General features: G+C 48.6%; 2 protein-coding genes and 3 long non-coding RNA genes across 5 annotated transcripts; 2 read left to right on the top strand and 3 right to left on the bottom strand.

The window, feature by feature from the left end:
• Window positions 1-73328: 73328 nt before the first annotated feature.
• On the top strand, window positions 73329-145983 carry LOC122367369 (TM2 domain-containing protein CG11103-like). The gene is made up of 6 exons (XM_043344450.1): window positions 73329-73359; window positions 92515-92654; window positions 98554-98635; window positions 134823-134938; window positions 142277-142395; window positions 144921-145983. The coding sequence occupies exons 2-6, from the start codon at window positions 92524-92526 to the stop codon at window positions 145013-145015; spliced, it is 543 nt and encodes a 180-aa protein (XP_043200385.1). The 5' UTR covers window positions 73329-73359; window positions 92515-92523; the 3' UTR covers window positions 145016-145983.
• LOC122377505 lies at window positions 118059-120393 on the bottom strand. Its single transcript, XR_006255906.1, has 4 exons — window positions 120126-120393; window positions 119199-119266; window positions 118630-118890; window positions 118059-118205 (listed from the first exon to the last, which is right to left on the bottom strand). It is a non-coding gene; the product is annotated as an uncharacterized LOC122377505 (long non-coding RNA).
• Window positions 145984-147152: 1169 nt separating the features above from the next.
• Window positions 147153-148671, bottom strand: LOC122373980. The gene is made up of 3 exons (XR_006255630.1): window positions 148414-148671; window positions 148038-148172; window positions 147153-147360 (listed from the first exon to the last, which is right to left on the bottom strand). It is a non-coding gene; the product is annotated as an uncharacterized LOC122373980 (long non-coding RNA).
• A 7162-nt stretch (window positions 148672-155833) lies between these two features.
• Window positions 155834-158867, top strand: LOC122363170. Its single transcript, XR_006253710.1, has 2 exons — window positions 155834-155986; window positions 157829-158867. It is a non-coding gene; the product is annotated as an uncharacterized LOC122363170 (long non-coding RNA).
• Window positions 158868-170512: 11645 nt separating this feature from the next.
• On the bottom strand, window positions 170513-245299 carry LOC122388456 (mucin-5AC-like). Its single transcript, XM_043383633.1, has 7 exons — window positions 244934-245299; window positions 197348-197500; window positions 194175-194300; window positions 193298-193936; window positions 192300-192454; window positions 190902-190991; window positions 170513-171376 (listed from the first exon to the last, which is right to left on the bottom strand). The coding sequence occupies exons 1-7, from the start codon at window positions 245139-245141 to the stop codon at window positions 171116-171118; spliced, it is 1632 nt and encodes a 543-aa protein (XP_043239568.1). The 5' UTR covers window positions 245142-245299; the 3' UTR covers window positions 170513-171115.
• Between the last annotated feature and the right edge of the window lie 43059 nt (window positions 245300-288358).

The following is a 288358-nucleotide window of genomic DNA, read 5'->3' as shown; positions in this document are numbered from 1 at the left end:
CTTTCTCTATTTTGCAGTCGGTGCCGACGGTACCGACTGCTGTACCTAAGCCGTGGGCCCGCCCGTAGGGTTAGAGGGCCTTGGCCCATAGCAAACGGGTAGACAGAAACTAGGTGACCAAAACACAAAACCAGCTGTTTTCGTACACGTTCATTAGCATGTCATAGGTTTATATAAATGCCAAGCTATGCACAATGCACATTCGTGGCTAGACAGCATAGAAGTTAGAACCCAAAACACTGCCAACAAAATACTGTCAACTACTGAGTTCAAGCGCGGATCCAGCTTGGAGTTTCGGAGGGGGAGGGGCAACTGTTCATCGACGGCGGACATAGGGACTGTGTGGAACTCATTGCAGTTTTGGTTATCGGCTCGGGAACGGTCGACAGCACTGCGCTGCTGCTAGGTGCCTCCTCTGTCGCAGGCCCATGTCGTCCCCTATCTCCCTGTGTGTCCAAGTGCACAGATGACGTCACACGAAGGGGCGGAGTCTGGGGCGGAGCCTGGCGCAACGGCCGCCATATTTGAATTTGTTTTATTAGAATGTATTCTATATTTTGGGTTCCAGTCAATTGTTGTCGATAGTTTTATGAACGGTTAGCTGTAATATAAGTGATTTGTCAAGAAAAAACACATATTCTGCTTGCAATTTCGATTTAAGTACGACCCGCGCCGAGATTCGAACGCACGATCTTTGGATTACGGCGCAAGCATCCTAACCACTACACTACCGCGGCGGCGTGGCGGCCGGCGGAAGGGAGGCTGCGGAGACATGGGGGCTTTTTTACGCATTTTTGGAAAACTAATGGGTTTAGTGAAAAATACTTCTTAGATAATTCAAAGAAAAATGTCTCGTCTATCCGATGATGCACTTAGTTTTGTGCTAGCTCCAGCAGAGTTTGTTCTACAGCGCTTCAAAAATCGCCCATTTACATGGGACTTAAACGGGACTTCAAGACTTGCCCCCAGATGACGTCACGAGCTGACGTCACGATCAGGTAGAATCGCCGGACGACCCTACCTGGTATATAGGGCCTTGCTCTGTCGTTTGACGGGGCTCTGGAGCACCTGCTAAGCTTCGGCTAACCGCTGCGGCTCCGGTGCCATCGTCTCAGAGACCAATAGGCTGTACCGGCCGGAACTGATCGGCGATTCTGATTCTAATTTCTGTTAGGCTGATTCTGTTAGTGCGGGAGAGGCAGACGGAGCCTGGCCGGTGGGTTCTGCCTCAACGCGGGGCTGATGGGGTAAGGTGCAGCCCATATACAAAAAAAAATGTAAGAGCGTTGGAAATATCGCTTCACAAAGCCAGAGCATTTAGCATGGAAACGCTATGGCCTGATAGGAACTGAATGTCGTGGCGAATTTCGATGCTACCAAATTTCGGCGGGGGCTTGCATCCACCTGCCGCTGGTCATCCGCGCCACGGACGCTCTGGACGTGTCGCTGCCGGTGCTGGCCGAGCCGGCCGCGCTCTGGGCCGACTGCGCCGAGCCGCTGCGGCCATGGTGCCCGACCTGAACCAGTAGGTAGCTGACGCCGGGGCGGCGCTCGGCGAGGCCGGTGCTAGTCGGAGATGGGGCCGCTGCCGGCTGCGGTGTCGCGCGGTGCAGCTGCTCGGCACGCTGGCCACGGCCCACGCCGCCGCCACCGGCTTGATGCCAGACAGCTTGCAGGCGCAGCTGGCCGCCTAGAGTCAGCGGCCTGTGCTTGAGCTGGCCATGCCATTCGGCATTCGCTGACATGAAGACCAGCCAGTGACCGTATACATTCCTGCCGCGTGTCGTCCAGCTGGCGCTCAGCTCCGGCAACGCGGAGCTAAGACCTCCGGGCTCCGCGTGCCAGCTTGCCGAAAGCCGTGACCGCGTTCACACTAGGTGAACCGCTTGCTACGCGGCGCTATCACGAATAAGGCATTTACGCGATAATAACCAGTTCGAGTAGTAAAGGTTTCACGTTAGAGTGACATCGAGAAGTCTAAATGTACTTACGCGAAAAGGTGAACGAAGGGGTCAAAATGGGTGAATTCCAGATAAAAAGGTCCAATTAGGTCACGCTGGGTCATTTCAGGTCACAAAGGTCACTTAAGGTCACCTCAGGTCACCCTGGGTCAGGTCAGGTTACAGAGGTCACCCAGGGTCACGATGGGTCAGGCCAAGTCACAGAGGTCACCTAAAGTCGCAATGGGTTGGATCACATTGGTCAGGGCTATCATGGGCCGATGACGTCATTCCTGCTCATCGCCTGCCTACAACATCGGCCTATGGCACAGCATTACGGTGTCACCCCCCTGCATGCACAGCTGCAGACTACTCTGCGGAAAAATACAGCGGATGGCGTACCCAAGTGCAACATCCTTGTCTGTCATGAAAACGCGTACATCTCTGCAGAATCGCTCATTTTCAGACTTGAAAACCTGTCGCATGGTTTTGATCATATGTTCAGTTTCTGAGGTAACCAGAAACATGCCTACAACGTGGCTGTGGCCCATTCCATCGATGCACATCATATACTGGGAACCGAGTGTCGACCAGTTTGTATGTGGAATCGACCAAAGGGAACTTCTCGAATTTTTTGTTTATGAAGCTATCGCTGAAGTAAACGTCACCACCATCTTCCACAGCTGTGGTTGAATACCCCTTCTCTTTCAGAAGTTCTACAGCATATAGAGCATATCCTATATCCGTCCTGTCGCTGGATGCCTTTCTAGTGAGATTGACGAGGTCGTGCCGTGTGATGTAGGTACTTGCCCGTTGTCTCCTCCATCATGGCTCGGACATGTGCATCAGCTCCCACAGTCTTTATTTTATCTTTTTTTTTTTGTCCTCGCCTGACAGTCTGCGCGCCTCCGGTTGCATTTTGTAGTCCTTTTCGTTGGTTTCATGGTTGTGGTCCACCCGAAAACAGGTGATGCGTCTTTTGGTTGGGAAAGGATAGAGGTGAATGAGAATGATGATACTAGGGAAGAGAGGGAGGAGAGAAGAGGGGAAAACGAGAGAGAATAAAGAAGGTGGAAATGACGAAATCGAGTTTGGAGAAAACAGGGAAAGATAGCACATGAATTTGTTCCAGATTAACCCGCGCCGTGCTGGTAGTCTGTGCTTTCCATGGAATGTTTTGGACATGACGTGAAAATGTCCCTTCTCATCTAACTCGGAACTAGGCTAATGGGCTACGTGGGGTGAATGAAAAGCGTTTTAGCCTTCACAGCTAGGTACAGCTGACGCAGGTTAATAAATATTTGGTCAAATGTTTTGCCACTATTTATTGGAGTTTTGTTTTGAAGTTAGAGCACCTTTTGTTTCGATTTTACAGCCCGTTAAAGTGAAGAAGATTGTCCGTTCGGTGAAAATGGAGGAAATCGAGAACCGAGCTGTTATAAAGTAAGGAAGAGCGGGCAGATTGGAGTTTTCTCGAAACCCATCGAGCGCAGGTAACCATGTTGTTGTAATGTTAGATTGTTTGTTTTTCCTTGGAAGGTTCGGTACTTTCAATAGAGCAACGTACAAAAATGATACTGAGGTTTTCTGTGATAAAATCGGAAATACGCATACAAGGTTAAAAATTCATATATGATTATATTCCAAATCGAATGGCAAAACGAACGATGCGTGACAAAGACATTCGCACTGAACATTTCAGTCATGCAACCTCTCAAAGAAGGTGCTCGATATGAGCACCACTCCGGCGCTGGAGCAACCGCACGGTCTCCAGGTGGTCGACTGCCCCGTCCACCATTTCGGTGGGCGTGCGGCCGACTTCCATGATGATGGCACGCTTCAGCTGCTCCGATGTCCTCGGCTTCTCTGCGTAGAACCTAGCCTTCAGGTATCCCCAGAGGAAGAAGTCCAACGGACTCAGATCAGGCGAGTGGGGCGCCCGCTCGACCTCCTCCTTTAGGCTGATCACCCTGTCTGGGAAACGCTCCTGGAGCCAGGCTCGCGATGCAGCGGCGGTGTGGGGAGTGGCTCCGTCCTGGTGGATCCATTCTTCATTGACATCAACGCCATTCTTCCTTTGGAGCTCCTCCCAGAAGGGCCGGAGGGCGGTGCCGACGTACCGCTCCGCGTTGATCGTCTGGGCCACCCCACGCTCATTCTCGAAGAAGAATGGTCCGATCAGACCGCCTCCTCGTCTCATGGCGATCCACGCTGACACTTTCTCGGAGTGGAGTGGCTTGGTCAGCACCTTGTCAGGCACCTTGGAGCCCCAGTGAACCGCGTTGCGAAAGTTCACGTGCCCGCTGACAAGGCCCTAAATACAAGGTTGCACGGACTAAATTCTACTAAACCTACCAGAATATAGTTTCACGGTTGGATATTTTAATAACTATTCAATCAACTTCTTTATTATTTTCTCGTTATCATTTATGAGCAATTTTATAAATTGACTTTCAATTTGCTTCCCTTTTACTGGCAAAATAACTTTCTAGTAGGTATTGGGTCAACATAGTTGTGTAGCAGTAGGAACCATATCTGGCAAAACCCCAATGCCTACATACAGCAGAAAAGCAGCCACCAGGTGTCGCCACAGTCGTCACTTGGTCGCGACACAGATGCCGCGCGCGTTGCCAATCGCCACACTACCGATTTCCATAAGGATGCATGTGTACGGATATGTATACGAAAGTCGCCCTCAGGGATTACGCTTACATCCTTTGCTTTTGAGGTCGGTGGTTGGAAATTGGGAGGGGCTCAGCTATTTTCGACCACGGATATGGCTTTATCACATGATGAGGAACATGCTGATAAGCGTTTTATGTGTCATAACAGCACAAAAGTATTTTTTAATCATTTTTCAAAAATAGCCGTTCTGCCGTATTTTTCAGTGCAAGGTGCCGTCGGTCATCCCCGAAGTTACGTCACGCCGGGGATTGCCAGATTTTCCTACTAGACTTCGACGCTCCTTGCCCGCTGAGCCAGAAGTGCGCTTCATCACTGAACCCAGGGGGATGTCGTCCCGGTTTTCCCCATGTATTATTCGCCAATCAGCTTAACACTACCAGTGACGTCACTGGTGGATCGCCAATCGGGGCCGTCCGGCCGGCCGGCCGGGCCCGTAGAAGGCCAAACGCAGACGTTTTCAGAAAAGCGTAAGCCGTATAGATACAGTCGCGGATGGAGTTTTGCTGTGTTTCGGCTCTCCAAGAGTGCGTCAGTGGACCAGGACCCGGATAAAGGTCATTATAGTGAACCGGCATCTGATAAAATCCGCTCACGGCTTAGCAGCCGACTTCGACCCTTCGCCCTCGTAAAGCACAAAAGCTTGCCGGTCATCAATCCACCTGCATCTCCTCATCTGCTTAAAGGGACCCTCCCACCTTCAAAAAAGTTTATGAATTGGCATGAAAGTGATGTCGCTCGGTTCAGAAAGAGCGAAAACGAATATCTACAAAATTTCACCGAAAAATATTCACCGGTTTTCAAGATATTAGACTTTTACTTTTGTTTACTTTTTTGGGATCTCCGCTGTTTCTAGCGACTTTATTTTAGAAGTGCGGCGTTTGCGGCAGATGTTGCGCGCAAATATCATATACCACCGCGTGCTGCAAAACGTTTTAGCCAAACATTTAAAAATCGTTAGATATTTGCGCTGACGTCACACATTCAGAGGGGTATTCCGAAGCATTAGCCCCTCTGAATCAAAATGCTGCAATTTTGAAATTCAATATTTCCGATTTAAGGCATTTCTCGATGTTGTGAGTGCCGAAACCGGTAATTGTGAGCCAGGGACCCCATTTTGGCTATCTCAACTCAAATCTAATGTTAAGGTGGGAGGGTCCCTTTAATGCCTATATCGACCAGTTACTGCAGCCGTTTTGTAGCGGCTCACGGCCGATAACACGCCGGGCGTGCGCTAGCCGCCGGTGCTAAGCGCTAACCATTGAGTGCGCATGGCCGACTGCCGCCCCGATGGCGCTGGCCCCCGGCACCGACACCGGCGCGGCGCCGCTGACCCATGGGGGGGGGGGCTGCTAAATAGTTGAGCCGGAATTGGGATAGGAGCCGGTATGGGATTGGGATAGAAACTCAGCGAGACTAAGGGATTGTGTTGTGCCTTCGGTAGGCCCCCCCCCCCCCCAAATCACCGGTGTAGTGCCCTCAGGGCCGCCGGTTATGAAGCCTTTGGAGTGCCTCGAGGCACTGGTGTGGGCCCTCACAGGTAGGTACCGGTGTGAGGCCCTCGGTGGCATTGGTGCGGGGCCCCAGAGGTACCGCTGTGGGCCCTCTGAGGTGCTAGTGTGTGGCCCTCAGAGGCGCTGGTGAGGATCCTCACATTTGCCATTGTGGGCCCTCAACTGCAGTGTGATGTCATCACAGCCGGGTGCGGGTCGCGGGACCCTTAGAGCTGCTGGTTCGAACCCTTTATAAGCCGACAGGGGCTCTCAGAAACCGACAAGGGGTCCTCAAGAGGTCTGCGGTGTCTTCAGGAGCCCTGTGGAGTTCTCAGAGACCAGCAAGATACTCTCAGACGCCGATGGTGGCCCTCAGAGTCGTCGGTGTGTGACCCTCAAAAGTCACCGGTGAGTGGCCGTCCGATGCGAAGGTCCCGTCTTAGGCCGTCAGAGGCTCTGGCGTTGAGCCCTCAGAGCCGCCGATATATGGCCTTAACCCGCGCCCTGGTGGGGGGGGGGCTATTTTTTGCCCCCCCTCCAGACTTTTCGATATATCTCCAGAACCACTGCGCCGATCGTCACCAAACTTTCAGTACCCTCCCGGACATCAATTTTACACATTGTGACCAAAAATTTTTCCAAAGGCTATGATAGGTTGGCCGGAAATGACGTCAGAGTGACGTCATGTTCTGCCGTTTTCGACCCAAAAATGGGCTTCGCGGGAAGAGCTGTCAGGCCTATAGCTTTGCAAATACAGAAAAATGATACAAACATAAAAGCTGTAAAATAGACAGGGCTACAAAACTGCTATCTCGGATTTTTGAAATTTTTGGATTTTGACCCCCAAAAATCAAAAAATAGATTTTTTGAATATAATAGCCAAAAAATCCAAAAAGTTTTTTGAATTTCGAAAAAACCGGAATATATGTGATAGTCCTTACCGCCTTCTATCTACATACCAAATTTGAGATCGATACCTCTTTTTTTGGCCAAGTTATAGCGAAAAAACTGTTCAAAATTGATGACGTCAAATTTTCAAACTCAATTTTCAGCAATTCTAGACCTCGTAGCGCAAAACAAAGACCACCATTAGACTCCCCGTGACGAGCTGCATCGAATCAATACCCATTTTATGCAAAAATATCAACTTTGAAATTTGACCTTTTTTGACCTGACCTTGACCTGACCTCCACCAGAAAGTGACCTAAACCGTACCTGATGGTCTTATAACCAACACCATTGAGTTGGAAATGAAAAACTGGCCATAAAACATGCATCGCATAACCTTAGTAAAGTTGGGTTCATGTGGTGACCCTTGGTGACCTTTGGTGACCTGACCTGTGACATGACCTGGTATGACCAGTGACCTCTAACAGCAACATATCTACTAGGCAACTGACGCCCTATCGCTGATTCCCGACAAAATGCGTTTTCCTCGGTGTTATAGCGCATTCCCTAGAAGACCCGTGAACGGTGAAACATTTCATCTTTGACCTGACCTGTGACGTCATCAGTGACCCCGAGGTCAATAAAATTTGGTTTCCCTCGACAAATTTGACAGGCCTTTCGAACGCCGTTTGAATTTTTCGGATCCGTCCAGTAGTTTCGGAGATACGAGGGGGGGCAAAAAATAGCCCCCCCCCCCCCACCAGGTCGCGTTATAAACAGACCCCACCAGGGCGCGGGTTAAGAAGCACTGGTTTGGGCCTTTGGAACTTCATTCAGGGGTGCCGGTTGAACTCAGAGCTGTGGCAGTGTGAGGCCCTCAGCTGGGCACCGCGGTTTGAGGCTTTCACAGCCACCGGTGAGGGCCCTCGCAGGCGCCGTTGTGGGGGCCTTCAACCATTGGTTTAGGGGGTCATCAGAGGCGTGTGTGGAACCCTTAGAGCTGCTGGTCCCTGATAGGCCGGTAAGGGCCCTCAGAGGCCGGCAAGTAGCCCTCAGAGGTCACCAATGGGCCCTGAGAGGCCGGCAAGGGGCCCTCAAATGCCGACAAAAGGAACAATAAAAAGCCTGTGTGTGGCTCTTATGGAGAGAAGTGTGGCTATTCGGAGCACATAAGGTGTTCTTTCGAGCCCTGTGGGGCCCTTCTGAGTCGAAAATGCCAGCGTGGACCCTCAGCCGCCAATGGGCGTCGCAGGGCCCCTCGGGCCCGAGAGGCCCCCTGATCCGATGGGGGCACGTGCCCCCTGTCCCCCCCCCCCCTCCGGGTACAGATAGAGAATGCAATCGGCGGTGCGGGACACAACAATTGCAATCTTTCCTTCTCCCGTCGCGAGGTCGCCCATCCGACCCATATCCCAAGATTGTCAACCCTGGGGCTCGGGTCGGCAATGTATCTGCAAGGAAATCAGCTTTAGGTGGGTAAAAAAGTTATTAAGAGTCATCAGTTCTCGTTACGTTCAGTAATAACAACGAAAAAGTGCCAAATGTACCCGACGTACGGCTTGGAGCCGGGCGCCGCGCGGTCTCCACCAGTGACGTCACGCTAATGCTTAGCGACCGGTCCATTGGAAATCGCGGGATGATTCTACCTCTCTTATACGGCCTTGACTGAACCAGAGACGGTCGAAGACAGCGGGATGCTCGGTGAACCACTTCGCCATTTTTGCACGCCTATTCTCGTCCTCTGGTGTCAGCTTGTGGCGAACTTGTATCCTGTATGGATGGAAGCGCAGGTCTTTGCGCAGGATCTTGTTCAGTGTGGTCCTTTTCAGTCCAAGACTTTGAGCCCGATGCCTTACCGACCTCTCTGGGCCCTCCACTACGCACTGCTCCACTTGCCGGATGGCCTCCTCTGAGCGGACCGAGCGAGGTCTGCCGCTGCCCTTTTTCCTGAGAAACAGTCTGCCACCTCGGAATTCATTGACCCATCTGTTGATCGTGGCATTGTTTGGTGCAAGGTGGGTCTTTCTGTGATCCCAGCAGAGTTTTCTTACAAGCAGTCTTCGGGTATGGTCAAAGGATTTGCTAGAAATGTACGTCTCCACGCAAAACGCCTTATCAACCAGGGGTAGCCAGTAACAGTTGGTAGCATTAGGCCAAATGGGCGCTCAAAAACTACCACCCCATAGGGTTTGCATGTTAAATCGACCTTTTTCAAGCGAGCCCCACACGTAAGCTAAGAGATAAATTGCCAATGGGGCGTTCCACGACAAATCGACAAGTGCCCTGCACCCTCATATTTTATTTTTTGCTTAAAATTGGTCTAATGGGTTGTGATGGGCGGGGAAGCCAGCTGTGACAAGGATTTTTTTCTTCGAACAACGGTTTCCGAGATATAGCCTCGGGCAATTCCTGGAGGTCGCGCTGCAGCCCTATGTTTGGCGGCCTATAACTCAAAAACTATTGGTTTTCTACGATAAAAGCTTTATATGGTTCAACTCACAATCAGCCAGCAAACATTTTGGCTATCTCGGATTTGCAATTTTTGAAAATTTTGATCACGTGACCTTTTGACCTATTTTTCGAAGAGTGACCTTGATATTTTCCCCACTGAAAGTTGCAATTTTGTCTGATGACGATTAAAGCCTTATCAATTGTCATTCATATGCAAAAATAAAAAAAGTGGATATCGCCATGCGTTGACCTCAGGTCAGGTCATTTTAATGACCTGTCCATTATTACGAGCGGGAGCGACAGCGAGATCTCGAGAATAAAGCAAGATAGCGACAAGCGGTAAATGGTGCAGGGTACACACGGATAACGTCTATAATTTTTACTGAGGTCATTTTCAGGTCAGGTCAAAGATGACGTCACAGGAGCAAAAAGGAAGTCAAAATTGCGGCACTACATATATATGAAGTTTTTTCTCGAATAACTTTTAAGGTATCCCAGCTAGGAACAAACTACTATCACCATCGTGATCCTCTCGTCGATCCGCATCGAAACATATGTATGTTGACCTCGAAAGGTCGAAAGGTCAAAAGTTGACCTTAGGTCACGTGACCTAAGGTCAACTTTTGACCTTTCGACCTTTCGAGGTCAACATACAAATCTTTCGATGCGGATCGACGAGAGGATCACGATGGTGCTATTAGTTTGTTCCTAGCTGGGATACCTTGAAAGTTATTCGAGAAAAACTTCATATATATGTAGTGCCGCAATTTCGACTTCCTTTTTGCTCCTGTGACGTCATCTTTGACCTGACCTGAAAATGACCTGAGTAAAAGTTATAGACCTTATCCGTGTGTACCCTGCACCGTTTACCGCTTGTCGCTATCTTGCTTTATTCTCGAGATCTCGCTGTCGCTCCCGCTCGTCACGTGACCTAAGGTCAACTTTTGACCTTTCGACCTTTCGAGGTCAACATACATATGTTTCGATGCGGATCGACGAGAGGATCACGATGGTGCTATTGGTTTATTCCTAGCTGGGATACCTTAAAAGTTATTCGAGAAAAACTTCATATATATGTAGTGCCGCTATTTTGACTTCCTTTTTGCTCCTGTGACGTCATCTTTGACCTGACCTGAAAATGACCTCAGTAAAAATTATAGACGTTATCCGTGTGTACCCTGCAACCTTTACCGCTTGTCGCTATCTTGCTTTATTCTCGAGATCTCACTGTCGCTCCCGCTCGTAATAATGGACAGGTCATAAAAATGACCTGACCTGAGGTCAACGCAGGGCGATATCCACTTTTTTTATTTTCGCATATGAATGACAATCGATAAGGCTTTAATCGTCATCAGACAAAATTGCAACTTTCAGTGGGGAAAATATCATGGTCACTCTTTGAAAAATAGGTCAAAAGGTCACGTGATCAAAATTTTCAAAAAATGAAAATCCGAGATAGCCAAATTGTTTGTTGTCTGATTGTGAGTTGAACCATATAAAGTTTTTATCGTAGCAAACCAATAGTTTTTTAGTTATAGGCCGCCAAACATAGGGCTGCAGCGCGACCTCCAGGAATTGCCCGAGGCTATATCTCGGAAACCGTTGTTCGGAGAAAAAAATCCTTGCCACAGCTGGCTTCCCCGCCCATCACAACCCCATACACCAGTTTTCAACGAAAAATAAAATATGAGGGTGCAAATTTAATTTTTTATTTGTCGATTTGTCGTGGAACGCCCCCAATATTATTGTGGGAAAAGGTAGCCTAAAGCTTCCTCTACAACCTTTTTATCTAGCGTTTTTTGATGCGGAGGCCATAACAGGTCCAAAAAGCATTGGGCGCTGCCCGAGGTACCAAAAGCCCCTCCATGAAGGCACTAGTTCCTGCGCATGCGCACATTGCCTCAACCCTGTACTAGCGTAAGTTAGCGATACTGCTCACGGACTCGATCAACCAATGAGCGTCCCCGATTACCTTAATAGATGTCGCTAGCATCACGTAAATCCTGCTTGCGAACACATTTAAAGAATGAAACAGCTGCGCCATTTCCGCCTTCCATAGATTCCTTCCATCTTAGTATCAACTATAGGCTTTTCAACTAACTTTATTCTAAGTTTTAAACTATGGTTAATATGTTATTTCTGGTTCATATTATTGAAAAATAACTGCTTTATGAATTTGGCTTTACTCGTCATAATGGAATACTCTATTTATTCCATATTCAAAAAATATATCACCTTCCATGTAACTCATCCAGGTAAAATGGGCGCTTTCCGCGTCGTTGGTGTACCCGTTGTTCTATATACCCTGTTATCAACATTAGAAAGCATCACAAATGGTTTTCTTTTACGTTCATCCTTTTTGCCATGTTCCCGCCTACGAACATGAGAAGTTTAAAAAAAAAACGGCGCACGCGCTATGCAAAACGAGCCAAATTAGTGAGTATCTTTTTTTCCGGACACCCTGTACCTTTGCCCATATTTTATAAAATGAGAAGTTTGTTTTTGCAACGGAACTCTTAAAAGTTTTTCGACTAGAACAAAATATTAGTTCATGACTATTCAGATAGCATGCTGGTATCTTTGAATTACGTTTCGTGTAGTTACATTGGCTAGTTAGTAGTTACATTGGTAAACATTGGCACGTGAATTTCTTCCAGCTTAACCCGCGCGGGGCTGGGGGGGGGTAAATTTTACCCCCCCTCGCGAATTTTTGCGATATCTCAAAAACGGCGGCGCGCAGCGCCGCCAAACTTTCAGTACCTTTTCTTACATCAATTTGACACCTTCCCTGAAAATATGAGCGAAATCCGTCGGAAAATTTTTGAGAAATTGACGTTTTAGTGACGTCATGTTCGCCATTTTCGCCTCAAAAACGGCAAAAGTTCAAACGCCGCTAACATCTTCATTTTTAAAGGAATCAAGACGTAACAAAAAAGGTTATACGTAATTTTACTTTGTCTATCAAATGGCTATCTCGGTTTTTTGAAAATTTTGGATTTTGGCCTAAATTTTTTTCAAAAAACTGATTTTTTTAGGAAAATCATTATAAAATCCAAAATTTTGAGTCTATCGAAAAAACCGGAATATATGTCAGAGAGAGAAGTGGTCTATGTGCACCTACATACCAAATTTTAGAAGAATCGGTTCAAAAATGTGGGAGTTATTCAAAATTTTATGACGTCACGACACACAATTTTTTTGAAAAATGACTTTTTTGGAAGTTCTAGACCTCGTACGGAAACAAAAATAGCACCATTCGATTCGCCGTGAAAAACTGCATCAGATAGACACCTTTGTAGGCCTTAACAACCAACTTCAAAATTTGACCTCACTTGACCTGACCTTGACCTGACCTCGACCTGAAATTCATCCAGAGGTGGTCCATATCACTTATTGAGTGTGCCTATTGAATTCTATGAGTAAAATGACCCATAAAACATGTGTCGCACATGCCCTTTTCTATATTTTGTTTTTTGGTGACCTGACCTGACCTGACCTGACCTGACCTTGACCTTGACCTCTGAATGATATTGTATGCAACTAATATTGTCTTGGTAGCCTAAGAACACGTTTTGGGCGATCAGTCTCAGTCCATGACTCCATTCTTCGGCAACTACGGTGCAAGGCCGATACTGTAGAAACTTGCAATTTGTACCCTTGACCTGACCTTGACCTTGACCTCAAACTTTAAATTAAGTACATGTTTTTAGTAGTTCGTGATGAGAGCTTTCGATTGGCGTTTGAATTTTCCAAATCGGACCATTAGTTCGGGAGATAACAGGGGGGGGGGGTAAAATTTACCCCCCCCCCCAGCCCCGCGCGTTCGGCTGGAGACCCCAGCCCCGCGCGGGTTAACCCTCGCCGTGCTGGTAGTCTGTGCTTCCATGGAATGTTTTGGACGCGACATTGGAAGAGAGTATAGAAGTAAGAAATGTAGAAAAGAGCAAGAAATGTATACCAGACAGCCGTTTTCATGACGGCTATCTGGTATACATTTTGTGCACATTTGGTGCAGATTTGGTCGAATTAGGTTCAATGTGTTCTTAGTAGGTAGCTATCAGCTAGGATTGCACTTATTGCTTATATGAAATAAATGGTGTGAAGTGCTTTAGCGAGGAACATAGCGAGTATAAATACGTAAAGCGTCATTGACCTTTTCCTCGAAAAAGTAAAAACAAAGCCGGTGAAAACAAGTAAAAACAAAGCCGGTTTAACGCGGTGAGCTTTTGGCTACGAGCCTTCATCAAACCAACAATGACACACCAACAAAATGACAAGTGTCATTTTGTCATTTTGAGCTCGTTTTGGATCGAATCCGACATCCAGCTGTCCCTCTTATTTATAAACTGCACGACGTCACTCAAGTCATCCGCCACCACCCTCTCCAGCACCAAGTCGAAAAATGCACCGTCATTTTGCTCCCGCCCCTGGAAAGGGAATATCCCTGGCTTCCAAGATACAGGGCAGACGAGAACATCAGCGACAGAACCTTTTCATGTTCAGGAGGTCAAGGTCAGGTCCTAATTAGGGTGCCCTGGAGAACATTGGGGTGTCCAGGCACCCCTAAAGAGATATTAAGTTCGATACCTGCCTGCACATCACTTTTTAATTCATGTTCCCTCTGTAAAACGTCTTCAGCCTAGTCGGCGCTAATTGGGGCGCCATCTGGGCGGCTGGGTGGAAAGGGGGGGCCATGGCCCCCATGCCCCCCCCGTCTACGCCACTGGCCAAGGAACATTATTCCTGTGATTTTGAGCGAAACCGGAGGGGTCCGCCCAACGTGCCATATGCAACATATGAAATTTTAATGTGCACGCGTGCGTATATCTGGAAAAGTCTTTGATGTCGGTCAAAAGGTGCACTATTTTCGCTTTCACCCCTTATTTTCCTCCCGCTCGACAAAAATCCTTTAGGTCTCTATGAAATCAGGAAAACAACTATTTCCAAGTCGTAGCCCGTTAGTCCAGAAGGATAAGAGCTTCTCTCGGCGTCACTTCTCATTCTCCTACGGACGTAAATGTAGCGCTCCAGCCTGCACGAAGGCAGCATGGCTTGAATCAAACATCAGTGCGCACAGCGCATTTAGAAATCGAGCCCTCCCGTGCCGTCCAGTTGAGGGGCTCCAATTATGTGTTTGCCAGGATGCCGCTTCGGTAATACTCGTCATTGAAGGTACCTACACTGAGAAAAAAAATTATTCCCCTGGAACACCTTTAAGGGTGTGTACCAAACTGCACCTCGCTGGGGTGTCAGACGGGTGTCACTTTTGACCAATACAGGTGTCATTGGGAATCAAACACCGGGTGTCTGATACCCCTTTGGGTGTCTGACACCCTTTTGGGTGCACACCCAAAAGGGTGTCAGACACCCGGTGTTTGATTCCCAACGACACCTGTATTGGTGTCAAAAGTGACACCCGTCTGACACCCCAGCGAGGTGCAGTTTGGTACACACCCTTAAAGGTATTACGAAGGTGTCCATTGGGTGTCATAAAAGGTGTCAAGACACCCTGTGCTGCAGAATTATGGACGCTTCATGATACGCCACAATAACATACCGCAAGCCATCGGTCTGTGATCTAGCACGATTGCGCTCATGTGTCGAGACTGACCTGGCCACAGTCTCAGCATGGTTTCGTCACAACGGCATGAAAATTAATCCATCTAAAACAGAGTTCATTCTCATGGGCACACCCTCAAATACTCGTAAAGCTGCCGAACTGACCGTCACTTTTGGAGCTTCCCAGTTATCCTCCGCAGAGAGCATCAAAATTATCGGAGTTCATGATAGAAACCTCACCTGGCAGCCACAGACATCTAACGTAGTCCAACGCAGTTTTGGCTGTCTCCTGGCAATCAACAAACTGAGACATGTGCTTCCCACTGCGACTTTAAAATCGCTAATCGAGTCACTTGTTTTTCCGCACATCAGATACTGTTTACCAGCCTGGGCTCCGATCACAGCAGCGCAACGTCAGCGCTTGGAAAAAGTTATCAACTTTGCAGTTAGAGTTGTCACCGGCCTTCGCAGGCGTGATCACGTGACTCCACCCCGAAGGCAGCTAAATTGGCTAAGCTTTGGTGAAACCGTCACCCTTCGGGACTGCACATGCGTGCATCGCATCATTAACGTGCCCGACGGACCGCAAGCTATGCGGAGTCTCAAACGCCGGTCTGAAATATCTCAGCAACGTACCAGGGCCACATGCGACGAAACCATGCTGCAGACTAGTGCAGAAAAACACCCTCGTCTAGAGTGCGTGAAAAAAACGTTTCCCTATCGGGCTGTAAAAGAGTGGAACTCTCTTCCCCCTGCCACTCGGCAGTGCAAGTCTCTCAATGACTTTAAGAAAAAGGTTCTGTCTTTCATTGTGTAGCTGATCTTAACCACTGACTCTATGACATCATTTTTATCGTTTTTCGCTTTTGCATGTAGGTTGCGCTCGTACCCATGTGTTCATACCAAATGTGTTTTTGCGTGTACTTACCATTTTAATCACTATTCTTGTATTTTATTGTATGAACTGTCATAAGCCTCGCCATGTAGGTACTGACGCGGCGCTCTAAGAGCCACGATGTGGATATCGCTAAGAACCGCAATAAATAAATAAATAAATAAATAAAAAAGCCAACGTCACGATTTCACAAACATTCGCTAGCCTAAGGACGTGATGACAATATTGCCATTTATTCAACGCTCTACCATGGTCCCATGCTCACCAACTTCAAACGAGTTCAAACGACTCAACTCTTCAAACGACCCAAGACGCTGTCCATGAGGGTCAATGAAGGGCCTCGGTGACACAAACGTGCATTCTTTGCCATGCCACGCGGAATCTCGCATCTAGCGTTGCCTAACATAACGTAAACTAACGTTATCTATAACGTTATCTAACGTTATCTATAACTTAACCCTCGCCCATGTGGGGGGGGGAGGGGTTGGTGCACCCCCCCCCCCCTGAGGTTTTTCTTAGCTACACGCCGAACCGTTTCAGATAGCCTGCTCAAATTTTCAGTACCCTATGGGCATCCTTTGCGCAACTTTTGGTTTTTTTTTTGTCAAGGTCATGTCAGGTCACGGAGTTATGACGTCAGCTGCAACTGCCTCACTGCTCCCTCATCTGCTACTGCCTCACTTGAGGGCCTGGATTTCCTTCAAGACCATCGCCGCCCGCGTCTGGACGCCTGTGGCCCCGTCCGACACCTTCATTACAGAGATCTCCAACGATAGGCGTTATCACAAGTGTATTCGCGGCCATTGGGGCGACGTAAGAAAAGAAGAAACCAACTGGCCCCAAGAACTTTAAATTATCAGTTAGCATGCACCTTTTCCTTGATGTGTAGAAAATTTACCATGATTTGTTACAGAAAATTGCATTTAAAATCTTCCATTTATGCCTTTTTCATCGTTTGCACAACATGTTCTTTTACTAAGCTAGAAACACTAATTAGAAATAGTTCCCGCATCATCAAGAACAATAGGGAAGGCTTGAAGTGAATAAAATAATTTAAACGGTTTTGTAATCCATGTGAAGGTACTTCTAAAATTGCCTGTAGAAATGTTGAAGGCAAAAGTTCAACTTTTTCACAAGACGGATGTCTATAAACCTATTTAACTTGCGACAACTCAGCCGGTATTTCGTCGCCTACAGCCCAGCTTTCGCTAGTGACCGATAGAGGCGCTGCTATCGATGTCCGCCCGTGCCGCCTAACGAAAAAGAAAGCACATTCTTCGACGCCTGTGTGGTGGGGTACTGAGCGAAAACATACATTGCCACACCGTACTGCACAGCCGCTTCTGTCAGCGATGTTGCTGTCGCGCACACTGTGCCCTCAACCGTTATCTCATATCCGGCCTGGTCGTCAGGTGTGTCGCGCCTTTTCAGCAGTATGGCGTTAGTGCCCTCTCCAAGCAGAGCAGGCGAGGAGTCCGGGCACTGAGGAGTTTTTTTTTTTTTTTTGTCGCCAGGTCCGCGAAATAACCAAGACATCATTGTATTATCTGGATGTTACACCTTATGATATTCGGCCCAACACTCGTGACCGAGGCGTTCGAAGACCTTTGAGACAGCTCTTCCATAAATACAATTAGGTACCCTGCGTCGGGCCGGCTATCGGCGCCACCGGCCCAGTGTGTGTGGGGGGGAGGGGGGAGGGTGAACACGGCCAGTGGCGCAGCCAGGGGGGGTGAAAGGGGTGAGATCTCACCCCCGTCTCTTATCCTAGGGGCCCACCGTCGATTCGAACTGTAACGTTATGCAGCCTGACAATTTTTTTTTATCACTAATGTCAAGGTCCGTCATAGGACTGAAAAACAGTCTTCAGGCCTGATAGCCCCCCCCCCCCTTAGGATATATAGTCCCATTTTATGATTTAAGGGGTGATCCAAGGCCCGATTGAACTAATCCAAGGCCTAGGAGGGCCCGTTCCATGGCATGAAAGGGCCATTTCAAGCCTGAGAGGGTCCATTTCAGGTATGTGAGGGCCCATTTCAGGCCTGAAGGGGCCCAGTTGAAGCTTGAGAGGGCCCAATTCAGGCCCCAGAGGACCTGTTTGAGGCTTGAGAGGGGCCATTTCAGGCCTGAGAGGGCCCATTTCAGGCCTGAAGGGGTCCATTTCAGGCCCTAGAGGGCATGCTTGAGGCCTGATAGGGCCCATTTCAGGCCTGAGAGGGGCCCATTTTTGGCCTGAGGGGGCTATTTCACGCGTGAGAGGGCTCATTTCATGCCCTAGAGGGCCTGTTTGAGGCCAGAGAGGGCCCGTTTTAGGCCAGAGAGGGCCCGTTTGAGGCCAGAGAGGGCCCATTTCAGGCATAAGAGGCACCATTTCAGACCTGAGAGGGCCCAGTTACGGTATGACGGGCCAGGGGGCCCTTTTTCGACATGATAGGGACCATTTACGGGCTGAGGGGGCCCATTTCAGGTCTGAGGGCCCATTTCAGGTCTGAGAGGGCTAATGTCAGGCCTGAGAGGGCCCATTTCAGGCCCTTGAGGTCCTATTTGAGGCCTGAGAGGGGCCCATTTCAGGTCTGAGAGGGCTAATGTCAGGCCTGAGAGGGCCATTTCAGGCCCTAAAGGACCTATTCGAGGCCTGAGAGGGTCCACTTCAGGCCTGAGAGGGGCCCATTTCAGGCCTAAGAAGACTCATCCCAGGAATGAAAGGATCATCCTATGTGTGGGAGGGTCCGTACTCCGTGCCTGGTCTGGGTCTGAGAGGGCCTATCCCAATCCTGATTGAGCCGATATCATGTTTGATATAGGTCAACTCACCACATGTATATTGATGGCCCAGTTCATGTCTAATGGGCCCATCTCAAGACTCAGAGATTTTATGCTTCAGGAAGCCTACCCCAAGCGTGAGGGGGCCCATAGAGGTTTTTGAGGCTCATGGAGGTCCCGCAGTACGATATGTCAGCCTCTGAGAAAGCCATGCAGGGCCCCACCACACGGTGGGTGTCTGGGGAGGGGTCAGGTCGGGTCACTGAGCAGGAGAACCACGCGGTGTTAAGATGCCAAGCCGACATCTGAAAATTCCTCTTCTCTTCAGGTCTGTGCCTGCCTCACCGCCCGGCCCCACCCTGACGTCTAGGGGTTTGACGCCTAGGTATTCATCAGGACTTCACACCGGTCCATGATGGCTCCAAACTGACACCCGAGGCTCCTGCACCGGCTTTTGAGGGGCCCACCGACCTCTGATAGCCACCACGCAGGTCTCAAAAGACCATGTCGATTGTCGATTGTTGATATCTAAACCCCCAAGTCTTGGAAGGCCTGTGCTCTATGCAGATTTTTGAGGGCTTTACGTGGGCTTGTAAACATCCCGAACTGGCTCTAGCCTAGCTCGACCGCGCCCCGCAGAGCAGGGCCCCAGGCTTTCCAGTTTTACGCCCCTGAGGGGTGTTTGAATATTCCCTTCTAACCCGACTCCAGGGTCACGTAGCGACAAGTGCGGTGGTAGGCAGCTTTCCAAAGAGCGTCGAAAATCATGGAGAAATTACTTCAGTCATGTTGCAGTTCAGACCAAAGCCCACGTCATCATGTTCATCGAAGGAAAAGTTTCGCCTATTTCGACACTCGAGGACATATAAAGCTATAGCGCGCTGAAAGTGGGTTCGATAGCTCTCTAACGCGTGCAATCAGCCATGGGGGGGGGGGCGTATCGGCCAAACCCGATCATAATTTAAGAAGGCTAGAAAGACGAGAAAAGCAACAGATCGCTGTAGGATGCTTCAGAATCGTAGAGGTCATTTTTCGATTAGGTCATCGCTGAGGTCATTGAAGATGAAATTATGATAAAAGTATGATAAACACAAAGACAAGATTACGACGAAAAGATTCTTGTTTTTATATTTTCACAAATAACCGTTACCGTATAACTCGTGAACCAAAGAGCTAGAGCTTCGCGGAACAACTCATTCGATAGGCCTTTCAAAACGCTTTCGCTTTAAGATTTGACCTCAATGCCTCATGTCAAGTTTGGCAACAGAGCAGAGGGCAAAACCATCTAAATAGTCGCATTTTACCAAAATAGTTTTGCTAATTGCTAAGAATTTTTCCAAGAACTTTGGTGAGAAAAATTATGAGACATTTACTTTGTCATCATTCTCTCGTTAACATGCATCGAATGTTAACCCGCGCCCTGCTGGGGGGGGGGGTGTTTGAACACCCCCCCCCCCCTGTGGTTTTTCGCGAATATCTCAAAAACGGCGGCGCGGAGCGCCGCCGTTTTTGGTACACCTTATCATACATCAATTCTACACATGTTGTGAAAATTGTAGACCAAGGTCATTCAAGGTCAGGTCACCAGGTCACTTGAAGTGACCTCACCTCATAAAAAGTTTCAATGTCTGTCATAGCTACACCGAGTGACCGATCGCTTTGAAACTTTCAGCGATTGCTAAGAGCAATAGCATGTACAAAATGTATATCTCAGAATTTTGATATCGATGACCTAAGGTCAGGTCAATTTTGCGACCTCCCCATTATAAGTCAATGGGAGAAAATTGAAATGCGCCTCTTTTGGATGAAAGACATTATAAACACTCCCAAACACCGAATTACAAGTGGTTTAGACACACTGAACATGAAAATGGTGTCTGTGACCCTTGTTTATGCCCTGAGGTCATCTTAGGTCACGAATGGTATCTAACAGTTTTTCGCAAATAACTTTTGATAGAGGCATGCTAGAGCGATGAAAACGCCTTAGATGTGTTCAGCTCGACGATACGGATCGACTGATATGCAACATGACCCTTTCCGGTCAGGTCATGACCTTGACCTGAGGTCAAATTTTCAAGTTGACCTTTCAAGGTCAAGTTATAGTTCATTCGATGCGTCTTGACAAGAGTAACACGATGCCGGTGAAAGTAAGCTCGTACAAGGCTTGGGTCAAAAGTTATTGCAGAAAAACTGTTTCCGAAAAAATCGGCTATTTTTGCAGTTTTTGCCCCCTGCAGGCAAAACCGTTGACGTTAGGTCAAATCTGAGAGAATTACTCAGAAAGGGCGTTAATAGGGCTATCGAATGCGCTTTTCCGCGGCGCTGTAGCTCTATTGGTTCCCGAGTTATGCGTTGGCTTCTTGGAAATTTTCGACATTCGACCTGGAAATCGGCGAAATTTTGCCTTCAATGACCTCTGGTGACCTGACCTTTGACCTGACCAAAAAATTGACCGAAGTGATTTCGTCATTATTTTTGACGCTCTTTCGAACGCCGCCTTCCGCGTATCGCTACGTGGCCCAGGAGCCGAGTTACAAGGGGGGTGTTCAAACACCCCCCCCCCAGCAGGGCGTGGAAATCCAGGACCCCCAGCCGGGCGCGGGTTAACACCTATAATTTCCATTAAAAAGTTCAACTTCAAAATGTGACCGCAGATCAAGGTCATGCCCTTACTTGAAAAGTTCATGATGGTCATCAACTGATCCGTATGAATGATTAACACCTTCAAGACAATTTCATTACTCTACCTCGTCTCCTATATCAAAAGTAATAGTCGAAAAACTGATGTTGAGCTTTTTTAAAAGCTTTTTGACCTAGCCCGACCATTTGAGTGGCCGCTGGCCATGAATTGCACGCTGTCCATCAAATATGGGCAGAATGGTCGTGTTTCTGTAAATATGCTGTTGTTTTTTACGTGCCTCTTCAGATCAAGAGATATTTGTCCTTTTCCCCGATTTGGCTGGTTATTATCAGGACAATGATCTGTCCTTTCGTTGTTGGTAAGGGGCCCCCATTAGGTTGAGGGGGCCCACTTTGCTGGGGGGCCCATCGCGAACGTCTCTCACCCCCGTCGCCAGAGTTCTGGCTGCGCCACTGTGAACACCCCGTCAAACTCGGCTTCTGGGTCACGAAGCGATATGCGGCAGGCAGCGTTCGGAAGCTTGTCGGAAATCATTACGAAAGTACTTCGGTCATTTTTCAAGGTCAAATCAAAGGTCCGGTCACCAGTCACAGAGATCATCAAAGGGAAAATGTTTCCAGTTTTCCCGTATTTCGATAATTTTCCGCTTCAGACGCTCTAACTCGAGAACCACAAGACTGCTAGAGCGGCGCGAAAATGGAAACGATAGCCCATTTACAGCTCTATCTGGAGTAAGCCGTTAGATTTGACGTAAACGATTTATCCTGCAGGTGTCAAAAATTGCAAAAATACCAATATTGACGAAAACAGTTTTTATCGGGTATAACATCTGACATAATGAAGCTATAGGACAATAATTCGAACACTATAGCATTTCTCTCGCCAAAGCGTGTCGAATGATATATAGGATGAACTCCAAATGTTAAATTGAAAATTTGACATCCGGTCAAGGTCACGACCGGACCCGAATAGGTCATGTTGTAATTTGTAGCCTGTTACCTTTTTTGCCTTCATCTAGTTCCATGTCTTGTCATACCCCGCCTTCCTTTCCGGTAAAACTTTCCTTTGCATATTTGGTAACTTCCTGAATCCTTCGCATATTTCCTGTGACGTCATGCTGTCATATGTAACCGCACCGATTTCGTTTTGTTTTGCATTATTTTCCGCCTGTTGCTGACCCGCCGCCGAGCTGTGAAGACCTGTCCGTTGTCGTGCTCTACCGCCTTGCTTCATCACCGATTCGCCTGAGTGATTTAAATATAAATGTGTAAAGTTTTCTTTCTTTTCAAGTTTTCTGAACCGGCCTTTTAGTTCAACTTTTATAACAGGTCATGTTGCTTATCAGTCGATTCGTCTTGGGGCGGCGCCACCGTGGGGGCAGTGGGGGCAGACTGCCCCCACTGGCAGGAGGCCGTGGGGGCAAGACTATGTTTTTGCCCCCACAAAATTTGGCTGATGTTGAAAAGGGAACAGAAGACCAGTGCAACATGCATGATAGGTGGCCATGGTACGCCTGTTTTTGACGGTCCCCGTATCAAGTGCATCAGCAGAACGTTCGTTCTCGGACCGTCTGTCGCATATCTCCTATTCCCACTCATTCTCCTTATAGGTCTGAGAGGCAGTTTGTCAAAAGTCGGCTAGAGAAGAGATCACCCTCTTTTGGGAATCCTTACACTGAGACTGAGCTCAGGGAGGCATGACAAAATGTGATAGGTAATCCGGGTTATCTGGAAATGTATGTGGGTCGCCCTAATGGAGCTTATTCTGGTATATCAATCGTGTGTGAGAGAATCGCACATACCTATACGTACTACGGGAAAAGAGAACTAGGTACTGACTACTGTTTTGAGGAATACACCATTTTACATCTCAACGAACAACATAACTTTTTTACAGGTTTGTGTCTCGCAAACTAGTTTTATAGTTTTATTTGCTCGCGACCTTAACCGGGCCAGGCCCGGGGGTAATCCCAACCACCGCCGCCCGGGGGTAGCCCCCCGCCCCCTCCACTTGTCTTTATGTCTTTGTCTTTATGTCACTTGTCAAAATTTAATTCCGTAAATAAGGCAGCTACGGAAACAAAAATGGTACCAAACGAAAGGTACAAGAAGATTCTAAAACACCTCAACTTTTTGACCTCAGGTCAATGTTCAAAGTCTGAAGTCAAGGTCAAAGGCAAAAACCGACACTTCTGTAGTGGTCTCAAAGTACGTGTTCCAGTGGACGGTATGGTGCATAAAACCGACTAAAATGGATGTTAACAAAAGAAGAGAGTCTGAGGATTCCGATGATGTGCATAACATTCAAATTCAATGTCACGGTCAATGGTCATGCTCAAAATTGACCACAAACTTTGCACTTTTTCTTATATCTTGTATACTACATTCCGAGATGTTTTGAAATGTTTTGAAGCTTAGCGGACCTCTGTTTGTGCTTTAGCTTACGATACAAGGCTGCTACAAGGTCAAAGTCACAAGAGAGTAGGTAGGTATCCTTGCTAGAGGCTATTTCACTTATTCAAGTCAGGCGTAATAATTAACACGCGCCCTGGTGGGGTCTGTTTATAACGCGACCTGGTGGGGGGGGGGGGGCTATTTTTTGCCCCCCTCGTATCTCCAAAACTACTGGACGGATCCGCAAAATTCAAACGGCGTTCGAAAGGCCTGTCAAATTTTTCGGGGAAAACCAAATTTCATTGACCTCGGGGTCACCGATGACGTCACAGGTCAAGTCAAAGATGAAATGTTTACCGTTCACGGGTCTTCTAGGGAATGCGCTATAACACCGCGGAAAACGCATTTTGTCGAGAATCAGCGATAGGGCGTCAGATGCCAAGTAGATATGTTGCTATTAGAGGTCACTGACAATACCAGGTCAGGTCACAGGTCAGGTCACCAAGGGTCACAGGTCAGGTCACATGAACCCAACTTTACTAAGGTTGTGCGATGCATGTTTTATGACCAATTTTTCATTTCCAACTCAATGGTATTGGTTATAAGACTATCAGGTACGGCTTAGGTCACTTTCTGGTGAAGGTCAGGTCAAAAAAGGTCAAAAAAGGTCAAATTGTAAAGTTGATAGTTTTGCATAGAATGGGTATTGATTCGATGCAGCTCGTCACGGGAAGTCTAATGGTGGTCTTCGTTTTGCGCTACGAGGTCTAGAATTGCTAAAAATTGAGCTTGAAAATTTGACGTCATCAATTTTGAACAGTGTTTTCGCTATAACTTCGCCAAAAAAAGTGATACCAATCTAACATTTGGTATGTGGATGGAAGGCGGTAAGGACTATCACATGTATTCCGGTTTTTGCGAAATTCAAAAAAAAAACTTTTTGGATTTTTCGGCTATTATATTCAAAAAATCTTTTTTTTATTTTTAGGGGTCAAAATCCCAAAATTTCAAAAATCCGAGATAGCAATTTTCTAGCCCTGTCAATTCTACGGCTTTTATGTCCTTATCATTTTTCTGTATTTGCAAAGCTATAGGCCTGACAGCTCTTCCCGCGAAACCCTTTTTTGGGTCGAAAACGGCAGAACATGACATCACTCTGACGTCATTAGCGGCCAACCTATCATAATTTTTGGTCACAATGTGTAAAATTGATGTCCGGGAGGGTACTGAAAGTTTGGTGACGATCGGCGAAGCGGTTCTGGAGATATATCGGAAAGTCTGGAGGGGGGGGGGGGCAAAAAATAGCCCCCCCCCACCAGGTCGCGAGTCAAGACATGTTTTCCATCCTGAGGATCTAAATGAATGCTTAGAGCAAAATGGATGCCACAATCGTGACCAGCGGCTACGAAATAATCACAAACGACCTTTCATGTGTCAAAGTCACCGAGAAGTCATTCGAGGTCATATGAGGTCAACATAAAACTTGACCTTTTCCAAACAATATATATGTCATTCGACGCGGTCTCGACGAGACGAATGCGAAGGTACAGTAGGTCTATTAAAAAAGTCCCCAGCACCAGTGGGCGCTGCCTTCGCTGAGCCGAACCCCCGTATGCCTGTCCCGTATCGCGCCGGTATCAGGTCAGGTAGGGTCAGCGGGACCGCTCGGTCCGGCCCGCGGGCGGTGGACGGGCGGCCGGTAACGCTTTCCGCCAGCCAGCTGTAGAATCCAACAAACGAGACGGCCACCGCTCAGCGCAGCGAAACCGGTGTTAAAGAATGGCAGTAGATGTTCATGGCCACAATGATTATGAGATAGTCATTGTTAGCCTGTGCCCCACAGGAATGCCTAGACTCTCACGCCCTGTTGGAGGGGAAATGGGGATTCCGATTGAGCATCCTTCTTATAACTCAGCTTTGGGCATTTAAGTGGTATTCGAAGGAGCGTCGAAAGTAGCAAAAAGAAGAAAAATACTTCAGCCAATTTTAGATCGGTTCAGAGCAAAAGGTCATGTCGCCAGAGGTCATCGATGGTAAAATTTTGCTTGGACAGGATGCGTTGTGCACACCGGTGCATTGGGTTTCCAATTTCCATGGAAACATCAACAGACTCGGAAGCTCGTAACGCTAGCGTGGAGCCGAATTCATATCAACCGCCGCTACAATGCATGGCAGCGCAGCGCAGCGTGCTGCAGCGCGGGGCCGTGAAACACCGCCCAGGGCTACCCATGTATCAGGGCAATCCAACCCACGTGATGGGCTCGGCCCCAGCGGAGCATGAGGCTCAGGACTCCCGCCCAGGCCCCCTAGGTCTCCCCCTAATTCCTGTCATCCTTCCCACTCTGAAATCGACCGAAAGAGCCTAACCTAACACAACAAGCAGCTCGTTTACCGCTATGTCTGAATAATATTGTCAGATTTAATTAAGGTCAACGGCTTAGCACGTAAATAACAGCAACTGCCACCAGGCGGTTTTATGAGAAAACCAATTGCTTTTCCACAAACACTAAAAGTTTTAAGCTAAACCTGCATGAAATTAATTTTACCAGCCTCGTGATCCTCCTATCAAAACACTTCGAATGAATCAAAAGTTGATCTTTAAGCCTCACCGGCACAGGCCATTTTGCATCCTTCGATGGCACAAGGGGGGGGGGGGTTGGCACGACCCCCCTCGCGCTTGGCCCCTGATTGAGCTAGAGCTTCGCGGAAAAAACGAGCGTGCTGCCCGTCACGAGAGGAAGCCGATGATGCCCAAGTTTAAGGTCCTAGGTCATCGGGTAACCTTCCAGGTCAGGTCAATGACCCGAAAATCGGGAAAATGGGGACCTGTTAGAAAGTCGTAAAGTGTGGCTGCTATGGGGTGTTCCGGGGTGCTGATCACGAATATCGTGCTAGTTTTGATCAGAGATGATGTCTTAAAGCATTTAGACCAGGTCGGGTCAGGTCAGGTCAGGTCAACCGGTAGGGGTCACGACGGGTATTCGTAATACCTGTCATCCGCCTCTGACAGCTTCGTAACATGTTACAAAGGCACCAAAACTACTTCGTAAATGTTCAAATGGTTGCTAAATTCGAATTCAGCTCCAAAAACTGGCGTAGAAACATGTAAAACTCGAAAAAGTGAACCGAGGTCACCAAAGGTCAATGACCTGACCTGACCTTTAGGTGATCTTGACACCCACCCTAATGCATCGGAGCAACATCAAATCACATGTTTGAACGCTTGAAACCACGAAAAGCTTGCAAACGCGCGGCTAATGCGAGCCGACATACGCCGAATCGCGATTCCGGCCAAACATGGTCTCGGAAAAGAGGTCACAGGTCAAAGGTCATTTGGGTCAGGGTCATGAAATTTTCAGGGTAGGTGTAAGGTTGATCAATGCGAGGGTACTGAAAGTTTCGTCGCGATCGGCCGCTTTTTACGCGAGTTATTCGCGAAATAACTTGGAGGGGGGGGGGGTTGCATCAACCCTCCCTCCCTGTGCCGGCGAGGGAGGTCATTTGAAGAATTTGGCCTATGTTCAAAGACATGACCCGACCAGAAATGGTCATGATGGATAGCAAGATATTAGATCCGTATCGTGAAACTTTACAAACACTTTAGATGATTTCATAACTTAAACATGTCTATCAAAAATATTTCTTACATGGCTCATGTGTAAGCTGGGTGTGTGATCATGCTTACGAGTATGTTGAACGCAACTGATAATGTTCTGTTGGCCACAATTTCTATATTTAATTTATCCTCCCGGATTTCATATTTTTATTAATAGCACCTTGACGATGTCGAGAAAAAAAACGCTTAGAAGATTTAACAGCCTGAGATACATTCAGTATAAGGAAGGGTCAAGGGTGCTAGATTCCTTCCGTCCTCGCTATCCTCAGGAAAAACCAATCCGCATCGCCCCTAGTCTTCATGCTTCCCTCTCTGAACTGGAGGTCACCCACCAGCCAACCTGTAGTTGATGTCGGTTCCATTCCAAGACACATAACCCTCTTCGGGTGACCGTTGGGGAGACGGCTGGACCGCCCGACAGGGCAATCGTCCCACGGGAACAGTCACGCTTCCGGAGTCCCCAGATCACTGTCGCTGGCTCGCACAACCAAATTACTACACCAGAGCATAATTATGTCATAGCTCTGCAAGGGCCTTCTCAGACCGAAAAAGATGGCTCCCAACAAAACAAACAATTTTCTCATTCAGTATTGTATCTCATCAGGCACCACATGTTTTCAGAGTGTTTATTATGCGTTCCGTCCAAAAAAAGCGCAGTTCAACTTTCTCCCATTGACTTTAGCGATCTCAAAATTGACCCGACCTTTCTGTCAGCAATGTCAAACTTGCAAAGTAAACGTTTCAAATACATATACTGTTGCCCATTGAAATCACTGAAGGTTCTAAAGCGATCGGTTAGTCGATGTATTTAGATATGATGAGCACAGGAACTTTCCTTGAGGTAAGGTCACTTGACGTGACCTGGTGTTATGACCTTGAATTGAAAGACTTGGGCGGGAAAAATGGATCATTTGAAATCTTAAAATGTTAGATTTTAACAATAATTGCAAACACTGTCCCGGCCAAATAGTGAGTGAGAAGGGAGCGATTCCCCATCCCCATGTTTAGCTCTTATAATTGAGCTAATTGCTAGAGCCTCGCGGAAAAAACGAGCGCTTGCGTCGTTACGTGACGCAGCGACTGTCACCCCATTTTAAAATATCAGTGACCTCTTAGGGCATGTCAAGGGCCCCAAGGCATTGGATCGGTTTTTGGTGAATAACTTCGCAAAAAAGGTCGCATTATCGTCATTTCGATACAATCGTGTTTTCTGTTCAGTGTTCTCAGACGCGTCGATTTATATGCTTTTTTTCTTAGGTGAAGCAATTTAGGATGTTTAGGTCAATGTCATGTTAGGGCAACACAGGCCACGAAGCTGTTGAAAGGAGGACATGCTGCATAACATTTGATTCGGTAAGTCTTGCAGAGCCCATTGATGGCTGTCCCGACTGGCTAGCTCATTTTGATTGGGAGTTATTGACGAAGCACTCCTATTGACGAGCACTCCGACACGCAAGGTGAACAATGCAAAAGTGAAGCATTAAACCTTGCCAAGAATGTATGAAGTCACGATTTCATGTGCGTGAGGTATAGTTTTAGCTCATTTCCGACGCCAAATTAACAGTTTCCATATTTTCCCATTATGCTTATATCATGACACTAAGTGCATTATGGATTTGCATCATTTTATAACCGACAACCGTGCAGTCTGCAGAGGTTTACTTAAGACGTCATAGTTAAGTGACCTGACATGAAAACGTGGTTGATTTCAAATGATGCGGCTTGAATCAAATGTAAGGCATATGAAATGTCAGCCTTCTATCAGGGCATATTTTAAGGCACTTACTGCGTCCCATTCTGGGACGCAGCCCCCTCGCCTTGGGACGTAGCCCCTGCTGATTTGACCCACTGCGTCCCTGCCCTGTGCCGTCCGGTTCCCTGACCTATGCCCTGCTGTGTGCCCTGACCTGTATCCTTCCCTCTAAAATGTCCTGTGCCATGCCGTGTGACTTGCCCTGCCCTACTTTCTGCCCTCCTCAGTGCCCTAGTCTGTTCCTTGCCCTGTGCCCTTAGTCATAGCACGTGCCCTCTGCTCAACTTTGGGACGCAGTTAAAAATTGTTAAAATATGCCCTGCCTTCTATCATCAGTGTGCTTTGAGCTACCGCAAAAAAAAATACATGGTGGCGGCATCCACCCCTTCTTCTCGGCCGGCGAGGGTTAAACCTCGCTTCGAATTATTGCAGATAATGATGCGACCGAAAACAAAGCATTTATCTGTGTCTAGAACGGCCGCTGACTTGTTGGACAAGATCCCCAATCTTAATTTGCTAGATGGGAATAAAATACTCGGCATATGATACATATATACCCCTCGATTTGCCCTCGCGCAAAGTCAATTCTAATCATCACTGTCGCTTTTTTTATCAGAGATGATGTCGCCACTAAACGGGTTGTTTTGTTTGCTTGCTTGCGTTGAATGGTCATTACGGATTATTGAAGGATTATGATATAATAGGAATGGGGCAAGGGAGGATATGCACTGCAGTGCAGGTGTTTAATATAGATCACAAAGGCATCGTTTCCGGCATCGTGCAGAGTCACTATCTTCCCCTCCTCTGCACTGCGGCATCTCTGCGCCCCACACACGGCGTCCTCACTCCACGGCCGGCCGCCGCCAACTGACCCACTCGCCGGGCGCCGCGACCTGACCCGTGTCACTGCCGCGGCCTGCGCAATAGAGTCGGGGCTGGAATCCGGGGGTTCGGCCGGCCGGCCGCCTCTGGAGCGGGGGACTTTTTTAGTAGACCTACTGTACAGTATGTCTAAAAAGAATGTACCGTCGCCACTACGTGGCGCTGGTGTCGCGAGCCGGTAGTTGGCTGAATCCGCACCAGACCACACATTCCCAAGCGCTAGGTGACAGCTGCGCAGCGGCCGGTAGTAGCGTAAGCCCGAACCTTCGTGACACGACCACGGGGGGGGGGAGGGAGCGGGAGCGGGCGGGGCAGCGCGTGTAGGGAGGGGTGCTCCGGCAAGCTGGCAGTTGTCGCGGCCAAAGGTCAAGGGGTCACACACCAAGCGAACGGACGCTGTTGTGGGTTCGTGGGGATCATAAACTTGTGTGTGGTAGGTGCGTCTTGCGATGCTCGGGTGATACGCCAGGTCTAAGCCAAAGGATTCAGGGGAGAGCTGAAGAAAACACCTGGTCAACTACGGCGAATAATGGTGCTGAAAAATGGAAAGTATGGGTCAATGCAAGCCTTCATGACTATAAACAACTTTTCTGAGGACGCGAAGGCCAGCATTGAATAACGATATCCGGATCGAAATTAGCAATGATTTATAATTACATGCCGAACTAATAGGTAGCGCTGCAAAACCCTCCTAGTAAATTGTCAAGTCTGATTATACCCACTTGAATTAAACTATCCTAATTAAAATTGTTAATTAACTTTTTAACCGAGGTCATCAAAGGTCAATGACCTGACCTGACTTTCCGGTGACCTTGACACCCACCCTAATGCATGGAAGCAACATCACATCCCATGTTTGAACGCTTAAAACCACGAAAAGACTGCAAACGCGCCGCTAATGCGAGCCGACATACGCCGAATCGCGATTCCGGCCAAATATGGTCTCGAAAAGTAGGTCACAGGTCACAGGTCATTAAGGTCAGGGTCATGACAATGTCAAGGTGGGTGTAAAATTGATTAACGCGAGGGTACTGAAAGTTTCGTCGCGATCGGTCGCTTTTTACGCGAGTTATTCGCGAAAAACCGAGGGAGGGTTCGACCCCCCCCCCCCCCCTATACGGGCGAGTGTTAAGTTGATCTCAGATTAGAAGAGTCAGACATTTTGTTTTTCTCAACGACAATGACAATCCAAAAAAAAACAATGTAATAAGATCAATTGATCTTATCAATTGATCAATTGATCTTATCACATTGTTTTTTTTTTTGGATTGTCATTGTCGTTGAGAAAAACATTAAGTTGATCTCACCCGAAGAAAAAGTATACCATTCGACACGCCTGAGCTAGACAAACACGATGCTGCTAAAATCGTGGATCTGCGATCATTTTTAGCGGAGTTATTTACCAAAAACCGAACCTGTGCCTTGGGCCACTTGACCTGACCTCCGAAGTCATCGGCTGACCCTGGTCCTTAAATTGGAGACTAATCGCTGCATTTCGTAACGACGCACACGATCGTTTCTTTCGTGAGGCTCTAGCTCAATTAGGGGCGATTCGGCGAAGGGGGTTGTTTCCTCACTTCCAATCCCCAACGCCCCCTCGGTATTCAGAAAACCTGAAGGTCCGGTGAGGGTTAAAACGTTGCTCCTTGACGAGGAAGATGTAAAAGTCAAAGCTTTATAGACGTCCTGTAAAAGTTGCCATAATAATAAATTCGTTAGAAATAAGCTGCTTTTTAAACGACTTCCTCATATAAAATCGGGTGCTGGGACCAATCTTATAAACGTTTTAGAATGGACAGGGCGTCACTGGCTAAAGTTTGGGTGCAGAAAACGGCTATTACCTAAATGCAAAATGGTTTTCATGCATTTCAGTCAATTGTATATTGTCGGTCCCAGCGGCCGAGCTAAAAAAAAAATCGGTAGTGTTTTGCATCTTTTACGCCCTAAGAAACTACACCATTTATCGAAGTGGGCGGGCTTATTTGAATGGGAGGGCACATTATGCACGAATCGTGTGCTTTCGTTTGTTTTGGACTGTATTTTACCACATCCACTGCTGGTATCACTATTAATATTATCTAATGCCGTGAATACGACAGCATTCCATTTATAAGATTGGGCCAATGGAGTCGCGCCCGCGAGCTCGGTTTTCCGCTGGGCCGCTACAGGCCAGGAAGTCGGTCTTCGCCTGAGGGCAGGACAAAGGTCAGCAAGGGAGCGCGGGGTCAGCCAGGTATCGCCCAGTGCCGAGCGGATGCCGCTCCCTCCCCTCTCTTCCCCTCTTCTCCCCTCCCCACCTCGGTATAGATGGGGAGGGACCGAACTGCCAATGACACGCGAGCGGTCAAGGCCGCTCGCGCGGCAGCGACCCTGGCGGCCGGCTGCCGCAACTGGGATTCAGCCAAGTTACCGATTCGCCTCCTGTGGGAGAGCCAAACCAGGGGACATACTTTTTAGATATACTGTACAGTCGTGTACAGGTTGATGGTCCTCTACTCTTTATCCACCGGGTTCCTATGGCTCAGCATTGGCAGCAGCCGCCTGGTACCGGTAGTCTGTGCCGCATGACCCGAGAGTGAAGCGGCACAGCCTACCCACACTGTATGACACCGGCTCGGGTCGCCTGGTAGAGCGATTTGACCGGACGCTGCGTTACACCGGCTGGGGGAGAGGGGGTAAGGGTCAGGCCTGTCGATTTGGCTCGGCTCGGTGGATGAGGCGGGCTGGAGTGTGGTGTGGGGCGGGGGTGATGTGGGGAGGGAGTGAGCGGACCTGGGGCTGGGTGTGTGTGGTCACTTGTCGCATAGAATCGATCGTAATCCACCCTCCAAAAATTCGTTTTAGAGATATTCACAAAGCCCAGGGGGGTTCAAACACCCATCTCCCAAGTGGGGTGCGGAAGGACAGGTAAGGGTCCATACGGTCTCCTCATGAATTGCAGCAAAGAAAGAAAACAGGTCAGCCACCAAATAATCTTTCTGAAAAGTGGGCTAATCGCAAAGCCTCCCACACAGAAATAAACATCCAGCACGCGAAGCGTCTCGAACCGGGCCTTTCACTACCGGTCAGTTTGACAGTCTAGCACCCCCACGCTGAGCTACACCGGATCGCGGATTAGGCCGGGGCAAAGTCCGGCCGGGCGGGCGGCGGGGCCGGGTGGTCGGTAGCAAAGTCAATGAATGTTTTTTGTGGTTTCGGGTGCCGGTCGCTCTAGCTTGGTAGAATGATGATGGATCATTGGCAAAACTATCAACGAGGAGTCTCGGTTCGAGCCTCATCGGGGCTCCGGCTACTCTTCTGAGTTAGGATGTGGTTTGATTTTAGTGGTTGCGAGCCATTTATACGGCTTTATACCTACATGTCGATTGTCGATTGATTGATTGATTGATTCATTCATTCATTTAATACATGTCGACATTTAGCATACGAATTGACATCCAGGATCATTCTAACATTTTCATAAACGTATTGCCTAAATATCATGCATATATGTGGCACAAGACCTATATGGTTTCCTCGATACCGTGCCAAATCACGTTTTGCACAATGCACGGTTCGTCGGAAGGTCATCTCAGGCTCAAAAGAAACGGTATATACCATTCGAAAGCTGACGGTGAGCTGATTCCAAAAATGTATTTTTTATCAAAATCGATCGATGGCCTTTTTTGAAAATTGCGTTTTTCTAAAAACTTAATAATCTTTTATTCAACGGGCTGTCCCGGACATTCTTGAAAACATAAACATGTATTTTTGAGTTCCAGTGAAAGCTGAACGCCAAAAGAACAATATTTAGCGAAGCAATATTTCCAAACATTAATATGCGTCTCCCACAGCCGACAATAAAGCGCAATCACACATCTCAGTGTCACGATGGACCAAAGTCAGCCACACAGAAGCGTGAAATGACCCTTATCGACTCGCAGACCCGGCGCTCTCGGCCCGCCTGACCGGCCACGGAAAGAACGTTCGGCTCTCGTTCTACTAAACAGATGTAATATTTGCCACTTTAACTGTCCACATCGCTATTAAAGTTACTTAGGATACCTGTGAAGAAAATTCATTGTTCTGCTTGATTTACAACATGCTTTAATTTACATTTTTCTTATGCATGTTTTGTTCCATCCAGCTGCGATCAGTGCCCGCGCAGGGGAAGTGAGCGGGGTTTCGCTGTCAGAGGCTGTACTGGTGACAGCTGTTCGGCCGTGCGACTGGTCAAAGGTTACCCTGCCCCGCCGGGCGCTACCCCCACTCCACCCGAGCTGAGGCCGGTGCAGCCTCTGACATTTCAGCGCGGCCAATTTTCCTTATATGGGCATGATACCAAGCTCAATTGAGCAAAGTAGACATGAACAGATGCAAATTAATGCATGATGTGAAGATGACAAAACAATGAATTTTCTTCACAGGTATCCTGAATAGCTTTAATACCGATGTGGACAGTTAAACTGACAACTTTGACATTTGTTTAGTAGAACGAGAGCCGAACGTTCTTTCCGTGGCCGGTCAGGCGGGCCGAGAGCGCCGGGTCTGCGAGTCGATAAGGGTCATTTCACGCCTCTGTGTGGCTGACTTTGGTCCATCGTGACACTGAGCTGTGTGATTGCGCCTTATTTTCGGCTGTGGGAGACGTATATTAATGTTTGGAAATATTGCTTCGCTAAATATTGTTCTTTTGGCGTTCAGCTTTCACTGGAACTCAAAAATACATGTTTATGTTTTCAAGAATGTCCGGGACAGCCCGTTGAATAAAAGATTATTAAGTTTTTAGAAAAACGCAATTTTCAAAAAAGGCCATCGATCGATTTTGATAAAAAATACATTTTTGGATTCAGCTCACCGTAAGCATTCGAATGGTATATATCGTTTCTTTTGAGCCTGAGATGACCTTCCGACGAACCGTGATTGCACAATGCACAAGTAAAGTAAATTATATTCGCTGGGTCTTCCGTGCATTGTGCTTAGCAAAAACAGGAATGCAATTGTTAAGCGACGCAAAATGTGCAATGCTGCAAGTGACCACACACACCCGCCCAGCCCCCATGGTCCACCAACACGTCCCACACCACTCGCCAGCCCACGCCAACCACCGAGACGAGCCCCTCCCCCCGAATTAAAGAGAAATTAAAGAAATCAATGTCACGTGCGCGTCACGACTGCCAACCATAAGCGCTACCATATTCTAGTTTGAACTAACTTTTTGCTAGTCCCGACCACATATAGTAGGTTTTCTAGTAGGTATACTAGAAATTCCTACCAAAGTTCTTCCTACCCTTCACTCAATATACCCTGGCCTTGTTTCACCGGTGATAGCAGCACGCTGCTATCACACGTGTCAAATTGGGTTTCTGTGTGATGTCATCAAATATTGCTGCTAACATCTTCACGGCCGTGCGAATGTATCAAACGCATTCAACGAGTCAGCAACTCTGTTCCAAATGAAGCTATGAAAAAGCTCACGGATTACACGAAACGTCATTAGGGTGACGTCATCACATTACGTCAGCTCGCGCAATTTGATAGTAGCGTGCTGCTATCACCGGTGAAACAGGGCCCCTGTGTCGCTCAGCGGGAACGGCCTTCAGGCGCTGATAAAGCCAGAGTAGTCTGTCTATACTTATTATAGGACAATGGGTTCTACAGTGCTGCCACCTAGCGAGGTGTCACGAGGCGAATAAATCAAGGCTTATGGAAATCGTGAGTAGGGATGGGAAAGGCAGGAAAAAGGATCACGTAGGACTAGCGTCCCAACCTTATCTCAATCTGTAAGAACTAAGAAGCTTGTTCGAAACCGCGATCTTAAAGGGACCCTCCCACCTTCAAAATGGTTTATGAATTGGCATGAAAGTGATGTCGCTCGGTTCAGAAAGAGCGAAAACGAATATCTACCAAATTTCACCGAAAAATATTCACCGGTTTTCAAGATATTAGACTTTTACTTTTGTTTACTTTTTTGGGATCTCCGCTGTTTCTAGCGACTTTATTTTAAAAGTGCGGCGTTTACGGCAAATGTTGCGCGCAAATAGCATATACCACCGCATGCTACAAAACGTTTTAGTCAAACATTTAAAAATCGTTAGATATTTGCGCTGACGTCACACATTCAGAGGGGTATTCCTAAGCATTAGCCCCTCTGAATCAAAATGCTGCAATTTTGAAATTCAATATTTCCGATTTAAGGCATTTCTCGATGTTGTGAGTGCCGAAACCGGTAATTGTGAGCCAGGGACCCCATTTTGGCTATCTCAACTCAAATCTAATGTTAAGGTGGGAGGGTCCCTTTAAAGGGACCCTCCCACCTTCAAAAAGGCATGAAAGTGATGTCGCTCGGTTCAGAAAGAGCAAAAACGAATACCTACCAAATTTCATCGAAAAATATTCACCGGTTTTCAAGATATTAGACTTTTGCTTTTGTTTACTTTTTGGGATCTCCGCTGTTCCTAGCGACTTTATTTGAAAGTGCGGCATTTGTTGCGCGCAAAGCAGCATATACCACTGCGTGCTACAAAATGTTTTAGTCAAACATTTAACGGACGTTCGAAAGCCTGATGACGCCATCAGATTCCCGTAATGGTTAAGAGATAGGGACCACGCTGGTCCCACCCTGCAAGTAAAGGGAAGAAATTTCTTGCACACCATAAAGCTGCGGGGGTTGCGACCAGGATAAATGGTGGTTTCTGAGCCTGGCCGCAAACTTGGCTATCTCAACTCAAAACTAATGTTAAGGTGGGAGGGTCCCTTTAAAGGGACCCTCCCACCTTAACATTAGATTTGAGTTGAGATAGCCAAAATGGGGTCCCTGGCTCACAATTACCGGTTTCGGCACTCACAACATCGAGAAATGCCTTAAATCGGAAATATTGAATTTCAAAATAACAGCATTTGGATTCAGAGGGGCTATGCTTTTGAACACCTCTCTAAATGTGTGACGTCAGCGCAGATCTAACGATTTTTAAATGTTTGACTAAAACGTTCCGTAGCACGCGATGGTATTTTTTATTTTATTTTCTACACCGCCACCCATTATCAGGTGACCAGGAGTGCCCCCTCCCTCTATCCCAACGACACACAGAACCTTACGTTAACACCACCAGGAAAATAATGAAGACAATTGTCGCGGCACTCCCAGCTAGGAAATGAAACAAACTCAAGGAAGCAAAAAACGAGACACATTATCATGCTGTTAGTATAAAGGTGTAAGAGAAGGCATAGTAGTCATAACTGAAAACAGTTAGTGACTAGTTTCTAATTCCCAGGGGTACACATTCGTTCATACATCCACACAGGAGCAGTTATCGGGGTTACATGAGCACAGTAAATACGTATTTAGCCGCTAATTCGAATTGGAACGCATTACCGACTCATGTAGCCACCTGCTAGTACGAATCGGCGATCCGATCCGCGGTTACATGAGCAAAGCAAATACGTATCACGATCGGATTCACCGCTAATGCGAATCAGGAGCGTACTACCGACTCATGTATCCACCTGCTAATACGAATCGGCCGTCCGAACAAAATCCGCACGGAAAGAGGCTTAGAAGCGAATAGGACCAAGAAACGTATTACAGGAACTATTTCTTTCCAAAAAGAAACATTAAAATGCAAAATAATGGCCGTTTTCACGACGGAATAGCAGGCATCTATTTAATCCCCATTTGATCCTTTAGTTCCTCAGGAATTTTAGTAGTTCTTTTTAGTAGGTTCCCCAGCTTTCGAATGAATGGTGCGTTAGTTTGCTATTTTTCTATTAAATATCACATCGATTTACTTTATCTAAGGATTTATCACTAATATCAACATAAAGCGTAAGCACAATTATAAAATTATGAAATTATGAAATACTAGTACAATAGTTAAAAAAAGATACTGAGTTGCCAGGCTACAACGAATATATTCATTTATGGCGCACGACAGACATTTAGAAAGCAGCGCCCTGTTTTATTGCACGCTGCTAGCCGCTTCCATTGGGTTTTGCAGGCCGACGTCATTGGTCGTTACAGTATGATGTCACGCGACTTGTGGCCTGTCACGGCTCTTTAACACGCGCACTGCAGCGGGTCTGAGCCGAACACGAACTGCAGGGGGGGGGGGGTTGAAAACAACCCCCCCTGAGATCTCGAAAACGGCGCAACGTAGCGACAAGCGGTAAACGGCGTTGGATAGGTTAAGATGAGATCGACAAGAAATACTAAGATCATTTTTGGGTCAGGTCAAAAACGAGGTCACCAGAGGTCACCGAAGACAAAATGTTACGATTTTCACAACAGGAATTTCGCGGTAGTTTTTCTTGAATAACTTGTCTTGCACACAAGACAGAGGATCGATTCGAACGCCATCGTTCTTAGCTCGTCAAGGCGCATCGAATGATATATAATATGACCTCGAAAGGTCAAGTTGAAAATTTGACCTCAGGTCAAGGTCATGACCTGACCGAAATAGGTCATGTTGCATATCATTCGATCCGCATTGACGAGAAAAACACGATAAACGTCGAACGGAGTCTCTATCTCTACTCAATCTCAAGTTATTGAAGAAAAACCGCTGGTGACCTCAGGTGACCTAAGATGACCTGGAGATCACCTTCCAAAGGTCATAAGTGATATGTTTCGGTGAAATCACTAACAGGGACCTGTAATACTATGATCCTGAGCGTATTGAAGTCATAGGATGGCATTCAGAGTAAGTTGAAATTTCTCCCATTGACTTATAATGGGCCGGTCGCAAAAATGACCTGACCTTAGGTCATCGATATAAAAATTCCGAGATATACAAGTTGTAGCTCGTGATGACTTTACTATTTCCTGTGGGTTTCAAGATCATATCTCAACAACTGTGGGCTTGGTGGGATTGCAAACTTCGAAATTTACGTTTCGAGGTAGGGTCACTTGACCTGACCTGGTGACCTGACCATAGGTCACCTGGGGTCAAAATTTTTACTCAAGGTGTGCAAAAGTTGTGAGAACAGGTATGCAAAATTTGGCGGCGCTACGCGCCGCCGTTTTCTCGCAATTTGCGAAAAACCACAGGGGGGGGTTGAAAACAACCCCCCCTGCAGTGCGCGTGTTAATGATCTCCACTAAATGAATGCAACAATGGCCTTTTAAGTTGATCTCTGTGGCCATCTGTCTATGGAGCGACCAATATGAAAGTTGGGTGAATTTACCGGGGTTACATGACTATGAGCAAGCAAATGTGTATCAGGAATGGATTTAGGTGGAGAATTGCGCTGGACCATGAGTGCTCGAACGCTCCCAATTCCACGCCGGTTTGGCTTTGGAGCCGAGACAGACGATGCGGGTCAAGGTCACCGCTGGGGTAACGGTGGATTGGCTGCGCCCGAGCACCCGTAACGCGGCACAATTCTCCATCTATGGATTTTCCTATTCGCTCAGCATTGTGATAGGCGTTCGTAATAGCATTTACTCTGCTCATGTACCTATCCCCGGTTATTTAAAATAAGTTTTTGTGAAGGAATATCACGGCTTTAGGTACTCGGTGGCCCTATTCACGACTTTCAAAGAATGCTCCGATAACTAAACACCGCACAGACCTACTGCATTAGTGAATCTGACAGAAGGTCTGTGGAATTACATCCCCCCTCACCACACCCCTAAAAACTCAACCAGTGTCCAAAACCACTTTTATCAACTCGCCAAAAAAAAAAAAAAACACACACACACATACACACACAAAGCATGGGGCATGTCAGCTCTCAGTTCATTTATCATTGTCTTTACCATGGTTCAATTGCATTGCGCGATTTAAAGCACGTGAGTGCCTATATAGTATATATTCCAGGTATTTGAACGTTGAGCTGAGCATTGTGACAGCCGACCAAGCAAGCCGACCAAGTGACACAGCCAGCGAGCGCACCTGGGAACTGCTCGACAGATGAGCCTCTAGACGACCTGGACGACCTGGAGGACTACAATCGGCGCACCACGAGCTACTCCGCTCACAATGGAAGCCAGGTACAGTCAACTGCTTCACTACCTACGCTATGCGACGTTAATGGCGCACCTGCAACAGCTGATATCGAGTCGCAGAGTGAAAACAAGGGAGGGGAGGTGCCTGCTATGAAGGGGGAGGGGGAAGACTGGTTGAATGCAGTATCTTGTGCCCGAGGTGTCGGGTGTTGGTGTACTCATGACAGAAGCTTTGTTAGTGAGAGCGATGACCATGAAGTGTGGTTCGATGCCAGATATTGTGCCTGTACCGACGCCCAGCACTCTGTGGCCCCACCTAGCGATTCTGACCTTAGGCAGGCTTTGTCGAACACGACTTTTAACGGGCCCACACCAGTCAGCAACACACAAACAGAGAGTAACACGTTACGTTCAGCTGCAGGCCCAGATAAAGTTCTCAACCTCACCGGTCAGAATCTGTCCGAAAACCTCTCGAATATGCTAAGTAATGGGCCTAATTTCGCCTTATCTCGCAACATCTGCAAAAAGGTGCTGTACAACGTAGAAAAGGGCTTAGAAAGAGGAGCCTTCGCACTTCGTTGGAAGCTAGATCTTCTATCTAGACGGCACGCACATCAGGAACTATCACACACAGACCAAGAACAACAGGCACATCACCAACTGCGACAACAGCACCAACAGCAGCCCCAGCAGCAACAACAGCAACAACAACCCACGCACATAAACAACCCTAACAACGACAATGATCAAAACAGCCAGCCTAGTATCAAACAACTAAACTTAGCACCAAGATTTAGTGATACAGACACCAGAATGGCACCAACCTCTGACCAAGACACAGAACGTGCACTCAGAGCACTCAAACAAAAGGTCATGAACTGCTTCAAAAACCATCGCACCTCGAACAAACCTAACCACTCAAAAGAAGATTTAGACGCTTTAGATGCTATTCGCTCCGATCCAGAAATTATTGCAAAACGCTCTGATAAGGGCAAAGGATTTGTTCTTATGCCTAAGGATACATATGTTCAAAAAGCACAGTCTATCACATCCCAGTATGAACAGATGCCTAAGAATCCCACACCCCGACTTGAAGCTGAGACAAAAAGAATCATTTCGGCAAACCTAGCGGGGAAAGTCAGTGACAAAGTCGTCAACGCGATAAAACCCTCCTCTTCTAGGACTGCTGAGCTATACGGTCTACCAAAGAGCCACAAGCCCGATATGCCCCTTAGACCTATAGTTTCAGCCTGTGGTGACCCCTTGGATAAACTGACATGGTTTTTGGAACGGCTCATAACCCAACTTCTGATCTTCGTCCCAGCTCACTTGAAAAACACCTACGAATTTCTCAACCGCTTAAATGAATCCTTCCCCAGACGTGTGCCAACTGGTTCGATTTTATTCACAGTTGACGTAGCGAACCTCTACGGAAACATTCCCATAAGCGAAGCGATAGATTTCACGATGAAGCTTATCTCTAAACACAAGGAAAAGATAGACCTTTTAGACCTTAGCCCACCTATCATAGAAAACCTCCTGAAGCACTGTTTGACCAACAACTACTTAAGATTCGGACAACAATACTTCAAACAAACCCATGGGATTGCCATGGGCAGCCGCGTGGCTCCCCCTTTGGCCATTATATTCATGGACGCGATTGAAAGTATGATCCTCGCTTCAGCAAATCTACAACCAGCCCTATATGTAAGATATATTGATGACATTTTCGGAGTCTGGACACACGGACCTGATACTCTAGACGCCTTCCTCGATTACCTCAACAACTTCCATCCCTCGCTTAAATTTTCTATCGAACGCAGCGACCGATCTGACAAAAAACAAATCCCCTTCCTCGACACCTTGGTAACGCTGGAAAAAAATAACTCATTAGCCACTGAACTCTACATAAAACCCACGGCCGCTCCCATCATCCTTCCATTCACATCAGCCCATCCCTTCCAGACCAAAAGATCGGTGCTCTACTCTCAACTTCTAAGAGCTCAGCGTCTCGGAAGTTCAACATCAGCCCAGGAACGCGGCATGAACAGAATTGAATCGCTGTTCATCGCCAACGGCTACCCCACTAAGCTCATCAGAAAAACTAAATTCTCAGTAAAAACGAACAGCAAAGTCAAAACGAGTGATAAAGAAAAGATGAGCCCGGCACAAAAACTTTCTAAAAGCCCTAGTGACATCACGTACGTCACCCTTCCCTTCATAGATGATAACCTCTCTAGGAAAATCGAATCCGTCGTGAAAAAGTCCAACCTGTCGATGCGAATAGCATGGCAAAGTGGCCCCACCCTCTCACAGAAACTCACCAGCTCAGCTCTAGAAAAGCCACCGTGTCCAGCAGGGAACAAAAAATGTCACTGCTGTCTAGCTGGACTCAAGGGTAGATGCCACGTAAAAAACGTAGTCTATCAGATCATTTGCAACCTCTGCACCCAAAAAGTCACCTACATAGGTGAAAGTAAAAGAAGCGTTAGGCTCCGCTTTAACGAGCATCTACGTGACGCCAAAAACCACACAAGAAACACCCCTTTCGGAGAACACTTCATGACCTGCCATTGTAACGTAGAGCCGAGCCACGATGCCCTCTCCATTACAATTCTTCAAATCTGCAAAGACGTAGCTGAGCTGAAGATCGCCGAGTCCATCGAAATTCGCAATCATCGCCCCACACTCAACACAATGACATCATCTTGGACGCTCATCAAGCCAGTACCATACTCAGAGCTATAGACGGTCTTGTGATCACGCCAGATAGTACATACTTAGATTTTGATTAGATCACATTATTTGACGCCTTCACTCACACATCGTCGGGACTAATTCCCTTACTCTTTCTTGCTTTTACCCATTCATCCCCCAATCTTCACTTACATATTCACTTACATATCCACGATTAACACATACACAAACATAGCCCCCCCCCCCCACACACACACACCTACACTTACGCTCATGCACTCGAACTCACAAACACATAACAGTGACCATACTGTCTGATGTCTGATGAGGCTGATGTCGAATAGTTAGCAATGTTATACAAAGTGCTATTCTTGGTATAGGCTATGGTGACAGTATAGGCTATGGCGAATATCATGCCCCGATGTACAGGACGATGATTCGTTAAAATGACCTATCTAGGCATATAAATGTTGTTATGCAAACCGAGCTTACCTGTATCGTATTGAACTGTACCTATATATATATGTATGTATGTGCCATATGTATGTACTGTGCCACCATTTATTAGCTATTTATTACTATCTAAATCTAGATCGACGCCTATCTTGGAAGCGCATGCAAAATATCTGTGAGTGATTTGATTCAAAATATTGTATTCTGCCTCATGTGTGTCACATACGTCTCTCTTGTTTTATTGTGATCTTGTACCACTGAAGAAGGGCCACGCCCGAATATATATTGGTTTATTTTTTCTATTTCTGATAGAAATGAGCAACAGGTTATTCATCCTTCTAATATAGTATATATGTAGAAAATAATATCTACAGCAAAACATCCAAAATTACAAAGGCTACAATGCTTAAAAAGTAGGTTCATCAAGGAAGCCCATTTTTACTTGCGTTGTGTTCCCAACCATGCGATTCCAACGCGGGCTATTCACAACGTCTGTTAAGGCACGTTAACAACTGACAAGCCGCCACCGCTGCCACTTATTCATAGATGGTTGATATCGCAGCTTGGGCGTCAGCAGCGCGGCCCACAACGCGTCGGCGCCAGCGCACGCAGCTGTTGGCACTCGGCAGCCGGTGTTGCGACTTAACGGCCGGCCGGCCCCATGAAGGAGAAGCTCTTGGTGAAGCTTTGTGATCGCCTCATAGCCGCCTTGGATGTCATCTTTCTTGGCAGATCCATCCGTTCAGATGGTACGGTGCAGTCTGGATAAAGGACGAAGTCCAACGCCGCTAACCCCGCGACCGCCACCCCACAACGTGGCCGCAGACCGAACGGGCGTGAGGGCCGTAAGGGCCACCCCGCCATCCGGTAGGTGGCTGAGCAGCCGGGCGCAGCGGCGCCTGGGCGGCGGCCGCGCTGAGATGAAGTCCCAAACCGCCATGTCGCCATCACCGCCATCACCATTGCTGCAGCTGTTCCCAACCGCCTCAATCGCCGCCGTTTTGCCAGCAGTCGCGCCGCGGAATGGCAGAAGCTCCAGAGTAGCCTCCAGCGCCCCTCTCCGCACGTGTGCAGGTGCATTGCGGCCGCCGGGTCCGACGTCCAGGCAGAACATGATATTTCCATGCTGCTCCGACGGTGGGCTGGTCTTGTTTGGGCGTTCCTCCACTGTGACGTCGGTCACGCCTGCCCCGGCCAGGGCGCAGAGGCCGACGTGTCACCATCCAGTTGCAGTCCTCAGTCGGGTCGCAACGTGTACCTCTTCCGCAGCGTGGAGCGCGCTCCCGCTGGGCAGCGATACAGCCAAAAGTAGCATAGCATGCGGGCGGCCAGCGCTGCGCCGGACAGCGGACCCATGCCGGGGGTATGCCGGTCTCGGCCATTAGCGGGGTCGTCGGGGCCGAGGCTGTACATACAGCTGGTGACCGCGTGAGCCGCCAATCGAAGCTCACGGCTTATAAGCTCGACGCGGGCATCACACGCCGTCCCGATGGGAGCTCCACGACGCCGCCGCGAACTCCAGCGCGGCTCGCAGCGCGAAGACCAGTACGGACGGCCGGGGCAAACGGCGTGCGGGAGTCGCAGGCGACGTTCTGCGGACAGAAAGGGTTGGGCATAAGCTGGTCGGCAGGACACTCTTGAGCCGAGCCTTTGATGTAATTACAGATGATCCAGAAGCATGCACAAAAATTCATGACACACTATTCTCATTTATGTATTTGCTACATATGATATGATATACCAGCTCATGATCAGTGACGCATTCTGGGCAATATGTTCTAAAGTGAAGTAACTGAAGTTACAGCTTAAAAGCTTAAAAAACAGCTTAAAAAACACACACACATTCGATAGCTTATGAGAGTAACATGCCTTGTGTGCTTAATACAGGAAAATATTTTTTTCACTTTTTTAGAAACAGCAAAAGAGTTGTCAAACCATGTCAACTATCTTAACAATTTTTATGGAAACTGCTCTAGCTAGCTTAAAGTTCCACAACGTTTCCGGAGCACCGTACCCAAACTCAGTTCATGTTACAAGAAAAAACAGTAATAATGCCTCCTAATTTTGAATGAAATATAGGTATGAGTAATTTGATTTGGAAAGCAACAAATTTCCGCACATCATTTTAGCAAAATTACTATTTTCTTCAGCCATCAGGTTACACAAAACTATAGTAAACTTTATGATCTAGTTTACACAAAACCAAAGCCCCGATTTTAACAAATGTAGATAAAATTTAAACAATTTTAAAAAATGTATCGTGGAGAAAATGAAAAGTGTAGATTTGTAAAGCCGGGATATTTCAATTTCACGGATTAGGCACTTAAAGAAATATCTTCACCTTGCTTTGAGCCACCAGCCTTCACCCAAGTTTTACACGAATGTAGTGAAGCAGACAATGTGGCAACTCAAAATTGTGATGGTTTGAGATAATTATGACGGTAAAAGAAAAAGCAACACAAGCTTCCTTACCCTCGTTTTTTTTCACATGGGTTCAGATGAGGCTTCAACTGTTGCCGACCTGAGGAGCTATAGGAACTTGAGCTTTCCAAAACTCAATTTCTAAGGGCACTGAGCAGTGTTTGGCTTTCACACGAATGCGATAGTAAGTTATATGAAGTTGACAAAGCAAGCAAAGCAAAGCATGATGCCCCGCGCGTCCGCCCGCGACCACGCCCCGCGTCCGACTCCCGACCGCCGCGTGACCCGAGGCGCCCGGCGGTCACGTGACCTACCGGCCGGGACTGCAAACGGCCCTCACCACCATTCTTGTATGACGTCATATCCTACTGAGGTGCTGATTGGTCGGAATTAGATACCTGAAGGTAATTATCTGCCGTAGTTATTTTTGTTTCATTGTTTTGCGTGTTTTCTTATATGAAATGTAATTAAAAAATTTGTCATATTTTAATCACCATTAAAACATAACTGAATAGGTATAAAAGAGAACTCGATATATACTTTCCTTGTTTTTAAGAATTCCGGAATTAGATACCCGAGGGAGCAAAGAGCGAGCAAGTTGCCACGCTGATTTAATACCTCATAGTCGAAAGGTGGGCTACTAGAACCAAAAATTGCTGGGTTTGTAAATAAATAAGTGATTTGAGGGCAAAAAATGCCCGGATTTAAACTTCTAAAATTATTTTGAACATAAAATATTTCAGTTTGAGGGATGTTAAGGCCTCTAAGGGTAGGTACTTTTTAGGTATCAAATAAGTTCCTCTGCGAAAGTTCCGTCGTGAAAACGGCCAATAGGTATTTTTTTAATTTGCTTCTTTTGAAATAATAATTAAAAAAATATGTCGGTATTTTGTCAAGTTTTCAAAAATAAATATAGTGAAAACCAAAAAGAAAATATCAAAGTACTTTCAGTTGAAACATTTTTCTGACAGCACTACAGACGAATCAAGAGAGGCAAGTGCTCAATGAGTCAAAGCAAGACAACTTTATGTTTATCTTTTTTTTTGTTAAGTTAATTGAGAATGTTTAGAGCAGATTAAATGCAAAAAAGACATAAGATATTAAGTTTTTAATTCAGTTACCTCTATTGCTACGGAAGTGCGCCACATTTGTATGCTATTCCGTTTATAATGCGCATCGGGCCGAGAGCCAAACTAGATCCGTTTGACGTCACTGATACGAATTTGCTCATGTAGTCGGTGCTCTGAATGCGTTCTTGGGGAGCTGATGCGAATTAGCGTAGTGCGTATTTGGAACGGATCGCTCATGTAACCGAGGTGTTCGATTCGGGCCGTATTTCACAAGAACTATTCTTTGCTGACTGGAAGCGTCAAAATGCAAAATACTAAGCACTTTTTTATTGGTTGCCTCGTAGAAAATAGCAAAAAGAATGTTGGTATTTTGGTTTAGTCTTTGCATGTGAAATAAAACGATAATAATAATAATAATAATAATAATAATAATAATAATAATAATAATAATAATAATAATAATAATAATAATAATAATAATAATAAATAATAATAATAAAAATAACAATAATAACAATAATAACAACAATAACAATAATAACAATAATAACAATAATAACAATAATAACAATAATAACAATAATAACAATAATAACAATAATAACAATAATAACAATAATAACAATAATAACAATAATAACAATAATAACAATAATAACAATAATAACAATAATAACAATAATAACAATAATAACAATAATAACAATAATAACAATAATAACAATAATAACAATAATAACAATAATAACAATAATAACAATAATAATAATAAAAATAATAATAATAATAATAACAATAATAATAATAACAATAATAATAATAATAGTAAAAATAATAAATAATAAAAATAATAATAAATAAAAACAATGGTGAAGAAAAATAAACCATGGGGTAAGAGTAAAGATATCATGATAGTGCGCCATGTGATTTATAGTTTTCGTAATGTTACGAACCTCCACAATATACTTAATGTGAGAGTATTGCATTACATAATCAATACTGGCTCAAAAAGTAGTTTTTTGTTAGTCTTTTTATTGTGTGTTTTGAATGAGGCACCAGAGGCACAGCAGGGTAAACGGGGACCATTATCTGATTCCACAGCCTTGGACCAGCCCATGAGATTGTGTGTGTTTTATATAATTTGTACGAAAATATTTCTTTGAGGTGTTTGTTATAACGACTGTTTCTATTTTGGTCTACTCTCTCAAATGAGTCATCAATCGAAAGTGGTAAGATTCCTTGAATCTTTTTATGTAGTAGTAACAACATCTGTTGTCGCCCGATGTCCTGGATACGAAGAAGTTTAAATTTTTTGAAGATTGGTGCAGTGTGCGCTAATCTACATTGGCCGTCTATTAATCTAACGGAACGCTTCTGTATTTTGTCTAATTCACCTAGGTTTGTTAAGTACGTATTACTGTAGATAAAGCAGCAATAATTAACGTGAGACAGAAAGAGTGAGTTGTAGAGCAATAACAAATGTTAACTGTCCAGGAAAAATTTCAATTTAAACATAATACCTACATTTCTCGACAGTACTTTCTGGAGTTTGGAGATATGAGTTCTCCACTTCATATCATCATCTATGAAAATACCAAGATATTTAACAGTATTGGTACGTTGTAATATCACACCATTCAGTTCAATTCGCAATTCAAGTTGTCGTTTCTTGTTCGTGTATATCTGATAATATGTTTTATCAGCATTGAGAGACAGTTGGTTAGAAGTAAACCATTCAGTCAAAATTGATGTGAAAATGATCAATAACATGCCAAAAATTGTATTGGTTCTTTAGTTTACCAAAGAGAAACAAAAGAGACAAGCTTTCGACAACACTGTCATCATCAGGTCTGAGTTTTTTGAAATTCCTTTACACACTTCACAACATACAAAAACATATTCGCACGCTACAATGATTGAAAACATTCCTCCGTTTGTATGTAGGTAGATGTCGACATCCAGATCACAAAATGCTTATTACAATATGCTTACAACGTCACATGTCACAAGTTCTATATAATCAAGCGCTCATACAAACAGATACACACCATGCAAGTAACAAAAAATGAATACTACTTTCTGGTTCGTAACCTACCAAAAGTCACAACAACCTAAACGATTGGCCAGGACTGTGTGAAGGTATTTAAGTTTGGGTTGATATCACGGATTTTCATAGATTCATCAATTTTATTGTCAGCCACGTCACGGTTTCTGCTCAAAATATCTATATGAAAGTTGTTGTTCATTTCCTTGTGACTAAGTGTCGGGTGTCTATCTAAGGCATGCTCACCAAGTCCGGTACCTAGTCTTCTTAGTCTGGCGTCAGAAAGGTGCTCGTTAAATCTCTCACGAACCGGTCGCGACGTTTCTCCGATGTAAATATAAGGTTTGTCCTGACATGTTTTACAAGTGATTTTATATACGACATTTTTTATGTGGCATTTCCCCTGAAGACCGTTCGGACACGTGTGGCACCGGGTTTTGCCGCGGCAAAGCGGAGGCTGAAGGGCAGATCTGACCAGTTTGCTTTTCACCGTGGGTCCACTCTGCCAAGCCACCCTAAGGTTAAGCTTAGATGCCCTGATAATGCCATTGACTCGATGACATACTGTTTCATTGACGTAAGGGAGCCTCATATAAGTCATCTGCCCTGATTGAGCGTTTTTCCTATCATGTTGTGCCTTTCGTTTTTTGTTGTTTTTAAAAGTTCGGTCAATGATGTGCTCAGGATATCCGTTTTCCAGGAAGAGGTGCTTGATTTTGTCCAGGCTGCGTTGCACAGCAGATGGGGAAGAGGATACCTGGACCGCTCGTTTCGTTTGGGAAGTGAGGACACCTAGCTTAGTTTTCATGGGATGAGCCGATTCATAATTTAAAATGATAGGGGCAGTCATGGGTTTGATGAACAGCTCTGTTGTGTAAGTGCCGTTGGGATGAACCGTAACCATAGTGTCAAGGAATGAGATGTTGCCTGTGTGGTAGGGGAAAGTGGGGTAAGACGGGCACCTTAACTTTGGAGCCATTTTTCGGCCGGTTAGAAACATCATAGAAACGGGAAACTGAGTGAAAACCTTTTACAGACATTTTACTTCCATTTGCCAGAAGATGAGACTTAGACCTGACTCAACAAATAAACTGCAGCTATTTTTGCAAAACCTTGCAAAAACCCATCTTACCCCACTCCATGGGGTAAGACGGTCACATGGGTAGGGCAAGACGGCCAGCTTCTTTCACCGACCAGCACAGCTCGCAGCAAATGCCCGAGATTAGCCGCATTGATACAGTCGCTCGTTGGTCTCAAGTGCTTCGGAAATGGCAGTATACGAGATTCGTGCAGAAGGCGTATACTCGTATATAGGCCCTAGTTCAGAAGCCATGTAGAGCCGTTTTTCACATTCATTATTCGAGAATAAACTGTGCCGAAGGAATATTGCTAACATGTCTGTGAGTATCGGAATCGAACATATTCTTATCAGAAATGCTTCTTTTTTCCTACAGCAACAAAAATATTTTTACCATTACAGACCCATCGGATTCATAGTTGCCCGTCTTACCCCAAACTCAATGTCAGAAGTTCAGCACGATTTTTCTCTGTGGACAATTTGATGCAGACAAAGCAAATCCGCGGTGAATGAACACTGGAGGCATATGAGTGTGCCACAAGTGATTGCCAGTTTTTAACTCTATAGTGCTGCACACAAAAGCTTGCACAATACATTATGAATGTTTTCAATGAAATGAGTGTTTTAAAGAAATCAAAATAAAAGATTATTGACCGAACACAAATTCACCAGACTTCAATGGCGGTGTGTAGTGGGAAAGGCTATTCTGGTCCTAATTTTTCTCGCTCGTAGCGCTATTGGTTTGGTCTGCAGAGGGGGTGCCCGTCTTACCTACCTTGACCGTCTTACCCCACTTTCCCCTACGTGTGCTCTAAGGTGAACTTGATTTTTGGATGAAAGCTGTTGATATTCTCATAAAACTCAAGTAAAGTTTCGATGCCATGTACCCATACTCCGAAGTAATCGTCAATATATCTTAGTAAGATGCTCGGCCTAACAAGTACTTTCTTTACAAAGCTAGATTCTAGGTTGTGCATGAAAACTATAGCCAGCGGTGGCGCAAGCCTGTTCCCCATTGCTATGCCCTCTGTTTGTTTGTAAAATCAGTCCCAAAACGAATGAAGTTGTTTGTCAGCACATGTGTAAGAAGTTTCTCTATTTCGTCTAGTGAAAGGCCATACGTGTTGATTTTGGAAATGTTTTCTTTGATTAAGCCGATCGTTGCGCTAATCGCCTCTTGTATGGGGATACTCCCATACAGGTTCACCACGTCAAGGGAAAACACAATGGCTCCCTTAGGCAAGATACCTGGAAAGGAATGCTTGAGTTTACCAAGATAGTGCTGTGTGTTTTCAATATACGTTGGTACGAACTGAAGGAGCTGTGTTAGGATTTGCTGTAGGAACCAAGACAGTTTGTCTAAGGGGTTCCCGCAAGCTGATACAATGGGTCTGAGAGGGTTTCCTGGCTTGTGGGTTTTCGGTAAGCCATAAAACTCAGCCGTTCTCGTCCATTTGGGTACTAATTGGTCGATGGTCCTGTCAGGTAATTTCCCACGCAGCACTTTCGCGGTGAGGTCTCGGGTCCTTTTCTCTAAGTCTGGGGTGGGATTCGTGGCCACTTTTTGGTAGCTACTTAGCAAATCCGACGCTTTGGAGACGTAATCTGATTTGGACATGACAACTAAGCTTTTACACTTGTCAGACTGTTTTACTATGAGATCATCGTTGCTAACAATATCCTTTATGACGGGAGCATATTTCTTTGCATCAGTGTTCTGTGTGTTTTTCTGTGACCGAAATGCTGATAATATTCTGAACTTAAGCTTCCTGAAAAGTTCGATAGATGAGCTTTTCACAGACGGGGGTTGACAGGCGTATGAGTCTGGGAATCGAGGCTTAGAGAGAGGAGGTCCCCCCACTTCCTGACTATCTGTCCCATCCGTCACAGAGGCATTCAGTGGATCAGCGGTCTGGCTATCAGGGCGTCTGGGTTCTGTCCTCTTGTCGTTAATGTGCTCTACCCATTTCAGTCCATAAATTGCTCTTTGTACCCCAATTTCTACCATTTGTAAGGTGGCGGCGTCAACAGTGCGACCTAAGGCGAAATTGGGACCTTTCCCCAACAGTTCCAGCGTAGTATGATCCAGATCACAATCAGAAAGGTTTACAACACGTTGGGTTCCCTTGTCCCGAGGCGTTGACAGCCGCGTCTTCAACAGGTCTGTTTTACAGTTGTCATGTGAGATCGTGTCATAGCTATGATGGACGTGCCACGAGCTACGCAACAGCTCATTTACAGCCAACAGTGGCCATTCGCAAGCTACCAACTTCAAGAACCAAAAGCACAAATGCCATACCTGGAGTAGTAGGCTCATACCGTCCGTGAACCGACTCCGGCGGTGGGTCTCACTGAGCAAGTGAGACTGGCCATCGGACCGGCTGTCCCTGGCCCTCCTAGTAGTCGCTTGGGCGCGTGGTGCGGCTGCTGCTCCTGTATTTGTCCTCTCCGTAGGTCGCGTTGATACGGCGGACGGCTCTTCTGGTGGTTCCATTGTAGGCTGGTTCTGCAGATGATCCTCGTCGCTTGTAGCGCTTGGGAAGTCACTTTGTCTAGTGCCCTCAGCATTGGTCGTAGTTTGTTGTAATCTGAGCCGAGAGCCAGGACGAAGATCTTCTCCTCTTTGCTCTTTAACTAGTCTGTCTAATTTCTGAAAGAGCTTCTTCTGGGCGTCCAGATATACTTCTCCCATGATTCGCCATCCTTGTTTATAAAGCCAGGGCCATCTGCCATCATCGTGAAGAAAGTTAGTAGATCGATTAAGACATCGTCTTAGGTAGGCTTTCGTCTTGAAGGCAGTTCGTATTTCTTCGTTTCTCATCGTTATCTCTAGCTTACGTACCGTTTTCGAGATCTTGATGTTCGGCGTGTTCAGGTTCGAGGTGCGGTTGAGAATGAAGTTTGGCATGATATCTAGCTTACGACAGTCTAGGAGGAAGTCGATGCGAGCTAATGTTTTTGCTAGTTTTTCGTTGTGTCGAACAAATATTACCATCTCTTGAGTGCGATCACTTCTGGGAAAGTTTTTAATCGTTTGGATGGTTGGCATGAGTGAAGACATTATAGTCAAAATTGATGTGAAAATGATCAATAACATGCCAAAAATTGTATTGGTTCTTTAGTTTACCAAAGAGAAACAAAAGAGACAAGCTTTCGACAACACTGTCATCATCAGGTCTGAGTTTTTTGAAATTCCTTTACACACTTCACAACATACAAAAACATATTCGCACGCTACAATGATTGAAAACATTCCTCCGTTTGTATGTAGGTAGATGTCGACATCCAGATCACAAAATGCTTATTACAATATGCTTACAACGTCACATGTCACAAGTTCTATATAATCAAGCGCTCATACAAACAGATACACACCATGCAAGTAACAAAAAATGAATACTACTTTCTGGTTCGTAACCTACCAAAAGTCACAACAACCTAAACGATTGGCCAGGACTGTGTGAAGGTATTTAAGTTTGGGTTGATATCACGGATTTTCATAGATTCATCAATTTTATTGTCAGCCACGTCACGGTTTCTGCTCAAAATATCTATATGAAAGTTGTTGTTCATTTCCTTGTGACTAAGTGTCGGGTGTCTATCTAAGGCATGCTCACCAAGTCCGGTACCTAGTCTTCTTAGTCTGGCGTCAGAAAGGTGCTCGTTAAATCTCTCACGAACCGGTCGCGACGTTTCTCCGATGTAAATATAAGGTTTGTCCTGACATGTTTTACAAGTGATTTTATATACGACATTTTTTATGTGGCATTTCCCCTGAAGACCGTTCGGACACGTGTGGCACCGGGTTTTGCCGCGGCAAAGCGGAGGCTGAAGGGCAGATCTGACCAGTTTGCTTTTCACCGTGGGTCCACTCTGCCAAGCCACCCTAAGGTTAAGCTTAGATGCCCTGATAATGCCATTGACTCGATGACACACTGTTTCATTGACGTAAGGGAGCCTCATATAAGTCATCTGCCCTGATTGAGCGTTTTTCCTATCATGTTGTGCCTTTCGTTTTTTGTTGTTTTTAAAAGTTCGGTCAATGATGTGCTCAGGATATCCGTTTTCCAGGAAGAGGTGCTTGATTTTGTCCAGGCTGCGTTGCACAGCAGATGGGGAAGAGGATACCTGGACCGCTCGTTTCGTTTGGGAAGTGAGGACACCTAGCTTAGTTTTCATGGGATGAGCCGATTCATAATTTAAAATGATAGGGGCAGTCATGGGTTTGATGAACAGCTCTGTTGTGTGTTCTGTCTGGTCGTTCCGGGCCGACCGCTGGTTCTCTCTCTGACCTGCACACACTGAGTTCTCTGAGCCAACTGTATTACACAGCCCTATACACTTACATATATATACAAGGCTATATACGCCTCGCGCCGCGCACGTTCTAGAATTCTGCCGGCCACTCGCGCTCGGTCCGTGACGTCGTGTGACGTCACAACTACGCGGCTGCGCCGTACGCTTCCCGCGCGGCGGCCATACACGTTAACACAACACCTCCCCTCTCAAGAACAAAACAACCTTCTCAGAACAGTCACCAATACACACATCACTCAAACACGAAACCTCCCCTCCCCTCACGAGTATGAGCACGTGCCCCACCGTACTTGCAAACGTTGGGGCCTGTAACGCCTGCGGGTGCTCCGACGGGAGGCCATGGAGGTCACAGGGCTGGTCTCGGCGATAGGGCGACCCTCAGCTGACGTCGGCTGGGACAGATCCTCCTGTCGCTGTCGGGGTGAGCCAGCAGACTGCCGCTGATGAGGCTGCCGTCGAGACCGCTCCTGAAGAGGTGGTGACCGCGGCTCTTGAGGATGGTGCTGTTGCCCTGGCTGTGGCGACGACCGCTGCCGGTTCGGCGGCTGTTGTGGCTGTCGTCGTTCCTGTTGCGACTGCGGCTGCTGTCGCTGCTGTTGTACTGGAGACTCTGGCAACGGCGTGTGTGACGTCGTCCGCTGTTCAGTGACGAGAGGCCGGACAGGACGGAGAAAACGGCGGTTTCTCCAGTACAGCCGTCCGCTCGGGAGCCGAACGAGGAAGCTCCTGAAGCTGCCGACTCCGCAGATGACGCCAGTCCGGTCCCAGAGTCCAGTGTGGGCGTCTCGTATCAGGACTTGCTGACCCATCCGGAGGCTGGGCAGAGACCTAGCGGTAGAGTCGTACCTCTCTGCCGTTTTCAGCTTCTCTTCTGTTGCACGCGCGTCGCACTCATCGGCGAGCAGCTGCCAGCGCCGGTCGAACGCGCGGTGGTGGGCAGGAACCGTAGAACGGAGCGGGTGCCCGAAGAGAACTTGAGAAGCTGATCGGCCGTCGGAACGAGGCGCGTTCCGAAGCTCGAGCAGGCCTTCTGCGAACGAATCGCAGTCCAGGCGTCCGTCTGCTGTGGTCTTCTTGATCAGGCGTTTCACAGCTTTCACCGCTGCCTCAGCGTGACCGTTCGCTTGCGGGTAGTGGGGTGACGAGATCTGGTGCTTTACACCCCACTTCTCCAGGAAGCGTCTGGTGAGACCGGCAGTGAACTGTGGTCCACCATCAGTTCGGAGGACGACTGGAACGCCGGTGTAGCTGAACATCTCGCGTAGAGCTGTGATGAGATTCTTGGCAGTGGCTTGGTGTGACATGTCACTCACACACGGCCATCCGGAGAGACGATCCACGTAGACCAGGTAGGTACGCCCGGCGTACTGGAAGAAATCGGCGGATGCTGCCTCGAACACACGAGCTGGTGTCTGTTCCTGCAGGATAGGCTCTTTCTGCTGTGCCGTCTGGTGTGTGCGACACGCTGCACAGGTCTTGATGACGTTGGTGACGTCCTGGTTGATACCAGGCCAGTACACTGTCTGCCTTGCTCTCGTCTTCGTGCGGACTTCGCCCTGGTGTGACGCATGCAGGCTCTGCAGCACGTTCTTGCGGAGCGATCTTGGGATGACGAGTCGATGACCACAGATGATGAGACCGTCATCAACAGATAGCTGGTCTCTGACACACCAGTACGGGCGGACCTGAGCGTCGGTGTCAGCCTTCTGGTCCGGAAACCCATTCATGATGACGTCCTTCAGGGCTTGAAGCTCAGGATCGCGTTCAGATGCTGCCCGTATCACTGTCAGTGTGACGTCTTCAAACGGTGAGGGTCTTCCTCCGTCTCCGCCCTCAGCTTCAGCCACAATCCGTGTGACCAGACTTCCAATTTGCAGCGTCACGTCTTCATCAGATGAGCTGGGTGGATCCACAGGATGCCTGGAGAGGGCATCTGGGACGTGGTGCTGTGCTCCCTTGCGCCAGGTGGCGGTGAAGTTGTACGGCGTCAGCAGTTCTCGGAGTCGCTGCAGACGGGGGTTCTCGATGTCTTGCAGAGACTTCTTGTTGAGGATGGGGACCAAAGGACGGTGGTCCGTCAGCACCTCGAAGCTCTGCATCCCCTTGAGGTAGGTGGAACACTTCTTCGCCGCCCATGTCAGCGCCAGCAGCTCCACTTCAATCGTAGCGTAGCGAGACTCCGTCTCACTCAGGAAGCGGGAGCCGCACTGAATGAGCTTCCAGTGGCCCTGATCATCCTGCTGACGAAGGCAGAAACCGAGGCCCTTCAGTCTGGCGGCGTCGGTCTCCAGCACAGTTCGTCGTGTGGGATCAAAGAATCCCAACACTGGTGGTGACACCAGGCGCTTCTTCACGTTGTTGAAGGCGGCGGTGTGCTCTTCAGACCAGACCCATGCATTCTTCGGACGAAGAAGCTGTCGAAGAGGCTCAGCAGCTGCAGAGATCTCCGGCGAAAACGCGCCGAGCTGGTGTACGAGACCCAGGAACGACCGAAGGTCCGTGATGCACTCCGGCTGTGGGAACTCTGCGATCGCCCTCGTCTTTTTCTGGTCTGGTTTGTAGCCGTCCGCACTGATCTCATATCCGCAGAACTCGACGTGATCGGCGCCGAAGACGAACTTGTCGCCGTTCAACGTGATGTCGTTGTCGTTGCATCGCTGCAGGATCTTCCAGACGTGCTTGATGTGCTCGTTGTAGTCGTTGTCCCAGGCCAGGACGTCGTCCACCACCTTGCATGTTCGTGGGATGTCACCCAGGACTTGATCTCCGCGCTGGTTGTAGACGTCGCCGCTGGAGATGAGGCCCATCACGGCGCGTCGGTAGCGGTAACGCCCCCAGGGCGTCATGAACGTCGTCAGGTCCTGGTCTTCTCGTCTTATTGAGACTTGGTGATAGCCGGCTTTGCTGTCTATCTTCGTGAAGAAGCGAGCGCCGATTTCGATTGATGCAACGGCGTCGTGGGTCCCTCGAACAGGATGTGTCGGCCTCTTCACAAACTTGTTCAGCTTGGTGAAGTCCACTGTGAGTCTGCATCCAGAGACTGATCCGTCCGCCGACCTCTTGGGGACTGGAACCAGTGGATGACACCATTCAGTCGGATGGTAGACCGGCTCTATGATGCCCTTCTCTTGGAGGTCATCGAGCTGCTTCTTGACTTCCTCACGCCAGCAGAACGGGATGCTCCGAGCCGCAGAGATGGCAAACGGAACGGCATCTTCTGTGAGCTCGATCTTCATTTCACCGCCCGACATCTCTCGAAGAGTAGAAGAGTCGAAGACTTTGGGGAAAGCCTTCTTCATTTCCTCCAGATGTTCGCGCCGCTCAGCAGCAGTCGGCACGCCATGGCCTGTGGCCGCCGGGCTGCGTGGGATCCAGACGGGTGGCTGCCTGGACTCAGCCGCCGACGGCCCTGGTGGGTTGCCGTCTTCCTGGGCGGCTTCATCTCCTTTTGTTTCCTCTCGATCCTTGGAGCGCCCTGACGTGGTTGACCTCGTAGCTGGCTGGCGTTCCACCGCGCAAATCTGCTGCGGGAACGTGCTGGGCAGAATCCCCAGGCAGATGCAGTCGTGCCATGACAGAAGTGGGCCGTTCAGCTGTCTCACAACTGCAACTTCGACCGCACGGGTCACTTCTCCGAGCTGAAGCTTGACGCTACAGGTGCCCATGCAGTCCATCTCCTTGCCGTCTGCTCCAATGAGTCTGCTAGCTGCAGGCTGCAACGGCTGGAGTCCCATCTTCCTGGCAAATCTGGCAGATATTGCTGAAGTCTCGGCTCCAGTGTCTGGCGTCCACGTCGTGTCTTCTACGCTGCCATCTTGTCGATGCAGTTGTAGCAGGACTCTGGGCGAGGAACGAGCTGCTACGCCTCGAACGTGGATGTCTGGCAGGCGCTGGGACCTGCTGGCCGGCATGGAGTTCGACTTGCGGAGACGGATAGATGAAACTCGCCGCCTTGATTGTGACCGCCCTCGGCTGCGGCACATCGATGAGAAGTGGTCCTTACTTCCACACTTGAAACAGGTGCGTCCAGAGGCGGGGCACTGCTGGCCCTCTCGATGGGCGGCGGCACCACAGCGCGAGCACCGATCTCGGCTGCCGGCGCGGTTGGTGGGAGCGGCTGCACCCTGAGGTCGGGTCACTGAGCTCGCTCGCCCACCACGGCCGCCCTGACGCCGTCTCTGATACTCAGACATCTTCTGGAGACAGGAGGGTGTGCCAGCGATGGCTGATCTGCTGTTGGCTGCATTCTCTGCAGCTCGGCAGATGTCGGCGGCTGACTGTAGTGTGAGATCAGCCGTTTCGAGCAGGCGCCGTCGAGCTTCTTCGCTGCGGACGCCCACGACGAGTCGATCTCGCAGACGTTCGTCGACGCAGGCTGCGCAGAAATCGCAGAACGCGGCGATTTCTTTCAGTGAGCAGAAGAAATCGTCGAACGATTCTCCCGGCTGCTGAACTCTGGAGTCAAAGTCTCGCCGGTCCAGAATGACATTTCGCTGTCGGCGTAGAAAATGCTGCATCGCGGTGATGATATCTTGAATTGAAGCGTCTTCGTGAAGAGGTATGCTGAACCGGACGATCCGTGACCAGTCATCATCCAGCAGGGCAAACAGTGCTGCACGCTGCTGAGGTGGTGGCATGCTGTCCAGTCCAACCAGAAGACTGTAACCTTCAAACTTCGAGCGCCAGACCTCAAATTCCCTCAGCGACGCTGATGAGCTGAGCTGCGGGGCGGGCGTCCCCGCGGCCGGCAGGCGCGGCCCGGCGCGTGACCTCTCGGGGTCACCGGCCGGCCCCTCGGCGCCCGCGGGCCCCCGTGCGCCAGCCGGCGCGGCAAGGTCGCGGTCAAGGTCACCGCGCCCCGGCGCGGCACCGGTCGCTGCGCGGACGGGGCAGGGCGGCGGCACGCCGCCACCGGCCACGACACTCGTGCGGGGATGGTCCGTGTCACTGGGCCCAGCATCCGATGAACGGCCGGAAACTGCTGAATGAGCTGCCGTGCCGTCATTTTGATCATCGGTGGGATAATGTCGCCCGCTCTGACTGCTCGTAACGCACAGTTGCTCCAGTAGAGCCACAACGCGATCCTCACGGCGCTGAGATGCCTCCAGCTGCTGGGAGATCGCCGTCACCAGCAGCTGAATGTCCGTGGGCTTCGATTCCGCGGCGTCTGGCTGTCCGGGAGCGTCTCCTTCCATTACGAAGTCTTGCTGATGCAGTGTAAAACTCAGGTAGAGATAATGCAGATAGAGAGCCGAACCGACCGCGCCATGTTCTGTCTGGTCGTTCCGGGCCGACCGCTGGTTCTCTCTCTGACCTGCACACACTGAGTTCTCTGAGCCAACTGTATTACACAGCCCTATACACTTACATATATATACAAGGCTATATACGCCTCGCGCCGCGCACGTTCTAGAATTCTGCCGGCCACTCGCGCTCGGTCCGTGACGTCGTGTGACGTCACAACTACGCGGCTGCGCCGTACGCTTCCCGCGCGGCGGCCATACACGTTAACACAACATTGTGTAAGTGCCGTTGGGATGAACCGTAACCATAGTGTCAAGGAATGAGATGTTGCCTGTGTGGTACGTGTGCTCTAAGGTGAACTTGATTTTTGGATGAAAGCTGTTGATATTCTCATAAAACTCAAGTAAAGTTTCGATGCCATGTACCCATACTCCGAAGTAATCGTCAATATATCTTAGTAAGATGCTCGGCCTAACAAGTACTTTCTTTACAAAGCTAGATTCTAGGTTGTGCATGAAAACTATAGCCAGCGGTGGCGCAAGCCTGTTCCCCATTGCTATGCCCTCTGTTTGTTTGTAAAAATCAGTCCCAAAACGAATGAAGTTGTTTGTCAGCACATGTGTAAGAAGTTTCTCTATTTCGTCTAGTGAAAGGCCATACGTGTTGATTTTGGAAATGTTTTCTTTGATTAAGCCGATCGTTGCGCTAATCGCCTCTTGTATGGGGATACTCCCATACAGGTTCACCACGTCAAGGGAAAACACAATGGCTCCCTTAGGCAAGATACCTGGAAAGGAATGCTTGAGTTTACCAAGATAGTGCTGTGTGTTTTCAATATACGTTGGTACGAACTGAAGGAGCTGTGTTAGGATTTGCTGTAGGAACCATGACAGTTTGTCTAAGGGGTTCCCGCAAGCTGATACAATGGGTCTGAGAGGGTTTCCTGGCTTGTGGGTTTTCGGTAAGCCATAAAACTCAGCCGTTCTCGTCCATTTGGGTACTAATTGGTCGATGGTCCTGTCAGGTAATTTCCCACGCAGCACTTTCGCGGTGAGGTCTCGGGTCCTTTTCTCTAAGTCTGGGGTGGGATTCGTGGCCACTTTTTGGTAGCTACTTAGCAAATCCGACGCTTTGGAGACGTAATCTGATTTGGACATGACAACTAAGCTTTTACACTTGTCAGACTGTTTTACTATGAGATCATCGTTGCTAACAATATCCTTTATGACGGGAGCATATTTCTTTGCATCAGTGTTCTGTGTGTTTTTCTGTGACCGAAATGCTGATAATATTCTGAACTTAAGCTTCCTGAAAAGTTCGATAGATGAGCTTTTCACAGACGGGGGTTGACAGGCGTATGAGTCTGGGAATCGAGGCTTAGAGAGAGGAGGTCCCCCCACTTCCTGACTATCTGTCCCATCCGTCACAGAGGCATTCAGTGGATCAGCGGTCTGGCTATCAGGGCGTCTGGGTTCTGTCCTCTTGTCGTTAATGTGCTCTACCCATTTCAGTCCATAAATTGCTCTTTGTACCCCAATTTCTACCATTTGTAAGGTGGCGGCGTCAACAGTGCGACCTAAGGCGAAATTGGGACCTTTCCCCAACAGTTCCAGCGTAGTATGATCCAGATCACAATCAGAAAGGTTTACAACACGTTGGGTTCCCTTGTCCCGAGGCGTTGACAGCCGCGTCTTCAACAGGTCTGTTTTACAGTTGTCATGTGAGATCGTGTCATAGCTATGATGGACGTGCCACGAGCTACGCAACAGCTCATTTACAGCCAACAGTGGCCATTCGCAAGCTACCAACTTCAAGAACCAAAAGCACAAATGCCATACCTGGAGTAGTAGGCTCATACCGTCCGTGAACCGACTCCGGCGGTGGGTCTCACTGAGCAAGTGAGACTGGCCATCGGACCGGCTGTCCCTGGCCCTCCTAGTAGTCGCTTGGGCGCGTGGTGCGGCTGCTGCTCCTGTATTTGTCCTCTCCGTAGGTCGCGTTGATACGGCGGACGGCTCTTCTGGTGGTTCCATTGTAGGCTGGTTCTGCAGATGATCCTCGTCGCTTGTAGCGCTTGGGAAGTCACTTTGTCTAGTACCCTCAGCATTGGTCGTAGTTTGTTGTAATCTGAGCCGAGAGCCAGGACGAAGATCTTCTCCTCTTTGCTCTTTAACTAGTCTGTCTAATTTCTGAAAGAGCTTCTTCTGGGCGTCCAGATATACTTCTCCCATGATTCGCCATCCTTGTTTATAAAGCCAGGGCCATCTGCCATCATCATGAAGAAAGTTAGTAGATCGATTAAGACATCGTCTTAGGTAGGCTTTCGTCTTGAAGGCAGTTCGTATTTCTTCGTTTCTCATCGTTATCTCTAGCTTACGTACCGTTTTCGAGATCTTGATGTTCGGCGTGTTCAGGTTCGAGGTGCGGTTGAGAATGAAGTTTGGCATGATATCTAGCTTACGACAGTCTAGGAGGAAGTCGATGCGAGCTAATGTTTTTGCTAGTTTTTCGTTGTGTCGAACAAATATTACCATCTCTTGAGTGCGATCACTTCTGGGAAAGTTTTTAATCGTTTGGATGGTTGGCATGAGTGTTCTGTATTCTGTATTCTGTATTTATTAGATCGCCAACAGGCCCATCGCCCTTTTACTGACGAAGTCAGTTACACACAAGCAATACACAAGATGACAGTACCTACATAAGAATAAACGTTCGATAAAACAAGATCGATAAAAGTAAAGCACGTGAGTATGATGTAAAAGATCACATGAAAGTGCCTTGCGTAATTGTGAAGCCGATAGCGCGTGTTTTAAATGAGTATGAACTACCAGTAAAGAAGTCGGTGGTCGGGTCATGGAGCAAGAATGAGTTGCATGCAGCTGGGATCCTGACAAACAAACATCGTTGCACAGTGTTCACTCGCGCGCGCGGTGTGTTCCACAGAACCGTGCTCCTCGTCCTCCGTGCCGGTACGGCAAGACCGAACGCACCGACTAACACATCATTGTCCAGCTTCCCACGATGAATGTGGAATAAAAACATGATATCGTACTGTATGAATCTAGACTTGATGGAGCGCACTTTAAAATGTGAGAGTAAAACCAAGTAGTCCAGGTCGTCAGAGCGTCTGTCAGAGTAACGAGCTAACCACATCAGAAACTTGTGCTGCACTCGCTCGAGCCTTGTCAGGTGAGATGCAGCCGCTCCAGCCCATATGACACAGCCATACTCGATGATTGAACGCACATGAGCGTAGTACGTACACAACATGGTTTTGTGATCAAAGGCGGCTCTGCTGTAGCGTCGAGACAGTTGCATACTACGGATAATCAGTCCTAACATCCGGTTTGCCTTGGCAACAGTCTGGTCAACGTGGGCGGCAAACGTAAGCTTGGAGTCGAGGATTACTCCTAGGTCTCGGACTTCGGATCGGCGCTGTAGGGTAGTGCCATCTAGAGTGTATGTGGCTAGGATGGGAGATTTTCGTAGGGAGAAGGAGATGACATGACATTTGGTAGGATTTAATTTTAGACGCCATGCAGCAGACCAGGTGGAGAGACGGTTGAGGTCGGCCTGGAGCAGTTCTGTGTCAGAGTGGGAGGTGATGCGGTGGTAGAGTTTGATGTCGTCTGCGTACATGATACAGTTGGTTTGGATAAGGGTGGGCAGGTCGGCGGTAAGACAGATGAACAAGAGGGGACCACAGACACTCCCTTCCGGCACGCCGGATCTGACAGGAGCCCAGTCAGAGCACATGCCGTCTAGCACCACTCTCTGACGACGGTTGGTTAGGTAGGACCTGATCCAGGATAGAGCGCGCCCAGTGACGTTGAAGGATGTTTGGAGCTTGTGGAGGAGTAGGATGTGGTTGACACTGGTGAAGGCAGAGGAATAATCAGTATAAATGGAGTCAGTTTGAGCACCAGCCTGGATGGAGTCCCAGCTGTGTTTGAGGAACACGCTGAGGTTGGATGAACAGGATCGGTTGGGAAGGAAGCCGTGCTGACTGGAAGGTAAGGACGGGAGAACGTGGGCCAGCAGGGTGTCACAGACGACTCTCTCCAGGACCTTGGAGCAGAGGGGGAGAAGGGAGATACCGCGATAGTTGTTAGGATTCTTTTTGTCGCCTTTTTTGTGGATGGGGATAACGTTGGCGTCTTTCCAGACCTTGGGGAAGACAGCCTGAGAAACGGAGAGCCTGCAAAGAATTTCAAGGGGGACGGCCAACTCTGTGGCGCACTCGTGGATAATACGAGCGCTGAGCCCGTCTGGACCAAAAAGTGAAGACATTATAGTCAAAATTGATGTGAAAATGATCAATAACATGCCAAAAATTGTATTGGTTCTTTAGTTTACCAAAGAGAAACAAAAGAGACAAGCTTTCGACAACACTGTCATCATCAGGTCTGAGTTTTTTGAAATTCCTTTACACACTTCACAACATACAAAAACATATTCGCACGCTACAATGATTGAAAACATTCCTCCGTTTGTATGTAGGTAGATGTCGACATCCAGATCACAAAATGCTTATTACAATATGCTTACAACGTCACATGTCACAAGTTCTATATAATCAAGCGCTCATACAAACAGATACACACCATGCAAGTAACAAAAAATGAATACTACTTTCTGGTTCGTAACCTACCAAAAGTCACAACAACCTAAACGACTGGCCAGGACTGTGTGAAGGTATTTAAGTTTGGGTTGATATCACGGATTTTCATAGATTCATCAATTTTATTGTCAGCCACGTCACGGTTTCTGCTCAAAATATCTATATGAAAGTTGTTGTTCATTTCCTTGTGACTAAGTGTCGGGTGTCTATCTAAGGCATGCTCACCAAGTCCGGTACCTAGTCTTCTTAGTCTGGCGTCAGAAAGGTGCTCGTTAAATCTCTCACGAACCGGTCGCGACGTTTCTCCGATGTAAATATAAGGTTTGTCCTGACATGTTTTACAAGTGATTTTATATACGACATTTTTTATGTGGCATTTCCCCTGAAGACCGTTCGGACACGTGTGGCACCGGGTTTTGCCGCGGCAAAGCGGAGGCTGAAGGGCAGATCTGACCAGTTTGCTTTTCACCGTGGGTCCACTCTGCCAAGCCACCCTAAGGTTAAGCTTAGATGCCCTGATAATGCCATTGACTCGATGACACACTGTTTCATTGACGTAAGGGAGCCTCATATAAGTCATCTGCCCTGATTGAGCGTTTTTCCTATCATGTTGTGCCTTTCGTTTTTTGTTGTTTTTAAAAGTTCGGTCAATGATGTGCTCAGGATATCCGTTTTCCAGGAAGAGGTGCTTGATTTTGTCCAGGCTGCGTTGCACAGCAGATGGGGAAGAGGATACCTGGACCGCTCGTTTCGTTTGGGAAGTGAGGACACCTAGCTTAGTTTTCATGGGATGAGCCGATTCATAATTTAAAATGATAGGGGCAGTCATGGGTTTGATGAACAGCTCTGTTGTGTAAGTGCCGTTGGGATGAACCGTAACCATAGTGTCAAGGAATGAGATGTTGCCTGTGTGGTACGTGTGCTCTAAGGTGAACTTGATTTTTGGATGAAAGCTGTTGATATTCTCATAAAACTCAAGTAAAGTTTCGATGCCATGTACCCATACTCCGAAGTAATCGTCAATATATCTTAGTAAGATGCTCGGCCTAACAAGTACTTTCTTTACAAAGCTAGATTCTAGGTTGTGCATGAAAACTATAGCCAGCGGTGGCGCAAGCCTGTTCCCCATTGCTATGCCCTCTGTTTGTTTGTAAAAATCAGTCCCAAAACGAATGAAGTTGTTTGTCAGCACATGTGTAAGAAGTTTCTCTATTTCGTCTAGTGAAAGGCCATACGTGTTGATTTTGGAAATGTTTTCTTTGATTAAGCCGATCGTTGATTAAGGCGATTAGCGCAACGATCGGCTTAATCAAAGAAAACATTTCCAAAATCAACACGTATGGCCTTTCACTAGACGAAATAGAGAAACTTCTTACACATGTGCTGACAAACAACTTCATTCGTTTTGGGACTGATTTTTACAAACAAACAGAGGGCATAGCAATGGGGAACAGGCTTGCGCCACCGCTGGCTATAGTTTTCATGCACAACCTAGAATCTAGCTTTGTAAAGAAAGTACTTGTTAGGCCGAGCATCTTACTAAGATATATTGACGATTACTTCGGAGTATGGGTACATGGCATCGAAACTTTACTTGAGTTTTATGAGAATATCAACAGCTTTCATCCAAAAATCAAGTTCACCTTAGAGCACACGTACCACACAGGCAACATCTCATTCCTTGACACTATGGTTACGGTTCATCCCAACGGCACTTACACAACAGAGCTGTTCATCAAACCCATGACTGCCCCTATCATTTTAAATTATGAATCGGCTCATCCCATGAAAACTAAGCTAGGTGTCCTCACTTCCCAAACGAAACGAGCGGTCCAGGTATCCTCTTCCCCATCTGCTGTGCAACGCAGCCTGGACAAAATCAAGCACCTCTTCCTGGAAAACGGATATCCTGAGCACATCATTGACCGAACTTTTAAAAACAACAAAAAACGAAAGGCACAACATGATAGGAAAAACGCTCAATCAGGGCAGATGACTTATATGAGGCTCCCTTACGTCAATGAAACAGTGTGTCATCGAGTCAATGGCATTATCAGGGCATCTAAGCTTAACCTTAGGGTGGCTTGGCAGAGTGGACCCACGGTGAAAAGCAAACTGGTCAGATCTGCCCTTCAGCCTCCGCTTTGCCGCGGCAAAACCCGGTGCCACACGTGTCCGAACGGTCTTCAGGGGAAATGCCACATAAAAAATGTCGTATATAAAATCACTTGTAAAACATGTCAGGACAAACCTTATATTTACATCGGAGAAACGTCGCGACCGGTTCGTGAGAGATTTAACGAGCACCTTTCTGACGCCAGACTAAGAAGACTAGGTACCGGACTTGGTGAGCATGCCTTAGATAGACACCCGACACTTAGTCACAAGGAAATGAACAACAACTTTCATATAGATATTTTGAGCAGAAACCGTGACGTGGCTGACAATAAAATTGATGAATCTATGAAAATCCGTGATATCAACCCAAACTTAAATACCTTCACACAGTCCTGGCCAATCGTTTAGGTTGTTGTGACTTTTGGTAGGTTACGAACCAGAAAGTAGTATTCATTTTTTGTTACTTGCATGGTGTGTATCTGTTTGTATGAGCGCTTGATTATATAGAACTTGTGACATGTGACGTTGTAAGCATATTGTAATAAGCATTTTGTGATCTGGATGTCGACATCTACCTACATACAAACGGAGGAATGTTTTCAATCATTGTAGCGTGCGAATATGTTTTTGTATGTTGTGAAGTGTGTAAAGGAATTTCAAAAAACTCAGACCTGATGATGACAGTGTTGTCGAAAGCTTGTCTCTTTTGTTTCTCTTTGGTAAACTAAAGAACCAATACAATTTTTGGCATGTTATTGATCATTTTCACATCAATTTTGACTATAATGTCTTCACTCATGCCAACCATCCAAACGATTGTAAACCATTCAGCTACCTTTGGCATCAAGGTATTTAATCTTGTTTGTAAAATATGCTCACTTTCCCCTTCTATTAAAATAGCAGTGTCATCGGCATATAAGAGTGTACTTATGTGTTCACCACATATCAAAGGGAGATCATTTATATAAAGTATAAACAGAAGTGGTCCCAAAATTGATCCCTGAGGGACTCCAATATCAATTGGAAGGAAGGATGAACGCATGCCATTTATTTCCACACACTGGGTACGGTCACTGAGATATGAGTGAAACATCATATGGGCATCTTCAGAAATACCGTAGGATAGGGTGGGGTAATTTGAACATGTGGGGCAATTTGAACATAGTGTGAATAACAGAAATTTACGGAAAATCCATAAGTGGCATGACAATAAGACCAATAAGAGCAATTATCGTAACTAAAAGGGCTATCATATGAACGGGGTTTAAAGTTTCAGGGAATGAAGATGTTGACGCACAGTGTAAAAAATCAATTTCGCAAGGAAAAACGCCTAACAACACGTCATTGCAACTTCATTGCAGCGCAAAATCTTGCATTGCTAGCGCCTAATACGCAACGGCTTTTGTTGTATAATGACCTAATCAGTGCCTTCAATCCAAGAAATTTGCTTTTGAACCCTGTTTTTAAAAATGGCAAAATAACTTTTAGCGTGGGGTAATTTGAACATAACGGGTGTCTACTAATTTTTGGCACAAAACTAAATGTCTCATAAATCACATATATTTTGCTCAAACGTCACCAAACTTCACACATGGTTGGAAGCACTCATACTTAACGCTATCTGATCAGTGCAGGCTGCTGTTGACTCCTCGTCGCTCGGCACGGCGCACGCGCTCCGGGACCCTCTCCATCATGGTGCGCGGCACCTCCTCTCGGATCGAACGAATAACCCTCTGAATACTGTTCTTCAGCTGGACTTCTGATGCCGCTCTCCATCCGCCCTTGTAAACTTCCTGCTTGACGATGCCCCAGAAGTCATCGATGGGGCGCAGCTGAGGCACGCAGGGCGTGTTTTCATCACGCGCAACAAACGGCACCCCAGCCTCCTCCAGAAGGGTGACCGTTTTCTTGGCATAGTGGGCCGCTGCCAGGTCTGGCCAAAAGATAAACCCACCATGAGGGTACTGTTCTCTCAAAAATGGGAAAAGTTTCTTCTGGAGACACTCTTGGCGGTAGAAGTCGCCCCCTACGTTGGTGCGGCTCGGGCAGATGACAGGGCTTGACACCCCCTGGGAGAGATCGCCACCCAGACGAGAAGCTTTCTCGGGAACTTTCCCACAGGCCGGAATCTGACGTCATTCGGTACGTCTCCTCCAGGGCCAGCGTAGAAGCCGGAGTTTGCGGGCATATCACATCCTGAGAACGTAAAATAGCTCTCATCATCCATGACCACCTCTAGTTCGGCGTTCCTCGAGAACGACCCACGGGCCAGCCGTCTTATCCGGGTCTTCTGCCGCTTTTCTTGCTCAGGAGTGACCTCGGGCACCTTGATCCCTTTCGTATACTTTATGTTGTTATCATGAAGGATTTTCGCCACATACTGATGAGATACGCCAAAACGCCGGGCCAGCACGCGCAGGGATGTTCCAACGCGTCCCTTGGCGGCATTCAAAAGAAGGCGCTTCTTCTGGGGCCCAAGTTTGGAGGGTTTTGCGCCAGCTTTCCCTTTACCGGCGTGCTTACTGCTACCCCTTGTCTCAATGTTCTTTTATATACGGTAGGCAGTTCTTCTCGACACTCCTGCTACCTCCAGCCGTGATACAAGCTCGCTTTTTGGTAGGAAATGGTGTTCTTTGGCAAAATCGGCCACAAATTCATGAACCTGCGTTTTAGTCAAAGTCTCCATGATAAGTGAATATTGCACGAAATTAAAATAAAAATGTTGTGGCGAGTGCACAATTGTTAGGTCTTCATATGCAAAGAATTTCAGTGACATTGGGTGACGTCAGTGTAAATAAAAATAAATCAAACTTTTGTGCCAAAAATTAGTAGACACCCGTTAGTGTGATAATTTGAATGAAGACAGGGATAGCTCCGAAAAAACAACGCTCCCAGTTTTTTTTGCCAATATTTTCGACCCAAGGCAGTAGCAGATAAGTGATGCCAGTTTAGAAAATTTACGTCTAATATCCGTCTAATGATGCACCAGCAAATGGAGGCCACCTTTTTGCTAATATTTTTTGCTAACGTAGCGGCGCCCATCTACGACTTTTAACCCGCGCCGTGCTGGTGGTCTGAGTTTTCCGTGTCGTGCTAGGGGGGGGGGGGGAGGTCACGTCCCCTCGTCTAACTCGGCTCCTAGGTCGCGTAGAACTAGAGACACGCGGTAAGCGGTTTTCTAGGTTAGGTCAAATAAGGTCAGGTCACCAAAGGTCATCAAAGGTAAAATGTTGCCTATTTCAACAATTTTCGAAACGCCGGCACATAGCTCGGAAACCAATAGAGCTATAGTGCCGCGGTAAAGCGCATTCAATAGCCCTTTCAAAGGTGCTTCTGTGAACTGCCCTCAGAATTGACCTCTGGTCAACGGTCTAGCCTCCAGAGGGCAAAAACTCTAAAAATAGCAGTTTTACGAACGATGTTTTCCTGCAATAGCTTTTGACTCAAGAGAGGCTCGACATTACGTTTGCCAGCATCGCGTTTCTGTCGTCGAGACGCGTCGAATGGACTATAGGATGACCTTGAAAGGTAATTTTGACAATTTGACCTCAGGTCAAGGTCATGACCTCACCGGGAAATGTCATGTTGCATATCAGTCGATCTGTATCGTCAAGCTGAACACAACGGAGGTGTTTTTATCGTTCTAGCATATGTATCTATCAAAAGTTATTTTCAAAAAACTGTTCAGGACCTTTCATGACCTGGGATGACCTGTGGGACACAAGGAATGGTCACAGGTGCAATTTTCTTATTCAGTGTGTTGATTTTACATGTATCCTAATGCTTGCGATTGTCTAGAATGGCGCTCGTCCAAAAGCCTTTCAGTTGTCTCACATAAACTTAGGTATACCTACCCGGTATACCTAATGGAGATTGGAGAGGTCGCAAAACTGACTTGACCTTAGCCCTCGGTATAGCAATGGTGAGCATTTTAACATTCTGGGGTTAGGTCACTTGTCATGACCTGGTGACCTGCCGTTGCATGACCCGGGCCTGACACTTTCACAACATGTGCAAAAAGGTGCATGATAATGTGTGCTGAAAACGGCGGCGCTGCGCACAGCTGTTTTTTTCAGATATTTGCGAAAAACCTGAGGGGGAGCATGACAACGTCCCACACCACGGCGCGGGTTCGACGACTCTCGATTTTGACGACGGTTTGGCGCCCCTTCCAGGGGTGTAGGATCGCAAAATAGGTTGGGGGGGCTGAACCCCGGACGCCGGTGGGGCGGCGACGAAAGGTGCTGAGCGGGGGGGGGGGAGGAAAAAACCAGCAGTGGAAAAGGTGTTGACCGGGGGGGGGGGGGGAGGGAGCGTGGACCGTGGTGGTGAAAAGCGGGTCTATGACTTGAGGGATATGACTTAATCTCCCCCTGGATCCAAGTTCAGGCTTATAAAATAAGGCGTAGGTATTTATATTCCGGCTCAACGTTTTGCAACCACATTTATGCAGTGTATGTTCCCGCTCTTTTCAAATGCAAAGTGATGCCACTAAAACGGTATATGTATGCTCTTCTTATACTTAAGGCTGATGAGAGATTCAATTTCTTGATTGATTCAGTATTTAGATTCCTATCCCCTAGTTTGGCAAACTGTTTCAGGGGTTCCTTGGAGGTACCCCTGCACTTTCCTAAAATCTAGATACTCATTTTTTCACCAATCACCCACTTCATTTCGGAAGGGTCAAGTTTTTGTGTAAAGATTGTAGACTGTTTAATGGCTCCCTTTTGGCTGTTTCAGGGACCTCCTCGACTACTTCTATAGCCACAATAGCGGTATCGACAAAGTAGGCGGATCGTGCTCGGTAAAACAGGACAGTCACAGAACAATTTCTGCTGTAGTATTTCGCAAAACCCCCGCATTCTGCATATCATTGGAAGCAAAATTTTGATTTTAAAGTTGTAGGTCGTGTAGCCACACGAATACTCCCAAAATGCACGAAACAATTGCACGCATATACCTAGGATTTGGCCAAGGGGGGGGGGGGCGGAGGATCCCGGGGGGCCTCCTCTCTACAGGGCGCCTCCTCTCTACAGAGGGCAAGGGAGGATCTAGGCGAACGTTTTGTGGGGGGGGGGGGGGGTCGTTTTACAGGTCGGCCGACATGCCGGGTCTGATGGATGAATTCTGACGAACGGGGGAGGGGGAGCGAGTATGTCGAGATCAAAAGGCATTTCGTCTTCGTCGTTTCTAAGATGAAGCTTTATCGTTATAAGTCACTCGGCTCAGTAGTTTTAGTTAAATCCACCTATACAAGTGCGTCGCCACGGATTTCTTACTGGGAGGGGGGAGGGGCGTATCGACCGACTTAAAAACCCCGAGAAGTTGATATTGTTACCGCACTTTTAGCCTAATGCATTCGTAGCATATACAGTAGCGATCTCTCTATTGACCTGTTAACGAACCGGCGGCGCGAAGCGCTGCGAAAGCCGAAAATTTGCAAAAAAAAAACGTTTGTCAAAAGTAAAACACAGCTCCAAAACACAAATTTTACGACCCTTTTAGTATGCTAGTACAAGCCGGAGTTCCTTAACAGTATAGGTAGTCGACTACAGAATGATGTTCCACTTTTCACAGGCAAATATTTGCCTGGAGTGGTAGGCTGTGCCGCATCACACGGGCTGAGTTCACAAATTATAACTTTGTCCTAATGCTCACAATCGACAGGCGCTGAATTGCGTGATAAACGGCACAACTAGCGCTCCAGTCAACTGATAGCTTCTGAGGAGTGGAACATCATTCTGTAGTCGACTATACACTTAAGGAATTTTGATTCAATTTGACAGGGTTGGTGTTATTACAGTCACGACCTTTTTTATTGTTTGGTGTATGAGTCGGAGGCGCGGAGCGCCGAGAAAATTTGCAAAAGCATTTGTCAAAACACTGCTCCAAATCACAAATTTCACAACTCTTTTAGTATGGTAGTACAAGCCGGAGTCCCTTCACACTCCACAGTACACATATGAATTCCGATTCAATTTGACACGGTTGGTTGGTGTAATTACAGTCACGATCTCGTATTGACCTGTACGTACACAAATTTGCAAAAAAAAATCAAAACACAGAGGGGCCTCCTCTCTAGAGAGGACCACCTCTCTACTGTGGGCCTCCTCTTTTCACAGGGCCTCTCAACTACAGAAGACCTCCTCTCTACAGAGGACTTCCTTTCTACGGAGGGTCTATCTCTTTCAGAGGGCACCTTTTCTTCAGAGGACCTCCTCTCTAGTCTCTACAGGGGACCTCCTCTCTACAGAGGACCTCATCTCTGCAAAGAGCCTCCGGCCTCCCCTCTACTGAGAAAGTCCTCTCTACAGACGGCATCCTCTCTTCAGAGGGCCTTCTGCTTTCAGGCGGTCTCCTTTCTACAGAGGGCCTCCTCTCTACACAGGGCCTTCTTTCTACAGATGGTCTCTTCTCTACAGAGGGCCTCCTTTCTACAGAGGGCCTCCTTTCTACAGAGGGCCTCCTCTCTACAGAGGGGCCTCCTCTTACAGAGGGCCTCCTCTCTACTGAGGAGTCAGAGGGGCACTAGCGGTCAGACACAGACACTAGCAGTTATTCACAGGAGGCCCCAGGAAGTAAGAAGGACCCTAGCTGTCAGGCTGTTCACAGGCCCTGAATATCCTGACGTGATTTTTGGGATTCCCTTGAATTTCTTTCGCCTCCGACGTGATTTTGGCCCCGTGGCCTTCGGCCCACGGGGGCCTCCTCAAAACCCCGAGGGGGGGGGGCACCCCGTCCATCTTGGGTACGTCCCTGAACAATTGTCCTCATCGTTCGTCCTACCGTCCGAGTTCCACCCACATGGCCTTGCTTGCACCCACCCCTACATAAACGAAACGAAGCTGTCAAGTGTCGCGCCTTTGTTTTGTTGTTTTTTTTCTGCTTTCTGCGCCGCTTTAGCGTGCGTTCGGCATCCGGAAAATATCGTTTGGATATTCTCGGCCGGAAAATTATTGGTGGGTGCCTATCTTCAACATGTCTCGTTATCGCGATACCGAACGTAATCCCCGATAATTATCGCTGATCCCGGATAATTTTCCCTGATTATCCGGATGCCGAACGCACGCATAGTAACATCCAAAGGTTTTGTGCTGTATCGTCAGCTGATTATGCCTGCGATGGCGTCAAATTCCGTAAAAATGATTTGGCCTTTTTCTGAAGGCGAGACATAAGAGATATCTTAGAAAAAAATGGAAAAACAGTTAAAGGTTAGTGAATGTGCAAATTTCTTTCACCAAATCCATTTAAGATAATGCCAGTTTATTTTTATTCATTATGACGTTATCATTTTAAAGATTTGACATAATCATAAACATTATCAGCTGACGATATTTCACCGGCCTTGATTTCACCTCTATTTTACTCAAATTTAACTAGTTTTGTTACAAAAACGGTGTGACAACGTTCGGGAGGTGAGATAACCGTTCTTGTAGAATACCGCCCGCAACCGAAGTTGCTTGGTGACGCCTGCTGTACTCGCGTCCTAACATGTTGACCAACTGATTATTTCAGGCTTGCTAAAACCACAGTTGATTTTTATGTGTACCTTCCTGGTTTTGTTTTGCTAGTATGTTCTTTCTAATGACTTGAAAGTCATTTTATAAATTAAATTTACTCCCTCCATTGCAATGCACATTTTCAAAGCCCCAGTTAGTTTTAAGGCCAAAATTGGGTAGTTAGTCGTAAAGCAGAGAGGCGCTTTACCCAGACTCCAGAGATGCTTTCTAATCGGACCAAACCAAACCAAACCTAACCAAACCTGACCTAAACTCACCTACAACCTACAACCAAAAACCTGCAACCACCTACACCCTACAGCCAAACCTACAGCGCATCTCCTTGGTTGCAAAAAGAAGTGTGACGCCTGCTTTACTACTACCCAAAATTGTAACTTTGCCAAGTTGAGCTTTCTTTAATTTGTCCATATTTTATAATGTTGGGGGGGCTGCCTGGCAAGTTGGGGGGGGGGCTGACCAGCAGGTTGGGGGGCTGAAGCCCCCCCCAACTGTATAGGATCCTACGCCCCTGGCCCCTTCGTATGAAGCGCCCCAGATTGCCAGGTCGCCCCTATTTTGACTTGCCGCCCCCCCCCCCCCCTCCCGAAAAATCCTGGATCCGCCCCTGCTGGAAGTAACGATATTGGTCTATAGTTACTAAAAATATGTTTGTCGCCGGCTTTATAAATTGGTTTTATAACTGCTTGTTTTAATAATGTCGGAAAGACACTATTCTCAAGACACAGTTTGTACAATTTGTACAATTTGTACAATTTGTACCATTGTACAATTTGTACCATTATAGCACTGAATGTTGATTTAAATATTTTGGTATTTATTTTATCATGACCACCTCCCACATTTCGCATATCATGAACAATCTTCTTTACTTCTTCCTCATCTGTTCTACACAATTCACGTAGCGGAGTTCCTTCAAAGTTAGGAAGATAATCTATCGGATCTTTATTGGAATGGTTAATGTTATTTTTAAGCTTCCTTCCAACGCTGGTAAAGTAGGAATTGAAGCTTTCGGCAATGTTTTTAGGGCCTTCCACCAGGCCACTATCGGTTTTAAATGCTTCTGGCAATCTGGTGTTATCCGGAGCACTTGATGTTAGTTCCTTAATGATGCCCCAAGTCTTTTTGGAATCCGAAGTTTTTAGGTTATTTTATATGGTGTATGCTGCTTTGCGCGCAATAAGTGCCGTTCTTTCAGTTTCAGCTGCCAAACTATTGTTTCCAAATAAAGTCGCTAGGAACAGCGGGGTTCCCAAAAAGTAAACAAAAGTAAAAGTCTAATATCTTGAAAACCGGTGGTGTGTATTTTTCGGTGAAATTTGGTAGATATTCGTTTTCGCTCTTTCTGAACCGAGCGACATCACTTTCATGCCAATTCATTAACTTTTTTGAAGGTGGGAGGGTCCCTTTAATCTTGTTAGAGAGCTCAAAAGTCATTTTCACGTATGATCTTCCTGCTTTGCAAATCAAAGTTCTCATATCAATAGAAAGCCCTGCATCGATAGTACATTTAGATCGAACATACCAAATATTTTAGCCCCAGTGACGTCGTCGACGTGTCTGAGCACTGTGGGTAATCTCGCGTAAATGTTATATGCGTTCGGGCCCTAATAATGCATGAACCTTGTTTGTTTACAACCGAAAGCTATTGCATATTGCCAATTGCAAATTGGTTGACGCCTGCCCCACCGTCACTGACGTAAGTGGGCATTTCATGATATTTCAAATGTGCTGAATATAATTGTAGGTTGCAAACAATGTAAACCCTTGTGCAAATACGTGAAAAGCAGGATGGAAATAAGGTTTGCGACGTCGTCGCACCAAATTGAAATCAAAGATTTTTACTTGACTTTTGAGTGTGCCAGTGCTCAAGTTGCAGTGCTTAATGTTTCAGGAGGTATCAAACCCGACGTCCAAGGTACCTGCCGAGGGTATTAGTAGAGCAGACATCACACGAAGGTTCTCCAACCAAGGAGAGGCGCTGTACCCGGAGGTGCTTCTAAACAAACCTAACCTGACCTGACCCTGGCCCTGTTTCACCGGTGCTAGCAGCATGCTGCTATCACGTTTCGCGAGCTGACGTCATGTCATGACGCCATGCTGTTGACGTGATGTGTAGTTCCGGCGCACGATTGCCGCGACCTTGGCGGCGGCATTAAGTGACGTATGAGCCTAAAAGTAAGAGTGTACACAGTCATGATAGTAAATTTATTTTTAATATATATTTTCTTAATATGATGTATTTAAAAGAAGTTGGGTTTAAGAAAAATTTGGATGTAAACTTTGAACGTAAACTTTGTTGATGACGTAAAACAATATTGCGGCAATCGTACGCCAGAATTGCCCCTTACGTCAGCAGTATGACATCATCACATTACGTCAGCTCGCGCAATTTGATAGCAGCGTGCTGCTATCACCGGTGAAACAGGGCCCTAACCTAACCTACAAACCTACAACCTGCAAACTTACAAACCTACAACCTACAGACCTACAACCTACAAACCTACGCTACAGCCTGCAAACCTATAACACCTCTCCTTAGAGTTTCCATTTTTGGAAACTCAGTCTCCATAAATAGGTACCGTAAAATGGGGTGTTCAGGGACAGTTTTGAGGTGTTTTGTTATAGGTATAACTCAAGAAGGGTTGGGGATAGAGGCATCAACTTGTTAGCATTTTATGTGGAATTTGGTGCTTTACATGCCTGCTACATTAAAGTTTTAAAAATATATACATGCATATTATTTTTATTATTTTTTATCACTGTCCCTTAGCACCCCAATGTGGGGTGTTAATGGACACCTATATTATTCCAAGAAATGGTCATCAAATGCCCACGATTGGGGTGTGAAAGGGCACACAATTTATTTATTGAAATGTTTTGCATATTCTGTCACAAAACAAGTCAGGTTCATTCACCACTAATGGCCTTTTTAGCCAAGTATGCGTAATGCAGTTTACGCTTCTGGAAAATGTGCTAATTATAAGGTAAACAGAACCAAAAAGTACCCTTCTGTCATCAACAAAACCCATTTTGAAGCTAGTACTTGTCTTTATGTGGCCCTCTTTGTTTTGGCCTTTTTATGATGACATCACATTTACCTATATCAGTCTGCATTGACCCATCATTGTATAAGAGAGTGTTAAAGGGACTATCCCACCTTCTAAAATGTTGTTAAAACCAGTTAAATTGTGCCCGACTTTATAGATTGGATGACCAGAGCCCTGATCGGCGGCCGGCTAGTACTCTTGCCCGCGCTCACATACGTGCACGTTACCCCGGCAACGGGCTATTGACCAATGAGAAGCGAGAAAAGTGTTACGTCACTGCGATTTTTCATATACCTGTGCCCCCCGGACGTGACGTAGTGTGCTCGCGCGCGTGCAGGGTCTCTGCGATCGAAAAAGAGCGCTAGCAGCGCGCCACTCGACGCCGCAATTGTCAAAAGCGGCGTGTTAGTATGCTTTATTATGAATGATGTGTGTAAAAGTGAGTTTTTATGTTGTTAATTCGGAGGAAATGGTTGAAATAAATTAGGTTATTTTTATTTCTGTTGGTTGGAGTTTTTATTCAAAAGATTTCGGTCTATACCATTGATATTTACTGAAAATACCTTCGTTTGAATAAATTGCAGATATTTGGCAACTGAAGTGTTAGGTAAGCCTAAATGATGTGTAAAAAGGTAAGAGACACCCTGATTATCATTTGAGAAACGAAAATATATGAACTTTCCTTATAAGACTCGCTCAATATGCTACTCCGCGGTTTATGCCCCGAGGGTGTCCGAGGGTTCCCGTTAGTTTGTCGTTGGCGCTCGGCTCGCGCGCGAGCCGACGTCACCGCCTGTGACGTCGGCTCGCGAAATACGTCATACCCTGCACACAAAATAGCCGGCTGCCGAACAGCGCTATAGCCCTGATCGGAGCGCTGTTCGGCAGCCGGCTATTTTGTGTGCAGGGTATGACGTATTTCGCGAGCCGACGTCACAGGCGGTGACGTCGGCTCGCGCGCGAGCCGAGCGCCAACGACAAACTAACGGGAACCCTCGGACACCCTCGGGGCATAAACCGCGGAGTAGCATATTGAGCGAGTCTTAGGAGGAAAATTCATATATTTTCGTTTCTCAAATGATAATCAGGGTGTCTCTTACCTTTTTCCATATCATTTTGGCTTACCTAACACTTCAGTTGCCAAATATCGGCAATTTATTCAAGCGAAGGTATTTTCAGCAAATATCAATGGTATAGACCGAAATCTTTTGAATAAAAACTCCAACCAACAGAAATAAAAATAACTTAATTTATTCAAACCATTTCCTCCAAATAAACAACATAAAAACTCACTTTTACACGCATCATTCATAATAAAGCATACTAACACGCCGCTTTTGACAATTGCGGCGTAGAGTGGCGCGCTGCTAGCGCTCTTTTTCGATCGCAGAGACCCTGCACGCACGCGAGCACACTACGTCACGTCCGGGGGGCACAGGTATATGAAAAATCGCAGTGACGTAACACTTTCCTCGCTTCTCATTGGTCAATAGCCCGTTGCCGGGGTAACGTGCACGTATGTGAGCGCGGGCAAGAGTACTAGCCGGCCGCCGATCAGGGCTCGGCAGCCGGCTAGTACTCTTGCCCGCGCTCACATACGTGCACGTTACCCCGGCAACGGGCTATTGACCAATGAGAAGCGAGAAAAGTGTTACGTCCCTGCGATTTTTCATATACCTGTGCCCCCCGGACGTGACGTAGTGTGCTCGCGCGCGTGCAGGGTCTGTGCGATCGAAAAAGAGCGCTAGCAGCGCGCCACTAGACGCCGCAATTGTCAAAAGCGGCGTGTTAGTATGCTTTATTATGAATGATATGTGTAAAAGTGAGTTTTCATGTTGTTTATTTGGAGGAAATGGTTGGAATAAATTAAGTTATTTTTATTTCTGTTGGTTGGAGCTTTTATTCAAAAGATTTCGGTCTATACCATTGATATTTACTGAAAATACTTTCGCTTGAATAAATTGCAGATATTTGGCAACTGGAGTGTTAGGTAAGCCTAAATGATATGTAAAAAGGTAAGAGACACCCTGATTATCATTTGAAAAACGAAAATATATGAATTTTCCTTAAAAGACTCGCTCAATATGCTACTCCGCGGTTTATGCCCCGAGGGTGTGCGAGGGTTCCCGTTAGTTTGTCGTTGGCGCTCGGCTCGCGCGCGAGCCGACGTCACCGCCTGTGACGTCGGCTCGCGAAATACGTCATACCCTGCACACAAAATAGCCGGCTGCCGAACAGCGCTCAGCACTGGCGGTCGCAGCCGCTAGCAAAAGGGGGGCCAAAGTCACACTCGCGGGACATAACATTTATCCGTCACCGGAGGGGGGGGGGGGGGTGATCGGCTAATTTTTTACGCCGCGTGGTTAGCATTACTTATGCTTCATCCATCTCATTCTTGCGTGATATCTTTAAGCTCAATGTAAGGCAAAATCACCAGTTCCATTTCTCGTCCCACGGTGTTTCCACCGGTCAGGCCACTGCACGGTGCACCATGACGACGGATTGGTGTAGTATATGCTGGAAGGTCGGACACGCGGATGCATGACCTTACCACTATAAAACAATTCGGAAAAGTACAGATACCTCTTGCTTTGAACAAGCATGTGAAACCCAGAGAGCATTTTCAGACTATGACATTTACCAATAGGTATAGTTGTGTGGCGGCGGGAGAGAGTTGGTAGACCGACCTCTGGAGACCCCCACAGGTTCCTGGTTTTCAAAATTATTGGCATCTGAGGGCCGTGCGCGACTTCTGCGGGGCTTCGCAACGGCTCTATTGGGGCTCACTCAACCTGCCTAGTCCTACTGCTCCTTATGGCTCCTTATGGCTCAGGGCCAGTCTTTTTAGACTGGCCCTGAGCCATAAGGAGTCGACTTAATCAGTCACTGCCAGCCCCAGAACCCATACCGGCTCATGGGGCCCCGACGTCGAAATAGGAGGGAATCTGCGCGGGACCATCAGGACGTAAAGTAACCTCGATCAGGACCAACGTAAGGCTGTGCAGGAGTCTGCGTGAGCCCTGTGATCTTCAGAAGCCCACCCATGTATGTTTTCACTTAGAGGCCAGTTTAGGGCCCTCAGAGACCAGTACAGGGCCTGCAAACTGCAAAGGCCAGTAGTTTGAGACCATCAGAGACCGAGTTGGGCTCTCAGAGGCTAATGTGGGTCCTTACTCAGTACAGGCCAACATGGGGCCCTCAGAGGTCAGCGTGGGCCCCTTAAAGACCGGCATGAGCCGCCGTTGGACCCCAGAGGCCAGCAGAGAGCCCTCAAAGGCCAAGATGGGCCCTCCTCAGAGGCCAATGCAGGCCCTTAGAGGCCGGCATCGGGTCTTCAGCAGCCAGTGCTAGGCCCTCATTGGCACCTAAATGTTCGTCTTGGGACACCAGAGACAGAAATAAGGCCACCAGAGACCGGTGTGAGACCCTCGACGCCGTTTGGGGTCCCTGAGGCCTGTTAGGGGCCCTCATGTGCCAGATGTGGGACCTCAGAGGTCGATGTGGGCTCTTAGTGGTCAACGTGGGCGCTTGACCGCCACTGAAGTTCCCTCAGAGGTCAGTTTAGGACTCTCAAAGACCGGTGTGGGAGCTATATTAATAGCTGGGCGTGGGATTTTTTAGCCTCATGACGATCGAATCAGGGCCAGGGCCCCATATACTATGGGGGCCCATCGGTTGCTTGAGTGGGAGGGGGCAAATGATATGATGGCCCCCTTTATGTGCCTTGGGGGGGGGCATGGCCCTGATGCCCCCCCCCCGCGACCGCCACTGTGTACACATTACACACAGGCCTCTGAGATTACATACTAGCTCATGCAAACTCTATGCAGGCCCCGGAGGTCCCACGCTAATCCTTAAGAAACCAAGCCGGCATACGGCGTCACCACCCGGCTTCTGAGATGCACAGCACCAACCCATGAGGTCTTACTTTAGTGTCGTAGAGCCACGCTCATTTGGCAGGGCCCACCCGCCACTACCGAAGAGGGTCTCATGCCAGCCATTGCTGGGCCTACGAGAGCCTCAAGTAAACCCACGCTGATATTCCATATAAGATCCGGCCATACTCGTGAGCCGGTGCCAGCGACGCTGACCGCCAAATTGACAGAATGCGAAACTGAACCCACTCATGACTGAAATTCACGTCCTTTGATGGCTCAAGAAAGAAAATGAAACATACAAAAAGCTTTTCTAGGACTTTTGTTCGATTTGAAAGGTTGGGCCAAAAGATAGTATGGCCCCACCTTTCAGCACCAAAGGGGGGGGGCCATGGCCCCCGTGGCCCCCCCCCCCCTGGGACCGCCAGTGGCGCTCAGGAACACGGGTCTGGCATTTATTTTTCATTAAACATCTTAGGCTTCCCATATTCCAAACAGTGGCGCAGCCAGAACTCTGGTGACGGGGGTGAGAGACGTTCGCGATGGGCCCCCCAGCAAAGTGGGCCCCCCTCAACCAAATGGGGGCCCTTACCAACAACGAAAGGTCAGGGCCCTGTTTCACCGGTGATAGCAGCACGCCGCTATCACGTTTCGCGAGCTGACGTCATGTCATGACGCCATACTGTTGACGTGATGGGCAGTTCCAGCGCACGATGGCCGCGACCTTGGCCGCGACATTAAGTGACGTATGAGCCTAAAAGTAAGAATTTATGCAGTCATGATAGTTTATTTACTTTTGATATATATTTTTCTAAGATGATGTATTTAAAAGAAGTTGGGTTTAAGGAAAATTTGGACGTAAACTTCGAACATTTAGTTGATGACGTAAAACAATATTGCGGCAATCGTGCGCCAGAATTGCCCCTTACGTCAGCAGTATGACGTCATCACATTACGTCAGCTCGCGCAATTTGATAGTAGCGTGCTGCTATCACCGGTGAAACAGGGCCCAGATCATTGTCATCATTACCAGTCAAATCGGGGAAAAGGACAAATATCTCTTGATCTGAAGAGGCACGTAAAAAACAACAGCATATTTACAGAAACACGACCATTCTGCCCATATTTGATGGACAGCGTGCAATTGATGGCCAGCGGCAACTCAAAGGGTCGGGCTAGGTCAAAAGGCTTTTAAAAAAGCTCAACGTCAGTTTTTCGACTATTACTTTTGATGGAGACGAGGTAGAGTTACGACATTGTCTTGAAGGTGTTAATCATCCATACGGATCGGTTGATGACCATCATGAACTTCTCAAGTAAGGGCATGACCTTGATATGCGGTCACATTTTGAAGTTGAACCTGTTATGTGAAATTATAGGTAGCTCATTCCATGCATGTTAACAAGAGAATGATGACAAAGTAAATGTCTCATAGTTTTTCTCACCAAAGTCCTTGCGAAAATTCTTAGCAAAACTGCTTGGGTAAAATGCGACTATTTAGATGATTTTGCCGGTTTTACCCTCTGCTCTGTTGCCAAGCCATTGACATGAGGCATTGAGGTCAAATCTTAAAAGCGAAAGCGTTTTGAAAGGCCTATCGAATGAGTTGTTCCGCAAAGCTCTAGCTCTTTGGTTCACGAGTTATACGGTTATTTGTGAAAAATATGAAAACAAGAATTTTTTCGTCGTAATCTTGTCTTTGTGTTGATCATAATTTTATCATAATTTCATCTTCAATGACCTCAGCGATGACCTAATCGAAAAATGACCTCTACTATTCTGAAGCATCCTATAGCTATCCGTTGCTTTTCTCGTCTTTCTAGCCGTCTTAAATTATGATCGGGTTTGGCCGATACCCCCCCCCCCCCCATGGCTGATTGCACGAGTTAGAGAGCTATCGAACCCACTTTCAGCGCGCTATAGCTTTTTATGTCCTCGAGTGTCGAAGTAGGCGAAACTTTTCTTTCGATGAACATGATGACGTGTGCTTTGGTCTGAACTGCAATATGACTGAAGTAATTTCTCCATGATTTTCGACGCTCTTTAGAAAGCCGCCTACCGCCGCACTTGTCGCTACGTGACCCTGGAGTCAGGTTAGAAGGAAATATTCAAACACCCCTCAGGGGCGTAAAACTGGGAGGCCTGGGTCCCTGCTCTGCGGGGCGCGGTCGAGCTAGGCTTGGGCCAGTTTGGGCTATTTACAAGCCCACGTTAAGCCCTCAAGAAGCTGCATAGACTATACGAGCACAGGCCTTCCAAGACTTCGGGGTTTAGATATCGACAATCGACATGGTCTTTTGAGGCCTGCGTGGTGGTATTAGAGGTCGGTGGGCACCTCAAAAGCCGGTGCAGGAGCCTCAAGTGTCAGTTTGGAGACATCATGGACCGGTGTGGGGTCCTGATAAATACCTAGGCGTCAAACCCCTAGACGTCGGGGTCGGGCCGGGCGGTGAGGCAGGCACAGGCCTGAGGAGAAGATTTCCAGATGTCGGCTTGGCAGGGCCCTGCATGGCTTTCTCAGAGGCTGACATATCGTACTGCGGGACCTCCGTCATAGGCGGCGGAACGGGGAGGGCACCGTGCCCCCTTTGATTTTTGCATTTTAACATTAGCCCTATGGGCGTTGCATGGAAAGAATGGGACCAAAAGTCGGCAGTGCCCCCCCCCCCCTTAATTGAAGGTGTTCCGCCGGTTCTGACCTCCATGAGCCTCAAAAACCTCTATGGGCCCCCTCACGCTTGGGGTAGGCTTCCTGAAGCATAAAATCTCTGAGTCTTGAGATGGGCCCATTAGACATGAACTGGGCCATCAATATACATGTGGTGAGTTGATTCTGAGGATGCAGCAGTCTTCCAGTACGCTGATGATACTCAATTGTTGGTGAGTGGCCCTCCAAACGACCTTAGGGGACTCATCTCGCGCTTGGAAGCGTCACTGGCGTCTCTCGACCATTGGTTCAGCGCAAATGCTCTAAAAGTAAACACTGCTAAAACTCAGCTCATGGTTTGCGGCAGTCGGCAAAATTTGAGTAGCATACCTGCTTTTACAGTTTCTTTTCGCGACACCAAACTAGTGCCATGCAAGCAGGTGGGCAGCCGGGGCGTTATCTTCGACGGCACCCTGTCCTGGGACGCGCATGTGTCCGAGCTCAGTCGCCGGTGCACGGGTCTCCTAATTGGCCTCTCCCATGTCCGCCACTATCTCCCCGACGGTGTCACCAAGACACTAGTGGTGGCTCTCGTCATGTCACGGGTCCAGTACTGTCTCTCCGTATTTGTTAATGGTAGCCAAAAGAACTTCGATCGCATTCAGAAAATTCTTGACTTTGCCGCTAGAGTCATTTTCGGTCGCCGTAAATTTGATCATGTCTCCCATCTCCGGGACCAACTCGGCTGGATGGCACCTAAAACAATGGCTGAATACCATACCCTTGTCACGGCGCACAAGGCCATCCAGAGAGGTGAACCCGAGGAGATTGCGACCCTATTTTCCAAAAATTCCAAAACACGAGCAAGGTCTAGTGTCTACTCGCCAAGACCACCTTTTCCACTTACCGCGACCCCGACTAGAGACCGGAAAACGTAGATTCGCCTACCGTGCCGCGGCGCTCCTAAATACTCTCCCCCTCGAGCTAACGCAGTTGCCTCCAGCCAGATTTGCCCGTGCTGTAAAAAAGGGGCTTAAGCCTAGCCAGAGTGGCGTAGCTAGCCTCATGACTCTTGGACTATGAAGGGCAAACGAGTCTGTGTGTATAGTTATGAACGCGGCTTCGTGCGGGTTACACCAAGTATGTGCGTGTTCGGCGTTCGCGTTGTGTACTTCGTATTCGTAAGTGTGTGTTTTCTTGTGAAGGTATCTCTTGTGTTATCTTCAACCAGCTCGGAGTGGACTCGGAGTGTAATCGCCACGCCGATTGTGGATTGCTCTTGATCGTCAATACATACATACATACATACATACCTATATAAAACATGATATCAGCTCAATCAGGATTGCGGTAGGCCCTCTCAGACCCAGACCAGGCACGGAGTACGGACCCTCCCACACATAGGATGATCCTTTCATTCCTGGGATGTCTTCTCAGGCCTGAACTGGGCCCTCTCAGACCTGAAATGGGCCCTTCTTAGGCCGGAAGTAGACTCTCTCAGGCCTCAAATAGGTCCTCTAGGGCCTGAAATGGACCCTCTCAGGCCTGACATTAGCCCTCTCAGATCTGAAATGGGCCCCTCTCAGGCCTCAACTAGGTCCTCTAGGGCCTGAAATTGGCCCTCTCAGGCCTGACATTAGCCCTCTCAGACCTGAAATTGGCCCTCTCAGACCTGAAATGGGCCCCCTCAGCCCGGAAATGGTTCCTAGCATGTCGAAAAGGGCCCCCTCATACCGTAACTGGGCCCTCTCAGGTCTGAAATGGTGCCTCTTATGCCTGAAATGGGCCCCTCTCAGCCCTCAAACGGGCCCTCTCTGGCCTCAAACGGGCCCTCTCAAGCTTGAAATGGGCCCCCTCATGCCTAAAATGGGCCCCTCTCAGGCCTGAAATGGGCCCTCTCAGGCCTGAAATGGTCCCTCTCAGGCCTGACATTAGCCCTCTCAGACCTGAAATGGGCCCCTCTCAGGCCTCAAATAGGTCCTCTAGGGCCTGAAATTGGCCCTCTCAGGCCTGACATTAGCCCTCTCAGACCTGAAAAATGGACCCTCTCAGACCTGAAATGGGCCCCCTCAGCCCGGAAATGTCGAAAAAGGGCCCCCTCATACCGTAACTGGGCCCTCCCAGGTCTGAAATGGTGCCTGAAATGGGCCCCTTTCAGCCCTCAAACGGGCCCTCTCTGGCCTCAAACGGGCCCTCTAGCCCCAAACAGGCCCTCTAGGGCATGAAATGGGCCCTCTCAAGCTTGAAGTGGCCCCTCTCAGGTCTCAAACATGCCCTCTAGGGCCTGAAATGGACCCATTCAGGCCTGAAATGGGCCCTCACAGGCATCAAATGGACCCTCTCAAGCCTGAAATGGGCCCCTCTCAGGCCTCAAACAGGCCCTCTAGGGCCTGAAATGGGCACTCTCAAGCTTCAAATGGGTCCCTTCAGGCCTGAAATGGGCCCCTTCAGGCCTAAAATGGGCCCTCACAGACCTGAAATGGGCCCTCTCAGGCCTGAAATGGCCCTCTCATGCCATGGAACGGGCCCTCCTAGGCCTTGGATTAGTTCAATCGGGTCTTGGATGTACCCTCTTAAATCATAAAATGAGACTATAAATCCTAAGGGGGGGGGGGGCTATACAGGCCTGAAAACTGTTTTTCAGTCCTATGACGGGCCTTGACGTTATGATAAAAAATTGTCAGGCTGCGCCGCTGCATAACGTTACAGTTCGAATCAACGGTGGGCCCCTAGGATAAGAGACGGGGGTGAGATCTCACCCCTTTCACCCCCCCCCCCCCTGGCTGCGCCACTGATTCCAAACACAAACTTTCAAATATGTGACGTCACAGCCCAAAATTACCTCCTTCCCCAGGCCACATTACTGTCATAAAGCTGATTCTTTTTACTCTGTAGGTACCACAACAAAGTTCAGACCAAGTTTTAAGCGATTTTTCAACGAACAAACCCATTTAAATCAGAATGACTAAACGAGGTGACGTCACACTAACGGTCGCTCCATGTTGAAGATAGGGCCTTGCACAAGGCCCATTTTCAAATGAAGGGAACGAATTTCTTCAACGCCAAGAGGCCGCGGGGGTTGCAACCTAGATAGATAGTGGTTTCTGAACCTCGCCGCAAACTTGGCTATCTCAACTCAAACCCCATGTTAAAGGTGGGATAGTCCCTTGAGTTTTGAGGTGCTTTGTTGTACAACTTAAGATGTGTTAGAGATGAAAGCATGAACTTGCCAGCATTTTATGTGGAATTTGATGTTTTCCATGCCTATTGAAAGCAAACTTTATGAAATTACATTTAGATATTATTTTTTTATTTTTTCTTCCCTGTCCATTAGCACCCCACATCCACCTCAAAATATGCATGTGTCCGGAAAAGAGGAAGAGGATGATGAATGAATGGATGGATTTGTATAAGTTTTTCAAGAAACATGTGCAATACATGTGACAAAACACCTATGCATTCATTTTACCTGTACACCTACTAGTTTATGTGGCACACACACAGAGTTTTGGAGATGTCTCAGTTTTGTGAAAATGTAGCATGATTTTCAAAACCATTTTTGAACCAAATCACTTGCATGAAAAACCATGCCATTTCGTCCTATAGTCAAGAACAAAACAGTGTCAACTACCACACTCAAGTTTTTATTTAACCTTCTCAAATTAGGAACTTAACATGACTCAAAGTTTTTCCCACGCAACTGTCCCTTATCACCCCACTGTCCCTTAAGGCTTAACACCCCATTTTATGGTACCATTCAGGAGCATTTTAAAGTGGTGAATATGAATGCATACGACAGCTTTCCGTGCAAAAAGACAAGGTGCTCTTGGTGTATCAGCACTTGTTTAAAGTGAATCAGTGGTCATACATGAAATCCATTCATCATTCACTCTTTTGCAAAAAAAAAAAAAAAAATCATGCGAAGATGTTATAGTTCGTTTTTCTAAGTTTGACCCTCACTATAAACGTCTCTTTTAACACAGCACGAGAATTGGTAGCTGAATTACTGAGAAACCTTGTTGGCGCACAATGATTTCGCAGACGATCAATTGTATCAAAATTATTTCTACCTGGCTGCTTTTTCACAGACTCGCAGTTCGGTATTTCCAACCCCACAAGGATCGAGGACTTGCCAGGAAATATAACTGAACTAATAAATAAATCGTACGGCGTTTAACGTAACAATATATCATCGGTGTTAGAAACTTATTTTGAAATATTTGTTCATAGCTCCAATACAAAGTGTGCTAATCAGTTTTCCCAGTAATTCAGCTAGCAATTCTCGTGCTGTTTCCAAAAAGATGTTTAGGTACACTAAGGGTCGAACTAAAAAAAAAAACGAACTATAGCGTTTCTATTTAGAATGAGCGTTTCCATTTTTTGAACAGATGAGTTGTCAAAATTGGAAATGTTTCCAATCATAGAAACGTCTCCATAAATGAATCAGAGATAGGGGAGATAGGTCATATTGCGCCATGTTCTTAAATGCGCCACACCTTCCTCCTGCCCAAAATTCGATTCGAACGAATACTCGAATGTGTGCATTTACTTCACCACCAATAACTCGCTCTTATTCCGGTCCACGGGGGCAGGTGAGGTGTCTCAGCTTTCTCCCAGACCATTTTTGTGATTTCCTCTATTTTCTTATTTTCGACCTTTGCTAGTGTCATGGTTTATCTTAGAGATAGTGATTCAACTAATAATCATTGTTAATTGCTCGTTTAATGGTAGTTTTGAAAGTTTATCACCACCGTGGCTTCGCTGTCGTCGCCATATTTGAAGCTCATGAAAAATGTGTTCCATTCGTAATTGCGCCCACTCTATTTGCGCCCTATTCTTCAACCCAGAGAAACGGCATCTGGTGGTTGGGAGACATTTCATTGAACACTTTGATCATTAGAGCGCTCATCTTACCATTACCTTAGCCTTCACAGCATAAATGGTTATTGGGCTGACACGTTCAAATAGGCTACTTAGTTATGTGGCAAACCGTTGTTTTTAATAGGGCGCTTTTACATGAGAGGCATGGGCGCTTTTTGATGGGGGAGTCCGTAAATGCGCCCTTTGCAGGTGTGTCGGAAAACTTTTCACTTGTTAATTTTTCTGGGTGTGATGCAAATTGGGAGTTGTTATTTGATGCCAAAATAACTGTGGTACAATTTGAGATATCATCAAGCATGACAGCTGGTCAACTTTAGCCGCAATAGGCCGATATCCTTAAGGTGGCGCAATATGACCTCTCTCCCCTACCACAGTATGCCCAACTGATCTCAATTCTCTAGGTAAAGCGCCTCTCCTTGGCGGCTGTTGGTTGCAAAAAAAGTGATGCCTGCTTTACGGCTATGGTAAAACGGGGTGTTAAGGGACAGTGGGGTGATAAGGGACAGTTGCATGGGAAAAACTGAGTCATATTAAGTTCCTAATTTGAGAAGGCTAAATAAAAACTTAAGTTTGGTAGTTGAGTCTGTTTTGTTCTCGACTATAGGACAAAATGACATGTTTTTTTTCATGGAAGTGATTTGGTTCAAAAATGGTTTTGAAAATCATGCTACATTTTCACAAAATTGAAACATCTCCAAAACTTTGTGTACAACATAAACTAGTAGGTGTACAGGGAAAATGAATGCATAGGTGTATTGTCACATGTATTGCACATGTTTCCTTACAAATCCACCCATTCATTCATCATCCTCTTCCTCTTTTCCATACACATGCATATTTTGAGATGGATGTGTGATGCTAAGGGACAGGAAGAAAAAAATAAAAAAATGATATACAAATATAATTTCATAAAGTTTTCTTTCAGTGGGCATGATAAACACCAAATTCCACATAAAATGCTGGCAAGTTCATGCTTTTATCTCTAACACATCTTAACCCTCGCCCGTATTGGTGTTTTTCCAGCCGCGAACGTATAAGGGGGGGGGGGGGGTCCGTTGGACCCCCCCTTGCCGTTTCGCCCCTGATCGAGCTAGAGCTTCGCGGAAAAAACGAGCGTGTTGCCCGTGACGAGAGGAAGCCGATGGTACCCAATTTTAAGGTCCTAGGTCATCGGTTGACCTTCCAGGTCAGGTCAATGACCCAAAAGTCGGGAAAATCGGGACCTGTTAGAAAGTCGTAAAGCGTGGCTGCTATGGGGTTTTTCGGGGTGCTGATCACGAATATCATGTTAGTTTTGATCACAGATGATGTCTTCATGCATTTAGGCCAGGTCGGGTCAGGTCAGGTCAGGTCAACCAGTAAGGGTATTCGTAGTAGGTGGCAACCACCTCTGACAGCTTCGTAACATGTTACGAAGGTGCCAAAACTACTTCGTAAATGTTAAAACACTATTCGTTAGAATTGTGTTTTTCTATTGAAAAACAAATCTGAGTTCCCTGACAATATGGCGAAAGCTGCCTGAGATCAGTACAACTTGCCGCTCGCAGCCCCCGTTCACGAACTCCAGAATCCCTTTACAGTGACGTCACCACGGCGGTAGAATCTCCCTTAACCCATAGGCATGCATGCAAATTTCATCATCTTTCGAGCGAGCTGGAGAAAAAAAAAACAAGGATTATGTGCCATCAAAAGTTGTACCAACGTAACAATGAATTCGCCTCATTACGCTAAATGGGGCTGAAACTAAAAAATAGGACTATATCGAGCCAAAATCAGCAATTCAAATGACCCATTCATTTGAACGTGAAGGAGTTCCTCTGATGACGTCACTACGGCGCCTTTATTTCCATAGTGAACCAACCTGAGTAGTAAAGGATTCTTGGATGCTCGAGAAAACAACTGTTCCAAAAATTCTGATTTTTTCAGGATTTCTAGTGGGCCAGGTGATCTAGATTCTGGTATGGGTCTCTACTCCGGGAACGATCTGGTGCACGTGCCACGTGACTTTGAAAATTACCATGTTAAGCCAATGGGGAAAATGAAAAAATGCGTTCCGCGGCAGATTGCTCGAAAACGATATAAACGACCCCCGATTTTCTCCGTGCGGATCAACCACCATTCGGTGCACTACCCATGGGTATGTCGCAAAGTGGCCGGAAAAGTCCAGAACCACGTGCCACGTGCCGTTGAAAATGACCCTGCATACCGGAAATTTGGACTTTAGGTCATTTTGGCACACCCGCGAAGCAGACTATGGCGTGGCCACGGGTGCACGTGGCACGTGCCATCCTCTGCATCATACACCATTCGACAGCCCGCTCAATTATCTACACGATGCTGTTGTCCCCGTGTCGTTCTGGCGCCCGATTACCGATGTATGGCACCGGGACCGGACCCGTGTCGGCCAAAAATAGCCGTTTTCGCCCGATTTGGCACGCCGATTTATACATGTAAAGTCTATGACGCGAATTTGCACTTTTTGAGCACGCGCCACGCGCCCCCTATCAATCCGATCGAGCCCAGACCCCTCAAAGGCACGTCGCGCATCCTTGATCTATAAGTTGTGCAAATTTCACCGCGCTAGGTGCAACGGTCTGGCCTGTAGTCCACGCAAAGCAGCACCAAGTCGGGACCTCGGTAACGGACAGACGCACCCTCCTCAAATAATTCCACATAAAATGCCACATAAAATGTGGCATTAAAATGCCACACGTGCTCAAGACCTATCGATGGATGCCATTCGTTTCAACAAGTCCTGTTTCGAGCAGGAGTGGCACGGTGCATGGGTTACTTACTGATCGCCCTCCCTTCAAGAAGATCAATCAGTAAATCGACCGAATAAGGAAAAAAGCTAGAGGGAATGTGTCACCCTGAGGCCTGAACCATCATTGAGAATAGTTGCCAGTAGCAGTCATGGCTGCAGGCCGTGGTGCCGAGATGGAAGTGGCCCGTTCACTTGCATTTTTTAGTAAACATCTGAGCAAAAAAGTAATTTTTACATGGCATGCTAGAAACATGAACCGTTTAAAAAGTAATTGACCGAATAACATAAAAATTATACCATTTACTGACAATATATGCCGCATTGACCATAGGAAGTTGTAATGTTGTATCGCTAGCACTTTCTGAGAAATATTGATTTAAAGTTGGGAACGTTTTTCTGGCCCACCCGGTATATCCATTATTGTCTGAAGACAACATGCGAGATGCGCTGACGGCTATTGAAAGAGGCTAAATTCAGCAAAATTTCTCGTTTTTACGGCATCCCAAGACAAACGCTTGTTTACTATCATCGAAAGATAATTCACGAAGTTATGACCCTACCTACGAAGTTAGGAGCCAAAACGTCTTTTTTACAATGCAATTTGCGAAAAATCCACAGACGATAAAACGAACGAAGAAGGACCATGGCGTGTGCAATGAATTGGTCGTGCTAGACATGCTTCAGCTATACCTACTACACCACACTCCTGTGTGTCACAATGCTAAGCAACGGCGTACACTCGCTTGCTCCTAACTTACGATAATTCTCCCGCTAGATGGCAGGTCTGAGCTCAATGTCTCCAAAAATTGCGAAGACACCAATCCAGTATTATTTCATCCATGCTTCAGCCTTTGCATACCAACGCAAAATATTGGCTCTGGGGGAAGATGTGTATTAGTGATGTCAATTACGGAAAATCGGAATACCGATACCAAACCAAATACCAACCAAAACCACGGGAAAATACCGAAACCAAACCAACTTGGGAAAATGAGTGAAATACCAACTTTTTACCGATTTCTTAGTCTTATACATTAGTGAGGGTTTATGATACCAACAAAATACCAAACACATAACGATTGATATACCAAGTACTAAGTTGGTATCGGTTTGGTATCGGTATACCAAAAAGTTGGTATCCGATTGACATCTCTAATGTGTATTTTTTCACGAAGTTACCTCTCCTTACCCGACATTCAGAAGTTGACAACACGTAACAGTAGGCTGCCCGGACCAGTTGGCTCATGGTCGTTAATCCGGATTTGAATCCTCAAATAAATGGTTGGTTTAGTGTATTATTCCTTGTTTCATGGTAATATGGGTAAATAGTGTTGCTTCGATCTGAAGAGAACAAAATTGTGTCAGTATACAGTTGCTGGATGTGGAAAAATAAAGGCCAACTGAACTTCGCCATGGGCAGCCCCTAATTCTTATATCCTTCCGGATCTGACATTGTCTGATTAGACCAATACGCCAAAAGGGCCTTATCCAATACAACAGAACAAGCAAACAAGCAGGCAAGCAGGTCAGTCTGACTTCTGAGTCACAATCCCAGGCAGTGTGAGATCTTAACACTTGCAACTGGATGGGTGATGCCGAGTCGCACTAGTGACCTGGATGCCCGCAAACGCTGGGTTACCCGACATTGGAGCAGTGACGTGGACACCTGTGAACCAGGGGCCATCTTGATGTGGATCGGGGTCTCAGGTTTCTATTTCGTTCCTTCCTACCAGGTCCTGTCCCTGCTAGATGTTTTCCAATACAGTGATAAGGGGCATGGGTGCTGAATTAATCCTGTCCAATTTAATTTGCTGATTGTTACTGTTTCTTTTCCAGGCATTTGCTATGTATCATTTTTCTACATCATTTACCTGGTTTCTTATGCTGCTTGTGCATCAGTCTTCAAGCATTTGTATGGACGAATCTTGTGGTGCCAAGTTTCAGCCGCATTCGCCACTAGTGAATTGCTCTTTTCTGTAAGTATACCTACCTACCTATCGTATTTGTAGAAGCTATTATACTCGTAGTGTCTGTCTTGTTATCTTTTGTCCTAGGTTTAAGCAGAGAGAAACAATGTGAAGCTCCAGTTACTTCTTGTAGCTAGGAGGGTGGGGTAATTTGGTTAGTGGTGTAAAGTTGCCAATCCACCTGTACACAAGTGGAAGTGGAACTGCTAACACAAGTGAATGAAATAACTCTAGCCTATATTCATTTGTCATTGGTGGAGCTAACCCGTAAACACATTTTCAAAACCCTCCCTGATAATTTCATTCAAAATCAAGAAAACGTGAATTTCACTAGAAAATGGTAAGTTTTACTTCCGTTTAAAAATCGTGAAGCACGTAGTATTTGGGCCGCAGACGAATTCCGACATTATGGCGCCATTCTGGGGGGGGGGGGGGGTGTTCAGCGTTTCCAAGAGCAAGTTCATCTATTTCCGTATAACCGTAAGGACCTTATAGGCAACATTTTTTAGAATGGCGATGCGGGGCAACTTTGCCGGTACATGCTAAGAGTCGCTATGCGGGATGGCGGGTCCACAGCCGCCGGCGATGGCGTTGCGGCACATGCCTTCTATGGGGCTGGTTAAGACACTGCGCTGTGCAAAACGACTTATAAGCCAAGGGTTTGCTCAAATCAAGCTAATAGTCGCATCTGCAGTTCGCGAAAACTATCGACAACTTGTTTGCAGACATGGGAAGGTTACGAGTTGTTAGCGTTTGAGACTTATTTTTTATTTCCTTGATTGCCAAAAAAAGGGCTAAACTAAGTCGACAATTCCTCAACTAAAATGAAAGGTTTCTCTCAAACAATGCCCCTTCACCAATTATAAGGTTTACTGTGAAAATATTTTATGGCAAATTTATGCGAATTATAATTGAGCGGTGTGTGCCAAGAAATAGCATTCTGAGCTGCGCACGAAAATGTTAAAATCACTGCTGATTCCAAGTCGTTCGAATATAAGTCCGACACCAAGCCAACCTAAAAATGCGTATAGGATGCACGTCATTGCTGACGGTGAAGCTGACTCGCCTGTAACATAAAATCCGGGTCTCAAACTAGCACCGGCCGAATTGCCCCACCCCATCGGTCAACTAACCCCATTAGGATGTTAATTTGGCCGCTTTGCAGACCTTTGTAAAACGTCAAAATTAAAGTATTATAGTTCGTTTTGCTTCAAAAGGACTTTTTTGGGTTTTTTGTTTTGCTATTATATCAGAAAAATACTTTGTTGATATTGGAGGTTAAAATCCAGATATTTCAAGAAATCCGAGATAGCAGTTTTATAGCCCTGCCAATTCTACACCTTTTATGTTTGAATATTTTTCTGTATCTTCAAAGCTGTAGGCCTGACAACTCTTCCCGCGAAACCCTTTTTTTTGGTCGAAAATGGCAGAACATGACTCCACTCTGACGTCATTTGTCGCCAACCTATAATGGTACTGGAAAATTTGGTCACAATGTGTAAAATTGATGTCCGAAGCGGTCCTTCAAGTTTGGTGGCGATGTCTGCAGCCGTTTAGGATATATCTACGGAAAAGGACAAGGGGGTCCGTTTCGCCCCCCCCCCCTACCTGGCTCGGGCTAGAAGGACCTTGTTGGTGGCGTTTCGCCGTAGGCGTCATGTCTTTGGAAAGTTCCTGTGGTCAGCGGGAATCGCACTTGGGTTCTCCCCGTGATAAGCGTGGTCTCCCCGTGATAGGCCACGGTTCCAACCACTCCACTATCGAGACAGTAATCGTTACGGAGCTGAGATTTTGGTGTCATTTATCCCCCGGATCGTTTAGTGATTTCCTTAGTAGCGGGAGCCATATTGGGCTGATGTCAACGCTTGGCCTGCTGATAAGATTGTTGGCCAGGGCTATGTGTGCGGCTTCCTTGATCTTTCTGATTTTCCAGTGTGGCTCCTTGTCGATGATGGTGGTATCATCCCAAGCAGGTCTGTGATCTCCTTCAGACCATGCATGCTCTGCCACACCGGATTTCAGTGATTTTCCTCGGATGGTGGCCTTCCTGTGTTCTTCGAGCCTGACCACTAATGGGCGGCCAGCCCAATAATATGTAAATGTTAAATTCCGGGTAAAGACCGCGCACGGTTTGTGAAAGAATCATTCCAATGGAGGTCCATTCTTGCCGTCCTGAAATCGCCACTATTTCCGGCCTCGCCAACGCAACTCGCTGTCCAGACAATCAAATGGATATTTTCATATGTGAAGAATCAAATGGATATTTTCTTTTTCTGATTATCGTTCTACATTTTCCAAAATCTTGAACTGAATCTTGGCAATCTTTCGTGACTACCTCACGACCATGATACATGTATTTCTTAAATTGATCTTTTTTTAGCAAACATGTACTTGTATGGCTAAATGAATGTCACCAACGTGTTCTAAGCCTAAAAGTTCCCATAAAACATGCCCCATGTGCTGCGAATGCCAACTTTGCTTTTCGGGGATGTGCTCTTACCGGATTGACCTGACTGGCCTTTACCCTGACCTATGCTTGATTGACCCCTACATAGATCTAATGCTCGTGTAGCACTTATATGAAGGATTATGTACAGTCTTGATAGAGCTTATGAAGAGGACACTCAGTAGGTACGAGGTTCTAGAGTCCATGCTACTGAAAACCCAATTTCGGGTGTTTGGTCTAACCTTAACCAGACCTGTAACCTAGAAATTCATCTTTCAAGTACTCTTTCCACAGTGATGCAAATGGGGTTCACGAGTGGCCATAAATACCCAAAAGTCAAGTTTACCAAATCGAGTTAATTGGGATATGACCGAGTAGACAAATGTTTGGGGCATCTGAAATCACATGGTTTTCATGTTTTTGTCAAAACCGGCCTTGTGTATAATCGTCAAAAGTTGTGACATTTTCTAGGTCGTAAAATGACGGTCAGACACTCGCAAGTTGCCCGCTGCGCCGCGGCACCCGACCGTGCCGGACGAAAACTTCTGTAGCGCCGGTCAGCCCTGTGCTAGCGCCTTAATTCTTTCACGATGCGACTCAGAAATGATTAGGGAATGTTATGATATGGTGCACTAACGGGCACACATTGTGTGAAGTGCTGTAGGTGAATCGAAAGCAAATATTTTTGGTAAAAAACTGCGGTTGCAACATGATTACAAAGCTCACCGCCAAAGCTCACCGCCAAACCAAAATAGATGCGGCTTTTTATGACATGGTATTAGAAGCAGCAGGTTTCGGGGATCATTTTCATGTATAATTTTTGCAGTTTGTATGACATGAACGCACGCTAGCGGCACTTGAATTTCAAGTACCTGACAGTCATTTTACGACATCGAAAATGTCTCGACTTCTGACAATCCTACACGAGGCCGGTTTTGACAAAAACATTAAAATCATACTTTTTCAGACACCCCAAACATTTGCCTGACTGACCATATTACGATTTATTCGATTAAGTGAACTTGAATTTTGGGCCTTTTTCGTATTTATGGCCACTCGTGAACCCCATTTGCATCACTGTGCTTTCGGAGCGTCTCGTCGCGTTCTTTCGTTTGCTTCCCCTCGCGTTTAGCTGCGCCTATTGGTTCTCGAGTTATCGGCTACAGGGGCGGATCCAAGGGGGGGGTCACATGGGTCATGGCCCATGAAAAGTCTGAAGTGCCCCTCGGCAGACCCGTGGTGACCCTGACAGGCCCAAGGTGCCCCTGCGAGGCCGGTGGTGCCCCTAGCAGACCTCTGGTGCCCCTGGCAGGTCTGTGGTGCCCCTGGCAGGTCTGTGGCGCCCCTGGCAGACCTGTGTTGACTGGTGCCCCTGCTAGGTCGCTGGTGCCCCTCACAGACCTGTGGTGCCCCTGGGCCTTGATAAGCTTGAGATGCCTGGCTATGACAGGCGGCTCGTGGTGCCCCTGATAGACCAGTGGTGCCCTTGCTAGGCCTGCAGTGCCCCTGGCAGGCCTCTGGTGCCCCTGCTACCCCTGCGCCCGGAGAGGACTATGGTGCCCCTGAAAAGCCTGAAGTGCCTCTCGACAGGCCCGTGGTGCCCCTGTGCCTTGACAGGCCCAAGTTACCCCTGCGAGGTCGGTGGTGCTCCTGGCAGGCCTCTGGTGCCCCTGGCAGGCCTCTGGTGCCCCTGGCAGGCCTCTGGTGCCCCTGGCAGGCCTGTGGTGCCCCTGGCAGGCCTGTGTTGACTGGTGCCCCTGCTAGGCCGCTGGTGCCCCTCACAGGCCTGCGGTGCCCCTGGAAGGACTGGTGCCCCTGCCCCTAGGGGTGCTCATGGGCCCAACAGGCCCGTTGTGCCCCTGACAGGCCTGTCGTGTATACTTGCTAGACCTGCGGTGCCCCTGCTTCCTGGCAGGCCTGTGGTGCCCCTGGCGGGCCTGTGGCGCCCCTACAAGGCCGTAGGTGCCCCTGGCAGGTTTGTGGTGTCCCTGGAAGGACTTTGGTGCCCTTGACAAGCCTGAAGTGTCAAGGACAGACCCTTTAGACGCCAGGGTCAAGTTCGTCGGACTGACAACGATTTGCTTACCTGATAACGTTCCTGGTAAGTACTCATTACTCAGCGTCCACAACATATATACACATAGCACATTCATATATACTTGCTTACAAATGGTAAATGTGGTCGTGGCTAAGAGTTAAGATACTGACTAAAAAAAAAATAAAAAGAAAAAAAAACTGAAAATGGGGGCACCACCAAAATGAAGTGGACGAAATCCGTTGAGTTTTTAATTTTGGGTATACAGGGTGTTTCACTAAAAATGTCAAAAAGTAAAAGGTCATAATGCACATAATAACAATGTTTTCTGAGGAAATTTGCATATCATTTCATCCGCAATTGTTGGACATTTGAATATATAAAAACGATATCACCGTCACTCAAACCTATTCCACACATCTGCCCCTTCTTTTGATGCACCGTTTCGGCACGTGTCCGGAGGTGCCTCACAGCCCGTTTTCATCTTCAGCGTCCAGACTGTCGGCAAAGCCTTGAATTGTGCTCTTCAGCTCCCGAAGTGATGCGACTTGAGTCTTCCTCAGCTCTGCGAGAGCTACTGAGTCACTGACCAAACCAGAGGCTTAGCGGTGACAGATCGGGGCTTCGCGCTGGCTGGCGAGCGGCGAGGCAGCAGATTATTCGGCCCAGGAGCTTCTGGTCCAGTCAGTTGCTGGTGGCTACAGCCGTTACAGTGGTTGATTTTAATAACTTGTAAGACCCTGGCTATTTCTGATGTTGGAATTAGCTTCTTGTTATCTTCAAAGGCCCTCAAAAAGACCCTGACCTTCTCAACGGTTTCCGCCGAGAGGTGGGGGCAACCCCGCCTTTTTTGGACTGGAACCGGCATCGAAGGGACCCTTTTAAACCTCTCAACAAGCCCTTTGAAACTTTTATAATCTGGAACGTAGCGAGGTGAGAGAGTAAAAAGTTTCCTGAAAAGTCGGCATACGGTTTCAATGTTTCTGATGGCACCAAATGTACATAAGTGTAATTCACCCCTCCTGTTGCGGTGTAAATAACTGTTCTTGTTCTGCATAAGGAAAAAATGACTAGTAACTTTGGCCTCCTGCCCTCGCTCCGTATGAGTGTAAAATATATCTTAAATGGATAAATAATAAATGTCCAAAAATTTGCAACAAAGCCACGTGCGCAGCCACGTGATTTGCATATTCTATATATCTTTAATAAGCATTTACTTTTTGACACTTTTAGTGAAACACCCTGTAGGTAGGGGCACCACTTCGATTCATGACCCTCCCCTTGGAGTTTTCCTGGATCCGCCCCTGATCGGCTAGGGGCGTTTAACGCTTCCCCCAGCAACTGGCAGGTGGCGAAATACCCCAGCAACTGCCAGGTTAATGAAAAGGTTCAGTTTCCACCTTTATGACAGATCTTTAACTTTGCAGCCCTGAGGAGTTTCTGGAATGTGAAGAACCAAAATCATTGCAAGGCAATGGAACAGATGAGCAGGAGGATGGATGCTCTTCAGTGAGTATTTCTAATGGTGTGTTCTCAAGCTCACCCCGTGTGCTTTGATTTGTGTCTATGTGATCACCAGTCATAATGGTGTTTTCTAATTTATTAACCAGCAACTTTTCATTTTCATTCAGCTGGCATCAATGTTACATTGCCTCATTTTTTTTTTCGAACCGCATAGTAACGTGGGCTCTGGACAGTTGCTGAGCTACTGGCGCATGAGGGGGGGGGGGGGGCTCTACAGAGCTCGTCCCGTTTTTCTAATATATTTTCAAAACCTTTGAACGTATCAACACGAAAGTTTGATTACCCTCGTCTACATCAATTTCACACTTTGTGTTTAAAGTAAGGGTCGGGTTCGTCGGGTTCCGGGGAGAGAATGAGCTGGCTAAGTGAGAGGTTACTCAGCAGCTGCAAGTACGCTGTCACTACCGCTTGGGACGGTCACAGGATGTCGAAGCTGGTGTCGCCAAGAATATACGCCGGTCTGCCTCTCGCCATGATGTGCCGGAGTTAACCCTCGTCGGCCGAGGTGGGGGGGCGGGTGCCGCCCCCCCCCCCCATAGGGTTTTTTTTCGCGATAGCTCCGAACACCCTGGCGATGGAGAGCTGAAACTTGGCATACCTTACCTTTGATTCAAACCGGATCTGTTGACACCAACCGCATTTTCGGGTCAGGTCAGGTCACTGACCTATGACGTCATAAGTGTACCTCTGCACGGTCTCCAGATGTCGCAACTTAGCAACGCCCTCACTGCCAGAGGACCTTTCACAGGGAAATGAAACTTGCAGGATCTAGTACCCATTACGAGTCTCACAACTTGTATATCTCGAATTTTTCCTAGAGGTCATATGAGGTCAGGTCATTTTCGTGACCTCACCATTATAAGTCAATGGGGAAAAATGAAAACTGCTATTCTGGCGCCGGGAACGATCTCCAACTATCCCAAGCACACAGAATCGTGATTTCATGCACATGTTTGATGCGTCACTTTTGCAATGTTGACGTTGCGTGACGTCATTTATGACGAATTAGGGTCATCTCAGTTTTTCGTCAATAACTCCCGATCAAATTGAGCTAGCGAGTCGGGAAGCTACCAATGAACTCAGGAAGACCTACCGAATCGAATGCTATGCGTCATGCGACATGACCCTGCGGCCAATTTCGGGACCTGGGGGCGTTGACCTGACCGTGACCCGAGGTCAATAGCCTAAGTTGACGTCACCCAAACAAAAAGTATATCATTCGATGCGCCTGAGCGATGCGGACACGATGCTGCCAAAATGGCGGTTTTGCGGCCGTTTTTTGCGAAGTTGTTCACCAAAAACGGAACCGGCCTTGGGATACTTGACCTGACCTGAGAGGTCACCGGTTGACCTATGACCTTAAAATCTGGTATCAATCCTAGCGTCTCGTAACGGCGCACACGCTCGCTCGTTTTTTCCACGACGCGCTAACTCCACCAGGGGCGAAACGGCGAGGGGGGTCGTACCCCCCCCCCTCGGCCGGCGCGTACGTAGAAAACCAATAGGTCCGGCGAGTTAAGCGTGGAGATCGTCGACGGCAGCACATCAAGGCTATCTAAACCAGGTAGGGCGCTCCCGACGAAAAACTGGGGACAAAAATGAATTTAGTAACCGCGACCCTCGGGACCAACCAAACTCAGGCTGCCATGGTAACTGAGCAAATTTGGCGTGACTATGAGTACGCATCTAATAACTCATGTTTCAGCGAATTATTTCAGAAAAAAGTAAAAAGACTTGTCGGACCACTACTAGAATGAATTGCAGTTTTCATAAACGATTCGACTTTTTATCAGACTGGCCTTAATAATGTCAAAATCAAGTCCTAAAATGAACGGCCCGTGCTGCTATAGGTTACCACTACCTAACGCTCTGACCCCCAAAATCGTCACTGGCTTATCAGCCAATGAGCGTCGAGTATTTGATTGGTGGAATTACTGCATGTGTTGTTTATAATGCTCACGGTGCTGACAGCGCTAGCGAAGGTGTGTCCACTTTTCGTAATGTTAAAAGCTCGGAGCGCGCCCCGCTGGACGGCAGGTACCGGTGATTCTCCCGGCGGTCGATAGATGACGCTAGTGACGATATGTCTGCGGCCAGTCAAGTCAACTGCAGCCACAGGGATAGGAGCGCCGAGCCGGCGCTGGGAGCTGTCAGCCGCGCGGCGGTGAGGCTGTCCCTGTAGGTGATGGCCACGCCGCCCCCGGTGCGGCCGCTGCCGTCCTTCCTGGCCATGGCTGTATCCGGGCAACAGGAGAGTGGTACTGTCCAGTGTTTCGGGTAGCCAGTAACCACACTCGTGAAGACTAATTTTTGAACTAAGGTTAGCATGCATTTTCTGGGGTATATTGTTACACAGGGAGCAGACCAACTGGTTGTGAAGGGAGTTTGCAACTTTCCTAGACAACCAGAACCCTAGGGTCGTTGCATCCACCCTACACTGGTAAAAAAGATTAGCAGTTTCACCTGCTATTCCCGTGCCAAATTTCAGCCGCCCTTAGCTGCTATTTTCATGCCGCTAACAGCCATGAAACCGTGTAGTATCGGAGGCACCAGTCTCGAGCCCGTCAAGAGTATTCGTGATCTCGGCATTGTTCTGGACTCAAAATTGACCTTTTCGGGCCATATAAACCATATCGCTGCCCGAGCCAACCGGTCTCTCGGGTTTCTCATTCGCTCATTTCAAACTGGATCTAAAAAAGCCAAATTCAATACAAAGCCTCTGTTAGCTGCGTACTGCGCAGACCCGCGTCCTGTCCTTGAGTTCGGAACGGTCATTTGGGCAGGCGCAGCCACTTCCCACACAGTTCGCGTCGATCGGATTCAGCACAAGTTTTTCCTCTGGTTAAACCACCACTCCAACAATCCTTGCCCATCACTTACCTATCCAGATTTATCCAAGCATTTCCGCGTCCCGTTCCTTTCCTCTCGAAGAGCCCAACACGACCTCCTGTTCCTAAAGGGTCTGTTCTCTGAGAAACTGAACTCTGAGATACTCCTATCCCGATTCCCCTTACGCGTGCCTATCCGACCGACGCGCACTGCAGCACTGTTTGCTGAGAGTCGCGCCCGAATCAGCACGGTCCAGAACGGGCTGGATTGTCGTGTCGCAAGAGAGACAAACTCATTCCTCGCTCATTCCAAAGACGACTTTTTCACGACCAGCTTTTTTGCGTACAAAGCTCAAGTCGTTACGTTACGAATACGTTACGAACTTACCACCAGTATAACGCCTTTTGGGGCGACTAACGGAGCGAGCGAGAGGGTGAGCCTTGCACGTGCGAAATTGCGAGGGGGTACCTCCAACTGAGTTGTGCACGGCACCCTACTAACCGGTCTCTAGCGATGTGCCAAATTTGAGCACAATCGGCCCAGCCGTTCTCGAGATCTGGAGGCGGCACCCTGCACGTGCGCACGTGCAAAATGGGTCCCAACTGACTTTTGCACGGCACCCTACTAACCGGTCCCTAACCATGTACCAAATTTGAGCGCCATCGGTCCAGCCGTTCTCGAGATCTGGAATCGACCCCTGCACGTGCGCACGTGCAGCAGCACCTCAACTCTGGCACATGGATCTGCATTGCATAGTGGGTGCCTACCTACATGCCAACTTTCAGCGCAATCGGCCAAGTAGTTACCGAGATATTGCAACAATTGCAAAAGTGACACCTCTTCGTTTTGCACGTGGCACGTGCATAAGGGGTCACTCACATGCATCGGGAATAGTCCAATACTTGGTAGAAGGAATGAAGCTACCCTACAAAAATTACCGCATGTAAATCGGTCAAGTGGTTGCTGAGATATAAGCCTCGCAAAAGCGTGACCACGGCCGGCCGGCCGGCCGCTCATACTCAGAAATTTCCGTTAATCTAAGGAAAGACTACGCTCGCTTCGCTCGCTCCGTAACAACCAGTATAGCGCCTTTTGGGGCGACTAACGGAGCGAGCGAGAGGGTGAGCCTTGCACGTGCGAAATTTCGAGGTGGTACCTCCAGCTGACTTGTGCACGGCACCCTACTAACCGATCTCTAGCGATGTGCCAAATTTGAGCACAATTGGCCCAGCCGTTCTCGAGATCTGGAAGCGGCACTCTGCACGTGCGCACGTGCAAAATGGGTCCCAACTGACTTTTGCACGGCACCCTACTAACCGGTCCCTAACCATGTACCAAATTTGAGCGCCATCGGTCCAGCCGTTCTCGAGATCTGAAAACGACCCCTGCACGTGCGCACGTGCAGCAGCACCCCAACTCTGGCACATGGATATGCAGTGCCTAGTGGGTGCCTACCTATATGCCAACTTTCAGCGCAATCGGCCAAGTAGTTACCGAGATATTGCAACAATTACAAAAGTGACACCTCTTCGTTTTGCACGTGGCACGTGCATAAGGGGTCACCCACATGCATCGGGAATAGTCCAATACTTGGTAGAAGGAATGAAGCTACCCTACAAAAATTACCGCATGTAAATCGGTCAAGTGGTTGCTGAGATATAAGCCTCGCAAAAGCGTGACCACGGCCGGCCGGCCGGCCGGCCGCTCATACTCAGAAATTTCCGTTATTCTACGTAAGACTCCGCTCGCTTCGCTCGCTCCGTAACCACCTCCGGGCTACTAACTAGTCACTGTTGGTAGGCGATTCTTATTAATTTTAATTTTTTGATTTTAAATATTTCTATTTTTAAGGTTTTCTTATGTTTTTCATTTCACTTTATACATTTTTACGTGTTTTTGAAGTACACATTGTATCTCCGAGTGTTCATATTTACTGTTTGTTCAATTTTTCTGGTTAACCTTGTATCATGATTTCTTTCCCGCCTTACACGGGATTTTAAAACTCATGCTCATGGTCGTTCACACATTTTTTTCATATTTTCACTTCATCGCCTATTTCCTTTTATTGTTCATTGTTTTCTATTTTATTTACATGTGTATCGGCGTTTTTTATCCGGACGTGTGTGCCTGTGTGTGCCATATTCATTGTTTTTAATCTTGTGACTCCGTCTTTTAGTGGGTCAAGTGCCTGTTGACGGTCTGTTGAATAAATACAAAAAAAAAAAAAAAACATACTTATCAGGTGCTCTTTGTTAAGGCACCTGTAAACCGCTAATATTTTTGCACCCTTTAGCTACTAAATGTATGCTAGTCATACTTACCTGCTAAATGCATGCTAAACGTAGGTGGTAACTATAAACGTGTTGTATTTATTGCCGCTACGTTCGGTGCCAAATTTCAGCTGTTTAAACTACGTTATTTTCGGCTAAATGACTGCTAAAAACAAAAGAAGACACCGCCTAGCACGATCTTATCACGGACGTATAAATAAACTGGACCCGCAACCACCTCCATTCAGGTGAAGCCGACAAGGCGCCATCTCATGTTGCCAAAAAACCGTGCTCTGGAAGGTCATCGAGCTAATACAATTAAAATTGCGTCTAAACGGATGATTGGATCAAGATGCTGGTGGTACCGTTCGACGGGTAATGCCTTGAGGCAGGTGAATCGCACGTGCCACGTGCCGACAAACTTACGAAAGGCAAAAACCTTTAAGCGACGCTTCAAATCGAACGAAGTGTGGCACGGGTGCCAAACTCACAGGTCACATGTCTCAGTGTTCGACCACTAACATATGGTATGCTCGGCATCAGGGAGTGCGGAATGCACGCGCTAGGGGCGAAAAACATGTTTTAAGGAGGCATCCTCCGATTCCGGAAAGCCTTGACCTAGGCACACCAAATTTGGCACACTGACACTACTGGACACGCGCTTTAAGGTGCTGTGCTAATAGGCGTGCTGGGGTACACGGTGCACGTGCAGACCTTTTGATGTTGCACTCTGTGTCACATATGCGGGTAGGGCGGGGGTAGCGCTGGCAAGCTCAAAGTGCCGAATTTGCGCAGGCCACCCAGAATGCATTCCAGCATAGTTATTGAGCATATCCATCTCCTGATGGACCCCAAAGGTGCGCTCTGCATGTGCAAAAAATTATTCCCGCCGGGCGGTGGGGATGCTTGGACACCCCATGTGGATTTATGTAAATATCTCGAAAACGGCGTGGTGGAGCGCCGCCGTTTTTGACACACCTTTTCATACATCTTTTTTTTCACAAATGCTGCACAACTTTCAGACTTAGGTCGCTCAAGGTTAGGTCACCAGGCTACGTCCAAGTGGCCTTACCTTAGGAAAAATTATGATGCCCGTCATAGCTACACAGACTAAACAATCGGTTTAAAACGTGCAGCGATTGATAAGATCAACAGTATATACGTAGAGTACCTACCTCTATGAAATTTCGATATCACTGACCTAGGGTTCTGTTAATTTTGCGTCCTCAGACCACCAGCACGGCAAATCATTTATTTTGTCAAATTCGGGCTCCTAAACTTTTTGCTATCCAGCAACGCAAATTTACGCCTCAATCGCCGGCCAGCGCAGCATAAGCATCTTTGTTATCTACGTTGTTTGCGCCTGCAGTGATACTGTACCGCAATAACAATTATCTTCATCTTTCACCTATAGATGGCAGTAGCAAAGCGCCTCATCTATGCTGTGCCGCAGTGCTCTTAGAATATACGAGCTGAGCATTGAGCAAGCGCGGTGTAATACGTTTACCTATCTGGTGGCCTGGACCGGTGACCGAGGCCAAGAAATGGTTCGAACTAGACTGAGTAGCGGTAAATCAGTATCTGATATCTCACGAGTCCGTGTTGGGTCAGAATCTTGATTCGGCGTAAATCAGCCCACATTATCCGCGCGTTTCCAGTCTTTGTGGTTCTACGTTGGAACATGTGGAATATTGTTGATGGTCCCATCCCATGCAATATGGTAGGTGTCAAGCAAGGTCACATGAAGGGTAGGTCAAGGTCACTGACCTTTGGTGATCTTGGTTCATAGGGCAGTGCTTGGAGTTGATTTCGAATTTAGTATTTATTTGAACATTAAAGAACTATGTAGTTTTAGTGTCTTCGAAACATGTTACGACGCCATCAGTGGTAGTTGACACCTACTACATATAAGCCGTAGGACGGATACTGGTTGACCTGACCTGACCCGACCTGGCCTAAATCCATGAAAACTTTAACTGTGATCAAAACAAATATAACATTCCTGATCCAGAACCCGAAAAACTCACAACCTCAATTTACGAAGTTGAACTAAACATATCAAAAGTGTTTTCAGCGCTCTGAGATGTCTCTACCAAAGGTTATTGTCAAAAAGTTATGGGGTCCATCATGATCTGAAATAACCCTAGGACATAAAGATAGGTCACAGGTGCAATTTCCCGATTAAGTTCGTCACGTTTCCCTTCCACCCGTGTCCCGTTATTTGAGTGCAAAGTATGTTTACATGAGTTTCGTTCAACAGAAGCGCAGTTCAATTGTCTCCCATTGACTTACCTGTAATCGAAAAATCGCGAAATCAACATAACCTTAGGTCAGTGATATTGAAATTCCGAGGTAGAGGTACTCTACGTATATACTGTTGCTCTTATCAATCGCTGCCCGTTTTAAACCGATTGAACAGTCTGTGTAGCTATGACGGGCACTATAACTTTTCCTAAGGTAAGGTCACTTGGACGTAACCTGATGACCTAACCTTGAGCGACCTAAGTCTGAAAGTTACGCAGCATGTGTGAAAAAGATGTATGAAAAGGTGTGCCAAAAACGGCGGCGCTACACAACGCCGTATTCGAGATATTTACATAAATCCACATGGGGTGTCCAAGCATCCCCACCGCCCGGCGCGGACAATTTTTTGCACGTGCAGAGCGCACCTTTGGGGTCCACCAGGAGATGGATATGCTCAATAACTATGCTGGAATGCATTCTGGGTGGCCTGTGTAAATTTAGCACTTTGAGCTTGCCAGCGCTACCCACCCGCCCGCCCGCATATGTGACACAGAGTGCAACATCAAAAGGTTTGCACGTGCCGTGTACCCCAGCACGCCTATTTGTACAGCACCTTAACCCGCGCCCTGCTGGGGGGGGGTGTTTGAACACCCCCCCCTTGTGGTTTTTCGCGAATATCTCGAAAACGGCGGCGCTCCGCGCCGCCGTTTTTGGTACACCTTATCATACATCAATTCCACACATGTTGTGAAAATTTCAGACCAAGGTCATTCAAGGTCAGGTCACCAGGTCACTCGAAGTGACCTCACCTCATAAAAAGTTTCAATGTCTGTCATAGCTACACCGAGTGACCGATCGCTTTGAAACTTTCAGCGATTGCTAAGAGCAATAGTATGTACAAAATTTATATCTCAGAAGTTTGATATCGATGACCTAAGGTCAGGTCAATTTTGCGACCTCCCCATTATAAGTCAATGGGAGAAAATTGAAGTGCGCCTCTTTTGGACGAAAGACATTATAAACACTCCCAAACACTGAATTACAAGTGGTTTAGACACACTGAACATGAAAATGGTGTCCGTGACCCCTGTTTATGCCCTGAGGTCATCTTAGGTCACGAATGGTATCTAACAGTTTTTCGCAAATAACTTTTGATAGAGGCATGCTAGAGCGATGAAAACGCCTTAAATGTGTTCAGCTCGACGATACGGATCGACTGATATGCAACATGACCCTTTCCGGTCAGGTCATGACCTTGACCTGAGGTCAAATTTTCAAGTTGACCTTTCAAGGTCAAGTTATAGTTCATTCGATGCGTCTTGACGAGAGGAACACGATGCCGGTAAAAGTAAGCTCGTACAAGGCTTGGGTCAAAAGTTATTGCAGAAGAACTGTTTCCGAAAAAATCGGCTATTTTTGCAGTTTTTGCCCCCTGCAGGCAAAACTGTTGACGCTAGGTCAAATCTGAGAAAATTACTCAGAAAGGGCGCTAATAGGGCTATCGAATGCGCTTTTCCGCGGCGCTGTAGCTCTATTGGTTCCCGAGTTATGCGTTGGCTTCTTGGAAATTGTCTACATTCGCCCTGGAAATCGGCGAAATTTTGCCTTCAATGACCCCTGGTGACCTGACCTTTGACCTGACCAAAAAATTGACTGAAGTGATTTCCTCATTATTTTTGACGCTCTTTCGAACGCCGCCTTCTGCGTATCGCTACGTGGCCCAGGAGCCGAGTTAGAAGGGGGGGTGTTCAAACACCCCCCCCCCCCAGCAGGGCGTGGAAATCCAGGACCCCCAGCCGGGCGCGGGTTAAAGCGCGTGTCCATAAGTGTCAGTGTGCCAAATTTGGTGTGCCTAGGTCAAGGTTTCCGGAATCGGAGGATGCCTCCTCAAAACATGTTTTTCGCCCCTAGCGCGTGCATTCCGCATCCCCAAATGCCGAGCATACCATATGTTAGTGGTCGAACACTGGGACATGTGACCTGTGAGTTTGGCACCTGTGCCGCCCTTCGTTTGATTTGGAGCGTCGCTTAAAGATTTTTGCCCTTTGGAAGTTTGTCGGCACGTAGCACGCGCCACGTGGCACTGGATGATCTGGGACATGCACCATCACCTGTCTCAAGGCATTACGCGTCGAACGGTACATACCACCAGCATCTTGATCCGATCATCCGTTTAGACACAATTCCAATTGTATTGGCTCGATGGCCTTTCACAGCACGGTTTTTTGGCAACGTAAAATGGCGCCTTGTCGGCTTCACTATGTTCCATAGGAGGTCTATTGGTATTGTCAGTGCAGTTTATTTATACGTCCGTGCATCTTTGCACTTGATACTGCTAAATTTTGCACCTTCATAATTCTGGACTGGCACGTGGTTACCGAGTGTGCGGGTGGCGTGTGCTCGTTGGTAAGGACGCGCCATGACTTATGGCTGTGCAGTGTGCACGGCAGCCGCCGACCGGCGCCGGTACGTTAACCCTCGCCGGCATAGGACATTTTGCGTCCCTGTGTTGTTGTTGTTGTTGTTTCCCCGCGGGCCGGCCTACGGCCGGCCGTAGCCCGCAGGCTCTCGGTGGCGGAGGAAGCCGCGGGCCAGCGCCGCCACGGCCCCGCCGTCCCGCAGCCGAGTCGCATCGGGGTGTATGGTCCCGAACAGGCGTAGTCGCTTGCCCGCCAGGCAGGGGCAGTGCAGCAGCACGTGCTCCGGCGTGTCGGCCTCCTCTCGGCAGACCAGACACAGTGCCGCCGGGCACTTCAGGTCCTCGCACTGCTGGCAGGTCGGTGTTGGGCGACGGCCGATCCTGTGCAGGTAGCTCGTCGAGAGCCCCCAGTGGCCCGCTCGAAGCTGGTGCACATTCACCGCGTCTTCCCTCGTCTCGTTGAGGACAGGTGTCGGGAACCTGTCTCTCATAATCCGCCTGAAGAAGCTGTCGGGCCAGCGATCTCGCCAGGCCTTGGAGGCGGCGCGGCCGACTGCCTTAGTGAGGCTGCGGACGTCCACAGGCGCGGCTGCCTGTGGTAAGCTGGAGGCCTCCTTGGCCAGCTCGTCCGCCCGTTCGTTGCCTGGGAGGCCACAGTGGGCCGGGACCCACTGCAGCCACGTCGGTCTGTCCGGGGCCGCCAGGAGCAGGCGCCATATCTCGGCTCCCAGCGTCGTCCGCTGTTCTCCGGCGCCCGTCGCGAGCGTGGCGAGCGCAGCCTGGGAGTCGGTGCAGAGCACCAGCGGGGTCGCAGACGTTGCGTCCTCCAGCTGCTGCACCTCCTCCAGAGCGGCACGCATCGCCACCAGCTCGGCGCGGGTGCTACTGCAGACGGCGCCGGCCGGCGTCCGGGTCGTCCTCTCTTCTCCAGAGGGCAGGGTGATCAGTAGGGCGGGTCGATGGAAAAAGTTTCCAAGTGAAGAGCGATTTTCCTACGGGCTGATCCTTAAAACGGTTAAAACATATTTTTTGCGAATTTTTGAAAAGGAACTGGGCGCGCCGTCAACGGTTTTTCGAGACCACTTTTGCTAATTTTTCTCGTTGTTTGCAAAATGCAGTGGGAAAAATTCGAGAAAGGTACTATATTTACCACTTTCCTAGTTCTTCATGCTTACCCCCACCTCTTCACAAAGTTTGGAAACCCCAGTGGCAGAATCGTGCTCAGAATAGCGATTAGCATCGGCGCTCTAAGCGCAACGAAACCAGCGCCATCTATTGAGCGAGTTTGGCATAACATTGATTTTGACGGCTTTCCGACCGTCAAGAGCTGACGCAGCCGCTGCCACGTCGGGTATATGGTGTTCTTTGGTGTTCCTAGGTGTCTGGTGTTCCTTATTTGACACTAGGTGAGTTGTACCCATTCGATCCGAAATACTTCAGGAATCATAAATTGCTCCGGAAGCTATACCTATAGTGATTTCGCCAAGAAAACAGCGAGATGCTTAACTTTGATACCTATATGTTTATCAGTTAAATTAAGTTTTGCAGACAGATAACATCAGTCCAAACCGTATGTTCATTTTTGAATGCAATGGAGTGAATGCAATCACACTTCGATAATTGATTCAAACGCCGGCATGAGAGCGTTGCATTGCGTCCTGATGGCACACGTGATGTAACCGAGACGTGCTCTCTTAATAACAGCAACGTATGCTGCCTAAGTTAGGAACCGGACGGCTCGCTCCACTGCCTGAGTAGTGAGTATGGGTATGCACCGCATCGAAATTAATTGCAGCGGGTCGAAGGTCACCCTCTTCCAGCGAGATTGCTATTGGTGTAACGCGTTCTTTGGACCGATCTATGAGCTGCATGTAGTGCATGACTTGTTTATTGCAAAATGCTGATAGAATCGCATATCTTTATGTCTCCTGCCTCATTCGCTTCCTATACTTTTTTCCCATAAGTGTCTCGAGTCTTTTTATCACCATTCCTTAGTTCAGCAAGCATCGCAGTGTATGCACTGTTTGCTGGCTGTCTGTATCGGCCAGTACAGCCCAAAAAAGTTTCCTATAGTGAGCCCGGTACTTATTCCTGTCGATCACTGGGCGAATAACACAGACCGGTGAGCTGAGAGGTCTCGCAATAGCTGGATGCTTTGGAGTAATCCGTCTCTGCAATGTTTACTCCGTAATTTCGGACCACATTGGGACATAGTGAACAACATTGAACTCGGTGATAGTTCGAAGCTGGTCAATATATGTTGTATGATGGGCGATCGCGACGGAATACGTAACTTGCAAGCTGCCAACGTAAGCCATTTTACCAAATTCAAGGGCTCAAGCTTCCTTACTGACAGCTACCTCAGGATTTGTCAAGAGCGTGACGCCTGCTTCCGGGCTGTTCAGAAGTGTTCTCTGATCTGGACTGCATGGCGTCGCCCGAAACGGCACGAACGGTTCCTGCTCGATGCACGGGCACTCTTGGTAAATGGTCCACTGATCGGCGCAGCTTTAGTCCAGTGGCTTTTTCACAAGTCTTGTAAACTTGTTTACTAGTTTGGCCCTTGTCTGATTTTGGTGTAAAATAGAATAAGCATTGACTACCGGGCTCATTTACTGAAGCAATATGCTCGTCCAACAGGCTCGTCATAGCCGATGATCCAGCACGGCTATCCTATTTATCATGATAAACGACGCATCCTTATGCACGTAAAATGCAGAAGGGCATTTCCTTTGTAATCACTTGCCTATCCGAGAACAGTATGTGAAGTGTCACCGAGGACCACCACGCGGCATTAGTTCCGTTTCGACATGGAGGCTCCTTTCCACTAACTGCAACAATGTCACATGATTGGGATCACAAATTGCGTCGGAGACCACTTAGCAGCTACTACCGCGGTTATTATGAGGTCAGTTTCCCTCAAAGCTCGATGCTCCACTGCTTGTTGCGGTGGCCCAGCCCCAATAGGTCATCAAAATAGGATCTGATGGTCCGATGAGAACGCGCGACTCAGGCAGTGATATGATACGCGGATCGCCGATCAGCAGCAGGGAGACACCGGTTGGTCACGTGACTCGGAAACAAAAATCAGCTGATAGAGTGGCGGAATCGCCGTTATCAGACACGAATAATTCCGGACGATAGAGCGGCAGTATAGGAGTCTTCTTCACAACAGGCAAACATTGCCATGTTTATCATTGAATGATCAAGAAACGTTCATAAATTACATATTTATTCGACGATTACCGCCGCAACCAACGCGCACATATCGTTACCAGCACATAAAGCTGTGCTTTGCGATATTATTTGTAAAGAAACTGCCAATACCTAGGTACTAATTATGTGTAACAAAGCTCGAAAACGATAGCATTCTATCTTGCTTCAACCTTCTACTTACGCTTTCATAATTACGACAGCGACACCATACGGCCTATCGACGCTATGCAACTCCGTGTCCGTGGAGCGTCCGGCCACACTCTGCAGAGTGTGCCGAGATCGGTGGCGGACCATCCGCGGCCGTCCACCTGCGCTGCCTCGTGCCCGACCGCTGGATGGGCGACGCCGACGCCTAGCTCGTCTGGATACCATCCACTCAACGGTTTCACAGATGCAAAAAGACGACTGGACGGTGGCCGCCAGCTGCGCACACAACTAAGCTACTTGGCTACGCCCTCTCGGGGAGGGGAGGGAGGAGCAACAATCGTCAACAGTCTGAACTCTGATGAGCCAATGGAGTCTGTGAGCCGCGCCAACCAGCGCTGTTCCGCGCGTAGACGGGAGCTCTATTTTCGCTGGTCCGTCAGTCACCAGCATCGTTCCGTGCTCTCGCTCATAGCTATTCGGCCGTGTTTTCGTGTGTAGGTCAGCAAAAACAGTGAGAGAGATTCTCGGATCGCGCCAGTCGGTCGCAAGGGTATCTATTGTCTATGTACTTTCCAGTATTGCAAACGTTATTGTTAGGAGCCGAGGGTAATCAGCAGTAGACGCATTGGTTCTGTTATAATAAAATTGAAAATAAAGCGAGGTATATTCACTTAAATTCACATATCACCTTTAATTTTTTTTTTTGGCACGGACTACTTGCCCCTGCTACAGCACACAGCCGATCTCTATGTTTCTGTTCCAGAGCTGCAGTGGACACGGCAAAAATACACTTCTGTTCTGAAAGCTTAATCCAAAAGTACACAGATTTCACGACGAACTACCACTTTCATACCATTTTCTTGCTCACAGGTGCTCAGCAATAAGCGCGCGACTGATTGCAGCTAGTGCACTCACGATTACTAATTCGCGCTCGCCAAACCTGTCATTTACATCCACCACCAATACCATCAACATCTGTCCAATTAAGTACCTATTACCATATCGAGCCAAAATGAGACCACGACATATTATCGTCCTATTACATAGCACAAATTCCGGGGTGGGGTGGGGTGGGGGGGAATCCGTAAAGATACCAAACTCCAATCACAGCCAACATCGTTTTGGGACGGGGAGTCGAAGCCGGGGCTCGTATCGACGTATCCTTCACATATCTGGGCGTCTCACTCCTTTCGACACTTAATCAGCCCTGGCACACCATCCACCGGGCCAGGTCGGCTCCGACCATCTTGAGTTCCATACTGAGATCTGATAACTGACCATCATTTGTTCCTATCAGTCAGCGCGCACTATGCCTTAGCACAGCAAGTGCACTATGCGGCCTTCTTTGGATACCGCCTCGGAGCAGGGCGCTGGGCCACCATCGGCGTCCCCTGCACGTGGGGGTGGTGCCTCTGGACGACTGGACTACCAGGCGAACAGAGCGAAGTACGCCGACACCCACCTACAGCCCGGATGGACATCGCCTGGAGGAAGAAGGCAACCTACGACCGGACACCGGACCGGGGGGGCCGCGGGTTTTCGGTCGCGGGGCGCGGGCTGGCCCACCTCGCCTCGCTGATTCTCCGGGCCGGCGACATAGAAGAAAACCCCGGGCCCCGCTACCCCTGCGGAGTGTGCGGCAAAGGAGTCGGCCACACGTCGGTGAGCTGCCGCGCGTGTGAACGATGGCATCACCACCGCTGCGCCGGCCTGACACGAGCCGACATCAGCCGCCTCGCCAGGGAGCGGGGCCCCTGGACCTGTCCTGGATGCGCGGCGATGCCCCCCGCGCCCCCGAGGCCGCGGACCCCGGCCACACCTGCCCAGCCACCACCACCGTCACTGCCACCGACGATGAGCGCCCAACAACCGCCACGGCCACCGGCGAGGAGGGACGACCCACAGCCGCCACCGCCACTGGCGATGAGTGACTCATCACTGCCGTCGACACCGGCAAGGAGCGAAGAACGCCAGCCGTCTCCACCACCGACGAGGAGCGACGAGTCTCGTACAGCCACACACCCGCGGACGCAGGCGCCCGAAAACCGCGGCGAGCAGAGCGAACTGAAGATACTGCAGCTGAACTGCAATGGCCTCGCCGCCCGCCTCACTGAGCTCAACAAACGCCTGGCAGGAAGCAAGCCTCAAGTTGTCCTACTGCAGGAAACCAAGTTAATGCAACAGGACGACGACCCTCGCTTCCCGGGATACAACGTGGCGGCCAGAAGAGACACCCCGAACTTCCAAGCACCACCGCCGCCAGCGCCACCACCGCCGCCGCCGCCACCGCCACCGCCACCGCCACCGCCGCCACCGGCCGGCTGGACTTGTAAGCGCCGGGATCGACTCGCGCCTCACACGTGGTGCGCCGGCTGCAGAGCTAAGCGTGGATGCACCCAGAGGGCCCAGCCCCCCGCGCCAGGCCCAGTAGCGGCGCCACCCAGCAGGAGCGCGCCACGTCGGACCGGAGGGGGGCAAAGGGGCAAGGGCGGGGTAATCACCCTCGTCCGTGAGGACCTGCCCTACACCCGCGACCCGGCAGCCTACACACCACGGGAAGATGACCAGCACAGCTACGTGGCGGCGACCAAAATTCACCCTCATGGCGTGCCTGCGATTACGGTCTGGAACGTCTATGCCCCGCCGGCGAGGTGGGCTCCTGGACAGGGCACCCAGGCGCAGTCCTTCCAGCCAGACGGACTGCCCCTGGTGCCCTACACAATCGTGGGCGGAGACCTGAACGCGCACGCAGTAACATGGGACCCCCACCAGCCGGAGGACCCGCTCGGGAGAACCGTCGAGGAGTGGAGCTGCGACACATCGCTCACGATCCTGAACGACGGCTCTGCGACAAGGATGAACCCTGCCACAGGAGGATCCTCCGCTCCAGATGTGACGCTGGTGTCTGGTGAACTGGCGAGCGACGCAACATGGACGACGAACGTAGGAATCGGGTCCGACCACCTCCCGATCACCATCACCATCCCTACCGCACCACCGAAACGTGTCCGAAGAGGCAGAGGCCGACCAGCCTACAGGAAGGCAAACTGGGAGGAGTTCCGACGCGCCTACGACCAGCTGGCACTAAGGTGGGCTACCCCGACAGAACCCCTCACCGTCACGCAGCTGGACCGACGCTTCTCCTCGACCATCCTCAGGGCAGCGAAGCAGGCGATCCCGTACGGGAACGGCGGGAAGACTAGAGCTCCCTTCTGGAACTCAGCCTGCGACGCAGCAGTCCAGGCCAGGGACGCGGCCAGGAGGAGAGCCACCGCCCAGGACCGCACTGCAGAGGACATCCGCGCCTACGGAGAAGCGAGGAGAGAAGCCGAACGGGTGATTAGGGACGAGAAGACTGCTTTCCTGAGGGACAAGATCGCCGAACTGGGACCAAACCAGGATATGTGGGGCCTAATACGCGCCCTGGACGGCCGGAAGCCACCAGCCAAGCCCGCCGAGCCCCTGCAACGCCCGACCCTGCCTGGCCATCCCGCTCCTGCCCGGCCAGCGATTACAGACAAGGAGAAGGCCAACGCGCTCTGCCAGGCCTATGCCGCGGTGTCGCGCATCCCGTCGGACAAGACGGCTGACCGACCTATCAAGATGGAGGCGCGCGCCGCGGTGAGGGGATGCAGCTGCGGCGGATCACGAGCCGGCATGTGCAGCCCCTTCTCCATGGCTGAACTGGAAACAGCGCTGACCAAGATTAAAGCTGGCAAGAGCCCAGGGTCAGACAAGGTGGCCAACGACCTGCTGAAGCAGCTGAGCCCACTCGGCAAGCGCCACTTCCTGGACCTCCTGAATAGGACGTGGTCCGCTGCCGACGTGCCTGCCTCCTGGAGAGTAGCGGAGATAGTGGCGATTCCGAAGAAGGGAAAGCCGCCGTCGGAGCTGTCCTCCTACCGCCCCATCAGCCTACTGAGCAGCACCAGTAAGCTGGCGGAGCGGCTGGTGCAGGGGAGGCTGCAGCACTGGCTCGAATCCAGCGGGAAACTAAACCGAAACCAGGCGGGCTTCAGACGCGGCCACTCCACGATGGACCAGATCGGACGGATCACCCAGCAGATCTTCGACGCCTTCGAGCAGAAGCCACCACATAGGGCCGTGCTTGTTCTCCTGGACTTCGCTCGCGCCTATGACCGGGTCTGGAGGGCAGCCCTCTTCTGCAAGATGGCGCGACTGGGCATCCCCGGCTGTGTGATCCGCTGGATCAAGGCCCTGCTCTCCGACCGCCGTGCTAGAGTCCGATGGGGAGCCGCCCAGTCGGACTCGCGTGTCTTCAAGGAGGGCCTCCCGCAAGGAAGTGTCTTGGCACCCCTCCTATGGCTCATTTACGTCAATGACATCGACGAGGGCCTACCGGAGGATGTGGCGCGATCCCTGTTCGCGGACGACGTGGCGCTGCTGGCCGACGCCCGCACGCCGGAAGAGTGCGACGCCCACCTCCAGCCGTGTCTGGACAGCATCGGCACTTGGCTGACGCGGTGGAAGGTGACGCCCAGCGTCTCCAAGTGCACGAGCACCCTCTTCTCGCTCGACCCCAAACAACAGCGAGGAAGAGTCCGGCCAAATCTGAAGCTCCACGGACAGGAGATCACCGCCACCGAACACCCGACCTTCCTCGGCATCAAGTTCGATCCGCAGCTGACCTTTGCTGAACACGTCGCCGACCTGAAGGCGAAGATGGCCCGACGAAGGCGATGTCTGCAGGCGATGGCAGGAAAGACATGGGGCAGCCACCGTCGCACTCTCCGGACCGCCTACATCGGTTACGTGCGAGCGCTGTTCGACTACGGCGCCGCCGTAGTCGGCACACATGCAGCGCCGTCCGTCAGGGAGCGACTGGAGGCCGAACAGAACAAGTGTGCTCGCCTCATCACCGGCTGCATCCGCCTGACTCGCACGGACGCCCTGCTCGCCGAAGCCGACCTCCCGCCACTGTCACTGCGCGCGAAGCAGCTGGCCGGACAGGAGTGCCAGCGCCTCGCCAGACTCCCCGCACTCGACCCTGCCAGGACCCTCCTGGAGAAGGAGGTGCGGCCCCGGCTGGAGTACCGAGCCCACCTGGCATGGCGGAGAGACTGCACGCAGGCAGAGGCGGCGCGGAGGCCGCCACCGAAGCCGCCCGACGAGGACGTGGTGCTCACCAAGAAGCCGTGTCTCAGGCGGGTGGGCCGGTGGATCGCCGACGAAGCCGGGCTAAAGCAGCTGCCGACTGAACCACTGGCGCTGTACCAGTGCCGGCCGCCCTGGACAGTGGAGAGGACTCCCGCCCACTTTGTGGTGGACCTGCCCGCGCCTACGCGCCGCACAGACCCCCCCCCCCCCCGACAAGCGCAGAGAGGCGGCGCTCCGGGCCATAGAACTCCTGCCGCACGCGGACGTCACCATCTGGTCGGACGGGTCGGCGAGAGAGGGGACGACATGTGGCGGCGCGGGCGCGCTGATCCAGCTCCACTGCCTCGGCCGTGAGGAACGTATCAGGGCCCCGGCCGGCGCAGTGTGCAGCAGCCTGCGTGCCGAGCTTACCGCCATCAGGGAAGCACTGGTTGTGATAACCTCCCTACCTGAAGAAGACCGAGAGCCCGTCCGCGCAGTCCACCTTTTAACCGATTCCAAGTCCGGCCTGCAGCAGCTTCAGAGGGGACCGGCCGGCCAGGTGACCGCCCTGGCCGCCGACATCTGGGAGTGCCTACACACCCTCAGCGAGCGTGGCACCACCGTCACCTTCCAGTGGGTGCCGGGGCATGCTGGCCTGGACGGCAACGAGCACGCTGACCAGCTGGCCGGTGAAGCGGCCGCTGCGGAGCAGCCGGACGTACAAATCGACTTCGCCAGCGCCAGAAGCGCGATCGGGCGCCGGGTGGGGACGATGGTCGACGCGAGAACAAGAGCGTCCCACCCCCACCCGGCGCCCACACCGGGCCATAACGACCTGCCCCGCTGGGAGGCGTGTACTCTCTCCCAGCTGCGAACGGGTGCATCGCCGCTCACGCGGGACGTCGCCCACCGCCTAGGCCTGGCGGTGGACGCGGCCTGCCCCGCGTGCGGCGAGCCGGACAGCGCGGCCCACCTGCTGACCGACTGTCCGGCCTATGAGGCTGCGCGGCGCCGCCGCTGGGGACTCAACCCGAGCCTGGGGGACGTCCTCGGCGGACCGGCGTCGTTGGTGATTGAATTCATCCGGGCCGTCGGGCGGACCGACCCTCCGGTCGACCCGCCTGCGCCGTCGTCCCCCTAGGGGGGCGGCGGGTGAGGTGCAAAAGAAGAAGAAGAAGAAGAAGCAGGGCGCTGGTCCTGGGTGCATGGCGCCTTTTGTTCGTGTACGGCTAGCAGCATTTTCGGGGTCCGATGGTTTCCGCAGTGGCGGCGCTGGTCACCGTGGAGCCGTCGGACGACACCGTCAGATGGAGCGCCCGCAACTGGTGACCTGTGACACAGCGAGTCGCGACACGTCAGATCTCACGACGACCGTCACGTTTCAGTCGCGACGGCCGTTATATTAACAGTCACGGCGGCCGTTATATAAACAGTCATGGCGGCCGTCACATACCATGCACAGTGACCGTTACACACGAGTCAAGGCGACCATCAATTAGCAGTCACGGCGACGTCACAGGTTGCGACGGTCCTCACATTTCCGCCACGGCGACGATAACTCATAGCTCATAGCGTTTCCTGTCGCACACTTCGCCATAATTGCAATACATTAACCTGTTTATGCGTTTCTCACTCAAAAGTCGAGGCCCGAGTCTGAGACCCATCATACGTCACGACCCCTGCAACGGCACCTGCATTAGCAGACATCCCCTTCCGGCAACACACAAAGTTCTCTCCACTCTCCAGCCACTCACCTAGGGACTTGGGGGGGGGCGAACTAATCTTGGGGGTGACATAGCCATAGTTAAGGCCAGGATGTGCGTCGAGCTGCCGTCGGCGGGCGTGCTACGAATGGCCGGCGGACCTCCGTCAGCTGGCGGGCCACCATCAACTGGTGGGCCGTGGTCGGCCGACGGGCCGGCGTCGGTCGGCGAGCCACCGTCAGCCGGCCGGCGGGCCACTGTTGGCCATTGAGCCGACGTCCGTCGGTGGGCCTCCGTCTGCTGGCGGGCAGTCTGAATAACAACAAATAGTTGAATTAGTTACTCTAGTGTTCATTGTTCAAGTTCATTAAGTACAAGTCTCAGCACACCCAATTCTAATCATATACACCATATATCCATTTCACTCTACATTGCTTTACAGCCATTTTTAGAATAATATTAGTCTTATGTTAGTAAGTGAAATGCTTTTGTGTTCAGTCAGGCCTGTTGATACCATTGCAGAAATGCAGACCATTGCAGAGCTGGAAGGATGATAGGGAATTAGCTGCTGTGCTACAGTGGCAGTGTTTCTGGCTACAGGTCAGGACGTCCACACTTACCTACAGTAGGGCCTGAGATGGATCTTGGACCCCTGTCAGTGCGGTCTCCCTCTTGATGGTGTAATGGGCTGAGGAAAATCAAAGTGATGTTAGTGCTGCAACTTATCACAGTTATGAGCAAGGTTTGGATTATAATAGGCTTGGTTTGGTTAGGTTACAAATTAAAATTAACGGCATTAGTAGAGCAGATGTCAAATGAACTATGAAGGGTTTCCAACCAAGGAGAGGCACAGCTGTAGGTTTGTAGGTTGTATGATTTTAGGTTGTAGCTGACTTGTAGGTTAGGTTACGTCAGGTAAGGTTTGGTTTGGTGTTAAAAAGAAGACTCTCTGGGTAAAGCGCCTCGCCTTGGTTGGAAAACATTTCTATAATGTCTGCTCTACTCTGACTCATAGGCGGCGGAATGGGAAGGGCACCAGGGCACCGTGCCCCCCTTTGATTTTGGCATTTTAACATTAGCCCTATGGGTGTTGCATGGAAAGAATGGGACCAAAAGTCAGCGGTGCCCCCCCTTAATCGAAGGTGTTCCGCCGCTACTGCTCTGACTCATACCCAAATACCTTGGTCACAAGTGACATCAACTTATCCGAGCATGATAGATAATGAAACAGAAACAGTATATGCATATGGACCCCAACCCAACAATACATCAACTTTGTGCGTACCTACAAAAAAAGCTGCTGGCAACGCCTGTCCCAGGCAATGGATAACAAGTAGTCGTTGGACGAAGAGTAGTCGTCCATGCCCATGCCTGGTAAAACTTCAGTTTTTTACATTTAAAAAACACAATTTTGATAGTCTTTACTGCTTCCCAATGCCCACCCAGACCCGCTGTTACCCACATGTTGACAACCACTGTTAGCGTGGATATGGATATCAATGTTTTTGTCTAGCTTTGCCAGCAAATTACAAAAAAATATTACTTACATTTCCACACAAACACCTCATTCCTTGACCCTTGTCTCTTCCAGTGATGCTTTGAGTGCTTGATGTAAGGAACACAGTACACACAACTTTGACCATAAGGCATTTTCTTAAACCATCCATCAACTTTTTCATAATGTTACTTTTCACTGAAAAATATATATTTGGGCTTGTGGGTACTTGCAAGACAACTCCCATATCACTAAGAATAGGCTGAAATTTATCAAATCAAATTAAATTTAAACCAAGCGTATATATTACAATACCATGGATGTTGTTGTTGTTGTTGAAGAGTTAGGGCGCGCAGCAGCTTGGCTCAAGAGTCCAACAATACCATGGATGAAAGAACCTCCATCCATGACAATACAATGCATGACAATGCACAACAAAGACGAAAAATGTTTGTCAAGCTGTTGTTGCTCCGAATCTGAGCTGCTCTGGACCAATCAAACATCGAATCACGCCTGCAAACGCAGAAGTATTAAAGCGGATGCATCATCAGCAGGAACGTCGAACATGAAATTACGCCATTGCGATTCGACGTACGTCACATTAAAAAACATTTTTATGGCTTTGAGGTCAAAATGAGGTGTCTTACCGTATGCTTTGGTCTTTGGTATTCTCACCATCGATAGAATGATCAATTCTGTACATTTTTCAGCTTTAAATAGATCGCGACTCCCCCTTGTTTTTGAGGAATCATCCAGGGAAGGTGAAAGCGTCACCTTCTGCAAATGCAATGGTGACTTACCTTAGACGCAAAATTTCTGGTCTGTCGATTATTTATGCTCATAATCATGCACAGATAAATAAGAAAAATAGTTTTCCCGTCGGATAGGGTATAACTTTGGTAGCAACTAGCGGAAGATCTATACAAAATGTCCATTTTGTTCAAAATTGAGTGACAGACAAATGCAAAGTTTTATATTTGGGAGCAAAATTCAATGTCTTACCGTATGATTCTCTTTTGAAGAATTCTCATGCTTATATGAAAATGAATTCTGCGTTTTTTGACATTTTAAATAGACCGCGACTCTCTTTCGTTTTTGAGATATCGTGTGTGAAGTGTGCTGCGGGAGCCGTGTAGAACTGCAGCTCTAATTTACACTTCTTGTAATATATTAGAATTCAGGGCATATACTGTGATGAATTGTAGCTCATGTTATAGAAAAATCTTTTCTGAGCCTGAATATACCACATTTATTGACCAATACATGATAATTTACCCTATATTTGTCTTGAAACATTGCCTCTTCTCGACTCAAAAAGGGTCACGATCCATGGATATGCTCGAAATTCTAGAAAGCACTATTTGTAGATATTTTTGTGGATTTGTCATTAATTTTAATATTTGAAAACAGAAAAGAAGAGATATGTGCAACAAACGGCTATAACTTGAAATATTTGCTTTGGAAAAATGGTGCGAATGGCTTGATTTTATTTCCTTCATTAGCATACAGATTTTCTTGTCGGCTCCCCTCTGCTAATGCACTTCAAATTAATAAATGCATAATTAATATGGCCCAAATATGTCGCCTATTTTTCGTTTTTGGGTCTTAATGGCCAGCTGAAGAAAGTGGTCAAAATACCTTAGTGCTGTGGCGGCAAACCGGTTTTACCTAGTTCTCTATATACCGTGATCAGCAGGATACCTCGCAACTCATCCTCAGTCTGTTGTCAGATGAAGCCGGGCTAAGTTGACGAGGCTAACTTAGTACTTAGTTATTCTGCAATTGAGCTGCTACTGTTCAGTTCTAACACTAGGTTTGCATTTCAAAAGAAAGGTTAAATTTACATGCAAGGAAATAATCGAAGCCAAAACTGAAAATAATGCTGCTGAAGTCTCAGCGCAGAATCAAATGACTAATAGGTCCAGCGGACACTATCGCACTTGGCGCATAATGGCTGTGCTAAAGTCAGGTGAACCCCCAATATGTACATTTCATGGCTACTTTAATTGCAATTGACAGCTTTCACGCTATATACGCTCCTGTGCCTTACGTTTTTTTTTTCATCAGCGTCCTAAGATCGCATCAGCAGAATGCATATCGTCTCGGCCGACGCAAGGTTAACAGTCCTCTCAAGAGATGGCGCTGCGATCGAGTTGCGGAAAACCGATACATAGAGCATGGCACCATGGCCACAGTTAACCCGCGCGGGGCTGGGGTCTCCAGCCGAACGCGCGGGGCTGGGGGGGGGGGGGTAAATTTTACCCCCCCTGTTATCTCCCGAACTAATGGTCCGATTTGGAAAATTCAAACGCCAATCGAAAGCTCTCATCACGAACTACTAAAAACATGTACTTAATTTAAAGTTTGAGGTCAAGGTCAAGGTCAGGTCAAGGGTACAAATTGCAAGTTTCTACAGTATCGGCCTTGCACCGTAGTTGCCGAAGAATGGAGTCATGGACTGAGACTGATCGCCCAAAACGTGTTCTTAGGCTACCAAGACAATACTCGTTGCATACAATATCATTCAGAGGTCAAGGTCAAGGTCAGGTCAGGTCAGGTCACCAAAAAACAAAATATAGAAAAGGGCATGTGCGACACATGTTTTATGGGTCATTTTACTCATAGAATTCAATAGGCACACTCAATAAGTGATATGGACCACCTCTGGATGAATTTCAGGTCGAGGTCAGGTCAAGGTCAGGTCAAGTGAGGTCAAATTTTGAAGTTGGTTGTTAAGGCCTAAAAAGGTGTCTATCTGATGCAGTTTTTCACGGCGAATCGAATGGTGCTACTTTTGTTTCCGTACGAGCTCTAGAACTTCCAAAAAAAGTCATTTTTCAAAAAGTTTGTGTGTCGTGACGTCATAAAATTTTGAATAACTCCCACATTTTTGAACCGATTCTTCTAAAATTTGGTATGTAGGTGCACATAGACCACTTCTCTGACATATATTCCGGTTTTTTCGATAGACTCAAAATTTTGGATTTTATAATGATTTTCCCAAAAAAATCAGTTTTTTGAAAAAATTTAGGCCAAAATCCAAAATGTTCAAAAAACCGAGATAGCCATGTGATAGACAAAGTAAAATTACGTATAACCTTTTTTGTTACGTCTTGATTCCTTTAAAAATGAAGATGTTAGCGGCGTTTGAACTTTTGCCGTTTTTGAGGCGAAAATGGCGAACATGACGTCACTAAAACGTCAATTTCTCAAAAAATTTCCGACGGATTTCGCTCAAATTTTCAGGGAACGTGTCAAATTGATGTAAGAAAAGGTACTGAAAGTTTGGCGGCGCTGCGCGCCGCCGTTTTTGAGATATCGCAAAAATTCGCGAGGGGGGGTAAAATTTACCCCCCCAGCCCCGCGCGGGTTAAAGAGATACAGCCAACAGACTTGCAGAATAGGTTGAGGAATAGCTGAAGTTTCGAGGTATATATTTGAAAATAATTAATCATATGATATTTGTGCTCGAAACTCGCGTGCAGTGAAAATGTAGCGAAAAACCCGGTTGATTAATTGGCTGCGGCGACACGCAACCTCAACCAAAAAAATTGAAAAAATTCATACAGTCTTCTTGTGACATGCTCCGTAGGAATTTTGGTCTTCATTATGTGTCCTCGAAAAAAGTTCTCGGATGACCCGCCCTAGACTGATCAGGGCACCACTGCCCCCGGACGCGACACCGCCCTCTGCCGAGCCGTCGCTCCAGATCCAGGTCGCCTGGTCTGGCAGGGTCGCGAGGTGTTCTTCGGCCGCCGCCCGGCGGACCTCGTCGCGTGCCTCCCTGCTAATAGCCGCGCCGACGTCCAGCCGGATCGCCACCCCCGAACAGTCCGACCATGGAGGGAGGGTGATGTGTAGTCGCTCCTCCACGGGTGTCTCCTGAAGACCAAGCCGGGTGAGGGCCTCCCGTCCCACATCACGCCAGCCGGTGGTGGTCCGCAGTCGTCGGGGGGCTGTCCTCGCTGCTACCTCACGGAGAGGGTCATCAGTCCTCTGCGACGCCGCAGTGGCGGTCAGCCTGACGGCCAACGCCTCCCTGCGCGCCCGGACCGGGACCATGCCGGCCTCCGCCATCAGCGGGTCTCTCGGCGTGCTGATCGGGCAGCCGGTCACGACGCGCGCTGTGGCACGCATCTCCCTCTCAAGCAGCTCCACGTGCGACTCCGACGCCGCCGGGAGCCATGCCGCCGCCGCGTACTCGAGTACACCACGGACGTAACCGTTGGCGACGGTTCGCAGCTGCGGCTCTTGCAGGCCCCACGAGCGCGCCGTCAGCTTCCTCAGCTGGGCCACACGCGGCTTCACCTTGCGGCGGAGACGAGAGCAGTGCTCCCCGAAGTGGAGCAATCTGTCAAAGGTCACGCCGAGCAGATGGAGGTGTCGGGTGCCCTTGACTGCCGTGCCGTCCACCCTCAGCACGATGTCGCGGGCATCTTCGTGCCGTTGGGACAGTACCAGGACCTGCGTCTTACTGCCGCCAGCCGCATCTTCCACTTCCGCGCCCAGGCCGCCATCACGTCTGCAGCTCTCTGAGCGCGTACCATCGCTTGCGCAATGGTCGCTCCGGAGCTGAGGGTGGCGGTGTCGTCCGCGTACATGTAGATCGATGTGCCGTCAACCTTCCGGAGCTCCTCCACCAAGTCCGCCGACCACAGGGTGAACAGGGTCGGGGCGAGCACGGAGCCCTGGGGGAGACCCGCTCGGAAGGGACGGCTGCTGCTGCGGACGCCATTGACCTCCGCTCATGCACGTCGGTCTCGCAGGAAATGGAAGATCCACGTTGCGTAACACCGTGGGAGTCGGTGCAGCATCTTCAGACGCAGCATCTGGTGGTCGATCACATCGTAGGCTCTGGAGAAGTCGTAGGCGGTGAGTACGAACCTGGCGGCTGTCTTGCCGTCGGATGGACGTCCCTTCGGGGCTGGCAGGTTCCATCCATCCTGGACTTCCTGGATGAGGCGTCCCAGGTTCTCCTCCGCCGATCGACCGCGCCTGAAGCCCACTTGCTCGGCCGGGATGACGTTGTCGCGGTCCAGCAGGTGCGTCACCCTCGCCGACACCATCCGCTCTATCAGCTTCGCGATGTGGCTGGTCAGCGAGATGGGCCGGTAGCTTATGACGTCCTGTGGGTCTTTCCCGGCCTTGGGAATCGGTATGATGACCGCCCTTCTCCAGACGGACGGGACTTCAGCGGAGCGCCATGACAGGTTGAACAGGCGTAGCATCACCTCCTGGGCGAGTGGACCCAGGTGGCGCAAATGTTCGGTGCAGACACCGTCCATCCCCGGCGCTTTCTTGTTCTTCATTTTCCGCATCTGGTCCAGCATCTCTTGTCTAGAGAAGGGTCGGCAGGCGTCGCTCCGCTGTCCCTCGCAGATGCACGGGTCCGCGTGGGCTTTCTTCAGGTTGGCCTTCACGGCTCGGTCCCTCTTACGATGGCGGGTGTGGCGGCTGACGCTGGCGTAGGTGCGGACGAACGCCTCGGCCTTGGAGCGGTCCTCCGCGACCAGCTGGCCGCGGTCCCCGCTCACTGCCTGGCCTGGACAGGCGTCCATCACTGCACCCTCCATCTTCCTCAGCAGCTTCGTCACACGTCCGAGTGCCGCCGGTCGGTTGAGTTCTGTCGAGGCGAACTCGCGGAACGAGCGCTGCCTGGCCTCCACCTCAGCGTCCGCAGCTCTCCGCTTCTTCTCCTTCCAGAGAGCCTGGTTCTCCGGAGACGGGTCAACCTGGACGGCTGTCCTCGCTGCCCGGCGCTCTGCCACGGCTCGCACCAGCTCCTCGTCGAGAGCCCACGGCTGCGGGTCTGCGCGAGCGCCCCGCGGGATGTATTTCCCGCTCGCTCCGCTGATGGCACCGCTGAAGGCCGTGGCGAGCCGCTCCACAGAGTCCTCCCCGGACATGGCACCAGCCGCCACCTCACAGGCAGCGGCAAAGCCAGCCCAGTCGGCCTTGTGGAAGGCCCAGCGCTCCTTCCTGATTCGGCGAGGGCGAGATCCGGAGATAGCAGCCGTGATGACCTGAGGCAGATGATCGCTGCCCAGGTCTGTTCCGGCTTGCCACGTGCAGCGCCGCGCCAGGTTGCTGTGTGCCAGCGCGACGTCCGGGGTGCTGTGCTGTGCCTCCTCTCCGTAGCCGCTCCTTGTCGATGCGCCGGTGTTGAGGACCTGCCAGTCCTTCTCGCTGACCCAGTCACAGACGCGTCGGCCGACCTCGTCTGGGTTATAACAATGAACATCCCAGGCGGGGTGGTGACCGTTAACGTCTCCCATGATGATGACGTCCAGGGTCGGGAAGGCCTCCAGTGAGAAGAAGTCCACCCGCTCGTCAGTCGCGGACGTCCTGATGGGCGGGCGGTAGACGTTGTAGATGTCGAGGTGGTGTCTGAGTTGGGTGGTTGGTCTTGGTGCGCTCAAGATGACGCGTATGGCGCACCACTCGGTAGTGTCGTCCTGCGGCTGGAGAGGCGACTCCCGGATGGTCTGGAAGTTGAGGCCGTTCCTGACGAGGATAGCGACGTCTCCTCCTCGGAACGACCCCTCACCTCGCCTGCCACGGGCCCTCCGCGTTACCGCGGCCGTCTGGTATCCCGGCACTGCCAGCGCTCCGCCCGCCAACTGGGCCTCTTGAAGTGCCACCACGTCCACCTTCATGTCCGACAGCCAGCGGCTGAGCTCTCCGATCTTGTTGAGGACTCCCTCCGCGTTCCAGCTGACCAGCAGCAGGCGGCTTCGGACTTGGCAGTTGTGGCGGTATCTCCGGTTCTTGGCGCGCCGGCTGTTGCCGCCCCGGGGCACCCTCGGGCCACGGTCTCGCAGACCCCCGCCGTCGGGCCTCACGACGGGGGTGTCTGGCCTCACTTATCTACGCGGGCCGGGCCACGCCGGTGCCACACGGCGCGCCCGAACCCGCGGAGATGTGTAGATGATGGTGGTCAGCTGGTAGGTGGATGACGACGGCACCAGGGGGCTGCCAGTCCCCCGGCGCCACCGGAACGGCTGCGAGACGGCGGGGCCGCAGGGCGCCAGCACCACGGCACCCCGCACGTCGGGGGCAGCTCGGACTCCATTTGGTTTGCTTGTGCAGCTTGCGGGCCGCACATGCCTGGGGTCGGCCATGGCTGGCCTTCCCCCCACCGTCCACCGCGGGGAGGCGGAGTCCTCTGGACGGCCCTCGACCCTCGACTCTGATCAAAATCAGAGATTTTGCGTCCCTCGACGGCACAAGTTGGTACAGGGACCCGCAGTTGCTTCTGTACACACTAGTATTTCAGCGTATTCTTTGCCTGTGACACCGTTGGAGGCGAATTGGGAAATGATTGTGTGCTTATTAAAACCACCATCTGAAGGGCTTTAAACTGATGTGCTGCTCTCCTAATTCAGTGAACTTTTTATGGCTATATCAGCAAAACATTGTTTTCAGCGCTTTTTCCTGCCCCATTCCTTCTGAAACCTGGAACCGCTTATTCCATTTACTCCTGCCATCTGACGATGGTCGTGCTGACTACTAGTTCCGGCGCTAGTTACTGCTCCAGTTTTGCACCCGGCACAAACCCAGGCGGCACCGGGCGGTGGCTCGACCATGGGGAGGGTCGGACCGAGCCGACTGCCTGGGGCGCGGTTAGATCGGACGCCCTGCTGGGGAAGGGGACGGGAGTGAGGGGGAGTGGAGGAGGTGGTCACGTGGTCCGTCCAAGCTCGCAGACGACCTGTCCTGCGCCCAGCCATGTTCCGTGATCTAAAATGGCACGAGAGCTGTGGAATGCCTGGAGGAGACGCTCCGAAAGCGAACTTCAGCATGGCACTAATTTACCATATTCTGCGGAGATAAATTAATATTATCTTAATGCAGAAAAAAATTGTATGCCCAAGCTGTATAAGCTGTATCTGTTTAAAAGTTGTAAATATAATTATTTTTAGCCTTTAGGGACTTAGTATACCTTACCTTGTAGTATCTTAGTATCTTAGTATCTTAGTATCTTACCTTACTTACCTTGGTATCTTAGGTAGGTTTCGTATACACAGTGAATTGTGTTACAATAAGCCGTTTCGCTGTTATGGTTACTAACTGAAGAGTTATCCTTTTTTCTCACAGGGAATGACAATACAATAACAATACGAATAAAACCAGACTAAAACCAGAGAGATGAGATTTTTTTCCGCTAAGCTCTACGACGCTCCGTTTTCAAACGCCAGGAGGGGTCGCACCAACCCCCCCCCCCCTGCATGGGCGAAGGTGGCAAAACACCGTTTACGGGCGAGGGTTAAAAAAGAAGCCAGTGACAAAATTGTTCATTTTAGATAAGTGTGAAATACAAACTCAATAAAAGTTTAATGATACGGCAAATTTGACAGATCTTTATAATGAACAGACGAATAACTTTAACAAATCAAGGCTGAGAGCCCCAAATAGGGGAGAGTGAGGTAAGATGAGCCAAGGGGCAAGTTTAGCCACCCCATGTTTCTCAGCTCCTATGGCGCTAATTGACTTGAGCTTCCATGTGCCGTTCGCTTACGATGCTGCAGTCTTTCACGTTGAGACGGCAACGTTCTCACGCTCAGCACCCGGTAACATGTGGTATCGCCCCTGATAGACATGTTTTGCCTTTAAAATGAGATGGTTGTTATCTGCGGTGCATGATTATTTTCCTTAGCGGGTGTCATTAATCGAAAATGGCCACAGGTGGGGCAAGATGAGCCATTTTCACCTAGGGGAAGATGAGCCGGATAAGCCATTGTTGTCTCCGCTGGCGAAAACCAAACTGAGCTGCGCTTGTTTCTGCTGAATAAAAATGGTAGGAAATTGTTTTTCTTTGTTGATTACACAAGTTGTAAGTGATTTGCAGATTAACTGAAGGATAAAATGATTTCTTTCGTGATAGAAAACTTGACGAGTTATTGGAAGGCTTAAAACAGTCACTTTTTGATGGAGGAAAAAAACTTTGCCATAAGTATATATGCCATGGAGTAAATAAAAGAGCCCACTCTTCGCCGCGCCCGGGAAAAGAAGACGTTCGCTTTTTCTATCCATGCTCAACTTTCCCCACGACGTGTCTCAACTTACTCCGCCCATGGGGTAAGATGAGCAACGTGCAAGATGATTTTTGACTAGCCTTTCAGTACAAAAATAAGCGGTATGAAACATTTCTGGCCACCATTACATGCGCAATGACCACTCTGTCCGTCCAACCCGTAAACGCAGAAAAAATGATCAGTAAGTTAGCCTGTAGCTTACGAAAAACAAAAAGCGGCTCAACTTACCTCATTCTTCCCTACGTTACACAATTGAGGGCATTTTTTAGGCCATCACAGTATTTGTCAACAATTGTTGTTTGGACTTTGGGGGACTGGGGAGGGTGGTTACTGGCTCATAAACTGTCCCCCCCAAAAAAAAAACGAAACCGATTATCCACGAAAAGAACTATTGAGCTCGAACCAAGGTGACGAATCGATTTATAGGTATGCAGGATGACTAACGATGACACTTTTTGACTTCTTGTGTCAAATAAATTCCATCATCTGGATAGCACGTCAATATTCTATTTGACATTTTATAACAAACGTATACTATTTGGCGCGACTAGCCTCATAAATGTCCTGAAACTAAAACCGTTTCTTCGCAATTAACCCGCGCCCCACTGGGGTCTGTGTATAACACGCCCTACTGGGGGGGGGGGCTATTCATAGCCCCCCCTCCTAACTCCGAAACTATTGGGCCGATCGTCAAAATTCAAACGGCGTCTGATAGCCCCGGAAAAACTGTCGAGCGAAACCTAATTTCATTGACCTCGAGGTCACCGATGACGTCACAGGTCAGGTCAAAGTAAAAATTATTAGCATTTTTGCTTGTTCACATTTTGGGCTCTGGCCGCCGTCTTACAAGTCAGATCAGGCTCATTTTTTGTTTCCACACTCGTGAACAGATGCTCTAGATACCTTGAGGGTACCAAACTTGTACTTTGATTTTCAGGTCAGGGTCAGGTCATCACAGGTCACGAAAATATTATATCATGCGTCGGTCACGTGACACATGTTTTATGGTCCATTTAGGCCATAGATTTCGAATTTGATGTCGTCTGTGTCATTCGAGGTCATTTTGAGTCGAATTTAGCTTAGGTCAGGTCACTTTCAGGTCAAAAAAGGTCAAATTTTGAAGTTAAAATTTTTCAACAAAAAAGGTGTCTATTGGATGCAGTTTGAGCTCAGGAACACGATGGTGCCATTTATATTGGTGTACGATGTCAAATACGTACTGAAAAAATTGATTTGAAAAATTAATAATTGTGAATTTTTTTGCAATAATGCGTATAACTTGGCCATTTTTGAAGATATTTAGCTAAAACTTGCTAGAGTTAGTCATAATCATGCATTCTGTCACATATATTCCGGTTTTTTCGAAAAGTCAAAAACTTTTTGAAAAAAATATAAAAATATAAATTTTGAATATTATTATTTACAATTTTCGAAATTTTCAAAATTTTGAAAATCCGAGATAGCAGTTTGATAGCGCGGTCAATTCTGAGTCCTTTCATGCAAAGAAACTGGATCTAGATTAAAAACTGAGCTCTTGGGAGCGATTGCCGTGGTTCAATGTTTTGCGTCGAAATCGGACGAACATGACGTCACTCTGACGTCATTTCCGGCCGACCTATGGTAGCTACGAAGTTTAAATTTTGACACAAGGTGTCAAATTGATGCAGCCGAAGGTACTGAAAGTTTGGCGTCAATCCGTCAAGCGGTTTGGAAGTTATTGCAGAAAAACGGGAGGGGGGGCTATAAATAGCCCCCCCCCCAGTGGGGCGCGGGTTAACTTGGACCACGTCATCCCAGCTTATGCACGACAAAAATAAAATAATGCTTCAGGATCACTGACCTGAATTCCAATGCTTAAAGTTTACTCAAAACCGGTGTGGCACTCTTCGCCTCATCTCGTGACGGCCACCATTGTGTTGCGTTTTTTTCGGTAAGCTATAAGTTAATAAGGAAATGATTGGTGAGTGGGTTAAAATAGCCCTCATCTTCCACCCTCCCCCTCCTTTTTCTGGAAACATAAGTAACCGAAAGATCTGGCGATGGTTTATCCACCTCCTCTGCCGCCGCGCTGCGAGGCCTCGATTCGTTCGGTATGTGGCTTCCTGAGCGGTCCTCCCCGGAGGCAAGGTGAAAGGTCATGGCCTGTATCAGAAATTTATACGTTGCTGAATATGTTTTATAGTTCTTCCAAGGCCTTGGACACCGTTTCATTATATCGGATAAGCATTGCACTTTCTTGTCAATCAATACATTTAAAGAAAACTTGATCATAACCCGCGCCGTGCTGGTGGCCTGAACTTTCCGCCGAGTGCTGGGGGGGGGGGGCGTTTTCACGCCCCCCCGTCTAACTCGGCTCCTGGGCTACGTAGCGACACGCGGTAAGCGGCAATCGAAAGAGCGTCAAAAATAAGGACGAAAACACTTTGGTCATTTTTTGGGTCAGGTCAAAGGTCAGGTCACCAGAGGTCACCAAAGGTAAAATGTTGACTATTTCAACATTTTGGAAACTGCCAACGGCTATCTCGGGAACCGATAGAGCTACAGCGCCGCGGAAAAGCGCATTCGATAGCCCTTTTACAGACCTTTCTGAGTAATGTTCTCAGATTTGACCTCAGGTCAACGGTTTAGCCTCCAGAGGGCAAAAACTCCAAAAATAGCCGTTTTTACGAAAAACGTTTTTTCGTCAATAACTTTTGACTCATAAGCGCCATGACATTACTTTTGCCAGCATCGTGTTCCTCTCGTCGAGACGCGTCGAATGAACTATTTGTTGACCTTGAAAGGTCATTTTGAAAATTTGACCTCAGGTCAAGGTCATGACCTGACCGAAAAGGGTCATGTTGCATATCAGTCGATCCGTATCGTCGAGCTGAACACATCTGACGTGTTTTCACCGCTCTAGCACGTCTCTATCAAAAGTTATAGCCAAAAAACTGCTGGCGACCGTTCATGACCTGAGATGACCTCAGGGGCACACAGAGGGGTCACAGGTGCATTTTTCCTATTCAGTGTGTCATGTTTACCTATGAACCGATGTTTGAGAGCGTTTTGAACGATATTCGTCCAAAAGAGGCGCATTTCAATTTTCTCCCATTGACTTATAATGGAGAGGTCGCAAAATTGACCTGACCTTAGGTCACAGATATCAAAAATCCGAGATATACATTTTATACATACTGTTACTCATATCAATCGCTGAAAGTTTCAAAGTGATCGTTCAGTCGGTGTAGCTATAGCGAGCCTTTGAACTTTTTCTGAGGTAAGGTCACTTGACGTGACCTGGTGACCTGACCTTGAACGGCCTAGGTCTGAAATTTTCACAACATGTGCGGAAATGATGTAGGAACACGTGTACCAAAAACGGCGGCGCTGCGCGCCGCCGTTTTTGAGATATTCGCGAAAAACCTGAGGGGGGGCGTAAAAACGCCCCCCCCCAGCACGGCGCGGGATAATCTTATACTGCGGCAATTGTAGTTCTGCTTACGGTTGCCTCTTTATGATACGGGCCACCACTACCTCCACTGCGCTGGAGCTCTGGCGTTCTACCCCTCCCCGCTACGGACCGGCCCTCGGGCTAGGTGTGTTAGTACTGAGCGCAAACCTGTAGTAGTCACGTGACTTTCATTCACGTAGCGGGAACGGAAGCTATAGGCGATACCAAGGACGGGCTCTGGGGAGGCAACCGGCGCGGAAAAATAGCACGATTGTAGTTTTGGAAGAATATCTGGTGCGGTAAGAGGAATTATACAAAACATAAGTGCTAGGAGCAAACATGTGTTATTCCTCCATACTTTGCGCTACATTTTCTTTCTCCAATGGCCAGCACTTAGCAAATAATAGCGCAATTCTAAATTGGTAATATATGTGTACAGTAGCAACTGCGGGTCCCTGTACGACCCCCCCTCGCGTTTGGCCTCTGATCGAGCTAGAGCTTCCCGTAATCCCTAATGAACGAACGAGCTAGAGCTTCGCGGAAAAAACGAGCGTGTTGCCCGTCACGAGAGGAAGCCGATGATATCCAATTTTAAGGTCCTAGCTCATCAGGTGACCTTGCAGGTCAGGTCAATGACCCGAAAATCGGGAAGATCGCGACCTGTTAGAAAGTCGTAAAGTGTGGCTGCTATCGGTTTTTCGGGGTGCTGATCACGAATATCGTATTAGTTTTGATCAGAGATGATGTCTTTAAGCATTTAGACCAGGTTGGGTCAGGTCAGGTCAGGTCAACCGGTAGGGGTCGTGACGGGTATTCGTAATACGTGTCAACGCCTCTGACAGCTTCGGAACATGTTACGAAGGCACCAACACTACTTCGTAAATGTTCAAATTGTTGCTAAATTCGAAATCAGCTCCAAAAACTAGCCTAGTAACATGTAAAACTCGAAAAAATGAACCGAGGTCACCAAAGGTCAATGACCTGACCTGACCTTTAGGTGACCTTGACATTCACCCTAATGCATGGGAGCAACATCAAATCACATGTTTGAACGTTTGAAACCACGAAAAGCTTGCAAACGCGCGGCTAATGCGAGCCGACATACGCCGAATCGCGATTCCGGTCAAACATGGTCTCGGGTCATGAAATTTTCAGGGTAGGTGTAAAATTGATCAATGCGAGGGTACTGAAAGTTTCGCCGCGATCGGTCGCTTTTTACGCGAGTTATTCGCGAAAAACCTTTGGGGGGTTGCATCACCCCCCCCCCCCCTCTGTGCCGGCGAGGGCTAATGCGTGTTGCTGCTCTGGTCTTACGCGCGGTTGTCGAGTGAAAAGCCGGCACGTGCTCGTTGGTTGCGGCGAGCTGTCGCCATACTCTGCACGGCAGCCGTCCGACCGGCACCGATTTTCCGTGGCTCGTGGCACACTACTGCTATGTTACGCCCTTGGGATGTGGTTTTGAAGCCTTTATTGAATAAAAAGTGTTAGTTGTGTTGCGTGCTTTGTTATTTTGATTTTACATTTTACGGAGATGTAGTTGCTTTGCCTAATAGGGGTATGCAGGCGTTGGGCATTGTCAACGGCCATTTATTTCGCATTGGCTGTCAAATGTTGAAATCTGTCTGTTCTGTAATTGGCTTGTAAAATACTGGCTTGAGTGTGTCCTGGGCTGGGAACATATGTGGGAACAGGCAAGACGACCATCTTGTTTTACCACGCATCAGAGCAGAGACAGGGAGGAGAATGTTCATCTGCCGGGGGGCCCGAGAATATAATACCCTACCACCCTCCGTACGGGACGGACGCACCGCGGCTTTCAAAAACGCTTTACGGATACACATGGGTCAGGCGCGGCAGATGCAGGTGTGAGCGTGCTCGTGTGTACTTACTGTGGTACCTTTTAGCATTCTTTCATTGGGTTAGTTGCCTTTTGCATTGTTTTATGTCGTATTAGTGTCGTGTGTGTATGCCTTTTATCCCACAACTGACGTAAGCACATGAAAAGCCGGTGTATGTCTACCTGGATGAGCTTGAAATACATTCCAACTCTAATTCTAATGTGTGTTGTCTGAGCCGTCGCCATTGCTGGGGTGGGGCATCACTGGGCTGGGTACAATATACCAGTGTGCCACTCCTCGCCGCTATCGATATCGGCGATAACGGCTTCCATCTTAATGCAGCCGAAGTTCCGTGCCAGTAGGCTCTCGGTTTCCGTGAGCTCCGGTCGTCCCTGAATCGACACATGAAGGTGCTAATCCCTGTATGTGTGGTGTGTTTTCAGTTTGGCGGTCAAAAGTACGAGGAGGTCAAACATACGTCGGTGTTCTGCAAAGTCCTGCCAGGCATCGAGTGCTTCGGCGCACGGCGATTCCTGCGTGGCGGTGTTCCTTGCGTTCGGTACGTCGAGCTCTGTTCGTGATGCTCATTGATTACGTCGTCAGGATCGCCGCGTATTGCAACATGCACGATCCTAGGAAATCTTCACTTCTTCGTCAGCATAAGGCGCTAAAAAATGCATTTTGATTTTAGTCAAATGTCTTAAAGAATTTAAAAAAAAAAAATCATTTGCGTGCAACTTCGATAATTGACAATTTAGATGTTCCTGTGAAAGAGATAGTACGAAATAGGTACAGGGACTTGCAGTTTCTATTGTATGTATGTACAGCCCTCTGCAAACTCCGTGGTAGGTAGTCTTTTTTCGACAAAACCGAGAATAAGGCGAATACCATGCAATCGGTCATTCGGAAATCGTAAGAGCAAGACGCGCGAGACTCCGCACCTTAGATTGGCATAATCATCGTACTCATTTTCCATCCATTTTGGCAACAAAACCCAAAAGTTAATATTTGCCCCAAAAACAAACTTTTGCATTTTCTTGCTACATAAGGCGCATACTCTGTTTAGTGATAGACCTATATAATTGAAGGAGTGGAGCATGGCGCATCTATTTGGAGTGAGTTCCGACGCTTGATAGCATAGCTTTTGAGTTATTATCGGTATTAACGAAAAAAGAATACCTACCACGCAGTCTGCTGAGGGCTGTTCCTACACATACTTGTAAGTTGTATACTGTATATTACGGTAACCGGACAAAAAGTCAAATGCAAAATGGATAAAAGTCAAATGGAAGAAAATCGAAATGTATAAATGTCAAAAATATTTTACGTTTTTTGCTTTTTGCTTAGTTGACTTTTTTGCACTTTTGACTTTTTGCTTATTTGACTTTTTACGAGCGAGCGAGCGCAGCGAGCGAAGCGAGTCTTTTCAATATAACGGAAAAATCTCAGTATGAGCGGCCCGGCCCGGCCTGTAACGCTTTTGAGAGACTTATATCTCAGCAACCGCTGGACCGATTGGCCTGCGGTCTTTTTTGCTGGGTAGCCCCATCCCTTCTACCCCGTAATTGACTACTTTTAACACATCTCAGTGACCGCTGTGGCACGTGCCACGTGAAAAGTCAAGGGTGCTCAAGCAGTTTTGCAAAAGTAATGATTTTGAGAGGCCCATATCTCAGCAGTGACTTGAGCGCTTATCTTGCGGTAATTTTTGTAGGGTAGCTGCATCCCTTCTACCAAAGGTCGGATAATCTTGATCTACGTGAGTGACCCCCACTGCACGTGCAAAATACAAAAAGAAGAGGTGCCAACTTTGTTCCCATTTCAGTAACTCGGTAATTACTGGGGCGATTTCGCTGAAACTTGGCATACAGGTAGGCACCCACCAGGCAATGCATTCCCATGTGTTGCGGTTAGGGTGCTACTGCACGTGCGCACGTGCAGGGGGCGTTTCCAGATCTCGAGAACGGCTGGGCCGATTGCGCTAAAATTTGGTACACGGTTGGGGACCGGTTAGTAGGGTGCCGTGCAAAAGTCAGTTTTGACCCCGTTTGCACGTGTGCACGTGCAGAATGCCGATTCCAGATCTCAGGAACGGCTGGGCCGATTGCGTTCAAATTTGGCACACCGCTAGCAACCGGTTAGAAGGGTGCTTTGCACAAGCCCGTTGGAAGAACCCTCTCGCCCTTCCACACGTGCAGGTCTCACTATCTCGCTCGCTCGTTCTTCGCCCAAAAGGCGTTTTACTGGTATTGAAAAGACTTCGCTTCGCTCGCTGCGCTCGCTCGCTCGTAACCATCGGCTCGGAAGTTAAACAGGGGGGCAGAATCTGCCCCCCCCCCAGCAGGGCGCGTATGGCATAATACTCCAGCGGGGCGCGGGTTAAGGAGAGGAGGGAGTGAGGGACGGATATGCAGGATAGGGACACTCCAAGCAGAGCACCATGAGCCGGTGACAATGCTGACATACCATGCTTGTTGATATTATGACTGAAACAGACATGAGTCTTCGGCAGCCAGGAAATCGCATGCGAGAGCTCAGAGCCTATTCAAACTCATACATTGGTCCTGACACGCACCAGTCGCATGCAGGTACGGGACCTGGCATACGATTCCCAGGCAATGGAAAGACTGTTAAGTGTTAATGCCTTTGAATGAAGGAATGAATAAGTCAAGTTGAAAGCAGAAATTTGGTTCGAATTTTGATATCGATGGCCTAAGGTCAGGTCAACTTCTTGGCCTCCCCATTATAAGTCAATGGAGGAAAATCAATCCCGTTTTTTTCACCCTAAAACGCGTTAGAATGGCCCAATATACATGAATGACTTCATATACGATCAACCTTGACTACCTTGAGGCCTTTTTGCTCTTGGGCAGCTGTAAGGTCATGTGACGTCATCAAGGGTCACCGAAGTTTTTTTTTTTTGCTAATTACTCCTTACAGGAACAAGATACAGCCGCGTGGAAAGTCTCATTATGTTCAGCTCGTCAAGGCGCATCGAATGATATACAATAGGGTAGGGTGGGGTAATTTGAACATGGGGGGCAATTTGAACATAGTGTGAATAACACAAAATTACGAAAGATCCATTAGTGGCATGACAGTAAGACCATTGAGAGAAATTATCGTTACCAAAAGGGCTATCGTATGAATGGGGTTTAAAGTTTCAGGGAATGAAGATGCTGACGCACAGTGTAAAAAATCAATTTTGCAAGGATAAATGCCTAGCAACACGTCATTGCAACTTCATTGCAGCGCAAAATCTTGCATCGCTAGCGCCTAATACGCAACGGCTTTTGTTGTACAATGACCTAATCAGTGCCTTCAATCCAAGAAATTTGCTTTCGAACCCTGTTTTTAAAAATGGCAAAACAACTTTTAGCGTGGGGTAATTTGAACATAGTGTGATAATTTCAATGAAGACAGGGATAGCCCCGAAAAAAACAAAGCTCCCAGTTTTTTCTGCCAATATTTTCGACCCAAAGCAGTAGCAGATAAGTGATGCCAGTTTTAGACAATTTAGTCTAATATCCGTCTAATGTCCGGCATTTTCGTTGATTTTCCGTCCAAAAATGTTAAAGTCAATTATTTGTCCAAATATGTCCGAAAGTTATGCAGCTATCAACACTCAATGAACCGTCATTTATATTGCTTATCATGTAATTTTACCAGCCGAAAAGTGTTCATTATATTGAGAGCTTAACAAGCTTTCCATTCGCCAATCAATGCTACGCACGATTACTTGATAAAAATGCTTAAGTGTGGCAGGCAGGCCATCGTCCAATGTTGTCCAGACTGCTACACCTTTGTGCAATCAATTCCGAATTGGACATTATAAAGAATCGGAACTCCGAATGTCCAGGTTCCGATTGGCACCACTATAACAGATGAAGTAATGTTTGGTAGAGTTTTTATCGAACGGAGATGATAGACGTTCTGTTAACTGAAGAGAGGCGAATTCTGTCAACTGACCGGTGTGCAGCGTGCAGATATTGATACTCTGCAACTGTTATTTTTGTTGTGTTGATTTTTCAAATGAAGGTATGTTTAGAATTGCTCTGCCTATTCGTTTATAGGTCAAACAACATCGGTGCTGGCGAGACTATCGTTTTTATGGCAGGTTAAGGCAGTATGTTCAAATTACCCCACGGTGGGGCATCTTGAACACACCGTGACTTGGTGGAGAAGTGATGCTATGCTATTCAAGGTATGCTCGGCTCGTCCAAAAATGAGGCTTGCATGGTAAAAGCATGGATGATATAACACTGGATTGGTGTCTCGTGGAAATTAACATTGGGATCCGCGACATTGGGATCAGGCCTGCCATCTAGCGAGAGAATTATCGTAAGTTAGGAGCAAGCCGAGTTAACGCCATCTCTCAGCATTATGACACACGTGGGTGTGGTGTGTTAGTTGGCTTGAAGTGCATATTCCCACGAGTTGGAGGTAATCTTACTGGACCTGAGACGACAAAAAATGTCTTAAATGCTTGAAAGCCAAAAACGTCACGCAGCCTTTAGGTAATAACGAAAATAAAATGCGTAAGACGGTGTGTATTGAAACGTCCAGTCCCATCGGCTTGTACGACCTTTTATATGGTCATTTACTCACAATGGTACAGCAGTTTGACAATATGTCATACATATTTAGTAGGCTTATTCCTTCTTCTCCGAATTTCGCCCGATTTTCTTCATCTTAGTTAATGTTACGGCACGTGCCACGTGCCAACTTAGGGGGTGTCGAAATTGTTCCACATAAAGTAACTCCGCAATGGCTGGGCCCATTACAGTATAACTTCGTCAATAGTTAGGCACCCAGTGGCCAATGCATTTCCACGTGTCACTATGGGGGTGCTACTGCACGTGCGCACGTGCGGGGTGCCGCTTCCATATCTCAAGAACGGCTGGGCGGATAACACTCAAACTTGGTACACAAATGTCACATCGATGCTCGCACTGCATTGATCAGTGCTTACATTGGTGCAGAGTCGTTAGGAAAACGATAAAATGAGATGCGTGGTGTTTATGCCTTTCTGTTCCAGCGTCTGATTGATCCGCAACAGGAGATCCTTGTTTGTGAAGGCTTCGTCTCCCTTTTCCACTCTTTGTTTAAAATAACATTAACAATGTACGAAGATCAAACACCAAAGTTGTTTTAGGCGGCTATCTTGGGCCAGAGTTGCGGAGTTGTAGTCACAGCCATGAGCCAGCGGTTCTGTTCCGACTCGGAGTCGGTTGATTTTTAAAAGCTGTAGTCGGAGTATGAGTCGAACGTCACCGAAAAGTCATCGGCTCCACTGACTTACCAGGGCTGCAGAGTCGGAGTCAGAGTCGGAGTCTGTGTGAATCGACAGTTCTGCCCGAGGAGTCGGAGTCGATATTTGGATACCGGAATCAGAGTTGGAGCCAAAGTCACTGAAATTTCATCGACTATGCAGCACTGGTTGGGTCCGTTTTCATAGAGCGTCTTGAATGACATATTGAGCGGCAATGACGTTAACAATTCCGTTTAACTTTTTCATTTGACTTATAGATAGTACTTACGCTCGTTTTGTTCTTTGATCGGACAATTTGTTTGATTTAGGCCAAGTAAAGACTCATGTGAAAAATAGCGAAAACGACACGTGCTGGCGAAGTCTCCAATAACTCCCTGTTTCACGATTTAATGAAGATATAACATAGAACTGCTTATCTTATTACTGACCCTGCACATTAATCTATTAATTTCTTCCCTTTTACTGACATATAAAGACATAACCTTTTGAAAAATTGCACAACAAGCCTGCTACTACACCACTCTCCCGTGTGTCACAATGCTAATCAGCGGCGTTCACTCGGCTTGCTCCTAACTTACGATAATTCTCCCGCTAGATGGCAGGCCCGAGCTCAATGTCGCCAAAAACTGCGAAGACACCAATCCATTATTATCTCATCCATGGTAAAAGCAAGTGACACATGCGCTACTGAAACAGTTTTGCTTCATCCAGGGTTGAGCTGGAATTTGGTACAACGGAGAACACGTAAAAATATGTTCAAATTACCCCACACTACCCTACCTACATGTTGATCTTGAGGTCACGTAACCTGAGGTCAACCATTGACCTTGACCTTTCGAAGTCAGCACATATACGATTCGATGCGGATTGACAGGAGGATCACGATGGTGCCCTTAGTCAGTGTCCTGATTTTCGTGAATTTGGGTGGAAACCCACACCTAACAGATTCTCTTTGTGACGTCCCGGAAAGCCAAACGACGTCCCTGAGTCCTGACAGATAAAAGTCGATAGGTATATCGAACACCAAAAGCAAACTAACAAAAAGAAATATCACCTCTGTAGCCTAAAAACACGGCTATGCAAAATGACAATAAATATATCCTAAGTCCTCAAAAACTCACTCTTACACTCAACTCCCCTTTCCTGGCCAACTGCCGCAACAGTAAACAACGCGGTTTTATTTTATTTTTGTTTTCTGTGCGTCAGATATGGATAAGTTTTTTCCTTTACCATGTGAAGGTAATGCTGCCATATGAAGGAGAAAAGATGTCGGAATAGAGGGATCTGAGGACGTCGTTTTCCACTTTTCAGTTTTAGTAACTGTGCAGTGTATAGATAAAAATTAATCGTGCGAATATATTACTTGGACATTTTTCTATAAGCAAGCAACATACCTTTTGTATCAAATTACTGTAACATATTTAATTATTTTTTCCCCTCAGAAGGTCACAGTAACGGGTTAGCGCTGCCCCTTGAACATGCCCTTCAAAAGTAGTTAATTTTGCATATGTTGATAGTGGTTGGGGAAAAAGTTTAATGTTTATCTGTTTGAATTAAAATAAAGCCACCGAATTTCAACAGTATTAATTCAAGTATGTCGTCCTTGGCTTAAAAATACACGCAATGTTGGGGACGTCGATTGACCTTGTTATTCCCATTTAATCGACGTCGGTACAAAACTGAAAAGTGCACAATGATTTCACATTTTTTCCAGCCAAGAAAAATTCAGCGTCCACCTTGGAGTTTTCTTAATTGAATTTCATAACAGGAAGCTATGGAAATTAATTTTCCAAGCCGTTTTCCACCTCTTTGTTTGGACGTCTGTAATTTACATCAGTCGTCTTGCTCGATATGATATCCCTCTTATGACGTCAATATTTAGTGATAGCCGCTGGCTCTTGGGCTGATTTTTGTTGAAGCATATTTGTTGTTGACTGTTATGTACGATCATGGACAAGAACTAGACATCTTCAAAGTGTTGTTTTGGTGTTTGTGGTGAATGCTTGAATTTTGTATTTTACTAGGGGTAAACTGGCATTACTTTGTGTCTATATATGATCATTTGAGGTGCCTTGAGGTGGTATTAGTCAATATTGCCAGTGAAAATCGCTAATTTTAAGAGATTTAGGTAAGGGCTTTAGTGGCTTAGGCTCCGCACCGATATCGACGTCCTTTTGAAATAGCGACGTCCTCGCAGCTTCAATCACACTCTCCGAAAAATCAATTTCAGGACACTGCCCTTAGTTTGTTCCTAACTTGGCTACTTCGAAAGTTATTCCAGAAAAAAAAAAACTATTCATTTCTAGCGCCGCCATTTTGACTTTTTTGACCCCTGTGACATCATCTTTAACCTGATCTGAAAATGACCTTTTGTAAAAATTGTAGATCTTGTACGTGCGTACCCCATGCCGTTTCCGCGTGTCGCTATCTTGCCTCGTTTTCGAGATCTCGGGGGGGGGGTCAATCGCCCTCCCCGTCGGTTCTAAGAACTTGGCGCAGACCCCCGTGGGTGCGCGCCGCGTGAGTTCCCCGCGCGCGGGGAACTCCTTGCCCAGGTACACGAACCGACGGCCAGTGTCCGCCTTCCCAGGTACACGAACCGACGACCTGTGTCCGCATTCCCAGGTACACGAACCGCTACTTCGCCACCACGCTGTTGTACAGCGTGCTGCTCGGCTTCCTGGGCGTGGACCGCTTCTGCCTGGGCCAGACCGGCACCGCCGTGGGAAAGCTGCTCACCCTGGGTGAGTGAGCCGCGCGGCCGGGCCCACTGGGTGGCACCGGCGCGCGCCAGAGCCTCACCACGCGGAAACGGCGTCATACACATAGTCGGCACATAGTCGTAGTTGTCCACAACGCTCACTTCTTCTTCTTCTTCTTCTGCATCCCGCCGCCAGCCCGCTCAGGGGGGCGGCGGCGCAGGCGGGTCGCGCGGCGGCTCGGTCCGCCCGACACCCTCGATGAAGTCGACGACCCTCGCCGCCGGGCCGCCGAGGACGTCGACCAGGCGAGGGTCGACACCCCAGCGGCGGCGGCGGGCCGCCTCGTAGGCCGGACAATCGGTCAGCATGTGCGTCACGCTGTCGGGCTCCCCGCACGCGGGGCATTCGTCGTTGGCTGCCAGGCCAATCTTGTAGAGCGTGTCGCGCGTCAGCGGTGATGTGCCGGTCCTCAGCTGGGACAGCGTCACCGACCCCCAGCGCGCCAGGGAGTCGTGGCCAGGCGTGGGGTCCGGGTGCGGGTGGGCAGCGGTTGTCCTCCGTCGCGACAGCTCCCGGACATGGCGCGTGACGGCGGCCCGCGCACTCGATAGGTCAATCGGTGCGCTATCTTGGTCGCCCGCCGCGGCCTCGCCAGCCAGGCGGTCGGCGGTCTCGTTGCCGTCCAGCCCGGCATGGCCTGGCACCCACTGGAGCACCGTCTCGGTGCCGTTCTCGGCGAGGGTGTTCAGCAGCCTCCAGACCTCGGCGGCCAGAGCCATGGTCTGGCTAGCTGGGCCGCGGCCGAGTAGTTGTAGCCCAGACCTTGAGTCGGTGAGGAGGCGGACCGACTTGATTGATGCCAGCTCCCCTTCCTCCAGGCCGGCCACAGCCGCGAGCGCCTCGCGCATGGCGGTCAGCTCTGCTCTCAAGCTGGAGCAGACCGCCCCTGCAGGAGCGCGCACGGTTTCTTCATTGTTGAGGCGGTGAAACTGGATCAGCGCGCCTGCGCCGCCCTGTTCCATCCCGCCGCGAGCCGAGCCGTCCGACCAGATAGTAATATCCGGTTGCGGGAGCTCTGCAATGGCTCGCAGGGCAGCTTCCCTGCGGACTGCAGGCGGGTCCGACCGGCGGGTGGCCACGGGCAGGTCTACCCTGAAGGTGGTGCCGCCGCGGTGGCCCAGCCATGGCGGGTCGCAGCTGTAGAGCGCCATGGGCTCCACCGGGAGCTCTTCGATTCCTGCCTCCTCGGCGAGCCACTTGCCGACCCTCCTGAGGCACGGTCGGTGAGGGAGTGCTGCAGTCTCGTCTGGAGGCTTGGGCGGTGGTCTTCCCGCGGCGGTGGCGTCGTTGCATGTTCTTTGCCATGCCTTGTAGGCTCGGTGTTGGAGGCGCGGCTGTACCTCCTTTCGGAAGAGGATCTTGCCCGGGTCGCTCGGGGGCAGACGGATTACACGCTGGTACTCCGTGCCTGCCAGCTGTAGGGCCCGAAGCGAGAGTGTCGGGAGGCCAGCCTCGGCCAGGAGGGCGTCCTTCCGGGTCGCACGTAGGCAGCCGGTGATGACGCGGGCGCACTTGTTTTGCTCGGCTTCGAGGCGTCCTCTTACCGACGGGGCGGCGTATGTCCCGAAGACGGCGGCGCCGTAGTCGAATAGGGCCCGGATATAGCCGATGTAGGCCGCTCTGATGGTTCGGCGGTGGCTTCCCCAGGTCTTTCCCGCCAGAGCCTGTAGGCATCGCCTCCGTCGAGACATCTTGGCTTTCAGGTCGTCGATGTGGTCCGCGAAGGTGAGTTGGGGGTCAAACTTAATGCCCAGGAAGGTCGGGTTGCGGGAGTAGGGCAGCTCCTCTCCGCGCAGCGTCAGGTGCGGCTTGACCTTCCCTCCGCTCTCTCTTGGGTCGAGAGTGAACAGGGTGGCGGTGCACTTCGTCACGCTGGGCATGACTTTCCAGCGTCGCAGCCACGTGTCCACCGCGTCCAGGCAGGGCTGGAGGAGGGCGTCGCACTCTCTGGCAGTGGGGGCGCATGCCAGCAGCGCCACGTCGTCCGCGAACAGGGACCGCGAGACGTGCTCCGGCATTGCTACGTCGATGTCATTGACGTAGACCAGCCATAGGAGCGGTGCCAGCACGCTGCCCTGGGGGAGGCCCTCCTGGAAGACCCTGAGGTCTGAGCGGGCAGCGCCCCAGCGGACGCGGGCGCGCCTGTCCGACAGGAAGGCCCTCAGCCACTTGATGAAGCAGCCGGGGACTCCCAGCCGAGCCATCTTGCAGAGCAGGGCGGCCCTCCAGACTCGGTCGTAGGCTCTCGCGAAGTCCAGCAGGAGAGCCTACGACCGAGTCTGGAGGGTCACAACGCTCACTCCTTGCTACAATGTGCCAGTGCCTAGATTTATGGTTTTGTCTGTCATTGCGGTCACCAATTGGTGACAGAAGGTTACTACGGAAGGAAAACCTGGATATTTCGTGTTTAACAGGTGTAAGAATAAGTCATGGTTTGCTGATCAGACGCGTGTGCCTAGTGGTGTTGTACGGTGCCGTGTCTCACTGAGCGGCGTTGTGTCGGACAGGCGGCGTCGGCATCTGGTGGGTGGTGGACATCATGCTGCTCGTCTCCGGCGGGATGATGCCCGAGGACGGCAGCAACTGGGTGCCCTACACCTGACCGACCGGCCGCCGCCCCCTGCCAGCCCGCCGAGCGGCCGCACCTGTGATATAATTGTATGTTAGCGTGTGGCGGTGTGTCGGTGTGTGTGTATGTGCGTGACGCGTGGTGAGGTCTGACCGCCGGCTAGCTAGTACAAGGTATGCAAGCTAGCAGGACCGATTACACTGTCCTGTCTGTTTTTTTTTTTTATCGCCCAGTTTGCCAGCCACTTAGTCGCGTACACCGAAATGACGTATTGTAAAATAGTTGTTATCGCACGCAACGGTGAGGATAATTATTTGCAGGCACTCCATCAATTAAGAGCCTTTGAGACAAATATGGTGTAAGGAGTGTGGATGTTTTGGAAACTGTTTGAGGAGGTTAGGCATTTTCTGACAAGGCTTATGACAAGGAGCATGGTCCCATGAAAACAGGGGAAGGACAGCATGTAAAATGTAACTGTGTATATCCCTTTGTGGGCGTGACATGTGTGTTGCGTATTGTAAACTGTACTGATAGGCATTTTTCAGAATTTTATATATGTAATAGAACACCAAGCGCAACAGGTGGGTTTTATTGTAGTTTAACAATAGCTGTTACAATATTGCGTGTAGGTAGGTGACCCTAGTCCTGTTCTAACCAAGGTGTACGGCATCAATCTATGAGAACGATATTGATACTAGGTGCAGACTGCAGATCCAGCCACCCTGCAACCACCTTGGGTTCTAATTATGTATCAGTGAAAGGTGCTATTTTGTTTCTTATGCTTCGAGAAGTATGCAATGTGTACTGAAATGGTGCGGCTACTAGTCTTGTTCTAACCAAGGTGTACGTTATCCAATATCCATCTATTTAAAATATCGACTTATATTAGAACTATATTGATACTAGGTGTAGATCCAGCCACCCTACAACCACCTTAGGTTCTAAATATTTTTTACAGTGCACTGCATGTGCCACGTGCAAAATAAAGAGGTGTTAAATTTGCCCCTTTTTCAATAACTCGGCAAGTACTGGGGCGATTCCGCTAAAACGTAGCATGTAGGTTATGTATTTTCATGTGTCGCAGTTGGGGTGCTTCTGCACGTGCTTACTTGCAGGGATCGCTTCCAGAGCTCGAGAACGACTGGGCTGATGGCACTCAAATTTCCCAGCCAGCAAATCGGAGCTTTCCCCGTTACGGGGAAGGCCTATGGCGAGCTTGGGGCAGGCTCGGGGAAACCCCAACCGTTCTCTTGGGGAAAACGGAGCGTTCGCTTGGGATTTGAGACACTTTGTACGGGGAACTTTGTGCGGGATTCGTACGGGGAAACGGTATAACTGCCCAAGCGTTCCCCAAACGTCCCCCAAGCTACCCCCGCGCCGACTATGGTTAAAACCCGTTGTTAAGGTCGGTTCCCCGTACGGGGTTATCGAACATTTTCCCCAAGAAGATCCTGTGCGAGCCCCGCACATTCCCCCACCCGGCTATACGGGTTTATACTTGCTGGAGACCTTCCCCGATCGGGGAAACCGTGATTTTCCCCTAACGTTCCCAGACCTTTTCCCTGCGCGAGCCCCGGCCGTTCCCCGACTTAGCAATGGCCCTACTGCCTTGTCTGCTTTTTTTTCCCCGTACGGAGAAGCCAGTAATAAACCGCACTGGGAAACAAATCGGGTCCCATTAAAATTGACAATGACTATTTATTTTGTCTGTAAACATACAAATATTTGTATAAACATACTTGTTTACATACAAACAAAATTGTCCACTTGTTTCCCCGCAATAGAGAAACGATAAAACCACACAGGAAAATAATTAGAACCAATCCATTTGGCCATGCCTGTTTATTTCCAGACTTTCAGGACGCTTCAACGACTAGATCAATACACAACAGTCGGCCAAGCATGGTATGTGTCTGTACCACCACAGCCTATACTATTTTTATGTGGAGTCCTTCATTTGATGAAAGGTTAACATGCTTGATAATTGATATACTCGTTACAAATCAAGACAAACACTAAAAAAGTTATTATTCACTTAAAATACATTGTGAACGCTTAGCAGGTGGCAAACATTACAGCAGCAGCGCAGCAGTGACAAACAACAGGTGACGAACACGAGCACTGGTAACCGGTCTAACCCCAGTTCTAACACGTCGAACCCCAGTTGATCCTCTGCAGTAGGAGTCTGTTCAGCAGATTGAGAACGACGGCTTTTCTGTAGTCTCCCTACAGCTGGTCCGGCCTTCCGTTCAGTAGTGCCCTGGATCCACAACTCGAGTCTTCCTTCTGGCTGTTTCAGACACATCTCAGCGGTCAGCTGCCGCTGAGAGCCACTTTGCTATTATCCATGTCCCAGCGCATCTCCAGGAATTCTGCGGCTGTGGACAAAAACAAAAAATGTGCACTTGTAGGTATATCAATCAGGTTTTACAGCTAGCTACTACATGAAATGTCCTTTTATGGAAACTTCAGCTTACGCTAAAACATGTTGAATGCCATTTTATGAAATTACACTTATTTATAGCTTTTTCCCACGAAAAGTGCTTAAAAATGAATGTGATATACTTTGAATAGTTAATTAAAAGAGGAAATAAATATTCAATAATTAAATTTGTACTTCTAAACATTTCTCATTCCAGGAAAGTCATTAGCTAATAAATGTTTTACGTCTATATTACGCCTTACGAAGTTCCTCGCGAAAGCACTTGACAGATAAATGAACGCCGTTTGACAATTAAAATCGGTTGCTAGTTTATCAAGATAACAATGAAGTTCCTTTCACAAACAGAGCTGTCAAGTAGAGCTGCTGAAACAGGCTCTTTCGGAAGACAAAAAAAAATGGAATGCGAAAGCCTATTCAAATACATGTATTTATTACAATCGCGTCAATCGTTCGCACATCCCTGTAAGCGATCGTGATTTCATGTATTTAATTAATGGGCTCTCGCATGAGATTTTCTGGCTGTAGAAAGAGTGTGTCTCAGCCTTTAGACTTGGGTGAAGGACAGGTTGTTCAACAGCTCTAAGCTAACCCCCACCCCCATAAACTGCTTACCAGCTTCGCCTGGAAGTCGCTCTTCGGTTGCTCATGCGAGCAATTACGCATTAACTCCACGCCGGGTTCATACTGCTGTTGTGGGTTCTGCCAAGTCCGTCGGAAGCCTTCCGGTCGTAACCGGCAGACGTCCCTCTAGAACAGAAGCAGATAAAGCATTAGGCTGATGACATTATATTGTCCGGGCAATTTAAGGATAATCTCAGACGGAGGTTGATGACCTCAGTCATTTTTACGTCATATTCTGCATACCCTAGACAGTGATCAAGATATTGTGTGTATCGGAAGCTTTGTCTTTTACAATAAATTTGAGTTAGTATCATCGTCATTTTATATCTATCATGATTCGTTACAATTAAGTGCTTTAGTTCATTACCAACACAGCATATCTTCCTCGTCGATCTGCGTCCTCCGTTGTTGCCGAGTCCAGCTTCTCACGCACTGACCCCAGCGGTAGATCACGACTTTGGGCACAGGTCAGTCAAGCGGTCACCACATCTCGCCGTTCACCGTCTTCGTTCACAGCTCTGTAGTGTCACTGCACTCTTCAGTGCCAACCATTGTCTGACCTGGAGCGGTACCTAGCCCACGGCTTGCTCACACAACCGCGCGGCGCAGTGACTCTGGACCGACTTCCCCCGTTCGTCCCGTCTGACGCGTCAGCACGGCCCCATTCACGATGACAGATGGCGACAGAAGACGCCCCTCAACCAGATGTGCGGACGGAACCGACGGCGGCCGGCCGTTGCTACCCCTCCCTCCCCTCCCCTCGCTGCGTTGAGGCGACACTTCTAAGTCGTAAGCAGTGTGTTGTTGAAATTTTGATGCTTTTGTAATTTCAATGCGATGAGTGATGACAGAAGAAAGAAAACGTAATGTTTATGCCACAGCAGTGCGAGAAGAAACATAGATCCTGAAAGTTGTCAAAGCTGTTTTTACCTCATGAAATAAGGGCACCAACGTTCGTTCAAAGTAATGGCGTATGCGTGTCCTCATCCACACGGCTTAGCAGGCCCCGTAAACCAAGACGGCTTTTCCTCTCTTTTAGGTCGAAAATTACATAGATCCAATGTCTACAATCAAATGTCTGCGAATAACCGTTTTCATGATAGGTAACTGGTACACAATTGGTAGACATTTGGTCCAGATACGATGCCGATTTGATAAAATTATCAGACATTATTTTCGATTAAAACACTGAAATAAATAGGTACCTACATGATATGAAGATATGAAAAAGAGATTTGGTGCAAATTTGGTCACTGTTTGATGCATTCGCCAGATCACCTGTCATGAAAACGATTATAAAAAATCGTTATATCGTTATATTTTTTATTTATTATATCTCCCTTCAATCGATGCATGAGCCTATAGCTCTAGAACTGCTCCTTAGACTGCTTTTAACATTCCCAAGATTCAATTTTTCTTTATTGAATATTACATGCTGGAAGTCGATCTCAAGACGTCCTACTGGCGGTTGGGATTCGTCTGGGGATTAAGTGTAAAATCCCGAGCGGGGAATTTCAACAGTTCCCCTACTTTTCCCCAATCAAACTGTTCTTGAAAATGGGTCGGGGATAACGCACCCTTCCCCGTACGGGGAATCTGATCTTTTACCCGACCGAACCCCAACAGTGGGGTTTGATTGGGGAATGCTGCTCTTTCCCCGTACGGGGATCGGTGTGATTTCCCCATGTCATTTGAACATATTACCGATACAGTCGGGGAAGGGATGGGGAACATGGACCGTTCCCCGATCCGATAGGGGAATTGTACGTTCTCCCCAAGCTTTCCCCAACACTGTCCCCGCACTTTCCCCAACCGAATTGCTGGCTGGGTTGGCGCATTCTTAACCCTCGCTCGTATAGGGGGTCGAACGGACACCCCCCCCCCCTCGGTTTTCGCGAATAGCTCGCGTAAAAAGCGGCCGATCGCGACGAAACTTTCAGTACCCTCGCGTTAATCAACTTTACACCTACCCTGAAAATTTAAAGACCCTGACCCAAAGGACCTTTGACCTGTGACCTACTTTTCGAGACCATGTTTGGCCGGAATCGCGATTCGGCGAATGTCGGCTCGCATTAGCAGCGCTTTTGAAGTCTTTTCGTGGTTTCAAGCGTTCAAACATGTGATATGATGTTGCCCCCATGCATTAGGGTGGGTTTCAAGGTCACCTGAAGGTCAGGTCTGGTTGTTGACCTTTGGTGACCTCGGTTCACTTTTTCGAGTTTTACATGTTTCTAGGCCAGTTTTTGAGCTGAATTCGAATTTAACAACCATATGAACGTTTACGAAGTAGTTTTGGTGCCTTCGTAACATGTTACGAAGCTGTCAGAGGCGGTTGACATCTACTACGAATACCCGGCAGGACCTCTACTGGTTGACCTGACCTGACCTGACCCGATCTGGTCTAAATGAATGAAGACATCATCTGTGATCAAAACTAGCATGATATTCGTGATCAGCACCCCGAAAACCCCCATAGAATTCACACTTTCAGACGTTCTAACAGGTTCCGATTTTCCAGACGATGACCTAGGATCTTAACACGCGCAGTGGAAGGGTTGCGAGTACTACGCCCAGTGGAAGGGGGGGCAGATGTCGCCCCCCCCCCTAAAATCTCAGCTCCCACTGGAGCTAGAAAGACGAAATTTGGAGGGTAGGTGGGGGCCATGGGGAACTCTGTTGTGTGTGAATTTCATGACCCTACTATGCATTTCAGACCCCATGAGACCCTGTTTTTCGGCGATAATTTCTTCAGCTTTTGTCCAATTAGCTTGAAATTTTGGCATACGGTATTTCAGCTCAAGCGCCAATTTTTGTTAATATGGTCTCTTAACAAAATATCAAAATTTAGAGCACTTGTCGTTGGCTCGTAATGTTAATCAGTTTTTGCACCCGGATAGAGGCTCGCTCGCTGCCGCACCGGATTGGACAGGAGCGCTGGCCAATCACGTTACGCCGGGCCCAACTTAACTCCGCCCACTGGCCGTGACCGCGATGGGTCTATGCCGTTTCAGTCGGCGTCAGCACCGCGGAGAGGTCGGGGCAGGACCGCATACCTGTAGACAAGTGGAGTTGGCAAAGTTGTTTCGGGACTAAAGCCCAAAAATTATCCCTTCGAGGGCAGTGGTGTCCTCTTCTCCATATTTTGGTATCTTAACGTCGAACCAGCTCATAATATTCATAATGATCAGAGGCCAGTTTTACCAACAGAAAAATAGCCGCCTGCCGGATTTTTTTTTGCGTATGACTGCTTCAGATACGGAGCTTAAAAGGCAAAGCCCTATCTGCTTACGTGCCCATCGCGTTTACGCGTTTGTATGTAAAGCGGTCTTTAGGCGAAAATTTCCGGCAGGCGGCTATTTTTCTGTTGGTAAAACTGGCCTCAGAATCAGAGAGGATCAATTAGAAGCGAGCCGGCCGTAAAAGAAAAGATAGATGAACTCTTGGACTCTGGGCACTTATTTACGCCGGAGTTAAATGTGTTTAGTTTAATAGTTAAATTTAAATCAAACTGAAAAATTAGGTGTTAATTTGTGATAAATAAAAACAGAGTACCCCCCCCCCTCCCCACCGCGCGGAAGGTGACCGGGAGGCAGTGGCGGCGGAAGGTAATTCTGGATGGGGGTGCAAAGTTTTCTCAAGGGGCCCCTCTGGAAGTTGTGGGCCCCCCCCCCCTTCATTTTTTTTTTTGAGTGATTTTTATTGATTTATGAAAAACGAAGATTTTGGAAAACTATCCCCATACACACAAGTTCTGTACCTAAAAGGTTTGAAATTGCAGTGCACCTACCTATCTCAAATAATGAAAGCATAAAGAAGCGAATGCAGCTAGTTTTTTATCGGCTAATATTTTAGTCTACATAGTCACCACCCGCAGCGTCTCAAACCACTTTTCTGGATCCGCAGTGGACCATTGAGGGCCTTACGAGACCGTTCCAAGAAGACCGTGTTTAGAAGCCCCTTGGAAACCGACCACATAGAGACTCCTCCAGACTTTTTTTTTATAAATTTAGCTCGAATGTTTGAATGGACGGATTGACAGAGCCGAAGCCCACGCTAAGCAGAGCTTGTTGCGTAGACCCCGACCCCTACCGTCCGATCGCGCAATTCCGGGTAACGGGAGAATTTAGATGCCAAAGTTTAACGTGCCCTTCAAAGCCGGACACGGCCTGTCCCACTCAACTGACCTCAACTGGCTGCGGCTGCTCCCACCAACCGCAGACAATCCCCGTCAGGAGTCTCAAATATCGAGCGCCGGAGAGTCTCGAACCCGGGCTCTCACTACCGGGAGTCCAATGCTCTACCAACTGAGCTACGGGACAGCCTAGACAGGCTTCAGACTTACATGACTTCCCAGACTGAATGAGCCCTCCGATCAGGGTCGGTCCCTTGAAAGTTGCTGAAAGGTTTCAGAAGGCAGCATAGGCTCGAAAGTCTTTTGGGGGCTGTCAGAAACCAGCATCGGACCCCCAAAAAGCCTGTATGGAGGCCCTCCAAAGCCGGGATGGAGGCCACAGGAGCCGATGTTTATCCTAAAGAGCCGGTATGGAGGACTGAATAGAGGAAAGGGGTCTCAGTGGGGCCTTCAGGGGCAAGCGTTTGAGCCCAAAAAGCATGTGTGGGGTCTTAGAGGCAGGTAGACCCCTGGGGTATGCAAGGGGTCCCAGGAGCTCGCGTGTGAGTCCAAATATTTGGCTGGCGGCTACCAGAACTAGCATGGGGATTCTTAGAAGCCGCTTACCTAGATCCACATTTCATGGGTCATGAGTCCCAAGAGTCGATGTAGGGGCCATAAAAGCCGGTGTAGGGCCCATGGCCCAATAAGTTCCGACATTGAGACTCTCAGAGGCCGGCAACGGGGCACCAAGAGCAGATAAAGTGCCTCAACAAGCCAAAATGGGGCCTGAGAATCAGTGTGGAATTCCAGGAGCCTGCGTGAGCTCTCGGAGACCTTCGTACTTCGTAAGGTCCACAAAGGTCGTTGGGTCCTCTGAATCTGAACTCTGCGGGACCCTCAGAGGCCAGCATGTCTCCTGGCACCTGCCTGCGTTGAGTTGAGACCCTCCGAGGCTGTCGTAGGGTTCTTCAGAGGCCAGCGTTGGCCCTTGAAGCCTTCGTTAGGCCCTAGAAGCCGTCAAGAGGGCCCTCAGAGGTCAGCATGGCCCCTGGAGCCTGCCTGCGTCGAGACGCTCAGAGGCCGTCGTGGGGCCCTCAGACGCCAGCGTGGGCCTTTGGAGCTTGCGTTGGGTCTTAGAGACCATCATGAGGGCCCAGGAAGGTCGTCGTCAGGGCCCTCAGCCCCTCAGGGACCGTCCTGGGGTCCTCAGAAGTTGTTGTGATGGCCCTTAGAAGCCTTCGGAAGGATCATCAGAGGTCGTCAGGAGGGTCCTTGGCCATAGTGAGGGTCTTCATGGGCCCTCAGATACCTTTGCAGGGCTCTCAGAGGCCTTGGTAAGACCGCTAGAGGCCATCGTTAGGGCCCTCAATAGACCGTTGCAGGGCCCTCAGATGCCAGCATAGCCCCTGCAGCCTGGTTGTGTTGGGGCCCCCAAAGGCCGTCGCTGGGCTGTCTGAAGCAAAATGGGCCCTCAGACTTGAGTTGGGTCTAGGGCCGTCACGAGGGCCCTCAGAGAACGTCGTAGAGGCCAGCGGGGCCCCTGGAGTCCTGTGGGACCCTCAGCGGTCGTCATGAGGGCCCTTAGTGGTCGTTATAGGGCCCCAAGGGACATAGGTCGTCATGAGAGCCCTCAGAGATCATCGTAAGGGCCCTCAGAGGCCGTCATAGGGCCCTCAGAGGCCAGTGTGGCCCCTGGAGTCTCCTCGAGGCCCTGGAGTATCTGTGGGACCCTCAGCGGTCGTCATGAGGGCCCTTAGTGGCCGTTGTAGGGCCTCAGGGGACAGAGGTCGTCGTGGGAGCCCTCAGATATCGTCATAAAAGGGCCCTCTGAGGCCGTCGTGCGGGCCCTCAGATGCCGCATGGAGCACCAAACGCGGCTCGGGACACTTCTAGCCGGTGTGGGGGCCCCAAAGACTAGCATTGGACGCTCCTGACCATAATTGGACATCCCGGATGATTCCACATCAGTGTTCGTTTCCCGATCACTGGTTTTCGGGAGAAAATGTATTGGATGGTGCGACGGGCCCCTTGTACAGATTTTGGGGGTGCAAAAAGATATGTTTGCACCCCCATGTTTTTCGATGGGGGTGCAGCTGCACCCCCTGCACCCCCTATTCCGCCGCCACTGCCGGGAGGCCCACCGCCTGCCGGGTTAAGAAACACATTCTTTTTTATTGAATTGGGACGTAGTCTGACTGATACATAATTTTACGCAATCATTTGAAATCAACAGCGTCTTTTATGTGCGTTTTTACAAGCCCCGAATATTGTGTGGAATTAGATATTTTTGTGACTGAACAGTGAACGTACGTACGCACGTTTGTGATAAATACAATGTCAATGGCTTCAGCCAGTGCGTTACTTTTGCGTGTGTGTGTGTGTTTTTTTTTTTTTTTGCTCATTCGATGAAGTTACGGCTGCAACGACAACTGCACGGCAGCTACGCTCCATGCGAGCCGCCCCGGTGCGGCAGCCACCGCGCCGCCGCCCGCTCCACGCGGCCGACTGACCGGCCAAGGTCACCGCCCCGTCCGCCGGGAGGGCGGAGCTTAATGGTCACGTGTTTGTGACGTCACGCGTACGCACGGATAGCCTCTACTCCACTGACGGATTTACGGAGCCGATTTTAACATTACGAGGCAACGACAAGTACACTTAAATTTCATATTTTGTTAAGAGACCATATTGACGAAAATTGGCGCTTGAGCTGAAATGTGCATTGTGAAAATTTGAAGCAAATTGGACAAATATTGAATAAATTATCGCCAAAAAACAGGGTCTCATGGGGTCTGAAATGCATAGTAGGTCAATATCTTCAAGGTCAAATGAGGTCAAATGTGGTCAAATCTGCCATATTAGCGACTTTTTTGCGTTTACACGCCGATAACTCAATAAGTTACCGGCCGATTTTTTTTAATCTTTCACTATACGAAAGAACAAACATTTGTGAGTATGTATGGTGAATTTCTAGATAATCCAACAATAAATATGGCAGTTAGAAGCCTGCAAAGGGTAAGATGTCGCCGGCTGAGGCGGCATCGGCCGACGCGGGAAACGCGGCAATCACAATTTTGTGTTTACACACTCATAACTCAAGTTGTTACCGGCTGATTTTCAAAATTCTTTGACCATATGATTGCCTGTACATTTCTCAGTCTTCTCACCGAATTTGACGCGAATCTGATATAATCAGCGGTAAGGAGCGCGATGTAAAGACGGAACCGTCCCGCCCCGGCACAGTCTACAATTCAGGCGGCGCGTAACGGCTAGCGCCGGCCGCCGCGCCGCCGCGCCGCCGCGGCGGCAGGATGTTTGACTTTACACCGCTATTACCAGAAAAGTTGTGAACCGATTTTCTTACTTCTTGCACGAGAAGATCCGCAATTCAATTCTGGACAGGTAGCCGAAATTTCACATTGATATTATGCTTGCGGCGCGAGTTATTGGCGAAAAACAGGAGGGGTGGGCGAAATCCGCCCCCCCTTCCACTGCGCGTGTTAAAGGGGGTGCGGTTATTTTTTTTCATCTTAGTTTGCTATTTTGGGGCGATTTTGACAATTTCTGGCGCATTCCACTTCTTTACTTTAGCGGCCATAGGGCCAAGGCCAAGGCCAAGGCTATCTAAGGGGAGATGTGATGAATTGCAGCAGCAATACTTGGAATATAAAGAAGTAAAACAATTATGATGCCTATTATTTTTAATAATGACAGAAGGAACGTGGAAGAAAAAACATTTTGTGCAACATGTGAAAACAAGGAAATAGAATGAAAGAAGGGCTTCTACTTTTCATGCTCCCAAAACCAGCCATCTCATCATCATAGCATGGTAATGATAGTTTAAGTTTATGTTAAAAAAGAATAGGTGGAGCTGCTGCATAGGTCTTTGTGATGCCTCAAAGCCGTTTATTCAAGTCAGGCATGCTCTTGCAGACTGAACGTTCAAGTTACGAGACCCCATCATACCGCTCCAGTGGCTGGTGCTTGAGCTTGTCGAATACCTAAATGTTTTGCTCAGAAATTGTTTGCTTTATTGGTTTCTTGAGTTTCACCAGATAAAGATACAAGGTTGGCTGATTTGGTGTTAGTCATCCATATTAAAGTGCACTGTTTGTGACAAGATTATGGAAATTGTAACCTCAATAATGAAATTTCATGCTGTCAAAGCTATGAGATGCTGCCTTGAGTTTGAAATCAGGTAAACATGGATTGAAGCTGTTTTAAAAAAAAATCTGCTTTTTAGTAACTTTCACCTCATAATTTGTACCGTAAACCGGGGTGACAATGATACCCGGGGTGACTTTGATCATAGACCAATTTTGGGCCTCAAATGAGCAATTAGCTGCTGTGAACTATATTTTCTATGCCAATAGTTAAATAAAGCAATGAAGCATTATATCAGACACTTTGGGTCCCAGTTAGAATAATCATGTTCATGTCACAGCTTGTTTTTTAGTTGTCATTGGCATGAAGTATAAATTCGCTAACATCTCCAGCAAAAATAATGGCAAATATGAGAAAGACCCAGATAAAGAAAGAGAAAGGAAAGGCTTAGATACTGATGATGGAGGATGAGCATTGAGCTGCTCTATCTCAGTGGTAATTGGAGCGTCAATGGGAAGTGAAAAAGACAATCAGCTGGGAGGGGCATGAACAGTGTGGCAAGTGGTCCCACAGCCACCAGCAGACAAAGCGTGATGTAGAACAGGTAGCCTGTGGCTTAGGACATCTGTGACTGTTACTTAATCTTGAAGTCAGAGGTTAAAGTAGCTAATTTTGCTGCTTATAGCTCTGTAATGTCAGTTTAGACCCAGAGCTTGCAACTTTATTTTAATACCTCAATGATTTATAGTTTTACTGTAAAATGTGTGAGTTTTTGTCAAGCAAAGCCTTTGATTTTATTCAAAACATGTGATTTTATCACACAAGCCCCTTCTGAGGGCTCCTATGGCACACATAAGGTGATTTTAATGTAGTGATCATAGTCACCCTGACGTCTGGGTGAGAATGATCAATTTTTTGGTAAAAAAATAAAATATTTATGATAAATTTCAAGGCATTTATTGTACTCAGTTAGATAGAGAATTGTCCAATTGGTATGATGAAACAGTTTCCAGAGTGAAATCTCAAGTGATATACAAGATATTGTACCAAACTGGTCAAAAGTGATACAAAGTCACCCCGGTTTACGGTACTTATTCAATCTCAGAATGGGAGCAAGGCTGAATCACAATTATCTTTTGGGAAATGCTCTACAAAACTGCATTGTTTTTATTTCTGTGGCATAATTTTGTACCTAATTCAAAGACTTTCTCTGGTGTAGTTTGTAAGATTGTTTGAACTTCTACTTTCTGACCTGTTTGGTGCCAATAAATCCTGCAACCTATTTGGCTTATTTACCCATCTCTCTTGCCATTCCTACATATTTCATGTCAGTCTATTGCATAAATATTGTGTAGTTAACATACTTCATGATATACAAATGAATGGTACCTATAGAAGCTCGATGTGGGTAAATGAGAACCAATGAACCTATATTTTTTACAATGGCATCAAGTCCTCTTGTCACGGCCATGGATATCACAGAAGATTTTGCTGAACTGCGCAAGAGAATCCTGTGCAAGGAAATGTTTTGCATGATTTAGCTTAACAGCATAATTTTTTTTCCCAGTTGCATTGGAGCTCTGCTGGAGTTTGCTGATGACAGGATGCTGAAGGGCTGAAGCTAGTAGCTCTGAGTCCAAGTGTCCACTAGCTCAAGATGCGACGCCGCCGCGTCGCCGCCGTGCGGCACTCCGCGGAGACTGGGACAGCGGTCATGATTGAAGACACCGCATTTCCCACCTGGACTGTCCGGTCGGAGACTGGTAATCCCTCCGGTGAGCCGCACACCGTGGAGCTACTGCACGGCGCGTGTCCACCCGCAGCGCAGTGCCAGCAACGGTGCCGTGAGTGCGACATCTGCGTGCATATGACGCAGTGCGACTGTCACGACTCGCGGCTCGGTGTTCTGTCAGTGTGACAGTGTGGCTCGCGCTCGTTTTAGCGAGGTGCTCTGTTGTATATAAGCACCTTGATGGAGACCTATGTGCTGCTGCTTGAGTTTCAATGTACAGTTTTATGCATCAAACTAGCGTAAGTAAATGGCTGTCAGAGGTCAATTTGAAGCGCAATTATTACCCGTAACCCAGCTGGGTTGAGCGAGTCATGTGATTAGTCCCATGAACGTACTGTTTCGATGTCGTCAGTCGTAGACTTTTGTAAACCATTCGTTTCGGAGCTCTGTGTTGTGTTGTTCGGGACCGCAGTTGTTTGAGCAGTTTGCTTTATGCGTCGTACGCTGACAGAACGCTGGTCGTACACAAGTCATGTGTTTCCTTTCGCCCCTAATGGGTTACTGCGGTACGTATGCAGTTGGAATGTGTCTCGAGACATTAACTGGTCGCACTTGGTTGTGAAAATGACACTAGCTGGTCGCACCTGGTTTCAAGCTGCGCTTGGAAATCGTGCAATTTTATTTGTATTTTGCAATGCAATTTTATTGCCGTTACCGTATTGGTAGATAGTGTCAAAAGTTGGCCATTTGATGCGTTGTCACTTGTCAGACGCTGTTGCCTTAGTACTGACGAATTGATGGGCCGCGTTTGTGTTCCTGTGAAGATACGGATCTCAATATAAGGTGATTCAGAGGTAGGAACCTGAATGCATTCGTTCAGACTTTTCATTTTATAGGGATGCACTGCTTCATGAGCAAGAACGAGCATGGCTCTGGTTGAGCGAAGCGCAATCGATATTTGTTATCGTGTTTGTAGACTGTGGCCACAGGCCACATTTACATCACTATTCAACTCCACGCACCAGCATTATTTAACTGCTTGAACCTATACTTCATTTCGCTAAATTTCGGGGTCGTCAACCTACGGTCCGTGGCCGTTACGTTTGGCCAATAACTAGATTTTATACATATTAACTGGTTCATATAATCACAGCATGATGCCCCGGACAATTTTTATTTGATTCACTGATAATGAATGTATCCCAGTACCGCACAAACTGAGACTGAAACTGGACAACTCGCTTTTCGAGGTTCAAGTTCATTATCTTCAGATGTTATGGTATGGTAAGCATTTAATGTTCGAAGAAAATGGTCAGCGTTAGCAGTGCTAAGCGGTATTTTGAGCTTTCAGTTATTTCAATATTTGTTTATGCTATTATTCTTGTGATATCTCCTGTCAATTTCACGCGGAACATATAGTATTATCTTATACAATCGCGGTAACTACATATTTTCTGCCGGTTACTGTTATTATCATTGATGTTTCGCTAATGTTTCGCTACGAGCGTGGCTCAATTCACATTGTTATTATATTGGCATTCAAGATTTAAGAATAAACATCTTTTAATGCTTTCCAATTCCATCAAAATGTCAATATGCAAAAAAAAAGTTATAAAAATTGCAGCAGTTTTGTGAATCAAAAATAGCTGTAAAATAGGCCTGTATAACTTCAACAACAGTGCGCCGAGAAACGTCTAAAAACGCGTAAACAAAAACTAAGATGTAAAAAAAATAACTGCACCCGTTAAAGGGACTATCCCACCTTCAAAAAAGTACCGTTTAGGATTCGGAAATGCTACTCATGATATTTTGACGAATTCTGCAAGTTTTTACGCGTTTTCATCGTATACTTTTTGAGATATTGCAATTTTCGTATTTCATCGTGACGTCATTTATATCGAATCTGTGACGTAATGAAGGATTTACTTCATGTCAATGTGAGGGGAAATTTGGTAGTAAATATATTTGCTCTCAAATATGACGCGGCTCATACAATAACAAGAGTGTCTCTGATTGGCTTGTTCGTAAATCAAGTGATACTTCACTTGAATGTGTGACAGGCGTTCAAAAGGCAAATGAGTAATGATGTCATCAAATGGCCGTTAATAGTTAAGAGATAGGGCCTTAGCTAAGGCCCACTTTTCAAATGAAGGGAACGAATTTCTTTAACACCACGAAACTGAGGATATTGCGACCAGAATATATAGTGGTTTCTGAACCTGGCCGCCAACTTGGCTATCACAACTCAGAACCAATGCAAAGGTGCGACAGTCCCTTTAAAATTGGGTATCATCGGCTTTCTCTCGTCACGGGGCAACACGCTCGTTTTTTTCCGCGAAGCTCTAGTTAGCTCGATCCATTGACCTATAATAAGTACTATAGTAGGGGAAAGTGGGTGTATTGCGCCCTCCTAACCAATTGCGCCCACCAACATTCCCACGGATTCAATGGCATGTTAAGAATTTTGTGTTCGAAAACATTATTTTCACCACTGAATAGTTCATTTTGTGGCCCAAACTCTCCGATGAAGCCAATCAGCAAGGCCTATTACGCCATCAAAGATGTTATGGCGTTTTCTTAGCTTTTTTGCAGTATTTTGAACCGTTGGCTATAAAAAATTTGCGATATTTGTGTGATTTTCAGAGTGATATTTAGAAAGAAACCCCCATTTTTCATTGTATTTCACTGAAACAGTAAACTTCTTTCAACATCTTTATGATAACCTCTACGCTTTTATTAAAAAGTACCTCAACTTTAATTGCGCCAGGGGGGCGCAAACAGAATAATGGTGTAGCTATTGCATCACGACAGTATGAATGCATCATTAACTGATTGCAATAAAGAAGGAGTTTAAGGTCAGGCACGACAGGCCCGCTGTCGTCAGTCCGCAAATAATTTCTCTCGTCAAACTTATAATGCAGCTGCCATTTAGGCTACGACTTGTGGTGCAATTGACAAAATACGACATTTTCAACATGGACTCAGACGTGAGAAGTGACAGCTATGATAAAAAGTAAAAACTGATGTCATAAAGTTGTCAAAACGATAAAAATTATTAATTTTGAGAGAAACGATTGAAAATTTAACTGTATAGGCGCATACGCTCACATATATCTAGTCGGTTACAGTAAACGTTTTCGTTGCACTTTTACAAGCGTACGGATACATGTAAAGTTATCTACCTGGGCAAAAAACATCGCGATTTATATCTACATTTATTATTTGTCCAGCCTGAATAACATTATAAATGTTTAATTAAGCCGCAATGACATTAGACTGCCGGGGTGTATGCATTCCGTCTCATTCACTTAGCCATGTTAAAGTATAGGGCGCAATTGGGTTCTAATTGCGCCATCCCCCTGGCGCAATTTACTGCAGTTGTTGGCAAATGCGCCCTGTTGCATGTTTCTGAAAAACAGCTGTCAGAAGCAAACGAAACATTCTTAATTGATCGGGAGGCTCTTAATTCGTAGCCAAGCCCAATGAGTTCTCATTGAAATGGTTACCAGTGCATGCTTATATCTCCAGCGGTTTTCTTACAATTAGCCTGTACTACAAACTACAAACTGTACTACAAACTGTAGTAGCTAGAAAGTTGAAATTTTAAGACAAGGTGTCAAGTTAACCCTCGCCCTGGCAGGGGGGTCGATGCGACCCCCCCCCTAAGGTTTTCGAAGATAGCGTAAAAACGGCGGCGCGCAGCGCCGCCAAATTTGGCACAGCCTATGGGGCAACCTTTTTACATATGACCTAAAAATGTCAGGTCCGGGTGACCTTGGGTCAGGTCAACAGGTCAGAAAAACCGGTGCAAGGTCATTGTTAAAATTAAATTTTCTTTTTGCACCTGTCCAACTCACAGTTTTTGACTGATTTCCTTCGAACTTTCAGGCTGTGCTAAGTTCACCGAGTTGTATAACATGTAGTTCGGGTTTTTTGATGTCACTGACCTGAGGTCAGTTAGAGGTCATTACGTCGTAATGTTAAGCCTATGGCAAAATACTAAATTCGGGAAATACTGAAGATATGCGCTTCGTTCTATCACTTTTATGCTTGGAAACCACGGTACTTAACAGCAGGTCACTTGGTACTCCTTTGTTTGGTGTACTTATCCATGGGTCAGGTCAAATGAGGTCAACTGAGGTCAAATGACGTTTTTGCCAATAACTTGGCACATAATGACGCTAGAGCTTAAAAAATGGTGTCATTGTGTTTCTTGTGATCAGCCGAATCGAATGATATGCGATACGATGCAATTTGGTTAATTTGAACTTAATTAATTAATTAAAGTTTACTTAAGATTTAATAAAACTTTAAGTTCACTTAAGCAAGCTAAAAAGTATACCATTCGTCGCGCCTTGACGTGCTGAGTTCACTGGTGTTTTTCTTTTTGCTCTATCTTAATTAGATCAAAAGTTATAATAGAAAAACTTTTGACCTGTTTTTAGCAAAAAAATTACATTTATACCCCCCCAAAAAAAACCTAAATATTGACCTAGAGCAACCAAATTTGCACAGGGGCGAGAACTCCAGGGGGCCCACCTACATACCAAATTTGGTGTTTCTAGGTGCCATAGGAGCCAATCGCGAGGGGGGCTCGCATCGACCCCCCCCCCCCCCCCCTGCCAGGCCGTGTTATGAAAAATGCCCTGCCAGGGCGAGGGTTTGCTGCTGAAGGTACCGCAAGTTTCGTGTTGATCCGTCAAACGGTTTAGAAGATAAGGTCGAAAACTGGAGGGGGGCTCTGTAGAGCCCCCCCCCCCCAGTCAAGCGCGGGTTAACGCTCTTTCTGTAGGGTAAGGTACTTAATTAGCGACCCTTTCCTATTTGCGAATTTCCTTTCTACAGAAAACCTGGCAAGAGAAATCGGGGTAAAAACAACGTCAAAAGGTCTGCCATACTTTAATTATCAAACTAAATTCTTTTCCGGTTGTCTCAGGCGTTGCATTTTTTACCATCTTTATTATGGGAAAGCCCATACACCTATTAGAGACCCTCCCAAGTCGCTAATCGGGACGTTAGTTTTTTTGCAATGAGTTTGCCAAAATGTTCACCACAAGTAAATTAGTGGCTATTGGGACAGAAAATGAATGGATTTTCATAGAAAAAATGAACGATCTATCCGAAAATCAAGCCGGTAATACAGTAGCACCCATAGAGCGTGAGCAATGATGGTTCAAATTAAGGGGGTCGGTAATTAGGCACCTTACCCTACTTTGTCCTCGGATTTAACCTCAGGTCAACAGTTTAGCCTCCAGAGGGCAAAAACTAACAATATCCGTTTTTCGAAGTGTTTTTTTTTTATAATAACTCTTAACTCAAGAAAGGTAAGTACGACATTTATTTTTATAATGTGACGGGGAATAATGTGTTTTCTGTTACACTGTATGTAGTACCTAAGTTCACGAACGTGTTTGCAACACAATGCCGAGGCATGACCTCCGGTGATGAAATCTGATGGAAGATCAAACTCAAAACGCGAATGCTGCGTGCTCATCGTTTATTGTGGCTCACATATGCAGGCTTTACTGTACGTCAAGGTCTATGTGCTAGTTCAGGCTAAAGTCTCAACATTCGAGACGAACACACGGCGTACCGTCACTACCTGTGACGGTGGGTGCCTGTTTGGACTAGGTACACTCAGCGCCGCCCGGCTGGCCTATCTCATTTCACGTCTCGGCGATGGCTCCAGCGACGTCTCCTCCTCCTCATTTGATCAGCCTGTGCGCCCCCGCACACCACCCGTCCGGCGTATCTAGCCATTACATTTTCATGTCTGACTAGAGACGGTGGTAATCGACTGTGGATCGCTTCCAGAACTGTCTGTGATTACATTGTGTACGTCAATAATTGCTATAAGACTAGGGAGGAAGATGTTGACGGTCAGTGTGCCGCTGGGAGCAGCCTGTGCTCGGTGACGGGTGGAACCGGTGGATCAGGACAGGGTGGACGGCCGGGTCCCCGGACAGATGTCTGGGCAAACACATCCCAACTCTGAACCCGCGCACTGCTGGGGTCTGCACTCTGCGTGGAACGCGCCCTGCTGGGGGGGGGGGGGGGAGCTATATCCTGCGCCGTGCTGGTGGCCTGTGTTTTCCGTGTCGTGCTGGGGGAGGGACGTATTCACGCCCCCCCCCCCCCTGTCTAACTCGGCTCCTGGGCCGCGTGGCGACACGCAGTAAGCGGCATTCGGAAAGGCGTCACAAATAATGACGGAAGCACTTCGGTCATTTTTGGGTCAGGTCAAAGGTCAGGTCACCAAAGGTCATCAAAGGTCAAATCTAGTTCATTTCAACATTTTGGAAACCGCCAACGGCTATCTCGGAAACCAAAAGAGCTACAGCGCCGCGGAAAAGCGTAGTCGCCAGCCCTTTATAGACTTTTCTGAGTATTGTTCTCATATTTGACAGCAGGTCAACGGTTTAGCCTCCAGAGTTTAGACCAGTGGCGGCGGAAGCCGGGGGGGGGGCACGGCGCCCCCCCCCCATCTTCCAGGGTGGGGAGGGGCAAACATATATTTTGCCCCCCCCCCCCAAAAAAAAAAAATTGTTATCGACGAAGTATCACAATACTTCCATACTACGTCATGAACATATGCCAGTTTGGCTGAGTACCTTTTTATTAACCCGCGCCCGGCTGGGGGTCCTGGATTTCCACGCCCTGCTGGGGGGGGTGTCTGAACACCCCCCCCCTTCTAACTCGGCTCCTGGGCCACGTAGCGATACGCGGAAGGCGGCGTTCGAAAGAGCGCCAAAAATAATGACGAAATCACTTTGGTCAATTTTTTGGTCAGGTCAAAGGTCAGGTCACCAGAGGGATCATTGAAGGTAAAATTTTGCCGATTTCCAGGTCGAATGTCGACAATTTCCAAGAAGCCAACGCATAACTCGGGAACCAATAGAGCTACAGCGCCGCGAAAAGCGCATTCGATAGCCCTATTAACGCCCTTTCTGAGTAGGGGAGAGTGGGGTAATTTGGCCGCTTTTTTTAGAAAACGATATAACTTAAAATTGACGACACATTTCTGCTTTTCCTTAACGCTGGCAGGTGTCGCATTCATTTTACTTTACTGGACAGTGAACTTGGAATGATTGAGTAACTACTTATATTGAAATTGTGGCGTATTACAAAGGTCTGCAAGGCGGCCAAATTGCCCCACTAGCAGGGTTATTTGGCCGGTGTTAGTTTGCGGTCGGGATTTTCTGTTAGGTATATTGCGAGTCAGCTTCAGATTCAGCAATGACGTGTGTCCTATGACGCATTTGCCGCATTTTGGAGGTTGGCTCAGGGGTCACAGGAGTCAAAATAGCCAAATTAGCGGCTCTAGATGCGATCACAGTTTTTTACCAATAACTTTTAAAGTAATCAAGCTAGGCCAAAACTTCGAGTACCATCGTAATTCTCTCGTCAGTCCGCATCGAAAGATATATGTGTTGACCTTGAGAAGTCAAGGTCAAAGGTTGAACTCAGGTCACGTTGCATCAGGTCGCTTGACCTCAAGGTCACGTGATTTCAAGGTCATCATGCATATCATTCGATGCGCCTTGGCGAGCTGAACAGAATGAGACCATTTGTGCGGCTGTGCCATTTTTATGTAAGGATTTATTAGCAAAAAACGTTTGGTAACCTTTGATGACGTCACATGCTCTTACAGTTGACCAATCGGAAGTAAGGCATCAAAGAAGTCAAAGTTGGTCATGAATCATGTTATTTATGGTACAATTGACCATGAAAACTCGGCCGTCCCAGCATAGTGACCATGAGCGCACCGGCCAAGTTGCCCCGCTAGTCCCGGCCAAATTACCCCATATTGCCATTCTGAAATTTTTTGTCTATAAAGTCATCACGGCTTTACGGAATTAGATAAAATTGCTCTTGGAACTGCTGAACACCCCCAAGAATGGCGCTATACTGTCTGAATTCGTTTTTAGCCCAAATACTAGGGGAAGCGGGGGGAGCACCGCCACCTTAAGCATTTCTGCTCACCGAGCTGATATGCGTAGTAAAAACGAAGCTCTTTTGCATTCATGTGAAAGTAGGAATGTTTTCCTACATGTTGGCATAGTTTCCAGCGCTCCATTATAAAATTTCGCTACTTTACAGACGTCGAAAACAAGTCCTGCATTTTTCGTCCTCCAAAAAATGTGCGGGTAGCACCGCCACTGATGGCGATGTTATCCACAGATCGGCCTTACGGTAACAGCCACCCTTGGAAGCGTTACTGCTGTCTGAAATAGTAACTCAAACTCATATAAGACACACAATAGTTGGTTGTTAGTTTGTCACAGATCAGACTGTTTGTTGCGGACAATATGCATACAAAGCATGACAAATTCACGTTTATTTCGAAACATCCAGTGAAGTCAAGCGTGAGGTTAAAAAACAGACAACGTTTGCGGCCTAACTAAAGCTCTTCTCCGAGCTGAGTGAATCATCATTGCGGCTTTATCCATTTTGCCACCCCTTGGGGTAGCACCGCCGAGTATGGCGGTGTTACCCCACTCACAGTCATGGACCGACAACGCCCCGACAGCAAAACAAGCCGGGACGCGATTCTTCTGTAATTCGTTTCTCAACAAAGAGCACTTCATGCCCTCAAATTTAACGTAAAAATCAAGGCATTTTGACTTGAAATGACCACTTACTTGCTGCTCAAACATGCCAAATGATTACAACGATGGACTGAAATTCACAAAATGGGCAATTGCGATCTCAAAATCAAATAAATCTTAGCGAAACCTACCTCACGCGGCGTCCCGCTTCCGTTCGGACACCGAAATGGCGGGTGTTTACATTTACAATTCAGAGTTTTGCCGATAGAGAGGATGGCGGTGTTTCCCACATGGCGGTGCTACCCCCGCTTCCCCTACATGTTATACAACTTTGTAAACAGAAGTAAAAGTTACCATTTTCTTGTGAAATTAACGTTTTATTAATTTTGAATAAAACTACGAGGGGCAAAGTTTTCACATTTGTCCTCCAGTTATTTCTACCCATGACAAAGGAATAGAGACTAGAGTTATTTCACTCACTTTTATTAGACATCGTACAGGTGGGGCGGCCAATTTACACCACCGGCCAAATTACCCCACTCTCCCCTAATTCTCTCAGATTTGACCTAACGTCAACGGTTTTGCCTGCAGGGGGCAAAAACTGCAAAAATAGCCGATTTTTCGGAAACAGTGTTTCTACAATAACTTTTGACCCAAGCCTTGTACGAGCTTACTTTTACCGGCATCGTGTTCCTCTCGTCAAGACGCATCGAATGAACTATAACTTGACCTTGAAAGGTCAACTTGAAAATTTGACCTCAGATCAAGGTCATGATCTGACCGGAAAAGGTCATGTTGCATATCAGTCGATTCGTATCGTCGAGCTGAACACATATAAGGCGTTTTCACCGCTCTAGCATGTCTCTATCAAAAGTTATTTGCGAAAACTGTTAGGCACCATTCGTGACCTGAGATGACCTCAGGGGCGTAAATAGGGGTCACGGACACCATTTTCATGTTCAGTGTGTCGAAACCACTTGTAATTAAGTGTTTAGGAGTGTTTATAATGTCTTTCGTCCAAAAGAGGCGCATTTCAATTTTCTCCCATTGACTTATAATGGGGAGGTCGCAAAATTGACCTGACCTTAGGTCACCGATATCAAAATTCCGAGATATACATTTTATAGATACTGTTACCCTTATCAATCGCTGAAAGTTTCAAAGCGATTGGTCACTCGGTGTAGCTATGGCAGACATTGAAACTTTTTATGAGGTGAGGTCACTTCAAGTGACCTGGTGACCTGACCTTGAATGACCTTGGTCTGAAATTTTCACATGTGTAGAATTGATGTATGATAAGGTGTACCAAAAACGGCGCGCCGCCGTTTTTTAGATATTCGCGAAAAACCACAAGGGGGGTGTTCAAACACCCCCCCCCCCCCCAGCAGGGCGCGGGTTAAGTTGTTAGAGCGAGTAACTTGGATTGATATTGTTGTCAATGTCGTCGTACATATTTTGATCACTTATGCGCTAAGTGCTAACATTTTGCAGTGCGAGTGTTACCAACCAAAAAGGTTTGCGATAATTGGCTAGCTTTAATGACGTCATTGGTTTAAAGGAAGCAAGTTGTTCAACGCGAACAACAGTCACGGTGCCACAGATGCAACACGTATTTAAACTGAACTGGCCGCAGTGGTGCGGGAACCTGGGGGGGGGGGGGAGCTAGCAGCGCTGAGCCCCTCCAACTTTTCGGCTGAGGGGGGGGGGACTCGTAATGTATTTGAGCCCCTCCAACTGGAGGAATCGAAATTGGAAATCTACAAACATAATTTCATAGATTCATATACACCTTTTCGAAATGTTAACCAGAAGCAACCTTCATTATGGAGCGTTCTAAGGCAGAAGATTGTGACAAGATGTAAGCACGTTGATGCTAAAATCGCGCTTTGCGACTGTTTTTTAAGAATTTATTTATCAAAAACCGAACCCGCGTCTTGGCTCACTTGACCTGACCTCAGAGGTCATCGGTTGACCTGAGACCTTAAAATCGGGTACTAGTTGCTGTGTCTCCTATTAACGGCACACACGCTCGTTTTTTTCTGCGACGCTCTAACTCCATCAGGGGCGAAAAACGACAAGGGGGTCGTACCAACCCTCCCCCGGCCGGCGTGTATGTAGAAAACCCAACAGGTCCGGCGGGGTTAACTCTCGCCCTTATTGGTGTTTTGCTAGCCGCAAACGCACAGGGCGGGGCTAGGTTATTGGTTGACCTTCCAGGTCAGGTCAGTGACTCAAAAGTCGGGAAAATCGGGACCTGTTAAAACTTTGGAGAGTTAGGTTGTTATGAGGTTTTCGGAGCGCTCATCACGAATTTCATGTTAACTTTGATCACCGATGATGTCTTGATGTTTTTAGGCCAGATCGGGTCAGGTCAGGTCAGGTCAACCAGTAGGCGTCTTGCTAGCTGTCCATAGTAGATGTCAACCACCGCTGACAGCTTCGTAACATGGTACGAAGGCGCCAAAATTACTTCGTAAATGTTTAAATGGATGCTGAATTCGAAATCAGCTCCAAAAACTAGCCTAAAATATATGAACCCAGAAGAAGTGAACTAAGGTCATCAAAGGTCAATGACCTTGACCTGACCTTCACGTGACCTTAACGACACCCACCATAATGCATGGGACCATGCCATCATTTCACATGTTTGAACGTTTACAATCACAAAAAGACTGGAAACGAGCGGATAATAGCCGTTTTTACGAAGGGCTTCCTTGCGAATGTCCATCTAATTTGAACAAATCTGCACCAAATGTGCATCTGATCTGCACAAAATGTGTACTAGATGGCCGTCGTGAAATACTCCTGAGCTGAATGTTCAAATTTTGTTCTCCTTTCCTTGTTCTCCTTCTGAACTAGGTTGAACAAGATTTTCATTGGACAAGATTGTTGACGGCCTTCCTGTGAAACGAGACTCGATGAGTTCTTAAACTCCCTAGTTATTTTGTAACAACCCTAGGTTCGTTGCATACTAACTAGGGAGTTGCAACGTTCCCTTACTATTTATATATAACTAACTAGGGAGGTTGCAACGACCCTAGTTTCGTTACAACGTCCCGGAACGAGCAGTTATTTTGTAACGTCCCTAGGGTCGTTGCAAACAAACTGATCGTTCAGGCAGGTTCCAACCGCCCTAGGGTCGTTGCAAACTAACTGAAATCGCATACTCCCTGTAACATATACAAAAACTAATTCAATGATATTTGAAATTAACAAACAGATTTTACTCGCAATCTCAAACAAAAGTTGAATTTATTTGCGTTTCATTAATTTAATCAGCTGGCAACGATCACCCATCGTCCTCGATGTAGTTGAACCTGGCGCACTCAGATAGTGTTCGAAATTTGTGACGCTTACTTGTTGCTATGGCGACCGAGCAGTACCTACGCTTTTAATTCGTCAAGAAGTGTCTGCGAGCACACTTTTGAACACAGTCTTTATGCGTCAGTTTGCGTGACGCGTCATACAAACATGCCTCGTGAGGCTCCAAAACCATTCAATTCATCTCCTTCAAAAGAAGTGTTTTGTAACATTTTCGATATGTTTTTTGGGCTTAATTGCTAGCTCCATTCATCCTATCTTGCGTGAGGATAGTCATCACTCGGGGACCAGTCGTTGAAAGCAAGGAACAACGACGAGGAGAATTGGTCTTGTGAAAAGTCGCAGCGATTGCATAGAGCATTAAATGACGAAAACATTTTTACCCCCCACCGCCTCAGGCGATCACGTGCTGTCACCCACCTGGGTTAGGACAGGCTGCAGAACACAAAAGAGGCGAGCATATGATGCTGCAGAGACTCAAAGAGATAGTATACATGTAAAAAGATAATGTAAAACTTACTGCGCATGGAGATTACTTACATTGATTTACTGAGTGCAGCTGCACCTTTTAACTAGTTTGTCAAACTAAGGACTACATAATGAAGGTATTATAATCGCAGTGGCTCTGAAGAGAGCGTTGTACACTTCATTTTTACAGCGAATCAATGCGAAATTTATTTATTCAGCGATAGAACTAATCCAGAGGTACCTAACTAATCCAGAGAGCGGGGCACTACGAGTATAGACGACAGCCGTGACCTTCATGGATGCAAGTCCTCGCAGCTTTGATCATTTCGTTACTTGTGCCTGAGTTACCTACATGTATGGTGTATGTATGCATGTGGGTATGCACGTGTGTATGAACATTTCAGGCCTCATGTACCGATACCTATCTAGTTGAAGTCGGAAAGTTACTTTCGTAGTCATCGAACCTGCATTGGCAAATTCACATGCACCAGCTCAGCTCATCACATAAGTCTACAGGTGCTCGTTACAATCGCTATGCAAATTGTCACGGTTAGTTTTTTACCAGTGGGTGTCCGGTACAAGGCAATTAAATTAATCGCAATCTCCCTAGGTAGGTATTTTAGTGCAAGGGTCTTCCAGGACACCGCTTTCAGTCTATTTAGAGCCTAGTACATACATAATACATACAGTCGAGGGTGACAGCGATTCTGCTGGGTTGGCAGCGCGCTGCTACAGTGCAGGGGGCGCCGCTGAATGCGGTGGTCAGCCGGTGGAGACGGTGGCGTTATTCGGGCACAATCTTGCAGCACCTCATGGTCGTCCAGGGGTCTTTGTTAGTGGGATCTCGCGCCAGGGCGGTCACGGCGTAGTACGGATCGCAGGAGATCGGCACATCTTTGACGAACGTCCGGGTGCTCGACTGGCCGTGGTCGACCACGTAGCCGCCGCCGATGGTCACGCACAGGGCCTCAATGGCCGTGTTGGCGTTCGTTGCAGTGTCTTGTATGGCGATGATGACGCTGTTGTCCGGACAGGTGGCCCCCGGCTGTGGAACAGTGACAGGGGCCGCTCACAGAGGGAGTCGGTGACAGGGGCCGCTCACAGAGGGAGTCGGTGACAGGGGCCGCTCACAGAGGGAGTCGGTGACGGGGGCCGCTCACAGAGGGAGTCGGTGACAGGGGCCGCTCACAGAGGGAGTCGGTGACAGGGGCCGCTCACAGAGGGAGTCGGTGACAGGGGCCGCTCACAGAGGGAGTCGGTGACAGGGGCCGCTCACAGAGGGAGTCGGTGACAGGGGCCGCTCACAGAGGGAGTCGGTGACGGGGGCCGCTCACAGAGGGAGTCGGTGACAGGGGCCGCTCACAGAGGGAGTCGGTGACGGGGGCCGCTCACAGAGGGAGTCGGTGACAGGGGCCGCTCACAGAGGGAGTCGGTGACAGGGGCCGCTCACAGAGGGAGTCGGTGACGGGGGCCGCTCACAGAGGGAGTCGGTGACAGGGGCCGCTCACAGAGGGAGTCGGTGACAGGGGCCGCTCACAGAGGGAGTCGGTGACGGGGGCCGCTCACAGAGGGAGTCGGTGACAGGGGCCGCTCACAGAGGGAGTCGGTGACAGGGGCCGCTCACAGAGGGAGTCGGTGACGGGGGCCGCTCACAGAGGGAGTCGGTGACAGGGGCCGCTCACAGAGGGAGTCGGTGACAGGGGCCGCTCACAGAGGGAGTCGGTGACGGGGGCCGCTCACAGAGGGAGTCGGTGACAGGGGCCGCTCACAGAGGGAGTCGGTGACAGGGGCCGCTCACAGAGGGAGTCGGTGACGGGGGCTGCTCACAGAGGGAGTCGGTGACAGGGGCCGCTCACAGAGGGAGTCGGTGACAGGGGCCGCTCACAGAGGGAGTCGGTGACAGGGGCCGCTCACAGAGGGAGTCGGTGACGGGGGCCGCTCACAGAGGGAGTCGGTGACAGGGGCCGCTCACAGAGGGAGTCGGTGACGGGGGCCGCTCACAGAGGGAGTCGGTGACAGGGGCCGCTCACAGAGGGAGTCGGTGACAGGGGCCGCTCACAGAGGGAGTCGGTGACGGGGGCCGCTCACAGAGGGAGTCGGTGACAGGGGCCGCTCACAGAGGGAGTCGGTGACAGGGGCCGCTCACAGAGGGAGTCGGTGACGGGGGCCGCTCACAGAGGGAGTCGGTGACAGGGGCCGCTCACAGAGGGAGTCGGTGACAGGGGCCGCTCACAGAGGGAGTCGGTGACAGGGGCCGCTCACAGAGGGAGTCGGTGACAGGGGCCGCTCACAGAGGGAGTCGGTGACAGGGGCCGCTCACAGAGGGAGTCGGTGACGGGGGCCGCTCACAGAGGGAGTCGGTGACAGGGGCCGCTCACAGAGGGAGTCGGTGACAGGGGCCGCTCACAGAGGGAGTCGGTGACGGGGGCCGCTCACAGAGGGAGTCGGTGACAGGGGCCGCTCACAGAGGGAGTCGGTGACAGGGGCCGCTCACAGAGGGAGTCGGTGACGGGGGCCGCTCACAGAGGGAGTCGGTGACAGGGGCCGCTCACAGAGGGAGTCGGTGACACAGGCCACCGACCAGGAAAGGAAATGTATGTAGAACCCCCTAAGTGTGCGCGGGTTAAAGTACAAACGGTAGAAGTGTCGTAAGATTTGTCCAAAACTGATGTCCTACAATAAAATGTTTTTTTTTAACCCGCGCCCAGATGGGGTCTGCCGAGCAACGCGGTCTGATGGGGGGGGGGGCCATTTTGGCCCCCCCCCCTCAGATCTCGAGAACCACGCAACATAGCGACAAGCGGTAAACGGTGTTGGATAGCCCCAACGGGGAACTACCTTGTGACCCAATTTCATTGACCTCGGTCAAACCGATGACGTCACAGGTCAGGTCAAAGGTCGAATTTTCACCGTTAACAGGCATTTCAAGAAATGCGTTGTAAAATCGAGTAAAATGCATTTCATTGAAAATCATCGATGGGGAAATGTTCTTCAAACACATAGTTTGCTATTTGAGGTCACTGATACCAGGTCAGGTCACAGAGGTCAGGTCACTGGGGGGTCACAATATGAAAGTGTCGTGTGATACATGTTTTATGGTCCATTTTACATGACAAATGCGATTATGTGGGTCAGACAGACTTTAGGGCCAGCTTAGGTCACGTTTTGGTCAAGGTCAGGTCAAGGTCAGGTCAAATTAGGTCAAATTTCAAAGTTGATATTTTTGCATAAAATGGGTATCGATTCGATGCAGCTCGTCACGGGGAGTTCAATGGTGGTCTCCGTTTTGCGCTACGAGGTCTAGAATTGCTAAAAATTGAGTTCAAAAATTTGACGTCATCAATTTTTAACAGTTTTTTCACTATAACTTGGCCAAAAAAAGAGGCATCGATCTAAAATTTGGTATGTATATCGAAGAGCGCACGGACTATCACATATATTCCGGTTTTTTCGAAATTCGAAAATTTTTTGGAAATTTTTTGAGTTTTTCTAAAAAAATCAATTTTTTTGATTTTTGGGGGTCAAAATCCCAAAATTTCGAAAATCCGAGATAGCAGTTTTGTAGCGCCGTCTTTTCTCTACACAACCACATAAAGAACTTTAAAATTGCTTGTTAACTGTAGAATTTGTGAGCGTTTAAAGATGTCATGTTTTTTGCTCATTTTTACTCGAACATGACCTCAGTTTGACCTCAATAACTCCTGACCTGAGGTGACCTGTGACTTGAAATTTTGTGTGAAGGTGTCAAATTGATGCCCGGTAAGGTACCCAAAATTTGGCGGCGCTGCGCGCCGCCGTTTTCTCGCTATTTAAGAAAAACCACAGGGGGGGGCCAAAATGGCCCCCCCCCCCCATCAGGGCGCGGGTTAAGCTGCTCGACACCCTCAGTACCTAGGTGCTATGTAGTTCGTGTTTGCGTTTTTTTTTTTTTGCTACAAGCTTCCAAATTTTTAAAAGAATCGGATGAAAAAAGAAAATCAGAGTTTTAGCCAACTTTTTTAACCCTCGCCAGGCCAGGGCCTTTTTCATAACGAGGACGGCCAGGGGAGGAGGGGGGGGGGTGGTACGACCCCCTGGCCATTGCCTCCTACAGCACTTAGAAACACCAAATTTACAGGGTGGGTGGGCCCATAGGAGATCTCGCCCCTGTGCAAATTTGGTTGATCTAGGTCAACATTTAGGAGGGGTTTGGGGCAGTGGCGGATCCTGGGGGTCCACGGGGTCATGACCCCCCCAAAAAAACCCGAGAGGGTGATTTGACCCCCAAAAGCCGAGGACCTAAATGCATTATGGAACCCATCTCGCATGCTTAACCCTCGCCCGTGTTGGTGTTTTTCCAGCCGCGAACGTATAAAGCCCTTGTTAAGCCCTTGTTACACTGCCGAATTTTGGTACACGAATGTGCACGAATATGCAAGTCATCCTATGTCGCGGACCGATTCGGGATCTTTCTTCCACGGTCTTGGCATTTCGCAGACCAGTCGGTGCCCACCACGCGACTTTTACGGTTCGTCACGACCGCCACGAATATTTCATGAAAAATGAAAATTTCGTGGCCGTTCGCCGAACTTATAATAAACGAACATGATCGCCAAACAGTCGCCGAGTCGCCGCCGACATGTCGCTGCGTGCGTCGACTTGTTGCCAAGGTATCGCCGACTATTCGCAACAGATTCGCTATTCATTCGCGATGTTCGCCGAATCATGGATCAGCTTCGACCCGCGCACGATTAGGGGGGCCCCCCACCCGTTGTCTGCAAATCGGGCTCTGTCGGCGAACTGTTCGCCTCTGTCGGTGAACTGTTCGCCGATTTCCTACATGACGTGATTCGGCGACAGGGTCGTGGCCAAAATTCGGCAGTGTAACACGGCCTTTACACTGCCGAATTTTGGTACACGAATGTGCACGAATATGCAAGTCATCCTATGACGCGGACCGATTCGGTATCTTTCTTCCACGGTCTTGGCATTTCGCAGACCAGTCGGTGTCCACCGCGCGACTTTTACGGTTAGTCACGACCGCCACGAATATTTCATGAAAAATGAAAATTTCGTGGCCGTTCGCCGAACTTATAATAAACGAACATGTCGCCAAACAGTTGCCGAGTCGCCGCCGACATGTCGCTGCGTGCGCCGACTTGTTGCCAAGGTATCGGCGACTATTCGCAACAGATTCGCCATTCATTCACGATGTTCGCCGAACCATGGATCAGCTTCGACCCGCGCACGATTAGGGGGGCCCCCACCCGTTTTCTGCAAATCGGGCTCTGTCGGCGAACTGTTCGCCTCTGTCGGTAAACTGTTCGCCGATTTCCTACACGACGTGATTCGGCGACAGAGTCGTGACCAAAATTCGGCAGTGTAACACGGCCTTAAGGGGGGTCTGTTGGACCCCCCCTTGCCGTTTCGCCCCTGATCGAGCTAGAGCTTCGCGGAATAAACGAGCGTGTTGCCCGTGTGTCGAGGAAGACGATGATACCCAATTTTAACCCGGCAGTTGCTGGGGTATTTCGCCACCCACCGTTTGCTGGGGGGGGGGGGCGTTAAACGCCCCCAGCCGATACCTCGAGAACCAATAGGCGCAGCGAAACGCACGAAGCGGCAAACGAAAGAACGCGACGAGATGCTTCAGATGAGTGCTTTAACCCGCGCGGGGCTGGGGGGGGTAAATTTTACCCACCCTCGCGAATTTTTGCGATAACTCAAAAACGGCAGCGCGCAGCGCCGCTCAACTCTCAGTACCTTTTCTTACATCAATTTGACACGTTCCATGAAAATTTTAGCGAAATCCGTCGGAAAATTTTTGAGAAATTGACGTTTTAGTGACGTCATGTTCGCCATTTTCGCCTCAAAAACGGCAAAAGTTCAAACGCCGCTAACATCGTCATTTTTGAAGGAATCAAGACGTAACAAAAAAAAAGGTTATACGTAATTCTACTTTGTCTATCAAATGGCTATCTCGGTTTTTGAAAATTTTGGATTTTGGCCAATTTTTTTTTCAAAAAACTGACTTTTTTGGGAAAATAATTATAAAATCAAAAATTTTGAGTGTATCGAAAAAACCGGAATATATGTCAGAGATGTGGTCTATGTGCACCTACATATCAATTTTTAGAAGAATCGGTTCAAAAATGTGGGAGTTATTAAAAATTTCATGACGTCACGACACACAAATTTTTTGAAAAAAAAATGATTTTTTTGGAAGTTCTAGACCTCGTACGCAAACAAAAATAGCACCATTCGATTCGCCGTGAAAAACTGCATCAGATAGACACCTTTTTAGGCCTTAACAACCAACTTCAAAATTTAACCTCACTTGACCTGACCTTGACCTGACCTCGACCTAAAATTCATCCAGATGTGGTCCATATCACCTATTGAGTGTGCCAATTGAATTGTATGAATAAAATGACCCATAAAGCATGTGTCGCACATGCCCTTTTCTATATTTTGTTTTTGGTGACCTGACCTGACCTGACCTGACCTTGACCTTGACCTCTGAATGATATTGTATGCAACGAATATTGTCTTGGTAGCCTAAGAACACGTTTTGGGCAATCAGTCTCAGTGCATTCTTCGGCAACTACGGTGCAAGGCCGATACTGTAGAAACTTGCAATTTGTACCCTTGACCTGACCTTGACCTTGACCTCAAGGCTCAAACTTTAAATTAAGTACATGTTTTTAGTTGTTCGAGATGAGATCTTTCGATTGGCGTTTGAATTTTCCAAATCAGACCATTAGTTCGGGAGATAACAGGGGGGGGGGGTAAAATTTACCCACCCCCAGCCCCGCGCGTTTGGCTGGAGACCCCAGCCCCGCGCGGGTTAACGTTGAATTTTGAGGTCACAGGTCGGGTCAAGATCAGGTCAAACACCTGAAATCGGGCTTTCAGTAGCATGGACTTCAGGACTTCGCAATGTGCGCCTCTCGTCATAAACTCTGTCAAAACGGTGCACAATCCATCATCTAAGGCCTACAAGAGTGTCAGCTCCATGTAGGGGTCAGTCAAGTATAGGTCAGGGTCAAGGTCAGGTCAACCGGGTAGGCACATATCCCCAAAAATCGAAACTGATATTCGCAGCCTGTGACACATGTTTTATGGGTAATTTGGGGCGTAGAACACGATGGGGACATTCATTTTATCATATGTGTACGTGTTTGGCTCAAAAAGTTCAATTTAAGAAATGCATGTATCATGGTCGTGAAGTAGTCACGAGAAATTGCCAAGATTCAGTTCAAGATTTTGTGAAATGCGGAACGATAATCAATAATTGAAGATATCCATTTGATTGTTCATGGTATTGGCAGTCTAATGGCGTTTACGGCATGTCTATATGTCTATTCTGTGATTTTATATGATTTTTTGAACATATGCCGTTTTTGGTCGAAAACTCAAAAATCATGACGTCACTGAAACCTCAATATCTCAAAAAATTTCCGATCGATTTTTTTGAAACTTTGTCACAATTAACTTCAATCAATTTATTTTTTTACATTTTTTTTTATTATTTACAGGTACCCAAAATTTGGCGCGCCTGCTGCGCGCCGTTTTTATGCTATGGCCCGGCGAAAAAGTGGGGGCGTTTAACGCCCCCCCCAGCAACTCGCGGGTTAAGGTCCTAGGTCATCGGTTGACCTTCCAGGTCAGGTCAATGACCCAAAAGTCTGGAAATTCGGGACCTGTTAGAAAGTCGTAAAACGTGGCTGCTATGGGGTTTTCGGGGTGCTGATCACGAATATCATGTTAGTTTTGATCACAAATGATGTCTTCATGCATTTAGGCCAGGTTGGGTCAGGTCAGGTCAGGTCAACCAGTAAGGGTATTCGTATAGTTCGTTTTTTTCTAAGTTCGACCCTCACTGTAAACATCTTTTTGAACAAAGCACGAGAAATGCTAGCTGAATTACTTAGAAAACTGGTTAGCGCACATTGTACTGGAGATATCAATAATATTTTCCGAATAAGTTTTTAACACCGATGATATACCCTCCTGTTAAACGCCGTGCGATTTATTGATTAGTTCAATTATAATTCCTGACAAGTCGTCTTTTCCTGTGGGGTTGTATATATGGGCAAATACGAACTGGGAGTCTGGGAAATAATAGCCAGGAAAAAAATAATTTTGAATAAAATAAATCGTCTGTGAAATCAATGTGCGCTAGTCAGTTTTCTCAGTAATTCGGCTAGCAATTCTCGTGCTGTGTTCAAGGAGACGATTACAGTGAGGGTCGAACTTAAAAAAAACGAACTATAGTAGGTGGCAACCGCCTCTGACAGCTTCGTAACATGTTACAAAGGCACCAAAACTACATCGTTAATGTTCAAATGGTTGCTAAATTCGAATTCAGCTCCAAAAACCAGCCTAGAAACATGTAAAACTCGAAAAAGTGAGCCGGGGTCATCAAAGGTCAATGACCTGACATGACCTTCCGGTGACCTTGACAGCCAGTCTTATGCATGGGAGCAACATCAAATCACATGTTTGAGCGTTTGAAAACACGAAAAAACTGCAAACGCGCGGCTGATGCGAGCCGACATATCGCGATTCCGGCCAAACATGGTCTCGAAAAGTAGGTCACAGGTCAAAGGTCATTAGGGTCAGGGTCATGAAAATTTCAGAGTAGATGTAAAATTAATTAACGCGAGGATACAGAAAGTTTCGTCGTGATCGGCCGCTTTTTACGCGAGTTATTCGCGAAAAACCGAGGGGGACCGTTCGACCCCGACCCCCCACTTCCCCCTATACGGGCGAGAGTTAAAATCACCTGCCAAACACTTGTGAGCTAATGCCTTTGTTTTTTTTTTAATTATGTTGCGTGAAAAGGCGTATTTGAGGCCAGGATCTTGCTCGTTTTTGTCTAAACTATGTACACATTCGATAAAATCAAGACCGTTTAAGAGACAATGACGGACATTTTTGCCATTGACATGCTATAAGATCTCTGCAAGATGTATCCCCCGGTTGCTGACTCTGCAGAGAAGAGGCAATCTCGAAAGGAGGCTAAGCGCGAAGTTTTTGGCCCCTTTATCGAAGAACTTAAATATGTCATTGGACCACTTGTTACCGTAAAGGCATTGTGGGTGTCACACGTTAACCCTAAGGGCGCGACCGAATTGCGCAAGTGGAAGCACACCGAGTAACGGCCACCAAATGAGTGCAAAGAGGTTAAGCTAGTCGGCAAGGTGATAGTGGTCAGGCCCATGTCGTCCCCTATCTCCCTGTGTGTTCAATAGCTCAGATGACGTCACACGAAGGGGCGGAGTCGGGGGCGGAGCCTAGCGCAACGGCCGCCATATTTGAACTTGTTTTTTAAGAATGTTATCTATATTTTGGCTTTCAGTCAATTGTTATCGATAGTTTTATGAACGGTTAGCTGTAGTTTAAGTGATTTTTAAAGAAAAATTCATATTCTGCTTGCAATTTTGATTTAAGTCCGACCCGCGCCTAGATTCGAACGCACGATCTTTTGGATCACGGTGCAAGCATCCTAACCACTACACTACCGCGGCGGCGCAGCGGTCGGCGGAAGGGAGGCTGCGGAGGCATGGGGACCAAGTCGCCCGCTGGCTGGACAAGTGGAAGGTCGAGGCCAGCCCAAGCAAGTGCGTCTTCACCACCTTCTCGCTACACGCCAAGGAGGTCAACGGAAAGGCCGTCCCGACACTGACCTTCAAAGGCGACCAGCTCGCGCACGAGAAGAACCCGACCTTCCTGGGGCTGACCCTGGACAGCCAGCTCACTTTCACCAACCACATCGAGGAAGTGAAGAAGAGGATGGCACAGCGCCGACGCTGTCTGACAGCTCTGGCGGGCAGGTCATACGGCAGTGACCAAGCCACGCTGCGTGCGGCCTACATCGCGTACATCCGCAGCGTGGCCGACTACGGAGCTGCCCTCTACTCCACTCACGCTGCACCCTCCGTGCGGGCCCGGCTCGAGGCAGAGCAGCACAAGTGCGCCAGAGTGATTACTGGCTGCATCCGCCTCACAAACTCGGAGACCCTCATCACCGAGGCCGGCCTGCCACCACTCGCAGTGAGAGGCAGGGAAATAGCAGCAATGGAGCAGGAGCGACTCGCCAGACTGCCGCCAGGAGACCCCGCCAGAGCCCTCACCGAGCGACACGTCCGCCCACGCCTCAAGCACAGGGCTCATGAGGCCTGGCAGCGAGCGCACACTGAGGCCAGAAGACGCGGCGAACCGCCGCCGGACCCCCCGAGCGAGGACACGGCGCTGCCCTTCAAACCGTGCTTCCGGCGGGTTAGTCAGTGGATGGCCAAGGAGGCGGGTCTAGCGGACCTCCCACGGGAACCGCTGGCCCTGGTCCCGGAACAGCCGCCGTGGACCAACCCAGCAGCCGCGGTCACCTTCCGCCTCTCCCTCCCGCGCGCCACCAGAAGAGACGACCCACCCGCCGTGAGGAAAGCTGCCGCCCTCGAGGCCATAGCCATGGTCAACCCGGACTGCACCATCTGGTCCGACGGCTCCGCCAAGTCCGGCACCAGGGACGGAGGCGGCGGTGCGCTGATCCAGCTGCACCGGGAGAACCGCGAAGTGGAGACATTGGTGCCGGCGGGCTCGGTCTGCAGCAGTATGCGGGCCGAACTCGCAGCGATGTTGGCGGCGTTCACCTGTCTGCTGGCACAACCGGGGGAGACCAGGAGCCGCATCAAGACATGTCTGCTGTGCACCGACTCCCTCTCCGGCCTTCAGCTACTCCAACGCGGACCGGAGGCCCAGCAGCTGGTCCTCGCCGAGCGCGTCTGGGCCGCGATGGACTCACTGGGGGAACAGAACACGGCCATCATCCTCCAGTGGGTCCCAGGCCATGCCGACATCGCCGGCAACGAGGCGGCAGACAGGCTGGCTAACCGTGCGGCGGCCGAGTGCGCCCAATCGGAGACGCCCATCGATCTGGCCAGCGCCCGAACCGCCATACGGCAGCGCGCCAGGGAAATGCAGGCCACGCGTGCACACCGGCACCCGCACCCCCAGCCCACGCCTGGACTCCAAGACCTCCCGCGCTGGGGGCAAGTGACCGTGTCGCAGCTGCGGACCGGCTACTGCCCCCTGGCACGAGCGACGCTCCACCGCCTGGAGCTCACCCCGGACCCTCTCTGCCGGGAGTGCGGTGCCGAGGACACCGTTCGCCACCTTCTCACCGAGTGCCCAGCATTCGCCACCACGAGACGCCGGCTCTGGGGGGGGGACCCCTGCCATCCCTTGACGAGGTCCTCTCCGGGCCGGCCGGCAAGATAGTGGACTACATTCGGCGGGTGGGGCGGTCCGAGCCGCCGCTCGACCAGCCCCCGTCCGACGCGCCTGCGGGCGCGTCCACGTGACGTGCGGCGAAGAAGAAGAAGGCATGGGGGCATTTTTACGCATTTTCGGAAAAACTAATGGGTTTAGTGAAAAACTGCTCCTAGATAATTTAAAGAAAAATGTCTCGTCTTTCCGATAATGCACTTGGTTTTGTGCTAGCTCCAGCGGAGTTTGTTCTACAGCGCTTCAAAAATCGCTGATTTACATAGTACAGTCGTGTACAGGTTGATGGTCCCCTACTCTTTATCCACCGGGCTCCTATGGCTCAGCATTGGCAGCAGCCGCCTGGTACCGGTAGGCTGTGCCGCATGACCCGAGAGTGAAGCGGCACAGTCTACCCACGCCGTTTGACATCGGCTCGGGTCGCCGGGTGGAGCGCTTTGTAGACCAGCTGTCGCGTCAGACCAGCGCGGGGGGAGGGGCTCGTCTCGGTGGTTGGCGTGGGCTGGCGAGTGGTGTGGGGCGTGTTGGTGGACCATGGGGGCTGGGCGGGTGTGTGTGTGGTCACTTGCTGCATTGCACATTTTGCGTCGCTTAACAATTGCATTCCTGTTTTTGCTATGCACAATGCACGAAAGACCCAGCGAATATAATTTACTTGTGCATTGTGCAAAACGTGATTTGGCACTGTATCGAGGCAACCATAGGTCTTGTGCCACATACATGCATGATATTTAGGAGTATACTTATGAAAATGATAGATTGATCGGATTGATCCTGGATGTCAATTCGTATGCTAAATGTCGACATGTATTAAATGAACGAATGAATCAATCAATCAATCAATCGACAATCGACATGTAGATATAGAACCGTATAAATGGCTCGCAACCACTACCTAAAATCAAACCAGATCCTAACTCGGAAAAGTAGCCGAAGCCCCGATGAGGCTCGAACCGGGACTCCACGTTGAAAGTTTTGCCAATGATCCATGATCATTCCACCAAGCTAGAGCGACCGGCACCCGAAACCACAAAAACATTCATTGACTTTGCTGCCGACCTCCCGGCCCCGCCGCCCGCCCGGCCAGACTTTGCCCCGATCGAGGCCACCATCCGGTGTAGCTCAGCGCAGGTGTGCTAGACTGTCAAACTGACCGGTAGTGAGAGGCCCGGTTCGAGACGCTTCGCGTGCTGGATGTTTATTTCTGTGTCCGAGGCTATGCGATTAGTCCACTTTTCAGAAAGATTATTTGGTGACAGGTCTGTTTTCTTTCTTTGCTGCAATTCATGAGGAGACCGTATGGACCCTTACCTGTCCTTCCGCACCCCACTTGGGAGATGGGTGTTTGAACCCCCTGGGTTTTGTGAATATCTCTAAAGCGAATTTTTGGTGGGTGAATTACGATCGGTTCTATGCGACAAGTGACCACACACACCCAGCCCCAGGTCCTCTCACTCCCTCCCCACATCACCCCCGCCCCACACCACACTCCAGCCCGCCTCATCCACCGAGCCGAGCCAAATAGACAGGCCTGACCCTTACCCCCCCCCCCCAGCCGGTGTAACGCAGCGTCGGGTCAAATCGCTCTACCAGGCGACCCGAGCCGGTGTCATACAGTGTGGGTAGGCTGTGCCGCTTCACTCTCGGGTCATGCGGCACAGCCTACCGGTACCAGGCGGCTGCTGCCAATGCTGAGCCATAGGAACCCGGTGGATAAAGAGTAGCGGACCATCAACCTGTACACGACTGTACTCAAACGGGGCTTCAAGACTTGCCCCCAGATGACGTCACAAGCTGACGTCACGATCAGGTTGTTGTTGTTGCTCCCTCCGGCCCCCCTAGGGGGGCGTAGCCAGACGGCTCAGTTGGGCTCGAAAGCCGGCGGCCAAGGCCGCCACCACGCCGTCGTCCTGTAGCTCGGTCACCGTAGGGTGGATTGTGCCCACTCGTGCCAGGCGGCGTCCCGCCAGCGCCGGGCAGCGCAGCAGGACGTGCCGTGGAGTGTCGGCCTCCTCTCGGCACACACGGCACAACGTGGCCGGGCACCTCACGGAGCCGCACTGCTCGCATCCAGGCGACGGTCGGCGGCCGATGCGGTGAAGGTACTGCTCCGAGCAGGACCAGTGGCCGGCTCGGAGCTGGTGGACGTCGATCGCAGAGCAGCGGTCTTCGCCCTCCACCGGGCCCGGCAGGCGGGAGCCCCAGATCTCCTTGTGCCACCCGTCCGGCCAGGCCTCCCTCCACCTTGCAGAAGCTGAGCGGGCGGCCGCTCTGGTCACTGTGGTGATATCTATAGGTGTGTCCTCTTGTGGCAGGGCACTGGCCTCCTTGGCGAGGCCGTCCGCTCTTTCGTTCAGCGGCAGCCCACAGTGCGCCGGCACCCACTGCAGCTGGATGGGCTGGCCGGTCGCACTGATGCCTTGTAGCGCCTTCCAGATGTCGGCTGCTACCGGCGTCCGCTGGGCCGCTGGACCGTTCTTGAGGAGAGCCAGTGCCGCTTTTGAGTCGAGGCAGATGATGATCGGGCGCGCCGTATCCCGGTCTGGTGTCGAGGTCAGATCTTCCAGCGCGGCCCTCAGCGCGAACAGCTCTGCTCGCGTACTTGAGCAGAGGCGGCCAGCAGCGACTCGGACCTCTCTTGTGGTACCGTCGTGGGTCACGATCAGCGCTCCTCCTCCACCGCGGTGCACTCCTTCCTCGGCAGAGCCATCCGACCATATCCAGGTGGCGTCCGCCGGGAACGACTCCAACCGCTCCTCCGCCGCCCTTCTTCTCAGCTCCGGCGGGCGGTCCCTGGAGCCGTCGGGGCCCACATCCAGGTGGAAGGACACCTCTCCGCCGTCCTGCCATGGCGGGGCGGAGACATGGAGCCGCTCCTCGATGATGAGGGGCTCGCCCCCCGGCGACAGGCGGGCGAACATCTCACGGCCTCTGTCTCGCCAGCCGAGGGTCGCCGCGAGACGTCTTGGTGGCGACGAGTCAGCCAGGGTTCTGAGCGGGTCTCCTGCAGGCAGCGAGGCCGCCAGAGCTAGCTGGCGCGCCGCTCTGATGTCGCGGCACATGTGTGCAGTGGGAAGGCCCGCCTCCGCCATCAAAGCGTGTAACGGGGTCGACGCTAGGCAGCCCGTCACCACCCTGGCGGCAGCTCTCAGCTCCCTGTCGATCAGGGTGAGGTGGCTCTCCGATGCAGCAGGCAGCCACGCTCCCGCCGCATACTCTAGGGCACCCCGTACGTAGCCGTTAGCGACAGTTCTCAGCTGCCGCTCGGTCAGGCCCCAGCTCCTACCGGTCATGCGACGGAGGTGGGCCGTACGGGGGCGCACCTTCTTACGTAGTTCGTTGCAGTGGGCTCCAAAGTGTAGCAGCCGGTCGAAAGAGACGCCCAGGAGACGCAGTGTGGTACCACCGGTGACCTCCGCTCCGGCGACCCGGATGGAGAGCCTCGATGCGTCGCGGGCCCACTGGGACAGAACAAGCGCCTGGGTCTTCTCCCCAGCGACGCGCATCTTCCATCCATCAGCCCACGCGGAGATGGTGTCCGCTGCTTGCTGGGCTCGTCTCCCCGCCTGCTCTATTGTGGCTCCGCTGCTGAGGGTCGCTGTATCGTCAGCGTACATGAAGACTTCGGTACCGGGAACAGACCTCAGGGCGGTGATCAGGTCCGCGGCCCACAGCGTGTATAGTGTGGGGGCCAGCACACTGCCCTGGGGGAGGCCGGCTCGGTAGGGACGCTCTCTGCTTCTTGTGCCGTTGACCACCACAGCCGCTCTACGGTCTCGGAGAAACGCCCAGACCCAGTTCGTCAGGCACTTGGGTACTCCGAGCCGGAGCAGTTTCAGTCGGAGCATCCTGTGGTCTATGACGTCATAGGCTCTGGAGAAATCAAACGCAAGCAGGGCGAACTTTTCGGCGGTCTTCCCGTCGACCGGTTTTCCCCTTGGTTTCGGCCTGTTCCATCCATCTTGCACGCGCTGAACAAGTCTAGCCAAGTTTTCCTCGGCCGATCTGCCCCGGCGGAAGCCGACCTGCTCGCATGGGATTAGGTCGTCGCGCTCGACTACGTGTGTGAGTCGCGCAGCGACCAGTCGCTCGGCGAGTTTGGCGAGGTGGCTGGTGAGGGCGATCGGTCGGTGACTGGAAGTCAGTTTCGGGTCCTTCCCTGCCTTGGGGATCGGGACGATGGTCGCCCTCCGCCACACCGACGGCGTGAGACCCGAGGCCCAGGTCTGATTCATCAGGCGGAGGAGCGCGGCCTTGGCAACCGGGCCCAGGTGGCGCAGATGTTCCGCGCAGATATCATCCGGGCCCGGGGCCTTCCGGCACTTCATGTTTGGGAGTTGCGCTTCCAGCTCCTGGAGTGAAAACGGGGAACAAACCCCAGAGCGGGCGCCTCCACATTGGCACTCCCTTCCGTTGAGTGTCCTCAGTTCCGCCTTGGTCTTGGTGTCCTGGCGTTTGGCTCGTACTTGACGGCTCACGTTGGCATAGGTCCTGTTGAACGCCTCGGCCTTGTCTCGGTCCTCCACGGCGCAGCGGCCGTGATCCCCGAGAGCCTGACCAGGCGGGATCTCAACAGCCTCTTCCATTTTTCGTAGGATCTTGTGAACCCTTCCAATGCTGGCTGGGCGGTTGAGCTCTTCCGAGGCGAACTTCTGAAACGCTCTGGACTTGGCCTCTTGTGCTGTGTTTGCCGCCTTGCGTTTGGCTGACACCCACTGGTCTCTGAGAGCTGCGGAGCCAGGGTCTGCGTCCAGGGCGGCTCTGGCAGCACGGCGCTCTCGCACCGCGTCCACCAGTTCCGGATCCATGGCCCATGGTTTGGGATCGGATCTTGCTCCACGGGGGATGTGGTTGAGGCTGCACTTCAGGATGACCGCTGTGAAGCGTTCGTTGAGCTGTTCCACCGTCAGATCATCCGGGAGTGTTGCGAGAGCTGACTCGCAGTCTGCCTCAAAGCCGGTCCAATCGGCCTTATGGAAGGCCCATCTTGTCCTTCTGATCCTCCTTGGTCTGTGGCCGCTCATGAGCACGGTAGTGATCATTGGCAGATGGTCACTGCCCAGGTCGGGGCCGACGGACCAGGCGCAGCGTCCAGCCGTGTCCCTATGGCACAGGACTGCGTCCGGGGTGCTAGGATTGCCCCGGTAGCTGGTGCGGGTGTGCGCTCCGTTGTTGAGGGTAGTGAAGTTCTGGAGGGCCATCCAGTCCGAGAGGCGGCGTCCCGTGTCATCTTCTTCTCCGCAGTGTTGGTCCCAGTCTGGGTGGTGGGCGTTCCAATCTCCCATAAGCAGGGTGTCTCGATTGGTGGGTAGGGCCGCCGGGTCGAAGTGGTCGGTCCTCTGGTCCTCCTCGCCTGGTCGGATCGGCGGCCGGTAGAAATTGTGGATGTCCAGGTGGTTTGGCGCAGGGTCGCGAGCCGCTGGGTTGCTCGTGAATAGGCGTATGGCACACCACTCCGTTGTGTTGTCGGCCGGTGCGAGGGGGGCGGTCTCCAACTTCGAGAAGTTGAGCCCCTTTCGGACGTATATTGCCACGTGACCTCCCTTAGCAGAGCCGGTGTCCGTACGCCCTCGTGCCCTTCGGAAGTGCGCCGCAGTCACGATCAGTCACGATCAGGTAGAATCGCCGGCCGACCCTACCTGGACTACCTGGTATTTAGGGTCTTGATAGTGGTTAGGTACATTTTGGGATGCTGACGGGGCTCTGCTCGTCAACTTTCACAGGGGCGCACAATTAATGATGTGCGTCCATTCGATAGACATCGAGGAGAGGCTATGGGGAAGCTGATTAAGTGTGCACCTGATCCACGACCACGCACCTGCGTACATGCGGGGGGTGACGATCAATGAAGCGGTGAGCTGTGGCTTCGAGTTGCTGTCGCATCCATAGAGATCTTACAATATAATAATATCTCTATGGTCGCATCCACTTTTTTCCCCAAACCTTGCACCCTCTGATTGCAACCTCTTCCGAACCCAACAAAAGGAAATTAGCAGTGGCAACTTCGCTGACAGCAGGGAGACGAAAGCAGCCGTCTTGGGCGTGCAGGGTGGGTCCAAAACCCACTTGATTATGGAGACCTTGAGGGCTCTCGCGAAGCGCTGCGCGAAATACCTTTGTCGTAACAGTGGTTATTTGAATAAATGAACTTTTTGGTCTAACATTTAAGTCGATGCTGTATCTCTCTTCTCCTTCATGGTCGGACCTGATACTTTCTGAACGCCCCTCGTACTGTCATCCTTTTATTTTGGCAGGCAGGTCTTTCTAACTATCGTGGTGTTTCGAGACCTCGTTAGTTGTCGAACCCTTCAATTGGCGTGGGTATTCAAAGCCGTTCCTAGCCCCACAGCCGTCTTTTTTAGTTGGCTTGGACCCTCAAAGCCGTTCCTGGCCCCTTTCACCAAAGCCGTCTTTTTAAGTCGGCGTGGGCTTCTTTCAGAGTGGCGTCCATTCCTCCGACACTAGAGATCTGAAGTTTTTTTAGATTTTGGTTTGCCTTATCAACGACCAGTAAGAAAAAGTATAAAGTGCCGATATCCGATGAGAAAGGCAGATTTGGGGGTACCCTACCTTGTAAGCTCCGTCATGTATGGCCGGCCGCCGCCTTTGGGCCCTACCAATCATTTTCGGAAAACGACACCCCTGTAATCATGTCTGCACCCAAAAACTTAATTTCTTGAACATCTGCAGTAGGAAAAAATCGGTACCTACTCGGTAATCGGTACAGCGACCGAACCTGGGGGTACAGGGTCCTAACCTCCCAAAAAAAAAACTCTTAAAAGTGTTGTTACATCTCCCGGCTCCCATACCCTCCCATTGCCTCAGAGCTAAATGTGTTACGGATACAAACTAATACTCGTACTTGCTTGCATTCCTCACTGAAAAAGGAACATTTCAAAATATAGGTAGGTATAAGGTACTAAAGCGACTGAGCCGAGTGACTTACAAAGATAAAACTTCATCTTAGAAATGAAGAAAGAGAAAATATCTTTTTGAATTTGACATACTCGCTCCCTACCCCTCCCCCCGGTCGTCAGTATTCATCCACCAGACTCGGCATGTCGGCCGACCTGTGAACCCCCCCCCCCCCAAAAAAAAAAACTTTCGCCAAGATCCGTCCTTGTTTTGGGGGTATAAGTGTAAAAATTTTGCTTAAGGCTGTCAAAAAATTTTCGCTTATAACTTTTAATCAAGTTAAGATAACGTACAAACAAAAGCACCAGCGAACTCAGCACGTGAGTGCACATCGAATTGTATATAAGACCTCTATGGAATTGTATACTTCGTTACAAGTTAAAGTGAACAATTTTTTCCTATTTTTTAAGTGAACTTAAATTGATTAACTAAGTTTAAATTAACCAAATGGCATCATATCGCATAGCATTCCACTCGGCTGATCACAAGGAACACAATGACACCATTTTGGAAGCTGTTGCCTCATTGTGTGCGAAGTTATTTGCAAAAAACGTAGTTTGACCTCATTTGACCTCAGATGACCTGACCTAAGGATTTTTCAGAAAGCAAACACCGAATTCATCTTAAATGGAGCTAAAGAACACAAAAACGTTGAAATGGAGCATACTTTTACAATTTGAGCTATTCGGAAAAATTTTCATAAAATTTGTCGCGACTTTCAGATGACCTCAGGCCACCCGAACTTGAAATACCTGGATATATGTTATACAATTCGGTGAGTTTAGCATATCCTGACAGTTTGAATCAAATGGATCAACAACTCTACATTTCGTGGACAAAATAGCATATTTCCAGTGCCATTTTGACTACATACCGGGTTTGGTGACCTTGTGACCTAGCCAGAGGTCACTGAAGCACAAAACTCCTAGGACATGTGTCAAATGGCTGCCCCAAGTTGTGTCTGCGCAATATGGTGGCTATATGTCTTACGGTTCTCGGGTTCCTACGCTATAACGATAAGCTCAGCGATTCTTTTGCCGCTGATATAATCCAATTTTACCCTGACATTGTACCGGTTTTAGTGAGCAGGTGACCTGACCTGAAATGACAGAGACCTGAAATTTTCAGGGAAAGTGTCAAAAAGTTGCCCCAGACCGTATGCTAAATTTGGCGACGCTACGCGCCGCAATTTTTAAGCTATTCGCGAAAAAAAAACTTAAAGGGGAGGGGTTGCATCACCCCCTGGCCCGGCGAGGGTTAACCCTCGCCGGCCGACGGTTAACCCTCGCCGGCCGAGGGGGGGCGGGTGCCGCCCCCCATAGGGTTTTTTCGCGATAGCTCCGAACACGCTGGCAATAGAGAGCTGAAACTTGGCCCTGACCTTTGATTCAAGCCGGATCTTTTCACTTCAACCGCATTTTTGGGTCAGGTCAGGTCACTGACCTATGACGTCATAAGTGAACCTCTGCACGGTCTTCAGATGTCGCAAATTTGCAACGCCCTCACTGCCAGAGGAGATGTCACAGGGAAATGAAACTTGCAGGATCTAGTATCCATTATGAGTCTCACAACTTGTATATCTCGGATTTTTCCTAAAGGTCATATGAGGTCAGGTCATTTTCGTGACCTCACCATTATAAGTCAATGGGGAAAATGAAAACTGCTATTCTGACGCCGGGAACGATCTCCAACTATCTCAAGCACACATAATCGTGATTTGATGCACTCCTTGCAAGGTTAGATGCGTCACTTTTGCAATGTTGACCTTGCGTGACGCCATTTATGACGTCATCAAGGTCATATTAGTTTTTTGTCAATAACCCCTGATCAAATTGAGCTAGCGAGTCGCGGAAGCCACTTATGGACTCAGGAAGACCTGCCGAATCGAATGATATGCGACATGACCTCTTTCGACCAACATCGTGACCTCGGGGTGCTGACCTGACCTTGACCTGAGGTCAACACCCCAAGTTGACCTGAACCGAACAAAAAGTATATCATTCGACGCGCCTGAGCAAAGGCGAACACGATGCTGCCAAAATCGCGGCTCTGCGGCCGTTTTTTGCGAAGTTATTCACCAAAAACTGGACCGTACCTTGGGGCACTTGACCTGACCTCAGAGGTCACTGGTTGACCTAGGACCTTAAAATCGGTTACCAATCTCTGCGTCTCGTAACGGCGCACACGCTCGTTTTTTCCGCGACGCGCTAGCTACACCAGGGGCGAAACGGCGAGGGGGGTCGTACCCGCCCTCCCCCCCCCGGCCGGCGCGTATGTAGAAAACCAATAGGTCCGGCGAGGGTTAACGCACTCCAGTACAACTGGTACAACTAAAGAAGCCCGCCTACTCTGGAAGGAAGAGAGACGAAAATAAGAAATATACTTACCTCTGATAAAATCAGATGATACGGATTACTGTGATCCATTGTAAACCCAGGAAGCGTTGAAAAATCAGCGCACTGCATCGCATTCAGTTGCTGAAAGAAAAAAAAATAACCGGATGATAATCCATCATCATCTTTGACAAACTATGTACTATGTACCACGTGAACCACACGGAGACACCTTCCCCTTCCCCAGTCCCTGGGGTCCACAGCATCAGCACCCTCCCCGGCCCTGTGGACCAGTGTCGGCGCCCCTCCCCGGCCCTGAGGACTACAGTGTCGGCGCCCCTCCCCGGCCCTGAGGACTACAGTGTGTCGGCGCCCCTCCCCGGCCCTGAGGACTACAGTGTCGGCGCCCCTCCCCGGCCCTGAGGACTACAGTGTCGGCGCCCCTTCCCGGCCCTGAGGACCACAGAGTGTCGGCGCCCTCCCCGGCCCTGAGGACCACAGAGTGTCGGCGCCCCTCCCCGATCCTGAGGACCACAGTGTCGGCGCCCCTCCCCGGCCCTGAGGACTACAGTGTCGGCGCCCCTCCCCGGCCCTGAGGACTACAGTGTCGGCGCCCCTTCCCGGCCCTGAGGACTACAGTGTCGGCGCCCCTTCCCGGCCCTGAGGACCACAGAGTGTCGGCGCCCCTCCCCGGCCCTGCGGACCAGTGTCGGCGCCCATCCCCCGCCCGGCCCTGCGGACCAGTGTCGGCGCCCATCCCCGGCCCTGAGGACTACAGTGTCGGCGCCCCTCCCCGGCCCTGAGGACTACAGTGTCGGCGCCCATCCCCGGCCCTGAGGACTACAGTGTCGGCGCCCCTCCCCGGCCCTGAGGACTACAGTGTCGGCGCCCATCCCCGGCCCTGAGGACTACAGTGTCAGCGCCCCTCCCCGGCCCTGTGGACCAGTGTCGGCGCCCCTCCCCGGTCCTGCGGACTACAGTGTCGGCGCCCATCCCCGGCCCTGTGGACCAGTGTCGGCGCCCCTCCCCGGCCCTGCGGACCACAGTGTTGGCGCCCCTCCCCGGCCCTGAGGACCACAGAGTGTCGGCGCCCTCCCCGGCCCTGAGGACCACAGAGTGTCGGCGCCCTCCCCGGCCCTGAGGACCACAGAGTGTCGGTGCCCCTCCCCGGCCCTGTGGACCACAGTGTCAGCGCCCCTCCCCGGCCCTGAGGACCACAGAGTGTCGGCGCCCTCCCCGGCCCTGCGGACCACAGAGTGTCGGCGCCCCTCCCCGGCCCTGCGGACCAGTGTCGGCGCCCCTCCCCGGCCCTGAGGACCACAGAGTGTCGGCGCCCCTCCCCGGCCCTGTGGACCAGTGTCGGCGCCCCTCCCCGGCCCTGAGGACCACAGAGTGTCGGCGCCCCTCCCCGGCCCTGCGGACAGCATCAGTCGCCGGCGGCGGCGCGCTCACGTTGCCCTGGCCGCCGCCGGCTGTGGCACCGATGAGGGCGCTGGTACCGGACGTATGGCTGCCGCACACCCAGGCGTTCAGGTCCTGGCCGGCCGTGGAGCCCTCCACCAGGATAGGCGTGCCCAGCGGCTCCATCCCAGTGGTGACCGGCTCGCCTGGTGACGGACGGGTCACGGACGGGTCAAATACGGCTCAGGCCGCTCCGCGGCCCGCGGCACGCAGGCACCGGCGCCTGAGCGGGCGGCTAGCGCCCACGGAGTTATCCACTGGTGTTTCACAGCTGAGTCCCGCGGAATGACCGATCAGTTAACCATAATCAATATCTAGAGACATAATCATTGATCATGGGTACGGTTCAGTAGTGAGAAAATCAAGCGAAGCATTAAAGTATCAACATTGATGTGTATACGAGCCAAGCCGATTATGTAGAGCCTGTTTGGAGCTGTGATAATCACCGATAAGTACATATGTAGGTGTACAGTCTGTTTTAAAAGTACCGCGCAAAGTGACGGTGGATCCATCAAGCCTGACTGAGGTAGGGCCTGCTATAATTTGAAGGTCACCGAACCAATTGACTTGGAAATGGACGAGGATGTCAATTGCTACGGTGACTCATGAATTTAGCAGGCCCTTCCTCGGTCAGGCTTCATGGATCCGCCGTCACTTTGCGCGGTACTTTTAAGACAGACTGTACAACAGACCAATTGCGCCAGGCGGCCCATTTTCCTAAGACTCATATTGGAAAATAAAAATCGCATGAGTACCTAATGCATATGTAATATGTTACTGAATAATTAACTTTTTTAGTAGAAAGGAGAAATTGCCAAATATTTAATTGGCTGAAAACTGCTTGTAATTAGTTGGAAAATCGGCGTGACTTAGGCGTGACCTACTTATTGCAAGTCTGTACTCGTGCGGTTATTTAATACAGCACACGAAGTAAGACCGTCAACAAACAAGTCGAGTAAGTAAGCTGATGGTTTAGTGGAGCGACTTACCGATCGTTGGGACTGTTGTTGTTGGCGTTGTTGTTGGCGTTGTTGTTGGCGTTGTTGTTGGCGTTGTTGTTGGCGTTGTTGTGGTGGAAGTCATTGCCGTAGGGGTAGTTGTGGCCACAGCAGTTGTGGTGATAGCCGCGGTAGTGGCCGCGGTAGCTGTGGTGGTGGCCGCAGTAGCCGCGGTAGTGGCCGCGGTAGCTGTGGTGGTGGCCGCGGTAGCAGTGGTGGTGGTCGCGGTAGCTGTGGTGGTGGTTGTGGCCAACGTAGTGGAGATGGCGGCGGTCGTTTCGGTTGTTGTTGTAACAGTAGTGGAGGCAGTGGAATAAGTGGGTGTCGTGCTGGGCCCGTTGGTGGTAGATGTAGCAGTAGACGTGGTAGATTCAGTAGATGTGGAGGTAGCTGCCGTGGGGGTGGTTGTAGCGGTGGTAGGAGCGGTGGAGCCGGGGACGGCAGTGGTCGGCGGGGCCGCGGTTTCAGTAGTGGATGAGGCGACTGGAGCAGTGGGTGTCGTCGAGGCCGTGGAGGAGACTGCGGCCGCGGTGGACGAGCCGCTCGGTCCGGCTGTTGACGCCAAGTCGGGCCCACCAGTTGCCGTGGAACCGACAGTGGCCACCTCTGTCGTTGTTAAAGTGGCCGGCCCTAGCAAAGAAAAGAAAAATATCAGCCACGTTCCGTGAGTGTCGCAGCTCAGATACAGCCATCAGCAATATGCTACCCGGCCGCCGTCGAGGGGAAGGCGTCTTTACGCCCAATACTTTTTTCGCGGTGCCTAAGCCTTAGAATGCGCCAACAAGGGACAGCTTGAAGTTGGCTTAGCTTATTTTCGATTCACCCGAGGTCGCAGTAGGTGCTCAAGTGTCCGTTTGACGTCACTCACCGCACTGGGTGGGCGAGACGGGCTGTTCACCGGGCGCACACTGGCACGTGTTGGCCACACAGCGTCCGGCGCCGGAGGTCAGCAGAGAGCAGTCCGAGTCGGCCGAACACCAGTCCCCGAGCACGGCTGGCAGCACAGAGGAGCACTGTCAGAGGCACCGGAACACCAGTCTCCGAGCACGGCTGGCAGCACACAGGAGCGCTGTCAGAGGCACCGGAACACCAGCACAGAGGAGCACTGTCAGAGGCACCGGAACACCAGCACAGAGGAGCACTGTCAGAGGCACCGGAACACCAGCACAGGGGAGCGCTGTCAGAGGCACCGGAACACCAGCACAGGGGAGCGCTGTCAGAGGCACCGGAACACCAGCACAGGGGAGCGCTGTCAGAGTCACCGGAACACCAGTCCGCCAACACAACTGGGAGCACAAGAGCGCTGTCAGAGGAGTTACACCAACTCCGATAAAAAATCGTCGAGTGGTGCCTAATAGACACCACTGCAGGTGGGATTGTTAAATTGAGACAAATTGTGTTCTTCCATTCAAATGCTGAGTACTGATAAACCAAAGTGAAGTATCCAAAATAATGTTGATGGGTGGACAAAATCGTCGTTTTCCAATGCTTTCACTTATTCGCAACCATCCTGTCCAGCCAGCTGCTGAACCAGCTGCACGCGCGCTTCTCGACAGCTCGGTCCATTTTCTCCTGTGTGTCCTTCATAGCATTCCTGGAATAGTGAGCGATCTTGTTGGGTACCCTCGCAACTTCGCTGCTGAGAAAGCAGTCCAAGGGGTTGAGGTCTGAGAAGTTCGGCGACTAGAACACCCTGGTCCCCGTCTGGCGCATTGGCTGCCAGCACCACTTCTGCATCCTCGGTTGTGGGTACGGGTGAGAAGTCATACTGGAAGATATATCCAGCTCCTCCAGTGATTTCCTGGATCCAGCCCAGCACGACGGTCTCCATAGCCCGAGACCGCCGGCTCCATCGTGACTTCATCGGGTCTTCCGCGATCAGCTCCAGGAGATGTTGCATAAGCGCTGGTGCCCAGGTCCTGATTCACACCTTTCAGGTTCAGAGGTCATCTTTGGGATCGGCATCACCCTGCTGATGCTGCGCACTCTTCGGTATGCGATATGCCGTGCTCCTTGGACCCTGTAGAAGTTCGATTCTCTTCGCCGGAGACATTCCTGCGCGCAGCGTCTGAAGCAACGTGCTCGACGATCGTGCTCAGCTAGACATGACTTGACCCAGCCTGAGTTCAGTCCTGCTTTTATACCTTTAACCCTCGCCGGGCCGGGGGTTTTCCTAGTGTTCGGTAGGTGGCAAAGTTTTTATGCATTTATATGTATTTTTCTCAGCAACTGGATGGCAAAGGAAGTATTTTTTAACATTTGCATTGCAATAATTTATTATTTGGCCTTATGAGGCAGGTGAAAAAGCTGCTCATACAATAGCGTCATAGCTGAACACCTGATAGGATGGAATGTGGTTACTTCAGTGCCGTGCCTCCAGAGGTCTAACGGATCTCTCTAAGATTTAGCCAACTAACATGTTTTTCATCTTTAATTTGGAGTATTGGGATTCTTGCCCCAGACCGTGGGGCGTTTTGCCCTGGGGTTGGGGCAAAATGCCCCATTTGCCGTTGCTTCACAAACTACTTTCTAGCTAGGAGTCCGATCATAAGTGAAATAATTTGAGGGGTGGAATTTAAACTAAAATGTCCAAAGAACGCATTGAGCACAAATTTAGCCTTCCAGGTCATGTGGGACATCAAATGTAGCAAAATAAATTATCTGGGGCGTCTTGCCCCAGGCTACTCTACATTTCAAAGCAAGTAAGTTTGACAGTATTACATCACCCGTGTTCTAAAATCTAGCTCCAAAACTCACGTATGAAAAATATCGGGAAGAAATCACATGTTAAAGTCGACGTTCGATTTTCTCAAGCTCAGTTTTTGCTTCTTTCGATGGCTTAAACACGTGCTTATTCGGAAAGCATACTTGGAGCCAGAGCTCTTTTGAAAAAAAAAAAACAACTATAGTATGCAGCACGCACCGATCTATCTGCCGGAGTAAGCAGCACGCGCCCATCTATCGGCCGGAGTACGCCGCACGCACCCAGCTGCCGGGCGGAGTACGCACCCAAGGCCATCTATAGAAGGTACAGTCACTCCACCGTCGACCAATCAGAGACAGATCCTGAGTGACGGCACCCCTGATGCTCACAAGGGGTACTCTATTCCTTCACAAGGTTTAAATGACTAACTTCATTTGTAGATTATTGATGCCACTTTCCATTTAACGCTCAACCGTTGCTGTCAATAAAAAGCCCAACTAATTTTCTAGCGATAAAAAAGAGCAGCAATATGCTAAGAAGTGGCCAGTTTTGAAGATATAGACGATTTAAAAACCCTCTGCACTTGCAGGAAAGCAACGTAAAATCTCATCGAGCTTATATTTTTACTATGTTTAAATCATTTTTCTTTAAAGGGACCCTCCCACCTTAACATTAGATTTGAGTTGAGATAGCCAAAATGGGGTCCCTGGCTCACAATTACCGGTTTCGGCACTCACAACATCGACAAATGCCTTAAATCGGAAATATTGAATTTCAAAATTGCAGCATTTTGATTCAGAGGGGCTAATGCTTAGGAATACCCCTCTGAATGTGTGACGTCAGCGCAGATATCTAACGATTTTTAAATGTTTGACTAAAACGTTTTGTAGCACGCGGTGGTATATGCTATTTGCGCGCAACATCTGCCGCAAACGCCGCACTTCTAAAATAAAGTCGCTAGAAACAGCGGAGATCCCAAAAAAAGTAAACAAAAGTAAAAGTCTAATATCTTGAAAACCGGTGAATATTTTTCGGTGAAATTTGGTAGATGTTCGTTTTCGCTCTTTCTGAACCGAGCGACATCACTCTCATGCCAATTCATTAACTTTTTTTTAAGGTGGGAGGGTCCCTTTAAGTTTTTCAATATAGTATCGATTTATTTAATAACTTTATTACAATATTTTTATTATTTGTAGCTTTATTTCAAAATTATATTTTCAAAAATGGCAGCTGTTGGCAGATAGCCTGGAAGCGATTGTGGCGCACCGCGCCATTATTGTCCTAAGGCCCCCTTATGATGTCATCAAAAGTGGAGTGACATGGGCCTCTGTACGCACCCATCTGCGGCCGGAGGCGGTGCAGTGTGCCGCTGCGGTACTCCGTGTTGCTCGGGTGGCCGCGCACGGCGTTCAGCTGGCAGGCGCCGCTGCTCGTGTCGTAGCTCAAACTCAGACAGCCCACGTCCACGAAACATCGGGTGGTGCAGTCACCTGTGGACGGGAGCGGGGCCGTCAGACGGCCGCTGAGGTTTACCTGCGGACGGGAGCGGGTGGTGCAGTCACCTGCGGAAGGGAGGGGGGCCGTCAGACGGCCGCAGAGGGTCATCTGCGGGGCTCAGGCCCGGGTGACCTACGCCCGGGTGGCCTACGCCCGGCTGGCCTACGCCCGAATTGCCTACTCCATCGAATGTCTACGCCCGGGTGACCTACGCCCGGCTGACCTACGCCCGAATCGCCTACTCCATCGAATGTCTACGCCCGGGTGACCTACGCCCGGCTGACCTACGCCCGAATCGCCTACTCCATCGAATGTCTACGCCCGGGTGACCTACGCCCGGCTAACCTACGCCCGAATCGCCTACTCCATCGAATGTCTACGCCCGGCTGACCTACGCCCGGCTGACCTACGCCCGAATCGCCTACTCCATCGAATGTCTACGCCCGGCTGACCTACGCCCGGCTGACCTACGCCCGAATCGCCTACTCCATCGAATGTCTACGCCCGGCTGACCTACGCCCGGCTGACCTACGCCCGAATCGCCTACTCCATCGAATGTCTACGCCCGGCTGACCTACGCCCGAATCGCCTACTCCATCGAATGTCTACTGCTCCCCTCCTGTCCGATTAACGAGTGAAGATTTCGCATACCAAAGTGACCCTTCCGGGGGAACCGGCACCCGCAGTCAGGTAACAATGGGAAGGGTCGGAGGGACCGACCGCCGCGCCGCATGGTGACAGGTGATTCCCGGGACGTCCGAGCGTCGCCTTTCAGACGCATCGCCGCCTTCCCCCCCCCCCCCGCCGCGCCGTGCCACGCCGCACAAAGCAGACGGACCCTGTCGCGGAGCGAACCACCCGACCAGGCTGTCATCATCGGCGGAGAGCCTGAACTGCTTTTTTTTAATCGTTGAGCTGATCAAGCTTTAGTAGCCATGCTTGCGTATTTCACGCTTCAGCCCTGCTGTGAGCCATGTTTTATTATTTCTCATTTCAGATCTTAACAATGATCTTAGGTAGGAAGAACCGTGAGAAACGCCCCTCCCCCTTAGCCCTCGCCGGTTTAGGGGGGGGGGGTCGAGCAGCCCCCTCTCGGTTTTCGCAAATAACTCGCGTAAAAACCCGCTGATCGCGATGGAACTTTCATTACCCTCGCGTTCATCAATTTTACACCTACCCTAACAATTTCATGACCCTGACGCAAATGACCTTTGACCTGTGACCTAATTTTCGAGACCATGTTTGACCGGAATCGCGATTCGGCGTATGTCGTCTCCTTTAGCCGCGCGTTTGCACTCTTTTCGTGGTTTCAAGGGTTCGAACATGTGATATGATATTGCTCCTATGCGTTAGGGTGGGTGTTAAGTTCACTTGAAGCTCAGGACAGGTCACTGACCTTAAATGAGCTCGGTTAACTTTTACATGTTTCTAGGCTAGTTTTTTTTTAGCTTAATTCGAATTTAGCAACCATATGAGCATTTACGAAGTAGTTTTGGTGCCATCGTAACATGTTACGAAGCTGTCAGAGGCGGTTGACACCTACTACGAATGCCCGGCAAAACCACTACTGGTTAACCTGAACTGACCTGACCCGACCTGGCCTAAAAGCATGAAGACATCATCTGTGATAAAAACTAACATGATATTCGTGATCAGAACCCCGAATAACCCCGTAGCAGCCACACTTAACGACCTAACTGGTCTCGATTTTCCCGACTTTTGGGCCATTGACCTGGCTTGGAAGGTCAACCAATGACCTAGGACCTTAAAATTGGGTATCATCGGCTTCCTCTTGTCACGGGAAACACGCTCGTTTTTTCGCGAAGCTCTAGCTCGATCAGGGGTGAGACGGCAAGGGGGGTCCAACGGACTTCCCCCGCCCTTATACGTTTGCGGCTGTCAAAACACCAATACTGGCGAGGGGAAGTGTGTCACCGCTAGACTAGTTATTTGACCATATACTATTAGGTATTTATCTATATTTGTTTATTTACGATCTCAAGCCTCCACGTGGTAGGTTTTAAAGCTTACGTCATTGCACAGTATGTCTTAAAAGTACCGCGCAAAGTAACAGTGGATTCATCAAGCCTGACCGAGGAAGGACTGCTAGTCACCGAAACAATGGATATCCTCGTCCATTCCCCAGGTCAATTGGTTCGGTGACTTTCAAATTATAGCAGGCCCTTCCTCGGTCAGGGTTGATGGATCCACCGTCACTTTGCGCGGTACTTTTAACCCTCGCCCTGGCAGGGCATTTTTCATAACACGGCCTGGCGGGGGGGGGGTCGATGCGACCCCCCTCGCGATTGGCTCCTATGGCACATAGAAACACCAAATTTGGTAGGTAGGTGGGCCCCTTGGAGTTCTCACCCCTGTGCAAATTTGGTTGCTCTAGGTCAATATTTAGGGAGTTTTTGGGGGGATATAAATGTAAAAATTTCGCTAAAATAGGTCAAATGTTTTTCGCTTATAACTTTTGATCTAACCCGCGCCCGGCTGGGGGTCCTGGATTTCCACGCCCTGCTGGGGGGGGGGGGGTGTTTGAACACCCCCCCTTGTAACTCGGCTCCTTGGCCACGTAGCGATACGCGGAAGGCGGCGTTCGAAAGAGCGTCAAAAATAATGACGAAATCACTTCGGTCAATTTTTTGGTCAGGTCAAAGGTCAGGTCACCAGAGGTCATTGAAGGCAAAATTTCGCCGATTTCCAGGTCGAATGTCGAAAATTTCCAAGAAGCCGACGCATAACTCGGGAACCAATAGAGCTAGAGCGCCGCGGAAAAGCGCATTCGATAGCCCTATTAACGCCCTTTCTGAGTAATTCTCTCAGATTTGACCTAACGTCAACGGTTTTGCCTGCAGGGGGCAAAAACTGCAAAAATAGCCGATTTTTTCGAAAACGGTTTTTCTGCAATAACTTTTGACCCAAGCATTGTACGAGCTTACTTTTACCGGCATCGTGTTCCTCTCGTCAAGACGCATCGAATGAACTATAACTTGACCTTGAAAGGTCAACTTGAAAATTTGACCTCAGGTCAAGGTCATGACCTGACCGGAAAGGGTCATGTTGCATATCAGTCGATCCGTATCGTCGAGCTGAACACATCTGAGGCGTTTTCATCGCTCTAGCATGCCTCTATCAAAAGTTATTTGCGAAAAACTGTTAGATACCATTCGTGACCTAAGATGACCTCAGGGCATAAACAAGGGTCACGGACACCATTTTCATGTTCAGTGTGTCTAAACCACTTGTAATTCGGTGTTTGGGAGTGTTTATAATGTCTTGCATCCAAAATAGGCGCATTTCAATTTTCTCCCATTGACTTATAATGGCGAGGTCGCAAAATTGACCTGACCTTAGGTCATCGATATCAAAATTCTGAGATATACATTTTGTACATGCTATTGCCCTTAGCAATCGCTGAAAGTTTCAAAGCAATCGGTCACTCGGTGTAGCTATGACAGACATTGAAAGTTTTTATGAGGTGAGGTCACTTCAAGTGACCTGGTGACCTGACCTTGAATGACCTTGGTCTGAAATTTTCACAACATGTGTAGAATTGATGTATGAAAAGGTGTACCAAAAACGGCGGCGCTCCGCGCCGCCGTTTTTGAGATATTCGCGAAAAACCACAAGGGGGGGTGTTCAAACACCCCCCCCCCCAGCAGGGCGCGGGTTAAGATAGAGCAAAAAGAAAATCAGACTGTACATACATTGGAGTGTTATGCATACATGCATAGGTACAAACCATGGTCACAAGTTCATCGGTGCAAAACTCACAGCCTATATAACGCACTATGCCATATACTATTTTAAAGACCTTATCTTTCAACCATTAAACAAAATAATGCATAAAGCACTGGTATGCTGCATTCGAGCGTGAATGAGCTTTTCCAAGACATTTCGAAACGGGGTGTTTTATATTACGGGTATGGTAAGACGCTATACTTTGGTTGTCACCTGATTATGAGTTTCGTTTGCATAGAAAATGCATTTAATGTTCCGTTTTCGTATGAGTGTCAGTAACGTGGCCCTCGGATAATAGGTTTAGACGAAGAACCGTTTCAAAAACAAACAATACTTAAGCGTTTGCAAGCAAGGTTGCCTAGCGCAATATATAGCCCCACTGCAAAAGGAATGTTTTAAACATTTTCCTCATCTATTTGCCCCAATTAGCAACAATGCATCGCAATATAGCCACTTCTGGATTGTAAAGCATTTTAGCATGTAAAATGGTAGGTATATGGATGTCTTCGGAGCCAGGTGTCAGTGCGTTTTGTGAATTCTACAGTGATTGTTTGTAGCGCGATATCTGATGTCGGTCATTTATCTATCAGTATGTCTGTCATTTAGCACTGCTTTAAGTGAATACTATTTACCACAGATAACAGTAGTACAGTAGAACAGTAGTACTACTGTTATCTGTGTATTTACCTTTCTAATGACGGTCACGTTGTAAGGAAGCCCCTACTTGGTAAAAAAAAAAAAATCCGAAGGCCGTCAGTGCGAAGTTATCTTTTGCAGAGAAAGGAAACTTGCAGGAAGAAGCATCTTCTCAACTTGCAGGTAGCTATATCTCGGATCGTAAGGGACACTGTCTCAGGCGACCTTATGACCAGCTCACTGAGGTGTCTCTTTCATCGCACCTACTGTTGGCGTTTTGCGGCCGCTAGCATAAATTATATACCTACCCAAAAATAACTGAACTTCAAACCCAGTTTATGGTGTATCATTCAAGAGGTACATGTTCTACATGCACATACGCAAACGAAGCAATAAGGTACTCAATTGACCCTCGCCGGCCGAGGGGGGGACGGCGGGTGCCGCCCCCCCCCTAGGGTTTTTTTCCGCGATAGCTCCTAACACACTGGCGATGGAAAGCTGAAACTTGGCATACCTAGCCTTTGATTCAAGCCAGATCTTTTGACACCAACGGCATTTTCGAGTCAGGTCAGGTCACTGACCTATGACGTTATAAGTGAACCTCTGCACGGTCTTCAGATGTCGCAACTTCACAACGCCCTCCCAGAGGAAACTCACAGGGAAATGAAACTTGCAGGATCTAGTATCCATAACGAGTCTCACAACTTGTATATCTCGGATTTTTCCTAAAGGTCTTATGAGGTCAGGTCATTTTCGTGACCTCCCCATTAAAAGTCAATGGGGAAAAATGAAAACTGCTATTCTGGCGCCGGGAACGATCTCCAACTATCTCAAGCACACAGAATCGTGATTTGATGTACTCCTTGCAAGGTTACATGCGTCACTTTTGCAATGTTGACCTTGCGTGACGTCATTTACAACGTCATCAAGGTCATTTTAGTTTTTCGTCAATCACTCCCGATCAAATTGAGCTAGCGAGCCAGGAAAGTCACCAATGAACTCAGGAAGACCTGCCGAATCGAATGATATGCGACATGACCTCTTTCGACCAACTTCGTGACCTGGGGGCGCTGAACTGACCGTGACCTGAGCGCAACACCCTAAGTTGACCTGACCCAAATAAAAAGTATATCATCCGACGTGCCTGAGCGAGGCGAACACGATGCTGCCAAAATCGTGGCTCTGCGACCGTTTTTTGCGAAGTTATTCGCCAAAAACTGAACCGTACCTTGAGGCACTTGACCTGACCTCAGAGGTCACCGGTTGACCTAGGACCTTAAAATCGGGTACCAATCTCTGCTCCTCGTAACGGCACACACGCTCTTTTTTTCTGCCACGCGCTAGCTCCACCAGGGGCGAAACGGCGAGGGGGGTCGTACCCGCTCACCCCCCTCCCCTCGGCCGGCGCGTATGTAGAAAAGCAATAGGTCCGGCGAGGGTTAACCTTCCAGGCGGAAGGGGGGCATTTTTTTGCCCCCCCCCCTTTAGTTTTTTCGATATATCTCGAGAACTGCTGCGCCGATCGTCACCAAACTTTCAGTACCCTCCCGGGAGTAGCTAGCGCACATGGTGACCAAAAATTTTTCCAAAGGCTATGATAGGTTGGCCGCTAATGACGTCAGAGTGACGTCATTTTTGCCATTTTTGACCCAACAAAAGGTTTCGCGGGAAGAGCTGTCAGGCCTACAGCTTTAGAGATACAGAACAATGTTCCGATTATAAAAGGTGTGGAATTAAGAGGGCTACAAAACTGCTATTTCGGTTTTTCAAATTTTTTTGATTTTGACCCCAAAAATAAAAAAAAAATATTTTTTGAATATAATAGCCGAGAAATCCAAAAGTTTTTTGAATTTCGAAAAAAAAAACGGAATATATGTGATAGTCCCTACCGCCTTCTATCTACATACCAACTTTGAGATCAATACCTTTTTTTGGCCAAGTTATAGCGAAACAACTGTTCAAAATTGATCACGTCAAATTTTCAAACTCAATTTTTAGCAATTCTAGACCTCGTAGCGCAAAACAAAGACCACCATTAGACTCCCCGTGACGAGCTGCATCGAACCGATACCCATTTTATGCAAAAATATCAACTTTGAAATCTGACCTTTTGTGACCTGACCTCCACCAGAAAGTGACCTAAACCGTACCTGATGGTCTTATAACCAATACCATTGAGTTAGAAATGAAAAACTGGCCATAAAACATGCATCCCACAACCTTAGTAAAGTTGGGTTCATGTGGTGACCCTTGGTGACCTTTGGTGACCTGACCTGTGAACTGACCTGGTATGACCAGTGACCTCTAATAGCAACGTATGTACTAGACAACTGACGCCTTATCGCTGATTTTCGACAAAATGCGTTTTACTCGGTGTTATAGCGCTTTCCCTAGAGGCCCCTTGAACGGTGAAACATTTTATCTTTGACCTGACCTGTGACGTCATCAGTGACCCCGAGGTCAGTGAAATTTGGTTTCCTTCAACAAATTTGACAAGGCTATCGAACATCGTTTGAATTTTCCGGATCCGTCCAGTAGTTTCGGAGATACGAGGGGGGGCAAAAAAATGCCCCCCCCCACCGCGCGGAAGGTGGCTGGGAGGCCCACCGCCTGCCGGGTTAACCAATTTTGAAATAATTACTGCCGATCGATGCAGAATGAACCAAATATTAACATGAATCATAAATATAACCATTTCGAAAAATAAAAGGGGGATACAGGTAATCGAATTAGGAAGCACACAAAATGCAACATAAATCGGTTTCTTCGTTGGTGATATCACGAAAACGTGTTGGCAATAGTCTAATTATGCTACAAAAATGCGTGATAAAATTACTCAAATTAATTTGAAAATTCATAGATGGCGTTAGGGTACCGAAGTTGGCAGGTGAAATCGATCTCCCTTTCTTTTCCGGGGTCCACCTATGATCCACCTGGCGCCTGGCACCTCTTGTTCACTTGTGAACCTACAAAAAATGTTCATTTCAATCGCTATTGCATTTGTTATTTTACACACTTAACGTCATGATCTGAGTAGAAAATATTCGCTGTGTGTACACTTTCCATACTTTCCATGTAATTACTTTCCAATACCTTCCAACATTCACTGGACGCGCCTAGATATCTTTTTAATAGCTTGCAAGTGTTCCAGAAATTAACTGAATTGAGTCACTCCAGGACAATCTAACTATTACCAAGCCGCTCATCAAATGCTACGTTGCATATCAATATCACACCCCTTTTTTGGACGCCTAGATCGTGCTATTATAACCGTCGCCCTGGCAGGGCATTTTTCGTAACGCGGCCTGGGGGGGGGGGGGGTGATCCGACCTCCTGAAGTTTCGAAACTAAGCGTCGTAGCGCTTCCCAACAAAGACAAGTCGATTGCTCTTTACGAGTATTCGCGACTGGTGATACCTATATTTTTATCCTAGGTCAATATTTGACTCCGTTTTGGCTAGTCAACGATCAAATTACGGGGAAAAGCTAAAATTTTCCAGGCTATTTAGCCAATAATGGCAAATCTATGAAAGATATCAACATGAAACTTTCACGACCGTTTTTCTCAATGAATTAGCAACAAAATGATGCATAGTTCACTGCAGTTCAGTCATTACTGGCGTGACATAGTCCCCGGGAACACGAGAGTCACACCCGCCGCTGGCGAGGACGGTCCTAATTGACCTGAGGTGACCTTGTAAAGATCGAGGAACAATTTTGAAAGCATTTAGATGAAGATTGAACCACAGATTCGGATTCAGGACCTCAAGAAACCCTACTAAACACAGACATGCGAGGTCAATGACCTTTGTTGACCTTAGAAAGGTCAATATACGATGTAATGTTTCATGTCCTGTCAAAATCTGACATAAGTCACACAGAATAATTTCGTTCTTGTCGATGGGATCGCGTCCAGTTACGCCAGATGTACGATTTTGTCAAAAAGAGAGTCGGAGGTTTTACCTATTGTGAGGTCATAGCTCGGTGACCTGACATGACCCGAAAATATTTTTACCGAAAGATTGAGCTGAAAGTTAGCATGTAGGTAGGCACCCACTAAGCCATGCATATCCATGTGCCAGATTTGGGGTGCTGTTACACGTGCGCACGTGCAGGGGTCGATTCCAGATCTCGAAGACGGCTGGACCGATTGCGCTCAAATTTGGTACACGGTTAGGGAGCAGTTGGTAGGGTGCCGTGCAAAAGTCAGTTAGGACCCAGTTGGCACGTGCGCACATGCAGGGTGCCGCTTCCAGATCTCGAGAACGGCTGGGCCGATTGCGCTCAAATTTGTCACATCACTAGGGACCGGTTAGTAGGTCTTGGGGTGCAGTGCACAAGTTATTTGGTGGTACCCCCTCGCAATTTCGTACGTGCAAGGCCCACCCTCCCGCTCACTCCGTTGGTCGCCCCAAAAGGCGTTTTTACTGGTGTGCACGATTACTTTATAAAAATGCTGAAGTGTTGCAAGTAATTGACAAATATTGTCCAAAGCATGCTGCCTTTGTCCAACCAAATTCCGATTTGGGCATAGGACAAAATCGGAATTCTGAAGGTACAAAATCCAATTGGCACCACTCTTACAGATGTGGTAAGGTTGTGATAGGTTTTACCGAACGGAGATATAATAGACGATCTGTCAACTGACGAGAGAAGCCAACCTCTGTCAACTGGCTGGTGTGCACTGTGCAGCAAGCAGATATTGATATTCTGCAACGGTTATTTTTGTTGTTGTTTTAATCTTTCTTCAATAAGGTACCTATGTTAGAGCTGTTGTGCCTATTTGTTTATACACCAAATAACATCGGTGATAGCCAGATAACTATTTCATGGCGTGCAAAGAAAGACTGTTCAAGTTACCCAACGGTCGGGTTATTTGAATACACCGTCACTTGACGGAGAAGCAAGGCTTTACTTCACATTTTTCAAAAAAAAAGAAATATGTTCAACTTGAAACTTGATGCACTCTATGGCAATGACTCTTGTCAAGTTGTTGGAAAAGTCAAGGCTGTTCAAGTTGTTCTTAGGACAATAAAAATTTATTTCATTGGCTTCCACTCGCCAAACCCGCTTTCCCTATAGCTCAATCAAGGGATGAATCACTGGGTGGTTCTTTCGACCCCTCCTCACCCTCCTGCAATTGAAGTTAGCCGTTGGCAAAGACACTAATTCGTGCAGGGGCTCATTTTCACTTGTCCTTTTAATGTAATCGGTGACTTAAGCCAGCAGGCCAAATGAACAAAAATCCATACAAACCCAGGTGATGCCACGGGCCCACGGCCCTCATCCTTGTCAGCGTCCACTCCCTCGGCGGCGGCGGCGGCGGCCCGCCGTGCCGTGCGCCGCGGCATGTTAGCTCTCGCCGCGCCAGGGGCCGCGGGGCGGGACGCTACCCCCCGCTGCGCCAGGCGACCCCCGGGCCTGGGCACCGCCGCGACGGGCGACGGACGACAATAGAGCAAACAAAGGATGGGGCCGCCAGTCAGCCGGCGTAGTGAATGGGTAAATCCTTACTCGATAATACAGCAGGGACTGCTCCACGAACACGGGCAGGCCGTACGGTAGTAGACATTCGATGGAATAGGCGATTCGGGCGTAGGTCAGCCGGGCGTAGGTCAGCCGGGCGTAGACATTCGATGGAGTAGGCGATTCGGGCGTAGGTCAGCCGGGCGTAGGTCACCCGGGCGTAGACATTCGATGGAGTAGGCGATTCGGGCGTAGGTCAGCCGGGCGTAGGTCAGCCGGGCGTAGACATTCGATGGAGTAGGCGATTCGGGCGTAGGTCAGCCGGGCGTAGGTCAGCCGGGCGTAGACATTCGATGGAGTAGGCGATTCGGGCGTAGGTTAGCCGGGCGTAGGTCAGCCGGGCGTAGACATTCGATGGAGTAGGCTATTCGGGCGTAGGTCAGCCGGGCGTAGGTCAGCCGGGCGTAGACATTCGATGGAGTAGGCGATTCGGGCGTAGGTCAGCCGGGCGTAGGTCACCCGGGCGTAGACATTCGATGGAATAGGCGATTCGGGCGTAGGTCACCCGGGCTGATCCCATCTGCGGACGGCAGCGGGTGGTGCAGCCACCTGCGGACGGGAGCGGGTGGTGCAGTCACCTGCGGACGGGAGCGGGTGGTGCAGTCACCTGCGGACGGCAGCGGGTGGTGCAGCCACCTGCGGACGGGAGCGGGTGGTGCAGTCACCTGCGGACGGGAGCGGGTGGTGCAGCCACCTGCGGACGGGAGCGGGTGGTGCAGCCACCTGCGGACGGCAGCGGGCCACCGTCAGACGGCCGCTGAGGGTTCCTCGGCGCCGGACGGCAGGGCCAAGGCATCAGTGTCCGAGATTCAGAATCAGACGTGTGCATGTATCCGAGAAAATGCATCTGGCATTAGACCCCACGGATTGTACGTTCGGTTCTCGAGAACTGCAGTGTTGTGTGGGGCGGAGCGGCGAGAACACATACGGATCGCATAGAACGAATCCAGCATAAATTCCTTATTTGGCTTACAGTTAACTCTGTCACCAACTCGGATTCTCTCTCTTACGAAAATCTTCTTTCGGCACATTCTTTCACTTCTCTGGCAGCACGACGGGTGCAACATGACTTGGTTTATGTAGCTCGTCTTTTCAAGCACAAAATTGACTCCAGTTCCCTGCGATCTCATTTTGGCCTCGCCGTCCCGCCTCGATCAGTTCGCCGCCGTGATCTGCTCGCCGTGCCGTTCGCCAGAGTCGAAACCATCAAGAATGGGCTCTATTGTAGGGTGCCGAGGCTCGCAAATGAATTTCTGCGTGAAAACAACCAGCTAGACCTGTTTACGGACTCCTTAGCCACAGTGAGGAAAACAGCTAAGTCTTACGCTGCTCAGCTATCCTCCCGCGCCTTTCCCACAGACCAATGATGTTGCCGTGTGTCGCAAGATTGCGGTCTGTTGCGGTAAGTGAGGAAAACAGCTAAGTCTTACGCTGCTCAGCTATCCTCCCGCGCCTTTCCCACAGACCAATGATGTTGCCGTGTGTCGCAAGATTGCGGTCTGTTTTGTATCATTTACTGTATACCTTTATTACGTGTTTGTATGATCAGTGTGCCTATGCCTATGTGACTTTACCCGTAAATGGGCTTTTCCCGTGGGTGATACTGTGAATATATGAAATGAAATGAAATGAAATGATTTCGATCTCGAAGCTAATGCGATCATGTCGGGTAGGGAGCGGGGGTAAGCTCTGAACAAAGTCTTCTCCGTCATACCAAATTCCAGCTCAACCCTGGAAGGAAAAAACGATTTCAGTAGCGCGAATGTCACGTTTTCACCATGCAAGCCTCATTTTTGGGCGAGCCGAGCATACCGTGAATAGCGTAGCCTCACTTCTCCACCAAGTCACGGTGTGCTCAAATTGCCCCATCCGTAAGGTAATTTGAACATGCTGCCTTTACGTGCCATGAAAACGATAATCTCGCCAGCACCGATATTGTTTGATCCATAAACAAATAGGCAGAACAATTCTAAAAATACCTTTATTTAAAAAAATCAACACAACAATAAAAATAACAGTTGCAAAGTATTACTATCTGCACGCTGCACACCGGCCATTAGCCAGAAGTCGCCTCTCTTCAATTAACAGAACATCTATCATTTCCGTCCGAAAAAAAAACTTCAAAAGTAACTGAGATTAGAAACTCACTGAAATTCAAACATCTCTAACTTTGAAATAAGTTTGGCCGAGCTTACTTTTTACGATATTCGTGATGAGGAGCATTAACTGTGTCCGCATACAAATTTTGACGAAAATCGCAACGGCTCGCCCAATGACCCTGAAATTCCGTAACTTTGTGACTTCGTAGCTTAAAAAATATGGCGGGCCGAGCTTAACTTTTATGATATTTGTAATGAGGAGGATGCAGTATATCCGTATAGCAATTTTGACGGAAATCGCAGGGGCTCGCCCAAATGATTCAAGCCTCCGTTACTTCGTAAATATGTCGGGCCGAGCTTAAATTTTGGGCGCATCGTAATCAAGACGTTACGTACTATCCACTGACCAAGTTTGGTCCAAATCGGAGGGCTCGCCTGACTCCGAATCTTAGATTATAGATTAGGATTCACTTACATCTAGCCGTAACTTGACGACCGTACGAAGCTGTCAGAGGCGGTTGACACCTACTACGAATACTCGTCACGACCCCTACTGGTTGACCTGACCTGACCTGACCCGACCCGACCCGACCTGGTCTAAATGCTTAAAGACATCTTCTGTGATCAAAACTAACATGATATTCGTGATCATCACCCCGAAAACCCCCATAGCAACTACACTTTACGACTTTCTAACAGGTCCCGATTTTCCCGACTTTTGGGTCATTGACCTGACCTGGAGGGTCAACCAATGACCAAGGACCTTAAAACCTCCGCCCCAGTGGGGGGGGGGGGCATATGCTACCACCCTGTCGCGTTTTTTGCGTGTGAATAAGAAACCGCGGCGCGTAGCGCCGCGCCGCTTGGGGTAGCTTTTGGTACATCAATTTTGGACAATGTGTGAAATTTCTGACCCCAGGTCATGTCAGGTCAGGTCACCAGGCCAAGTTAACTGACCAAGCCTAAAAAAGTTTGCAATCATGTCCAGCCTGCAGTGTTTGTCAGAAAGGTTTTAAACTTGGTGGATTGCACGATGTTATGGGCGCCTACAATTTGTATATCTCGGATTTTTTATATCCGTGACCTAAGGTCAGGTCAGTGGCGTGACCTTTCCATTACAAGTCAATGGAGAAAACTGAAAATGCATCTAGATCCGTGTGTACGCATAGGAACAGTCCTAATATTTCAGAATCACAATGATTTGGACCACCCGTGATGACCAAGGTGTCATTTTTGCTGATAGCCTCTAGAAAGGTCATCCGAAGTCATTTGAGGCTACAAACAGATTTTTGCCAATAACTCGCGATTGGAAAGACATAGAACGCTGGGGATGGTCTCATTGTGTTTGTTTTGTTGAGACGCATCGACTGATATGCAACATGACCTTTTTCGGTCAGGTCATGACCTTGACCTGAGGTCAAATTTTCAAGTTGACCTTTCAAGGTCAAATTATAGGGTAGTGTGGGGTAATTTGAACATATTTTTACGTCTTCTCCGTTGTACCAAATTCCAGCTCAGCCCTGGATGAAGAAAAACTGTTTCAGTAGCGCATGTGTCACTTGCTTTCACCATGCAAGCCTCATTTTTGGACGAGCCGAGCATACCTTTAATAGCATAGCATCACTTCTCCATCAAGTCACGGTGTGTTCAAATTGCCCCACCGTGGGGTAATTTGAACATACTGCCTTTACCTGCCACAAAAACGATAGTCTCGCCAGCACCGATGTTGTTTGACCTATAAACGAATAGGCAGAGCAATTCTAAACATACCTTCATTTGAAAAATCAGCACAACAAAAATAACAGTTGCAGAGTATCAATATCTGCACGCTGCACACCGGTCAGTTGACAGAATTCGCCTCTCTTCAATTAACAGAACGTCTATCATCTCCGTTCGATAAAAACTCTACCAAACCTTACTTCATCTGTTATAGTGGTGCCAATCGGAACCTGGACATTCGGAGTTCCGATTCTTTATAACGTCTAATTCGGAATTGATTGCACAAAGGTACATATAGTAGCCTGGACAAATTGGACGATGGCCTGCCACACTTAAGCATTTTCATCAAGTTATCGTGTGTATGCCATTGATTGGGAAATGGAAAGCTTGTTAAGCTCTCAATATAATGAACACCTTTCGGCTGGTAAAATTACATGATAAACAATATAAATGACGGTTTTGAGTGTTGATAGCTGCATAATTTTCGGACATATTTGGACAAATAGTTGACTTTAACATTTTTGGACGGAAAATCAACGAAAATGCCGGACATTAGACGGATATTAGACGTAGATTTTCTAAAACTGGCATCACTTATCTGCTACTGCTTTGGGTCGAAAATATTGGCAAAAAAAAAACTGGGAGCGTTGTTTTTTCGGAGCTATCCCTGTCTTCATTGAAATTCTCACACTATGTTCAAATTACCCCACGCTAAAAGTTATTTTGCCATTTTTAAAAACAGGGTTCAAAAGCAAATTTCTTGGATTGAAGGCACTGATAAGGTAATTGTACAACAAAAGCCGTTGCGTATTAGGCGCTAGCAATGCAAGATTTTGCGCTGCAATGAAGTTGCAATGACGTGTTGTTAGGCGTTTTTCCTTGCGAAATAGATTTTTTACACTGTGCGTCAACATCTTCATTTCCTGAAATTTTTAACCCCGTTCATATGATAGCCCTTTTAGTTACGATAATATCTCTTATTGGTCTTATTGTCATGCCACTTATGGATTTTCCGTAATTTTGTGTTATTCTCACTATGTTCAAATTGCCCCACATGTTCAAATTACCCCACCCTACCCTAATTCATTCGACGCGTCTTGGCGAGAGGAACACGATTCTGGCAATAGAAATGTCGTGGCTTTTTGAAGTCGAAAGTTATTGTAGAAATACACTTCGTGAAAACAGCTATTTTTGGAGTTTTTGCCCTCTGGAGGCTAGACCGTTGACCTGAGGTTAATTTTGATATTGACCTTATCAAAAGAAGAGTTCAAAAGCTATCGATTGCTTTTCCATGCCTTTTTCTAGCTACAATAGTTTCTGGGATAACGGCATGTTTTCTGAAAAATATAATGACCATTGGCAAATTTCGACCTTTGATGACCTCTGGTTACTCCAATATTGCTCCTCTAAGATAAAAAATGATTGAAACACTTTCAAACGTACGCATTGAGAGCTATCGACTGCTTTTTACTGCGTCTTTCTAGCCCTCTTAGTTTTTGAGTTAGAGGTGGGTGGTAACATATGCCCCCCCCCCCCCCCACTAGGGCGAAGTTGGCTGAGACCGCCACTGGGGCGCGGGTTAAAAGCACAAATGTTCGAACACGAACTTGTTGGAGAAGCTGACCTACGGTGCCGAGTCGTGATTTGACCCTAGTTACAATGAAAGCTGTAAATCAAGACAAAAGTTAATAATCTTGAAAACCATAATTTTAGTTTGAAGCCACATTCCTTGTAAGCAGTATGCATCACACAAATTTTGCTTTTGAAACTTATCTATATTTTTAATAATTTTTCGCAGCACACCTTTTAACTGCATCAGATCAATACTGTTGACCATGTTTGGCAATGCGCATCTTTTACCTCCAGGAGATCCGGTAACAAAAATACCATTACATAGTAGCCTGGTGTTTGGTCTCAATATCCTGCAAAAAATCGGCTGCCACTTTTTGCGATTCACGGAGTTATGGACGTTTTGCTCAACCCTTACCGTATAAGGTGGGGGCAGGGCCGAGGGGAGGGGCGAAGTACCGCCGCCCAACCGAAGATTCTGTTCGCGACAGCTCCGAACACGCCTGCGATAGAAAGCTGAAACTTGGCATACCTGACCTTTGATTCAAGTAGAATCTTGTGACACCAACTACATTTTTAGGTCAGGTCAGTTCACGGAATGATGACGTCATAAGTGAACCTCTGCACGATCCCCAGATGTCGCAACTTCGCCGAGCCCAGGGGGGTACGCTCCGGCTGTTAAGCATTATGAAAAATGGTGACAGACGTTTGTGGAGGATTGTCGACGAACTCTTGTTCCGTGAGCAGTACTTACACGCTAGCGGAAAATTCACCAATCAGCGCTCGGCGGTACTCGACGCTGATTGGTCCGACGCTCGTGACGAAATTGCGGGGGACCGCAGTTATTCTCTATGGACCCGAATAGGCTTTTGGATTTCGGAGGGGTTTCTTTAAAATTATATGCTGTTTCGAGCTGTTTTCGAGTTGAAATATATTTCTTATGACTGTTACCTATATAATGGCACCATAAAATCATGATTTTGATAAATATTACCGATGAAATATCGGCCGAAAAGACATGCTGTCATGGTACGGACTGCCCTGCGGCTGATGTGGGGTCCCTAATGCCAGCGTATGGTAATAATGGGGTGACGAAGGGTTATTGGAGACTCTTAGAGCCCCATCAGCATTCAGCATAGGGTCATCAGAGGCCGGGAACGTCCATCAGGGGTCTGAGTAGGCCTGTCATAGGGGCATACATGACACATCATGGCCCATGGGTCAATGTAGATCCATGGGGCCGTTGAAGGGCCAGCATTGTTCAGCGTGGGCTCGCAATTACCTCTGATGGGCAATGGGCATATGCCGTGCCCCGATGGACTAACGCTGGCCCCTGATGAACCATCACCAGCCCCTGATAGGTCTACAAAGCCCACTGCTGGGTCTAAATTGCATTCAGCATAGGGTCATCAGAGGCCGGGAACGTCCATCAGGGGTCTGAGTAGGCCTGTCATAGGGGCATACATGACACATCATGGCCCATGGGTCAATGTAGATCCATGGGGCCGTTGAAGGGCCAGCATTGTTCAGCGTGGGCTCGCAATTACCTCTGATGGGCATATGCCGTGCCCCGATGGACTAACGCTGGCCCCTGATGAACCATCACCAGCCCCTGATAGGTCTACAAAGCCCACTGCTGGGTCTAAATTGGTCACTGATATGCCCAAATGGGCCACTGAGAAACCCGTACAACATCCCCTGACTGCACCTGCTGGACCAGTGCCGTCCTCTCATGGGCCAACCACAGCTCTTGAATGACCTTTTCAAGTCCCTTGAAGTGCCTTTATTGGCCTAAATGGCCCCTGATTGGCTTATGTGGTCCCTATTGGTCCTATATGGCCCCCATGAGCCCTCAACGTCCCTAGACGGCCTTACATTATATGTCACTGGGCCCTGTTGGGTCAGCACCGGCCCCTGATAGGCTTGCACTGGACCCACCGGGCCTATACCGACCCATGAAGGGCCTATGTCGAGCCCTCATGGGCCTCCGATGACCACACGCCGGCATGTGTGGCCCCATCAGCAGTGGTCCGTCTATCCCATGTACTTACGGTCTTTTTGGTCGATGTGACACCGGTAGTATATAGAAATGTTATGATTAAATGTCGTTATTACACAGTCAAAAGTCACAGAAAGAATATCCAAGCTCAAAAATGGCCTCAAACCCAACAAAAACTGGTACAAATCCCCTTCAAAAGCCGTAAGTCTATTAAACGCCATAGGGGAATAGCTGCAGTCCCCCGCAATTTCGTCACGAGCATCGGGCCAATCAGCGTTGAGTATTGCCGAACGCCGATTGGTCGATTTCCGCTAGCCTGTAAATGCTGCTTGCGGATATAGTTTTGAACAAAAGAGGGTCGCGGCTACTAATTATCGCTTGTCACCACTTTTTCGTCGGGAGCGTTCTACCTGGTTTATATAGCCTTGGCCGAGCCCTCAATGCCAGAGCAGCTTTCACATGGAGATGAAACTTACAGAACCTAGTATCCTCCATAGCATTCACAGTTTGTACGTCTCGGATTTTCCCTAAAGGTCACATGAGGTCAGGTCGATCACGTGACCTCACCATTATGAGTCAGTGCTGTAAAATGAACACTGCTATTTTGGCGCCGGGAACGATATCAAATTAGCTTAAGCTTTACTTTTGCAAGGTCCGATGCTTTACTTTTGCATTGTTGAACTTGTGTGACGTCATTTATGACGTCACTATGGTCTGGTCATTATAGTTTTTGGTCCATAACTCCCCATCAAATGGGGTTGGGAACTCGATTTTTTAAGAATGTATAGAAATGATCAAACTATTTTCGCAGAATTTATGGTGCATACAATTTCCTCATAAAATCATTATGCTGAGAGAAATGGGGGAAGACAGATAGAAAACATATTTCTTAAAGTTCTTGAAAAAGAAGCCTTGATGCTGTTACGTCACATGTCACCTTCTGCGGTTGACAAAAATAATGGCGCATCTGGCGCACCACCGATTACATGTTATTTCTATGTGTGAAAGAGGTTGTTTGTTTCACTCTGCCATTCGCGCTGTTTTTAGCTTTAAATTATGCTAAAGCATTCACGGATGAAAGGTTCAGTGTCAAAAATTGATGCGTCTGCCGTGTACTGTTCCCATCTAACATTGAGCGCGTGGTAAACATTTTGTGAACCTCGAATTTTCAAATGAAAAACATGATGAATCGGAAGATGCTGAAGGGCAAAAGCCTTTCCAATACGCATTTGGCCTAATTTATAATTAACATTTTAACATTTCTCTAATCTTATTAATAATTTCTTTGTTCTTTTTCATAAAAAATAACTTAAGGCGTTGAGAACCGAGGTAATTTCTATCTACCGTGCCTTAACTTACCAGCAACAATCTATGTACGCCCTACGGTGGCAAGGGAGACTGTGAAAGAAGCGTGAGATGGATTCTAAACAATTCTTTTGTGATATACTGAAGGGCAAAGTGCAGAGAAAAGCGTACAAGTCCTGTTTTGTGCCAGGCTGTTGCAGTAGCACTTATGAAACTCCGAAAACGATCTTCGTTTATGTCCCGAACAACATCACCCTGAGGAGATGATCGTCTGCAATAGCAAGAAGAGCTGATGCAAGTACTTTGAAATCCACTATCAAGTCGGAGATATTGTAATGATCACTGTGAGGTGAGATATTTTGTGCAAGGGCTGAGTGTAATGCCCAGAGTGCTGTTCGGCTCCGCGCAAAATATTTTGCAGCGTGTGACGGCACACTTGGATGACGTCAGCCACTGGCTCCGCCCACTCTCCGCCGGGCCGCCAGAGCCGAGGGCCGCGGCGGCCGCGGCAGCCATTATTCGACGCGTGACGAACCGTGGCGCGGATGGACTGGTGGTTTTCGTTCAAAAACTGAATAGAATGCGTTCAAATGTGGTTAACCCGCGCCGGGCCGGTGCTCTGAAATTCCGCGCCGGGCCGCGGGGGGGTGTTTGAACACCCCCCCCCTTCTAACTCGGCTCCTGGGCCACGTAGCGACACGCGGTAAGCGGCAATCGAAAGAACGTCAAAAATAAGGACGAAAACACTTCGGTCATTTTTTGGGTCAGGTCAAAGGTCAGGTCACCAGAGGTCACCAAAGGTAAAATGTTGACTATTACAACATTTTGGAAACTGCCAACGGCTATCTCGGGAACCGATAGAGCTACAGCACCGCAAAAAAGCGCATTCGATAGCCCTTTTACAGACCTTTCTGAGTAATGTTCTCAGATTTGACCTCAGGTCAATGGTTTAGCCTCCAGAGGGCAAAAACTCCAAAAATAGCCGTTTTTACGAAAAACGTTTTTCGGCAATAACTTTTGACTCAAAAGAGCTATGACATTACTTTTGCCAGCATCGTGTTCCTCTCGTCGAGACGCGTCGGATGAACTATAATTTGACCTTGAAAGGTCAATTTGAAAATTTGACCTTAGGTCAAGGTCATGACCTGACCGGAAAAGGTCATGTTGCATATCAGTCGATCCGCAACGTCGAGCCGAACACATCTAAGGCGTTTTCAGCGCTCTAGCACGCCTCTATCAGAAGTTATCATCGAAAAACTGTTAGATTCTGTTCGTGACCTGAGATGACCTCGGGGACATAACGAGGGGTCACAGTTGCCATTTTCTGGTTCAGTGTGTCTATTTTACCTACATCTCGATGTTTGAGAGTGTCTAGAATAGCGTTCATGCAAAACAGGCGCTTTTCAATTTTCTCCCATTGACTTATAATGGAGAGGCCGCAAAATTGACCTGACCTTAGATCACCGATATCAAAATTCCGAGATATACATTTTATAGATAGTGTTGCTCTAATCAATCGCTGAAAGTTTCAAGGCAATCGTTCAGTCGGTGTAGCTATGACGAGCACTCTTATTTTTTCTGAGGTGAGGTCACTTGGCGTGACCTGGTGACCTGACCTAAGGTGACCTTGGTCTGCAATTTTCACAACATGTGCGGAAAAGATGCACGAACAGGTGTGCCAAAAACGGCGGCGCTCCGCGCCGCCGTTTTTGAGATATCTGCGAAAAACCGCAAGGGGGGGTGTTCAAACACCCCCCCGGCCCGGCGCGGGTTAATAGCAATGTGCCACTGAAAAAAGTGATAATGATACCCAAAAAACATTCATTCATTCAAACCGCTTACAATAAGAAATATAGGACGGTAAACTTTAATTCGCGCCACTTTCGCCTCCTGCAGCTCCTATTTTCTTGTTGCGCAAAACTGAAAGATTTTGCGCGTGCCGACGTCACACATGTGACGTCATACGCCGAAGGGCGGAGCCTGACACCCGAGAGACCCCTACTGCGCATGCGTGGTGCAAAATTTTGCAGTAGGATGCGCTGCCCGAACAGGGCTCAGGAGATGACCTCCATTCGCCCCCTGACCGGTCAGGGTTGTAAAATTTGAGTGGATGGCGGTCCGTTTGGGGTTCAGATGTCAATTGTATTTTGTTACTGTCAAACAATACATGTTATGCTGGCAGCGAATGTGAATAACGTCGGTTTTCGAAACAGAAGTTTGAACTGTAACGGCAGAGTGCTTGCTGGTCTCATCGTAAGTATTGTAACAGCATTGTAAGCATTGTCAATATTGTAAGTATTGTGAGCATTGATGTATGGTAATTGGTAGATATCACCTCACATGATCTCGCCCTTAGATAACCCTCTCCGGTGTCCCTGTCAGTAAATGGCACCTGGATCATTACAGATTAGATAATTTGTCATAATTCTTTAAGATTTGGGCGGTTTTGACTCGTTTACTCGAGGCAGGTCGCATTTCAAAATTTTTCATAGGCTTGCAATGTAAAGGTCACGACTCTGACCTAACCTCAGGTCACAGACAGGGGCGGAGAATTGTCATAATCTCAGGGGGTGCTTTTCTAGCATCTGGCGAATGGAAGCTTCGAAAGCTTGCGTAGAAAAGCATGTGTAGGTACGTTTTCCAAGCAGCATCACACTCCTCGCGGCTTACGCAAAGCAGTTTGTGTCTCAGACGTAAATTAAGCACCCCTGGAGCACTATTGCACGGTGACTTTTGAATTTCAGGGGGTGCTCGAGCACCCCTAAAACCCCTAATTCTCCACCCCTGGTCACAGATAAAAAATTCTGAGATATACAAACGACACATACTGCAGGTACTGTTTTGAAGAGTTGATGAGAGGAAATAACTTCGTGAAAAACTCAAGCTCTGACGTGATTGTAAACTTTTCTGAGGTGGGGTCAACAAACCCGCTCTGGTTACCTGACCTGACCTGACCCGGCATTTTTTTCTTTTTTTTTTGCTGAGATATGCGCAATGAGCATTTAGGAAAAGTCACCAAATATGAACTGAATGTCTCGCGGCGTTTGACAATTGTACAAGAAAATCCTGAAAGGCCTCCCCCGTCCGAAATAGGGTTAATGTGTATATGAAGAGTTGCAGATGCTAAACATACCCAGATCTAAGACTGCAGTTCCCAGCGCCGCTGCAACGTTTTTAAAACAAGCATGCATACATATGACATACAAACATGTTTATTTGCATCTGTTTTGGATAATAGCAACTCATGGAGCCATCACCCGCGAGAACTGTTAGGATTTGAGATATATTTTTATTTAGACCATTAGTTTGGCTGTAATGTTAATTAATATTAGTTGGGCGGAGTTTGGTAGTTTTTTATTTAACTTGTGGTATGTTGTGCTGATTGCGGGTTGTTCAAACCTTTCAAATGTAAGGACCTTATTGAGCTCAACCCTACCCCTACACTACCCTCTGGACATTTTCCAAGCCCACAAGCATCAAGACGCCGAGATGGGATGTAGCCGGGAAATCACCCTCGCCATCTGCTCTAGAGCTAATCGGTGTTGGGCGGCGTGTGGGGCGCCGCTTAGCCTATGGGGATGCACTTTGACTTGATGGGGGTGCATTTCTAGTGGACGGGGGTGCACCTACACCCCTTTCAATGGAAAGTTGCTTCCCTTATGCGAATAGCCGCTCACGCGAAGAGCGGAGCTCGGCCCCGTCCAAAATGGCCAACAAAGCAGACAGCACTAGCAGCAGCATCACATCTTCCATCAAAGAACTGGTTTCTGGCTTGGAAGATGAGCTCCATCTTTGTATCCGAGTCGGCGCTGTCAGGAATCAGCTGGTCCTCCTGCTTATTACTTGAGGCATTGCTATGTAGCACAGTTTCATTATCCATGCTTTGCAAACAGTGCCATAACAACACAGTTAATTAATCAGCAAGATTCTTTGCAAGTCCCAATATAGTTGACTCGCACGCGATTTGAGTGCAAAAATCAAGAGCAAGTGTCAATTTGTTCCAGTAAAATATTTTGAATATTGACCTAAAAAATGAGTAATTTCCAGATAAAATAACAGCGAAATCAGTTTTAACTTGCCATTTAAACTCACAGATATTGAAGCTCCAGTATTAAAGGAACATTTTAGTATATGTCATTATTGATAAAACTTCTTAGCCACGCAATACCAGCGCAAAATAAAGAGACACTGAAAACACGACCAATCACTCCGGTTTACCATAGGGAAATACATAGAAAATGTATGCCTCAACTGCGCCAAATATACAGACAGCTATATACCTACATGTGACGTCATGATTAGCCCGACCAATCAGAAGCAAGTTGTTTTCAGTCACAATTAATTAATTTTTGAGCTAACTAGGCATTTTTTTAACAAATTGATTTTAAATTAAATCATTAAAAATTATGAGCTTTCCTATTTTACCAAAACATAGGGGAGAACGAGGTGAGTTGTATCACTTTTTACTTCAGGTCATATATCTCCCTAGATTTAACGAATAAAGTTACCGTTGATATACCAAAGGAAAGCTACAACCTTTCTCTACATGCATTCTACCGCACGTCATGCTACGGTTTCTTATTTTGGCTACACCTCGCTTTAAATTGGACCACTACAACTGGTACCATTTGCCCCACTAGTGAGGTAAGTTGTACTGCCTGGTGAGTTAAGATGTATCAATGTTTTATGATAGAAAATGCGACTTACTTACACTTCTACGCAGTCCGAAGAATGATACAAGTAGGTATCCTGATTAAAAAGCCCAGCTCCAGCCAGCAGATCAGCTCAGCCATTTCCTGATGTCGCTTTAGTGTACGCACGACCCATAAGAAAATCATATCATTTCTGCAATATAAACACATGTCGAAATCTGTTTGTCCGTCGTCCGTGTTTATATAATAAATATTAAAGGCGTCCCTTGCCATGAGACCGTGTATTTCGCATCATTCTCTCGATGACAAACCATTTTGTGAAAGGAACAAGGCAGAGTAGTCTGCTAACATTAAGCCAACACTGCGAACTCTGAACATTAAGCCAACACTGCGAACTCTGCAGTCAACTCATGTGTCAAACTAGTACGCGAAATCCGAGTCGTCAGAATCACAGTTCTGGCACACAAAGAGACCGGCACCATCGGAATTGATGCAAGCTTCATGTGCCCAGCGTTCACATGCCGAACACCGTATCCACTGTTCTCCTGGTCTGCTATTGGAATACGGCTCAACGCACACGAGGCAGAACGTCTCCTCTGCATCGGAATCATACGCCTCGCACCTCGACGCTGACTTATTCACTCGCTTCTTAGTCTTCTTTCCTTGGGCTTTTACCGTCCTCTTCTTGGCTCCTGATTCCTTCGAATTTGCCTTCCCGGTCTTGGGCTTCTTCTTTGCTTGTTCTTCTTCGAGCATTCGCTTTACTGGCGAGTCCGTCAACACCATCGAACTCCTCTTCTTTCTCCCTCGCTGCGATTTCCTCGCAGGAAGATGACCACTAAGGATGGGTCGAACTGCCTTCGGAGAAAACGTTTCGTCTGCACTACTGGCAGTCAAGTGGTGCGAAGCGTCCTCACAGTCAGTCACTTCCAGGAGAGCGCTGCTCGGGTCCGGCGCGCACTGAGGAGCGCTGCTCGGGCCCGGCGCGCACTGAGGAGCGCTGCTCGGGCCGGGCGCGCACTGAGGAGCGCTGCTCGGGCCCGGCGCGCACTGAGGAGCGCTGCTCGGGTCCGGCGCGCGCTGAGGAGCGCTGCTCGGGCCCGGCGCGCACTGAGGAGCGCTGCTCGGGCCAGGCGCGCACTGAGGAGCGCTGCTCGGGCCAGGCGCGCACTGAGGAGCGCTGCTCGGGTCCGGCGCGCGCTGAGGAGCGCTGCTCCGGCCGGGCGCGCACTGAGGAGCGCTGCTCGGGTCCGGCGCGCGCTGAGGAGCGCTGCTCGGGCCCGGCGCGCACTGAGGAGCGCTGCTCGGGTCCGGCGCGCGCTGAGGAACGCTGCTCCGGCCGGGCGCGCACTGAGGAGCGCTGCTCGGGTCCGGCGCGCGCTGAGGAGCGCTGCTCGGGCCCGGCGCGCACTGAGGAGCGCTGCTCGGGCCAGGCGCGCACTGAGGAGCGCTGCTCGGGTCCGGCGCGCGCTGAGGAGCGCTGCTCGGGCCCGGCGCGCACTGAGGAGCGCTGCTCGGGCCAGGCGCGCACTGAGGAGCGCTGCTCGGGCCAGGCGCGCACTGAGGAGCGCTGCTCGGGTCCGGCGCGCGCTGAGGAGCGCTGCTCGGGCCAGGCGCGCACTGAGGAGCGCTGCTCGGGCCGGGCGCGCACTGAGGAGCGCTGCTCGGGTCCGGCGCGCGCTGAGGAGCGCTGCTCGGGTCCGACACGTGCTGAGGAGTGCCAGTTGCTCTTGCACCGTCCTCTCCAGCGTCTCTTGGACGATCTGTTACTTGTGACGGGCAGAAGTCTGCTTCACAGAAGACTTCAGGGTTAAGCGGAACTATGCCCGACACGCGGAACCCGCTCGTGATGTTGGCCTGTGTGCTGGCACTTGCCCAGGCGTCGCGGAGTACGCCGGGGATGTCGTGGATAGTCATTGTGCGCCCTCTGTTGTTGCGAAGCCAGTTCGCCTGTGCGCATCCAAGGTATCGTTTCAGTGGACCGTACACTGATCTGTCGAGAGGCTGCAGTTTGTGCGAGCAGTGGGGCGGGAATGACAGCAAGACCACGCCGTTTTCCTTAGCGTAGGTCACAGCCTCTACGCCAAGGTGACTTTCATGGTTGTCGAGAAGAAGAAGCACCGGCCTCTCTTTTGAGCATCGCGTGTGCTTCACGAAGTGGACGAGGAAGATTTTGAAGTTTTCCTTCGTCATCCAGCCAGATGGGTACGCGGAGCCGATGCATCCTGGAGGACCGTCTCTCACGAAGTGAGGCTGGTATCGTACCCGCGGAAATATTAGCATGGGCGGTACTGTATTTCCGCAGGCACTCACCGCTGCACAAACGGTCACCAGCTCACCGCGCTCCGCAGAGGTCAGAGACCCCACCTGCCTCGAACCTCTAGCGGTGACAACCTGTGGTGGCTTTTGCACCGTGGTGACTCCCGTTTCGTCCACATTCCAAATGTCCTCTTTGCTGAACTGGTAGCGGTCCACAACTTCCGTGAGCTTTGCAAAAAACTCGTTTACGTTGTGCCTGTTGAAGCCGCTTGCTCTTCCCATGCTAGTAGCTTCAGGGGTTCTCACGGCCAGGTTTCGGCGCTTACGAAATGACCGAAACCACTCCACACCCGCCATCTTGTTGTCCTCCCATGATTGAGGCACAGTGATCCCATATTTTTTGGCACAGTCATAGGCCAGGACGCGCACATCCTTTGGTGTCAGTCCGAAAAATATTTCGGCAGCCTCCTTCAGATACCCTTCAAGGATGGATTCTTGCTCATCTGTGAACACCCTTGTTCCGCAGTTCTGGTACCCCATGCGCTGTCCTAAACGTCCCTCTTTTTTCATGCGGACGAAACGGTTCAGGGTCTGATAGTTAACGCCAAAATTTTTCGCGACACCTCTAATTGACAGCCCTTTTTGAACGACTAGGGTTGCCGCCCTCTCCAAAACATCTTCCGGGCTGTTCTGCCGTCTATCTGTCTTTCGGACGTAGCTCCGACCCATGGCATTCGTGAGCTGGAAAAAGCGTTCAGGAATTAGGATTACAGGATGAAGCAAGTGACGGTCACGTGAATAATATGAATGATAGGCAAGTACGTAGGTTAAAATATATTCCTGCCCGGGGCCGGGATGATTCAATAAATGTCACCGAGGTTTTTTAGCGAAAACTCCGAGGGCCGTTAGGCCCGAGGTGCTTTTCGCTAAAAAAGCGAGGTGACATTTATTGAATTCCCGGCCTTAGGGCTGGAAGGTGTTTCCCATACCTGCCAAAAAGCTCACAACTATAATTGATAGTGACGTCAGCAGCCGTGTGGTTCAACGCGTTTAACCACACCCCTTGAACCACACGGCTGGCAATATTAAAGCACTGCATTAAACTTTGAAAAGTGTGGTACAGTGCACGTGCCATTAAAATGCCTGGATGTCTCGATTTAATCATGCAATGTAGCAGGTATGGGAAAGGAAGCATCCACCTTCATGGCAGGACATATAATTTAATTAGGTAGGTATAGGCAGCGTCTAAGACTTAACTATCTATAAAAACTTATCGATATATCTATCGCAATTTGCAACCTTGTTTTAAGTCCATTTTCGACCCGTCTAATGTAAGTATAAACCGGAAATGGAAAATGTTTTAACCTGAGATAAGTTGTATCACTAGTGGGATAAGTTGTATCACTGATACAACTATTCCCACCACTCCCTGATACAACATGTCCATGCGGGCCATTTCAAGAAAAGGTCTGCGAAACGCTATCCGCCATGTTTCATTGCTCGAAACGAATTATGTTGTGATTAAGAGCAATGTTGACACTCACGCATAATGGTAAAACAATAGAAAGCTTTCAACATATTCAAGTCAAAAACATATATTTCCTAAAGAACGCATTTCCCATCAAAACACATTATTGGGACTCACCTGAAAACACGTCCGCTCCTGTTCACGTCAAAACACGGAAAGGTGGCGCGCGGCGTGGCGTCTCAAATAGTCGCGACAAGCCTGCCATCTGACGGATAGTTTTCGCAAAAATCGCTCTGATACTACCTGTCCATGATACAACTCACCCCGCTCTCCCCTACAGAGCATGCAGATAGGTCCCAACCCTATTGCATCTTAGCTTTGCTTACATGCAATTTCAGCGCTAAACCATTTCAATTTCACTGATACCTAATTACTTACTTCCTAAAACACGATAATTTGCGATCTCCTGAAATGTGGTAGTCTGTTGGTACTATTTTCCCCCAAACAGACCAGTATGAAAGCGCCTCTGCAACAATGTTTTCTTTGCAAAACCAGCTCACGTGGTTTGCGATCAGAGGCCTGTTTCACTAAAAACTTGTAATTACAAGTAAAATTGTAATTACAAGTAAAAAAAAATACAAGTAAAACAGTAAAATTGTTTTTAATCAAAAACTATAGCATGTTAAAGATATTGCTTCCTTTTATCAAATTTTGTCTAGTAATCATGTCAAAAGCCGCCAAATTAACCCGCGCCCCGCTGGGCTATTCAGCCATACGCGCCCTGCTGGGGGGGGGGGGCAGATTCTGCCCCCCCTGTCTAACTTCCGAACCGATGGTCGTAGAAAGACGGGGAAAACGGCAATCGAAAGCTCTCAACAAGGCGGATCTTAAGAACCCAAATTTTTTTGCTTAAAGGGACTATCCCACCTTTAACATGGGGTTTGAGTTGAGATAGCCAAGTTTGCGGCGAGGTTCAGAAACCACTATCTATCTAGGTTGCAACCCCCGCGGCCTCTTGGTGTTGAAGAAATTCGTTCCCTTCATTTGAAAATGGGCCTTGTACAAGGCCCTATCTTCAACATGGAGCGACCGTTAGTGTGACGTCACCTCGTTTAGTCATTCTGATTTAAATGGGTTTGTTCGTTGAAAAATCGCTTAAAACTTGGTCTGAACTTTGTTGTGGTGCCTACAGAGTAAAAAGAATCAGCTTTATGACAGTAATGTGGCCTAGGGAAGGAGGTAATTTTTGGCTGTGACGTCACATATTTGAAAGTTTGTGTTTGGAATATGGGAAGCCTAAGATGTTTAATGAAAAATAAATGCCAGAGCCGTGTTCCTGGTCATCCAATCTATAAAGTCGGGCACAATTTAACTGGTTTTAACAACATTTTAGAAGGTGGGATAGTCCCTTTAAGTAGGTCAGAGGTCAGGTCAAGGTCAGGTCAAGGGTACAAAATGCAAGTTTCTACAGTATCGGCCTCGCACCGTAGTTGCCGAAGAATGGACTGAGACTGATTGCCCAAAACGTGTTCTTAGACTACCAAGACAATATTCGTTGCATACAATGTCATTCAAAGGTCAAGGTCAAGGTCAGGTCAGGTCAGGTCAGGTCACCAAAAACAAAATATAGTAAAGGGCATGTGCGACACATGTTTTATGGGTCATTTTACTCATAGAATTCAATAGGCACACTCAATAAGTGATATGGACCAACTCTGGATGAATTTCAGGTCGAGGTCAGGTCAAGGTCAGGTCAAGTGAGGTCAAATTTTGAAGTTGGTTTTTAAGGCCTAAAAAGGTGTCTATCTGATGCAGTTTTTCACGGCAAATCGAATGGTGCTATTTTTGTTTCCGTACGAGGTCTAGAACTTCCAAAAAAATCATTTTTCAAAATTTTTGTGTGTCGTGACGTCATAAAATTTTGAATAACTCCCACATTTTTGAACCGATTCTTCTCAAAATTGGTATGTAGGTGCACATAGACCACTTCTCTGACAAATATTCCGGTTTTTTCGATACACTCAAAATTTTGGATTTTATAATTATTTTCCCAAAAAAGTCAGTTTTTTGAGAAAATTTGGGCCAAAATCCAAAATTTTCAGAAAACCGAGATAGCCATTTGATAGACAAAGTGGAATCACGCATAACCTTTTTTGTTACGTCTTGATTCCTTTAAAAATGAAGATGTTAGCGGCGTTTGAAATTTTGCCGTTTTTGAGGCGAAAATGGCGAACATGACGTCACTAAAACGTCAATTTCTCAAAACTTTTCAGACGGATTTCGCTCAAATTTTCAGGGAACGTGTCAAATTGATGTATGATAAGGTACTGAAAGTTTGACGTCGCTGGCGTAACGCGTTTAGAAGTTATTGGCGAAAAACGGGAGGGGGGGCAGATTCTGCCCCCCAGCGGGGCGCGGGTTAAATTATAAATAATGATGTTGTTGGAAAAAGATATAAATGATAGTTCTAATTATCCTATTATTGAAATAAAATAACACGCAAAACATTTGACAGCAGAAGACTGTTGAATGCAATTATGGCGCGCGAATGACAAAACATGACGATATTTTAATACCGATTATTTTACTTCTTAGGGTGTGTGCTATGTAAAAAAGAGCACGAAACGACTCAACAAAGCATAGTTGTTCTAAATATATATATCTGTCTTGCATTATTGCACAAAAAGTATCAAAATTCCGAACGTCAGGACCACTGGAATTTCAGGTGTGTATAGTCCATTTTATTTCAAAAGGCGCACGGCCCGAAAATCGATTTTAGAATTGTCACGTGCAAAGTGGTGGTTTTGACAAAAATCAACGAACACCGGCTTGGCACGTTTCGCACGTTTCGAAATCAGACTGGTCGGCTGGTCTCTGATTTGCGATAAAGTATATACATAAGATTCATAATGAGGAACTGTAAATCGAAAATGCTTCCACACGGGGTCTAGCCATAGGCACTAAACAAATGATTAAAGTGATCACGTGGATGACCTGTTTGCAGGCATACAAAAATAACACTGACACGGATTGACACAGTGGCGGTCGCAGGGGGGGGGGGGGCATCAGGGCCATGGCCCCCCCAAAGGCAAATCAGGGGGGGCCATCATATCATTTGGCCCCCCCCCCAAACAACCGATGGGCCCCCATGGCCGTATGGGGCCCTGGCCGGTATTCGATTGTCACGAGGCTCGAGAAACCCACGCCAGCTAAACCCGCGCACCGACGGGGGTCTGCGCCAACTTAGTACCGACGGGGGGGGCGGATGACCGCCCCCCCCCCTGAGATCTCGAGAACGAAGCAAGATAGCGACAAGCGGTAAACGGCATCGGATACGCACGGACAAGGTCTACAATTTTTACTTAGGTCATTTTCAGGTCAGGTCAAAGATGACGTCACAGGGGTCGAAAAAGTCAAAATGGCGGCGCTAGATATGGAGAGGGTTTTTCTCGAATAACTTTCGAAGTAGTCAAGATAGGAACAAACTAAGGGCATCATCGTGATCCTCTCGTCAATCCGCATCGAATGATATATATGTTGACCTCGAAAGGTCAAGGTCAAAGGTTGACCTCAGGTCACGTGACCTCGAGGTCATCATGTATATCATTCGATGCGTCTTGACGAGCTGAACACAATGAGACCATCCGCGCGGCTGTATCTTGTTCCTGTAAGGAGTTATTGGCAAAAAACCTTTGGTGACCTTTGATGACGTCACATGACCTTACAGCTGCCCAACAGCAAAACAGACCTCAAGGTAGTGAAGGTTGATCGTATGTGAAGTCATGTATGGTATATGGAGCCATTCCGACCCGTTTTAGTGGTAAAAACAGGGAGTTGATTTTTCCCCCATTGACTTATAATGGGGAGGTCGCGAAATTGACCTGACCTTAGGTCACCGACATCAAAATTCCGAGATATACAAATTGTAGCTACTAATGACCTAATAACATCCTGCGACTTTCAAAGGCCTCCGACATCTACTGTAGCTCTGGCACGGTGACAAAGTTGCAAAAAAGTGACTTGAGGTTGGGTCATTCAAAGTGACCTGGTGACCTGACCTTAAAAGTTAGGAGGTTCAAACTTGCACACCATGTGTAAAATTGATGAGAGAATAGTCATACCAAATTTCGCGGCGCTACGCGCCGCGGTTTTCCCGCTATCCGCGAAAAACCTCAGGGGGGGCGGATATCCGCCCCCCCCGTCGGTGCGCGGGTTAACAGCTCCCATACCAGTCTTTGAGGGTCCTACACTGACCTCTGAGGGCCCTTCAGTGGCGGTCAAGCGTCCACATTGACCGCTGAGGACCCGTATTGACCTCTGAGGGCCCTCCACTGGCCTTTGAGGGCCCCTAAACCGGCCTCAGGGGCCCAACCGGCGTCTGAGAGCCTCACACCGGCCTCTGGTGGCCTCATTTCTGTCTCTCGAGTCCCAACACTAGCCTTTAAGTGTCTCTGAGGGCCCCGCACTGGATTCTGAAGACCCGATGTCGAGCCAGCATCGGCCTCTGGGGGCCCATCTTGGCCTTTGAGGGCCCTCCGCCGGTCTCTGGGGTCCAACGCCGGCCCATACCGGCCTTTTAGGGCCCCACACTGACCTCTAAGGGCCCATGCTGGCCTGTAAGGACCCACATTAGCCTCTAAGGGCCCCCCGCACTGGATTCTGATGACCCAATGCCGGCCGCTCAGGGCCCGCATCGGCGTCTGAGGGCCCATCTTGGCCTTTAAGGGCCCTCCGCTGGCCTCTGGGGTCCAACGCCGGCCCATGCCGGTCTTTTAGGGCCCCACACTGACCTCTGAGGGCCCATGTTGGCCTGTAAGGTTACACATTAGCCTCTATGGGCCCCACACTGGATTCTGAAGACACGATGCCGGCCTCTAAGGGTCCGCATCGGCCTCTGAAGGCCCATCTTGGCCTTTGAGGGCCCTCTGCAGGCCTCTGGGGTCCAACGCCAGCCAATGCCAGTCTTTTAGGGTCCCATTCTGATCTTTGAGGGCCCCATGCTGGCCTGTAAGGATACACATTAGCCTCTATGGGCCCCACACTGGATTCTGAAGACCCGATGCCGGCCTCTAAGGGTCAGAATCGGCTTCTGCGGGCCCATCTTTGCCTTTGAGGGCCTTCTGTTGGCCTCTGGGGTCCAACGCCGGCCCATGCCGGTTTTTTAGGGCCCCACACTGACCTCTGATGGCCCGTGCTGGCCTGTAAGGACCCACCTTAGCCTCTAAGGGCCCCGCACGGGCTTCTGAAGACCTGATGCCGGCCTCTAAGGGCCCGCATCGGCTTAGTCTGAGGGCCCATCTTGGCCTTTGAGGGCCCTCTTCTGGCCTCTGGGGTCCAACGCCGGCCCATGTCGGTCTTTTAGGGCCCCACCCTAGCCTCTGAGGGCTCCATGCTGGCCTGTAAGGACCTATATTAGCCTCTGAGTGCCCAATTCGGTCTCTGATGGTCTCAAACTGCCCTTTGCAGGCCCTGTACTGGTCTCTGGGAGCTCTAAACTGGCCCCTAAGAGCCAAAACCAGCCTCTAAAGGTCCCACGACCCACACCGGCCTCTGATGGTCCCATTTCTGTCTCTGGGACCGAAACTGCCCTTATGTGCCTCTGAGGGCCCCGTACTGGCTTCTGAAGGATCGATGCCGGCTTCTGAGGACCCATACCGGTCTTTAAGTGCCTCATAGCGACACCTGAGGCCCCACACTAGCCTCTGAGGGGCCCGCAAACTGGCCTATGAGGTCTCTACACCGGCCACTGATGGCCGTATTATGTTCTCTGGGGGGCTCAAGCCTTACCTTCGGGGGTCACGCACTTGCCTCTGAATGTCCACATCAGCCTCTGGGGTCCTACCTGGGGCCTTTGAGACCCTTCGCTGACCCTTGGGTCCAACGCCGGCCTCTGGGGGGTCTGACACCGTACTCTAAGGGCCCCATTGCAGCCTCTAGGCGATAGGTATCGCCGAAGCGCTATCGATGGGCCCATAAGTGTAGGAACCATGGGTGCAGTGGGCGCAGTTGCACCAACAATAATTCTGCAGTGAGTGCAGACAATGTATTCTGCATCCACAATAATCTGGAACAAAACCCCCTTTCCTCAGCAACACTACTTTCCATGCAGCACGACAAATTTAGGATATTTTGCCCACTATCCGTCTTTCGAAGCATTTGCTACTGTAATGGTCTTCAAAAGTTGCATTTGTGCTCAAGTGAAAAAAAAGATTAAACGGAAGTCGGAACACATGTGTGAACAGATACCGATGAGCCACTGATAAAAGTTTTAGCACGATGATCTTAAAAAAGGCAAAGTTTTTTTTGCAAAGAAAATTGCAAAGTTAGCCGGCTTTACTTTTACGGTAGTCCATTCACAGTTGCGTGAATTATTGGCATAATCAATGCTTCAAAATGCACTTTTCGGTACCTTTTCGACATGGTGCACCCTCAAAGCTCTCAATGAGCTTCCGCTCGGGTGCCGCTCCCTACCCCCCCCCCCCCCCCCGCTTCACCGGCCATGGCCTAGGTTTCTGCACCCGTGCACTACGCCCGTGGGCCCCTTTAAGCTAGCACCGGGCCCCCCGGGTCAGCACAGGGGCCCCTTTGCCAAGTTGCCCCCCCCCCCCAAACTCCAAGTCTGCGACCGCCCCTGGATTGACATTTTGTTTTAAATTTATTTCCTGGTAAGTACAAAAAGAAACGTGCGCCAGCATATCTGCCGACCTATTACAATACACAATACTGATCGATCGACTTCAGCATTGGGAAAAAGTCGGTGGAAGGAGTTATTAAAAAGACGACCGAAGTTTCTACGTAGCATGCGAAAACACAATATAAGACAACAATATAGAGCGTCACCAGCTTCAGCGGCTGACAATGACACGTTTTCCATGAGCCTGCCGTTCAGAATTCTGGCCCCCGACAGAGTATAGTAGCAAAAATCATTGTTCTGTCTTGGTTGTTTGAAGATTTGCCGCTTGCTAGTTTCTCAAGTGATGGGCTGGCTGTGGAATCAAGGTTACTACAGGGCCCAATCTCACCAAGTGCGGTAAACTGAATTTGGGGTAAAATACCAAACTACCCCACTCCATGACTACAAAAATACTACTCCGAAATTAGTTAAACTAGCTTGGTGAGGTTGGGCACTTGGCCCAATCTCACCAAGTTATGTAAACTTAATTTTGGGACAGTATTTTTGTAGTTACGGAGTGGGGTAGTTTGGTATTTTACCCCAAATTGAGTTTACCGCACTTGGTGAGATTGGGCCCAGGAGTGACGTTACATTAGCATGCAAAATTAACAGAATGAATTAAGAATGGCTCAAATCTATGAATTTACTAACATTTTGAAACGTGACACAGAATATAAGCTCAACTGAACAACTTGTTCCGTAGCACTGCGGTTATCTTTCAAAAATGGCCGAGAAATTCATCTCGACTTGCGTTATTTTCTAGCGTCCCGCACGTGCTAACTCCAAAATAATACTTCGGGACATGAGCCTTTTGAAAAAAATGGACTATAATTACTATGTTTTCTTTCAAGTTTCTGGTCTTCGTGAAACAGAAAGTTTGCGATTCCCATGCTTTCTAGCAAACTTTTTCTTGTAAAAAAGTTTGCAAATTTTAAACTCAAAATTCATGATCAAAGGTTTCGTGAAATCCAAATCTCAAATGTTGGTAATTCTTTCTTTTAAACTCAAGCTTTTCCATGTAATTTACATTTACAAGTTTTATTTGTTAGTGAAACAGGCCTCAAGTGGTTCAACCGTAACTGACGATAGTTGAAAAGTAAGTCATAACACAGACAACACTGTATATGTTTTTGCTAAGCCTCTTCTGTCCTATATTAAGCCTATGGGGAAAAGGCATTGATCGCTCTCTTGCACGTTGCAAAGAAAACCCGATTACTTCTGATGGATGCAAACACTTACATCAGTTGAAGCGCAATAAAACTAGGCACAAAATAAGGGGTTTAAAGATGACTGGTTTTGAGTCTAGCTTAAGATATAACTCATGGAGTGCTAGGATAGCGAAATCGCCTACTGGGCGGCGGTGCGGAGAATGACTTGATATGGAGCTAAAATCGTGTCTGTTTTTGGACGTGCTACCACTACTGCTAAACCAGTGGTCGATAAAACTTCCAAGGCCATCTATAGAAGGTACAGTCACTCCCCCGCCGACCAATCAGAGACAGATCCTGAGTGACGTCATCCCTGATGCTCGCAAGGGGTGCTCCATTCCTTTACAACGAAAAAATGACTAAATTCATTTGAAGATTGTTGGTGACACTCAACACATATCGCTCAACTGTTGATGTCATTAGAAAGCCCAACTAATTTTCTAGCGATAAGAAAGAGCAGCAATATGCTAAGAAATGGCCGGTTTTGAAGATATAGACGATTTAAAAATCCTCTGCAGTTGCAGGAAAGCAACGTAAAAACGCATCGTGCTTATATTTTTACTATGAATAAATCATTTTTCAGTAAGTTTTTAGACATGGTATCGATTTAATTAACAACTTTATTGCAATATTTTTATTACTTGTAACTTTATTTCAAAATAATATTTTCAAAAATGGCAACTGTTGGCAAGTAGCTTTGAAACGATTGTGGCGCACCGCGCCATTATTGTCCTGAGGCCCCCTTATGATGTCATCAAAAGTGGAGTGACATGGGCCTGAAAACTTCCAACGTGCCAACGCTCGTTGGAGCAAGATATTAGCAATACTTGGAAGAGCTGGAGACAGTCCGCCCGTCTACATGGATGCTTCCTTACGCCTAAAATACAGCATTGACTTATTACTTTCTAATCGTCCGGTGCTGTTATCGGCTGCTCGGTACCGCGTGTATGTTCCCTCATTCACTCCTGGTCACCCTTCGGTCACCCCTCGCTGGGTCGGGCCAGTCGGCTATTTTTATCCTCTTTCCGGCTAGGCCACCCGCTAAGCTCCCGCCGTGCCGCGCCGTCTGCGAGGGACCTGACCCTTCTGCCGGCAGAGGTTTCTCCAGGTGTCTCCAAGGAGCCATCGTAGCGCTAAGGGTGTGCTCCGCATACACATGCATTGATTTTCGCCCTTACTAGCAGGGCCGCTGGCACGCGTTGGCAGCGCCCCGCGGGCATTTTTTCGCTTAGGGCCATTTTGTGGTAAGGAGGATCAGAAAATCACCCTTCCAACTTTCTCCAGGCCTGGTTGTTTTATCGAGCGCGCCTGAAAACGCACAGTGGACCGGAATCACACTTCGATTGCGTTACTTCGTATAAGGTAATACGATCAAAAGTGCGCTCTTTTCTCAATCAATAAGGACAAGTGCGTTAAAACACACTTATAAAGTTTTAAGTTAAAAGCTTTAAAATGCTAAATTTCAACATTTCTATGCTGATGATAATCGTTAGTTGTTTCAGACTTTGGCATGAAAACGTAGGCATTCAGATCCACCGTGTGACCGGTCACCGTATGCAGTAGTGTGATGGTGTGAGTTGGGGAGTCAAGGCCGTGTGGGGAGAAGCCGGTGAGGAGATGCCGGTGTGCCGACGCGGCAATTGGCAGTGATTAGACAGTTGTGCATGCATTGTTCATCTAGCATATCATTTGCTTGGGCAAATTTATTGGCATGGCGCCTGTTTATCCGTCTAATTCAAAGGAAAGGTGTGAGTACCAATACTGGTCGTACTTTTCATAGTCATAGTCCAGGGGCCGTATTCACGTCGACTTCGTAAGTCAATTTTCTTTCGTAAGTATAATTTGGTATTCATGTCGACACTTCTTAAGTTTTTTCTTACGAAATGTCTGGATATCTACAAAAATCGGTATTCACGTCAAAATTCGTAGGAATATCTTAAGAAATTCGTAAGAAGCGTTTGGTGCATTGACCTTTGCCTTAATCATTGAGATTTAGGCATTCTCCTTGTAGGGATTTACACAACTATCCATTGTATATAATTGATAGAGACAAGTAGAAAAACACGGAACAAATAGTGCATGGACGCGTTTCGATTATTAAATCTTCATCATCTTTTTTATAAAAAAATCAATTTTTTGAATTTTTTGGGGTCAAAACCCCAAAATTATGAAAATCCGAGATAGCAGTTTTGTAGTGCCGCTTTTTGTCTACTAGACCATATAAGGAACTTTGAAATTGCTTGATAACTGTTGATTTGGTGAGCGTTTCAAGATTGCATGTTTTTTGCTCATTTTTGCTCGAACATGACCTCAGTTTGACCTCAACAACTCCTGACCTAAGGTGACCTAAGACTTGAAATTTGGTGTGAAGGTGTCAAATTTATGCCCGGGAAGGTACTGAAAATTTGGCGGAGCTGCGCGCCGCCGCTTTCTTGCTATTCAGGAAAAAACACACTTAACCCTCGCCCCCAACGGGGCGAGGGTTAAGTGTTGGGGGCGCCCCTCTTCTACTGGGCAAGCCCAACTTCTGTATGAGGTGCCTTATTTCTTGACATTGATGGACATGCACTTTTAGTGGATGGGGAAGCACCTGTACCCCCATACATATAGAAAGTTACAAGAAAGCCTTTTTGAAGGCTTTCTTGCCTTTTTTAAGCCTTTTTTAGAAAGAAAGCCTTTTTGCCGCTGATCGGCTTGACCGCTGACCAAACTTGAGCGCAATCAGCCCAGCTGTTCTTGAGATGTAGAAGCGACACCCTGCACGTGCGCACGTGTAAAATGGTTCAAACTGGATTTTGCCCGGCACCCTTCGCACCGGTCCCTATAACCGTGTGCCAAGTTTGAGTGCAAACGGTCCAGGCGTTCTCGACATCTGGAAGCGACCCCTGCTCGTGCGCACGTGCAGTAGCACAGTCAACCGTGACATATGACAACGCATTTCCCGGTAGGTGCCTACCCACATGCCAAGTTTCAACACAATCGGGCCGGTAATTGCCGAGTTATTGTAATAAGAACAAACGTGACACCTGTTTGTACTTTGCACGTGCAGCGGGTGGTCACTCACATGAATCAAGAGTACCCGATGTTTAGTAGAAGGGATACAGCTACCCTATAAAAATAACCGCAAGTCAAACGTCCTAATGCAGTGGTTGCTGAGATATAAGTCCACTTTGAGAAATTGGTAGTCTCAAAAGCGCTACTTCTGCAAAACAGCTTGGACGCCCTTGACTTCTCACGTGGCACGTGCCACGATGGTCAATTAGATGCATCAAGATAGTAAATTGCGGGTTAGAAGGGATGGGGCAGCCCAACAAAAAGACCACAGGTCTATCAGTCCAGCGGTTGATGAGATATAGGCCTCCAAAAGCATTACAGGCCGGGCCGGGCCGCTCATACTGAAATTTTCCCGTTTTATTGAAAAGACTTCGCTTCACTCGCTCGCTGGTAATAATTTTGCTCAATAATAACAGCCATTATTAGTCCAGACAACCATTAGTGTCAATTCTTAAAATAATTCGTCATTTTAGTCTTAGCCTACTGCACTGAGTTATCGTTGCGTCAGTTTACGACAGCTCGATGAGTATTCGTAAGCCCACCATACCGTTAAAGGGACAGTATCACCATTTTGATGAAATTTGACATTGCATAGGCCCCACCTTTCTGGTCCGGGAACTGAAGACCGATCCTCGAAACTCCACACCGTTATCCCGCTATCGCCGCTCAAAGTACGAAAGGTGTACCACACTTTGAATCGTGCTTCACTATCTTCACTGTTTAAATGTTTGCGCCGTTTTGAATTGACCGCCAGTAATAAAACTTTTACCCTGGTCATTTCGTCAAATTTTATAAAGCCAAAACGTTTTTCGCACTTATTCATCACCGTTAAATTCATTAAATAGTCGTAGGCAATTTCCGCTGTTTCCTTCGGATTCTAGCGGCTCAACAAAGGAATTCCTCCAGCTTGAATCACAATCTCCCTCCAATGTATGACGTTTATCACGTGATTGTCACGTGATATTTTCTCCCATTGTCAATTGTCACGTCCAATTGTCACTCCCTCCAATTGTCACGTTATATTTTTATAGGCAATACCTAAGGCTACCTCTCCCTAAGGACAACTCAATCAGAAGAACGACCGCGTAAGCGTAGCGTCAATAATGTATTATCTGCGCCGGTTCTGTAGTAATTTTGCATGCTTCCAAACTGGCGGCCATGCTTGTATAGTGGTGGTTCGCTCATGAAAATGAATCATGAAAATGAAATGTGGTTGCAATATTTTTCACTGAGTTCGGTCCTCAAACTATGTTTTTCTGATTCAGAAAAATAAGAAATGCTAGTAAAAAAAAAATCAGCTCCATACATGGATTTTTTTTTTCGATGATACTGTCCCTTTAACATTATGTTCTTACGAAAAACTTAAGAAATTCTTAAGATGACACGACGTGAATCGCACTTACGACATTCTCACGAGAATTCTTAAGAAAAGGTCGACGTGAATCGCAAACTGTCTACGAGAATTCTTTTATTCGTAAGATATTTTTGCTGTCGACGTGAATACCAAATTTTCGTAAGAAGTAGGTCGTGCGTAAGAAAATTCTTACGAAAATGATCGACGTGAATACGGCCCCAGGTCCTGAAATGACTGGCACCTGAAATTTTCAGGATATGTCGCAAGAGGCTCATTCCCAGACGTTGTGCCAAATTTTGCGGCGCTACGCGACACCACCTTTTACGCTATTCGCGAAAAAACTTAGGGAGGCTGCATCCCCCTCCCGCCAGGCGAGGGCTAAGTTGGAGACAGTGATGGGACTAAGATGTTCGTTGGAGCAACTCCAAGCATTTTATCGACCTCTGTGCTAAACACAACCGATTGAAACTTTGTCCACGTACTTCTCATTTCATTGGTTAGGCATCGCACAAAGTGGTTTAATAAAAATTGCAATTTTTTACGATTCTTTGTTTTTCGGGACAACCTGTACCTACCTACTCTTTGAGGCGAAATCAGAGGCTGCAGCTCAACGGACCCTCCACGACGCTTCAAAACAGAATAACTGTCATCATAAACATCAAATTGGATGATATGTAGTTGGATTTATCTGGGAAGATGCTATAGCGTCAGATAAGAAAATGTAATGTATCTTTGCATCGAAGAGCAAAGATAATTTTTTCTCGAATAGCTCATGTAAAAAAACAGCCAGTCGCGACAAAACTTAAGGGAGACCGGGGTCAAATGTATTTTTTTTTGCATTTTGTTGTCTGGTGCAGACACCTTTGTATATATGAAGTTGTGTTTTTTATTTTCAATACCAATGATGTTTTTTCTTTTAAATGTAGTTGAAACATTCCAGAAATACATTTTTCGGGCTGAAAACGTGGTCTGAAAAAGTCAGTTCAGCTGTAACAATTCACTCCGGATACGGGGTTAAAAGTAACACCACCCAGGGACAATTGTAACATGTTAACTCACAGGCAACATAAATAAAATCTTTTCAAAAACTTTGCTTTAACCAACGTGTAATACATGTTCATCTCCTTAGCCTCCATCTCCTAGTTCTTCTCAGGAAAACAAAACTTTAAACCTGGCACTTACACGGGGTACATGGAAAGACCTTCTCCCTCGGTTTTTCGCACATATGTAAATCGCGTAAAAAGCTGCCGATTGCGACAAAACTTACAGTTCTCTTAATTCTAGCAATCCTACACCTACCTTGGAAATTTGATGACCTTGACCTAATGGCCTTTGACCTATAACCTGTAACATCCCTGTTATGTCCCCGTCGCGCCGTGACATTTTCTAGATTAAACTGGCGCAAACATATATTGCATGGGACAGCATCTAATGCTTTAAATTTATGTGCAACAAGGCTGCCAACGCTTACACTAAGTGTGAACTTAATATCTTTAATTGCGGTTATGAGGTAATCAAATTTAAGGGCAAACAAAATTGCAAAATGCTCTGAAAACAAATAATTGTGAACAGCCATCGACCTACCCGGCACTTTCGCTTCAAACTCCGTTGAGAAAGGCAGTATAGAATTGCGTATTTTCGGTCTTCCCATCAGCTCATTCTATTGGTAAGTTTATGTATTCTAAGCACTGTCACAATCGCCCCGTGTTACATTTGACTCCGCTCTTCCCTACAGTAGGTACGCTCCACTGCCGAATTAATCAATTTTACATATACCATAACAATTTCATTATCCTGACTCACATGACCTTTGAACTGTGACCTGTTTCTCGAGACCACATCAGGCCGGAATAGCGATTCAGCGCATGTAAGTGGACGACTACACGAGGTAATAATAATTATTATTATTATCGGCGCGTTTTCAGACTTAAAGGGACTATCCCACCTTCTAAAATGTTGTTAAAACCAGTTAAATTGTGCCCGACTTTGTAGATTGGATGACAAGGAACACGGTTCTGGCATTTATTTTTCATTAAACATCTTAGGCTTCCCATATTCCAAACACAAACTTTCAAATATGTGACGTCACAGCCCAAAACTACCTCCTTCCCCAGGCCACATTACTGTCATAAAGCTGATTCTTTTTACTCTGTAGGCACCACAACAAAGTTCAGACAAAGTTTTAAGCGATTTTTCAACGAACAAACCCATTTAAATCAGAATGACTAAACGAGGTGACGTCACACTAACGGTCGCTCCATGTTGAAGATAGGGCCTTGTACAAGGCCCATTTTCAAATGAAGGGAACGAATTTCTTCAACACCAAGAGGCCGCGGGGGTTGTAACCTAGATAGATAGTGGTTTCTGAACCTCGCCGCAAACTTGGCATCTCAACTCAAACCCCATGTTAAAGGTGGGATAGTCCCTTTAAGGGATTATAAACGCTCCGACGTGTTAACTCTCGCACGTATTGGCCTTTTTACAGCGTCTAACATATGGGGGAGAGTTCTCTGCTGGACTCTCTGCCGTGATTGGGCTTCGCAGAAAAAAAAAACGAGCGTGCTGCCCGTGACGAGAGGAAGTCAATGATACCCAATTTAACCCTATTCCTGGCGGGCTCCGCCGGGACAAGAAACTGGCGGGGGGGGGCCGATTCGGCCCCCCCTTCAGATCTCAAAAACTACACATCGCAGCGACAAACGGTAAACGGCATCGGATACGCACGGTCAAGATCTACAATTTTTACTAAGGTCATTTTCAGGTCAGGTCAAAGATGACGTCACAGGGGTCGAAAAAGTCAAAATGGCGGCGCTAGATATGGAGAGAGTTTTTTCTCGAATAACTTTCGAATTAGTCAAGATAGGAACAAACTAAGGCCATCATCGTGATCCTCTCGTCAATCCGCATCGAATGATATATATGTTGACCTCGAAAGGTCAAGGTCAAAGGTTGACCTCAGGTCACGTGACCTCGAGGTCATCATGTATATCATTCGATGCGTCTTGACGAGCTGAACACAATGAGACCATCCACGCGTCTGTATCTTGTTCCTGTACGGAGTTATTGGCCAAAAACCTTTGGTGACCTTTGATGACGTCACATGACCTCACAGCTGCCCAACAGCAAAACAGACCTCAAGGTAGTGAAGGTTGATCGTATATGAAGTCATGTATGGTATATGGGGCCATTCCGACCCGTTTTAGTGGTAAAAACAGGGAGTTGATTTTTCCCCCATTGACTTACAATGGGGAGGTCGCGAAATTGACCTGACCTTAGGTCACCGATATCAAAATTCCGAGATATACAAATTGCACATACTGGTACCCTAACTAAAGCCTGAAGAGAAGAAATTGATCGGTCAAAAACTCTAGCTCTGGCGTGATTGCAAACTTTTCTGAGGTAGGGTCACCAAACCGCCTCTGGTGACCTGACCTGAGGTCAGATCAACTCAAAATTTTCAGACATGTTGCATAGAAGCCTTTTAGGAAAAGTCAGAAAATTTGAGCTTCCTAGCTCAACGCGTTTGGGAGAAATAACCAAAAAACCTCAGGGGGGGCTCCTGAGGCCCCCCCCCCCCGCCAGGAATAGGGTTAAACCCTTTCCTGACCTAATGGTTTTCTACATACGCCCCGGCAAGGGGCGTAGGGGAAGGTGGGGTAAGACGGCCCAGCGGGGCAAGACGGACCACCAGCCCTCCTGGCTGAACCGCTGCTGGTATCTACTGCTTTATGCACTCACTATGTTTGTTTTCCTTTGTAACAATGGCCACCTTGAGCTCATGCTGCTAGGATGCATAGCTTTTGAGTTATTGAGAAAAATGTTGTTTTTCGTCAAACCGATCTAATATAAGAGGTCTACGGGTGATTCAATTACGACGCCTTTCTTGCATGATTAGTTTCTATTTTGCACTTAACTGTGAAGAACAAAGTTATAAACTTAGTTATAGTCACACTTTAGGAAAGGCAAGGTTTTGCAATGTTGGGCTATTTGACATATACGTCATGATAATGGCAGAATTTAGATTTGGGGCAAGATGGACCACTGTGGTCCATCTTACCCTGTGGTGGTCTATTGTACCCTGCATATGGAAAGTTCTTTTCCAAAACATTGGCACAAGTTTAAAGTAAGCTAATTTTTCAGGAAGGAGTCTTTGTTGCATGTGAGCCATGCATGCAAGTGCTCAGTTAGCATGCATTCATGCCAAACGACAATCAACACACATGTTCCCAGCTTTTAGCTGCACTTCCATCACACATGAGTTAAGAATAAAGGCTCATTTTGTTATTTTACCATTCTGGTTACTTTTTCTTACAAGAGTACAGAGCAGAAGTGTAACACACATGAACGGATAGCAGGCACTGCTGGGTGGTCCGTCTTACCCCACGTTTTTTCTTGTCTGAGTTTTTGACATGTCCCTCTTTAAGAGCATCCACCACCTAGATGTCTTTAATTTGAAATTTAGTCTTTACACATATCAACAGAGGAAGGATTGAGCATTCCGAAGACTATAAATGATATGAATTACGAGAGCAGTGTAGCAAGATATGCGGCCTCAAACCTTAGCTGGTCCGTCTTACCCCACCTTCCCCTACATACGACCCCCTCTTCGTTTCGCCCCTAAACGAGCTAGCTGGACACCTATATAGTTGATCTGACCTGTCACGACCCGACCAACCAAAAATGCATGAACTTCACTCTTTCATTTAAAGTAACATGAAATTAAAAACAGGACCTCGAAACCCCATTACAAACATCAGGCGCATCAGCCTATTGGAAGGATGACGAAATAAATACATAAATAAATAGGAACTACTGGACGGATTTGCAAAGCTCGAGCGGTGTTCGATAGCCCTATAAAGGCTGTCACATAACGTCACCGTCACAGTGACCGATGACGTCACTGGCCAGGTCAAAGCTAACATGTTTCACCGTTCACGGGCCTTCTAGGAAATGCGTTATAACATCGAGTAAAATGCATTTTATCGAAAATCATCGATAAATCGTCTGTTGCCCAGAACATATGTTGCTAAATGAGATCACTGATACCAGGTCGAAGGTCACAGAGGTCAGGTCACCAAGTGGCAACACATGAACCGAACTATACTAGGGTCATGTGGTGCATGTTTTATGACCAAATTGTAATTGCCAACTCAACGGTGTTGGTTAGACGACCATCAGGGACGGTTTAGGCTACGCTCTGGTGAAGGTCACGTCAAGGTCAGGTCAAAATCGTGAATTTTCGAAGTTGATATTTTATATTGATGGGTACCTATTCGATGCAACTCATCACGAGTAATCCAATTTATTGGATTACTCGGCTTTGTTTAGGCTTTGTTTTATTCTACGTTGTCTATAACCGCTAAAAATTAAGTTTGAATGTTTGACGTCACCAATTTTGAGCCTTTTTCGCCATAACTTTCCCAAAAATAGTTACCGAGCTCAAATTTGGCATGTCGATCATTCGCTAATTCGTAAAACAGGTCTATACCATATATTCCAGTTTTTCAAAATTTGTATTTTTTACATTTTTTTTTTGAAATTATTTTTTAAAAAAACTTTTTTATTTTGGGGTCAAAATAAAAGAATTAAAGAAGAAATCCGAGATAGGAATATTGTAACCCTGTTCCTTTTACATCTTTTTGAAACAAATCATTTTTCTCTGTCTTCCAAGCTGCAGGCATGATAGATCTTCCCGCAAAACCTTTTTGGGGGGGATCGAAAATGGCTGTACATGACGTCACTCTGCGTCTGACGTCATTTGTAGTAAACACATCATAGGCTCTGGAACAAGTTTTGGACAAATGGTGTAAAAGTGATGTACGAGAAGGTACTAAAAGTTTCACGACGATGGGCCCAGTAGTTTTAGAGATATTGCGAAAAGACTGGAGGGGGAAATAGCCCCCCCCCAAGCAGGGCGCGGGTTAAGAGGAACAAAGTTCTCAAGCATAGGTGTAGCAACGTATCTCTTTGGTGAAGGATACCTTTCACCAAAGTTTCAGATTGGTGAAGGATCCTTCACCAATCTTGGACAATGCAAGGGAGGGTCTTCACCTACCTATGCTTAGAACTACTGGATTCGACGGTTGATCAAATGTCTGTTTTTAAAGGAAAAGGGCCACCTTTAACATGGGGTTTGAAACTGAGATGGCCATCTTGTAGCCCGTGTCCGAAAACCCCGAGAGTGTCCCACCTTACGGCCGATTTCGGCCTCCATTTGTAGGTATCGGCAATTTTAAAAGAAAATATGCCAGGAATGCGTCCTTATCCCAGGAATGCGTTCTTATCCTGTAATACAGCCACCCGCGGCGAGGCTTTGGTTTTTAACCAATCAGCTCCAATCAGCTCAGCTTTAACCAATCAGCTAATCTGACACAAGCCGACGAGACTGTCTTCTGAAGGCTGATTGGCTTGAGTGTGATGTCATCGCTATGACATCATACAGAAGGTGCAGTAGAGAGTACAACTACATAGTACCAATATGTTAAATAGTTTGGCATACTTTTTTGCGAATTATGCACTTCTGGCACCAGATTTAAAAAGAACATGAAAAATAATAATGTCAAAATGAAAAGCAACGATATCTTCATATTTCACGAAGGTGGCACTTTTCCTTTAACCCGCGCCCGGCTGGGGGTCCTGGATTTCCACGCCCTGCTGGGGGGAGGGGGTGTTTGAACACCCCCCCCCCCTTCTAACTCGGCTCCTGGGCCACGTAGCGATACGCAGAAGGCGGCGTTCGAAAGAGCGCCAAAAATAATGACGAAACCACTTCGGTCACTTTTTTGGTCAGGTCAAAGGTCAGGTCACCAGATGTCATTGAAGGCAAAATTTCGCCGATTTCCAGGTCGAATGTCGACAATTTCCAAGAAGCCAACGCATAGCTCGGGAACCAATAGAGCTACAGCGCCACGGAAAAGCGCATTCGATAGCCCTATTAACGCCCTTTCTGACTAATTCTCTCAGATTTGACCTAACGTCAACGGTTTTGCCTGCAGGGGGCAAAAACTGCAAAAATAGCCGATTTTTTCGGAAACAGTTTTTCTGCAATAACTTTTGACTCAAGCCTTGTACGAGCTTACTTTTACCGGCATCGAGATCCTCTCGTCAAGACGCATCGAATGAACTATAACTTGACCTTGAAAGGTCAACTTGAAAATTCGACCTCAGGTCAAGGTCATGACCTGACCGGACATTGTCATGTTGCATATTAGTGGATCTGTATCGTCGAGCTGAACATATATAAGGCGTTTTCATCGCTCTAGCATGCCTCTTTCAAAAGTTAGTCGCAAAAAAACTGCTAGATACCATTCGTGACCTGAGATGACCCTAGGGGCATAAACAGGGGTCACGGGTGCCGTTTTCATGTTCAGTGTGTCAAAGTTACTTGTAATTTAGTGTTTGAGAGTGTTTAGAATGACTTTCGTCCGAAAAAGACGGTTTTGAATTTTCTCCCATTGACTTATAATACCTAGAGAGGTCGCAAAATTGACCCGACCTAAGGTCACCGATATGAAAATTCCGAATTTTGTACATACTGTTGCACTTATCAATTGCTGAAAGCTTCAAAGCGATCCGTCACTTGGTGTAGCTATGGCATACATTGAAACATTTTATGATGTGCTTATGAGGTGAGGTCACTTGTAGCGACCTGGTGACCTGACCTTGAAGGACCCTGGTCTGAAATTTTCACAAAATGCATAAAATTGATAGATGATATGGTGCCGCCGTTTGTCAGATATCCGCGAAAAACCGCAGGGGGGGGGGTGTTCAAAAACCTCCCCCCCCCCCCCTCCCAGCAGGGCGCGGGTTAACACACTTTGACCATTTGCCCCAGTAGTCAAAATTCCTTAGCCGAGGCCCTGATTTACATCTTGCTGTCATGGCAAGATGCGCAATTCAGTTTTAGGCAGGCATTGAAAATTTGACGTTAATGGGATGATACGGGCGTAAGATATCTGCGAAAAACAAGGGGTTGGCGAAATTCGCCCCCCCCCGCTTGCACTGTGCGTGTTGGTTGGCACGGTCTTGTCCCTTTTCATAAGGTTCAGGTGGCATCCTTCACCAATATTTTTGGCGCTCCTACACCCATGTTCTCAAGCCACATGTGCAGATGCTGCTGGTAGTTTGGCGGCCGGTGCGCGCGCGGAGGCGGACTCACAGAGCGAGCCGGTGATCCCCGTCCAGTAGACGGCGGCCGTGTCGTTGACGAAGCCGTGTCCTGCCCACAGCCACTGGGGCGCCACCAGCTGGAACGTCTGCGAGGGCAGCTGGAACACGTCGGTGAAAGCGGCGCGGCCCGGCGCGGCGGCGGCGCTCAGCAGGCCGGCCAGCAGCAGCAGGCGGGCTCGCGGCGCGCAGCGCACCATGCCGCCGGCTCCAGGGCAGCCCACCGTCTGGCGACCGGAGCCGTCCTTCGGCGCCCTCCTCGGCCATCGCCGAGCAACGGCCAACACAGCCGGCCGGCCGGCACCCGCCGCTGAACACCCGCCATTGAGCACCCGCCGCCGCCGGCACCCGCCACTGACACCCGCTGCTGCCGGCACCCGCCACTGAGCACCCGCCGCCGCCGGCACCCGCCACTGAGCACCCGCCACTGACACCCGCCGCCGCCGGCACATGACGCTGCTGAGGGCTGCGGCTGCCGGCACCCGCCACTGAGCACCCGCCGCTGAGCACCCGCTGCTGCCGGCACCCGCCGCTGCTGAGGGCTGCGGCTGCCGGCCCAGGGCATAGCGGCATCGTGCGGGCGACACCGCCGAACCGGCACCGCACGCCTGCATAGTTGACTCCAGAATGATGTTCCACTTTTCACAGGCAATCAGTTGCAGCCACCGTTGCTCAGATACAGACCCCTTTTTCAGAGTTAACCCGCGAGCTGCTGGGGGGGGGGGGGGCGTTAAACGCCCCCACTTTTTTCGCCGGGCCATAGCATAAGCGCCAAATTTTGGGTACCTGTAGGAAATTGCTTGAAGTTTATTGTGACAAAGTTTCAAAAACATCGGTCAGAAAATTTTTGAGATATCGAGGTTTTAGTGACGTCATGATTTCTGAGTTTTCGACCAAAAACGGCATATGTTAAAAAATCATATAAAATCACAGAATAGATATACAGACATGCCGTAAACGCCATTAGACTGCCAATACCATGAGCAATCTAATGGCTATCTTCGATTATTGATCATTGTTCCGCATTTTCCAAAATCTTGAACTGAATCTTGGCAATTTCTCGTGACTTCTTCACGACCATGATATATGAATTTCTTAAATTGAACTTTTTGAGCCAAACTCGTACACATATGAGAAAAATAATGTCATCATCGTGTTCTACGCTCCAAATTACCCATAAAACATGTGTCACAGGCTGCGAATATCAGTTTTGATTTTCGGGGATATGTGCCTACCCGGTTGACCTGACCTTGACCCTGACCTATGCTTGACTGACCCCTACATGGAGCTGACACTCTTGTAAGCCTTATATGATGGATTGTGCACCGTTTTGACAGAGTTTATGACGAGAGGCGCCCATTGCGAAGTCCTGAAGTCCATGCTACTGAAAGCCCGATTTCCGGTGTTTGACCTGACCTTGACCTGACCTGTGACCTCAAAATTCAACTTTTAAGTACTCATCTGAAGCGTTTCGTCGCGCTCTTTCGTTTGCCGCCTCGTGCGTTTCGCTGCGCCTATTGGTTCTCGAGTTATCGGCTGGGGGCGTTTAACGCCCCCCCCCCCCAGCAAACGGTGGGTGGCGAAATACCCCAGCAACTGCCGGGTTAAGAGTTAAGACGTTATAAAATTGTAGGGGAAGCCCTTAAACTTCACGTGCCTGGTGCGAACCGTTCCTGAGCCATATGATCTACGAAAAACCTGAGGGGAGGGGGCGTAATCCGACCTCTGCCACTAATTACGAGCAAGCGACATTATGAGCGGCCCTTCCTGGCCGGCCCGGCCCGTAGTAACGCTTTTGAGCGGCTTATTTCTCAGCAACCGCTAAGCCGACTGGCCTGAGGTATTTTTTGCTGGGTAGCCTCATCCCTTTTACCCCGTAATTGACTACTCATGATGCATAACCGTCGCGTTCGATGTCTCCCGGACGGCAAAGATTCTATGCCGTCCGGGCCCGAAATGGCGTTCGATGTCGCACGGACGGCAAAGATTCTACGTGACGTCACGTAGAATCTTCGCCGTCCGCGCAGAATCTTTTGAGCGTACTACGGTGGGCAGAGAGGCAATGATGGCGCGTATTTCAAAAGCGGCGCAGCAGCTGTTTGCAGAAGTTGTTGACATTTGTGCGCGGTCTCTATGGAGACCGCGCACAAATGTTCGCCTTTTTCGAAACTGACGCACATTGTGTAAGTGGCGCACAAAATGGCCGGTCTCGTCGTCCGCCTGTGTGCTTCATCGAACGCAAAATATAATATTCTGCGTAGAATGTTCTTCGTCCGAGGAGACATCGAACGCGGCCTAAATTATTACAGAAATTGTTTTGACGTCACTGGTGGTATACCACCATCTCTTGACTCTGCAGTGTTGCTTCCTATAGGAACCAACTCTGCAGAGTCAAGAGATTTTCAGTGAATCAGACTCCGAATCCAGCTCCGGCTTCCAATATCGACTCCGACTCCGACTACGGCCAGAACTGTCGTTTCCAACCGACTCCGACTACGGCCAGAACTGTCGACTCCAACGGACTCCGACTCTGAATCCGTAACCCTGGTGTAGGTTCAGTGATTTGAATCAATGCCCCGAGTGACGTCATGTGTGAGCTAGCCATGGCTGGTCCGCTACGAAGATGAAATAGGCAATAGCCCAATCAGCAGGCTGCACTGTCAATTTGCGGACGAAGATTTGCGGAAAAAATGCGAGACGAAGAAATGCGGAGACGAAGAAATGTGCGGACGAAGAAATGCGAGACGAAGAAATGCGAGACGAAGAAATGCGAGACGAAGACATGCAAGACGAAGACATGCAAGACGAAGACATACAAGACGAAGACATGCGAGGCGAAGAAATGCGAGACGAAGAAATGCGAGACGAAAAAATGCGAGACGAAGAAATGCGAGACGAAGAAATGCGAAACGAAGAAATGCGAGACGAAGAAATGCGAGACAAAGAAATGCGCGGACGAAGAAATGCGGAGACGAAGAAATGCGGAGACGAAGAAATGCTCGGACGAAGAAATGCGAGACGAAGAAATGCGAGACGAAGAAATGCAAGACGAAGAAAGGCGGAGACGAAGAAATGCGCGGACGAAGAAATGAGCGGACGAAGTTTTGCGGACGAAGAATTGCGCGACGAAAAAATGCCATGCAAAGATTTGTCCGGATACGCTGCGGTATCAATTGATTTTCGGTGACCCAGACTCCGACTCCAGCTCCGGCTTCCAAAGTCGCCGTCGACTCCGACTCTGACTCCGGCCATAACTGTCAACTCCACCCGACTCTGACTCTGACTCTGTAACCCTGGTGCAAACCACAGCTCAGGTCCAGTGGTTTGAGTCAATGCCCGGCCAATCAGCAAGCTGCATTGTCGTGTGACGTCATTTGTGTTCTAGCCATGCCGGTCCGCCACGAAGATGAAATAGCTCGACCTTGCAAGAAAACCGTTAGGAAAGCCGTTGACTTCAGTTGCCGGAAGTGTGCCCACGTGGGTGCGTGTGGTGTGAGCGGGGAGAGGAACTTATTTGAATTAACGCGCTTTTAATGTCGCCAAACGTTGTTTAAAGTGTAGATTTCCTTCAAGTAATAATGCTTTAACGATAAACTTCAGATATTATTTGTAGTTTGCTCAACATGCGTATTTAAACAACGAGGCGCCCTGCACTCGGCGAAATTCTGAAGTAGACAAGATAGCAACGCACCATGGAGACGGAGGTAAGTTTTTATGTCATTAAGCTGCAGAATAGCTCTACCTAAGTAAGTAGCAATAATCACCGGTTGATGGAACATTGTTGAAATGTGAGTAATTCCTTACGGTGAATGGAGTCACGGACCCAAGAGCCTTACGATAAGTTTTCATTAGATTTCGCCATACATTTCGTGCCCAAATGTTTTGGAATTTATTGTTGCATATAAAATAAAGAATGACATGTATGCATTGTTAATTTGCGTCACGTGGTTAACAACTGCAATTATGACTCTGTTGGAGAGTATATTTTGATCCCATAAGGTGTATGATTCCGAGAATCATTTGACAATATCTGGCATAAAGACTGATTGAAAGGAAGACGTCATCGTCAATAGATAAAATTGTAGCTGCAAGGGTGAAGACACATGCAAGCTACATTTAAAGTCTCGTTGCAGTCTGGCTAATCGTTCCTAAGCTTCAGAAGCAGAACATACCCATGGGTATGTTGGTTAGTTGTTATATACTATTGGTCTCAAGATAAGGGCCCAGGCGACCTGTTTTTCTGATGCGATGAATATACCCTTTATACCATCGCCGCAGCTCGGTTCGAGTGCATCCCTCACCCCTGCACACAACCCAATCCCCGCACTCGAATATTACCGGTATTTCTTATATAGGAGACCAATAGTACCGGTAATATTGATATTAGCTGATGTATGACGCTAACAGGAACAGGCTCTGAGCCGGTAGAAAAACCATCCGAAGAGTCATTTGACACCGTTGAGGTGACACCTACGAGGGGTGTTTTTTTGAAGCGTACCAAAAACGCGCAGTTTCCAGGAGTCCGATTACACCCGGAATCAGACACCCCCGAGGTAATCTGACTCTGGTTGGGAGTGTATTTTATACCACATGTCGTCAAATGATTCCCGGAATCATACACCGTGTGGGATCAAAATACACCCTCAAAATCCGATTACTCCCTGAAGTGACACCTAAAAGGGGTGTTTTTTGAAGCGTACCAAAAACGCGCAGTTTCCAGGAGTTAGATTACACCCGGAATCAGACTATTATGACTCTGATTTGGGGTGTATTTTTATTCCATAAGGCGTATCATTCCGGGAATCATTTGACGCCGTACGGTATAAAAGTACACCCTCAACCAGTGTCATAATACCCTAGAAAGTGTCTGATTCCGGGTGTAATCGGACTCCAGAAAACTGCGCGTTTTTGGTACGCTTCAAAAAACACCCCTTTTAGGTGTCATTATTTTTCAGTGTAGTTTTTGGAGCTGATTTCCAATTTCACAACTATTTGAACAATTACCAAGTAATTTTGATGCCTTCGTAACATGTAACGAAGGTGTCAGTGGTGGTTGACACCTATCAATACACGGCAGAACCCCTACTGGTTGAGCTGACCTGACCTGACCTGACCCGCCCTGGCGTAAATGCATGAAGCCATCATCTGTGATCAAAATTAACATGAAATTAGTGATGAGCACCCCGAAAAATTCCATAACAACCTCAACTCACGGAGTTCTGCCCGGTCCCGATTTTCCCGGAGGTTCTTCTCAGGCAGGTTCTCTACCCATGGTTGCCCGGTTCAAGCCTCATATTCTTGTTTGGATTTGAATAGTTCGCTTATCATTGGTGGTTATGTTGGCACCCCGCTTCAATTCGCCAATTCTGTAGATATAATCATAAATGGTGGACGCCATTTAATTGCGCCATATAAAAGCCATTTCTGGCACCATAGCTGTTTCATAACGCTCTGGCCCCCATAATCGTCACCGGCTTATCAGCCAATGAGCGTCAAGTATTGACTTAGGCTGATTGGTGGGACTATTGCATTTGTTGTTTAGAATGCTCACGGTGCTGACAGCGCTAGCGCAAATGTCATAACTTTTCGCAATGTTGAAACCCCCGGCAGCACCTATTTGGTGATAACCATCAACTACGGCGAAAATGACTCAGTTGAGCTATTTATGTCACTAAATCATCGGAGTGGTCTGCTCTAATTCTAGATTCTGGCACTAAAATGCAGAGCGTAGCGTCAAGCTAGTAGGAAAGTTATTGGAAAATAGATGGCAGCACTGTCGAGTCAAGCTTTTTAGTAAGATATTCCGTACCATCTAGTCTGCAGTTGCCAGTGCCGTTGTATTCCAAGGTATGGCTCGGAGGTGCTGCCTGGAGGAGTGGAGGAGCCCGGCGGCTGACAGCGCGTGGGAGCGGAGAATTCGCTGTTGTGACCCAGGAGGGTGCACTCCGGGCTTTTTTAACATCGAAAAGTGGGGACATCTTCGCTAGCGCTGTCAGCACCGTGAGCATTCTAAACAATAAATGCAGTAATCCCACCAATCAGCGTAAGTCAATGCTCGACGCTCATTGGCTGATAAGCCAGTGACGATTTGGGCCTGGGGGGGGGGGGGCAGAGCGTTAGAGGTAACCTATAGCAGCACGGGCCGTTAGTTTAGGACCTCATTTTGCCATTATTTAGGCCCGTCTGATAAAAAACTCGGATCGTTTATGAAAACTGCAATTCATTCTAGTACTGGCCCAGCAAGTTTTTTTGTTTTCATTTTTTGTTCTGAAATAATTCGTTCGGAAACATGAGTTATTAGATGCGTACTAACGCCAAATTTGCCCCGTTACCATGGCAACCTGAGTTTGTTTGGTCTCCAGAGTCGTGGTTACTTAATTCATTTTTGCCCCCAGTTTTTCGTCGGGGGCGTTCTCCTGGTTTACATAGCCTTGGTCCGGCCCAGGGCCCTATGGAGTATGTCTGGCCGGCCGGCGCGGCGTCCCACGTGAGGAAGTCGAGAGAGGGGTAGCGTCACATAGGGCCTCGGGACAGCTGAGTGGAGAGCCGCACGGGACGTGATCGTGATCGTGTAGTGTTGTGTAGGTACAGTGGAATCCGCTTAACCCTATTCCTGGCGGGCTCCGCCGGGACAAGAAACTGGCGGGGGGGGGGGGGCCGATTCGGCCCCCCTTCAGATCTCAAAAACTACACATCGCAGCGACAAACGGCGAACGGCGTTTGATAGGTCGTTTAAAGATCTACAACTTTTACATAAAACATTTTCAGGTCAGGTCAATATTGAGGTCACCAGAGGTCATCAACGATAAAATGTTTTGGAATTAGTTACCTATATAACTTTTAAACTAAGAAACATAGAGACATAAAACCAATACATTTTTGTTGCTCTCGCCGAGGCGATGCGAAATAAGTATGTAATAACCTTCACAGGTCAATTTGAAACTTGACCTGAGGTCAAGGTCAGGTCATTCATCAATGAGGTTGTGGGGTATGGTCATGCTGCATACCAAACGACGCGCCTTGACCAGGCGAGCAGTTTGGTACCACTTACAAGTCTTTAGCACCATCATGTCGTGATTTATTGACAGAAAAACGATTTATGACGTCACATGACCTCAGATGACCTTTGCCGGTGCCCCTGTCAATTAGCGGCACCAGGATCATCACCGATGAGATAATCTTCCATAATACTGAAAGAATTGGGTGGTTTTGACTCGTTTACACGAAGCAGGAGGCGTTTCAATATTTTCCCATAGGCTTGCAATGTAAAGGTCACGAGTCTGGCCTGACCTCAGGTCACAGATATGAAAATTCTGAGATATACAAATTGCACATACTGGTACCCTAACTAAAGCCTGAAGGGAAGAAATTGATCGGTCAAAAACTCTAGCTCTGGCGTGATTGCAAACTTTTCTGAGGTAGGGTCACCAAACCGCCTCTGGTGACCTGACCTGAGGTCAGATCAACTCAAAATTTTCAAAAATGTTGCGTAAAAGCCTTTTAGGAAAAGTCAGAAAATTTGAGCTTCCTAGCTCAAAGCGTTTGGGAGATGATAACCAAAAAACCTCAGGAGGGGCTCCTGAGGCCCCCCCCCCCCCCCGCCAGGAATAGGGTTAATAAATCCACCTCGGTGACAAGGTGTTTTGGATTTATTAAGCGGTGGCTTTATTCACCGAAGTCAGTTATTTTCATCCAAAAAGCATGTATTGCAGCTGCACGTTTCGTTCCCCTGCAATACAAGCGTATTGGCTTACATTCCTCACTGTCTTACTTATTCCAATGAAAGTGGCCAGGGTCTCCGCCACTAGTGGGATCGCCGGGCCCGGGTCCCCTTGCCCCCAATAATTTGACTTTCGTGATGCCGCATAATTTATAAAGGCGTGTTTTTAGGGCTGGAAATCCTTCAAACCTGCGACCGTAAAATGCCCTTGAAAGTGACCAGCGTACATTGCACAGCTATCACACCAATTCAGTCAACAAATCCATCCGCGATCACTGCCCGTCATGCCTGCCATGCCAACGGAATAGCCGAGCGTGCCTGCTTTGCCGGGAACATTTCTTTGAGGTGCATGGTGATTGCGCTCCTAAGCCCTAAAAGCCCGGTTGGATGCCGATGCCACATTTCGAGTGGGGAGACGTCACTGCATATTTCGAAACTCCCAAGTGGCTTTATTAAGCGGAGTGCATGGATTTATTAACCCGCGCCCTGCTGGGGGAGGGGGTGTTTGAACACCCCCCCCCTTGTGGTTTTTCGCGAATATCTCGCGCCGCCGTTTTTGGTACACCTTATCATACATCAATTCTACACATGTTGTGAAAATTTCAGACCAAAGTCATTCAAGGTCAGGTCACCAGGTCACTTGAAGTGACCTCACCTCATAAAAACTATCAATGTCTGTCATAGCTACACCGAGTGACCGATCGCTTTGAAACTTTCAGCGATTGCTAAGAGCAATAGCATGTACAAAAAAATTATCTCAGAATTTTGATGTCGATGACCTAAGGTCAGGTCAATATTGCGACCTCCCCATTTTAACCCGCGCCCTGCTGGGGTCCTGGATTTCCACGCCCTGCTGGGGGGGGGGGGTGTTTGAACACCCCCCCTTGTAACTCGGCTCCTGGGCCACGTAGCGATACGCGGAAGGCGGCGTTCGAAAGAGCGTAAAAAATAATGACGAAATCACTTCGGTCAATTTTTTGGTCAGGTCAAAGGTCAGGTCACCAGAGGTCATTGAAGGCAAAATTTCGCCGATTTCCAGGTCGAATGTCGAAAATTTCCAAGAAGCCAACGCATAACTCGGGAACCAATAGAGCTACAGCGCCGCGGAAAAGCGCATTCGATAGCCCTATTAACGCCCTTTCTGAGTAATTCTCTCAGATTTGACCTAACGTCAACGGTTTTGCCTGCAGGGGGCAAAAACTGCAAAAATAGCCGATTTTTTCGAAAAGTTTTTCTGCAACAACTTTTGACCCAAGCCTTGTACGAGCTTACTTTTACCGGCATCGTGTTCCTCTCGTCAAGACGCATCGAATGAACTATGTCTTGACCTTGAAAGGTCAACTTGAAAATTTGACCTCAGGTCAAGGTCATGACCTGACCGGAAAGGGTCATGTTGCATATCAGTCGATCCGTATCGTCGAGCTGAACACATCTAAGGCGTTTTCATCGCTCTAGCATGCCTCTATCAAAAGTTATTTGCGAAAAACTGTTAGATACCATTCGTGACCTAAGATGACCTCAGGGCATAAACAAGGGTCACGGACACCATTTTCAGGTTCAGTGTGTCTAAACCACTTGTAATTCGGTGTTTGGGAGTGTTTATAATGTCTTTCATCCAAAAGAGGCGCATTTCAATTTTCTCCCATTGACTTATAATGGGGAGGTCGCAAAATTGACCTGACCTTAGGTCATCGATATCAAAATTCTGAGATATACATTTTGTACATGCTATTGCTCTTAGCAATCGCTGAAAGTTTCAAAGCGATCGGTCACTCGGTGTAGCTATGACAGACATTGAAAGTTTTTATGAGGTGAGGTCACTTCAAGTGACCTGGTGACCTGACCTTGAATGACCTTGGTCTGAAATTTTCACAACATGTGTAGAATTGATGTATGGTAAGGTGTACCAAAAACGGCGGCGCTCCGCGCCGCCGTTTTTGAGATATTCGCGAAAAACCACAGGGGGGGGGGGGTGTTCAAACACCCCCCCAGCAGGGCGCGGGTTAAGTCAATGGGAGAAAATTGAAAAGCGCCTCTTTTGGACGGAAGACATTATAAACACTCCCAAACACTGAATTACAAGTGGTTTAGACATACTGAACATGAAAATGGTGTCCGTGACCCCTGTTTATGCCCTGAGGTCATCTTAGGTCACGAATGGTATCTAACAGCTTTTCGCAAATAACTTTTGATAGAGGCATGCTATAGCGATGAAAACGCATTAGATGTGTTCAGCTCGACGATACGGATCGACTGATATGCAACATGACCCTTTCCGGTCAGGTCATGACCTTGACCTGAGGTCAAATTTTCAAGTTGACCTTTCAAGGTCAACTTATTGTTCATTCGATGCGTCTTGACGAGAGGAACACAATGCCGGTAAAAGTAAGCTCGTACAAGGCTTGGGTCAAAAGTTATTGCAGAAAAACTGTTTCCGAAAAAAATCGGCTATTTTGCAATTTTTGCCCCCTGCAGGCAAAACCGTTGACGTTATGTCAAATCTGAGAGAATTGCTCAGAAAGGGCGTTAATAGGGCTATCGAATGCGCTTTTCCGCGGCGCTGTAGCTCTATTGGTTCTCGAGTTATGCGTTGGCATCTTGGAAATTGTCGACATTCGACCTGGAAATCGGCGAAATTTTGCCTTCAATGACCTCTGGTGACCTGACCTTTGACCTGACCAAAAAATTGACCGAAGTTATTTCGTCATTATTTTTGACGCTCTTTCGAACGCCGCCTTCCGCGTATCGCTACGTGGCCCAGGAGCCGAGTTAGAAGGGGGGTGTTCAGACACCCCCCCTAGCAGGGCGTGGAAATCCAGGACCCCCAGCCGGGCGCGGGTTAAGCGGATTTATTAACTATGTATATCTATGGAGAAAATCCGGGAACAGCTCAAGCGGCCACAATAAGCGGCTGGATTTATTATCCGAGGATATATTAAGCGGATTCCACTGTACTGGGTGCAGGGCAGTGGCTGCGGCCTGCCGAGTGCCGCGCGCTGAGTTCCAAGTGTAATTTTGATCGTGACAGTTGAAAGCAGTAGTTATATTGCGTTTTGTAATTAAAAAATGCCCCTAGTTGGGCGGAATACTCACATGATTGAGAGCTGCACGGTGACTATAAATAGAGAGCTGCTTCCGTGCGGGCTGCGCGCCGCTCCAGTGCCTATCAGACAGTCGCGCGTGCGCGTATACACACGCACACAACTGTACGCACATGCACACGCGCGCACACACAAACTCGCATACATACACACATTCATTTGATTCTTTGATTTCAATTTCGTTTCTGTTGTCTGAACCGCTACGTTGGCAGGCAGCACAAACAAACTGTCAAATTAACTTGAGTGTACATAAAGACGAAACGGAAATGTGTACTGTCTATGCATTTGCATGATGTACAGGTCAATGGGAACCTTTGTGATGGCTTTTGACCTGTATGTTTTCACTTGTTTCTGAAATAAAAGTGTCAGCGGAAAAAAGAACCGTGCCTTGGGACACTTGACCTGACCTCAGAGGTCACCGGTTGACCTAGGACCTTAAAATCAGGTACCAATCTCTGCGTCTCGTAACGGCGCACGCGCTCGTTTTTTCCGCGACGCGCTAGCTTTACCAGGGGCAAAACGGCGAGGGGGTCGTACCCCCCCTCGGCCGGCGCGTATGTAGAAAACCAATAGGTTTGGCGAGGGTTAAGACTATGTGACGTCATTCTACAATGAAAATATTGGAATAGGCGGACCCAGGTACCTGAGAAAGGGGGTAATATCAATGTACTGCCCCCGTCTCAGCATGCCTGAATTCGCCTATGTTTAACGAAAACGTGTATTTTGTGCTCACGTTGCATATTTTACATGATATATGACATATCATGTCATAAGACACATGACATACCATGACAAAAACTCAAAACATCATCCCAAGTTAGGTTACCTGAATCCGCCTATGATTTTTTAAATATCCAAAATGCCGGAATATATACGATAGACGAGCTCATGAAGAAGGGTCCCCTGAAGTTTTATCAAAATCGGTCAAAAAATAAAGAAGTTATAGCATTTTTAGTGATAAGATGTAAAACGCGATTTTTTCGAAAATTTTTGCTTCCAGGACCCCAATTTTGAACTTTTTTACTTTTTATAGCGAAGCTGAAAGTTCACGATGAGAGCGATCGAATGGCGTCTGTCCCATTAAAGGGACAGTATCATCGAAAAAAAAATCCATGTATGGAGCTGATTTTTTTTTTACTAGCATTTCTTATTTTTCTGAATCAGAAAAACATAGTTTGAGGACCGAACTCGGTGAAAAATATTGCAACCACATTTCATTTTCATGATTCATTTTCATGAGCGAACCACCACTATACAAGCATGGCCGCCAGTTTGGAAGCATGCAAAATTACTACAGAACTGGCGCAGCTAATACATTATTGACGCTACGCTTACGCGGTCGTTCTTCTGATTGAGTTGTCCTTAGGGAGAGGTAGCCTTAGGTATTGCCTATAAAAATATAGCGTGACAATTGGAGGGAGTGACAATTGGACGTGACAATTGACAATGGGAGAAAATATCACGTGACAATCACGTGATAAACGTCATACATTGGAGGGAGATTGTGATTCAAGCTGGAGGAATTCCTTTGTTGAGCCGCTAGAATCCGAAGGAAACAGCGGAAATTGCCTACGACTATTTAATGAATTTAACGGTGATGAATAAGTGCGAAAAACGTTTTGGCTTTATAAAATTTGATGAAATGACCAGGGTAAAAGTTTTATTACTGGCGGTCAATTCAAAACGGCGCAAACATTTAAACAGTGAAGATAGTGAAGCACGATTCAAAGTGTGGTACACCTTTCGTACTTTGAGCGGCGATAGCGGGATAACGGTGTGGAGCTTCGAGGATCGGTCTTCAGTTCCCGGACCAGAAAGGTGGGGCCTATGCAATGTCAAATTTCATCAAAATGGTGATACTGTCCCTTTAAGATCGGACATTTAGTTTTCGAGATATCAAGGGGGGCCGAATCGCTCCCCCCCCCCCACCAGTTAACGTAGTCCAGAGAGCCCACCAGTAATAGGGTTAAGACGACCAGAGGCCCCCCGTGAAAATGCAAGTGTCAAAAGGCCCACTTTGCATCAAAGGTCAGGTAGCTATGCCCAGTTTTGGCTCTCTGTTGCCGACGTGTTCCGAGCTGTCGCAAAAAAAAAACGATGTGGTGGCACCCACGCCCTCCTCGGCCGACCAGGGTCCTTCTAACCACTATACAGGGATGCGGAGCCGTGGAAATTTCAGACGGCTCCGGCTCCGGCTCCGGAGAAAAAATCGCATCCGGCTCCGGCTGCGGCTCCAGTAGGGGAAGATGGGGGAACACCGCCCTTTGGGGAACACCGCCCACCCCGATATCAGAAATATGAAAAGGTCTAGGGCGACAACTGACTGTCTTTTGGCAGCGTGACGTCAGCAGAAGCGCACGTATGGGCAGAGCACGGCATTGTTTTAGGTGATTTGCGAGAAATTCCGAGTTTTACGTTTCGTGAATACGTTTTATACTTTTCTAGCATACTTAGCAAAAGAAAATTTATCTTATTTGACAGGCAATAGTCCTGAAGTGGCATTTTTTGCCATAATTAGGACTCATCCGAACGTTTCGTGGTCCTGCTCGAGCGAATTTTTTGTCGTGCTGCGATATTGAAGGATTTTTTAGAAAAATGCAGACACTTGGGTGACACCGCCCACTTGGGAAATTGGGTATTTAATAGCGCATTATGACACCTAACCCAGGAGTGACGCATTTCATATATAGAAAGAACGTTGTTGCTATGCTTTCTTTTTAGAGGATGATGAAACATTTCGAGAAAATTAAGTTTTGGGACTTTAACCCTCGCCGGCCGAGGGGGGGGGGGGCGGGTGCCGCCCCCCCCCCCATAGGGTTTTTTCGCGATAGCTCCGAACACGCTGGCGATAGAGAGATGAAACTTCGCATACCTGACCTTTGATCCAAGCCGCATCTTTTGACACCAACCGCATTTTTCTATGACGTCATAAGTGAACCTCTGCACGGTCTTCAGATGTCGCAACTTCGCAACGCCCTCACTGCCAGAGGAGATGTCACAGGGAAATGAAACTTGCAGGATCTAGTATCCATTATGAGTCTCACAACTTGTATATCTCGGATTTTTCCTAAAGGTCATATGAGGTCAGGTCATTTTCGTGACCTCACCGTTATAAGTCAATGGGGGAAAATGAAAACTGCTATTCTGGCGCCGGGAACGATCTCCAACTATCTCAAGCACACAGAATCGTGATTTGATGCACTCCTTGCAAGGTTAGATGCGTCACTTTTGCAATGTTGACCTTCCGTGACGTCATTTATGACGTCATCAAGGTCATATTAGTTTTTCGTCAATAACTCCCGATCAAATTGAGCTAGCGAGTCGAGAAAGCCACCAATGGACTCAGGAAGACCTGCCGAATCGAATGATATGCGACATGACCTCTTTCGACCAACTTCGTGACCTGGGGGTGCTGACCTGACCTTGACCTGAGGTCAACACCCCAAGTTGACCTGACCCGAACAAAAAGTATATCATTCGACGCGCCTGAGCGAGGCGAACACGATGCTGCCAAAATCGCGGCTCTGCGGCCGTTTTTTGCGAAGTTATTCACCAAAAACTGAACCGTACCCTGGGGCACTTGACCTGACCTCAGAGGTCACCGGTTGACCTAGGACCTTAAAATCGGGTACCAATCTCTGCGTCTCGTAACGGCGCACACCGCTCGTTTTTTTTTTTCGCGACGCGCTAGCTCCACCAGGGGCGAAACGGCGAGGGGGGGGGGTCGTACCCGCCCCCCCCCCCCCTCGGCCGGCGCGTATGTAGAAAACCAATAGGTCCGGCGAGGGTTAAGTCGTCTATACATACATATGCATGAGTACTACATTGTGCCAGGGATATAAAAAGTCGTTTCTACTCTATTTTATAAATATACTAAAACGCCTCGAAATTTACGATAAGAAGAACAACTTAATAGTCCAGCAATCCACAAATTTCGTTGCCTGCATGAGCTCGGGCGGTGTTAACCAACGGTCGGTGTTACCCCGAAAAATGAAGACATTTACTAAATGTGGAATAATGCAATTATGAACGACACTACAAGAAAACAATTGGTTGATATGTATGTAAAATTGATGCGACAATCCGATGAAACTAAGAGATTGATCATTTGGCCAAAAATTACGTGACTAGACCCTTAAAGGTTAAGGGGGTCGGTGTTCCCCCATCTTCCCCTACTCAGTACATTCTTTATACAATTAATTATTAAATACGGGTGGAAGAGAAAAGATGAAGGATTGGTTCATGTTGCTTCTGTATTTGCATAAGAAGACTATTTTGAATACCACATGTTTTGCTGCCTTGCACTGTCAAACCAAACTAGGTCAATAATTGTTTCCTCTTCAAAAAAAGCAGCCGGAGTCGCCGCCTTTTTGACGGCTCCGGCTCCGGCTCCGGGATATATTGTTTCACGGCTCCGGCTCCGGCTCTGCAGTCCGCACCCCTGCTTCTAACTCGTCTTCTGAGGCACGTACCAACACGCCAAAGGCAGCGTTCGAAGGGACGCAAACAATATTTGTATTTGTATTTGTATTTGCATTTATACTGGAAACTCTCCACAGGTGGCTATTACGAGCCCAGTTAACATGGCGATGCATTGACAGCACAACATACATTGCAAACACACGTACAGCCCTCTGCAGACTGCGTGGTAGGTATTCTTTTTTCGACAAAACCGAGAATAACGCGAATACTATGCTATCGGCCACTCGGAAATCGTAACAGCAAGATGCGCGAGACTCCGCAGCTTAGATTGGCATCATCACCGTATTCATTTTCCATCCAGTTTGGCAACAAAACCCAAACGTTTATATTTGCCCTCAAAACGAACTTTTACATTTTGTTGCCACACAAGGCGTATACTTTGTTTAATGATAGGCCCAATCGAAGGAGTTGAGTATGGCGCATCTATTTGCAGTGAGTTTCGACCGACTGATAACATGGCTTTTGAATTATTATCAGTTTTGTCGGAAAAAGAATACCTACCACGCAGTCTGCTGAGGGCTGTACATGTAATGAAAGTAACAGAGTTGAAAACAAGCGGATAAGGAGGGTATTTGTCACTGTTCCAGCCTGGTCATGAGCTGGCGACGTGACGTGGAAAGTGTAGTCACACGCGAAAGTTTATTCCATGACACGGCGGCTCGGTAAGGAAAAAGTCGCCGCGCGGTCGTCAGCTGGGGCGTTCCACGACAAATCGACAAGTGCCCTGCACCCTCATATTTTATTTTTTGCTTAAAATTGGTCCAATGGGTTGTGATGGGCGGGGAAGCCAGCTGTGGCAAGGATTTTTTTCTTCGAACAACGGTTTCCGAGATATAGCCTCGGGCAATTCCTGGATGTCGCGCTGCAGCCCTATGTTTGGCGGCCTATAACTCAAAAACTATTGGTTTTCTACGATAAAAACTTTATATGGTTCAACTCACAATCAACCAACAAACATTTTGGCTATCTCGGATTTTCAATTTTTGAAAATTTTGATCACGTGACCTTTTGACCTATTTTTCGAAGAGTGAGTGATATTTTCCCCACTGAAAGTTGCAATTTTGTCTGATGACGATTAAAGCCTTATCAATTGTCATTCATATGCGAAAATAAAAAGTGGATATCGCCCTGCGTTGACCTCAGGTCAGGTCATTTATATGACCTGTCCATTATTACGAGCGGGAGCGACAGCGAGATCTCGAGAATAAAGCAAGATAGCGACAAGCGGTAAACGGTGCAGGGTACAAATGGATAAGGTCTATAATTTTTACACAGGTCATTTTCAGGTCAGGTCAAAGATGACGTCACAGGAGCAAAAAGGAAGTCAAAATTGCGGCACTTCATATATATGAAGTTTTTCTCGAATAACTTTCAAGGTATCCCAGCTAGGAACAAACTAATATCACCATCGTGATCCTCTCGTCGATCCGCATCGAAACATATGTATGTTGACCTCGAAAGGTCGAAAGGTCAAAAGTTGACATTAGGTCACGTGACCTAAGGTCAACTTTTGACCTTTCGACCTTTTGAGGTCAACATACATATGTTTATCCGTCGCCGCCCTCGCGCTTGCAAAAAACATTGTCATAGTGTGTAACGGGGCTGTATTTTGTCCGTTTTTTGGAGAGGTGGAACAGCCCCAGTACAGAGAGCACACAGCATTAGCACCGCCTAAAGCAAGATAAACGAACAAGGCACAGGAGGCGTTGGGGTGGCGGCGGGCGAACAACGACTTTTTTGCTGGCTCTGCGTCGCCTGTCGCTGCGTCAACTGCGGGTGCGGCGCCGCCGCCGCGCCGGCGCAGCCGCCGCAGGTTGACAAGCGCTTAAGTTGGCGACGACCGATAAAAGTCTTTATACGCCGTTGGCGCATAATTTGCCATTTATCCGTCGCCGCCCTCGCGCTTGCAAAAAACATTGTCATAGTGTGTAACGGGGCTGTATTTTGTCCGTTTTTTGGAGAGGTGGAACAGCCCAACCACCACACCGAACCGCGAGGCGCGCGACGGGGAGAGGTAGTAACGTGACGGTACACGCCGCGGAGGGCAGGTACGACGGCCCCGCGGCCGGCACTCGGGGTAGCCGCCGTGTCGGGGCCGACGCGGCCTGCTGTTAACTACACGAGTGTGGGGCACAGCCGGGCGAAAAAAAAAATCACGCACCCGACGTGGGCATCGGAACAACGAAGCGAACCGGCTCACAAGCCGAAGTGATACGAAACACAACGAGACACGTCCACCACACAGCATGATTGAGTGAGTGCTAACGGCGCCCGTGCGCTGCGATATGCTTTAAACTATGCAACGAACAATTGGGAGACCGCGCCGCGCGACCGCGATAGGCGGTAGAGATGATGGCACATGGTGCAGAGGGCAGGCACGACGGCCCCGCGGCCGGCACTCAGGGTAGCCGCCGTGTCGAGGCCGACGCGGCTGGTGTCTGGATTGTACACGAGCCCGGGGCACAGCCGGACAGAGAGGTACGCTCACGCGACTAGGGTCGCATACCATCAGATGGAGCGGGTATGTACACATCGCGGCATAACATAACATGGCATCACATAACATGAAATGCGACGATACACATCCACCACATCATACACCTGAATTGAGTGAGCACGAACGGCGCCCGTGCGCCGCGATATGATATGAACGACGCACACCAACGTGATGAAATGAGGGGCGCAGAGTTAGCGGCACGTCATCATCATCATCATCATAACCAAGTTTATTAAACAAAAATATACGGGCTGAACTTGTACAAAATATAAGACAGGCGCAAAGGCAAAAGCTTAACTCAAAGCGCCTTGTCTGAATGTCATACATAAACAAATGTAAACACGTAGAACGGTCCGCGCGGCCCCGCGGCCGGCGCCCATTAGGGCAGCCGCCGTATCGGGGACGCCAGCCGGAAGGACGTACAGTTCGCCAACGAGCCCGTTCGCTGCCGTGCGGTAGCCCGCGGCCGGGCCCCCAGGGGGCCCGCCGTGTCGGGGCCGTTCGGGCGGGGAACCGTCGCCCGGCCCAGGGCAGAGACGAGCAGGTGAGACCGCGGCCGGCCGCCCCCAGGCAGCCGCCGTGTCGGCCCACCTGTCGCCGCGCAGGCGGCCGGGGTTCGCAGTCCGGGCTGGGCGACGTCAGTGCGAACTTGAGCCGAGCTGCAGCAGGGACCCACACCGGCGGAGGTACCGCCGCAAGGCAGATGAAGACCAGCGCCAATGACGGCGACACCGAGCGCCCGCGGCCGGGACCATATTCTGTCCCGCCGTGTCGGGGCTCGCCACCCGTGATGAGGCATCGAACTTTTGGATTGATGGTGTAAGAGCAAGTATTACAGATCCGTACGTCTGCTGCCAGGAGAGCCCACGGCCAGCGGATACACCGGCTCCGCCGTGGTGAGCTCCGCGTAAGACACGCTGAGAGTAAAAGCTGGCGACACCAAGCGCGCGCGGCCGGGACCAATTCCGACGCGCCGCGGCGGGACCCGCGACCCGTGATGCGGTATCGAACGTCTGGATGAATTGTGCGACAGCAAAGCTCGCAGGTTGCTCGCGTCATACCACGAGAACCCACGGCCGGAAGACACAACGATCCTAAGACGTCATGAGAGTAATGACTGAGCACCCGCGGCCGGGACCGTGCCATCCCGCCGTGTCGGGGCCCGCAGACCGTGATAGGATGTCGTATATGAGCCGCGCGCCAGGTGGAGCAGTGAGACAGTTTGATGCCGGAGTCGGGCCAGCCGGAGTGATGCCGGAGTTGGGATGCCGGAGTATCACCTAGCCGGAGCCGGAAGAGACGATCACAATCGTGTAACGCGACTCCAAGCATGTCATGGCAGGCCTGTACTGGGCCCCAGGGTACGCTCCGAGCGTTACAAACATTCTGAGAGCGAGACATAAATCCTCTACCATCATCGCGGAAGAAACCAATTAATAAGAAACAAGGAGCTCAAAACAGAACTGATTGGGCAAGTGTCACATAAAGAGCGGGCGATTTAGATGAGGATGTCAGTAAGCGACCGCAGAGGGGGAGCTGTTAGTATTGCCTACGACGCTCAACGACGATGAAACCGTGCCATCCAAATTATTGGATGGCAACCGAGTCGCCCAGAGAAAGAGGAATCGGCTGGAAAGAACGACGGTGTCGTGTCGCGGTATGGAAGTCAAAGAGGTGGTGTGGCGATCAGAGAGGAGGTAGGTAGCGGGGCCAGCGTAGGCACAGTGTGCATCTCCGGCAGCGGCAGCTGCTCCGTAGGGGGCGGCAACGGCAGCGGTAGCATGACACGATGAGGTAGCGCTTGTCGCTGCATCGCAATGTCCGCCATCCAGCAGCACCCGCCGACCTCCTCGTGGACCAGGTGACGCCGGCTGTTTACCCGCGCGCTGAGCACCGTTTGGGTAGGCACCGTCTCCGTAGTGGGAGGCGGCTGAGGCAATTGCCGAAGCTGCGCCCCGCTCCGTGCAGCAGTACCCCGCAACCAGCCCCGTCCGCGAATTGTGACCAAGCGCGGCGGGGCCGGCCTGAGCCCGCCGTCGACACAGACCGGTAGAGGGTTTCTCGGCATGCCCGATGTGCCATGAAACAAAGGTAAACATAAACGTCAGTGAAAACAAATGCGATGATACACAGCGATAGGTATTCCCCGCGGTGCCATCATCGCCGCCAGGGGCACTAGCGAAGGAAATACTTCGAGAAATGCAGTGAGGGCGGTACGACACTAGGAACTCGTGGGAGCATCGTAAACCGACATACTATGCCAAAAGCAGATGAATAAAAGCACATTATCATGTGAGGTGGACAGATGCAGGGTGGTCATTGGGAATAGATGTAAAGGCAATTGGAAACATCAGCCCTGTTTGAAGCGAACAGGGCAAAAGCAAAACCAAACGCACCCATCGAACACACACGGTGTGACATTGTATCTGTATCGCAGTCAGTCCTCAGCGTCAATAGCCGGCTAAAAGGAGATGCCCAAAGTATACACCTTCGCGGACCGCCGACCAGCTGAGCTGGATCATGCTCACGGGCCACACCAAAGACAGTAACGCGCACGGCGGAAGCGGCAGCCAGTAACAGTTGTTATATCGTACCAACGATAGGGGCCGGACCGACCACCCACGGCGTGATACTTATGAGCTGACCGCAGCCCCGCCGGTAAAAGCTGTTAGGAAGCCTTCACGCAAGAAGCCGATCGTGGTGTGAGAGAAGCTGACCGAGCTCGACCGGCAACACCTATTAGTGAATATGTGTCCGGAATTCGTAACTCGCCGCTAGAATTATTTTCGGTCGCAGTAAAGTTGACAATGTCTCCAACTTGCGAACAAAACTCGGGTGGTTGTCCCCGCGCGGTATGTCCGATTTCCACACCCTTGTCCTCACATAGGTACAAGGTCCTACAGCGCCGAGAAATCGAGCAACTAGCAATCCTGTTCGTCGCTAATAGCGCTATCCCCGCGAGAGACAATCCAGGCAAGCTCACCTCCTCCATCTTCCCCGTCCGCGGCTGGAAACGGGCAAGCGGCGGTTCGGCTATCGCGCTGCAGCTCTGCTGAACAGCCTGCCACCTCACCTGCCGCCGCTGCCTCCCGCCGTGAGTGAATGTGCAAATGTTCTGAATGATTAGATAAGCAACCGCGGATATGGATTCTGAGCAGTAATCGCCACGCACGTTGTATGTGGATCGCTCTGAAATGTAAATACGGTGCAATACAATACAATACAATATCATCCGCACTGTATGGGCTTATCGCTGCCAACCGGCAGAGAAGAGCTCACCGCTGCTCCGCCGTAAATGTCGATTATCTCATCGGGACGGTAGACTCCATTGGAATGAATCTGTTCAGCTGCATGTATACGAATGAAGAAATAAAGAGTGAACACGCACGGTTAGCGGGACCCGAACATACGCAACCCGCCCCGGAAACTCGAAGGCGAGACCAAACCCCGCCATTCCGGAAGATATCAGGGCGGGAACAGCCTCCGCCATACCAGGAATATACCAGGGTGGGAACAGCCTCCACCATTCCGGGAATAGACCAGAGCGGGAACATTCTCCGCCATTCCGGGAAAATACCACGGCGGGGGGGCCACCTCCGCCAGTCCGGAAATATACCACGGCTGGCACAGCCTCCGCCATTCCGGGAATATACCGCGGCGGGAACAGCCCCCGCCTATCCGGGAATATACCACGGCTGGCACAGCCTCCGCCATTCCGGAAATATACCGCGGCGGGAACAGCCTCCGCCAATCCGGGAATATACCAGGGCGGGAACAACTTCCGCCATCCCGGGAATATACCGCGGCGGGAACAGCCTCCGCCTATCCGGGAATATACCACGGCTGGCACAGCCTCCGCCATTCCGGAAATATACCGCGGCGGGAACAGCCTCCGCCAATCCGGGAATATACCAGGGCGGGAACAACTTCCGCCATTCCGGGAATATATCAGGGCGGGAACAGCCTCCGCCATTCCGGGAATACACCACGGCGGGAACAGCCTCCGCCATTCCGGGAAGAAACCACGGCGGGGACAGCCTCCGCCATACCGGGAATATACCAGGGCGGGAACAGCCTCCGCCAGTCTGGGAATACATCACGGCGGGAACAGCCTCCGCCATTCCGGGAATATACCAGGGCGGGAACAAGCTCTGCTATTCCGGGAAAACACCAGGGCGGGAACAGCCTCCGCCATCTTGGAAATATACCGTGGAGGGACACCCTCCGCCATGCCGGGAATAGACCAGAGCGGGAACATCCTCCGCCATCCTGGAAAAATACCACGGCGGGGGCCACCTCCGCCGGTCCGGAAATATAACACTGCCGGCACACCCTCCGTCATTCCGAGAATATACCAGGTTAGGAGCAACCTCCGCCATTCAGGAAATATATCACGGCAGGAGATGTCTCCGCCATTCCGGGAACTTACCGGATCGGGTACAGCCACCACCATAAGACAATAAAGTCTTACAAAACACGCAAGTTCGCGGCGAGATATCGACGCATCCAGCGTGCAACGCCGGGCCGCCCAGAAAGCAAAGCTATCGCCCCCCAACAGCAGCATGCTGAAACGAAAATGAAGAAAAGGCAAGGAGGGACGTAACCAACGGCATGTGGACGGAACGGAGCAGTGCCGTACCCCGGGCACAACGTCCACCAGCCCCCGTGAGTCCACCCACCTCCGGTGACAGCAGGAAAATCATCTGCAGGCTTAACCCGCGCCCTGGTGGGGGGGGGCTATTTTTTGCCCCCCCTCCAGACTTTTTGATATATCTCCAGAACCGCTGCGCCGATCGTCACCAAACTTTCAGTACCCTCCCGGACATCAATTTTACACATTGTGACCAAAAATTTTTCCAAAGGCTATGATAGGTTGGCCGGAAATGACGTCAGAGTGACGTCATGTTCTGCCGTTTTCGACCCAAAAAAGGGTTTCGCGGGAAGAGCTGTCAGGCCTATAGCTTTGCAAATACAGAAAAATGATAAAGACATAAAAGCTGTAGAATCAACAGGGCTACAAAACTGCTATCTCGGATTTTTGAAATTTTTGGATTTTGACCCCCAGAATTCAAAAAATAATTTTTTTGCATATAATAATCGAAAAATCCAAAAAGTTTTTTGAATTTCGCAAAAATCGGAATATATGTGATAGTCCTTACCGCCTTCCATCCACACACAAAATTTGAGATCGATACCTCTTTTTTTGGCGAAGTTATAGCGAAAAAACTGTTCAAAATTGATGACGTCAAATTTTCAAACTCAATTTTTAGCAATTCTAGACCCCGTAGCGCAAAACAAAGACCACCATTAGACTCCCCGTGACGAGCTGCATCGAATCAATACCCATTTTATGCAAAACTATCAACTTTAAAATTTGACCTTTTTTGGCCTGACCTTGACCTGACCTTGACCTGAACTTCACCAGAAAGTGACCTAAGCCGTACCTGATAGTCTTATAACCAATACCATTGAGTTGGAAATGAAAAATTGGCCATAAAACATGCATCACACAACCCTAGTAAAGTTGGGCTCATGTGACCTGACCTGTGACCCTTGGTGACCTGACCTGTGACCTGACCTGGTATTGTCAGTGACCTCTAATAGTAATATATCTACTAGGCAACTGACGCCCTATCGCTGATTCTCGACAAAATGCGTTTTCCTCGGTGTTATAGCGCATTCCCTAGAAGACCCGTGAACGGTGAAACATTTCATCTTTGACCTGACCTGTGACGTCATCGGTGACCCCGAGGTCAATGAAATTTGGTTTTCCTCGACAAATTTGACAGGCCTTTCGAACGCCGTTTGAATTTTGCGGATCCGTCCAGTAGTTTCGGAGATACGAGGGGGGGCAAAAAATAGCCCCCCCCCCCACCAGGTCGCGTTATAAACAGACCCCACCAGGGCGCGGGTTAAATAAAGAACACGTCGCGGGGGCTATGGCGGGTATAATGTCCGCCGGTAATTGGCCGGGAACAACTGCTGTTGGTATGGGCAGAAAGAGAGAAAGGAAGAACGTTTCTCGCCCCTCACGGTAATAAAGTAATTCACACCCTTACCCCATCCAAGCGAAATACGCAAGCGATCCTGTACCGGGAATCGAACCCGGGTCGCCCGGGTGAGAAGCGAGCGCTCTACACTCGAGCCACGACGCCCATACGATCCTTCCTCCCGGGGCGGGATGACGCTCTGCGACAACACTGGGTAGGGGAGGGGAGCGAAACAAAGAAGGGGGGACGCGGCCCTACCCAGGCCCGGGCCTGGGTCAGAGCAGCGTGCCTCGCATGTCATACACCGAATATGGGGGCAAAATGGAACTCGACGAGTATGCATGAACGGCCGGTGGCGACCGACGCCGTAGAGCGGTAAAATGGCGACAAAAAGCACGCAACCAGGGCCCAGGCGATGGTAAACCGAGACAACGCGTCTAGGTCTATACTGCCACCAGCAGAGAGTATGTCCCAGATATCGGAACGTAATCACCAACCTGGATGCCAGCAATGTTTCACAAGGCGTGCTGCCGCAGTGAGACTCCAGTAGAAGACTTAAAACCAATAACTACAGCGAACAACGACTTTTTTGCTGGCTCTGCGTCGCCTGTCGCTGCGTCAACTGCGGGTGCGGCGCCGCCGCCGCGCCGGCGCAGCCGCCGCAGGTTGACAAGCGCTTAAGTTGGCGACGATATGAGTTGGCGCGATATGTGACTATGTCTTTGAAAATGTTGCTGCTGACCCTCATGGGAGGACAATGTCCCGCAGGAGAAACTGGCACAAAGCTCGATATGCTTCAATGCGTAGATCACTACAGCTCTTGGACTGGGACTTCGAGCTGGCCTACCTGAATGTGGAGGACTCGTTTAACCGTTTCACAGCCATCATTTCAGAGATGGTAGACCTACATGTGCCAACACAGCAAGCTAATCCCCCTAAACCACCCTGGAAAACAAGACCCCCGATTTCCTTAATTCACAGGCGCCAGGCAGCTTGGCAGACGTACAAGAGGGTGAGGCAGCAATTTGGCAGAAGCTCTACTGGTACACTGGCCGCATATAGGCTTTTCTCATCTGTAAACCGCGAGTTGCGAAATTTTGCCGCCAGATCGCAGTGTGATTACGAATCTAGTCTTATTGACAGGTCAAAGGACAATCCCAAACTGCTCCATTCTTATATAAGAAACAAGAAGACCGGCAGACCAGCGGTTGGTCCCTTGCTTTTGCAATCTGGTCACCATACTGATGATCCCACAGCTATGGCTGAGCTACTTGCAACATCTTTTGCTTCTGTATTCACCACTGTCACCCCCACTAACCCCTCGCCCCACCAGGCCTTCGACGGGACTCTCAGCCATGTAGAAGTATGTACAGAAAATGTTCGCCATGCTCTCAAAGATCTCGACCCTAACTCTGCCATGGGCCCCGATGGAATACATCCACGGGTATTGAAGGAATGTGCTGATGACCTCGCCTACCCTCTACAGATTATATACACGAGATCACAGAGAGAGGGACGACTACCCTCTTGCTGGAAAAAATCCCTAGTTATACCTATTTTCAAGAAGGGCTCCAGGTTTGATCCACTAAACTATAGACCTATCAGTCTGACGTCTGTTGTGTGCAAAACGATGGAACGCCTGATTTGCACGCAGATACGTAATTACCTGGAAACGAACTCACTGCTGACCTCAAACCAATTCGGTTTCAGGACTGGCAGAAGTACAATGGACCAGCTGCTCCTAGCTTATAACACAGTGTCTAAAAACACGGACCTTGGTGGCGTGACTGACGTCATTCTCTTCGATTTCAGTAAGGCGTTCGATGTCGTCTGCCACGATCTCATGATAACCAAACTGAGATCGATTGGTTTGACAGGTGCTCTCATTGACTGGATACGTTCATTTCTCCAGGGCAGACAGATGCAGGTGTGTGTGAAGGACATGATAAGCCAACCTAGGGTTGTCAGCAGTGGTGTACCGCAGGGCTCTGTCCTTGGGCCCCTGTTGTTCCTGGTTTATATTGACGGCGTAGCATCACAGCTGAGAAGTGAATATAAAATTTTTGCAGATGACCTGAAACTTTATGCCTGTGTGAAACATGCCCCAGGAACCTCACCAGTGTTATCCTCTGCCCAAGTACAAAAAGACATTGATACACTGCAAACCACAGCAGCATCGTGGTGTCTGAAAATGAACCCAAAGAAATGTGCAGTTCTCCGCTTTGCGAGGCCCCGCGCTAACTTGCCTTCACCGGTGTACTTCCTTGATGGACAGCAAATCCCACATGTAGATTCTCACTCTGATCTTGGTGTTACTGTCGACTCGCAGCTTAAATTTCACGAGCACATTAGGACTGTTGCACACAAGGCTAGCGGTCTGGCCCATAGTTTTCTTAAGTCTACCGTTTGCAGGTCTCGCGCATTTATGCTGTTCTTGCTCACTACTCATATCCGACCTGTTATAGAAAACTGTTCATGCTTGTGGCATACAGGTTATCTGAAAGACTTGCGGGTCTTAGAAAATGTTCAGAGGAAGTGGACAAAGCGAGTGGATGGAATGAATGGATTAAGCTATGCAGATCGCCTACAGTCCTTGAACCTGTATTCTGTCCAAGGGAGGCTCATTCGTGCGGACTTGATACAATGTTGGAAGCTGTTTAACGGTAGATCGTGCCTGAGTCCAGATGACCTGTTCGACCGCCCTCCACAGGAGCGGACTAGGGGCCACTGCTTTAGGATTTTCCCCACTCTCACCCACACAGACACTAGAAAGCGCTTTTTCTCTGTCAGATGCATTGCTGTTTGGAACTCACTGCCTGAGGATGCTGTCCGTGCACCTAACATAGCTAGCTTTAAGAAAATGATTGAGGTACATGCACGTAATAGCCTGTTCAGACAGGGCATATTTTAACATACTGACTGCGTCCCATTTTGGGACGCAGCCCCCTGCCTTTGGGACGTAGCCCTCGCGAAATTTGGACCACTGCGTCCCACACTGAAATGCCACGGTTTCAGCCGCAAAGTGCGAGCAAAAATAAGTAACATGCCTCGGTCTTTTACTGTGTAAAAGATGTTGGCTTTCCGATTGCTTTGTGCCCTGATTTACTATGTACCTAAGCACATACATGCCCTCTCCAGTCCTTGTGCCCTGCCCTACCCTTGGTCATACACCTTATTATGTTCTTCCCTAATCCCTACTATACCCCTAGGATATGTGCCCTGCCCAGTGCCCTGTCCTTAGGTCTTGTACCTTGCCCTGCCCTTTCTTCAGGCCCTGTGCCCTGCTCTGCATTCAGGCCCTGTGCCCCGCTCTGCCCTGCCCTCAAACACGATACTTTATATATTCTGCCTGGAAATTTGATGCGCTGCCTTCCCGTCTTTTGGCCCCGTGCCCTGCCCTACCCTAGTTTGGGGCCCCTGCCCTTCTCTGCCCTCAAGCCTTGTGACACGTCCTACCATCAGACCCCGTGCCGCTGCCTTGTCTTCAGGTACTGTGCCCTGCCCTGCCATCAGGCCTTGTGCCTTCCCATGTCCTCATGCCCCGGCCCCGCGCCCATCCTCGAGCCTAATGCCTTGCCCTGCCTCAGGCCCTGTCCTGTCAAGTTCTGCTTCCAGGCCTCATGTGCATTGCCCTGCCCTTAGACCCTGTGCCCTATTCTGCCATTAAGCCTTATGCGTTGTATCGCCCTCAGGCCCGTGCCCTGCCTCGCCCTAAGTTGCTGTGCTCTGCCCTGTCGTCAGGCCTTGTGCCGTCCCATGCCATCAGACCCTGTGTCCTACTCTGCCCTCAAGCCCTGTATTCTGCATTGCCCTAAGGTCTCGTGTCCCATGCCCGCTCTCAGGCGCTGTGCCCTGCCCTGTCATCAGGCCCTGTGGCGTCTCCCGCCCTCAGATCCCGTGCCGTTTCCCGTCCTCATGCCCCGTGCCCTTACCTGTCCTCAGAACCTGTGCTTTGTTCTGCCTTCATGCCCTGAGCCTTGCCCTGCCCTCAGGCCCCATACCCTGGCCCTGTTTCACCGATGATAGCAGCACGCTGCTATTACACGTGTCAAATTGGGTTTCCATGGAGACATCAACAGGCCCATTGCTCAAACACTACCACAAGTATGACGTCAGCTCGCGGAATTTGATAGCAGCGTCCGTGAAACACCGCCCACGTCTTGTCATACCTTCGGGGCCCGAAGGTATGACAAGACGTGGGCGGTGTTTCGGGCCTTTGCCATACCTGTGTCTTATGTCTTGCTCTACCTTTAGGTACTATTTCTTGCCCTGCTCTAAGATCCTGCGTGTTGCCCTGCCATCAGGTGTGTTGACCATCAGGTGTTCTAAGGCCCTGTGTCTTGCACTACTCTCCGGCCTTGTGTAATGATAGCCTCAGACCCGCGCCTTGCCTTGCCCTCGGACCCTGCATCCTACCCAGCCCTCAAGTATCTGTCTTATCTTAGCTTCATGGCCTGTGCCTGCCCTGTCCTTAGGGCTCAGACTCTGTGTCCTGCCCTTCCCTAAAGTCCTGTTTAGAGATGTCAAGTTGGAGCCCGCAGGCCCGGAGCCTGGCCCAAAATCCGGCCCTACAGGGCTATTGCATTCACAGTGGATTGTATCATTGTTTTGAGGTACCTCATCGAAACGCATCGACTGATATGCGACATGATCTATCTTGGTCACGAAATGACCTTAATGTGAGGTCAAGTTCTGACCTTGACATTTCGAGGTAAAAGTGAGAGAAGAACGATCGTGCAAACGAAAATTCTCTACCTTTTTTAGTTCAAAAGCTTTTCATGAAACCTATATTGACAAAATTGTAATTTTACCCGTTTTTGGCTATGGAGCCTTAACCGTTGATCTGAACTTAATGCTGACGAAATATTGACGAAAGAGCTGTTCAAGATATATCGATTGCTTTTCTCCTATCGATTGCGCCCTCCTAGCTATCATAGTTTTTGAGATACATGCACGTTTTCCGAAAAAAAGTATCGCATCATTGCGAAGTTTGACATTTGATGGCATACGGTCAGATCAGGGCCGTCATGGCCGTCTGGCCATAGGAGGATATAGAGGGGGCCACGGGGCCATCCCCCCCCCCAAAGCGCCCGGAAATGGCACAAAATCGACACATTTCTGGGCATAATAATTAAACAAAGGAACTTCCATTGGGAAAAGTTTGGGTTATATTACATGATATGCAGTAAGGAAGCGAAATCCAAAGCATCCAATTCCAGAGCATCCGTTCATCCAAAGCATTAATCTATGATGGATTTTTTATGTAGCTTTAAAGTCCGATGATTTCTTGTCACAACTTAGGTGGGTACTGTTTGACCTTACGTCATCTAATTATTTCAAACACATTTTTTTATAAATTTAGTCCGAACCTTTTGATGGGAAGGATTCACAAGGACAGAGCCACCGCTAAGCGAAGCTTGTTGCGATGACCCTGCCCTCTACCCTCCGATCGCGCAATTCCGATTCTATGGCAGAATTTAGAGTCCAAAGTTTTACGTGCGCACAAAGCCGCGCACGGCCGGTCCCCTCGCTGACTTCGCCTGGCTACGGCCTGCCACCAACCGCAACCATACCTGTCAGGAGGCCCATAAATGTCGAGCGCCCGTCGAACCCGGACTGTCATAACCGGGAACGCGTGCTCTCACCACGCGGAGTCCAACGCTCTAACCAACTGAGCTACGGGACCGGCAAATGGTATCTTCAATGCAAATTGGCAATGTTTCACACGTCAATTTCTATTTTGAATCGATTGATAAGGGTGAAAAACGCATGAAGAGGCGTATGTATCAATCATGTGCATATTCATTTTTATTCTCTAAGCGTAGGTACAATTTGGTGCGTCAAGGGAGGTCAAACACGCCCAACGCCGTTCAGGAAAACGAGTGACTAACAACAATGTAAATGTCCTTAAATCGCCGGTCCGCCTTTTGAATGCGGATAAAGAACGCACTACGACTGGGCGAATTTCGAGACTGGCAGTGGCAAAAGCAATCACAGCCCGCTCCCAATATCCCGCTTGCAGTGCCCCTCCACCAGCACAGTACACAATGTATCTGTACATTATCTCACTTGCATTATATACTATTTCGCTTGCAATGTGCCCTTTCCGATCAAAGCGTGTGCCCTATGCCACCTTTGGGACGCAGTGAAAAATCCTTAAAATATGCCCTGTGTTCAGATATGATTGAGGATGAGCAGTGCTGATTTTGTAAGTAGTTATAGGTATGTAGGTTACTTCCTCGTAGCTAAGCGTGTAGAAATGTGACTGTGTTCATCTGACGAGCTTGTGGAAGACGCACAATACCAGTCAAAACTCCCAGGACTAATGGTCAAGAATATCACAACTGGGCTGGCGCGTCTGGCATTCAGGGTTCCTTCCAATTCCTTTTGGTCCTTCCACCTTGCCTTTTCTTTCAGACACAAATGGGAACCCAACCAGGTAAGAGAACCAGGTAAGAGAACGACCGATAAAAGTCTTTATACGCCGTTGGCGCATAAATTGCCATTTCGATGCGGATCGACGAGAGGATCACGATGGTGCTATTTGTTTGTTCCTAGCATGAAAGTTATTCGAGGAAAACTTCATATATGTAGTGCCGCAATTTTGACTTCCTTTTTACTCCTGTGACGTCATCTTTGACCTGACCTGAAAATGACCTCAATAAAAATTATAGATCTTATCCGTGTGTACCCTGCACCGTTTACCGCTTGTCGCTATCTTGCTTTATTCTCGAGATCCCGCCGTCGCTCCCGCTCGTCACGTGACCTAAGGTCAACTTTTGACCTTTCGACCTTTCGAGGTCAACATACATATATTTCGATGCGGATCGACGAGAGGATCACGATGATGCTATTAGTTTGTTCCTAGCTGGGATACCTTGAAATTTATTCTAGAAAAACTTCATATATATGTAGTGCCGCAATTTTGACTTCCTTTTTGCTCCTGTGACGTCATCTTTGACCTGACCTGAAAATGACCTGAGTAAAAATTATAGACCTTATCCATTTGTACCCTGCACCGTTTACCGCTTGTCGCTATCTTGCTTTATTCTCGAGATCTCGCTGTCGCTCCCGCTCGTAATAATGGACAGGTCATAAAAATGACCTGACCTGAGGTCAACGCAGGGCGATATCCACTTTTTTATTTTCGCAAATGAATGACAATTGATAAGGCTTTAATCGTCATCAGACAAAATTGCAACTTTCAGTGGGGGAAATATCAAGGTCACTCTTCGAAAAATAGGTCAAAAGGTCACGTGATAAAAATTTTCAAAAATTGAAAACCCGAGATAGCCAAAATGTTTGTTGGCTGATTGTGAGTTGAACCATATAAAGTTTTTATCGTAGAAAACCAATAGTTTCTGAGTTATAGGCCGCCAAACACAGGGCTGCAGCGCGACCTGCTGGAATTGCCCGAGGCTATATCTCGGAAACCGTTGTTCAAAGAAAAAAATCCTTGCCACAGCTGGCTTCCCCGCCCATCACAACCCCTTACACCAGTTTTCAACGAAAAATAAAATATGAGGGTGCAAATTTAATTTTTTATTTGTCGATTTGTCGTGGAACGCCCCAGCTGGAGGCGAGGGGGCGCGAGTACCGCAGCGCCGGCGGCGGTGGCTCGCGTTCGACGCGAACACACTGTTTGGCGAGGGCGCGCCATGACTTTGAGCGGCTGGGGGGCTGCGGGGTCATGTAGAGCGCGGTAGATGTTTATCGCGTCGCGACGCATCTGTAGCAAGGGAATTACAGAAGGGGGGCGTGGTAAACACTGCTCTGCTTCGTTGCAGTTAACCCAGCACCGCGGTCCGCTGTCATTCAGCTGGTTGTACAAGAGAGAATAATTCGCTGCTGTAATACTGTCGATAGTAAAGCTGGTAGAACAGGGGAGCTTGAGAGTCTTGGAAAAGATCCCGAGAGATCTAGAGAGAGATCCAGATACACTGAGAAAAAAAAATTATTCCCCAGGGGTGTTTTACGGGTGTCAGACACCATTGGAGGTGTCATCGAACACCCAGATTGGTGTTGAAAATGCTGTTTAGGGAATCATTAAGGTGTACAACACCACGATGACACCCTTTCAAGTGTTCGTTCGCATGCGAGCGTTTAGATATACCTTAATGGGATTCAGCATGACACCTTAATAGGTGTCCGACACCCACACCCATCCGGGTATCAAACACTCTAAGGTATCAAACACCCTAAAAGGTGTCAAAAATGTTCTTTTAAAAGCATCTGACACCCTTATGATGCCTTCACAGGTGTTGCCATTTATTGAAGCGGAATGTTAAGAGTGTCCGACACTGCTAGAGGTGTCACATTGACACTTGCAAAAGGATCTGACACCAAAAACAGCGTGAAAAAAATGAGGAAAAATATTCCCATGGGGTGTCTCACGGGTGTCGGACATCATTGCAGTGTCATATATAACGCCCAGATTGGTGTCAAAAATGTTGTTTTGGGAATCATGGAGGTGTACAACACCACGATGACAACCTTCAAGTGCAACGCGCTTTTTAACACACCATAATGGGATTCAGCAAGACACATTAATGGGTGTCCTACACCAACATCCATTCGGGTGTCAAACACCCTAAACCATCAACACTTCAAAAGGTGTAAACAAAAATGTTCCTTAAAAGGGATCTGATACCCTTGTGATACCTTCACGTGTGTTGTCATTTGTTGAGGAACATTCCAGCATGAGTCATGAAATGTTTGAAAGCTGTCGTGTATTCGAACCTAAATCATCACATAAATTGTTCTGACGTCACTTGTGTTAGGAACCAGGGATGCGGTGTCTAACGGATTTTCAGTGACTCGCACTCCCGCTCTGTCTTCCAAAATGGACTCCTATTCCGGCCAGAACTGCCAACTCCATCAGACTCCGACTCTGACTCCGTAGCACTGCTAGAAACCACAGCAGGTCCAGTGGTTTGAATCATTACCCAATCAGTAAGCTTCATTGTGTGACGTCATTTGTGTGCTAGTCACGGCGTCAACCATGCGAAGATCAAAAAGCGCCACCTTGCAGGAAAGCCGTTAGATTTCAGTTGGCGGCGGCGTGCCACGTGGTGCGTGTGCGGTGTGAGTGATGGCAGGGCTTTTTTGAATTTATGTGGATATAGTGGCGCCGAACGTTGTTCGCAGTGTACTTCTTCAAGTGATTATGCGCTCATGATAATGTTTAGCTTTTATTTGTAGCTTGCTCCGTGTTTATTCAAATGAAGAGGCGGGCGGTACTCGGTGAAATTTGAAGTCTGGAGTGAGGATGACAACACAGCATTGCACCATGGAAACGAAAGCAAGTGAACTGCGGAATAACATCTGGTTGGAGATAATCGACGGTTAATTATCATTGCTGAAATGCGAGTAACTTCTCACTGTGAATGGACCCGATGTGTTTCGGTGAGTTTTCATTGGATTTCTCCGTAAATATAGAGCCCATATTTTTTGTACTTTATAGTTTGTTGCTGTATACAAGATAGGAATGCCATTGTATGCGATATGCCTGTTTGAACCAATAAATGTAAGAATGTGTCGACACCTTTTTTGGCATCCAATGGACACTCTCGTAACACCTTTAAGGGTGTGTACCAAACTGCACCTCGCTGGGGTGTCAGACGGGTGTCACTTTTGACACCAATACAGGTGTCATTGGGAATCAAACACCGGGTGTCTGACACCCTTTTGGGTGTGCACCCAAAAGGGTATCAGACACCTAAAAGGGTGTCAGACACCCGGTGTTTCATTCCCAATGACACCTGTATTGGTGTCAAAAGTGACACCCGTCTGACACCCCAGCGAGGTGCAGTTTGGTACACACCCTTAAAGGTGTTCCAGGGGAATAATTTTTTTTCTCAGTGTAGTGATGAGATCCACCTTGCATACAAATACATCTGATGGAAGATGCTTTTTAATTTAGAGGCTTGATGATTCTGTTCATTGTATAGACCATGATGCACGAGATGCTTCTTCACTGCTCGGATTAGGGATAGAGGGGTCCGATCAGCTGGGTTTGCGGCACAGTTGGGTAGGTGAAGGACAGGGCATTCGAAGTCCCGATGACCACTGCCAAACATATGGGTGGTAATTACGTTGATAAATTGAAGGTGATCATTCGTCCAGTCACCTATTCCTATATCACTGGCCTCCCCATTAAGAAACTTGCCCACTTAATTCGAATCAGCGTTGCTAGTTTAAGCTGCCCTCGAGATTAATTAGTTTGACTGTCCTAACTGAGCTTCGCTAAACTCCCATCGGCCTTATCCTAAGATTCATCCTTTACCATTCTCACTCTCATCCTCTCTCTACATTCGTTCCTCATATGTTCACCCAAATTTATTTAGCGCCCCTGAAATTCCCTCCGATGGTGTTAGGTGCCTGACTAATAGCGATCTCCCCGGCGAGATAAATGTCTCTTTCCGAAATCCATATGCATGCTCCGCTAACCGGCGACAAAGATACTTATCGCAGGGCCGTCCAGAATAATTGCACAAATATCCACCCTACTAATTTATGGGATTCACTACACGTCCGATAGACTTATGGTACACACATACACGATTTATATCCGACTTATCTCTCTACCGGGAGAGATTACCTATGCCCTCTTCCGGTCCGCGTGCAACATTCCCGTTCACGACCCAGGGACCCTAGTTCATATCCTGGAACTATCCTTAACCATGGGATTTACTCTTCAAGGCCTTACGTGTCCTGGAGTACATTCTTCCCTCCCCTGAGGCTGTCCAGTACCGATTAGAGTACCTTTACGAAATAAGTATGAGGACTTACCCGGGACGCTACAGCTTGCCTTATCCGCCCTTTAGGTGACTGACCCCTGACCTTCGGCTTCTTGCCTTTGGCATAACTTACTCTCCACTGCATACTGCGCCAATCTTCCCATTTCCCCCCTGCCGTAGAAACCTCTCACTGCCTTCTCACCCAGTGTTACCTAAGCGGGAAAATTAACAGTGGCCGGTACCACTGGCGGAAAACGTGTATATGCCCTGCGTACGTGACGGTGTGTCCCTCTTATCATTCCGGTCTGGACGTGGGTGTAGAGAAGTGCATCTGTGTCTCATACAGTCATGCTGGTAAACGTTACGCCATAGGAGACGGGTTAACAAGCCGTCTGTGCCTCACAATGCCCTGTGCCAATATTGGTGGAGTAATTATTGGCGCTAACTCACAAGAACGCGAATAACAGAAACGCATTATTTACCCAAACCTAATAGTAATTTCAAGTCCTAATTGCTGCTGCACGCGTGAACCTAATCATCAGTTCTCGTATACAATCCTAGTAGACCTTGAACCGCTCTTGATTTAATCAGATGATCTAGAACCAATTAGTACGCACCGATCTGCCGTCTGGTTGTGATCCACCGTATCATAGTGAATTACTGAATGCTCAAACGGAAATGACTCCTTGAAACTCGTTCGATAGCTTCTGATGGGCTACTAGTTACCTATACAAATTATCTTTATAGAGTGCCAGAACATTGTCATAGGGGTCCCTAGCCTTTCATAGAAAATCTAATTTAAATCATCCTATTAGCAGTAACCAATGCACATCAAACGAACTGCAGTCCTAGATATCATATAGCATGTCATATTTAAAATTATGCATTAAAGGAAGGGTGCCACCTTTTGGACACAACGCAGTTTTTACAAGATTAGCCTCACATGAACCTAAAAACCGGCTTCACTTACCTATGCCAGGGGGAGGCACTCGCCTTGGCCGTATATGGGCCAGAATGTCTAACGATTTGCGCCATGTTGTGTATACCAAAGTCTTGAAAAGTTGATCACTGCAATGAACTGAATGCATGAAGCAGCAGCACTTTTGAGTAGTGTACCTCTCACTAAACTGCACCTCTGCTACCGTACATGCAATTTATATTTCTGGTATACACAACATGGCGGAAATCGATAGACAAAAACAAGTCACCAATGCTCCTTCCAGTATATATTAGAGTTCAGTGACCTATGCTCGAGACGGTCAGCATTGAATCCGCACGTGAAGTTATCATTTGCGAGTTTTGCTGCCAGCATTCGGGCAGGCAAAAATCTTCAGCACTATTTCCTCGTCGTGTTAACCCGCGAGTTGCTGGGGGGGGGGGCGTTAAACGCCCCCACTTTTTTCGCCGGGCCATAGCATAAAAACGGCGCGCCGCAGGCGCGCCAAATTTTGGGTACCTGTAGGGAATTGATTGAAGTTTATTGTGACAAAGTTTCAAAAAAATCGGTCGGAAAATTTTTGAGATATCGAGGTTTTAGTGACGTCATGATTTCTGAGTTTTCGACCAAAAACGGCATATGTTCAAAAAATCATATAAAATCACAGAATAGACATCCAGACATGCCGTAAACGCCATTAGACTGCCAATACCATGAACAATCAAATGGCTATCTTCGATTATTGATTATCGTTCCACATTTTCCAAAATCTTGAACTGAATCTTGGAAATTTCTCGTGACTACTTCACGACCATGATACATGAATTTCTTAAATTGAACTTTTTGAGCCAAACACGTACACATATGATAAAATGAATGTCACCATCGTGTTCTACGCCCCAAATTACCCATAAAACATGTGTCATAGGCTGCGAATATCAGTTTTGATTTTTGGGATATGTGCCTACCCGGTTGACCTGACCTTGACCCTGACCTATGCTTGACTGACCCCTACATGGAGCTGACACTCTTGTAGGCCTTATATGATGGATTGTGCACCGTTTTGACAGAGTTTATGACGAGAGGCGCCCATTGCGAAGTCCTGAAGTCCATGCTACTGAAAGCCCGATTTCAGGTGTTTGACCTGACCTTGACCCGACCTGTGACCTCAAAATTCAACTTTAAAGTACTCATTTGAAGCGTCTCGTCGCGTTCTTTCGTTTGCCGCCTCGTGCGTTTCGCTGCGCCTATTGGTTCTCGAGTTATCGGCTGGGGGCGTTTAACGCCCCCCCCCCCCCAGCAAACGGTGGGTGGCGAAATACCCCAGCAACTGCCGGGTTAAGGGTATTTTATAAAACATGAAATCAGCAAAGGTATGTATAAAAGTTATACTTTTGAAGCATGTTTTATCATTTTGAAAGGGTATATTTTTTCTTTATGGTATACACTTAAGTTTTAAAATTTTAATTGGGAAGTTTTTCTAGTAAGTTGCATGAAGGGTGAAGGGTTCCATAGATCTCTTAAGCATTGTAAAGGAAAAACCTTTACTCGACTTATTTGATGTTCTTTTGACGTATCTTACTTAGTTCAACTTACTTACTACAACTTAGTTCAAATCATGTTATCTTCTTCCTTTTTATTTGTTCATCTTTTTGTCTCAGTTGCGCCATCAATGCAAATGGCAGAATGATATGTTGCCATGACAACAGGATATGCCAGCCGTCCTAGCTGCCACATCAAACGACCTTGAGTTGTAGTGGTGATATAAACAACGATCTTTTTTTGGCCAATGTATTAAATGCAATGTTTCGGTTTTTTGTATATTGTGGACGCGCTAACCACGTCTAAAAATTCAAATAAGTAAAATAGATTCATAGAACAAAAATTTCGGAAGGTGGCACCCTTCCTTTAACTGTTTACGTTCTTATCCCGTTGCAACTTTCCACAACTAACCATGTTTCTATACGATGACCTTCACCTACCGCACGCGCCCCAATTACGGCTAACCCACTGCCCCTGTTGTGGCTGCTCCTCGCGCCCTCTGGCGGCTCAACGCCCGCGCCGGGGACGACGAATACCACGGCCGCCGGCCGGCGCCGCGTCGACACCGTCAGTCACAGTCACGCCGTTATGGGCGCGTCAACGCTCGCGGTACAGTGTTCGTGCGTGTTGTCTCTTCTGGCCGGGTAGATTCACCGGATGTGTCATTGAGTGTGAATCTGGTAAAATATTACTGCAATATCTCCCTGTTCGACATCTCATCAGCTCCATTCGACGTAAGTTTTTTTTTAATTAAATTCCTGTCCCATTTAATCGTTCCCCCAAAAAGATGGTCCTTTCTAGTGTTTATTCTACAAAAGCACAACGATCGGTACCTATATTAGTCGCATATTAGTTCTAATCACAAACAATTCTACATCTACCTGTTACTCGACATTTCGCAATTTCAATGACGCAAAGTGACCATCTAAAGTCGCAAAGTGTCAAACCGTCAACCTCAAACCACTGCTCACAACTCTGCACCTAAGTAACAGAAGAAATTCCGCCGTAAGCTCAAGCATTCGTATCTGTCGAAAATCATAACTCATAGCCATATTCATGGATCGATTGCATGAATCAGTCGCCACCTTAAAACATTGCATTCCTTTTCAACCGTATTTACCTGTTCTATAATTGATTTCGACTTCGCAATTAATTCCTACAGCAATATTACCAATGATTTCGCAATGCAACTTTTAGTGAGTACAGCACGAATCTAAACCCTTAATTTCACAAACGTTCCAACCTCAAATCGCACTTGACCACCGCCGATTATAATAAATCGAACGAACCAGTTTGACCAAAGACAAAGACATATTCAATGTTGTCACGCATCCTGTCATCAATTTCAGCGTTCGTGACACTGAGCTGCTTATTCAAATTTTAGGATCTCGCTCCCGGCCTAATCGTGAACTCCAACTGACAATAACGTATTTACTGGCGGCTCTGACATGACCTCAAATTGAGATCCTAATATGCTACTAGGGTGTCTGGACCAATAAGTTCAAAGTAATTTAAGTTTTCCAATTCCAATTGAGAGTGCATTTTATGGCAACCGAAAATGTTTGGCAGTCGTCACGGCACGGCAGGTTGGGCAGGGGGGGGGGGGGGTCAAGGATTGGGATTGAGCAGACTCTTCAACAACACTCACATTCTGGAGTTTCTCTGCGCTTCCGCTTCTCAGTGTGGTCACAAGCGTCGGCGGTTGTCCTCCGGCTCTGGTCGGTCGAACTGAAGAGGCTTCTCGCGGGTGACCCCGGACCGACGGCGGCCTCCAGATGGCGTCTCCGGCTCCGGCTGCAGACTGTCCTCCGGGGTGAATCGTGCACCTTTTATAGCTCGAGGGGCTGCCACGCCCTGAGCCGACCTCGGAGTCATTGCACCCAGGGTGTCTTTGTTACTCCCGTGCGTTTTCACTTGGCCGCTCACCATCTTCATATTGGGAGTTTTACCAGTCGGTTCATCGATGTGTAGGATATAAGAACATTGATAAAGGTGTAAATTAGCTCTGTCGTGCCGTTTCTTTATCCTCAACCACTTTCATTCTTATGTCGACTGCGTATCTGCCCGCAGCAGCATTCTTTTCCTCTGGTTATCCAAATACCTCGGTAGCTAAACATCTTATCACAATCCATATAGCTCGTCGTTGTTTGCTTGAATTGGGTTGAATCCCATAACAGCTTTAGTTAGCCTCAATAGCGTTTCTTTGTTCCAGCCACTTACAATGTACTCAGGAGACGACACTTCGTATCTTAGCCTTCATCTTAGATTTTGGCGAATCGGTGTATTCCGTATTGCTGTTTCCGATACGACCGTTGCGCTGAGCTGGTATAACTGTTTTCCCGACGTCCTCTTGCTTAGTCTCCAGGCTTGGGATTTGCAGACATTGTTCATGGCCGGCTGCTCCATTTTCTTGGTTGTATTTTGCTATTAACCTGACGGTGACTCTAGCCCTTGGAATTCAAGCCTGCATTTGCCACAAGCCCCATATCTGTCAGTCATTTCTCCCGCGGCTACTGTATTGGCTGATTACTTTAGGAGCTACCCCTCCGTCCGATCTTCCGTCAAAATGGTTTTATCTCCCAGAATCATACATCTTTTGTTGTCAACCTTTCTCGCGTCTGGATAGTGCTGCCCCCTTCGGTTGGCGGTAGCTCTGGCAACTAGTACCTTGGGCGTGTCCCCATCGTCAGCTGGCTAGCACCCCCCGCTTCGCTGCTGACCTTTCCCGCCAGGCCTTGTGGTTGCGGGGTGTGGCTGTAGCGTGCTGCCTCTTCTTTTCAGTGGCGAAATCTGGAACTACAGGTCATTGCTTGCGGCTGCTGTGCAGGTCACCTTCAAGGCGTTCTGCCGGGTCACTCACCCTGGGTTGTTGTACCCCGACAAAGGAGGCTGTGTGCTCCAGCCGGCATCCATCCTTTACACTGCTCCATGATCTGATGACGTATCTTGCTGATCCAGCGCTCCTAGCCGGTATCTGTCCTCGGCGTGGGTCCACGAGCTGTTGACAATGTTACTGATCCAGCTGTTACTTGTTGGGGTTCGAATCGTTCATCCTGCGGTAGCTGTCTCCAAAAGCGCGCGTCTTAATGGAAGTTTAACGGCTGCCCATTCTGTGCGGACAGTGATAGATTAGGGGAGCTGGGGGGGATTGGGTGTGAGAAAGCGAGGCTAGGCGTGTGGCCGGACTGCGAGGGAGAGGGACTGCCGGACCGAGCCGTGCCGAGAAGATAGTACGTTAAATGTTCAAGATGTAGCGTGCTACATCTTCAGTCCAAACAACCCTAGTTGCGTCCTCGCAACTCATACGGAAAAAAGTCACACCCCTTACTCATCTAAATCTACACAATCATGTGAACTTCCACAACGCCTACAACATGACATAGTATACCTGTTACAGTACACACAGGCACCTGTTGTTCCTCGTCCCCACCTCAGTTTGTCGTTCACCAGATCCGGGTCATGGGCACCAACCACTTTGGTTAGCCCGATGTCGTCGGTGGCCGTCCGGTAAGTGGCTTCTCAGGAGGGTGAAGGCCGCCATGGCAGCCCAGGTGGGCGGCCTCAACAGCAGTTCGGGTGGCGGCCTCCATGGCAGCCCGGGTGGGCAGCCTTCACGGCAGCCCGGGTGGCAGCCTGCCATGGCAGCCTGGCTGGGGCGGCCTCCACGGCAGCCAGGGTGGTAAGATTCCACATCAGCCCGGACGGCGGGCTCCGTGGCAGCCCAGGTGGGCAGCTTGCACGGCGGCCCGTGTGGGCAGCCTACGTGGCAGCCCAGATGGATGACCTCTTTGGCAGTCCGGGTAGGCGACCTCCATGGCCAGCCCTGCCGCGACCTCCGTGGCCGGCCCTGCCGCGACCTTCGTTGCCGCCCGGGTGGCAGACTCCGTGGCAGCTCAGGTGAGCGACCTCCATGGCAGCCCAGGTGACCCCCGTGGCAGCTCAGGTATGCGACTTCCGCGGCAGCTCAAGTGGGTGACCCCCCGAGGCAGCACATCTGAATGGATCGTTTGGCAGTTGGTCTTGCAGCATCCTGGCACCCTCTGCTCGTTCACCAACTTGATCATCGCCTTGGCTGTGTTGTGAAGACGACCGTGTTTGATTTTGATTCAGTACAGCACGAGCATTCCGCCTGTTCTTCTTCCTCTTCTGCTTTTGATATTGCTGTCCTCTTACCATCAATACTCTAGAAAGTTCGAGCTCTCCTTTGCCATACAGCAGCTGATCTTGACTTGTACTTGTTGTACAACAGAACGTAGAAGAATTGATATGCTGATGCCAACAATTGTCAAGTTTCATTTTCGGCCTGACTTCTGTATTAGTCTGATCCTTTGTTTCATGAGACAGCTTCATTTCCTTATCTTATCTTCAACAACTTCTTCTATGTCCTTTTCAGTATTCGTAAGACCGCTTCCACTCATCAGCCACCATCATAAGCTTCATCATCTTCACACAGCTTTCTTTAGCTCATCCTCTTCTTTCACGTCGTACCCTGCAGCACGTTCATTTCCACTGCTGTCAGTATTTCGAACACCTGCTCAATTCTTCAACTTCCCTGTCATCAGCCACCATCATAAGCTTCATCATCTTCACACAGCTTTCTTTAGCTCATCCTCTTTCTTCTCGTCGACCCCTGCAGCACGCTCGTTTCCACTGCTGCCAGTATTTCGAACACCTGCTCTGTTCTTCAACTTCTTCCTCTTCTCCATACGGTTGACTTTCAATTCACCAACTTCGGGTTCGGCGGCTTGTGCCAGTCTACCAGCTTCACAATTTGAGAATATCAAAGCCCCACGTTTTGGGCGCCATTTGTAGCAAGGGAATTACAGAAGGGGGCGTGGTAAACACTGCTCTGCTTCGTTGCAGTTAACCCAGCACCGCGGTCCGCTGTAATTCAGCTGGTTGTACAAGAGAGAATAATTCGCTGATGTAATACTGTCGATAGTAAAGCTGGTAACCGCAGGTTGTTTGAAAAGACAAACACTATTCGTTAGAATTGTGTTTTTCTATTGAAAAACAACCGGAGCGGTCGTTGTCCGGGCTATGTTTTGCAAGTCTGGCCGCGAATTGGGGCAACTTGATTGGGGCCTAGACGAAATGTACAATCTTCGTAAAAAGTTCAGCGTATGGGCTCCCGGAGTCGATCTACCTGATGGCATCGGTCGCTACTCGCTAAAAAGTCTTTTGCGCGTGGCGCGTGCGATTCCATTTTCCCCATGTTAAGTGAACGGGGTTTTGGACACTTTTTGCGCGATCGCCAATGGCGGGAAAACGAGCCAAGGAAGAGGTGGTTTTCTTCCCAGCATTTTATGGCAAACACGTTTGGGTACACGCCAGTGTGCGCTGTATACCCCTCAGAATCTCGGAACGTGTCTTTGCACGCGATTAAAGTTGGAATTTTGCTGTGTCCCATGTTAAGTCAATGGACGGCGATGTCGAGACTTTGCAGAGACATTTTCATTCGATCTTTGTACAAAATTTTAGAGATAGATTTCGCCCAAACTCTTATATCTTGTAGAGGAAAGAGCATAGTACATGCCGTTATGCTTCGTTAAGCTGGCAAAACTCATTTTTTCTTATAAAGTTCATTTGAAAATTAAAATTTTTAACATGGAAAGTCAATGGGAGCGTCTTTATTCCTCTATAACTTTTATCTTTAGTAAGATATATAGGTGAAAAGTTAATATGATATACAACTTTTGATGCTCTTTCCACTGATGCATAGGACGTCACTGCACGATGTGCCGTTTTTAAGAAAAGCTGTAAAAAATCAGGGCTCGACTGTGACTTGAACCCAACCACATTAGAGTATACGAACAGGTGACGGCGATACCTCCCGTGTGCGGATGCGACACTGATTATTGCTAAATATTAGCAGTAGGCCGCCTGTGGGGTGCCTTTACAAACCTTATATCTCTGCAACCACTGGACCAATTCACTCGGGGTCTTTTGTGTGCGATAGCTTTTTCCCTTCTTACACGTAGTGTGCTGTTCTCGATGCGTATGGGTGACCCCTAGTGCACGTGCCACGTGCAAAACGAAGAGGTGTCAGTTAGGTAACAAGTCTAATAACTCTGTAGTTAGTTTGCCGATTGCACTGATACTTGGCATGGATGTAGGCACCCGCCGTGCAATGCATTTCCATGTGTCACGGTTGGGGTGCCGCTGCACGTGCGCACGGGCAGGGTGACGCTTCCAGATCTCGAGAACGGCTGGGCCGATTGTGATCAAAGTTGGCACACCGTTAGGGCTCGGCGAGTAGGGTGCCGTGCACAAGTCAGATGGGACCCGTTATGCACGTGCGCACGTGCAGGCTGACGCTTCCAGATCTCAAGAACGGCTGGGCCGACTGTGCTCAAAATTGGCATACCGTTAGAGACTGGTTAGTAGTGTGCCGTGCACAAGTCAGTTA

This window comes from Amphibalanus amphitrite, unplaced genomic scaffold (assembly GCF_019059575.1).
Source record: "Amphibalanus amphitrite isolate SeventyFive unplaced genomic scaffold, NRLGWU_Aamphi_draft 000000F_arrow, whole genome shotgun sequence".
Lineage (NCBI taxonomy): Eukaryota > Metazoa > Arthropoda > Thecostraca > Balanomorpha > Balanidae > Amphibalanus > Amphibalanus amphitrite.
The sequence above is the reverse complement of the archived record's forward strand: the minus strand, read 5'-3'. Positions and strand labels throughout refer to the sequence as shown.

Coding starts and splice junctions, on each gene's coding strand:
- LOC122367369 (XM_043344450.1), top strand. CDS start 92,524: ATGTATCATTTTTCTACATCATTTACCTGGTTTCTTATGCTGCTTGTG. Junction 98,636..134,822: donor AGGAGGATGGATGCTCTTCA/GTGAGTATTTCT, acceptor GTGTGTTTTCAG/TTTGGCGGTCAAAAGTACGA. Junction 142,396..144,920: donor GGGAAAGCTGCTCACCCTGG/GTGAGTGAGCCG, acceptor TGTGTCGGACAG/GCGGCGTCGGCATCTGGTGG.
- LOC122388456 (XM_043383633.1), bottom strand. CDS start 245,141: ATGGTGCGCTGCGCGCCGCGAGCCCGCCTGCTGCTGCTGGCCGGCCTG. Junction 192,455..193,297: donor AACAACAGTCCCAACGATCG/GTAAGTCGCTCC, acceptor GTCCGTCACCAG/GCGAGCCGGTCACCACTGGG. Junction 171,377..190,901: donor ATCATCTGATTTTATCAGAG/GTAAGTATATTT, acceptor ACTGTTCCACAG/CCGGGGGCCACCTGTCCGGA.